Source organism: Argiope bruennichi, chromosome 10 (genome assembly GCF_947563725.1).
Source record: "Argiope bruennichi chromosome 10, qqArgBrue1.1, whole genome shotgun sequence".
Classification (NCBI taxonomy): Eukaryota; Metazoa; Arthropoda; class Arachnida; order Araneae; family Araneidae; genus Argiope; species Argiope bruennichi.
The window spans coordinates 75497364-75742859 of record NC_079160.1 but is presented as its reverse complement, the minus strand read 5'-3'; the positions used below and the strand labels follow the sequence as shown (position 1 = coordinate 75742859).

The window sequence follows — 245496 nt, the reverse complement described above, 5'->3', positions numbered from 1 at the left end:
TTCCTTTAATTCCAGTTCATCTTTTGTTCTTCCCGAGATTATAAGTAGCACATCATCGGCATACGCCTTTATAAAGCAGTTCACTGGAAGATTGATTTTAAATGCAGAATTCATAACCAAGTTCCAGAATAACGGCCTGCTGCATGAGCTCTGTGGCACTAATCTGTCCATTATAAATTCCAAATTATTCTCTCCATCTTGTTAAATACATTTTCTTTCATTTAAGTAATCTTGAATCACTTCAAAAAGATTGCTCGGGCAATTCATTTTTATAAGGGCATATAAAATGCTTTTCCTCCATACTGAATCAAATGCTCCAGCTACATCCAAAGATATAACTGTTGCTTTTAGTTTTTGATTCATCGCGCCTTTTATTTTACTCTATAGTGCATTTTGGGCTGTTTCACAAGAGTGGTTATATCTAAAACCATGTTGATCCTGATGTAGTCTATTTTGTGCCGTTAATAAGTGATGTACTCTTTGAGTTATCAGTTTATCCAAGATTTTACTTGCTGTTGTTAGCAAACAAATTGGTCTATAGGATTTAGGATTCTCTGTCTCTATTAGTTTTAGGAATTAAAATCAGTTTTTCTACCTTCCACTGATTAAGGAACGCACCTAATTCTAAGCACTTGTTGTATAACTCTAAAAGTATGAATGGATTCTTTCTGTTAATTTCAGCAAGCATCTCCATTGGGATGTTGTCTAATCCAGGTGTTTTCTTTTTAGCCATTTTATTAATCGTTGTTCTTATTTCATTTATTGTGAATATTTTATCTTTTTCTTTTGTTTTATATTCCTCAATACTTTTCCTCATTTTCTTCTGCTTTTTACTTTCTTGTTGGGACTGTTCCTCTTTGAAAAGGCATCTCACAATAGTTTCTTTTGTATTTTTGGTTTTTGTTCCATCCTGTTTTCTGACACCGTGCACCGACTGACACTGCTAATTTATAAGGTAGCTCAAAAGGGTTCATACTCATTATTTCGCTACATAACTTTTCAAAACATTCTAAACTTTCTTTCTTCACATTCCTCAGTATATTGATTCATTTTTTTATAAATTTGTCTTCTCTTCATTCTCTCTTCAGAGTTTTTACATCGTTGGTATCTATGCTGCAAGGCTCTTGTCAGTTTTCTTTGTTTCTCTAGTTCAGTGTCCCACCAGGGGACCCTGAGATGATTTGTCTCTTTATTGTTTGATCTTCGGCTCTTGAATGAATTCTGTAAATTCTTTAACCCATACTTCTAAATCTTTTTTAGTTTTTATCCTTTGCATTGTTTCTCTTATATTAGCATATTTTTCAGCCACTTGAGAACTAATTTTTCGAATTTTCCACTTGCTTAATTTAAATCTTTCTGCTGAAAAAGCTTTTCCACCCATATTAATTTGAAAATCCAAAAAGCCATGGTCACTCATAGTAATTCGGATTACTTCCAACCCATTGCTCTGTCATGCAGGTCTTTAGTTGATAAGATGACATCAATCCAGCTTCTTCCACGTGAAGATTGAAACATTGGCACTGAGTTTGGATCATTCCATATAACAAGATTCTTCTTAAAAATGAATTCTATAAACGAGCCGGCTTCATCTTGTAGTCTATGATTGGGAATTTCATTTCCCACAGACGACTATGAAGATTTAAATCTCCTCCAATAAGTATGGATGATGTCCCCAACTGTTCAGATTTTAAAGTTCTCTGCAGATTTCTTCTTTATAGTGAGTCCGTGGGAAGTATACCGATACCACAGTAATTTCACTATTTCCCACTGATAAATTGGCCGCTACTATGTATTCGCTAGTAAATCTTGTCAAAATAGAAAGATCTTGGGTTCTTACTGTTATTATCGCCTTCCGTAAGGGTGAGCAATTATTCTCCATCCTAGGGGAAGTCCTATTATTTTTCCTTTTATTGTATATGGTTCCTGTAACAAGTAAACATCTGGAATATTGTCCCCAAACAAATTTGGGAGTTCCTTTGTCGCATATTTACCTCGACCTATATTATGTTGAATAACACGCCAAGAATTATCATTGAAAGGCTTATTATCCATAATTCGCCTGTTTAATCAACTGATCTCTCTCCCTGATAAATACAGGGCAATGCTCCGATATTGCAATATGATCCGTTCGAATCATAATTTTTGTTCTTTTGCGATACTCTTTGCAGTTTCTGCATTCTGGATTTTGCTTTGTGCAATTTTTATATTTATGCATTTCCAAGCATTTGGAGCAGTTATCTTCTTTTTGCATACATTTAGATCGAACATGCCCATATTTGTGACATTTAAAACATCTAAGGGGTTCCACAAATTCTCTAAATCTATACGATCCGAAACCACACTGTAACCTTGCTTTATCTTTAATTATTCGGAACGCTTTAGGGTCCAAACTTATAACCCAGTGAGACGAGCTGCCTCTTCCTTTTTTCCTATATAGAATCCGCATATTCCCTACTATGTCATGGCCTTAGCTTGATTTGATCGAGAAAATCCAATTCCTCCTCCTCCCTGGGTCTCTCACTCTTTTCCACATCATAAATAATGATTTGAGGCATTCTTATCTGTGGAGTAGTAGCATTGCATTCATTTTGCAAATTTGTATGACTGTTAATTGCATCTTTCAACTTAGTGTAGGCAGGTTTGCTTTAGGTCTTAGCAATGGTGTTGTTTTATCGTTTTCTTTCGGGTTTATCATTTTTTTGTTGTATTTGATTCCTTTCTTCCCCCACCAACAGCATTTTGGAAGCTTGGATCCTTCTAATAAAAGTTAAACCTGCTTTTAATGGATTTTTTTTTCATTATGCCATCACTGTTTAGATTTTTAACCACATTTATGAATGTTGGTCCATGATTATCATCTGTTGAATTCATTTTGGTTGTTGAAGAATTTGACAAAACATTCAAAAATAAGTCTCTCAATTCTTCAGCCGCGTTACCCTCAATCCTATATTTATTGATAATATTTTCAAATGTTTCCAATATTCTCATTGGTCTGAAGTGTTGCTTATTTTCCTATGGTATTATTTCGTTTTCACTTGCAACCACATTCTTTGCCTTTTTAGCATTTGCAACACCATCATTTCTTTCTTTCTCTTTGCCCTTACGAGGAATGCATGGTCTTTTATCTTTAGAGCGATTTTCCCTGTTTTCATTTTTCTTTTTGTGGCCATTTGTATTTTGCTGCCCGCCTGCATTGATGGTTCAATTATCTCATTTGAATCAGAATCCGGTGATTTTTTAAAGTCTTTATATGACAATCCTTTAAATCCTTTAATTGGATTTGGTGTATCGGGAATTATCACTTCCGCTCCTTTTGACGAGTAAAAAAAATTCTCATCATCAGTTAGAATATCGCTATCATCAGTATAATGTTCTCTATCCGTCTTATTTTTGTCTGATTACATTTCTTTTTTGATTTTTTCACAAAGTCTAAATTTCTAGTGCAACAGAGAGTAAAGCGTAAGCAAGCTTTTAACAAAATATTTGGAAAGCGTTCCCAATTTTAAATTTCAATTATTAGAAACGCATGTAAAAAACTGTCCAAATAAAATCTCAATCAATTTTTTTTGCAATAAAAAATTATCCAAAGTATAACAAGAATTTCTTCTAATTAGATGTACTAAAGAGAACTGAAATTTTCCAAACAATTTGGTTGTCAACTAATACTCAACACATTTATGGACACTTTCCATAAATTGGAATTTAAAATTGGTAAAAAATTACAAAATAAGAGTCTGCACAATCAAGAAATCTTTGGATAGAGTAGGGCAATATCCGAGTCCTGCAAATAGTTCATGCACTGAACGCAGATATCGATAGCAGTTTCTTAAATGGTAAACACACAACAAAATGGCTACCCAAACAAGTGGGCGTTTCCGCCACAACTACACTCCAGAAAGTCAAAAACTTCTAAGATGCTAAAGAATTTTGAAATAAAATTCAAAAACCTGTTACCCCTGGGTTTCAGCTACACTTGATCATCACATTCAACAGAAATTATCCATAATTTTTCATTTAATAGCCATATTTCGAAGAGCACAAGAAAATATCAACTTCACCGATCACTGTGGATCCGAATCCTGATTTCTGTAGACTATAGGCTAAATACTCTAAAATTCCGACCTCTTAAGAAGTTCATCTTCAAGATTTTTTAAAAAAGAAACGCTACATTTTCTGATGTATTCTCTATTTTTTTTCCGGAATTCTCAGAGCACTGAAATAAGCAATGAAGAATTCGTGTATTCTAAATCAAAAAAGTCGTTTTGTTCGTTCGTCACTATTTTAGAATATCCGATACAAACCAGAGCGAGTGGTCTTCCCAAAACTTTCTCTCATATTCTCCAATAAAGTTGTTATACCAGAGAACGCCTTGCATGGCATTGGTGTACAATAGTTATGAAATATAAACTTTTAGCGTAAATTTAGCATTTTTATTGAATCTATCGTGTGATCCTTGGCGAGTTATTTGGCGATTAATCCCTGACGTGCTGTTAATAGTATCCGAAAATGGAACCTGTGCTTTAGACTCGCTTTCCTCAATCGATTAAAACAAAATCGGACGTACAGCTACAAAATCCCATACTATATTTAATGTATTTAAGTCAATGCGTTTTTGAGTTATCGCGTTTATATATTTCTGAAGTACAGACCGACAGATGGGCAGCCCCTCATTGGCCAAATCTTATCCATTTAGCTCTCTTCGTTTTATAGTTATCCTGTTATCTTATATTCAAAAAGGATTCCATATGTATGGATTTTGTTCAACATTTGATAGAAATCTACAAATTTAGCTTAAAGATCGTACACTAAATTTCATCCGTCTAGCTCAAAGAGTTTTGGAGTTATCTTTGTCACAGACAAATGGGCGTTTTCCGAAAATATGTTTTTTCGAGCTCAGGAAGATTTAGACCCCGAAGATTCGCTAAATCGAATTCTTTCGAACTTTATTGATGATTACAATACTTTCTCTATACTACGTATACTAGAAAGTAATAAATCTATTTTTTCTATTTACTGTTTAACATAGGATAAGTTTTCATTCCATCTCCTGGTTCACATGAAAAAGTAAAACCATGGAAATGGAAATTTATCATTTGTTACTTCTGTCCCCTATAAGCATTGAAGAATGTGATTACTATTTCGAAAACTATATTATTACAAACCTCAATTATTATTTTGTAATTTTAAAAAATCAACCTTAATTAACTTTGCACTAAAATTTTTTGAATATATATATTAAATCATTTTTTATTACTTATCGCTATAGTTCATTTTCTTCCGTAAGTGGAATAATTCGCATTCGTCGATTATCAGTGGATATCTGTTGAGAAATTCGTTTTCATCCATAAAATTTAACCGAGGCTGAAAATAAACAAACTTCATCAGTAGCCTATTATTCCATAGCTAATTATAAATAAACTTCGTCGTAAGCGTATTATTCCGCATCTAGTTATAAACAATCTTCGTCGCAAGCATCTTATTCCGCATCTAGATATAAACAATCTTCGTCGCAAGCATATTATTCCGCATCTAGTTATAAACAAACTTCGTTACAAGCATTATATTTCGCATCTGATGATTAGCAAACTTCGTCACAAGCGTATTATTCCGCATTTGATGATAAACAAACTTCGTCGCATATTATTCTGCTTCTAGTAATAAACAAATTTCTTCACAAAGTATTATTACGCGGCTGGTGATTTTTTGAAATTCTTCCTGCGCCGGCTACACCAATTTCTGATATACAAGAATTAATTAATGATCATTTAATAAACACGTTCAGATTTTAGAACTTAAACAAATTTTTTTCGAATATACTGCCTAGTCGTTTATTAAGAGGGTTGGAGTGAAGCTTATTTGGAATGTTTCAGAATGACCAGCTTAAATGAGTTAACGAAAATGGAATGGCATGAACTGCCTCTACTCTATTGGCATAATATGGAGTTATTTTGAATGCCCAGCTTTTTTAATTGCAAATAATTAAAGAAGGTCATGAAAGCTTTTAGATTTTGCAAAACTTTAGATTTATTTTTTAAATGCACGAAAAGTTAGATCATAAACTGTCGTGTCAATCAGGAAATTAGATACTATGTGATAATTTTTAGATTTCGTTGTTTAAATTTTTGAACAAACAAAAAACTAAGCAATAAGAGCTAAAATGTTGCGTAATTTTTTTTTCCTGTATAAGAATAAAAAAAACAAGATAAATAAAGTGAATGAAATACTTTATTCTGAAATGAATCACGGAAACACACTAAAATATATTTGTATCACATTACAAAAAAATTCTACGATATGAAGTTTTAAAGTTTAGTATAATCCACAATGAATTAATTTTGAGCATTTTGGATAGTGAAATTATCTGTTTTGTACATAAAACGTTTATTAAGCTTAAAAATATTTCATGATTTCATTCAATTTTCTAATATTTAATATTTTTATTTGAAAAAAAAAATTCTTAGAAAAAAATTGTTTTTTAAGTAAAAAAAAAATGTTTCAAAAACTTAATATAATAAGTTAAGTTTCATTTCAGTAATAAAGGTGGACGAAACGTTTAACAATTCATTCACAGTAAATCCACCAATAGTTGATATTATATGTGATACACGTTAAAAAGAAAATATTTATTGAAATGTACATTACATCCTGCTAGCTTATTTTCTCCTACTTTTATACAAAATAAAATCCCTGGATAATTTTTATTCAAGAATAATATTTTAGGCAAAAAAAGATGTATCTGCTTGTAGACGCAGTTTATCTGTAACAAAATACTAAAAAACATAATCTAAAGAAATTTGTACAAAAGAAAATAACAAAATGATGTAATATGAAACAATAGAAAGAAGCTATGTTTACCTTCCTTTTAGAAACTAAATTAATACCAATGACAGTGTGCACCAAATATACATTATTAATTCTAATTTAGAGAGAGTAAAAAAGCACAAGCAATAAGTCATCATATAATAAATGAATTTTTCAATTGACAATCCCTGACATTTTGTAATCTGTTAAAAAAAAAATTATTTTGCTATTTTGTTTATTTGTGAAATAATCATTTAACAAAATGAATCTGATGAAAAACTTTTTTTAGTTAAAGAACTCGACTAAAAACTTTTCACAATCCTTTAAAAAATTTCCAAATCTTTATTAAATATCCTTTATTCAATCTATTTATTATCCATATTAAATAAAGAAAAAAACGTGTATTTTTTATCTATACTTTGTGTGATTATATAATTAAATAAAAATAAATCTTGATATTTTTTAAAAATATTTTTTCGTTATCCTTAAATTTTCTTTTATTTGTTTACATATGAAACAATTATATAAAAATTAATCGTTATAATAATATAATCCCATACTTTTTATAAACATTTACTTATGAGGACATGCTATAAAGTTTTGCCTGAATTTTAATTTTAAAAAATTTTAATACCAAATTTTCTTAATTCATTTTTAAAATTTCCATTCTTTTTTAAAAAAAGATTTTAGTCAAATTTTCCTGCTAAAAAAATTATAGTATTCTCATAAAAATTAAATTACTTTGGAAAAGCAATTAATACATATAATATAAACATAAGCCAACGCATAATTTTCAAATAAAATTTGACACAAAATGAGTTCTGAATGATTAGTAGCATAAAAATACATACAAATTTCAAATAAGTACAGAATTTAAAAAAAAAAGCATGTTAGCAAATAGAAACTAAAAATGCAGAAAATGAAATTGAATTTTCGTTTGCAGCTTCCACAAGTTGACATGAAAATTACTTTTTTTCATATGCAGTTTTTAAAAAGTTGAAAAGTCTTCATTTCGAGCATTCAAAATTATTCAACTGAGCATCCATATGCAACTAAAAGTATTTTTAAAACGTGTGAAAATACCAAATTTTTCCAGATGATGTAAAATATATTTAAACAACAAGAAATTGTGAACATAAAGGTTGAAATTGGTCATTTCTACCAGCAGGTTTTCAGAAGCTGCCATTGAACTGTTCTTCATGTGCAGTTTTAAAAAGTTGAAACTAAGCATCCACACAGAGTTTCGAAAATCTTTATATGCAGTTTCAAAAATTTGAAACAGAAAGTTTCATACACAATTTCCAAATCTTCATAATATTCCAAGTTCTTGACGATAATTAAACTTGAAATTTCAGACATCAGTTTCTTTCCAACGCGTTACTGCTTTTCATTTCAGTTTGTATGAAAATGTCACAAAACACATTTGGCACAAGTTTTTATTTACTAAAAATGTCGGTGGATTAAAATATTTTTTTTAATCCTGAAAAACTGATGCCAATCTCTTGATCGAATTTTCTATACGCCAATTAAATATCCTGAGAACTGAGACCCATCGAAAATGCTTACTGGAAAATCCGACGCATTTTCTACGTATACAGATACGTATTGATTCAGCTGGAACAAAAGAAAAAGCAACTATTAAAACATATATAAAAAAAATTATCAGAAATTAACAGCTAATTTATTAAAGTATCCGACTAGGGTCAAAAAACATTTTTCAAAAAATAAAAATAATAATAATTTTTATAAGATTTTTTTTTATTAATACGAGGATAAAGTGGTGAACAAAAGTGAAATTATTTAAATATATGAGTAGCTTTTGAAGGAAAAAATATATCTTGATGTAAATTTTAGCATTTAATTATAAAATCTGGGAATTTTCTAGAGAAAAAATTTTTTACAGTTTTTCATTTTTCTTTGTAGCATTACATCTGTAACATATTTTAGAATGTAATTAACTATCATCTACGAATTATATTCCAGAATAAAATTTCTGTGTGTAATATATGAAATTATCTATGAAATTTTAGAATTTTTTTCAAGGATATTTTCATCAAACAATCATAAATGCACTTCCAGAGCATTTAACTTAAATTACATATTTCATTACATTCTGCCTAACATAATGAAATTTATATCTAGTGCTCGTTAAGATATCTTGATTATTTTTTGAGATATGACGATACTTGTACAGTAGAATTATAAAAAATCTTGTTCTTCAAAAAGTGCATTCGAAGTTTTAAAATGCTTACAAATAAACATCCCTTACATGTCTATAGTTTGCTATAACTTCTAATTGATATAGAGATTAAATAAAGATATTACTGAGAACAGAAACATATCAATTTTTTAAAACTGCATAAAAATAAAAATGCGAATTTTCTGCCAAATTCATGTTTTCAACTTAATCGGATACCTTAAGATAATTCATGCTGATGTGGCATGGAAAAACTGTATCAAATTCGTTATTATTAACAAGGAAAACAAAATGTATGGCTGTTAATATTAACAAACAAAAATTTTATTACTTTATAAATTTATTTAAAAAAATTTTTTCTTCTTTTTATTAACGATTCCATTTTTTCTACCCCCTTAACATGTTCTTTTAAGTTCAAGAAAGAATCTTTCGATTACGATTAATTAATTAATGTAGCGTTTACATAACTCTACTACCTTCTCTTTTGATACAATAGATGGCGCTACTTTATTAACACCAAGATATATTTCCCATGATCCTTCTTAGAGGTCATTATTAGATTCTATTCTGAGTGTCGTGTATTTTTCGGGTGTGTGTTTGTTTTGTTCTGTGGAATGTGGAACTTAGAAAATAATTAAATAACTGTACCTGGAACTCGTCTGTTATTTTCATCTAACTCATAATAAAGTTATAAAGAATCTTGTCCCTCTACATTAATTATAAATGAGTTCAAAAATAAAGCACTTTTAAACTGACAGTGCTTCATATTAAGAACATAAATGGATTAAAATATATATAAATGGATTAAGAATATTAATGAATTGCTACTCAGCATCACATTTGACAAAGCTTCTATATCGACAAAATTCGAGTCAACATTTTAAAATAAAGGTATGAGAAAGAATTCTTGATATTCTGTCATAAAAAAATAAATACTGCGTATTTACTTTAAGATAGAGCATGCCTCCAACGCTCATGGTCATCCTTTCACCGGGGCCGAATCCAGATATTGCTTCTAATGTCCTAAATTTTAGAAAAATTTGAAAATAAAAATTACAAAATATTCATTTTAAAAATATGATAAAAATTAATAAAAAGTATGCATTTAAAATTTTAGAAAAATTTGAAAATAAAAATTAATGAAAAAGTATTCATTTTTAAAAGTAGTATGCATGATTTTTCCATGCAAAAAATGAATCAGCTGCTCTATTTCATATCTCATAATAATGATAAATTGTTTAATGAAACTTGAAAGTACAATCAATTTTCTAATAATACTGCAAAAATTCAATGTTTAAAATATAGATAACATATATATGGTATAATTCCTTTTAGCTATCTGGAGTATGTTCTAGAAAAATGAAGGAAATAAACACTAAAAGTTGCTTCATTATTTGATAACTTATGCACAAAAGTCCTAAAACATAATAACTAAATACAGCAAGAGAAAATTTTTGCGGCAATCTTTAGGAGATCATCTCCTACCCTTCGAAAAACAATCCAATTCGAAACCTTGAAGAAATGGCTATGTGGGATGAAAATACGCGATCTCCATTTGCTTTAAGAAGAAAGAAAAAACTGCTACTGGATCAAGTAATAAAACTATTACTGGATGTCATTACTAGATCAGGTACATACCACTTAATAAAAGCTTGTAATAACCATGAGATAATTTCTTTTATAGCAACAATTATTTTTTTATTTAGTTAATAGTACTCTAGAAAGTACATTACTCATAGTAGATTGACATACAAAAAAAAAGTTTTCATTAAATTTTAGGAACCATAATTAAAATATAAAATAAAACCATAACCAAAACAGGGACCATAACAGTAGTTTTAAAGTGGCATCAAGTCCGAATGATAAACAGAAATATATATAGTAGTATATATATATATTACATAAGCGATAAAAAAGAAGAGCGCTTTTATAACAGATGTGTTAATTGACATTAAAACCTCTGGTAAAATTGCACACAGAATAAAAGTTAAATAAATGAAAAAAAAAAAAAAAAAAAAAAAAAGCTCGAGTGGTTTTTCCAAAACTTTCTTACATACTCTCCAATAAACCTGCCAAGCTGTAGAACATCTTACGTAGTAACTCTGGCGCAGAACAGTTGCGAAATATTAACTTTTGGCGTGGATTTACCTTTTTTAATGAATCTATCGTGTGTTGGCGAGAGTTTTGTTAATTATTCCCGCGCATGTCGTTTCAGTATTCTGAGGCAGCCACTTTTCGACTATTCTACCTCATTAAGGGGAGAGACACGGAAGGATGAGGGCATTTCAGAATTCTTTGACCTTGATATTCACCTTATTAGATATTCTTTTAATTAATTTTTTCCAGTGTCTGTGAATATTGTGTCATTTCTGGCCGTCTTATTTTAATTCAGTCTACGAGTAATCCGAGTTCATTTTTCTTTTAAATGTAAACAACCCCTCCTTTCATCTTTCCTCTCACCCCTATTTTGAAGAATTAAACCCATCCTAACGCATGCGCAGAAGCGCAGAGGGTTTTAGAATCCGTTGTCAAACAGTATCCAAAATTCGAATTTGTGTTTTAGACATGATTTCCTCAACAATTTTAAAAGAAATCCACAAAATTGCACTTGTAGTCACAAAATCTCATGCAAAGTTTGATGTATTTAAGTCACTGCGTTTTTGAATTAGTGCATTTACATGTTTTGTAGTCACAAAATCCCATGCAAAATTTGATGTATTTAAGTCACTGCGTTTTTGAATTAGTGCATTTACATGTTTTATAGTCACAAAATCCCATTCAAAATTTGATGTATTTAAGTCACTGCGTTTTTGAATTAGTGCATTTACATGTTTTGTAGTCACAAAATCCCATGCAAAATTTGATGTATTTAAGTCACTGCGTTTTTGAATTAGTGCTTTTACATGTTTTGTAGTCACAAAATCCCATGCAAAATTTGATGTATTTAAGTCACTGCGTTTTTGAATTAGTGCATTTACATGTTTTGTAGTCACAAAATCCCATGCAAAATTTGATGTATTTAAGTCACTGCGTTTTTGAATTAGTGCATTTACATGTTTCCTAATATACCGACCATCGTTCGATTTGGCTCAAAATTTGTCAGGTGTCTACACTACAGATGCTAAATCCGTGTACTGAATTTTATATATCCAGCTCTTTTCGTTTTGTAATTATTTTATTAACTTATATTCGAACAGCCAAATTTCCTCAGAACAGATTTTACCCCCAAATTTGATAGAAATCTGCAGATTTAGTGCAAAGACTGTATCTTAAATTTCAACAGTATATCTCAAATCGTTTTTGAGTTATCTTTGTCACAGACAGACATTTCCGAAAAATGTTTTTCGGAGGTCTGAAATATGGAGATTCGACAAAATCTCGAGTACGAATTCTTTTGACGGTCACTATACTCTTGCTATAACTACATATACAAGAAAGGTTTAAAAAAGAAACTTGTGAAATTAGTGTATGCTTTATCTGCCGAGTCGGCTAGCTCTACTCCTGGGCCATTGTGAACACCTCCATTAGCCAGTACTGAACCATGATACCGGAAGGCGAAAGGGAACAGTCTCGAGTGTTCTATCTTGAGAAAGTAATACTTACATTTTGTATCTACATTCTGATTCTACGCATATAGCCAGGGAAATGAGGTCCTCTGTAGTTATAAGGTCTCGCTTCCGAGTGGGCAACTGTATGTGGACTGTGGCATAGAAGTTATAGAAGCCGGAGCGAGGAGCTACGAACTTTCCAGTATCCGGTCTCGAATTGCCATCGTCACGCCCATATGCACCTGATTTATCCGCCTGAAACAAACGAATAAATAGTTTATTAGCCATATTTTTAGTGTTCATAACTTTTCAGGTTATAAAAAATTGCCATATAAATAAAAGTTTCCAGTCACCCCAGGGGCATTAATATGGTAATGAGATTGATTAATGCCTCCATAACTGACTTTGGAACACTTCTCTGTAAAATTTGAACTCTTGAAGTGCTAAAAATGGAGCTTATTTTGGGCTCTTTTTCCCTTCTACTATTGTCCGTGTCGTCTTATCAATGAGTCAGCAAGCCGGAACTAATCGAAAGCTTCTCATTACAGTGCAAAATATTTAGATTTTAATTCATTTTATATTACATTCTGTATTGCATTTTACAAACATGCAGAAAGTAATATTAAGAACTGTAAACTTATTTCAGTTGAGCGATAATATTAATCTTAATAAATTAATTAATTGTTTAATTCGGTTATTATTCCTTTTTCAAAATTCACTTTACCCCTAGACACCGCCTTACATATATCACATTATATTGATGTTATTTTACATGGTTTGCTGATAAGAAGATAAAACAGTGTGGAAAGTAAAGTGAATATGGATCATTTCCAATTCAAGGACAGTCTGGGATTGAAAAACTTCCTAACAATATTTAAGACCGTTGAACAATTCAGCCTTCTTTAAGAACTTTGGTTCATTGTAGAAATGGACAGGATATAGCCGGGTTCTGTGCGTATAAGAATAGATGAAAAGAGATAATTAAGCATTTGATTTATCACATAAGGCATCACAGAATACAAGAGAAATGAGTTTTCAAGTAGGGAGCCTTCTGTGCCTGCCATTCGTCGCCAATAAAGAACAATATCTTCAGTGTGACTTTTCTTCAAATGCTGAAACTTCCACTCAGATAAATCCCTTTTTTATTAGTTTTCTCATGATTATAAAAATACATTTTAAGCAGACTCTGCTGATAGGCCTATGCTTTTTCTCATCTTCATTGAATTAACATTAATGCATTTGAACAAGATAGTATGATTGTTCAGGAAAACAAGTCTATTCCCAGAAGTAGTAGTTTCACTTACTATGAAGTGTCTTATTAAATTTCATTGAATGTCATTCCATTCTAAATCAAATATTATTTCTCTCTTCACTTACTGCAATGCGTCTTATTAAATTCCCTTTATCTTATCAGATTCCATTCCATTCCAAATCAAATCCTATTGCTCTTTTCGCTTACTGTAAAATGTCTTATTAAATTCCATTGATCTTATTAGATTCCATTGAATTCCATTCCAAATCAAAGTTTTATCTTGTTTATCTAAACTCTTTAATATATGGTAGAAATAAATATATGCCTCTGCTAACACAATTAAAGCTGTCTCCTCTAAATAATCACCACACTTGAACTTGAATACATACAATGTCGGATATAGCGACAAAGGCTGTTATGCCTTTTATTATAATCAGCACACATCTTCAATTGAATAACCAACGTATTAAGCATTATCTGTAAAATTCTTGATGCCATTCACACTCAGTGGTATTTTCTAGATTAAAGCATGCTAAATTAAGTTATAGCTTCTGATTCTGTTATTGTTGCGAACACTGAAGATTTAAATTCTGCGAACAGTACAGATATTCCGCCTTTCTGTCATTCTTTCTTTCATAATCAATTTTACCAATTTCATGGCTCAGTTCATTCAATTGTGGCTTTTGCATCATTAAATCGCACTTAATAAGCCTGGCTGACTTCATTTTAAGCCTAGATCTACAATCATAAACGTTGTGCACACATTCTATTTGTTTCGAACAAGTATATAGCAACTAAAATTGCTCAGAGTAGTAGCAAAATTATACAGAAGAAGGGGTTTTAATTACATTGATAGCGATTGGAAAGTGTACACATATCTCCAATTTCTCTCCGATCTCATGGGAAAATACCAAGCAAAATTGTTCCTTGTTCCACTATTAATTTTATAACTCCTTGGCTCAATTCAGCCAAATGTTGCTTTTGCATCTTCAAATCACAATCAATAAGCCAGGTTGACTTCATTTTAAGCCTAGATCTACAATCATAAACGCAGTGCACACATTCTATTTGTTTCGAACAAGTCTATAGCAACTAAAATTGCTCAGAGTAGTAGCAAAATGATACAGAAGAAGTGGTTTTAATTACATTGATAGCGATTGGAAAGTGTACACATATCTCCAATTTCTCTCCGATCTCCTGGGAAAATACCAAGCAAAATTGTTCCTTGTTCCACTATTAATTTTATAACTCCTTGGCTCAATTCAGCCAAATGTTGCTTTTGCATCTTCAAATCACAATCAATAAGCCAGGCTGACTTCATTTTAAGCCTAGATCTACAATCATAAACGCGGTGCACACATTCTATTTGTTTCGAACAAGTCATTAGCAACCAACATTGCTCAAGAGAGTAGTAAAATGATACAGAAGCAATTAGTGGTTTTAATTACGTTATAGCGAGTAGAAAGAGCACATATATATCCAATTTCTCTCAATCTGCTGGTAATATACTAAACAGAAGTTTCTTTAATGATTTATTCAATATTTCGAAGTCGAGAAAGATGATGTATATCCTGCCCGACTGCTTTCAACATACTTCATGCCTTTATAGCATCTACATTTGGCGACAGAAATCTAATGAATAAAATTTTCGATAATTATTGCTTCATGGAATGAAACAAATAAGCAAAACATTAGCTACTCACCAGTTTGAACATATCAAGTTCAACTCGGGATTGCCTGGGTATTTTGAAATATTCTTCGCTCTCCCACATGAAGGCAGTGACAATCTTTGGTACGAGGACATTTTTGTGGATGATTTTCATCTTATCCTCAAATGTATTGGTCTCGTTCTCGTCCAGATTCTGATAGCACAGCTCGGTGCACTGTAATAACACAAGATTTCCGTTAGAAATAAGTTAATATATTTAATAGCACTCACGAATTTTATATAACGGAACAGTAGCCGAAATAATAAATAAATGCCAGGACAATTTAAATCTTACTTAATGAACAAAAATGCACCAAATATAATTAGCCACAAGCCAGTGCCAAAATTTAATGCAAAACATTCAATTTCTTTGAGTTCACTGCTGGCAACCTTCTCGAAGTAATGCCAACATTCAAGTCAGCAACGATTGATTACTGGCCCTTTAACTGAATGATATCTATCATCTAATATGGTTCATTTCTGAACTATTAATAACAAAAAGCATTCGGAGCCATGCCAGATAGTTTTGTTTAATTGTTTCTATAATTTTGTCGGAAACTATGATGTAGAATACTGACAAAATTTATTCTTATTGGTATGCGTTACTGTCTGATAATTTCTCTAATGATTTATGATACAGTTTGAAATGAAATTTTTAAAAGATTATAATGGTTTAATCATACTTACTTCAGGATTCAATGAGCTCAAGATCTTTTGATGTGCCATTTCTGCAACAAATAAAAAAAAAATTAAAAAATGTAGGCTATAAAATCATAGCATTTACTAAATAAAACACAACTGCCATTTGTAAGTTGTAACAAAAGAAGATTTAGATATTAAACAATTATCATTTTTTAGACATCAATTTTCATTTTTTTTTTAAATTAACAAATTTCAGAGAGAAATTTACCATTCAATATATTGCGGATTTCTTCCACCATTTCATCCTTGGAAATGTTCGCTCCCTTCGGACCCATAGGGCCTGGGGGACCCCTCGGACCTTGTGGACCAATGGCACTTTTCTATAAATATAAATGATTTATATTAATAAATTTTCAAGAAATTTTAATTACTTTATCAATTTGATGCCTTAAAATAAAAAATATCTCCAATATTCTGTAGGATCAACCAGTTTGTTTGTGCTCTAGAAAAATACTTAATAATACGTCCATTCAACTTGAAGAATAAATTATTAAAAAAATTGAAGCCTTCTCAGTTTAAAACATAACTTTTTCAATTAAAATCTACTTTAATGTGAGTTCTTTGAGTTTCTACCTTTAACTGAGTTTGAAATTTACTTTAATGTGAGCTCTTTGAGTTTCTGCCTTTAATTGAGTTTGAAATTTACTTTAATGTGTACTCGTTGAGTTTCTATCTTCAGTTGAGTTTGAAATCTACTTTAATGTCAACTCTTTCAGTTTCTACCTTTAACTGAGTTTGAAATTTACTTTAATATGTTCTAGTTGAGTGTGAAAACTACTTTAATATCAACTATTTGAGTTTGTACCTTGAGTTTGAAATCTACTTTAATGTGAACTATTTGAGTTACTGCCTTTAGTTGAGTTTGAAATCTACTTTAATAACATCCTTCGAATTTCTTGCCAATAAAAGGAAATTTTTCTATTGTTTTTTTTTTTTTTAAAGAAAATAACGCCAGAAATTTATGAAATCGCTAAATTATTAATCTTGACGGGAGAATACATTTAGAAATCGATAATAATGTTATCGATGAGTTATTGAATTTGCATATATATAACAAACAATTGATAAGTGAATCAATTTGAGCGATATATGAACAAACTACTACTGTAAAGGCAAAAATTTAAATCCAGAACTACCAAAACTAAAAAGGCAATACCAAGTTTAGCAGAGGATCTCGTCTAATTTGCAAAGGGATGCATATTTTACAATTATACTCTCTCTTAAGGAATGGGTTCTTTCAATAAGGCAAAGAATGAAAAGCATTAACTTGATGAAATATTTCATAAAAGGGAAAAAGTCGCCGAGATGTCACATCAGTTTTTCAGATTTTATAAAAGCATCGACATAGATTATCAGCAATCTTTCTGGATTTCGCCTCTAATTAAACATTTAACATCTTAATTTAACATTTAAATGCTTAGAAATCAATCTGGAATCATTTATGACATAACGTTGCATCATCTTCCAAAAAACAAATCTACTGGAGTGGTATATCCAAAACTTTCTCCCAAACAGTTTAATAAAATTACTATCCCCCTGCCCCTTCATGAAACTAGACCACGCATTATCCTTGCATGATATTGCCGAACGAATGGTAACTACGAAATGTAAAATGAATTTAATATTTTTACTGATTTTACCATGTGATCCTTGGCGAATTCTTGGAGATGAATGCCTGACATATAGTTAATAGTTCCAGAAAACTTATCTTGTGTATCTGACAGATTTTTTTCCAACGGATCAAAGCCATAACTGGACACAGAATTACAACTGTAGTCACGAAATATCATGCTAAATTTCACATATTTAAGTCATCGGATTTTAAGTTATCACGCTTGTATACTTAAGAAAATACAGACCGACAGACAACCCTTTGACAGATTTGGTTTTAAATTTGACAGGCATCTAAACTTTAGATGTTAAGTCTGTGCACCAAATTTTATCTACTTATCTCTTTTCGTTTTGCAGTTATCATGTTAAATGATACTTCGACAACCAGACAGACAGACTAAACGTTTGAAGATCACTGAATAGATTTCGCCCAAATTTGATGTAAAATTCATAACTCAAATTTCATCTAACCAGTTCAACGCGTTTTTTGAGTTATCATATTGAAAAATTTTGTGTAAAGACTATATATATATATATATATATATATATATATATATATATATAATATATATATATATATAATATATATATATATATATATATATATATATATATATATATATATATATATATATATATATATGTGTGTGTGTGTGTGTGTGTGTGTAATGATATTTTAACTCTAATTTCAATTTAATTAATTTTCATAATAACTTCATCTTAATTTAGCCCATAGTAACTTCATTCTAAAATATTCTCTTATTTCGTAATCCAATTCCACTGTCTCTACTTAATTAATTCAAGAGAAGCTTTGTTAAATTGTTGAATCAGCTAAAATCTAACTTTCCCACACTACGCGTGAAGAGATAACATACCGCTGATCAAGCAAATTCTTTTTTTAAATCTCCCTTTGTTTCCCCTGCCTTCTCGGCGCCTGTAATGAAAATCCCTATCGAAATCTCATAATACATTAGCACTGTGAAGAAATGTTTTCCCTATCAAAATCATAGATTATATAAGACCAGGGATAAAATGTCCGAGAGCTCTTCCCTCATTCCTTTCTGTGTCGTTCTGTGTGCTCGTCGCTTGTACATATGCTTGCTTCGTCAAAATGAAATAAAACGACGTCACTAAATTAAAAGTATCTTCATTGTCTTCAAACTGCATCATGCTTCACAACAAATAATATTACATATATATGCACACTATATTTCAAACCGTTTTTGAATTACTTATTACAATCATATATTATGGACAGACATAATTCCAAAAAAAGTATTTTTCGAACTAAGGGAGTTTTGAAACGTGAAGATTCGTCAAGATCTCGAGTACGATTTTTTTTTTTTTTTAATGATTATTATATTTTTTCTATGCTCCGTACAGGAGAAAGTAAAAATAATTAAACTAAAAACAAAAAGTTTCTAAAAGAAGAATAAACTGACCGTCTGGGGAATTCCCATCCTGAGCTGCTGTCTGATGGCCCTTTCTCTGTTCTTCTTTCTGGTCCTCTTCTCGTTCTGCGCCACTCCTTTCTGGAAAGATTCCCAGGCGAAGCGGGCGAAGTCCTTGCTGACCTTTCGTTCAGAACCCGACTGAAATAGAAGGAAATAAAATTAATTATCATGTTTATTTAAAAACAGCTCTTGTTTGATGAGAAAGTTGTTAATCAAATCGTGTCCATGAGAGAAAATTCACCAGCATATTTGATCAAACGCTTTTTTAGATTATTAAATAACATGAAATTTGCAAATGGGAATATTACAAGAACAATATCTAACAAAATTGCCCCACCTTTATGTTTGAATGAAAGCACAAAATTAAATATGTTTGTAAATACCGAAAAAAGCGCAAAGGCAACTGTCTACTTTGCATATTTAATAATCTGGCCCTAATAGAAAGGCAATAAAAAGTGTAGACAGATTTTAAAGACTTACAAGGTGGAAAAACAACTTATATATAACGCTGGAAGTTAATTATAGAGATCTTCTTCTGCAAAAGAAATGATCAAAAGCAATAGGATTCAAATCATGGCAAAAAAATATATTAAAAAACTACGGTAAAATCTTAGGTTTACATGACATCTAAGACTGGCTGTAATTCACAAATTTTCATTTTATTAAAAAGTCAGACAAATCAAATCTTCTTCATAATAAATAAGTAATTAAATCGAAAATTAGAATAATTTATGATATGTATATTACAGGATAGCATCGACCTCTTTAAATTGGTTGTTATTTTCATCAACTAAGTTCTTTTCTCAGGTTAAAATATTTACCCAATGAGGCTCTTCTTCCCATTCGATTATAAAAATATTTTTTGTGTGTGCGCAAAACAACTGAATAACTCAGGATTTTTCATCATTTCAGAAATGTTTTAAGACATTTCACACATATTCGTAATTAAAAAGTTTTTCATTATGTAATTTAAATTTTTATTCATTCTTTCACTTGGCATCTAAATTGTAAAATATCTCTATGTTTATATTTGGATACATATTTTACACATATTTGGATATTTATCGCTTTTAACAAATTATAGTTTGGCTCTTTAGTTTAAACATTAGATTTTAAAATTTGAATATTCAAATTATTGGGATTTGGTATCGTTTCCAGTTATCTAACAGCGATTACGAAGGTGCGAATATGATGGAAAATAAATTTTCATGGATTAGTAGAGGATTCCTGTTTTATTTAAATATCGTATAGGTCTATAAAAGACTTTCAATCGTGAAAAAAAATTATTTTCATACTAAATATCATTAAATTATGCAAAAGAATTATTTTCTCACATGTTGCGGATTAAAATCACACGTAAAGTATTGCATTCATCTCTAATTTATTATTATCAAAATAAGTTTGCATTCCATGTTCTTATTTTTTTATGTAAAGATATCATTCATACTACCGTGCTGCCATCTATAGAGTAGAGAGGGACTCATTTGCCAAATGGAAATTTTAACAATTAATGCTTAAGTGAAAACTATAAAATAATCTTCGCAAATTCAGTATTCTAATTCTTATGATGAAGATTTAAATTTTAATAATTCTAAAATCTTTTTTAGTAATGAACAATTTATTAACTATACTTTTATTTGCAATTCGTTCTTGATAGCTTTATTATAGTTATCTAAATAATAGTGTTGATATTTTTTACATACTATAATATACTTATTTAACGATATTTTTAAAAAACTACTTCGGAAGTATTTTTCTTTTTCAAATACAGATTATCTTTTAGGGGAAGTTTCAAATAAATGAATGAAAAGTTTAGTTTCTTAATTATTTTTGTTAAATGTTTAAACAATAACATTTAAGGAAGATTATGTCTCCTTATAGTTAGGAATTTTTTTTTTATGTGCCAAGTGTGAAAGCAAAAATTCAGAGAACTGGTAATCATTACATAAAATTTCAGTCATATTATTATTACTATCGTTATTATTTATATGTCAGGACTACTTGAACTTTTTCAATGGTGGCCCATTTATGAGTGAGAAACTTTCATAGGCTCATTTCAAAAGAAATATTTGAATAAATTCAAAGTTGAAATATGCATGAATAAGAAAAGAAGCATCAATTATGATAATTAAAATAAAATTGAATTAAAAGTAATTAGGCTGCTAATCATTGATACCAGGTCTACTGATAACCAGACATCATTAACGTCTTTAAGTTAAGGTGGGTTCACACGAGGCTTTTTATTGCGCGCAATCGTTATCTCTCTACTGTTGTCCCTCTATTGTCTCCGTGTGAACAGTTGAGACAACGTTGATGGGACAATGGCTAATAGTTGTCCCGACGGGACAACCATTTGCCATTGTCCCGTTGCAGTCACGTGATTTTCCTGAAGTAGGCGTGACCTTCTATTGCGCGCAATAATAAGCCTCGTCTGAACCCACCTTTATAGGAAATAAATACAATATATTGGTGATGTAGAGACTACTATCAGCAGCACTTCGAGGGGTTTACGCATGAGGGGCTATAATATCTCTTCCAAAACCTCAGTCTTTTGTAAATAACGTTTTATCAATTGGGAAAGTGCTAAAATCTTCCCAATTACCTTATCAGTTGCCAGGTGTTCTTTATCGGTTTTGGGTTGTCCTGGTAATTATTGGTATCAGGTCTACAGATAGTCAGATCTCTTTGCATTATAAATGATGTCGTTGTAGAATAATGGTGCTGTCGAAGTTAAGACCTGCAATTCATGAGAATTTAAGCCTTGGGAAGTATATTATGTCTTTTACAGATATTATCTTCATATAGCTTGAAAACTGAAGGGCTGAAAGAGAGCTTCGCAATAAATGTCTTACTTCAAATGTTTAAACTGAATCGGAGAAGTCAGCAACTTTATTTTCAATAAAAAGCGTTATACGCCCTGCAAGGAAGAATATTTGACAAATAGTATAGTCGTTAAGGAGCCGGCATAATAATCAAGAGATCCGAGTTCGGTCTTGGGCTAGTATTTTTTGAGTTTTTGAATCCTCGACTCAGAATGATTGCGAATGCCAAATGGTATCACAGAAATGAAAACATCAATCATGCACAGAGAATCCTCCGCCCCTTCAGCCCTTAGTTTAATTTTTATAAAAACTAGCTACTAAATTATACAGTGATCTAGATAGCATTGATAACTGCAATATCAAAAATCCTCTAATATGACCTAGTCAATTTCCACAACTACAAAAAAAACCCTGTGAAGCACGGTTTTTTTTATCTCTTTCCTGGTAGCTTTTCTCCTCTCTGTTAAAAAAAGGTTTTTTTAATGGATTGTTTCTTGTCTTGCCTCCCCTACCCCCATTCCATACTGGTACATGCTAATTTGAACATTTTTCTAACTCACTCACTCCCTTGGTAGCTCCTGGATCTACCCACAATCTCATTCTGGTTTCCATTATCACTTCTCCTACTGCTTAACACCTGTGCTTCATCTGCATGCCATTAACTACTCACCATACCAAGTCAGAAATCTACCATATGTACGAATGATGGGGCTTTGATCAATGGAAAAAGTGATAAAATTTTCCCAATTACCTTATCAGTTGTCAGGTATTCTTTATCGGTTTTGGATTTTCCTAGTAATTATCGGTATCAGATCAGTTGATAACCAGATGTCTTTATCACCTTTGAGTTATCTATGAGGTGTGCATATTAATTCTTCTATGCACTGTGCCTGCAGCACATTGATTCTTCTGAATGAACATCTGTAATTCAGACGAATTTAAGTCTCAGAAAGTACATAATCTCTTCTACAGCTTCTTCATATAGCCTGAAAAACGAGGGCGGAGAAAGGATGCTCACCCGTTGCAACGAATATTTTATTTCAAATGTTTGCTCTAGATCTGAGAAATTAGCAACTTTATTTTCAATAAAAAACGTTTTTGTGCCCTGCGAAAAAATATTTAAATTCGTCACCAGTGCTCCGTGTTATAAAAATCATCACAGCATGCAATTACTGTTTGGCATAAGAAAAATCTGCATCAAAAGTAACAATGCGGCACACAACTGTACAGGATTGTCTTGCATAACGGGTTAAATTGCCTGACGCGAGAGCCGAAATACAAATAAGTAATTTTCTAGAAATTCTCAGGCTTCGAGATTATTTTTTTTTATTTATTTTTCATTACTATTACAGCAATTCAATTTTGTGTTTCCATTCGATTGATAAAATCAGTGAGCTCGAATTTATTGAAAAATTAAAATCAAGTGCAGTTTAAACTGCTGAGTTTTTGTTGGGATATTTTTCCTGTTTCGAAACTCGTTACCAGATAAATGTAATTCAGCTTGTTTTGCAGTTGACTGACCGACTGACAAATGAACAATCGTAGTAAATTTCGTATCAAGAGTACTTAAATTATACATTTTAAATGTTTTTATTAAAATTGGACTTTTATTTAGAATTGTTATAAAATTGCAGTTTTAACTTTTTTATATGTAATATACTGAAAACAATTCCTTTTCAGGTAACCAGTTATTAAATATCTTGTTATTTCAGTTTTCCGTAACATTTTTTCCCCTTTATTGTGTTGTTAAAAACATATATAATACGTTGAGTAGAATTGAAGAAAGTACTTTCTATGTAATGTATTCGTAAAAATCCTGTTTCATTTGTATTTGAAAAGGGCTGGCTGTGTCGGAAGCTAGTTTGCAAAATTTTACTCTGACAAAACCGATCATTGTAAGACTTCAGCTCGAAAAACATAACTTTCTTTCCTCTTTTTTTTTTTTTTTTTTTTTTTTTTTTTGTTGTTGTTGTTGGTGTTTTATTTTGGTTATAGGAACTAAAGCTCCTACCTCTGTTCAGATGGACTCCAAATTGTTCTTGCCCAAGGTTCCCAAAATTGTTGAGAAAATTATGAAAGTACTTAAAATTACTAATAATATTTGCAGCTGAATGGAAAATGCAAAAATATGGGATGAAACACAAAAAGAACATTATTAATTAAAATATTGAATATCAATAAATCCAATCAAAAATTAAACACGGAATTATTGCACATATATCTAATAATGAAGTTAAATTCACATATACGCGTGGGGAAAAGGCACTTTGCAGAACGGGTAGTTGTATTGAGCTATAAATTTTGAACATTTGGAGAATGCAATATTATTTGGAGGGTGAAAATGTGCCCCTTTAAACGATTTTTTAATTTTTATTTAGAATTTTAATTGATTAAAAATTAACCGAAAATTCGGCTTTTTCAGTAATAACTACTGAAAATATTACAAGATTAATATGATTTTTAAATCGTCTTAAAATTTAAAAACTTTTATCCTTTTAATGATATCAAATATTTGATGTGTACTTTTTCTTTGTTTATATATATATATATATAAAATATTTCTAAGCATACATTTTATTTCGCATATTTCATTGCTGAAGTGATATTCATATCGTTTTTAATGGTGGTTAATCCTAGCATTTGATTTCCTATTACTGATGTTCTTCAAGCTGTGAAGATTCGACTTATTTTTCTATGTTGAGTAAGTATCATAGTAAAGAATGCTTTTAATAAAATTTTTGAAATTACGTTTCATTTACAATTAAGGTTTAACATCAAAACTAACCAATGATAAAAAATATTTCAAGTGTATAGATTTTTTGTAAATACTGTTTCTCTTTCCTGTGATATAGTTAGGTGCATAAAGTTATAGATAGAATTCTGCAGAAAAGAACAGAACGATGTACGGCTCCTAAAATAATATGAACTATAAATCTATTGAAAATACTGGCGTTTTTGTTTTTTAAATACTGTTTCTCTTTCCTGTGATATTGTTAGGTGCATAAAGTTATAGAGAGAATTCTGCGGAAAAGAACAGAACGATGTACGGCTCCTAAAATAATATCAGCTATAAATCTACTGAAAATACTGTTTTTTTTTATATATATATACTGTTTCTCTTTCCTGTGATATTGTTAGGTGCATAAAGTTATAGACAGAATTCTGCGGAAAAGAACAGAACGATGTACGGCTCCTAAAATAATATGAGCTATAAATCTATTGAAAATACTGGTGTTTTTTTTCAATACTGTTTCTCTTTCCTGTGATATTGTTAGGTGCATAAAGTTATAGACAGAATTCTGCGGAAAAGAACAGAACGATGTACGGCTCCTAAAATAATATGAGCTATAAATCTAACGAAATTTGATATTTAAAAATATTTTGCCGAGGAAATCATTAAAATCATCTTACGAAAGAATTTTTTTTAAATAACCAATAAACCATGCGAATCAACTGGTTTTCAAAGATGGCTAGTAAGAAATAAATTATATTTCTAATACCTTTCAAAGTTAATGTTCTAATAGATTTTGAAATTAAGGTTCTAATACCTAATTTCTAATACATTTTAAAGTTAATGCTCTAATACTTAATTTCTTATACATTTTAAAGTTAATGCTCTAATACATTTTACAAATATCAGCCAAAAATGCAGTATTTTTTTTTTTTTTCAACTTATAGGGAAAACTCATTTACTTTTCAACTCATTCCCTATGAGTTGAAAAAAAGTAAGAATTTCTGTTCAAACGAAAAATGCAAATTTTTAAGAAGTGATCAACCATGATGGGTGGGCTTTCTTTCTGATAAGGAAACAGATGACCGTTGCAGTCTTTTGAAAATGGGTTGATGATTCGTTCCGCACATGTGTCCATTTCAAAAGAAACGCTCATTCTTCTCGCCTCTCCCCTCGGAGAAGTGTCAAAGGAATAGAATAAGACACGGAAAAGACTAAATCCCTTTCCAGTAAATACAAGATTTGTTGAGATAGAAAAGCGGAATCTTACAAAAGTTGGAGGTGACGAATATTTCAAGATTTGACAGTTTCCGTTGTACCAGTATTTCTGTAGTTGTCTTCTAAAACTTTTATCGTGTTCCAGAATAAAATAAAACATTTCATTCATAAATTTTTCAAGAATTAATACCTTCGGACTTACCAATTTATTTTTGTTCATTCTGTGGATTTTATCATTCTACAGAATGCATTAAAATTAAGCAGTATCTCTAGATCTGAGGTTGCAAACTTCCCGTGGATTAAAGCATTGTTTGTCTATGCAAATTATAAAATAGACAAAGTAAGAATTTCCTGGAGGTCTCACAACTTTAAGACTTATTAGAGCTCAAAATTGTATTCTATAAATTTTATCATGCACCAGAAAATAACAAAATATGCTATACTTAATAACTTCCCTACTAAACAAATCTATTTTTATTACTTCTGTCAATTTTATTATTCTACAGAATGCATTAAAATTAAGCAATATCTCTAGTCCGGAGTCTGCAAATTTCACTTGAAGTAAAAAGCACTGTATGTATATACAAGGCATTCTTATCAAATAAGGAAAATAAGACATTTGCCTGAAGAACCCCCAACTTTTCCAAGAGTTTTAGTGAGATTTTCAGTTATTTAATTTTGTTCTCCCATTTTTTTTTATGAAAGTCAAGCAATCGAATTTATTTAACTTAAAATCAAATATTGTTTAATTTTTGAAGCTTTGTTTCAGCAGCATAGCCAGCTAAATATCATTTAAAGATTTTATATTAAATGTTTTGCTTTATCAGTTTGTCAAAACTACTTAAAATTACTCATATAAAGATAAAATTAAAACCATAAAAAAAAAAGAAAAAAAAATTGAAAGTTGGGAAGTTTGAGAAGTATATATATATATATATATATATATATATATATATATATATATATATATATATATATATATATAATGAATCATTTATGTATATATATATATATATATATATATATATATATATATATATAATGAATCATTTATGTAGATGATCCACTCATTTAGATACTTGATTAGACTGACATCAAATAAGAAGGGAAGAGACTTCAAAAAATAAGAGAAGCATTTTAATTTCCGCACTGGCACAACGAACGGGGCAAAAAAAAAAAAAAAAAAAAAAAAAAGACTTTCTTAAACCATGCTTTGAAATCATTGTCCCAGTTAAATTAATGAAATTTAGATTAAAATGATAAACTTTAGATATTTATTATACAAAAATTAACAAAATTCTTAAAGAAAATAACAGTAAAAAAAATACAAACAAAAATGTACGAATTTGATTCTATCATGAATTAGAAAAGTAAATGAGATTTCGAATTTATTATTTTCTATTAGCTTTCAGAAAGAAAATTAAATTTCTATTTTTTGAATGGTGAGAATAACTTCAATCGTTTTAAGATTAATAACATTGTTTTCTATCTATTTAGATACTCAATTACTTTGAAAAAAGATAATTAAGTCTTTAAATATAGACAAAAATTTTGATTTTTTTCTAATTTTCTTTATTTACTTTTTAGATAACTGTTCCTTAGCGGTTTTAAGGAAATTGTAAATAATAATTATAATAAATTGTTGCTTTATAAAAGACAGAAATACTAAGAAATTTTTTTAAAAGTTTTAAAATCTTTATTAAATGTTATTTTATGAATTTTTACTAGCCGAAAATACAATATACTAACAAAGATGTTTAAACAAAGAAAATATTGATAAATGTAATTTTATGTCAATACTTATGATGAAAACTTTTAAAAGTAATAAAAAAAAATAATAAAGAGCATTTATATACTGGTACTGCTTTGAATATTTTTTTTATGTTCATTTCTTATGCATCTATAAAGGACATGAAATTTCAATACCAATATGCAAAGTGCAAGTGGATATGAATTTAAAAAAAAAGAAAAAAAAGAAGAAGAAGAAGAAGAAAACTCCAAGAGAAAATGTCAAAAAAAAAAAAAAAAACGAATGAGTAAAGGGAATTTCCGAAGTCATTTTCAGTAATTATCGGGTTTGAAGGAAAAGTTAACTGACAAAAATATGAAAAAGTAAGAGAATAAAATTCATTGAAATCTATTACTGAAATTAAAACTAAAAAAAAAAAAATCTTTTCCAAAATATCATTCTTAAAAATATAAATATATTAATATAAAAATAGTTTCATATTAATTATTTAAAATTCCAAACATTCATTCATGAACATAATTCAAGAAATGGGGAGGAGGGAATAAATATCTTATGAAAATCTGGATGACAAATACTTAAAATTAAAAATGAATAAACAAATAAAATTAAAAAAAAAAAGTTTCTTTCTGAATACATAGATAAATTAATTAATCTTATTTTCACGCGTATTCAGAAAAAAGAAATTTATTTTAAGCAAAATGACTTTGACTATTATATAGATTTCTTTTGTTCTTTTTTAATATTTGAATCAAACATATTTCAAAAAAAAAAAAAATGTGTGCTTGGGGACGGGGTTTTCTTAAGTAGCTCCTGGACTCAACTGCCTTTCTTTTTCCGGTCGGCTTGAATGGACAGATGAGTAAAAAACCATACATATTAAGTATATTTTTTTAATTATAAAGATTACTTCGATTAATATTACTAAGAAGAGCAATTAATCTTTAAGAATTTTTTTTAAAAAAAGCTGAGAGGAAAAACAAAGCAAAAAATAAACTCTATGTGAGAAAGAAATTAAACAATATATCAAATGATTAAATAATTCGTCCAAATAAATGCATTGATCATTGGCGAAAATTATTCTGACGAGAAGAGGAAGGGTCTTAAGATAGATGTCAGTAATCTATAACATCAAGGTTCGTAAAGTTTGATAAAAATCGATTATACGAATTATAAAATGCTAACATAAAAATAAGTTGATAAAATGAACTATATAAATAGTAAATTTTCAGCTTTCCCAAAAAACGTTTGCAAATGAACACAGCATGAGTACTAACGAGAAACGAGTACCATTTGTGAAAATCAAACTAAAATGATATTAATTATCATTAGCATTCATCAATTAATTAATCATAAGTTTTGCTCTATAGTATCATAAATCAATACATAACACAACTCAATTCACAAAACAAAATTAATTCAGTGAAAATATCGTTACTTACCCCATTCAAAGTCGTCCTCTGGAGATGAGGATTCAAAGCCCAAGGTTGTGGGGCATTGTTCTGTTTTTTATCAGACTGTCTCCGGCCTTCGGATGCCTTCCACACCAAAACACTAATCGCACAAACGAGCAGCACTTCGTTTACTTTCATATCTAAGCGTCTTAAAACACTCCTACAAAGACAAGAGCGTAATCCAGGTATATAAACAACAAATCTCTGAGACACAAACGAACCTTAAGTTATTAAAGAAGTTCACATCTGTTCAATTAATTTCAGAGGAGTTCAATTGTAAACCAAAACAAAATTCCGACTGTTATGTCGCGAGTTTGTTATATCAGAAATTCCGATTATAGCAAAATCTTCAATAAAATGTAGCAGAAATTATGCGAATCAATTACACCTTCCGACTGCCAGCAACGCTGCTAACGAAATGGCACAACGAGGTCTTGCAGTAAGCTTCTCCACGTGTAGTCTTCCCAAGTATAAAATTCAGAAGAATTCCGCGGACTTTGCAGGTGATAAAAGGTTCTGAGGTGGGCTATTCGTTTCAGAAAATAAAAGGACCCGAAATTCTGGTAGAGGGAAAGAAATTGCAAGCCCTGCTGCCTTTACCAATCACGTTTGTGACTTTCCTTAGGGCACTGTTTAGAGAAGGGGGGAGAAGGTGAAATACTCCACGTGTTTTGTCACTCCTCTTTTAACAGGTGTCATTTTGATGGGTTACCATGGCATACCTAATGCTATTCAGGGGTTGAGTCCACCCGAAATGGCCACTAAACGCAACCCAGGTCTTAAAAATGATGTGGATCAAACATAAAATTATGTATACAGCGGGTTGCAAAAGATCTCCTAAGCTTTTAATATGGCAATTGTAATAAGTTGACTTATTATCAGAAATTGCATTATACACTATGTAACAAGCATGATAAAAAAAATCATTCTAAGTAGTCTAAAAGCTTGATCCTGGATTTAAAAAATAACTACGATACGTAGTTACTTGGTAGATAGTGGGTGCTCATTAAATAGAGTTTCTTAAAATTTTATTTAGATTTTTAATTCAAAATAAATTGAAATTTTAATATTTATCCTCAATATTTTCGAAGCATATTAATAAACAAAAGTATATGTATAAGCACCTATAGAACAAAAAAAAAAAATCACTGAAAGCCAAAAAAAAAAAAAACGAAAAATGTTTAAAAAAAATTGGAAGAAGTAATATTCTTATTATTTTTTTCGTTAAATAAATATAGCAAAAAACTTCTAGTTTAATTGTTTGTAAAAGATTACGCAAATATATTTAAAAAATATTTTAAATCTACCTGAACTTAGAGAAAAGTTGTATTATTACTATTTTTTTTTTTTTTCTATACAAGCTTTAAATATTCGAGATCGGCTGATAAATAAAATGAAACTTTTATTTATTTATTTATTCGTATTATGAAACATTCAAATATCTGTAAAAAAAAGCTCAATAGATTTTTTTTTGTTGTTGTTGTATAAGAATTGCAAAACATATTGAAAAATTACTGTACCAAATCTGAACAAAAAATATGCATTTATATTTAATTAACTGATGTGGTTTTTTGGAAGAAGATTTTATCAAAATTTAGAATTTGAAAAAACTACATTAAAAGATGTAAAATAGCATCAAAACGCAAATTATACAAATATAAAAAAAAAAAATGTAGCTTCCCAGAAAACTAAAAGTGGTTTTATAAAGTAAATTGTTTAAAAATTAAAAATACAATTTTGTTAAATCGATATTTTTGTCAAAAATCATCTTTTAAAAAAAACTTAGTTACTATCTTAACTTGAAAGGTATGATTAACATTTTTCTATATAGTTATCTGGAACAAAAATTTTGTAATATATTTGTGTTATAACATATTTATATATTTGTGTTATATAATAATAACGTATAATATATTGTTATTATATATATATTATAACATATAATATATTTGTGTTATGACATTTTGTAACATATTTGTTTGTCAATGTTATAACATTCATTTTTGTGAATTAAAAGTTAATCGTTATATATTTTAATAATTTATCATTTTTGTAATTGAGACAAATTTTGGAAGAGAGGGGGTGGTTTACAAAACAGTTTTCTGCTTAAGAAGCTTATCACAGATGAGCAAAGTTATAGACGCCTTGATCCAACAAACCTAAATTTACTTGACGATATGACATGCTCTGATAAGATAAAACACTCTATATACCATCGAATTTTCAAGGTCTCGAGTATCCCATTTTTCTCTGTTCTTTTATTTCCAGCCGGAACGTTGGGTTATAAAAATGTTACTCTGAGGTTGACCATTCGTCTTCGTACAAGATTTTACCGACCACAACAGACACTTTTACTCATTATAGCGTTTTAAGTGTCCACTTCCCATGGGGGGAATACAAAAGAACTGCCCCAAGCCACACCTTACTTCCCAGAGGACATCCATCTCCCACATTCTTATTGCAAACGATTCATCCCCTCTTTGCGCACCTGCAAAACCCCGCTTTACGACCCCCTCCCCCATCCTCTTACTTTTCTTGTTAAACTGGAGCCAAACGATTTATGTCATCTGATCTTCCGAGGATAGACAAAGAACAGAGATGCCGACAAATTGTCTGATTACTAACCATTGACTAAACGGCGCAATCGGTGAGTGAAATCAAGTATCTGTGCCAGAAGTGTGATTTGATTTGTCCACTGTTATTGGACTGCCCAGATTAGGGAATAACATGTAGATAGTAGCAGTAAGAAGATAATACTAGAGGGAGGTTTGGTACACATGGAAAGGTTTGGAGTTAAGTAATTAACTTCTTGCAGGTACACGAGATATGGTAATCTGCCAAAAATTTAATCTCGAGATTTTGTCGAATGCTCACGCTTTCCACGGACCTCAGATTGAAAAATATTCTGCTCCCCACCCCCACCCCCCAAAAATTACTTTTCTATCTTCAATATTAAGAAAGTTATAGCGAAATGCATATTTCACTCCCCCAACATTTCCACCCTCTTTGAGCTAAATAGGCCATTTGCGAACTCGTCCGAGATTTTTACATTTCTAACATATATAATAACTGGCTTGGAATATATGGCTATAACTGGAATATAACTGGCTTGGAATATATATATATATATATATATATATATATATATATATATATATATATATATATATATATATATATATATATATATATATATATATATATATATATATATATATATATATATATATATATATATATACTTTTGAACGAAGTGATTTTGATTCTAGGGACCATGATCGTTGAAGAATTGAAGAACATTAGAATAGGTAGCCTTCCTATAAGAATCTACTTAATAAGCAAGACGAAAAATTCGAGCCCCACTTCCCGCATGTAGCCTACATGGGGATCATCCTTAAACCCCAACAAGTATAATTAAGTTTTGAATAAAAATTTCACAGAAAAATTTCCAAAAGTCCAATTTGATCGTCCTAATACGTGAAAAGGGATCGCTAGGAGAAGGAGTTGTGAAGACCATTGGAAAAAAATTGGGGAATGCCGAGTGCCTGGAAGACGACTAGGTGGGTTTTGAAAAACCCAGAACCTGCTCTATGTCAAGTGAATACCCGACCATCCTTTGAAAAAAAAAAAAAAAAAAAAAAACTTTACCCAAATATTTATTTATTTATTTATTTTACTGTTACAGAATTCATAATCCGACCTTGTTCCTTTTGTTTTCCTTGTCAACATAGAAGCAACAAAATAGTTTTTTTTTAAATATATTGGAAAAAATTATGCCTTCCTTGTATATTTACACAATGTGATGCATTCGTTCATTCTATTTATCCCTTATATTCAAAGCATCCGACTAAGTTCGGAGAGAATTGTTTAAAAAAAGGCAAATATTTTAATTCTTATATGACGTTTTTTTATATTAATATAAGGATAAAACGATGAATGAAAGGGAACTAATTAAATATATATGTAGCTTTTGAAAAAAAAAAGTTCATTTTGATGTAAATTTTAGCATTTATTTACAAAAACTAGTATTATTATAGAGAAAACAATTGTTACGATTTTTCATCTTTCTTCGTAACATTACATGTGTAACATATCTCAGAGTGTAACTAACTATTATCTAATAAGAACTATTTTCAAAAGTAACATTTTTGTATGTAATATATTAAAATTATCTACGAAGTTTTGAAATTTTTTTCAAGATTATTTGTATTAAACAATCATAAAATCACTTCTAGAGCATTCAGCATCAAATCCATTGTTTATTATACTTAATATAACATAACGAGCACTAATTATAAATTCCATTAAGATATCTTGATTATTTTTTGAGATATGACGATATTTATACTGTAGAATTATGAAAAATCCTGTTCCTTAGAAAATATATTTAAAGTCTTTAAATGCTTATACAGAAGCATTATTTACATGTCAATAGTTTGCTATAACTTGGTATCTAATTGACAGATAGACAAAATAAAGAAATCATTGGGAACAGAAACGTACTCTTTTTTTGAAACTGCAAAAAGAAAGAAAAAAGCAAATTTTTATCAAAATTTATGTTTCCAACCTAGTCGTATACCTTAAACGTGCATAAAATAAATAAATAAATTATTAAAAAAAACATTGGGAATGATATCCTTAAAATTTTCTTGCATTCTCTCTAATGAAAACTTTATTCTTCTCTCTGTCAGAAAATTGTGGACACTGGGCAAGGCGCAATCACCACGAGTTTTCAGATTTTTATTTTCATATTCCCACATGAAAATTGTGTGCCCAATTCTATTGTAAAGAAAATTTGTTCTTGTGTATTAACTGCATAGCACTAACGAACTATAGTTACAAATACCAATCTTTGGCATGAATCTAAAAAGAATCTAATGAATCAATCGGGAAGTCTTTGGCGGTTTATTTGTGATTAATCTGGCATGCGATTAATACACACGTACCAAAAAAATCACATATATATTTTGGACATTTCTTCTCCGGCCAATTGAAACAACAGTTTGAAAAAAAAATTATAACTCTAATAATATAATCACATATCAACTTTCCTCCATTTAAGTCACTACATTTTTGAGTTATGTAGTTTAAATTCATGCAAAAGTACAGGCAGACGGTCAAACCTTGGACAGATTTGGTTACAAATCTGATAAGGATTTACATTTTAATTGCTTAACTTGTGTCTAAATTTTATCTAACTCTGTACATTTTTTTAGTAATCATCTTCACTTGTACTCGGACGGCGGTACGAACAGGCATTCTCTGAATGGATTTCGTTAAAATTTGATAGAAATCTACGAATAAGATTTTAAGTTCAAATACCAAATTTCATCTTTCTAGCTCAAAATATTTTTTGAGTCATCATGTTCACAGATAGACAAATAGACATAACTTTGAAAATGTATTTTTCGGTCTCGTGGAGATCTAAAACGTGGAAATTCGCCAAATTCTCTTTTTCGAATTTTTTCGACCATTACAATAATTTCTCATTGAATGTATTGAATATGAGAAAGTAAAAACAGAAGCGACCTTATTTTTACTTTTTTTTCCTAGAGTACAAATCCGCATATACTCATTAATTACATTAAACCGGATCTGAATGATCATTATCAAAATATCAGAATAATTGACTGAAAGATAAATTATTTTTAACGAAAGAAGAAATAACGCATTAATACAATGATTACAAAAACAATATTTTATGCAAATTGTCTTTTTATGTATTAAAATTTCATTGTCAAGACCGGAGCAAGCCATCCAGTTAGAAGCCCTTACGCAATTGAAGTCTCGGGCCCTTTTTAACCCAACTCAACATCCAAAGCCAGCTATATTTTTATAGATTTTGATTTAATCTTCGTATAAACAATTTTAAGTATCAACTTTTGATCAATTGAATGAGTAAAACATCAAAATTTGGATCATTTTAAAGAGTTTTGGCTTCAGTGCATCATGTAAAAACTAGTTCAAAATTTAAATTAATTTTATGTAAAATAGGGGGGGAAAAAAACCTTTTTAATATGATCTAAATTTTATTTAATCTTAGGATTGTTTTTTTTTCTTCGGAATTATAATGCAAGATATTACTTTTTAGAAATGCAAACGACAGGTCATGTAAAATTTAAAAAAATATTTATTAAAGCAATGCTCTAGAACTGAAATGATACCAGATATTTTAATTTGAATAACCAGGAGTACATGGTATTTTTTAATTCAATTAAACTTCCAAATTAAATTGAGCTTAAAATATTGTAAAAAAATATCGCGAAACTTAGGGGTCCTCAAAGATCTTGAACGTACTAAGAATAGTTAAAGACTCTATCATTAATATCTGTTTCCTCTCTTTGCTGGTACGCCATTGTCCTGAGTCCAAAAAAAAAGGTCACTTTTGGAGGTATGTGTGTCAATCTGTCAGTCGGTCTATGTAAACAATTAGTCAAAAACATAAAAAGCTAGACAAATAAGTTTTATCATATGGTTTTAACACCAGAATTTTAGTTAAGCATGAATGTTTGAACCAAATTCGGTACATATTATAATTGAACCCATAGTCGTGTTCATTGACACAGCAAAAATAAATGATGCTAGGTAGCTCGTATTACTTTTTTTTTTTACTTCGTCTTGATATTTGACATTAAAAAGTGGCATCGGTGAATTAATATACTGTCTCCAAGGCACCCTCTTGAATTGAAGCCTATATCCCGCTTGCCTCCCATGAACCTAGATTACTAATGTTTGATAATCGAAGTTTTACTGAGTTTACAAGATGTTGGGTATTTTGTGTTAAGCTTTGTAGTATGGCGAAGATAATTAAGAATACATTTTGAACTTCTACCTTTTCATTCAATGAATACAAATTTGATATAGATTTATAGTTTTAATGTCGTCAAGCTTATTAGATTTGAGTTATCATAAAGGTACACAAATGGCTTATGTTCAAATACAAACGAATAGGTAGACAATAATTCCAGTCATGGATTTAAATCCAAAAATTCATAAAAGTTTGGATTAAATATTGGTATCGTACTAAATTTCAGTTGTCTGGTTTGCTTCATTTTTATACATTTTTATTTAATTTACTTGCTTTACGTTTGCAGAGCTGGATTATCAAGTGGTCAAAATAGGCCACAAAATTTCGATATCTTCTAAGTATATTAATTTTATACTTTCATTTAATTTACAACAGCCTTGCACTCGAATTGATTCAGAATAAAACCAAGCATTATTTCTTAATGCTTATTATTTTATTCTCTTCAGAATAAAACCAAGAAATATTCTTCTAATATTCCTAATTAATTATCTTTTACTAGTTTTATGTTATGTTATTGAGAAATTCTAAAAAATATTGTTTCATAATTGAAAAAGTGATTCAGTTCTATAATTAAATAGTATTTAGACAGTGTTCAGTAAAGTTTTTTAAAACTATTTATTTTATAATTATTTTCAAAAATGAATATTAAACATCTTTACATGCGAAATGCTAAAATTAACTTTTTGAAAAGAGACTTAGAATTAGAGACTTAATCGAATTTTTTACATAAAACTGCTTATAAAGAAAATTAAAATAAAAAAAGTCTGGTGAAAGGAATTAGTGAGGAGGGGGGGAATGGCCGTGATATTGCCTGAGGGGATCTAGAGAGCTTTATCCGACCCCGCACATTTGTAAAGATGGTATTTTGAAATTAATGTTTTTTTTTTCCCCTTTCATTTCTTGATTTATTTTCTGCAATTGTGGATTTCCAAATGGCAGTTCGATAAATGAAAATTCTAGAGCCTAATTATCAGTTAATATTCATTTTAATTAAATTTTGATTTCATATCAGTAGCAACAACTGCTTTTGAATTTGAAAAGAAAGGGATTTTGAAATTCTGTTATGTTTATCTATCTACTGTAATAATAAAGATGTGTGTGTGTGTGTGTGTGTGTATCTGCATCTCTAACTGCAGGCCAGAACTTTTGATCTTCATCTACCGAATTTGAGACATGTATAGCTTAGAGATACTGGGAATGTTCACCTCGGAGGGTTTTTTTTTTTTTTTTGAAATTTTAATTAATTAAAAATTATGCTGAATTTTGGCATTTTTCTGTGATGACTTTCGGGAATATTATAACGAAAACGTAAAATTTTACACTGTTCACCAATCAATACTACACACCAATTTAATAAATTATCCTTTTTATAATGCCAATGTCGTGAGAATTTTCTTGCTGAATTTTGGACTTGTTTCTTCTGTGCTTGATTTCCAAAAATAGATTAGTTTGTTGCCCTGAAATTCAAACCATTTTCAACGTTTTATCAACTTTCTGATGCATTTTTTTTTCATTGTTGAATTGATTCATTGATTGATTGGTTGGATTTTAATGGCGCAAAATTTTCATTGTTGAAAAATGAAGAACAAGGTTTCTGTTTAATATCTGTGTAGTTTACGAAAGATACGTAAAAAAATTGAAATAGCAATATCGCGAAATTTAGAAAATAACTAGACCGTATATTTCCAGGGTTTTTTTTAATAGCGCCACGATGTTACTAGAGTGATCTCCATTAAAACGATTCATGTAACCATAAAAAGAGCACATTTAAGTTACAATTAAAACAACGCTGCTTTAATTTCTGATAATTTGATTCCACCAAATTATCAGATGCGAAAAATAATTATCTATATGATTTAAAGAAATTAAATCTAACCAATATTTCAGTGACCCAGCTGGTCACCACAGGCGACATAAAAGGAAAAAGTCCATTCGATTGTAACTAAAATTGAGTGAGTTATAAAAATTTAAATATTACAATTTTATAAAAACTCGCTATTTTAGACCACTCAATCGATCGTCTAAAAGAAAATTCATTAAGGTGTATGTACACACTTGAAACTTCGAAAATCGTTCAAAATATCGAATATTTTTTTTTATTGCTTAATAATGCTCTCTGGACCTTTAGCTTTTTAACGATACCAAGATGTTGTTAATATTCGAAATAGTTCTCGAGTTATAATTATTTTTCTTGAGGTGCTTTCATTAAAAACTTTAGTCACGATGTTTTTAAAACTCATTTTATGAAGAATGATATTTTTCCACTATGTTGCTTCATTCAAACAATCATAACTCAACAAGAAATGAACCAAATACAGTTATTTATATATAAAAATAATCTGTATGAAATAGCGGATGTTTTGTGCCTCCAACAAAGTTATATTTATAGAAATAAATTTTTAACAGCTGTTTAAAAGTTAAAATTGCAGAAAAAATCTCGCTTTTTCTATTCATCGTTGATGAAAAAATTGTTTAAAAAAACTATACATTTTTATAACTTGTTTGAGGCAGACAACATGAAGACTCATATTAGGCATCATTTCCAACTAGAATTGTGTGTCTGTACAAATTAGAATTTAAGATATCATGTTTCAAAAAATGGGCTAATTAGCTCATTAAATATTATTTAATTAATTAATAATTAGTGTAATATGGTTTTTTTCTCACTGAAATGAGTTTAAACATATATTAATAACCTACTGTGAATAAACAGGATTTTTAAAATTAAAATTTAAAAAAAAAAAATCTTCAAGTGTGTACTTACACCTTAATCTGCGCCCAGAGTTTTCCCAAGTCTAATTGATTTAAGATTATGAACATGTTGATTGTTCTAAAATTGTAACATTCAAAACTTCATAATTCTGTCACATTTGATTTCAGAAGATACAGACGATTTTATTATTATTATCACTTAAAAATTGGAGCGTCAAAAATATTTCACAGAATACAATTATTTAGGAACATTCGAATTTATATAATTTAGACTTCATAATTTGTATAGGGATTGAAACTTTTGGCAAAGATGTATATTTTTATGTATAACTTTTGTAAATATTTCTCTCGTTGAGTATTTTGAATGCATGTAATTTATTCTAGATCATATAAAATAATTCAGCCAGTGGCTGAAGAAGTGGCCCTATTTGGCCCCATGGAAGTGTGAGTTTGTCTCATCCATCACACATTCATTCAACTGTTAAATTCCTCTATTGGGTGTAAGTGCAAGAATGTACAATGGAGTTCGATCAAAAACAATTGCTAAATTTGATATCACGCATATTTGATGCATTAATCGTAATCGTATACATGCGAAAAGACAGAGCTACAAACAATCGATCGCAGATCTACAATTCTGGCAATTAAACCATAATCCGAATGTTATCCATCTAATGAGCGGTATTAATTTAAATTATCGCCTTCATATTGTCACGTAGATACTTTAGTGTGGAACTCAATGACACACACAAGAAGCAGAGCTAAACCAATTTATTAACTCGATTGTGAACTGAGAGCACAGTAACTGCTTTTATATTTGCAGGGAAAGTTCCAGAATACTTTTCTGGGGACAGTAAGAAAATTCCAGAACACTTGCCTGGTAAACTAAAGAAATGTCCTGTATATTCTGGAACATGAAATAAAGGAAAACATAAAATCAAGGAATTAAATATACTATGAATCGCATTGTTTCAAGCGGGATTCGAACCCACGGTCTTTTGATTATTAGATCAGTGCCATGACCATTCGGCCATGGAGATTTAAGTGCCTTTCTTCAATGCGGCAATATGATCGAAGACTGAAGAACAAAAAAAAAAAAAAAAAAAAAAAAAAAAAAAAAAAACCTCACTTTGGCAGATTTCGCTCAAAATTTGACAAAAATCTCATCAATATTAATATGATAACCACATGCCAAATTTCATCCATTTAGTTTGCTGTATATTTGAATGATCTAGTTTACAGATAGACGTGATGATTCCAAAAATAGTTTTTTATGTACCTTAAAGGATTTAAAATGCACGGATTAATCAAAATCTCGATACCAACCGATTTAACGATAGCAATACCAAATTACATGACCACTTCATATGTCGGAAAGCAGTTGTAAAAATGGACAATAGATATAATACAAATTTTTGCAGAGAATAATAATTAGACCTTTGGACAGAAATTATTCGGACGCTTTTCATCAAAATTCACATTCTGCTCTGCTTAGTATTTTAATTACACGCAACATTCCCTTAAATAATTAAGTTATTTCGCCTCTTTCCACTTCATTATTGCGTCCGGTCTTCGAGCATCTAAATTGTACTTCCTATTTCAAAGGCGGAAGCAATGGAAATGTATTTCTTTTCTCTTTCCTCGAAATAATTAGAACCCCCTCCCCCACCTCAACATTTTCGGATTAGATTTTTCATCTTTTATGACATTCGAAAGAGGAAGTCATGAAACATAAAAAAGATTTTGTTGTGAAGGTTTCTTTTTCCGAAGTTAATATCCAGACCTTCCCTTTTATGTGTGTAAAAATTAGAATTAAAGATGCTATTTTAGATAGTTAATTATAAGTTTCTATGAAAGAAGAGCTCATACGATTTTAAGGTACTTTCCTTACAGATTCGTAGAATTAAGTGTTATTATTTGTTTGTTAAACGTGCTGCAAAAGGGTTTTCTGGAATTAATTAAATGAAAAACAACGATACTTAAATTCCTTTTAAAACACAAAAAGAATAAACTACAATTATCAGATATGCCCCATCTATTTTCTGGTATATTCGATGGCACTTTTTGTGTTCATTTTATTGCAGAATAAAACTAAATCATGTCCAAATTTATGAAATAAGTACTGAGCATGTTCAGCTATACGAATCTAAAATAAACATTTATCTATATTCTATGTATTGTACTAAAACTAATATAGTTAATATTTAATACGCTCAACTACACGAATCTAGAATAAATATCAACTTATATATTATGTAATGTATCAAAGCTAATGTGTTAAATATTGAATATGCTCGGCTATACGAATCTAGAATAAATATCAACTTATATATTATGTAATGTATCAAAGCTAATGTGTTAAATATTGAATATGCTCGGCTATACGAATCTAGAATAAATATTGAATATGCTCGGCTATACGAATCTAGAATAAATATTGATTATGCTCGGCTATACGAATCTAGAATAAATATTGAATATGCTCGGCTATACGAATCTAGAATAAATATTGAATATGCTCCGCTATAAGAATAAATATTTAAATTTTATATACCAAACGTAAGTTAGCTTGGTAAATACTGAGTACTTACGAATCTAAAGTAAATATGATTGAACTCTGCATACTGTGCTCAGATATTAGTATAATAAATACTGAGAGTGTTCATTTACACAAATCTAGCGAGTAAATATTTATTTACATGCTATAAACTGAGCTGAGCTAGTAGTTAATTCTATAATATAGCCAATGTTGAGCACATTAGCTATACAAAGTGAAAAAATATTTATTTTTACTCTACATACTTTGCCTAAGCTAATGTGATAAATATTGAGTATGTATAGCTCTACTAATCATAGCGTAAATATTTATTTATATTCAATAAACCGAATCCAGACTAGCATAATAAATACTGTATACGTTCAGCTATGCGAGTCTAGACTAAATATCTATTAACCTTCTTCACACAGGATTTTTAATTATCTGTCCCAAGTCTTGGTAAATTATATTTAAGGACTAGCTACGGTATGTTTGTTGGCTGAGTATCTATCGGACATGCTGTGGTTAGAATTTCTCCTAGAATCAATCTGTGGCATTCAATGCTCTCAGAAGAACAGAGTATTCCCACGTACACTTACACACTATGTCACCAAATATGCCCGATTTTTTTACGTGCCCGTCATCACATTATGAAACACATCTGAAAAACATTTGGGTAGGTAATTATTATACTTTTCCGTTTAGCAGAAATCTTCTGAACGAAATAAGGAAATAAAACACCCATTTTTTTTATCACTTTCCTTTAATTGGTTATTTTTTTAATAAAATTAGATATAGGTTTACAAATTTGGTGTCAAGATTGCATACCAAATTTTATTTATACAGTTAATTACGTTTTGGAGTTATTGTATTCGCATACTCACAGGCAAGCAAGCACGCACTTTATCCGACAGCAGATTCCTGGATGATTCTTAAATAAGATACATATTAATGATTCCAATTAGCTACCCTCATATTGCTTAAGCATTCGGGATCATATGGATAATACTAATTGCGACGTCAATACAGCAACCGAGGTTTTGTTTTGTTTGATTATATTAACGTCCCGTTTGAAGCAACACTAGGGCTATTTTGGGACGGACCTCGTCATTTTGAACCGCGGTCAGATAACGACACCTGAGCTGACACCCCCCTCTCCACACCAGCGGGAGGACATTTGGTCATGACGGATTTAACGTGCAACAGACCCCCTTACACTTCGGTGGAATCGGGTCACGAACCTGAAACCCTCCGGTTCCGAGACCTTACCACCAGGCCACCGCGGCCCACACAGCAACCGAGGATAGAGTCACTAAGGATCTACTGTCAGGATCCTCACTGGAAACACACCAAGTTCTCAATAGAAAGTACATCCTAGCATAAAAGCCAACAAACACCGTTTTTCACACCCGAAAGAACTGAGAACCCATTTAGTAATTCGGCATTTTCTCATCCATGCTTTCTTCTATAGGGAGATAAAATTCTAGTAACGAAATCGCATGTAAAATTTCCTGTAGCAATCTTATAACTTTTTTGAACTTTAGTAATAACTGTCAAATAGACAAACATAATTCTATAAATAGTTTTCGGGGAATTACATCTGAAGTCTAAAAGTTAGAGTCAAATTGATGAATGCGACATAAAATATGAAGAATGCATCACCAAAAATATTCCATGCAGAATTCAAATTATAGAGAGTTTTTCTGCCTTAAAATTACTTTATAAGTGTTATTATGTATTTCTATATTAATGAGTCGCCTTTGATGGCAAGCGAGTTATCTGGGAATATTGGCTGTAATTAAAGATAAACTGTCTGGTTATAATTTTGTGCTTCCGCCAAAATGACAGACATTAAAGCTGTGTTATTTTTATATCTTACTCATATTTATTGTGTAATGAGTCTTTTTTAATCATAAATCACAAACTGATTACTCCGACCCCCCCTCCCACCCGAAGGCACTCTGAAAAAATTAAATAACCGGACCACACCGACAGCAACACTGGCGGTAAATGCGGTTAAGAAAAAATTAAATAACCGGACCACAGCGACAGCAACACTGGCGGTAAATGCGGTTAAGTTCCAAGGGCCATCACCGACCAAGGTACGTCTCAACATCGATGAGAGGAAGCCAAAATCCACCTCTTTCTGTACTCGTCAGGACGGTGAGAACCAATCACCATACTAGAAACTTCTCATCTTCATTTTTGAGATGCCCTCCGGGTGACAAATGAATCTTTCTTAAGGGAATTAGTCCCATTATATCATAGAGCGGTTAAAAAGGAAAATTTCCAATCTCTCTATCTTCATGCTATCTTCATGCTCTAATTTCATGCTTTTGTAACTACAATTCTTTATTCGTTTTGTAAAGAACGCAGATATTGAATAGAATTTTTCATCTCTAGCTTTCAACAATCGAAGAAAATCACACGATTAAATATTTGATGAAACAATGAAAATGATTTAATCTCAAGATAACAATGCAACCCCTTTTCAGAAATTAATCAAAAAATAATTTAAAAAAAATTGTCACCATTTCGAAAAATTTTGTATGACTATAAAATTGATACAAAATTGTAAGAATTGAAGAAGACAATTTCTTACATTTTGAAAAGAATATAAAATTCATTTTTGTGCAATAATATTTTCGGAAATTAACAAGGAAAAATACCAGCATTTAGCTTAATTTTTATTTAATAAAAAATTCAAATAAAATTTCAAAAAAATGGGGGCGCACATTCCCACCTTTTAAAATGTATCTGCGCCAAAGTTGATATTTAGTAAAAATGCTAGCATACAGAGCACAAATATATACACACACATTCATCTTTATTATTAATACAGATTATTTTTTCAAAGTTTTAAATATTAAAAATTAATCTTAAATGTTTTTTTGCTTTTTAAAAATTGACGAGTTTACTTTCTATATACATTTCAAATATAATTATCCTAATTGTTTTCTTTAAAAAAAAAAAAAGATTTATATAAGTCGAATTAACTCAGTCTAGCCAGAATTTTCCAAAGAGATTACCAAGAAAGCGAAAGAAAGTTTACTGAAAGTTACTTTTACGTCAATAACTGGCAAGAGACCAAATATAAGTATTCCATGCAAATATTTAGTGAAACATTCTTTTCTAAAATTATGTTTGGAATCCTAGAAAACTCGAATCCCTTTTGCGCACCTGCAAAAGTCAGTAGTCTTTCCTTGAAAAGTTTTGGAATGTTTAGTTGGAAAGAAAGCACAAAATGTCTTTCAAGTTTTTATCTTGTTATTTTTTCGAAGAAAAATGGGGCTATAGGGACCCACCCTCGCCAACACCTGTGGCTTTGTTCAGGTGAGAGTCAGAGGTCCTTTGTTTACACCGCCAACTGGGAGATGACGGTTGTAGCATTGAAACTTTCTAAGCGTGTTGCTTCTATTGTTCGCCAAGCTGAATGAATTGGAACTGCCAGAATTGAATGTGTATGCAGTATTTGGCACTGCTGGAAGGAAGCCAAAGTGTATATTCCAGAAAGTTTTTATTGTTTCTTTTTCCCTGGTGGTTAGGGAATCGTTTTGGATAATAAAGTGAAAAATTCAATCCTTTTATTGGGAAATACTAGACATAAACAGCAGGAGATTTTGTCGCATATACTAAAACAGTATGGTGTGGTTTGTGTTTAGCTTCGTGCAATATTGAATAATGGTACTATCGATATTGCCACATTTAGTGGTCGGCTGCACACAAGAACAACAATGAGAATAGTGATATAGCCAAGAGCTGATCCAGGGGGGGGAGGGGTAGAAAGGAGTAGCCGCAGAAGGTACCACTTTCTTGAAGATTCCACTATCAATTATTGATTCGGGTAAAAAGAAAAGAGCTTTGCTTAACTTTTTTTTAATCCCAGTATTAATACATTTGAACATTATCGGGGTTCTGTGCAGATTTCACTTCCAACAATGCAAGGTAAAGTTGGGTGGCTTTAATCTCACCGTACTTCCATAAAGCCATACTTGCATAGACGTTCTAAATACATAGGTTTCAGCCTTAAACGTAAGTACAATTATTATTATCATCATCATTATCATTTCATGAAGATTTTTTTGAACCATTTCATGAACACAAGATTTACATAGCATTATTTACAAATGGATTGAATACGATGTTCTCACCTGTTGCAAAGATTTTATGCAACGTTGCAGGAATGGAATCAAAATTTACCCTCGATCATTTTCTTTCAAGATCTAAATAACATAAATATTATGATGTTTATTAAAGGACATTTATTTTCATTGCGTTTAATTTGTGTGTGTGTGTGTTTAGAAAATTAAACTGGGTTTCTATCACATCAGCAGCACATGTTCCTTGAGATGGATACTAAATAATAATAATAATTGAGATCTAGCATCAAAATCATGGACGACTCACCTTCTTACTCATTTTATCTATCAAATTCCATTTAGCCAAAAAATTAGAACATAAAGATGCGGTCGACAAATTTATTTAAAATATACAAAAAAAAAAAAAAAAAAATTCAACCTTTTTAAACCTTTTAGAAAATTCCACAACAAGCTGCAAATAAGTATAAGAAAAAATTATTTTTGTTATTTGTTTTAATAATGATTATATGAGTATTAAATGATAACCTTTTAAAAATAATTAAATTATGCATCATTATCGTGCATTTGTTAAGTTCTCACAATACCTATTTGTGCAGTGCAGTGAATTTAAAATTAAGTAATAATTTTGTTTTATGAAGATATTTATATGGTGGTTATGAAATATATATATATATATATATATGATTCGATTCCCACTTTTTATTTAATTGATTATATACTTGCTCTATAAAACTTCTCTTGTGTCGCAATGTAGACTGATGCATATCTTACTACACATTCTTTGTACGTAAATTATGGTGGTGAAATAAATCGAAATTTAAAAATTTCAAATGTTTCTTCTATTTGGCCACGCAACCGCTGAAATATGTTTATATACATACATGCGTACATACATACATATCTATTCATATATTAAGAAGATAACAGCAGATCCAAAGCGATTTCGTTTGATTGATAGAATTTAAAGCAAGGTTGTCTGCCGGCAGTTACCAGTCAGGTTTGAAAACACCTACAGACTCGATTTTTTTAAAAAAAATCATTTCCAGATATAACAATATGGATCGATACAATAGTTTCAAAAGGGTCGCGACAGACATGGGAGGAGAGTGAATACATATACTTATATTGGCCGTGCCAGTTTTACAGATCGACACGGGCAAACTATTATGATTGTACTTTTACGAGAGAAATTCAAATCGGAGAAATTCTACAGACTGGGTAATGAGACAGAAAAATTTGTAATAGTTATTATCAGTGCAATAGTTTTCAATGATGCAGCGATGGAGAGAGGTAAGTGATATATTGATACGTCGAGCGTCATTTTTTGAAGATGCCATAAAAACAAAGTATTGGGCTTTTCTGAAAGAAGTTAGAATAAGAGAAATTCAAAGATTGAGGCAAAAAAATTTATGATAAGAACTAATAGATGCTGATGGGAGAGTGAGAAAATGAATCACCATTTGTATTGTAAATTTAAAAGCAGTTGTGAAGACAAAATAATAGATTCGTTTATTTCAATTTTTTTAAGCAATGTCATAAGAATAAGTTGAGTCTAGGACGCAACATTTTTTTTTTTCCTTTCCATAGAATTATGCTTGAATTTTATGAGTGAAATAAGCAAGCTAGTATATTTTGTGATCACTGTGCTATCGTATTGTATTTTTAAACTTTCATATTAATTTTAATTATTTCTGTGATTATAGTAAAGCACCATCTGCGTGTCTTCTAAGGGACTAACCTGAAACGGTGCATAAATGGGAAGACATATTTAAAATGAAATTTTAATAAATAACTTGTTTATTATAAATTTAATATTACTGACTCCATTTAAAAGCAATAAGTTTGACTTTTTAAAAGATCATACTAGTAGATAATTAATACAATATTGAAAAAAATAATTAATTGCTAAGGATTTATCATAAAAATGAGAATAATCATACCTTTTTCGGTTAATTATACAGTACTTGGTTCAAATAATTTGTATGCATATAGATATGCGTTTAATTAAAAAAAAATATCTTTAATGTCTTTTTTTTTTAGGAATTGATTTTCTGAGAATAACAGAACGAAAATTAGGAATCAAATTAAATTCATTGAATGTTTTTGCACTTGCACTCTAAGAGGGGGTGAGTTTAATAGATTCTATTGTGTCTTTAAAGAAAACTGAACTAAATTCCTTACATTCTTATTCATAATCGTTTAAATTAGCATCACATAATTTATCTTCATCAATTATAAAATAATAAATATCACTATTTTGGACCTGAATTTCAGGAAAGGAAAAAAAAAAAAATGATGCCCAAGCATCAATTACCCTTACTAAGCGACTGATCAGCTTATCACATTTAAAAAAATAAACAAATCTGACAAGTAATATAACTATGTACATTTTCTTGAACTTGTAAATTAAAAACTCATTCATTAAACATATTGAAATGTACACTAAAATCAGTAGCAATGCTAGAGTAAATAAAGTCAATTGATAATACCCCCCCCCCACCTCTTCCACAGTATATTTCTACTTAGAAAGGGTGGAGGGTGATTTTTAAAATTAATTTCAGGTTCATCTCTAAGACTGGAAGGCTGGTCATCCTTATGTTACTAATCATAATTATATATCATGCTTTATTAGCGTCCTTTTGAAATTAACAGTATTGCAAAGATAATTGGGACCGTTGATTTAACATGCTTTTATCCCTCTTCAGCTTATTACGCTTAAAAAAAATGAAATAAGCACGTTCTAATTTATGTTCAATTGCTCTTCAAAACTGGAAACTAGGATATATAATTTATGTATCAAAAGCTTTTTTTTTTATCTATGAAGAAAAATTAAGACTTTTCTTAATGAGCAGAAGAACATAAGAAACAAGAATTTCTTCATGACAATTTTTATGCAGAGAAACAGAGACTATAAAAAGTAAATTTTATGATTTTTGTAATAAAAATAACACCAGCCTGCAACAATTTCTTGTTTTATAAGTAATAGTTGTTTTTTATGTATTTTCGCATGCTTATTTCAAAAATAATATCAGTTTTTACGTATCCCGTACAGTTTTTTTGAAAAGTAAATTTTTTAAATAAGTAAAAATACACAGATTTTTTGCGATTGGGATAGGATAAATTAATAAAGTATGTATGTTTATTTGTTTAAATAAATTCTGAAAACCTCTTACTTCATTGAAATTAAATAATACATTTATATTGAATAAATACTTATAATTGTATTTAAAAAAAAAAAAACTTTTATTTTAAAATTCGAAACATTGATGGCAGTTGGATTTCACCGTGAAAAATGAAGCACCTGAAAAATTTAATCAAGCCGAATTAAATGACTTAATTCGTGATTTAGGTTTAACTAAAGAAAATGCAGAATTATTAGGCTCTCGGTTAAAAGAGAAAATTTATTAACGACACATACGCCGTTTAGTTGGTACAGGAATCGAGAAAAGCAATTTTTATCATTTTTCAAATCTGATAACTTCTTGGTTTATTGTGCCTGGTTTGTTACATGAATTAGAAGATATAATCCGAATGATTGGCGACAATTTATAGATTCCTCAAAGAGGAGTCTAAAAGCAGTTTTATTGCATAACGAATCTAAACTTGCATCAGTTCCAGTTGCACATTCGTTTTCATGAAAGAAACATATGAAAGTATGGAGATGCTTCTCACTAAAATAAAATACACTGAACACAATTGGGCAATATGTGGTGACTTAAAGGTTATAGGTCTGCTTCTCGGGCAACAAAGTGGATTTACTAAATTTCCGTGCTTTATTTGTGAATGGGATAGCAGGGACAGAGAAAGTCATTGGATAAAAATGATATGGCCGAAGAGACAAGAATGGATTCCTGGTAAGAAGATTATTTTAAATGAATATTTAATAAATCCACAAAATATTTTATTGCCCCCACTTCACATAAAATTGGGACTCATAAAGCAGTTTGTGAAAGCTTTGGATAAAGGTGGAAAATGTTTTGAGTATCTTATATCGAAGTTCCCAAAATTGTCTAGCGCTAAAATTAAAGAAGGTGTATTAGATGGACATAGGGATTGCAATACCGGTATACCGGGATACCGAATACCGGTATTTCGAACCATTTGTACAATTTCGTGATACCGGTATTCGCAAGTTTAAATACCGGTTTTTCGGTATTTACTAGAAATTTTTAAAATGGTCTCCACTATATGTTCAGGGATCGCGAACATAGCAAAATAGTATACGTTTTTGTTTTTATGTCTCCCTAACGGGCGAAATTAATTAGCTTATTAATGGCTTAATTAATTGCTTAAATCTAAATTAGTGAAACATTGATTATCCCTGAAAGAAAATATTGTAACCATAACGACTGATGGGGCAACAATTATGAAAAAAGTTTAGGAGTAATAGATGTATTATATCAAAAAAATAAAGAACAGAAGAATCCAAATACTGTGGATATAGAAATTTCGGATTCCAACTTTGAAAATAGTAAGAGTGAGAGTGATATTGACAATGAAGATAATGACAACGTAATTGTTGAATAAGATATTGCTAATGAGGATGAAATATTAACCTATCAAGAAATGCTTCCTATAATTTATAAAGTTCGAAAAATTGTTAAGATATTTAAACGTTCCCCTATAAAAAAGATATATTACTAAAATATATACTAACTGAAAATAAAACAGAATATATGTTAATATTAGATTCTAAAACACGTTGGAACAGTTTACTCCTAATGATGGAACGATTTTTGAAACTGAGAAATCCAATCCAAATATCCAATAATCGACTTAAACCTGTAAATTAATTTTTCAGATAGTGAATTCGACTTAATATCCAGAACTATATCAGCTCTACTTGCAATAAAACTGACTATTGAGGCATTATGTCTGAGAGATTCTAATTTATTAACAGCTAATGCAACAATAAATTTCATGTTGCAGTCATTGAAAGAACAACACACATCACTATCTGAAGAATTATATATTACATTGAAAAATCGCACAGAAGATAGGCATACCGAAATAGAAAATGTCTTATGGTATTTACATAATTATAATGATTTTAAAAATGAAAATGAAGAAAAGAAAATAACCAATTCAAATCTGATTAAGTTTAGAGTAAATTTTCTTAAAATTTTTTACCCACAAACCTATCCACATTCAGAAGAATTCGGTTCAATTATCGAAGATTATGATGTCACTACTGTCGATAGTGAAAAGGAATTGTCTCTTAAACAAAAATTAGAATTAGCGATAAATAAAAAAATTTAAACGAACCAAAATACAATATAGAAATCAGCTATATCCAAAATCATCCGACGAGAAATCGATTTATTTTATTTGAAGATAAGGGATTTAGAGATAAATACTTGGAAATATATCGCGCCTTGCTAACAGTACCACAAACTAGCGTAGATGCCGAAAGAGCGTTTTCGACAGCCGGTCATTTTTACTCAAAATTAGTTTTCAGGCTTAATGACAGTACAATTGATGCATTATGTTTTTTAAGATCACATTTCAAAAATTTGTAATAGTACCACAGACTGAATAGTGATATTTACACTTTTTTTGTGATTTAAATAAATAAGATGTTTCTTTACTTTTTTGGGATTATATACTGTTATAATTTATAAGTTATAAATTATTTTTTGTGACATTTACACTCTCTAACAAAACTGGCAAATAAAACAAAGAAACACCTGTGTTTTCTTTCTTTTTCTAAAATTTCTAATACCGGTATTAAAACCGGTATCCCGGTATTAAGATTTAAAAAATACCGAATACCGGTATTGAAATTTTGGTCCGGTATTGCACTCCCTAGATGGACACAAATAAAGAAATTAGTTAAAGATTCCAATTTTGAACAATGTATGACAAATAGAGAGAAGCAGGCTTTGATTGAATTTAAAGATGTCGAAGAAGGTTTTTTGGGAAATGAGAGAAAAGAAAATTACAAAGAACTCGTAACTGAGTTATTACGTACTTATCATCTTTTGGGGTGCAATATGAGCATTAAAATTCACTTCCTTCACTCGCATTTGGAAAACTTCCCAGACAATTTAGGAAAAATGAGTGACGAGCAAGGTGAAAGATTCCACCAGGATATTAAGGAGATGGAACGCAGATATCAAGGACGGTGGGATGTTAACATGATGGCCGATTACTGTTGGTCTTTAAAAAGAGACAGTGATGTGGACCATAAGCGAAAAGCCCGAAAAAGAAGCTACTTGACTTCAAGAAAAACACAAAAGTTATCATAATATTGTAAATGAACAGCATTATTGTGTTTAGTTAATAGTAACTACAGTTGCAACTGTATGCATTATACTGCATTTTGTTAATATTTTTTCATCGTCATTTGTAAAAAATCCTTACGTGTTACATAAAATTTAGTTTGCATTTTGGAATGACATCATCATTGCTGATATAAATCAATTAAAATTTTACAAACAATTTTTTTTTTTTTTTTTTTTTTTGCAGGCTGGTGTAATTAGTATTAGAGTATTTTGAAATCAAATTATTGTGTATCTTGCAAATAACAACACCTGTGCAATAAAGCACTATAAAAAATACAAATAAATTTTGATAAGACCTCCAGTTTAAAAATCAAACAAAAACCGGATTTTTTTTTTTTTTTTATGTAGAGAAACAATTCATAACAAACAGAAAGTTAATTTAATTTTGTGTATTTTGAGAAGAAAAAAACAGTATTTATTGAAATATTTTTAATTATTTTATTATATGACATACACATATTGATATATGTGCAGTAAAGCATTATAAAATTAACGATGATTGTTATTAAGAACTTTTCGAAATTCAAATTCAATAACGCAAACTAACACTAAAAGAAATAACAATAAGTAAGAAACTTTCAATTAAATTGCTGGGCATACAAAATACAGTGTTCGCAAGAAATAAGTTTCGAATTTCAGAGTTCTAGAATACATTCTATTGGCCCGAATAAGATGAGCTATAATTCAAATGATGACAATTATTTAATAAAAAAATTTAGCACAAAAATACGCAGATAAGTGGCGCTTTAAGGCACATAAAAAATTTAATATGCTTTATAAATGTTAAATAATATAATAAAGTAACATTGAAATTGCTCAATGCTCTTAATGTCCAACACTATGTTTTTATCGCAGAACTATATTTTTTTACAGCTGATCGGAGTGAGTCTGTCGGAATGTCAAGAACATGGCGTCGAATGTCATCCTTCAGATCTGGCATAGATGCTGGCTTTTGATGGTAAAGCATTGGTACGCCTACATAATGTAGCGCCCAGGACAAATACCAAAACCTGCGCTCTTTATGTATTTATTCATTTTGAAACTCGAAACAATCTTTACAGAGAAGAGTGCAAAAATTGAAAGCGCAATTAAATGTAAATAATACTAGATAAAAGATTTTGGAGCTAATATGATTTAAACATTACAAATAACTTCACAATGATCGTAATATGTGAACAGCCCTTGAATATAAAATGCATTATAAGAATATTTAAAAAAAAAAAAAGAAGTTTGGAAAACAAATTTTGCAAAATAATTCGAAAGTTTTATGCTAAACTTGTGCAATGAATTTTTTTCCATTCCTATTTTAATAATTCAAAAAAGGACCAAATAAAAAAATAAAATAGTTGTTAGAATGGAATTTTTAATATATTACTGAAATATAAAAAAAATTATTGCTGTTTGTGACAATCACAAGTATATCATATTTTTAAAAAATATAAAATGTATAGAAATTTCTGAATCCATCAAAAAATGAAATATATACGAATGAAAATGAAAATAATGAAAATGTCATATATATACGTATTATTAGACCTTAGTCGTTATATGGAGATTCTAAGTATATATATATATATCATAATTTTATGCGACTCCCCAAAACCCATGCTAATTAGCTATAAGATAACACCACAGTAAGTTTTCCTTTCAGTACGAAAAAGATTATTAAAAGAAGATTTTAAAATGTAAATATATTCTGATAATTTTTTTTTTTTTTTTTTTTTTGGAATATGAAGTTGTTTCAAAATGCAAAAGCTGCTCTTTCATAATAAATAACAATTATTTAAATTTAAAAAAATTACTATACCGCGTTTTAAAATAGATTAAAAAAATATAAAACAATTTCTTCAATAAAAAAAATATAATACCAATTGTCCCGAAAAATTTACGATTATGAAATTTCTTCAAAAATTTTCAAAATAATTTGCATGGTATTAGGAATTTGTACGCGGCTAAAAGAAATTGTTTTATAGTTTTAAAACCATTTTTAAAGTATCGTGTATTTAATTTTTTTTATTTAAATAAGGAGTTTTATATCTTTTATCTTATATTTTTTTATTAGCTTTTTAGTTTTATATCTATTTTAATATGCAGAATTATTTCAAGCATAACCATTAAATTTATCAACTTACAGTTAATTAATTTTAATAATGCATTTAGCACTCTGTGATAAAGATAAAATGCATTACATCAAATAAAAAGGTATGCAAATACATAAAAACTGAAAGATCTTATTCAAAGATGAATTAAAATTCAAGTTTTATTAATTTGTCTATGACATGTAAAATCGCACTTTGTTAAAATCGTAATAAAAATTGTTTATAAATACAAAATGGTATACATTACTTCCAAAAATTTTTGAAGGCTTTAGGCGTCGGAAATGTTATAAGTTCGTTTTTATCGCTTTTATTGATGCGAAAATGTTTATGATTTCGTTAAAGTCAGTTTATAATTTAAAAAAATTAATTTACAACGTTATTTTATTTTATATATATTTTACTCGTTTTGCTGAAGTTTTGAGGTACGAAAGTACAAGCTAAAAGAACTTCCACAACTTGCACTTTATCACTAATCAAAAATATCAGCACAGCTGCTTCGCATAATTTAAAAGTAAGGGAATTATGTAAAAAATGTGTGCGTGGGGGGGGGGGTAAAAACATTTGATTAATGCTTGGTTCTTTTATCTGCATGGTGAATCATAGTATAAGAATTTTTGTTGTTGTTGTTGCTTATTATTTCTACGAAAGATTTTTTTAATGAAAATTATTTCTGATTTATTGCATTCAAAAGCATTAATCAGTCGTTTAAAATACTGTTGATGTTTTCAGAGTAATAAAGATTCCAGTGAATGAAAACAGAGGTGGTCTTTCGGGTTTATTTACATCGCGTCTGGCGCCATGTTGTTTTGGCGTCGTCTATGGAAGTCCTAATAAGAAAAGTCGGAAAATTTTATTTTACTTCGAGTAAAATAAAATTTCCGTTCTTTATTTTATTGTGAAATTTATGTCACGGGTATATCAATCATAAATATAACTTCTGATATTCATGACTCTATTTAGCAACGTAGTTTCCGGTCATCTATTTTAATGCCCATGTATTTGAAAGACGACTCTTTTCTGAAACACAAATGATACTCTTATTGAAAGATTTTGAGATTTCTATTATTTCTAGATATGTTGTTGTCGAGTTTCATTGCTTTCACTAGAATCGAATAGTAAAACTATTTCCTTTCACATAAAGCGAAAGGTTTAAAATCGCAGCTACATGCTTTAAGTGCAAAATAATAATTAAAAAAATTAAATAAATAAAACGAAGTCATCTAATAACAGTTTCTTAAATTTTATTCTGTTTAATAATTCAAATAGCCATAAGCTTCTTATAAGCCCTTATTTCCAGTTGGGAAAGCTAATATGCTATATGCTGCTTTTGAAAACCCATATGCTTTAAATTTTTAAAATTAAGAATAAGAGCGTATTAGAAACCTAATTTTTTTTTTTATGCACAACGAATTGATTCCTTAATTTAGCGTCCCCTAGCAACTAAGTCAAGTTTATGTGACCAGCAAATCATAAAAATGCAAAATTCCAAGGTCAGTATTTCGTATCAGTTGTTCACCAATGCCGTGAAAGACATTCACTGCTTTACTGATTTCAAACTCAGTCCAAAATTTCACGCGAGCCGAGGGGATGCAATACTTTAATTAGAGATTATGCAAGAAAGTTTAGGGGAGACCTTTTCCTCTAGTTCCTTTTCAAGTTTGTAGTGCCTTTAACTTAATAATAATAAATCACTGATTAAATAAATCGTTAATTGACTTAATTTTTTATTAAATCGCTCGAGTCTAAATTTAATCTCATGTTAATTTTGTACTTTATGGGAGAGCTAAAAGCAAAAAAAATCGTTTGCTTGCTTTTCGTAAAAATATCTATTCTTTCGAACTTCACTTGGTCGCATTTATTTCATTTTTACAAATGTCGCGAGTCAAATCCTTTGCCTATTCACTTCTTGACACATGACTGGCATTTAACTGAATTATCAGAACCTGATCGGTGTAGTCTGTTATTGTTCAGCCCTGAACACGTGATATTATAATAGGAGAACCGAAAAAAAAATTAAATTAATCTGCTGAATATATTTTGTATTACAAACATTAGGATTTGTTTCAAGTCAGGATTTCTTAAATTCTAGCCATAACTTTTGCTGAAGTCAATTTTTTTCCTTCTTTTTTTTCATATTAATTTTCGAGCATTAGAAACATAAATGTCTTAGAAAATAATAAAATTTTATTTCTAATTTTCTAAATTTCTAAAATTTTCATGAATTTAGCATTTTTACCGAATCTGCCGTGTCATCTCTGGAGAGTTATTTAGCCGATTAGTACCTGGTATGCTTTAATTATATCCAAAAATCGAATTTAGACACGTTTTTCTCAAAGTTCTGCATGTTTTGAAATAAAAATTTGACACAAAACTGCACTTGTAGTCACAAAACTTCACACCAAATTTGATATATTTGAGTCATTGTATTTTTGAATTATCGCTTTTATTTATTTCTGAAAGAACAGACCGACAGACAATCAATCGGGGGCCGCGGTGGCCTGGTGGTAAGGTCTCGGCTTCAGAACCGGAGGGTTTCAGGTTCGTGATCCGATTCCACCGAAGAACCGTCGTGTAAGGGGGTCTGTTGCACGTTAAATCCCTCAGACCAAACGTCTTCCCGCTGGTGTGCTGTGGTGTGGAAAGGGGGGTGCCAGCTCAGGTGTCGTCCTCATCATCTGACCGCGGTTCAAAATTACGAGGTCCGTTCCAAAATAGCCCTAGTGTTGCTTTAAACGGGACGTTAATATAACCAAACCAAATCAACCAAACAGACAATCAATCCTTGTTTGAATTTGTCTCAAAATTTGACAAATTTTTGCACTAAATATGTTAAATCAGTGTACCGAATTTTATCCATCTAGCTCTCTTCGTTTTGTAATTATCATGTTCATTTATATTCGAACATATGGACATACAAACTTCCTCTGAATAGATTTTGCTCACGCTTTGAGAGAAATCTGCAAATTTGGTGTAAAGACCATATACCAAATCTCAATCGTCTAGCTCAAATAATTTTTGAGTTATTTTTGTCACAGACAGACAGACGGACATTTTCCAAAATATGTTTTTCGAACTCCGGAAGGTTTAAAACGTGGAGATTCACCAAAATGAGTTCGAATTTTTTTATGATTATTATACTTTCTCTACACTAAGTATACGGGAAAGTAAAAAGTTTATATAAATTTTACAAATTTTTTTTTGACAACACAGAAAATTATGAATTTAATTGAATCAGTCAACTAACTACAAGTCACCGTGCGTGCGCATTCTGAAAGGCAGAAACCAAGAAATAAAAGCAGAAGTGAAAATCCTACTTCACAATTAAAATCCTTTTTTTTTTTTTCTTCTTCTTTTTTTATCTTCATTTTAACATTGAGAAAAACACGTAATTGGATGGATGAGTTAGAATTTTAATCGTAGCATTAAATCACTGTTACAGATTGTGAATTGAATTTTTTAAAAAAATTTATTAAATATAAAGAAGGAAATTGTGCGGAAATAGAACTGACATGGTTTAAAACTTTTGAGTTTTAAAATAATATATATATATATATATATATATATATATATATATATATATATATATATATATATATATATATATATATATATATATATATATATATATATATATATATATATATATATATATATATATATATATATATATATATATATATATATATATATATATATATATATATATATATATATATATATATATATATATAGTGAAATAATAATTTGGAAGGATATGAAAATCGTTTTCCATAGGCAAGTTATAGCAATTACCTGGTTTATTTTCGTGCAGGATCAAACCTTCGCTTTGATGCTTATTCTTAGCATCTTTATTTCTTCTGTGTCTCCTTTCCTATGACTGAATGAAGGTTTCGGAGAGAGGTGAGCTCTTCTCCTAGCACCTCCAATAATATTTCGAAGTTTTATTAATTAGTTAGGCGCAGCGTTCAAGGAAGCAATCGGAAATGTTCATACGACGATTTGTTTAGATTTGACTGATGCTATTTGACAATAAGTAATAGATTTCGAGTGAAGTTGAAATAAGTCATTTTTATCTGTGCATTTCTAAATATGCTAGAGTTTTAAAATTCTATGTAATTGTATGTTCTAAGAGATATTACTAAATTTTAAAATTTTCAAGACTAATTATTAATTGGATTTTATTTAATTTTTTTATATGAATGGCGCCATCTGGTGGAAATTTTGAGAAAAATATGTTAATGTTCTGTAAAATTATACTAATTTATTATGGAATATTTAGATATAAAACGCAAAAAGAAAAATGAAAACAAAAGTTTTTTAAATACGTTGTCATTAAGTATGCTAAAAACGAAAAAAAAAAAAAAAAAAAAAAATTAAACAAAAAATATGAACTCTAAAACACAATCGTAAAAGCACGAGTAACTGAAAATATTATTAAAAAAATATATAAAGGAACATTAAATATTAAAAGGAAGAAAATTTTAAAATTCATTAATAATTATAAATTTATTGAAAAGTTAATCAAAAAGGAAAACATTGATGATCGGAGTTACTAAAAGTAGATGGATTTGCCTATCGTAGAATTTTGGTGTTAAAATCAACTTAGATTGATCGGCTAAAAACTATAAAAGTGTGGATTGTCACTACGTGAGGCAAGCCATACAGCTGACCTCCGAAGCGCCACGAAGGCACACAAAAATATTACTGGATGACCGGACCGCCGTAATAGCAACACTGGCGGGAACTGTGGTTGAGTCCTAAGGTCCATCACCGGCCACGGTACAACCTTCCCCGAAGGAAGTACGTCCCGTCAACGATGGGAAAAGACAGATCCCCCACCTATTTGTGTACCCTCCAGGGTGGGAGATCCAACTACCATGCAGGAAGCATCTCATCCTCAATTCGAGGCCCCCCTCGGTGGTTACCATGTGAGGCAAATACAATCACTTCACGTCAAAACTGATCGCTAATATAGAAATTGGTCAAATGTGGCTTGGCAGGAAGTGAAAGTTCTGTGATCATGCAATTCATCATTTTCAGCACTCCACGGCATTTAGGGTGGATACTAAAGCCCTATGGATCCAGGAATGTAGAGTGGGAATCCAGAAATCCAGTGGGAGTTAGTATACGTGGGAGGGGAGGGAATAAGAGGATATTGTGGTGCTATGGAGCGTCCACCAAGGTTATCTAAGAGACTGATTTTGACGGATTTGCAAGACGTGATGTGATCATGATTAACAGATTTAAATAGATAGAATGAAGTGGAGTGGCGCTAAGGAACTTGCATGGCGTGGAGGGACCATAAATGACCGGCTTTAAATATTCCGAAAAGGCTCTTATTATACTAGTTCAATGGTTTAGCATGAAGACACTTGCTCTTTGTGAATGTTTCAAATAAAACGCATTTGGGTTAGTTTTTGTTTTTATATCCAAAAAATGGGAAATAAGGAATGATGGAAAAAGGAATACAGAAAAAAAAAAATAAAAATGAAAAAGATTATATCCTGGTTTACTTTAGTTATATGAACGTCCCTTTTTAAAGCAACACTAAAGCTATTTAGGAATGGACCTCGTAATTTCGCACCATGGTCAGAGGACGAGGACGACACCTGAAATGGCACCCCTCTCCAAACTTCCACACCCCACCAGTGGGAGGACGTTTAGCCTTGATGGATTAAACGTTACACTAGACCGCTTACACGATGGTTCTTCGGTGGAAGTGGGTCTTGAAACTGAAAACCTCACGTTCCGAAGCTGAGGCATTGTCACCGCGACCCCATTAAACCCGGGATACCGCTTCTAGAACGTATACAGTGGAGAGGACATATGTCCCCTCTCCCTGTTAAATCCTACATGCAGAAGCAAATCGGCCGCTCTTTTTCTGATCTAGTGGATAAGCATAAATGCACCAGATGCTCTAAAATGTTCTTGGAATGTCTTCACGATATTGCATATCATTTTAAATAACGAATAACGTCATAAAAGTATCGCATAATATTTTTACGTTGGGGTTATGTTCTCAGCTGAAAGTATTTTGCGTTATTTAATTTCCCCTGGAACATATTCCATTGTTAGATGTAGAGTTTTGAATGCTCGAAAATCCGTAACTGAATTAAAATAAAAGTTCTACAAACGTTTATGAGGATATATAAGAGACTAAAGCATTTGGAGTTTACTGATAGAGGGAGGGAGAGGGGTAGATATTCGATTTCTTTTCTTTTCTCTTTTTATTTCGACGCCTTTGGCTCTTTCCTCCTATCTTTAGTATTTACCAAAACCCAACAAAACATCCCTTTCCAATTCTAAAGCTGAAACTGAGAAACTGGAAAACAAATCCTCGCAAACGATATAAAAACAAACGATAACATCTGCAAGTGCGATCAATTCATTTCAATTTCTTTTCTAAAAGTGAAACAAAAAAAGAGTGGGGGGGGGAGAGAAAAGGAAAAATATACTCAATTTCATTCTGAAGTACTTCACTTCCGTTCGCATTGTTATTTGTTCCACTCATTATGTCCCAGTTCCGTATGCTGACAGAGAGAGAGAAACGCGCCCGCACACCGGCAGATGGCGCTGCTAGAGAGTCGATCGAAGATTTCTCTTGTTAACGCTACTAAGCGAGAGCTCTCTCATGAAAACTGAGTAGCAGTAAACAAGCGCCTCTTGTACAGAGGGACAGTTTTGTTTTTCCTTTACACATAATTAGTTGCTGCAAAAGGATGGTAATTAGGACCCTGACTTGCACAGCACTGCATTAAAGGCTCAGAATTTGGCTAAGCAAAGCGCTGCCCATCAACGTAGGGATGCTGTGAGATTGCAACGGAAACGTATGTTTTGGTTGACTTAGAAAGAAAAAAAATTGTGCATAATATACATTTGGTGCGCTGTTTTAATCGCCGTTTCCAATGGATTGGACAACTTTGTAAACATTTTCATTGAATTTAATCGCCGGTTTGGTAAGTTTTTTTCCCCCTTCCATTTTATTTCTAAAGTTTTATTTTTTAAAAATTGGTTTAAAATTTGAAAATTCTGAAATTTTCTAAAAAAAATACACATTTATCGTTTGTATACTGATTTTAAAAATGATATGTGTTCTCAAAAAAATAAGGTTTCAAATTTTTACAAAGGCAAAACCATGCAAGAGTATTTTGAAGCGATTTTTATCGAATAACCAATAATTCCAAAAAAAAAAAAAAAAAAAAAAAAAAATACATAAAAAAAAAAAAAATAAGAAAAAAAACTTTTTTTTTGGTGAATCTTAATTATGAAATTTAGCAGGGGTGCGGGTCATAGTCTCCAAATTAATACAAAAGTTCAATTAAAATAATACGATTATATTCACATGTATACAAATGATATTTTATGCGCCCAATAATAGCAAGGAAAAAACGACGAAATAACCAAATAAAATCGAACAATTGTTAATTTTTTTTCATTGGTAGATCAAACAAGCTTTAAATTTATTATTTTGTGATTTTTATCAATATAGTGAAAAGATCAAGACGAGATTGGTGATATCTGCAATAAGAAGCTCGGCTGCATTAACTCTTCCTTGGCCATATACAGTATACTCATAATTAAATTCTCCAATTTTTAAATGCTCATAGAAATGTTTCACTTCTTTGATAAGAGTTGCCCTTCGATAATAACTTTAGGAACCACAAAAAATATTAATAGACACTTTGACTTCATGAAGTAGATTTAATTCATTAATTATTAATTAAAAACAATAATTTGTATTATTATGAGATAGCAATGGGCCAAAACCTAACTGTGAAAAGAAGGCTAACATAAGTTCTCATAAATTTTTTAATGGAAGAAAGTTCTACTATGTGGCATTTGATTTCTTAAAAAGCTATCAATCAATCAATTTCATGGGCAAATCAATAATAAGCTAAATACATCTCCTTTTCTCAACAAATCTTAATCTCTAAAAATGTTATAAAATAAAATTACTGAAATAAAAGATACAAATAATGTTTAACTAGCCGCACTTTGCTATAAAATCTTAATCAATGTCAGTGACAATATAATTATCATCTATTTAATTCATTAGTGTTACATACAGAGTTAAAAATATAGCTTAAAATGCTCTAATCTTCAAATTAAAAAAACATACGTAATGCATCTCTTTTTCTCAAAGAATCTTAATTTCAAAAATATTATAATAGAGAATTTCTGCATTAAACTGTTAGAAGCAGTGATTAACTTACCGCAGTTTAGCTTGCGATAAATATAATCTCCTAATCAGTGTCATGGATAATATAATTATCACCTATTTAGTTCACTAAGAGTTACATATAGAGTTCAAAATATTGTTGAAGATATTCTAATCAAATTAAAAAAAACGTATCAATATCCATTCGTTATCCAAAAAGGTATAATACAATAAACATCAAAAAGGTTTTAGTTACTTTATAACAAAAGCAATTTTCTTACGATTTTGTTAAGAATTACTTCAAATATTTGACATTCGATTTTCTTATTTGATAAAATATTTTAATTCATGTAAATTACTGTAATCTTATTGCATTCTTAAGAGTATTTTGATGAACTTTTCTAATTGAAATGAAAAGTTCATCAACCATCCGTTCACCATCATTCGTTCTGACCCATTCCAGACAAGAAGTATTAGTTATTGGAGCTATTTATTCATTTTTGCGAAATGCATTTCGGAGATATAACTTTGCTTAAAAAATTAATTTATTTTAAAACGGAGACATTTAAACTTTTCTATGAATTAAACTCTGAATTCAACTTTGTTATTAACTTGCTACTTATTATTAAATTGCGTTAGAGGCAATCATGCAGTGGTTTCAATAATTGTCTTTCTTATTCTAGATAGTAAGATATAAAACATATATATATATATATATATATATATATATTCGTATTGCAGTAAACATTTTATTTTATATATTTCATCTTTTCACTTATTGAGTGCATACGTTTAATCGTAATTAAAACTGAATACACCATGGGAGAGTCTGTGGGGAGGTCTCTCTTCCACATTTTCTAATATGTTCGTCGTTTGGCTCGTTTTGAGTTACGCTTCGTAGTATACAGTGAAGTAAATTGGAGAGAAATTTCTGTGTCTTTCCTTTTACCAGTGTGGATCAAAATTTAGTACAGATTTTGAATCAGGACCAATAATTCTGGAATGGAAGGAAGAGTCACCCTGACCTTGATCTGCTCGGAACTGACACTAACTCTGTAGAGTATGCGGTCTCCAGCAATAGCTTTTCAAACTCTGGCTATAAATCTAACAGAAGCAGAAAAAAAAATTCTGTCTGAAATGGATTTGCAATTTTTTTTTTAAATTTCAGAAATTTTCCTTACTAGATTTCCTTGCATATTAAATAATCTAACCCGACCTTCTTCTCCGTTCTTCTTCTATCTGATACCCATCTCCGGAGCAGAAAGTGGTGATGGAGTAGTATAAGAAGGAAGGTAGCAAACACTCAAAAGTACAAACTATCCTGAAGCATCAATCCACAATGCTTGAATTCAGCGAATAATAACGCATTTAAGTTCCTGAAGGTGTTCGCTGGGATGGTGAGCCATGCCAACCCCAGTGCAGTGGTCAGCTGCGCTAGGTTACACGGGTGAGGATCCATGATGCGAACACCCCGATCGAGGTGGTCTCACATATTCTAGATTGGGTTCAAGTCCGGGGAATTTGCTGGCCAAGGGAGTACGGAAAATTCATCCTAGTGCTCTACTAACCACGCACGTACATTGCGAGCTTTATAACACATCACATTGTCTTGCTGATAGATGCCATCATCCTGAGGAAAAACCATTCGCATGCAGGGATGACTTGGTCCGCAAGGATAGATGCATACTTGTGTTGATCCATCGTGCCTTCCATAATGATGAGCGTACCCAGAGAATACCACGAAAACATTCCTCTGGTCATAACGCTGTCTCCTCCAGCTTGGACCCTTCCGGCAGTTGGTACAGGGTGTATGCTTTCAGACGTTTCACGCTGTATATGCCAACGTCCACCTGTCCTGTTTGAAAAACGTGATTCATCGGAAAAATCCGCTTGTCTTCACTCAGGGGATGCCCAGTTGCGATACTGGCGTGTAAATTCCAGCCTTCGTCGCCGATGAACAACAGTCAACATAGGTGTCTTAACCAAACGTCTGCTGCGGAGGCCCATACGCAGCAACGTTCGCTGAATCGTCGTTGTGGAGACACTGTTGATACCCCCTTAGTTCATCTGGGCAGGGTGGTCAGTTGCTCTAGAGTTTACCGTCTATTCGACCGAACGCATCACCGCAGCTTTCGTTCACCTCTGACATCTGGCCCTTGGTGCACCATATTTGTCACTTCGCTGATTTTGGATAGTGCCATTTTGCTTTGCGAAGTGCTTACAATTACAATGATAGCGATTGAATAGAAACTTTGATAAGACGATGCATTCATGTAAAAGATGAATAAATTCGAAATATATAAACGACGCTTTACACAATAGTCTTTATAGAACTATATTTCACTCTAACGAAAATAGTTTGATTTATGGAAGTTATATCAGCCTAGAGGCCTTTAGGAAATTCAAATCTTAGTGCTCTTTTTCTTTCTCAAACTTTCAAAAACAGTTACTTTTTATCAATTTTAATTTAAATAAGTAGTTTTATGTAGGAAATTTTGACATATTGCAAATAGCAAAACGAATACTTGCAAATCATTTTTTTTAAAATTGCATTCAGTATATATATATGTAATATATTTTTGGTTGAAGCAGAGTGCAGGTTTGAACACATAGACGAGACGTTGTATTTTTAATTTAATTTTAATATGCATTTCGTGAAAGCATAGTTATTTAAGCAGAGACGCGGACAAGGCACGTCCGCCACAGCGCGACACAAAAGCAGAAGTATGGAAGGAACGAAACAAATGATGACTAGTCTTATATAACACAGGATTTCCGGCCACGTGCCGATGGAATACATATGTTGACCTTTGACAAGGACAACGGAAGTATCACTTTCATTTAATACGTAGTACTGATGGAGCATTAGTTTTACAGAGGAATTAATTAAACCGAAAGTGGAATTGGATCACGAAATATGAGAATATTTTAGAAGATATTTACTATGGGCTAAATTAAGATAAAATCTTGGAAATTAATTAAATTGAAATTAGAATTACAATATCATTACATATATATATATATATATATATAAGCGCAGCTGAAATTTAAGAGTAATTTTAAACAAAGTTATAAAAAAATGACAAAAATCTCAGCACAATCTAAATAGGTTAAATAAGAGGACTGCATATCTTTCAAAAATATAAAACTAACGTCCCCCCCTCGTTTTCCCCCTTTCCTTTTTTTAAAAAAAAGAATTATGAAATAGCCCAATATAAAATTGCAAATGGTAATCAATTAGGAAAGTTATTAGAATAATGCTCCAAAATTAATTTAAACTTATTTCATTTATAAAATAAATTTAAATGAATTAAAACTTGATTTTAGCTTATTTAAGTTCGATTGCATGGTCTTTGTTACTAAAACGAAACACAAAATTAAATAACTCAGAAGATACTTTAAAAAAAGAATATTAAGGGCTAGGAGCAACCTAAAATTGTAGGGCCCAAAGAAGTTACCTTTTTAATAGTCCGGCCCTGTATTTACTTTTAGTTAAGTGCCCTGGTATTGTAAGTAATTTCGTTCAATGTCCTAGTATAGTGACTTATTGCATCATCCCCTATGAAGATTATTGGAAAGTTGATTTTTTTTTTTTTTTTCCGCGCGGAAAACTATTAGAGACAATGAGAAAAGAGTCCATTATAGAAGCTTATCATAAAATTTCAATCCCGATTCTTTTTTTCCTTCTCTGATAAAGTGAAAAAGGTTTAAAATTTCTTGATCTAAAATATGTAAATTTTATGGTTTTTACACTCTTAATACTCAATTTCCATCATGAAATAGATATTTGCAGAGGGAGTTAGTTCTTTGGAAACCCGATTTTACGTTTCCTATTTCGCTTCCAGAATGTTTCTTGCATGAATTTTCGTCCGTCTCTGAAAATGTATTTTCCTTCAGCGTTTTAAAATGCATGGGATTTTACACTATCTATTCCCGACTGCTCTTCAAAATGTTTTTCCTGTTAAAAAGACAGATCACATTTTCTTGAATTTTATATACATACTTTCTTGAAACGATTTACTTTTCTCTCGCAAAACTATTTTTCTTGGGTTTTTTTCCTCCAAATCTTTTTAGCTTCTACTATTTCGCCTTAGTAAGCTGGATGCCAGGCTTATTTGGACGAAATCTATTCACCTTGACTTGCCTTAGTGGTTATCAGTCAACGGATTAAATAACACTGATAAAGGTCTTTATTTTTATATCTAAGATATAAAAATCCGTATGCTTTTTTTATAAATGTAAAATAGTGCCGGAAGCAGAAACATTTTCTTTCCATTCGTTAACTTTAACCATTGTCATAGAAATTGCCATTTTTTTTTTTAAATAAGTTCTTTCTTAATAATTTTGTTTGAGACACACTTTTTAAAAAAGACAACAACACCATGGCCTTGGCATCTGTTGCAAACTTCCAAACCTCAGATTTCTTGTGTTTATGTCAGAAAGAACAAAGAAATCACATAGTGAGAGGTTTAGCCTGTTGCAAATTTCCAACCCTAAATTTCTTTTGTTTAAGTCAGAAAGAACAAAGAAATCACATAGTGTGAGGTTAGGCCTGTTGCAAAGTTCCAACTCTAGATTTCTTTTGTTTGTGTCAGAAGGAACAAAGAAATCACATAGTGAGAGGTTTGCCTGTTGCAAACTTCCAACCGTAGATTCCTTTTGTTTACGGCTGAAAGAACAAAGAAATCACATAGTACGAGGTTTGGGCTGCAGATTCTAAGGAAGTACCTTATATTTTTTATACTGTTGAGGTTCTTCATTATTTGTATAGTTAATAAAATTCTTGTGACATTTTAATACTGCTATATAATGAGTTGAGTATTAATGTCATTTGAGTGGCGTTTTATGTAATTTTGAGTATTGTCAGCTATTGTTTTGGAATAGCGTTGAAATAAATCCAAATTAACTTTCTTTTTTTTTTTCAAATTAACTTTTTTAACTTTTAACTTTTTCATTTAACTAACTTTCCAAATTAACTTTAGAAAAGAAATTTAAATCCAAATTAAATTTTTTTTTCTTTAAAATTAACTTTAACTCAACTAAAGTAGCTTCAAAATGGTAGATTAATTTAAGTAAAATCAAACACATTTCTACATTATATTTCATATTATATACGATTTGAAAAAATAAGATAAACGCAGTTAATAAACTATATATATGAATCAGTTTGTCAGCAGCACAAAATGGCATCTAGAATATTATGCTGCGATTATTTGAATTTTGGGGATATTTGTCTTTTATATTTTTGTGCCTTCTAGTCATAAAAATAATTCGCTATCAGGGTTCATTAAATTGCAAACTTATTTTAATAAAAATATTCTATAATTTTGCAGTGCCTATTTTTGATGTACGTTGCCATTGGCCCATAATGTTCTAAAAAAGAATTCATTTATTAACACACAAAAAAGCATTTCAGAATTTTTCTATTATTATTATATGAAAAATGGAATATAAATAATGATCCATCACAAAATTCTAAATAAATAAAAGATGTAAAAAATTCACTATAAAAGGCAGAGAAAGAGAGTGTAAAAAAAAAAAAAAAATCTTCTCTACAACTGCAGACGATAATCGAAAATAAATAAGTAATATTTAAAAAAAGCAAAAACAAATAGTGTTTTTATATTTATCGTAAACTGATAAAAAAACAAAAATCAAAAATAAATAAATAAATAATAAAACAAGAACATAAAGAAAAGATTAATATTTTTGATATAAAACTGATTTATATTTTAATCTTTATCGTTTCTTAATCAAATTTAATGATTTCTTATCTAAAAGATGTGATATTTCTTCGCATTATTACCGTTTTGTGAAGAATTGTTCTTTTTTTAACTCAATATTAATATCTATGAAAATGAATATAAATATTTTTTGTGTAAAAGTATGAAAAATATCTTTAAAGTATAATCTTGGATAATGTCGGTGAAGCTATGAGATTAAAACTTAAGACAACACGAAAAAGTAGAAGTAAGTCTGCTTTTATTTTATACATATTCTGTTTAAGTAAGATAAATGCTCTTTTTCAAATGTTTTTGTTTGATATTATTACAGGTATAAGAAAATTTTAGTTTTTAGAAAATTTATTAGCAATTTTGTATCTTCTTTCAGCGCCGAAAGAAGGAAAGCTTCTATTCATTTATTATCATTTAATTCTGAAATTAAATTTCAATTTTTAGCTGGTTTGTTGGCAGAACTTGTGCAACAAGAAGTTTCATTTCTTCAATCTTCCAAAATTTCATTTTTATAAAACGTTATTCATAAATTAAGAATTATATGAAAATATAATCTAGCCAACTGCTATATTAGTTATGCTATTCAATTACATATTATAAATGAATACATTTTTCGTCTGCAATTTCATTCTTAACTTTCTTTATAAAATAAATATTTATATTTCTTATTAAATATAAATTATTTATTAAATATATTATTTATTATTATATTTATTAAATTAAATTTTTTATTTATATTTATTAAATATAAATATTTCTTTATAAATCGTTTGCACATTTGAAATTTGTAACAAAAACGAATAAATCATTAGCACGTTTAAAATTAAGTATATAAAAACGAATGAATCGTTTGCACAGTTGAAATTAAGTATATAACAAAAACTAATAAATTATTTTGTACATTTCAAATTTATATAATAAAAAAAGATTAAATAACTCGGTTGGAAGTGTTTTAATAACTTGTATTATAGTTTAACGAATAAATAAATGACAAAAAATGTTAAGTAAATTTTATTTTTTCTGTGTCTGATATCTCTTTATGTTGAAAGACATTCCTGTTTATTTTACCGATATTCTACAAAGCTTCTCGACTCGCCATTTGACGAATTTTCCGATAAACCTCTGTTTATTCTACCGAAAATATATCCAATTCATACCCCATGTTATTGGAACTTCAGCGTGCGATGGACAAACTTTTCCTTAATCTCAGATTTAGGTACAATTCAGCTGGTGTCTCCCATCGCTGTTGCCTAGCAACGACCGACATTCAGGAGCGCTCTGATGAAAAAGCCAAATCCGTGCATCGTCAAGACATCGCTAGACAAACAGCGTACAGCGTTTAGTCAATGGAGGCAAGGCAGATTACCCATCGGACTATAATCGGATCCTTTGAAAAGGGGAGAGACATGTGTTGGATTCCCAAAGGTATGACAGCAAATGTCTCTAACGGCTGTTCGGGGGCTGTAGAAAGGATGCTTCGGAGATTAGGTAATTTGCACAGCTGATTTTGAAATCAATACTTTTGTGTCATAGGAAATTATAACAAAAAATTTAAAATCACACTTATCTCGTAATTAAAAACAGAATTTATCACACATATATCGTAGCTAAAAACATTCTTTATGCTTCTCGGGAGAAAAAAAGCTTCTTCTTCGAACCGTGAATTCGGTGAGCTCGGGACGAGCATATAAACAGTTCTTATCGACATGTTTTTCGCCTTATCAAAGAAAAAATTTCAAAAAAAAAAAAAAAAAATGTCAATCAGGAATTTTAATCATATATTCTCATCTATGTAGCACTTTCTTATCTGCAATTCTAAAAATTTCACTGATTTTTTTTTAAGTAAAAATATTGTTGCAAATTTATTTTTGATCTGTTTAATTTTCATAGATTATCGAAAGCTGCAACACTAATGGCTCTGTAAAATTCAAATATTGTAGCTTTATCTTCATTGGGACTAGTTTTTTTAATATGATGCAATTGCCATTGCGTTTTATCGAGAAACTATATAAGCGGAGGCTCCCATACGAAGAAGGACTGGCATCTAATCATAGCCTTTTCATTCTGTTTTTTATTCAGCGGCGTGTTTTCTGTTTATGTTATTAATGCCAATAAGTACTTCCTTTGTGTATATTTTGACTTTGTTTTTATCATCTGTGTGCGTGATACACATTAAATACGTCGGGGCCAATAGTTTTGCCGCTGGTATGTTGCGGAAGGTAGGAAAGGTATCAGGAGAGTGCCCGCTCAGGCCTCGTTTTCGTCATCTGCCCGCGTTTCAGAAATTACTTCCATCCCCAAATAACCCTAGTGTTGCTTTAAAATTGGACGTTAATGTAACTGGACTGAACTTATATCGGCATACTTTTAATCAATCTTTCCTTTTTCTTTTTTTTTTGGGGGGGGGGCATCAGTCATTAATGCTTTTGAGTTTATTTAAAGCCCATTGACGTTCTTGGATACATATACAGAGATCGTGTTATAAATGATTAATTTATAACACGATAACTTTCTGATGTTTTAGATTTACCAGAGTTCGAAAAGATACGTTCTGTTGTTATTTCTGCGTGTTTTTCTTTCTTTTTTTTTTTTCTGGTCATGTGGACAAGATAATTCGAAAGCGCAACAAGTAAGATGGGTGAAATCTGGCCTATTATTCTTGCACTATAGGCTGCATCAAGTGTTGAAACGAATTCTCACTGAACGAAGTACTCGCCATGAAAACTGTTGCCGTGGAATTTCTTCAAAAACTATGTAAACAGCCCCATGCTTGAAAAAGTGTTTTTTGAAAATCATGCCACTTAAGTTCAGAGAAAACATTTCAAACTTTTTTAGTTTTTATGTTTTCCGGCATCACTTTGCCATTCCTTTTAGAGAAAACATTCAGTACGATCATTATGACCTTCCTCCGCATAAAACGGAGGTCCTTGGGTAAGGCCGCGATTACCTTACATTTCATTGGCGAAGAAGCACAATTACATTTGCGGAATGCCGATCTTTTGTGTGAATTTAGAATTTTTATTGAATTTACGTTGAGAACATGAATCCGGACGCCTTTTGACTCCGGATGGATTTAAAATATATCTCGAAACTACGGTTGTTGTCACAAGATCATGTACCGAATTTCACTAGTTTAAATCATTGCGTTTTATGACTTATTGCTTTTACATACCTGCAATAAAATACAGATCATTCAATGATCAACACATTGATAGATTTGGTACAAAATTTGTCAACAACCTATATTTAGATTCTAACGCTGTGTACAAAATTTTGTTTATTTAGCTCTTTAATTTTTATGATTATCGAGTTCATTTATACTCGAACAGACGGACAGACAGACTCCTTTCAAATAGATTTCCTTCAATGATTTGATGGAAGTATATAAATTTGGTCTTAAGTTCATATGCCAAATTTCCTCCAATTAACTCCACTAGTGGCAATGATCTGACAAAACTTTCTCGCATTCCTTCTAATAAAGGTGTTATCCCTTGAGAACGCCTTGCATGGCATTGGCGTACAATAGTTACGAAATATTAACCTTTGACCTGGTCTGAATTTAGTACTTTTACTGAATCTATTGCGTGATGCAAGCGGAGAGTTTGACAATTCATTCCTGTTATGCGGAAAATAGCATCTAAAAATCGGATGTGCATTTAAGACGCGTTTTTCCCTCCGGACCGAAAAAAATTAATACAAAACTGCATTTGTAGTCGAAAAATTTCGTAACAAATTTGATATACTTAAAGAACTGCGTTTTTGAGTTATCGTGTTAAAACATTTCTGTTGTTGTTTGTTGTTTATAATGGCACTTGCCATGGACAAGCTTGCTGACGAAGTCAGCGATTTTAAGCCAAGGGAGCGTCTCTTGTTCTAGTAGCGCCAACTAGGGCCAAGAGTACGTCTTATTTACTCATGCATCACATTCGCTTGCACAACCCCTTTTTATGTGAGGGGGGGGGCACATTTACACATCTCACAGATAGAACAGATGAAGAACAACCATGCTCGAAACGGGACTCGAACCCATGCCGCCCAGATCACGAGGAAAACATTTCTAGAAGTACACATCAATAGAGGTTCAATTCCTTTCTGCATTTGGCTCAAAACTCGATGCGTGACTACACTGTAGATATTAAATTTGTGTACCAAATTTTATCTACCTAGCTCTCTTCGTTTTGTAGTAATCGTAACAATTTATATTCTATCAACCAGACAGACCGACTTCCTTTGAATGAATGTTGCTCAAAATTTGATAGAATCTACAAATTTTGTTTCAAAACCCTACACCAAATTCCATCCATCTAGCTCGAAGCTATATTTAGTTACTTTTGACACAGCCAGACAGATATTTTGCAAAAATGTGTTTTTCGAACTCAGGAAGATTTAAAACGTGGAGATTTGTCAAAATCTCGGGTTCGAATTATTTAACAATTACAATGCTTTCTTTGCACTTCTTATACGCGAAAGTAAAAATGGTATATATCTCTGTATTTCAGCTTGCCGACAAGAGTTGTAATTTGAATCTGAATGGGTTGCCGTTTTTCATTTAAACAATCGTTTTTTGCAGGAAACGAACGTGTAAGGAGAAAAATACATTTAATTCGATGTTTTTTGTACCAAAAATAGAACTCATTTGTCTTCGGTGCTGAAAATAGTAACCAAATAGAGCTGGTGACGCGTCGTCTGGCTAGTTGGAGGGTTTCTCTGTCGTAATTCGGTTGTTGATTGTAAACTGATTTAGGAAACATGTTAAGTAAAAAAAGTCAAAATGAGATCGTTTTTACGCAATCATGTTTGCTGGCTGATGCATTATCTGTGAATCATCGCACGTGTCATGTTGTCCACGTGGCACAAAAATCGCTTTACAGGAAAAAGAATTGAATCTGGATATATTTAATTTGACATTTAGCTATTTTTGAAAAGTAAGTTTTGCCTGAGAAAGGTTTTTTTTTTCTCTCAAAATTTAAGTTAGATGTTCAATTAAAAATTAGCTAACATTTTAGCTTTTGAAAAAAAAAAAATTTCAAAGTATTATTATTTTAAAATCATTTTTTACTTTACCTTAAAATTAAAAAATAAAGCTTTTCAATGATACAATTTGTGTCCCGTACAATTTTTCCAACTCTAAAATTAATACATTTTTCAAAAGATCTTAAAGTATATTTTACGATAACACTATTCATTATTATATATGCTATATAATTAAGAAAAAGGGTTTTTTTGTATAAAATAAAGATAAATGATAAATCAATAATATCTATAGCTTCATCATGGTTAAAATTAGAAGTTCGGATCTCTTTTAACCCTTTAAAGGGCCACTTTTTTCTAGTCATATTATGTTAAAATATTTTTAGGCTTGAAATTAGAATAAGAAAAGGGAATCATTTAGCTTATTAGATAAATTTAATTTAATTAATTCATTAATTTGGTTAATTAATAATTAAGTAACAAATCAAGACACATCATTTTGTGTGAGATAAAAAACTGAAGCATCTAAGTTTCTGACTTACTAAAAAAATGTGTCAGAACTTAATGCCAACCTACATAATTTCATACAAAGATTGATAAATTTGGTGGGAAGCATACTTCCCACGGCCCTAGAAAGGGTTAAATTTTTGTTTTCTCGTATACGAAGTAAAGAGAAAATATAGGAATCGTCAAAAGAATTCCAGCTCGACATTTTGACGAATTTCCACGATTTAGACCTCCTTGCGTTCGAAAAGCACATTTATGGAAAATGTAAGTTTGTCTGTGACAAAGATAACACAAGAGCCATTTGACCTATACGGCTGAAATTCGGTATACGGTCTTTACACCAAATTTGTTATTTCTATCAATTATCAATAAAATCTGTTCAGAAGAGGTCTGTCTGTCTGGCCTCTCGAATATAAGTTAACACGATAATTATTAATAATGATAAAATTAGGTACACAAATTTAACATCTGTAGTGTAAACACCTGCCAAATGTTTAGCCAATCCAGCTACGGCTTAAATTCTATCAGTCTGTGCTTCCGGAAGTAAGCCGGACCGTGGTAGCCTGGTGGTAAGATCTCGACTTCGGAACCGGAGGGTTTCAGGTTCGAGACCCGATTCCACCGAAGAACCGTCGTGTAAGCGGGTCTGGTGTACGTTAAACGTCCTGGCCAAACGTCCTTCTGCTGGTGTGGAGAGGAGGGTACCAGCTCAGGTGCCGTCCACGTCATCTGATCGCGGTTTAAAATTACGAGGTCCGTCCCAAAATAACCCTAGTGTTGCTTAAAAACGGGACGTTAATACAACTAAATACAAATTAAAAATCCAGAAAAAGTAAACGCGATTATTAAAAAACGCAAGTGATTTAAATATATCAAATTTGGAATGGAAATTTGTGATTATAAATGCGATTTTGTGTCAAATCTTCGTTTCAATCGGTTGCGAAAAACGTATCTAAAACGCAAATTCAATACTGGGATACTATTAATTGCATGCCAGGGATTAATCGCCAAATAACTGGCCAATTATGACACTTATGAGTCAGCAAAAAGGCTAAATTCACACCAAAAGTTTTCGCAACTATTGTACGCCAGTGTCATGCAGGGCGATCTCTGGCATCTATGGCAAAGTTTATTATATTGTATGTCAGAAAGTTTTGGGGACATCACTTCCGTTGGTTTATTTATTAAAATTAGAAAAAAAAATATATTATCGGAAATAAAGCTAAAATTGCTAAAAATGCATTATACGAAAAAAAAAAATCCATATATTTTTAATTATATTTAATTAAATTTTTGTATGCGTCATTTATATTTTTATTTATCATTTATATTTTTAATATAGTTTTTAATATAATTAATATATTTTTAATACATCAAATGAATTTTCAAATCATGTGGAAGTTTAAATTGGCAATAAAGTTTTGAGGGACATGACATTTTATCGTATAGCTTCGTAAACAATCAGTGAATATATTCGATTATTTATTTCTTAGCGGATGTCTGTTAATACTGTAAAAAAATACGAATGCCTTTTGCGCGGTAACTAAAATCTCGTAGTCGTTCCCTATCAAATATTCTGCAACTTCCGGTTCGCTGGTATCGGCCGCTCGCACAGAAACCGGAAGTCACCCGGATCTGGACACTTCCTCAACGCTTTTCTCGGCGAATGATTTACGGAAAAACATTCGAATGTAACTATGGGGATGTAATTAATTACACAGCCAACTGTATAACGAAGTACACATATTACCGTTGAATTATAAAATATGTTATTTTTAAAAAATACTGAGATATTTCATAATTTAATGAATGAATTCAGTTAAACTTTCAATGCATATTGCATCAAAAATACAGCCATTTGATTGATGCAAAATTTATTTTTAATGTAAATAATGAGTAGAAAAAACTTTAAGGATTCTTAAAATAGAAAGCTACACCGCTACAATAGATTTTTGGAATAGAAATAAGATAGTAGAATTTGTAGAACAAAAAAAAAAAATGTTTAAATATAATTCCCCTCCCCCCTTTCAAAATTTTGTTTTTATTATTTTTATTTTTTCAGCCGTTGTGTGTGAAGATTCCATGCCAAGATCATTTTTAAGTTTAAAATTTAAACAACTATGCATTGAAAGGTTAAAATATAAAATGCACACTTGTTCTATGATACATCTATTCATCACATCAACATACTTGAAATTAAAGATCATAATAACATGTTTTTTTATTAATATGAATTGATAAACACGCCATGCCTGGATTTCTTTATAGATTGATGGGAGACTTTTATTGGAGTCACGTGGACTCTTTTTGCTGCTGGTGGTTATCCCAGTGTAAACGCAACTTGCGCACAGTTAGACATTTATAGTTGCATTTTTTTGCGATGTGACCTCACTGATCTCATTAAATTTTAAAGTTTATTTTTGATGTGATGCTTTATCTGAAGTAATTTAGACTTTATGATTAGAAATTTAAAATATAAGCGTAATGTAAAAAATTTTTAACAGCTACAACTATGACTGTCAAACTGCGCGCAAGTTGCATTTTCGCTGGGATAATCGCTAGCTACAAAAAGAATCCACGTGACTCCAACAGCAGTCTCCCGTCAGTCTATAAAGAAACTGGGCGTGTGATGTTTTTGCGATTAAACAACTGAAATTGATAAAGAAGCAGGTTATTGTGATTTTTAATGGCATATGTGTTAGCATTTTTCAGACTGATCCGCACTCAGATGCATCTGTTTTGTGTCATGCTTATGCTTTTATGCTCAGAGCCACTGTGTTCTAATATTAAAGTCTCGGCTGCTTCAGGTTATAAACCCAATCCACCAAAGACTCGCAGCGGAATGGGGATTCGTGCTCATTGAATCTAATGTCAAGTATCAAACTATGTCCTGCTAATGTGGTACACTTATTTGTATTGGGGTATTTACTAGAGGATATTTTTTTATACATGAAGAAACACACCTCATGCTTTGAATTCCCTAGCCCTATCATTTGCGGTAAATTAACTATTAAAGATGTGTATTGAATAAATTTTGAGAACACCCAGGGTCTCTAGGTCAAAACGGCTTTCTGTTAGACGGATAAAATTTGGTATTTTCTCCAATTTTATATTTTTCTGTCCAATTTTGACCGAAATCTGACAGAAGGTCCAAATGCATGTGAAGACAATAACTTAAAAATACAAAGTACTTTATAGATAAATATTTATTTACAGATTCATCATCAGAATTTTGAGACTATATTATATTTCGATCCCAATCTATCTATGGAGAGAAGAATGCGAAGAGCTACATAGATAAATACGATTTACAGATTTATCATCAGAATTTTAAGTCTATATTAAATTTCGGGCCAAATCTATCTCAGGGGGAAAATGCAAAGAGCTACATAGATAAATACGATTTACAGATTTATCATCAGAATTTTAGGAACTATATTAAATTTCGGGCCAAATTTGTCTGAGGGGAGAAAAATGCAAAGAGCTACATAGATAAATACGATTTACAGATTTATCATCAGAATTTTAGGAACTATATTAAATTTCGGGCCAAATTTGTCTGAGGGGAGAAAAATGCAAAGAGCTACATAGATAAATACGATTTACAGATTTATCATCAGAATTTTAGGAACTATATTAAATTTCGGGCCAAATTTGTCTGAGGGGAGAAAAATGCAAAGAGCTACATAGATAAATACGATTTACAGATTTATCATCAGAATTTTAGGAACTATATTAAATTTCGGGCCAAATTTGTCTGAGGGGAGAAAAATGCAAAGAGCTACATAGATAAATACGATTTACAGATTAATCATCAGAATTTTAGGAACTATATTAAATTTCGGGCCAAATTTGTCTGAGGGGAGAAAAATGCAAAGAGCTACATAGATAAATACGATTTACAGATTTATCATCAGAATTTTAGGAACTATATTAAATTTCGGGCCAAATTTGTCTGAGGGGAGAAAAATGCAAAGAGCTACATAGATAAATACGATTTACAGATTTATCATCAGAATTTTAGGAACTATATTAAATTTCGGGCCAAATTTGTCTGAGGGGAGAAAAATGCAAAGAGCTACATAGATAAATACGATTTACAGATTTATCATCAGAATTTTAGGAACTATATTAAATTTCGGGCCAAATTTGTCTGAGGGGAGAAAAATGCAAAGAGCTACATAGATAAATACGATTTACAGATTTATCATCAGAATTTTAGGAACTATATTAAATTTCGGGCCAAATCTGTCTGAGGGGAGAGTATTATTTATTCATCTGTGTATCCACGAGTATATGAATATAATCTTTCATAAACACAGTGTCATAGATAAATTAAATTTGGTATAACATGTTTTCACCAAATATATTGGCCTATATCAAATCATGTATCCATCTGGTGGCAAGAAAGGCATCCAAAATATATAAATTTTCGTCATTGTATTGTGAAACACAAAACGCATCATTGTGCGTCACTACAAGCAGAAACGGGAGGGAGCACTTCCACTTGCGGACTGCCATACCCTTCGAGAGTTTTCCGTCCATCTTCCTGTACCGACTATACTTTTAGGAGGTTTGGAGCAGGGCAGAAGGAAAATAGATACGCCCCGTTCCGATGGCTTGTGCGCATCTTGAGATAGGCACATTTCCCCCTCTTTCTCCTGTCGTGGTTTTCCGGGATTTTTTGATATTTGTGCATTTTACTAACAATTTGCCAAAAGCTCCCGATTGACCTCCACAGGCGGGGTGGTCCTACAATAGGTCAGAAGCGTATTTACGACCCTATCCGTAAAGGCAACGGGCCATTGGAATGGGGTTTTAGAATCTTTATGAGAAAATGCAGTATATAGTTATGACAAATTGTTGATAAACTGGACAGTATATCCTGTTTGCAGACTCACGGGTTGATGGAGCATGGCTTTAGCTGGTTTGGTTACTGGCGTACTGCGAATCCGTAATGATTGTATTTTCATTTGAAACCGTACATGATATTTCGGACTTTCACCGTAATTGCTTTTAAATCTATTAATCGTTTGAAAAACACATATTCCATTAACCAACATTATTTTATCTTAGCAAATAAAATTACCATAATTTGTTGCGATCATAATTCCAATCGTATTTTCATTGAAAGAAAAACAGAAGTAATCACGGGTATGGGAAGATCGGAGAATGATCATTTTTTTTTCAGAAAAGGGAAGAAAACAAACAGAACAGAACATAATAAAAAAGGGATCTGTGAATGTCGGAGGCATGATTGATAATGCGTGACTTTATCAGAACGTTCGGCACGCAACAAACACTGACGACAAAAATCGAAAGATGGATTACTATCTATCACTCAATGCTTGTGGCCATACATGGTTTTCCAAGCTAAAAAGAAAAAAAAAAAAGATGGTATTCCGAAACTTTCTGGCATACCGTTTAATAAATGCAATTGAGTATTATTAACCATTTGCTTACTTACTTACTTACTTCACAGTACTATACTCACATAGTACTATAGTACATAGAAAAATACTTACGGACGAACCTATTACTATGTGATCTAAAGCGATAAATCGTTGAGATGCGGTTAATACACAAATACCCGAGCTCTGAATGTGTGTGTTGAGCTTTCGAAAGATTGAAACCAAAATTTGACATAGAATTGCAATTGAAGTCACAAAATTACTGCCAAAAATGAAGTCACATGATGACGCATCAATTTTTATGTATTTAAGTCATTGCATTTTTGAGTTTTTGCGTTTACATATTTGTCAAAGTGCTGACCCTCAAAGTCAAATTTTTGGATGTTTGGTTAGAAATATGATTGGTATCTCCACTTTAGATGTCATATTTGCGTACCAAATTTCATTCATCTTGCTCACCTATTTTATTAGTTGTCGAATTCGAATTCACTTATATTAGAACAGACATACTTTCTCCGAATGGATTTCACGAAAAATTTTATTGAAATCTATAAATTTGGTGTAAAGATCATACAGCATATTTCACACGTCTAGCTCCGAGCGTTTTTAAGTTATCGTCTTCAAAGACAGACAAGCCGAAGTATAGAAAGGCTGACAAAATTCGAAAAACGTGTTTTTCGGTCTCGAAGAGGTCCGAAACGTGTATATTCATCAACAACTCAATTTCGAATTTTTGACGATAACTTTACTCTTTGTAAATTTCGCATGCGAGAAAATAAAAATATTAAAAAAAAAAAAACATTTATTAGGGAAAGAAAAATTAGAAAGAAATTTTTTAATCAAAAATCTTTTTTTCGGGGGAGGGGGGAAGCACGAAGTATTGATAGAAGAATCTAAGTAAAGGCTTTTTAATCACATTTAGAATATATTTCTAATTTTTAATGAACATTTCATGTTTTTTTTTCATTATGGCATTCATTATAGATTATATTTCTTATAGTATTAAATGGCGCATGCTTTTGAGATTTTGTTTTGACCTCTAAATTTCTGTTAGCAAATCCTTTTTATTTTATTTTATTTATTTATTTTTTATTTACAATAATAATCAACGGGAGTTGTCTTTCCAAAGCTTTCTCCACATAGTTCCGAATTCAAATGTCACCCCCCCCCCCTTCCCATCCCAGCGTGAAAATTGCATCCTTTTGCAAAGCCACGTGTTCATGAATACTCAGATTTTTATTTTCTTCGAAATCTGAACCCGGAAGAGGTCAGAAAAATGCCAACAAAAAAGGTCTGCCCCATTCCCTTCTGAAAAACGTAGAGTGACAGAATTATTCTTTAGTGTCTTCCGCCTCGTAGTGCAGGGAAGAAAAATGGGTATATATTTAGGTAGCATGCATTATTTTCGACTGAATGAACGCAAAATGTGTTTAATATTTATGATTCTAATAACGGGGCATATGCAAAATGTAACTTATCTTAGTAACTGCTTTATTGCGTTTACATGTATGCAAATGAACAAATCACTAGATGGTTAACCATTTGGCTGATTTGGTTCAAAATTTGATGTAAATATACATTTTAGAAGCTGAACCTGTATACCAAATTTCATTCGTGCAGTTCTTCATAGTTAATTTTTTTTCTTTGTCTCATTAACTATTCTCTAACAGAGAGACCAACAACGCAGATGCAATATTTAGCAGAAATCTACAAATCTGGTTTAAGTACCATACACCAAATTTCATCTGTCTAGAAATAAGTCTTTTTGAATTATCGTGCTCTTAGACAGACTGATAGAGCTTTGGGCTCTTGGGGATCAGTGAATTTTGATATAAATAGAAGAAATTTGGTATGTGATTTATTTTGCAGAATCGTAAATCTATATCAAATTTTGATATGATGATGGTGATGACGTGTCCGCGTTACCACGGAAAGGGGGGTGCAGTAGCTTCCGAGGGTAAAGACCCCTGAGCACCCAAGGGCAGAAGTCTGACTTCTAGTTCATATAAATCTATCAAATTATTAAAAAATTGTATCTCCAATTATTGTACTATATGTGAAAGCGTGGAACAAATTTTGGTTTGTTATCTTTGCTCCAAAATTGTAAATTAGAATCTCTAATTTTGAACTAAACCTTGGAAGAGGGATTGTCTGTTCTTTTTTAAGTTCACAAAATAGCTCAAAAATATAAGCAAGGTGAATGAAATGTGGTATGTATTTTCGACACAAAAATTGTACAGCTGCAACCTATTTTGAACCCAATTGAGAAAAAAAAATCATTCAAAATGCACGCTGGAATTTCTTTAATAAACTATGAAGATAAAACTTTCCTGCTTTATAAGAGTAGGTCGAAGGGAGAACTTTCCTGCTGGCTTTATTTCGTTTTCGATTTGTGAAAAAAAAGTAAATAAACAAAAGAAGTCCAACGCAGAAAATTCCCCCACCCCATCTCAAAATTAATTTTTTTTCGCTTGCTTTGAATCTAAACCACCTGTTTCGGAAACCAAACGAACAGTATGCACTTCTTCCCATTTTCAATCATGGAACAATTACTTGTTGAAGGGGATGTCTATGTTTCCATTCCCAGGCAATTTTCACCAAACGATTGCATAACTCCCTCCCGACCACCTCCCCTTTTCAGATTTCCCAGAACACACCCATTCCAAGAGCGCAGTACAAATACCGGCTGGACTAAGTAAAAAGGATCGGCTGGCCGGCGGGGTTTCCGTGGCAACGGGATACACATGCGTGTAAGATTTTAGAAAATGTCGTCTGCTCGGCGTGGAATAGTATTATTCACGGCTTTAATACAAGTTTAATGCGTGTTGAGAAATTATTACCCTGCTCCTTTAAATCGTTTGCCGTAAAAGGTGGTGGTGACGTTACTGTTTGGATTAAAATGACTTCTTCTTTGTATAGCTCATTGATTATCTCAAAATAACGCATGAACTGAAGTTGCGTTGTTCGTTTTGAATAAAGCTATGTAATGCATTTTTAAAAAAAATTTCATATTAGAAACACACACAAAAATCATCAAAAATTTTGGCCGATTCCTTTTGACCAGACTTTCGTTAGTTCAGAAAATAGATTTTTGGAATTATGAATAGATAACTCAAAAACGCTTTGAACTAGGTGGGTGAAATCTGATATATTGTCTTATCTTATTACTCAGTTATTTGTAGATTTCCGTCAAATTTTGAACGAAATGCATTCGCAAGAAATATATCTGTTTATTAAGTGACGGGATATCCTGGTTGGTAGGGCGTTGGAATCGCGTTCCTTGGGTTGCGAGTTCGAACCCCGCCGGCCGAAGACTCCTTGTGTTTGATGGCTGGCGCACGTATAAATCTGTCGTGGTCACGAAATCCTCCATGTTGAGAATACTACCACTTGGAGTCCTGGATCAGGAGTGATCGTTGTCTAATTCAGGCTCAAATTACGATGTGCAAAGGAAATGTCTGAATGAAGTCCGCCCTGTTAAAAGGTTTGTGACGTATGTGTAGTTAAGTCGTGTGTGTAATAGATTCCTATATCTATAAAACACAAAGACCTAGGTAGATAAAACTTAGTACACTATTAAAAAATCTAAAATATAGATACTTATCAAGTTCTGAATCAAATATGTCAAACAGCTCATTACCGTCGGTTTGTACTTTCTCATGTATGTAGATGCAATAAATCATGAACGTAATGATTTGAAACTATGAAATTCGATATGTTAAGTTGTAACCATAAAAGTATCCCACTTTTGTGTCAATCGGCCGGCAAAAAGACATCCAAAATATTTATTTCCACGATAGATTTCAGTAAAACTACTAGATTCGTGCCACAGATCTTTTTTAGTTATCGTTCACCAATGCCTTGCAAGGTTCCCAATTTCATGCGGTGGAAAAGGGATACGATCTTTAATAGTAGCTAAAAAAGTTTCGGAAAGACCTTTCTCGCTGGTTTTTATTATTTTCAATATACGATTCTGAATTTAAAGGTCACTCGATAAACTGGGAGAATCTCAGCTCAACACAGTTAAGGGAGTGTTTTAGTTTAGTTTACTTACATTAACGTCCCATTTTAAAACAACGTTATGGCTATTTTGGGACGGATCTCGTAATTTTAAACCGCGGTCAGATGACGTGACGACACCTGAGCTGGCACCCCCCACAGTTAAAGGAGAGAGAGAGAGAGAGAGGCATTAGTGAGTGTTAAGGTGGGTTCACACGAGGCTTATTATTGCGCGCAATAGAAGGTCACGCCTACTTCAGGAAAATCACGTGACTGCAACGGGACAATGGCAAATGGTTGTCCCGTCGGGACAACTATTAGCCATTGCCCCGACACGTTGTCTCAACTGTTCACACGGGGACAATAGAGGGACAACAGTAGAGAGACAACGTTTGCGCGCAATAAAAAGCCTCGTGTGAACCCACCTTAAGGTGGGTTCAGACGAGGCTTATTATTGCGCGCAATAGAAGGTCACGCCTACTTCAGGAAAATCACGTGACTGCAAAGGGACAATGGCAAATGGTTGTCCCGTCGGGACAACTATTAGCCATTGTCCCATCAACGTTGTCTCAACTGTTCACACGGGGACAATAGAGGGACAACAGTAGAGAGACAACGATTGCGCGCAATAAAATGCCTCGTGTGAACCCACCTTTAGTGAAAATGCAAATGTGAGACTCATCTAATTGTCCAGTATCTTTTTGTCTTGTAAAGTACACAAATGTTATCTTTTTTCTTAATCTTTCATCAATGGAAGAAAATCCTGCGATCTAATAATTGATGAAACAATGAGAATGGTTTGAATTTCAAGGCAACCTTTTGCCTATTTCTGGAAATAAGGCAAAAATTACCAAAAATTAATATCATTATTAAACTGGTACACAGAAAAGACATTTTTTTTAAATATTTTAAAGCGATATAAAATTTAATTTTATGCAGTAATATGTTTGGAAGTTATCACGGAAGAACAACAAAATTCAGTTTAATTTTCAATTAATTGAAATTTCAAAACAAAAAGCTCCAAGCGGTCTTTTTCCACCCTACATGGTATATATATTCCAAATTTTGTAGCTGCAGGTCAAATGGTCTGGTCTGTAGAGCGCCAACACAAAAGCACACACATTCATCCTTTAGAGTGTGTGTGTGTATGTGTACAAAATGAGCAGTAAATTGGTACAAACTTAAAATCATCATAGTAAAAAAGTAACGCTCGAAAAATATTGCGGTTATGCGGTTAATATGTTCAAAAAGTCATTGAATTTTTTTTCCGCCACTAAAAATAATGCAAAAAATTTCCGATAGATGGCGCTAACACGTCAAACCAAGATGGTTTATATAAATCACAGAGAAGAACAAGAATGGCAGAGATACAAATCAGAGTAGCGGTAACCCTTTCAGGTGTTGTGGTAGCAAAAGAGGACACCAATTTTAAACATTTCTGTAAATATATATATATATATATGTAATGATATTTTAACTCTAATTTCAATTTAATTAATTTTCAAGATTTTATCTTAATTTAGCCCATAGTAACTTCATTCTAAAAATATTCTCTTATTTCGTGATCCAATTCCACTGTCTCTACTTAATTAATTCAAGAGAAGCTTTGTAAAATTGTTGAATCAGCTAAAATCTAACTTTCCCACACCGCGCGTGAAGAGATAAAATACCGCTCATCAGGCAAATTCTTTTTTAAAATCTCTCTGTGTTTCCCCTACCTTGTCAACGCGTGTAATGAAAATCCCTATCGAAATCTCCTAATACATTAGCACTGTGAAGAAGTATTTTCCCTATCAAAATCATAGGTTATATAAGACCAGGGACAAAATGTCCAAGAGCTTTTTCCTCATTCCTTTTCTGTGTCGTTCTGTGTGCTCATCGCTTGTACATATGCTTGCTTCTTCAAAATGAAATAAAACGACGTCACGAAATGAAAAGTATCTTCATTGTCTTCAAACTGCCTTCTGCTTCACATAAAATAATACTTATATATATATAGATAGATAGATTTTAAAATTTAAAAAAATTGTTAGAAAAATGCAATGGTTTTTTTTTTTTTTTTCCCCTAATGAATAGATGGCAGCCCAAACAATTTTATATTGTCTTTTTATATTAATTTTATATTAAAAATGCCTCAATTTTTTTTGTCTGAAATGTGTTAAATTTTTTGAGTTCTTAACAATTTTATCATTATCAGTTTATAAACCGCTTTCTTACAATATCTATGAGATATAAATCATAATTATTTTGAAGCTTCTAATTAATTTAAGAACGAACCAAAGTGGTTTATTTCTGGGTGGTCTCATTTGGGGTAACCACCCGTCTTGAACATCTATTTCTTCGTTCTGTTATCTACTATTTTGCCGCCTTTTGTATCCGTGGGAAAGCTGTAACTTGATATTTTTCAGAGAAGGGTGCGAAGCAGATTTTGTGTTCGCGGGGGTAGGGGACAGGGGTTGTTTATTGTCTTCGGAGAAAGACCATTTAAAACCAGAAAACATTTCAGATTCGCCTTTCACTCCAAACGGTTTCTTGTTTTTAATTTAACACTTATGCTCTTCTTAGATTTTTTCAATTTTTTCCTGTACATTTCTACCTTTATATAGTCTTTAATTTTTTTTTTCCGTAATTATTATTATTATATTCTGCTTTTGAAAATTGTGGGGGAAAAAATGTCGAAAAGATATCGAAGATGGACTTTGTGCAGTTCCAAACAAGTGTACATAAAACATGGAACAATATGCAAAGCATTCAATGTGCCATTGTGTGTGAAACAAAAAGGCACACCTACATGGTTCGAAAGATTTCATGCCAAATTATTATTATTATTATTATTAATGCTTTCTATTTGATATTTATCAATTTAAATTTAATTGTGAAGACATATTTTTAGCATTTTAGTTAGAAAGTTCTAATTCTTAATTGATATTTTGTATTAAATGCAATGTTTCTATTTTTTATTATTTATATATATAAAATATAATTTAGAAATTTCGTAATAAATATGTTATAAATTGTATTTTTAATATATTAAATGTTTCAAATTACCTAAAACATAAATAAAAATGTTTATTAACATAAAATATTCATAATTACTACTATTATCATAAAAAATTTTCGCAATTATTTCGAAAGATTTTTTTACATAGTGATTAATCTAGATGGATGGTGTCCTCAAACGTGGACACCACCCCCTGTGAAAAGAAGGATATTAAAAAAATAATTGAGTGCGAAATCTATATCTACACAGTCTATTAATTACATTGATTAGGTTCTTTTTCTTTATTTTTCAAAAATTTTAATCACCGGGTCTCTGAAAGGGATAGAACGCAAAGCTTTAAATAGGTGCGTCATTCGATGCCAGCAGCATGCTACCGTTAACAGATCGAGCATTAGTGGTTAAACCTTTCTATAAGAACGGTAAATCCACGACTAAAATATTGCGAAAGTGCGAAACACGGTGGAAAGAATCAAGGCGAAGAAAAACCGTATTCCATTGAATGGGATATTGAATTTAATTTAACGTTTTGAGAAATGGGGAGTTTGAGTATTGACCAAGAAATGGTAGACCATCCGTGAAAGCGGACCGCGTCCCTGTTGTATTGTGTTATGGGAAATTTGGCAGCCGAGACATCAACGGGGAGTAACAGTACACGTGAAGCTAAGAGAGCAAAGGGAATTCCGGAAACGTCTATCCGACGCATTCTGCTCGGAACTTAGAAACTCCCATTCTTACAAGATGCAGGTACTTCACCAGTTATTGTCAACAGATTCCAGTGAGTAGCCTTTGCAACAAGAGCGCGTGCACAAATGGAACGTCCCCCACAAGGGTTGCTGAACTTCTTGCGGACAGATGAAGCCTACTTTTCATTGTATTTTGGTTTCAATATTCATAAAAGGCGTATCTGGGTGACATCAAAACCTCATGAAAACGCGACCAAATCATTACATTCTCCCAGCCTGGTTGTTTGGTATGGTTTTACCGTGTTCTTAATTCTAGGCCCTTTCTTTTTTGAAGAACGGTTGGTTAGTCTCTGTAGAATTGTACTTATGCTTTTGCGGGACCATATTGTGCCTGTGCAACAAAGACGACCGTTGCCACTTTCATGCAGAATATTGCACCATCCTGCAGGAAGGTGACGGCACGTGATATACGGTGATGCCTCGTTGCTCGTTCCTCCTAGACCAGGGGTCGGCAACCTATTGAAACGGAATAGCCAGAAGCAACCATTTACAAAATTTTCCAGTTTTTAAAGAGCCACTAAAAATGTTCGATTTAATATTATAGTATTTGCTTATATGCATTTGATTTTTGATTTAAATTTAAACGGCTTTAAATACGGAATAATCTTTATTCATATAAAAACACAAATATAGATAGCTACATCCATGGGAGCATTGGCTTTGCATGCGTTTTCAAAGTTTGATTAAATCTGGCTTATAACTTGTTGTTTTAAGTTTCAAGCACAACTCAAAATTTTTATTTGTTAGTTAACTTCTAAATTTACTTTTTATTATATTCATGCAAAAGAACACTTGCTCACACGAATATGTCGACCCGGGGATCGTCAGCACTCCATATGCCAACTTCTTCACTCACTGTAGCATTCTGGAAGACTATTCCATGAATCAAACATGAGAGCCTCACCTCGCGGAATTTCTTTTAGAGCTGTCCACTTGTGCCTTGCGATGTGCATGCATTTCTGGACCTCTAACACTTTCAACTTGCTCTTGAATTCTGTGAACTTGCCACTCCACAAGTCTTTGGTTTTCAAATTTAGGAATTGCATTTGAAGCGGTCCAGCATCCATTTCAAATGGCTCAATGTTGATCTCATTTGTATGTGTATCGAGAGGATTTACTATGAACGCGAAAGTACTTTTGTTTGTTTTGAATTGCTCGAATCTCCCAGGGAATCGATCCTTCATGATTTTTAAAGTTATGCTCAAGTAATTCGTGTCAATAGTTTTTGGGTGAGACAGAATTGAAATGCAAATGGCTGAAAGACAACATGGTTACGCAGTCTCATCTCTAAGAACAAAACAATAGTTCAAATTTATCTCATTACCGTCATGTAAAGAGTAGCGATTTGTAATTAATGATTAGGTTGATAGTATCTTTTGAGAGATTAGGTACTTAGAAATATATTTTTAAGGGTTTTGATAATAAATTATTAATTTTTCGTATGAAACTGGAGAGCCACAACTTTACGGGTGCCGCAGGTTGTGGACCCCCGTCCTAAACACATTCACTGATGGCAGACTGATAGGCCATCACAGATTAAGGCTCAGTGGACTTCACGGTCGCCAGACCTTACTCTCTCTCTCTCTCTCTCTATATATATATATATATATATATATATATATATATATATATATATATATATAGAATGGGGAAATTATTTTTGTGCTGTATTATTTTCCGAAGTTAAAGTGAAAAAATGTTAAAATTCCACTTAATATTTAATTGGTTAAAAAAATTTAAATTCTTTCAGAGTTGTACATTTTTATATTCCAGAATATAACTGCGCCAAGCTTGATAGTGTCAGTCAAATGGATTGATTTGCAAAGAACCAACATACACATTCATCTTGGTTAGTATTTTACACAAACAAACACACAGAGATATAGTAATCGGTACAAACCTGTATATTTCAGTCAGCAGTGGAAGCAAATATTGTGTAAGTAAAGGATTTTTCACAAAATGGCCTGGGACATAACTTTGAACAGAGAAAATTTCGTGTGGAATGGTGGGGGTTTCAAGGAAAGAAATGTCTTGAAAAGGACAGTATGAAAATTAAATAACAATAATAACCGAAAATAAAAAAAAGTTTTTAAATGCTTATATATGATATTTATAACTGTTGATTCATCATACTCCATGTGAGTTTTTAAACTCAAATTATATCTGATATTGACAAATTCTGATTGAGCAGTTTTAAAGACTCATTCACTTGAAAAGTTTAATTTAACTGCATAATATAAAAATCCACCGAATTTTCTAAGAAACGAAAACCCAATTCTTTTTTACTTGCCTTTTCAAGAAAAAACTTTTAACCTTTTTATATTCTTTTATTTAATTCTTTTATTCAAATTCGTGAACCAATTACCTTTTTTCCTTTAAAAAAAAATAGTTTCATTTCACTTTTGGAACAAAATAGTTTTATTTCCTTCGTTGCTGATTTAATTTAAAGGAAGCTTTTTTTTTTTTTTTTGAGTTTAAATAGAAGGAAATACGGATGAGTACGCGTAACAAGTGGAAATTAGCATACCAAACATCTTTTCTCAATTTATTTAATGAGCTCATCTGTTTCGACTGTCAAGTTCATCTGTTCATTACAAGGCAGAAATGGGCATGATTGCAACGCATTATTAAGAAAAGATTCCAAATCGAATTAACAAAATATATATAAAACAAAGGAATTTATTACCTATTATGCAATCACTTGATGTGATGCCATAGTCACATGACAAGCATAAATGCTGACATCATGGTCACATGACAACCATAGGTGATTTAATTCTATGATTTTGTATAAGTTATTTGAAAGTGCTCTGGATTTTGCTATTAATGATCGTTTCATACAAACAAATGGTGCGTTGCCATGGCGAAACTGAATCGTAATGTGGAAACTGGACAGGATTGGCATGGCGCGGAGCTGTCTGTCGAATATTTAACTTTGTCAACTTTCATCATTTCTCCCCATTTTGGGAGAATACAGCCGATCTGTTAATTAGAAAATCCAGAGAAAAATCAGTACATGATTGGTTTGGTTTGTGTGGTTTACTAGCGCAAGAGCCATATTTGGCCATACTGCGCCAATCCAATGGTAAAAGTATAAAATATATTTAAAAAATGCCCATTTATTTAATTAATACAGATATGTAAAAAAAAATGAAAAAGAAAAGGATGTGAAAATGATTGTAACATTTTAAAATTTAAAACTATGATTTATGAGAATTTGAAACAATGATGAAATGTACAAGAACACAAAAGGTAATGTTTAACGCAAACAGAATAATTAAAAAGTCTATATATAAGTAAAAACGCCAATAGCTTTTAAGAATTTAAAAATATTTTAGTGGTATATTTCACCCACCAAGTCCTGTAATGTTGAATACAAGGTAAAAAAAATGAGCAGGGTATGAATTAAAGATAGGACATTCAATTAAGATATGCCTAACAGTAAAATTAACTTGACAGCTGTTGCACATAAGCGAATTTTCCCCAAATATGAGATGTTTGTGGGTAAAGCGCGTATGTCCCATACTGAGACGTGTTAATTTAATATCCATCTCACTTATAGGGTGAACAGACCAAGGAACAATGTCCGCTTTAATAAAATGTAAGTACATGAGATGGGAAACTTGGGACATGCTCTGATTTATCTTTAACATGCTTATCAAGAAGATAGTGACTATCACCAGCGACTAATGAAAAGGGGCTAAAAAATGGAATTGTACTGAGCAATTGATGTAACTTATGTATGACTCCAAAAAGTTAGGTTTGAAATTTTCATTCACTAATTTAAAAAAAACCATTGATAAGTATATAAAATTTCACACTCCTCTCTTCAGATTTTAGTTTAATTTCGCCTGGTAATTTCGCTACTGCTGCTGTTCTCTACCTTACCCTTGATATAACACGCATGAAAATAATTATAACAAAATGGTACGCATGATAATAAAATGGAGGTCTATAAACGTTTCATGCGCCATTGTTTTTATTGTTGTTGTTGTTTTCTGGTATACGAAGAATTCGGAGACTCACTTCTCTGACAGCAGAAAAATAAACATGTCTGTTTCTCTGAACATGGAACGAGCTTTACGCATGACATGTGGTTTCGATATCAAAATTACAGATTAGCATAAAATTTTAGAAAATATCCATAAAAAGTAAGTCTATCTGTTAATATGTACATATGTGCGTGTGAACACTATAATTCAAAAAATAAATAAATAAATAAAAATAAATCTGTAAGTTGCAAATATTTTTTTTAAAAGGGAGGGATTAAAGTCTGAATTTTAGAACAGTATCCAATTTTAAATCAATTCATCGGTTTATTGTCTGTCCGTTCGCTAGCATATGAGAGCAGTGACTCAGAGACACAAGTTAGCTTTTAACATGTCCGCAGCCGCGTGACTCGTTTGTGATTCACAAATACAGTTTAATTAGATGGCCACTTCTCTTCATAATAAAGATATAGAAAAGTAGGGTCCTTCTAATCGGAAAGATAATCAGCGTCACAGGCGTAGAAAAATAATATGCGCATAAAATCAAATGTTGACAAGATTCATCAAATGGCAGACATTGTGCCCATGTGTATGTGAACTCCACGAGATTGAGTGATATCGTGTCAACCTGATACTCTACATTAAGCATTCAAAAGTATCAGGTAACACAAAACTGATGCCGGTTTGGAGTATCAGATCATCGGTATTTGTAATTAGACTAGATTGATACCGACTAGTAATCTATTTGACTTCTTGACTACAACTTCATTATTATATATATATATATATATATATATATATATAATGTGTTTTTTTTGTTGTTGTTGAAGCAGTGAAGAGACTTTTGCATTTTTAATTTCGTTTTATTCTCTCATGGGAAACGGGTATGATTTATTTACAAGGTGGCGCAAAAGCATAAGTAAGAAAAGAAGAGCGCGAAACAAATGATCACTAGTCTTATATAACATAGGATTTCCGACCACGTGCCGATGGAATACATGTGTTGACCTCTGACAAGGGCAACGAAAGTATCACTTTCATTTGATACGTAGTACTGATGGCGCATTAGTTTTACAGAGGAATTAATTAAATCGGAAGTGGAATTGGATCACGAAATAAGAGAATATTTTTAGAATGAAGTTACTATGGGCTAAATTAAGATAAAATATTATATATATAATAACGTTGGGTAAATAATATTTCCCCTTTCAGCCTCGGCAATACTATGAGTATGCATGATGGGATTTTTTTTTTACCGCCTTCTCATATCACAACTACATCAGCAGAGCCTTCTTTTCCTCTTTTCACCCATTCATCCATTACTGTCAAAATTAAGGTCATCGCTGCATCGTCACGAATACCTCATCTGAAGATGCGAAACTGAAGTTTGGAATCAAACTCATATCAGTATCGGCTATGTAGTCTTGACGCAAATACGAGAACTAATAGCGACTGAGTACCCATTTCATTCCAACTGGAAAAAAATACGTTATTTGCTGTATCAGATACCAGTGTGCCAGGTAAAAATATTAGGTATAACTGACTCTCATTATCAAATGTATCTGATAAAGCAAACCCGGGTATCCATCACCCCAACATCAGAGGTACAATAATTTAAAGATTTTACTTACTCGGTAGGTGAAATTCGGTATTTCAGCTTTACACCAAAAATATAGATGAATGAACGATTTTGTTTCCAAATATAACCCTTTTTTACTTCTGTGCACATCATTTATACACAAAATACGTCATTTTATCTTAGTGTACAAAAAAGCCAAAAGAACAATTCTCTAGATGATATTTTCAATTTAAAAAAAATCTAAAATTGTTTAAGAAAATATTTTTACTTTCTCGGAAACAAAAATATGACGAAAAAATATTGCAATTGTTAAAAAACTTAACCGCGAAACATTGATTAAATTTCATTTTTAACCTGTGTTGTTTTTGTTTAAAGCATTTTTTAATTGTGTCCATGACTCGGATGGTCGGTTGGTTACTTTACCTATCAGTAAGTGAAAACATAAAATCTAAAATACAATCAATATAAAGTACGATCAACAAATTAGATAGATGAAATGAGGTAAGTTTTCTTAACTTCAAAATTATAGATTGCTTTCAAGTTTAGAACTAACTCTGTTACTGGGAAGTCTGTCAGTTGACATCTTTGTGGTTGTGAATACGGTAGCTCAGAAACGCAGTGAACTAGATGGATGATATTTGGTATATGATATTGTCATCAGATCTATGTCAAATTTTGATTCAAATTGATCAAAAGAAAGAGTTCCAAAATGATTGTACGATTAGCCGATTGAAGGGAGTGTCACGGAATTCTTGAACTCAAGGTTATTAACCTCCTGACATAGCAGATGAATAGAGTAATGGCGGTAGTTTTGAAAAATAGGGAACAAGATGGATGATACTTGTTATACGATATTATCATCAGATCTGTGTCAAATTTTGATTCAAATTCATAAAAAGAAAGAGTTCCAAAATGATTGTACGATTAGCCGATTGAAGGGAGTGTCACGGAATTCTTGAACTCAAGGTTATTAACCTCCTGACATATCAGATGAATAGAGTAATGGCGGTAGTTTTGAAAAATAGGGAACTAGATGGATGATATTTGTTATACGATATTATCATCAGATCTGTGTCAAATTTTGATTCAAATTGGTCAAAAGAAAGAGTTCCAAAATAATTGTACGATTAGCCGATTGAAGGGAGTGTCACGGAGTTCTTGAACTCGAGGTTCTTAACCTCCTGACATAGCAGATGAATAGAGTAATGGCTCCGCTTTGAAAGGAGCTAGATGGATATATTTGTTATACGATATTATCATCAGGTCTGTGTCAAATGTTGAATCAAGCTGATCAAAAGAAAGAGTTCCAAAATGATTGTAAGATCTTCCGATTTGAAGGGAGTGTCACGGAGTTCTTGAACTCAATGTTCTTAACCTCTAGACATAGCAGGTGAATAGAGTAATGGCTCCGCTTTGAAAGGAGCTAGATGGATATATTTGTTATACGATATTATCATCAGGTCTGTGTCAAATGTTGAATCAAGCTGATCAAAAGAAAGAGTTCCAAAATGATTGTAAGATCTTCCGATTTGAAGGGAGTGTCACGGAGTTCTCGAACTCGAGGTTCTTAACCTCCTGACATAGCAGATGAATAGAGTAATGGCTCCGCTTTGAAAGGAGCTAGATGGATATATTTGTTATACGATATTATCATCAGGTCTGTGTCAAATGTTGAATCAAGCTGATCAAAAGAAAGAGTTCCAAAATGATTGTAAGATCTTCCGATTTCAAGGGAGTGTCACGGAGTTCTTGAACTCGAGGTTCTTAACCTCCTGACATAGCAGATGAATAGAGTAATGGCTCCGCTTTGAAAGGAGCTAGATGGATATATTTGTTATACGATATTATCATCAGGTCTGTGTCAAATGTTGAATCAAGCTGATCAAAAGAAAGAGTTCCAAAATGATTGTAAGATCTTCCGATTTGAAGGGAGTGTCACGGAGTTCTTTAACTCAATGTTCTTAACCTCTAGACATAGCAGGTGAATAGAGTAAGCTTAGCAAAGAAGAGAGCCAGAAGGGTGATATTTGTTATACGATATTATCATCAGGTCTGTGTCAAATGTTGAATCAAGCTGATCAAAAGAAAGAGTTCCAAAATGATTGTAAGATCTTCCGATTTGAAGGGAGTGTCACGGAGTTCTTTAACTCAATGTTCTTAACCTCTAGACATAGCAGGTGAATAGAGTAAGCTTAGCAAAGAAGGGAGCCAGAAGGGTGATATTTGTTATACGATATTATCATCAGGTCTGTGTCAAATGTTGAATCAAGCTGATCAAAAGAAAGAGTTCCAAAATGATTGTAAGATCTGCCGATTTGAAGGGAGTGTCACGGAGTTCTTGAACTCAATGTTCTTAACCTCTAGACATAGCAGGTGAATAGAGTAAGCTTAGCAAAGAAGGGAGCCAGAAGGGTGATATTTGTTATACGATATTATCATCAGGTCTGTGTCAAATGTTGAATCAAACTGATCAAAAGAAAGAGTTCCAAAATGATTGTAAGATCTTCCGATTTGAAGGGAGTGTCACGGAGTTCTTGAACTCAATGTTCTTAACCTCTAGACATAGCAGGTGAATAGAGTAAGCTTAGCAAAGAAGGGAGCCAGAAGGGTGGTATTTGTTATACGATATTATCATCAGGTCTGTGTCAAATGTTGAATCAAGCTGATCAAAAGAAAGAGTTCCAAAATGATTGTAAGATCTTCCGATTTGAAGGGAGTGTCACGGAGTTCTTTAACTCAATGTTCTTAACCTCTAGACATAGCAGGTGAATAGAGTAAGCTTAGCAAAGAAGGGAGCCAGAAGGGTGATATTTCTTATACGATATTATCATCAGGTCTGTGTCAAATGTTGAATCAAGCTGATCAAAAGAAAGAGTTCCAAATTGATTGTAAGATCTTCCGATTTGAAGGGAGTGTCACGGAGTTCTTTAACTCAATGTTCTTAACCTCTAGACATAGCAGGTGAATAGAGTAAGCTTAGCAAAGAAGGGAGCCAGAAGGGTGATATTTATTATACGATATTATCATCAGGTCTGTGTCAAATGTTGAATCAAGCTGATCAAAAGAAAGAGTTCCAAAATGATTGTAAGATCTTCCGATTTGAAGGGAGTGTCACGGAGTTCTTTAACTCAATGTTCTTAACCTCTAGACATAGCAGGTGAATAGAGTAAGCTTAGCAAAGAAGGGAGCCAGAAGGGTGATATTTGTTATACGATATTATCATCAGGTCTGTGTCAAATGTTGAATCAAGCTGATCAAAAGAAAGAGTTCCAAAATGATTGTAAGATCTGCCGATTTGAAGGGAGTGTCACGGAGTTCTTGAACTCAATGTTCTTAACCTCTAGACATAGCAGGTGAATAGAGTAAGCTTAGCAAAGAAGGGAGCCAGAAGGGTGATATTTGTTATACGATATTATCATCAGGTCTGTGTCAAATGTTGAATCAAGCTGATCAAAAGAAAGAGTTCCAAAATGATTGTAAGATCTTCCGATTTGAAGGGAGTGTCACGGAGTTCTTGAACTCAATGTTCTTAACCTCTAGACATAGCAGGTGAATAGAGTAAGCTTAGCAAAGAAGGGAGCCAGAAGGGTGGTATTTGTTATACGATATTATCATCAGGTCTGTGTCAAATGTTGAATCAAGCTGATCAAAAGAAAGAGTTCCAAAATGATTGTAAGATCTTCCGATTTGAAGGGAGTGTCACGGAGTTCTTTAACTCAATGTTCTTAACCTCTAGACATAGCAGGTGAATAGAGTAAGCTTAGCAAAGAAGGGAGCCAGAAGGGTGATATTTCTTATACGATATTATCATCAGGTCTGTGTCAAATGTTGAATCAAGCTGATCAAAAGAAAGAGTTCCAAATTGATTGTAAGATCTTCCGATTTGAAGGGAGTGTCACGGAGTTCTTTAACTCAATGTTCTTAACCTCTAGACATAGCAGGTGAATAGAGTAAGCTTAGCAAAGAAGGGAGCCAGAAGGGTGATATTTGTTATACGATATTATCATCAGGTCTGTGTCAAATGTTGAATCAAGCTGATCAAAAGAAAGAGTTCCAAAATGATTGTAAGATCTGCCGATTTGAAGGGAGTGTCACGGAGTTCTTGAACTCAATGTTCTTAACCTCTAGACATAGCAGGTGAATAGAGTAAGCTTAGCAAAGAAGGGAGCCAGAAGGGTGATATTTGTTATACGATATTATCATCAGGTCTGTGTCAAATGTTGAATCAAGCTGATCAAAAGAAAGAGTTCCAAAATGATTGTAAGATCTTCCGATTTGAAGGGAGTGTCACGGAGTTCTTGAACTCAATGTTCTTAACCTCTAGACATAGCAGGTGAATAGAGTAAGCTTAGCAAAGAAGGGAGCCAGAAGGGTGGTATTTGTTATACGATATTATCATCAGGTCTGTGTCAAATGTTGAATCAAGCTGATCAAAAGAAAGAGTTCCAAAATGATTGTAAGATCTTCCGATTTGAAGGGAGTGTCACGGAGTTCTTTAACTCAATGTTCTTAACCTCTAGACATAGCAGGTGAATAGAGTAAGCTTAGCAAAGAAGGGAGCCAGAAGGGTGATATTTCTTATACGATATTATCATCAGGTCTGTGTCAAATGTTGAATCAAGCTGATCAAAAGAAAGAGTTCCAAATTGATTGTAAGATCTTCCGATTTGAAGGGAGTGTCACGGAGTTCTTTAACTCAATGTTCTTAACCTCTAGACATAGCAGGTGAATAGAGTAAGCTTAGCAAAGAAGAGAGCCAGAAGGGTGATATTTGTTATACGATATTATCATCAGGTCTGTGTCAAATGTTGAATCAAGCTGATCAAAAGAAAGAGTTCCAAAATGATTGTAAGATCTTCCGATTTGAAGGGAGTGTCACGGAGTTCTTTAACTCAATGTTCTTAACCTCTAGACATAGCAGGTGAATAGAGTAAGCTTAGCAAAGAAGGGAGCCAGAAGGGTGATATTTGTTATACGATATTATCATCAGGTCTGTGTCAAATGTTGAATCAAGCTGATCAAAAGAAAGAGTTCCAAAATGATTGTAAGATCTTCCGATTTGAAGGGAGTGTCACGGAGTTCTTTAACTCAATGTTCTTAACCTCTAGACATAGCAGGTGAATAGAGTAAGCTTAGCAAAGAAGAGAGCCAGAAGGGTGATATTTGTTATACGATATTATCATCAGGTCTGTGTCAAATGTTGAATCAAGCTGATCAAAAGAAAGAGTTCCAAAATGATTGTAAGATCTTCCGATTTGAAGGGAGTGTCACGGAGTTCTTGAACTCAATGTTCTTAACCTCTAGACATAGCAGGTGAATAGAGTAAGCTTAGCAAAGAAGGGAGCCAGAAGGGTGATATTTGTTATACGATATTATCATCAGGTCTGTGTCAAATGTTGAATCAAGCTGATCAAAAGAAAGAGTTCCAAAATGATTGTAAGATCTTCCGATTTGAAGGGAGTGTCACGGAGTTCTTTAACTCAATGTTCTTAACCTCTAGACATAGCAGGTGAATAGAGTAAGCTTAGCAAAGAAGGGAGCCAGAAGGGTGATATTTGTTATACGATATTATCATCAGGTCTGTGTCAAATGTTGAATCAAGCTGATCAAAAGAAAGAGTTCCAAAATGATTGTAAGATCTTCCGATTTGAAGGGAGTGTCACGGAGTTCTTGAACTCAATGTTCTTAACCTCTAGACATAGCAGGTGAATAGAGTAAGCTTAGCAAAGAAGGGAGCCAGAAGGGTGATATTTGTTATACGATATTATCATCAGGTCTGTGTCAAATGTTGAATCAAGCTGATCAAAAGAAAGAGTTCCAAATTGATTGTAAGATCTTCCGATTTGAAGGGAGTGTCACGGAGTTCTTTAACTCAATGTTCTTAACCTCTAGACATAGCAGGTGAATAGAGTAAGCTTAGCAAAGAAGGGAGCCAGAAGGGTGATATTTGTTATACGATATTATCATCAGGTCTGTGTCAAATGTTGAATCAAGCTGATCAAAAGAAAGAGTTCCAAAATGATTGTAAGATCTTCCGATTTGAAGGGAGTGTCACGGAGTTCTTTAACTCAATGTTCTTAACCTATAGACATAGCAGGTGAATAGAGTAAGCTTAGCAAAGAAGGGAGCCAGAAGGGTGATATTTGTTATACGATATTATCATCAGGTCTGTGTCAAATGTTGAATCAAGTTGATCAAAAGAAAGAGTTCCAAAATGATTGTAAGATCTTCCGATTTGAAGGGAGTGTCACGGAGTTCTTGAACTCAATGTTCTTAACCTCTAGACATAGCAGGTGAATAGAGTAAGCTTAGCAAAGAAGGGAGCCAGAAGGGTGATATTTCTTATACGATATTATCATCAGGTCTGTGTCAAATGTTGAATCAAGCTGATCAAAAGAAAGAGTTCCAAAATGATTGTAAGATCTTCCGATTTGAAGGGAGTGTCACGGAGTTCTTGAACTCAATGTTCTTAACCTCTAGACATAGCAGGTGAATAGAGTAAGCTTAGCAAAGAAGGGAGCCAGAAGGGTGATATTTCTTATACGATATTATCATCAGGTCTGTGTCAAATGTTGAATCAAGCTGATCAAAAGAAAGAGTTCCAAAATGATTGTAAGATCTTCCGATTTGAAGGGAGTGTCACGGAGTTCTTGAACTCAATGTTCTTAACCTCTAGACATAGCAGGTGAATAGAGTAAGCTTAGCAAAGAAGGGAGCCAGAAGGGTGATATTTCTTATACGATATTATCATCAGGTCTGTGTCAAATGTTGAATCAAGCTGATCAAAAGAAAGAGTTCCAAATTGATTGTAAGATCTTCCGATTTGAAGGGAGTGTCACGGAGTTCTTGAACTCAATGTTCTTAACCTCTAGACATAGCAGGTGAATAGAGTAAGCTTAGCAAAGAAGGGAGCCAGAAGGGTGATATTTGTTATACGATATTATCATCAGGTCTGTGTCAAATGTTGAATCAAGCTGATCAAAAGAAAGAGTTCCAAAATGATTGTAAGATCTTCCGATTTGAAGGGAGTGTCACGGAGTTCTTGAACTCAATGTTCTTAACCTCTAGACATAGCAGGTGAATAGAGTAAGCTTAGCAAAGAAGGGAGCCAGAAGGGTGATATTTGTTATACGATATTATCATCAGGTCTGTGTCAAATGTTGAATCAAGCTGATCAAAAGAAAGAGTTCCAAAATGATTGTAAGATCTGCCGATTTGAAGGGAGTGTCACGGAGTTCTTGAACTCAATGTTCTTAACCTCTAGACATAGCAGGTGAATAGAGTAAGCTTAGCAAAGAAGGGAGCCAGAAGGGTGATATTTGTTATACGATATTATCATCAGGTCTGTGTCAAATGTTGAATCAAGCTGATCAAAAGAAAGAGTTCCAAAATGATTGTAAGATCTTCCGATTTGAAGGGAGTGTCACGGAGTTCTTGAACTCAATGTTCTTAACCTCTAGACATAGCAGGTGAATAGAGTAAGCTTAGCAAAGAAGGGAGCCAGAAGGGTGATATTTGTTATACGATATTATCATCAGGTCTGTGTCAAATGTTGAATCAAGCTGATCAAAAGAAAGAGTTCCAAATTGATTGTAAGATCTTCCGATTTGAAGGGAGTGTCACGGAGTTCTTTAACTCAATGTTCTTAACCTCTAGACATAGCAGGTGAATAGAGTAAGCTTAGCAAAGAAGGGAGCCAGAAGGGTGATATTTGTTATACGATATTATCATCAGGTCTGTGTCAAATGTTGAATCAAGCTGATCAAAAGAAAGAGTTCCAAAATGATTGTAAGATCTTCCGATTTGAAGGGAGTGTCACGGAGTTCTTTAACTCAATGTTCTTAACCTCTAGACATAGCAGGTGAATAGAGTAAGCTTAGCAAAGAAGGGAGCCAGAAGGGTGATATTTGTTATACGATATTATCATCAGGTCTGTGTCAAATGTTGAATCAAGTTGATCAAAAGAAAGAGTTCCAAAATGATTGTAAGATCTTCCGATTTGAAGGGAGTGTCACGGAGTTCTTGAACTCAATGTTCTTAACCTCTAGACATAGCAGGTGAATAGAGTAAGCTTAGCAAAGAAGGGAGCCAGAAGGGTGATATTTGTTATACGATATTATCATCAGGTCTGTGTCAAATGTTGAATCAAGCTGATCAAAAGAAAGAGTTCCAAAATGATTGTAAGATCTTCCGATTTGAAGGGAGTGTCACGGAGTTCTTGAACTCAATGTTCTTAACCTCTAGACATAGCAGGTGAATAGAGTAAGCTTAGCAAAGAAGGGAGCCAGAAGGGTGATATTTGTTATACGATATTATCATCAGGTCTGTGTCAAATGTTGAATCAAGCTGATCAAAAGAAAGAGTTCCAAATTGATTGTAAGATCTTCCGATTTGAAGGGAGTGTCACGGAGTTCTTTAACTCAATGTTCTTAACCTCTAGACATAGCAGGTGAATAGAGTAAGCTTAGCAAAGAAGGGAGCCAGAAGGGTGATATTTGTTATACGATATTATCATCAGGTCTGTGTCAAATGTTGAATCAAGCTGATCAAAAGAAAGAGTTCCAAAATGATTGTAAGATCTTCCGATTTGAAGGGAGTGTCACGGAGTTCTTGAACTCAATGTTCTTAACCTCTAGACATAGCAGGTGAATAGAGTAAGCTTAGCAAAGAAGGGAGCCAGAAGGGTGATATTTGTTATACGATATTATCATCAGGTCTGTGTCAAATGTTGAATCAAGCTGATCAAAAGAAAGAGTTCCAAAATGATTGTAAGATCTGCCGATTTGAAGGGAGTGTCACGGAGTTCTTTAACTCAATGTTCTTAACCTCTAGACATAGCAGGTGAATAGAGTAAGCTTAGCAAAGAAGGGAGCCAGAAGGGTGATATTTGTTATACGATATTATCATCAGGTCTGTGTCAAATGTTGAATCAAGCTGATCAAAAGAAAGAGTTCCAAAATGATTGTAAGATCTTCCGATTTGAAGGGAGTGTCACGGAGTTCTTGAACTCAATGTTCTTAACCTCTAGACATAGCAGGTGAATAGAGTAAGCTTAGCAAAGAAGGGAGCCAGAAGGGTGATATTTGTTATACGATATTATCATCAGGTCTGTGTCAAATGTTGAATCAAGCTGATCAAAAGAAAGAGTTCCAAATTGATTGTAAGATCTTCCGATTTGAAGGGAGTGTCACGGAGTTCTTTAACTCAATGTTCTTAACCTCTAGACATAGCAGGTGAATAGAGTAAGCTTAGCAAAGAAGGGAGCCAGAAGGGTGATATTTGTTATACGATATTATCATCAGGTCTGTGTCAAATGTTGAATCAAGCTGATCAAAAGAAAGAGTTCCAAAATGATTGTAAGATCTTCCGATTTGAAGGGAGTGTCACGGAGTTCTTTAACTCAATGTTCTTAACCTCTAGACATAGCAGGTGAATAGAGTAAGCTTAGCAAAGAAGGGAGCCAGAAGGGTGATATTTCTTATACGATATTATCATCAGGTCTGTGTCAAATGTTGAATCAAGTTGATCAAAAGAAAGAGTTCCAAAATGATTGTAAGATCTTCCGATTTGAAGGGAGTGTCACGGAGTACTTGAACTCAATGTTCTTAACCTCTAGACATAGCAGGTGAATAGAGTAAGCTTAGCAAAGAAGGGAGCCAGAAGGGTGATATTTCTTATACGATATTATCATCAGGTCTGTGTCAAATGTTGAATCAAGCTGATCAAAAGAAAGAGTTCCAAAATGATTGTAAGATCTTCCGATTTGAAGGGAGTGTCACGGAGTTCTTGAACTCAATGTTCTTAACCTCTAGACATAGCAGGTGAATAGAGTAAGCTTAGCAAAGAAGGGAGCCAGAAGGGTGATATTTCTTATACGATATTATCATCAGGTCTGTGTCAAATGTTGAATCAAGCTGATCAAAAGAAAGAGTTCCAAAATGATTGTAAGATCTGCCGATTTGAAGGGAGTGTCACGGAGTTCTTGAACTCAATGTTCTTAACCTCTAGACATAGCAGGTGAATAGAGTAAGCTTAGCAAAGAAGGGAGCCAGAAGGGTGATATTTCTTATACGATATTATCATCAGGTCTGTGTCAAATGTTGAATCAAGCTGATCAAAAGAAAGAGTTCCAAAATGATTGTAAGATCTTCCGATTTGAAGGGAGTGTCACGGAGTTCTTGAACTCAATGTTCTTAACCTCTAGACATAGCAGGTGAATAGAGTAAGCTTAGCAAAGAAGGGAGCCAGAAGGGTGATATTTCTTATACGATATTATCATCAGGTCTGTGTCAAATGTTGAATCAAGCTGATCAAAAGAAAGAGTTCCAAATTGATTGTAAGATCTTCCGATTTGAAGGGAGTGTCACGGAGTTCTTGAACTCAATGTTCTTAACCTCTAGACATAGCAGGTGAATAGAGTAAGCTTAGCAAAGAAGGGAGCCAGAAGGGTGATATTTCTTATACGATATTATCATCAGGTCTGTGTCAAATGTTGAATCAAGCTGATCAAAAGAAAGAGTTCCAAAATGATTGTAAGATCTTCCGATTTGAAGGGAGTGTCACGGAGTTCTTGAACTCAATGTTCTTAACCTCTAGACATAGCAGGTGAATAGAGTAAGCTTAGCAAAGAAGGGAGCCAGAAGGGTGATATTTGTTATACGATATTATCATCAGGTCTGTGTCAAATGTTGAATCAAGCTGATCAAAAGAAAGAGTTCCAAAATGATTGTAAGATCTGCCGATTTGAAGGGAGTGTCACGGAGTTCTTGAACTCAATGTTCTTAACCTCTAGACATAGCAGGTGAATAGAGTAAGCTTAGCAAAGAAGGGAGCCAGAAGGGTGATATTTGTTATACGATATTATCATCAGGTCTGTGTCAAATGTTGAATCAAGCTGATCAAAAGAAAGAGTTCCAAAATGATTGTAAGATCTTCCGATTTGAAGGGAGTGTCACGGAGTTCTTGAACTCAATGTTCTTAACCTCTAGACATAGCAGGTGAATAGAGTAAGCTTAGCAAAGAAGGGAGCCAGAAGGGTGGTATTTGTTATACGATATTATCATCAGGTCTGTGTCAAATGTTGAATCAAGCTGATCAAAAGAAAGAGTTCCAAAATGATTGTAAGATCTTCCGATTTGAAGGGAGTGTCACGGAGTTCTTTAACTCAATGTTCTTAACCTCTAGACATAGCAGGTGAATAGAGTAAGCTTAGCAAAGAAGGAAGCCAGAAGGGTGATATTTGTTATACGATATTATCATCAGGTCTGTGTCAAATGTTGAATCAAGCTGATCAAAAGAAAGAGTTCCAAAATGATTGTAAGATCTTCCGATTTGAAGGGAGTGTCACGGAGTTCTTGAACTCAATGTTCTTAACCTCTAGACATAGCAGGTGAATAGAGTAAGCTTAGCAAAGAAGGGAGCCAGAAGGGTGATATTTGTTATACGATATTATCATCAGGTCTGTGTCAAATGTTGAATCAAGCTGATCAAAAGAAAGAGTTCCAAATTTATTGTAAGATCTTCCGATTTGAAGGGAGTGTCACGGAGTTCTTTAACTCAATGTTCTTAACCTCTAGACATAGCAGGTGAATAGAGTAAGCTTAGCAAAGAAGGGAGCCAGAAGGGTGATATTTGTTATACGATATTATCATCAGGTCTGTGTCAAATGTTGAATCAAGCTGATCAAAAGAAAGAGTTCCAAAATGATTGTAAGATCTTCCGATTTGAAGGGAGTGTCACGGAGTTCTTTAATTCAATGTTCTTAACCTCTAGACATAGCAGGTGAATAGAGTAAGCTTAGCAAAGAAGGGAGCCAGAAGGGTGATATTTGTTATACGATATTATCATCAGGTCTGTGTCAAATGTTGAATCAAGTTGATCAAAAGAAAGAGTTCCAAAATGATTGTAAGATCTTCCGATTTGAAGGGAGTGTCACGGAGTTCTTGAACTCAATGTTCTTAACCTCTAGACATAGCAGGTGAATAGAGTAAGCTTAGCAAAGAAGGGAGCCAGAAGGGTGATATTTCTTATACGATATTATCATCAGGTCTGTGTCAAATGTTGAATCAAGCTGATCAAAAGAAAGTGTTCCAAAATGATTGTAAGATCTTCCGATTTGAAGGGAGTGTCACGGAGTTCTTGAACTCAATGTTCTTAACCTCTAGACATAGCAGGTGAATAGAGTAAGCTTAGCAAAGAAGGGAGCCAGAAGGGTGATAATTCTTATACGATATTATCATCAGGTCTGTGTCAAATGTTGAATCAAGCTGATCAAAAGAAAGAGTTCCAAAATGATTGTAAGATCTGCCGATTTGAAGGGAGTGTCACGGAGTTCTTGAACTCAATGTTCTTAGCCTCTAGACATAGCAGGTGAATAGAGTAAGCTTAGCAAAGAAGGGAGCCAGAAGGGTGATATTTCTTATACGATATTATCATCAGGTCTGTGTCAAATGTTGAATCAAGCTGATCAAAAGAAAGAGTTCCAAAATGATTGTAAGATCTTCCGATTTGAAGGGAGTGTCACGGAGTTCTTGAACTCAATGTTCTTAACCTCTAGACATAGCAGATGAATAGAGTAAGCTTAGCAAAGAAGGGAGCCAGAAGGGTACATTTCTTATACGATATTATCATCAGGTCTGTGTCAAATGTTGAATCAAGCTGATCAAAAGAAAGAGTTCCAAAATGATTGTAAGATCTTCCGATTTGAAGGGAGTGTCACGGAGTTCTTTAACTCAATGTTCTTAACCTCTAGACATAGCAGGTGAATAGAGTAAGCTTAGCAAAGAAGGGAGCCAGAAGGGTGATATTTGTTATACGATATTATCATCAGGTCTGTGTCAAATGTTGAATCAAGCTGATCAAAAGAAAGAGTTCCAAAATGATTGTAAGATCTGCCGATTTGAAGGGAGTGTCACGGAGTTCTTGAACTCAATGTTCTGAACCTCTAGACATAGCAGGTGAATAGAGTAAGCTTAGCAAAGAAGGGAGCCAGAAGGGTGATATTTGTTATACGATATTATCATCAGGTCTGTGTCAAATGTTGAATCAAGCTGATCAAAAGAAAGAGTTCCAAAATGATTGTAAGATCTTCCGATTTGAAGGGAGTGTCACGGAGTTCTTGAACTCAATGTTCTTAACCTCTAGACATAGCAGGTGAATAGAGTAAGCTTAGCAAAGAAGGGAGCCAGAAGGGTGATATTTCTTATACGATATTATCATCAGGTCTGTGTCAAATGTTGAATCAAGCTGATCAAAAGAAAGAGTTCCAAAATGATTGTAAGATCTGCCGATTTGAAGGGAGTGTCACGGAGTTCTTGAACTCAATGTTCTTAACCTCTAGACATAGCAGGTGAATAGAGTAAGCTTAGCAAAGAAGGGAGCCAGAAGGGTGATATTTCTTATACGATATTATCATCAGGTCTGTGTCAAATGTTGAATCAAGCTGATCAAAAGAAAGAGTTCCAAAATGATTGTAAGATCTTCCGATTTGAAGGGAGTGTCACGGAGTTCTTGAACTCAATGTTCTTAACCTCTAGACATAGCAGGTGAATAGAGTAAGATTAGCAAAGAAGGGAGCCAGAAGGGTGATATTTCTTATACGATATTATCATCAGGTCTGTGTCAAATGTTGAATCAAGCTGATCAAAAGAAAGAGTTCCAAATTGATTGTAAGATCTTCCGATTTGAAGGGAGTGTCACGGAGTTCTTGAACTCAATGTTCTTAACCTCTAGACATAGCAGGTGAATAGAGTAAGCTTAGCAAAGAAGGGAGCCAGAAGGGTACATTTCTTATACGATATTATCATCAGGTCTGTGTCAAATGTTGAATCAAGCTGATCAAAAGAAAGAGTTCCAAAATGATTGTAAGATCTTCCGATTTGAAGGTAGTGTCACGGAGTTCTTTAACTCAATGTTCTTAACCTCTAGACATAGCAGGTGAATAGAGTAAGCTTAGCAAAGAAGGGAGCCAGAAGGGTGATATTTGTTATACGATATTATCATCAGGTCTGTGTCAAATGTTGAATCAAGCTGATCAAAAGAAAGAGTTCCAAAATGATTGTAAGATCTGCCGATTTGAAGGGAGTGTCACGGAGTTCTTGAACTCAATGTTCTTAACCTCTAGACATAGCAGGTGAATAGAGTAAGCTTAGCAAAGAAGGGAGCCAGAAGGGTGATATTTGTTATACGATATTATCATCAGGTCTGTGTCAAATGTTGAATCAAGCTGATCAAAAGAAAGAGTTCCAAAATGATTGTAAGATCTTCCGATTTGAAGGGAGTGTCACGGAGTTCTTGAACTCAATGTTCTTAACCTCTAGACATAGCAGGTGAATAGAGTAAGCTTAGCAAAGAAGGGAGCCAGAAGGGTGATATTTGTTATACGATATTATCATCAGGTCTGTGTCAAATGTTGAATCAAGCTGATCAAAAGAAAGAGTTCCAAAATGATTGTAAGATCTGCCGATTTGAAGGGAGTGTCACGGAGTTCTTGAACTCAATGTTCTTAACCTCTAGACATAGCAGGTGAATAGAGTAAGCTTAGCAAAGAAGGGAGCCAGAAGGGTGATATTTGTTATACGATATTATCATCAGGTCTGTGTCAAATGTTGAATCAAGCTGATCAAAAGAAAGAGTTCCAAAATGATTGTAAGATCTTCCGATTTGAAGGGAGTGTCACGGAGTTCTTGAACTCAATGTTCTTAACCTCTAGACATAGCAGGTGAATAGAGTAAGCTTAGCAAAGAAGGGAGCCAGAAGGGTGATATTTGTTATACGATATTATCATCAGGTCTGTGTCAAATGTTGAATCAAGCTGATCAAAAGAAAGAGTTCCAAAATGATTGTAAGATCTGCCGATTTGAAGGGAGTGTCACGGAGTTCTTGAACTCAATGTTCTTAACCTCTAGACATAGCAGGTGAATAGAGTAAGCTTAGCAAAGAAGGGAGCCAGAAGGGTGATATTTGTTATACGATATTATCATCAGGTCTGTGTCAAATGTTGAATCAAGCTGATCAAAAGAAAGAGTTCCAAAATGATTGTAAGATCTTCCGATTTGAAGGGAGTGTCACGGAGTTCTTGAACTCAATGTTCTTAACCTCTAGACATAGCAGGTGAATAGAGTAAGCGTAGCAAAGAAGGGAGCCAGAAGGGTGATATTTGTTATACGATATTATCATCAGGTCTGTGTCAAATGTTGAATCAAGCTGATCAAAAGAAAGAGTTCCAAAATGATTGTAAGATCTGCCGATTTGAAGGGAGTGTCACGGAGTTCTTGAACTCAATGTTCTTAACCTCTAGACATAGCAGGAGAATAGAGTAAGCTTAGCAAAGAAGGGAGCCAGAAGGGTGATATTTGTTATACGATATTATCATCAGGTCTGTGTCAAATGTTGAATCAAGCTGATCAAAAGAAAGAGTTCCAAAATGATTGTAAGATCTTCCGATTTGAAGGGAGTGTCACGGAGTTCTTTAACTCAATGTTCTTAACCTCTAGACATAGCAGGTGAATAGAGTAAGCTTAGCAAAGAAGGGAGCCAGAAGGGTGATATTTGTTATACGATATTATCATCAGGTCTGTGTCAAATGTTGAATCAAGCTGATCAAAAGAAAGAGTTCCAAAATGATTGTAAGATCTGCCGATTTGAAGGGAGTGTCACGGAGTTCTTTAACTCAATGTTCTTAACCTCTAGACATAGCAGGTGAATAGAGTAAGCTTAGCAAAGAAGGGAGCCAGAAGGGTGATATTTGTTATACGATATTATCATCAGGTCTGTGTCAAATGTTGAATCAAGCTGATCAAAAGAAAGATTTCCAAAATGATTGTAAGATCTGCCGATTTGAAGGGAGTGTCACGGAGTTCTTGAACTCAATGTTCTTAACCTCTAGACATAGCAGGTGAATAGAGTAAGCTTAGCAAAGAAGGGAGCCAGAAGGGTGATATTTGTTATACGATATTATCATCAGGTCTGTGTCAAATGTTGAATCAAGCTGATCAAAAGAAAGAGTTCCAAAATGATTGTAAGATCTGCCGATTTGAAGGGAGTGTCACGGAGTTCTTGAACTCAATGTTCTTAACCTCTAGACATAGCAGGTGAATAGAGTAAGCTTAGCAAAGAAGGGAGCCAGAAGGGTGATATTTGTTATACGATATTATCATCAGGTCTGTGTCAAATGTTGAATCAAGCTGATCAAAAGAAAGAGTTCCAAATTGATTGTAAGATCTTCCGATTTGAAGGGAGTGTCACGGAGTTCTTGAACTCAATGTTCTTAACCTCTAGACATAGCAGGTGAATAGAGTAAGCTTAGCAAAGAAGGGAGCCAGAAGGGTGATATTTGTTATACGATATTATCATCAGGTCTGTGTCAAATGTTGAATCAAGCTGATCAAAAGAAAGAGTTCCAAAATGATTGTAAGATCTGCCGATTTGAAGGGAGTGTCACGGAGTTCTTGAACTCAATGTTCTTAACCTCTAGACATAGCAGGTGAATAGAGTAAGCTTAGCAAAGAAGGGAGCCAGAAGGGTGATATTTGTTATACGATATTATCATCAGGTCTGTGCCAAATGTTGAATCAAGCTGATCAAAAGAAAGAGTTCCAAAATGATTGTAAGATCTGCCGATTTGAAGGGAGTGTCACGGAGTTCTTGAACTCAATGTTCTTAACCTCTAGACATAGCAGGTGAATAGAGTAAGCTTAGCAAAGAAGGGAGCCAGAAGGGTGATATTTGTTATACGATATTATCATCAGGTTTGGGTCAAATTTTGAACCAAATTGGTCAAAAGAAAGAGTTTCAAAATAATTGTAAGATTCGTCGATTTAAATAGAGTGTCAAGGAGTTCTTGAACTCAAGGTTCTCAACCTCCTCACATAACAGGTGAATAGAATAATGGCATGGCAATGAGATTACTTAATAAGTGGTTGTGCTTAGAAAATAAAGGAAAGGATATTAACTTATTACTAATAAATCGAAAACAAAAAAAGAAAAAAGATTTTGCACGAATGTAATCGTAACAGGATTTCCACTAACAAACGAAGTTAAACATAAAGCGAGTCATAACACATTTCGGACTAAATCTGCTCTCGAAAAATTTCTTTTAAACAGCTTCTCATTGTTTGATATGCTCATAACGCAAATAGTTCGATAAAAGGCCATTTTTTTTCTGACCTTGAAGTAATATTACTAAAGCAAGCAGATCGTATTTTTTTAAACTTTCTTAACTATACCTAATGATTAAAAAGCGCAATATAATCACTTGATAAGATTAACTAGGCACTCAACCGTAAGTGAAATATTTTCTTTTATGGTACTTAAAAGAAAAGATCAAAGAGTCTGGTCGAAATGAAAGAAAAATTCATTTATTTGCGTTATCGTAGCGCTTAACGTGCATTAATCACACTTAAAAGAATACGGAAAAAAATTTAAGCGTAAATAATGAAAACCTTTTTTAAGCCTTTCAAAATTAGGAAATAAAGTTAATTCCCAGGCTTAAAAAATGAAGAGCGCTTAAATTCTCACATCAATTGGGGGCAAAAAAAAGCCATATAGCAGTGGATTAAAAAATACTATTAATAAAAAATTAGTTTTGAAATGCTTCTGAGAATTTTTATTTATTCATTATTTTGAAATATATATTAAATTTTACTTACTTTTTAAAGAAAAATATTTTTTTTAAGTACTGAACTAAATTGGGGAAATTCTAAACGATACTTTTTAGAAATTCTTTTAACTGAAAGAGCTCAAAAGGTGTTTTTTTAAATCTTTTCAGAAGTAACTGCTTTTCAGCCGTTGGAAATTTTTCCGTAAATTAAAAAAATATATGTACAAAAATTACTTAAGTGCATATTTTTTTTTTTGGGGGGGGGGTTATGTTTTTTTTTTTTTTTTTTTTTTCGTATAGAAATAGATTGTATTGAAATCGTGAAAAAAATTGGACTTTATAAATTTTTATGAATTTCCTAGATTTACCAAGTTTGGTAAAATCATTTATGAAATATATCCATTTTTACGTCTATGCATCTGAATCAAAATACATAATGCTAGGTGATGAATTTTAGATAGCAATCTTCATCCCAAAATTGTAGATATCACCAAATTTTGGACCAAATCCATCAGAGGATAGGCTGTGAACAGATAGTGTGAGCGTGTGTGTTTGTGAATATGTGAACACGATAAATCGAAAACGCAATTTATTAGATGACAAAAATTTAATGTAACATCTTGACATTAAAATTATAGGTCCATGCTCAATTTTTGGATCAAATCAATCAAAGTGTTCCAGAATGTATATCGGATTTCCATCATTATGTCGTGAAATTTGTGATGTGTCTTATTGTAGATATGTACGATGAAATCTAGAGATAACACTCATGTTAGTTAAAGATATACAGAGTGGCTATAAAGTCCCATTGACTATTGCAGTCTAGAAGGAAATAAACAGAAAATTTGTGTAGGAGGTTGTATTAGATATATACCATACATTCCTGAGGTTCCACTATAATGTAGTCCATTAATGATCCAAGAGACTCGTCTATACACCGATCTTTTCATAATAAAGGAAAATATGCCTTGTACTATACATTCCCTAACCTCAGCTGCTATATAACGATTCAATAATGATTTAAAGACTCCTGTTGTTGTTTCTTATGGAACTTGCCATTTTAGACAAGCCCGCTGTTACGAAGACAGCGATTTTTAGCCACTGGCAGCACGTCTCTTGTTTTTATAGTAGCTCTATCTAGGGTCAAGAGAATGACTTAGCTATACACACGTCACAACCCTTTTTACGGGGCGGACTTCATTCACACAACCACAGATCGCAATTTAGACCTGAGTCAGAGAACGATCACCCCTGATCCAGTACCCCTAGTGGTATTACTCTCGACTTGGAGGATTTTGTGACCACGACAGATTTATACGCGCGTCAGCCACCAAGCACGCGGGGAATCTTGCGGCGGGGTTCGAGCTCGCAATCTAAGGTACGCGAATCCAATGCTCTACCAACCAGGCTATCCCGGCCTTTTAAAGAATCCTAAACAGAATTACTCTTTGGGTCATCTTTCTCATAGTAAAAGATAATAATTCATCAAATACTATACAATATTTCGCTGAGCATTATTCATTTTTCTTGGGAGAAATCTAATTGCTCAGCATTTTTCAACCAATATTGCTTACCAGGCCTCCACGAAGCCCAGACCTCACCACCTATGTCATTATAGAGGTTGTAATATCTTGATCAAGACTGATCAAATAAGAGAGTAACGTAACAAAGCATTTTTTTAAAATTTACAATCTTATGTATGTACAAAAAACAACTTGTTCTCATATGGGTTAATATTATTTACAAAAATCAAATAACAGTTCAATCATGAAATAGTTCCTCGATCAAATCGCAGAATAAGTCATAAAAAAACTGCTAACAGGATGTTAGTTCTAAACGGCCGCTCCAGAAATCCGCCGATCTTTATCGGATGGACCCTAACACAGAAGGCTGGATCACACGGAGCTTCTCATGAAAATCAGGAACAACTTTTCTGCACCCCTGAGTCTCTTCAGTTTCTAATTCGAAGCCTTTTCTCTTCTTCTCTGCAAAAAATCAATGCTGCATTTCATTTTTATCAGATGTCCGCCTCTGGTTTCCCATTGGTGAACTTTAGCTCCCTATCACCCAATATCTTCTCAGCAACACTTCCTTAATGGTCTAACTCGATCGAGGAAGTGTCTGTTAAGGATCCATCTGTGTGGCAGACCGCCTCTTGAGCACATGTTTATTATAATCAATTCGCAACTAACACCTGCTTATGTGCACCTGGGTTCGACACTTACTGACAACGGTTATAAGTGATTGATCGTTTCTTGATGACTTGTTGGATCTATTTGAAACAACGGGCTAAACATCTATTTTGCCACATCTGGATAAAATAACAATTGATCAGACACAATGACTCTCACAATGAAAAGGATCCACATCTGGTGGTCCGTATGCACTTAACTGTGTGTGGGAAACGGGAAACGTTTCATCTGGTCTGAATGTCATTAACTATGTGAGGGAAGAGGGGAAACGTTACAAGATTCATAAAAGTTAATGTGTTACAAGAGCATTTCGGTAATCCTAAAATGATGTAAACTAGAGAAAAATGATGTGCAACAAATGATGTCCACTCTTGTTTTGCGAACAATGTTCAGCAAATTGTTACACAAAATCTGGTGACATGTTATGCTTTGCCAGTAGAATTACACTGCACAGATGGATCCTTTGGATCATTAATGATTATAACACTGCGGGGACTCCTAAATTGTAATTACAACTTTCTATATTGAAAGGTTTTTCATTTTTGCTTTACATCTGTTAGAGTTTTGGGACTGTGAAATCACCTTGTGGAAAATAATATAATATTTTTTGTATTATAAATAAATGGGAATCTCATTGCAAAACCATTACTAAAGAAAGTAAAAATGCTTGGGAAGTATAATAGTGCTCATATAAGAAACATGATTAACATAATAATAAATACAGGCATGAAACAAATTCTTGTGGTCTCACAAAACGCAAGCATATTTTAAAATTAAATATCTTTGATTTTTAACTAACGTTTATACTTTCATATTTATTTTCTCTTCTGCTATGGTTTGATAGGGATAGAGTAGCTTTAAATTTCAAAAGACATAAATCCAGTGCAAAATGTTTCTTGTAAAATCGAATATATAGAATCCGAATTAATCTCAAGGGGAATAAGGATTCATGTCTATTAAACATACTAACGAGTTAACGTAATACTTAGCCAACAATAGTATGTTACATACTATTGTAATAGAAAGGACTGATTATTAGGCCTTGGGTTTTCAAATTTGCCTCAAGCAAATGTGGGTGAAGAGGTAGGAATGTGCACTTCGAAGCAAATTTTTAGATAGCAAGTTAAAAATTAGGAAATATTTTGGTATTTAACTGCAATGATTTTTTAATTTGTATTGCACTAAAGAGAAATTTTTGAATTATTTAATATTTTAAGGAACTCAAACAGCATGCCAAATCAGAAAGCAAGCTTCAGAGGTATCACAATATCTTACTATTAGAGAGTGTGAAGGCAACTCCACCTATACTCTGTTTCACCCTAACTTGGCAGTATTGTAAAAAGTAGAAAATGTGACGCTCCGCGTTGTTAAAGAGTTCTCCATCAATTTCGACTTTAAAATAGTTAAAATGCGCAGAAATTTATCAAATAATATCATAAATTACAGAAATCCTTTTTTTGTCAATATGTATTTAAAATTATTCTCAAGTTAGAAGTGCTTATATGTTAAGTATTTTGTAAATAAAGCGAACGAATAAAACTAAAAGATTGACATAATGAATTCCACTTTGGCTAGAACCAGTCTTCAAGGTCAAATATTTGGCGCACTTTTCTTTTACATCTCCGCCAAACATTCAGGTCTTGTAAAATATGATTTTACATTATCCTGTATTTGAAGAAAAATCCATGCATATTTTCGTAGAAATGAAATCCCAACATTAGATAAAGTTTTAAAAGATGTGAATGATTATACAGATAACTTTTCGAAAAACATTAGCCGAACTATGCTTTACCGAATATTGAAAGATTTAGGGTTTTCTTTTCAGAAACGATGAAACGAAATGAAATAACATTAATGATTTATTAAAATAATGTATCAATAATATTAAAAAAATAATGAAAATAAGGAAAAAATTAATTATCTGATTTAAAATGATAATATAATAAAGTAAATAAATATTTACTATTTGGCGAAAAATTTGCGAGATAAAGTTTCGCCAGTGATTTGCATTTCTAGTAACTTTGTACTTTAAAGTAACCCAGTTCCCCTGATAACGACTGCGATTCGGCATCTCTAGAATATACACTACTGCCAAGTTAGGGTGAAACAGAGTATAGTGGCACAGCGACCAGTTACATCTAATCACGTACAAATTAATAAATAATAAAGCAATCTGTTTAATAGGTTGTGGCTAAATATCCTCCTAAATTTTCCTCATGCTTCAAAGTATTTGTCAGCAAAATTTTATTTCTATTGTGAACAAAATATTTATATTTATACAGTTATTGTGATACATTTTTATTTATACAAATATATATTCATAATGTTTTCGTAACGACCCTTTTTTATCGTTTTTCTCTCGCAGAGAGTACAAATTAATCAGGACATACATTATTTCTATTCTTTTGCATTAAAGGTTAATAAGTAATATCCGTAGATATCCTTATGAATGCTGAGATTGAAGAATAGCTTGTTTATAGATGCGTTGTTTCTTTTAAGACATGTAATAAGTTACTGCAGTAACCAAAGAATCCCAGACATTTCATATAGTTACATACACATAAAGAATCTTATGTATTTAGGGTTTATTGCAAGGAAGGAAATAAAGCAGGAAATTACCTCGCAAATTCTCAGAACCATAATCTTCAAAGTAACAGAGTATTGTGCTAGAATCTTTGTGTAGTTATCTTCGTTATGAATTTAAATTAATAATTTAAATATTTCATTAGATTTTTCAATTTTTTGTACATTTTTTTTTCATTAGATTTATGCATAGAGCGGAAAAAACGCATACAGAGATTTTTAGGAAGTCATATATTAAGGAACACTATAACTCAATGTGCAAGAAAAATGAAATTTGGCTCGGCACCTAAATTGAAGATTTCTATCAAGTTTTGGACTAAATCCATCTATCCCGGGATTTAATTTGCAGTACAGCCAACAAACGGTTCTGGTGACAATATAATAAACAAACAAACAGCCCAGTATTTCTTAAACTCTGATTTATGTATCACTAGTGATACATTATATTATTTGTAGCACTGCACCATAACAAATTTTTGAATTTAAGTGTTTAATGAATACAAAATCCATAAAATTAATTCATCTTTGTTTTAAACATATGGATTAAGAAACGAATAACTGCCAACATTGCAGGGCCACATAAGAACTGAACCGAGTATGAGGAATTTCTTCAAAAGTTATCACTCTCTTCAACTGAATGTGACAAATAGCTTTAATTCTTACAGGAGCCGGCATCCTGGCATAGGGGCAGCGCGTCTTCCCCTTGATTTGGGTTCGAGTCCCGATTGTACTTCATCTGTTCTATCTGTGAGATGTGTGAATGTGCCCCCCTGTAAAAAGGAGTTATGCAAGCGAATGTGATGCGTGAATAGCGAAGTCGTACTCTTGGCCCTAGTTGGCGCTACTATAAAAACAAGAGACGCTCCCCCACCGGCTTAAAATCGCTGTCTTCGTAACAGCGGGCTTGTCCAGGGCAAGTGCCATAAGAAACAACAACAATTCTTACAGGGAGTTTCTTATGTTTCTTCTATAAAATTAATTACTTGCGAAATATTAAAAAATTATTAATAATTAAATTATTTGCTAAGGTGTTTGTTGCTCAAACTATCTGCTAAAATATAAAGAAAACCTCTCCTTCTAATCGAAAATAAATAAATAAATCCAAACTGAAGTCATAATTGGAAATCTTCCAAAGCAAATCAATTAAATATTAAGAATAAAACAACTTGGAGTTAAAGTAGCAATGCAGCAGGCGTGTTGGCATAGGGGTAACGTGATCTGGGCGTCCTGGGTTCGAGTCCCGGTTTGGGCATGGTTGTTCTATCTGTGAGATGTGTGAATGTGCCCTAATGTAAAAAGGGGTTGTGCAAGCGAATGAGTGATGCGTGAGTAGCAAAGTCGTACTCTTGGGCGTACTATAAAAACAAGAGACGCTCCCCCACCGGCTTAAAATCGCTGTCTTCGTAACATCGGGCATGTCCATGGCAACTGCCTTAAGAAACAACAATAACAGTAGTAATGCATATCCCCATGAAAATGAATATTCTGCAATAATAAATTAATTTTTATTGTTACAGAATTGCAACATCAGTGTCTCTGCGTTTGACTATCACATTAACACAATATACTGTGTGTTTCTATAATCATGAAAAATAATAATAATAAGCTTTGAGGGACGTAAGATCGGAGCAATAAAACATTGGATCGATTACAATAAGGCATGAGGTCGAAATCTAATATTCAGGCAGTTATAGAAGACTTTTTATCAGTGAATCAATGATTAAAAATAATCAGTAGGGGTGGTCTCTCCATAACTTAATAAAGCTGTTATAACTTTAATAAAGATGTTATTCGAGTGAACGCCTTGCAAGGTATTGCCTTACAATAGTTTCGAAATATTAACATTTGTCGGATTTTTATCCACTCCATCGTACGATCCTTGGCAAGGTTTTTGGCGATGAATGTTTGACAAATCCACAAATCGAATTTGAATTTTAGAACGCTTCCTTCTCAACCCCATTGAAACAAAAAATCGACATAAAATTGCACTTAAACTCGCAAATTCATGTACGAAATTTGATATATTTAAGCAATTATGTTTTTTGAGTTATCGCATTTACATGTTTCTGAAAGTATAGATCGACAGATGATTAACCCCTTAATGGGTTAATCATCTGGGTTACCAGTTTTAGCTCAAAATTTGACAGTTGTCTATATAATAGATGTTAAATCTATATGCCAAATGTTATTTCTCTAGCTCACTTCGTCCTGTAGTTATCGTGTTAAATTATATTCGAACAGCGGAACAGACAGATTTTTTTTTGGATGGATTTTGCACATAAGTTCATAGAAATGAGCAAATTTGGTAAAAAAACGCATACCGATTTTCAACCTTCTAGCTCAAAGCGTTTTTGTGTTATCTTCGTCACAGACAGACGGACGTTTTCCAAATATATGTTTTTCGAACTTGGGGAGATCTAAAACTTAGAGATCCGTCAAAATCTAGAGTTCGAATTTTTTGATAATTACTACTCTTTCTCTGTACTCTTACACAAGAAAGTAAAAATTGCAAAAAGGGATGATTTGCAAAAACTATAAAAGATTGATGACGGTGATTTAATAGAAGACAAATATACAATAGAATAAATCCGGTGATATGAATTACATTATAAGTCGTATGTAGCATGAAAAATGCGATAATTGCTAATAGGATGTAATTTCGAATCCATTAAAATATACTCGAAATAATTGTTCAAAGGGATGAAGCAATACACACTTCACCTCTTGTTCTTGCAATTAGATTGTCGCGCTATTGCAAATTTGTATTGCGAATCTGTGATGCTGCTTCCCAGCATAGCTGGATCCATAGGAGGTCCCAGAGCTTGGCGACAAACTTGGTGACCATTTGGCGACTTGGCGACGAATTTGGCGACTTTGGCGCCAAAATAGATTATACCCGAAACATCCAGAATTTTCCCGATCCGTCCAGTAGGAACCGAGTTAAGCCTCGAACGTTCCTGATTGGTTGAGAGGCTTCTAGCCCCGCCTCCTGAGACCTATAAAAGGAACTGCAGCTGCCGGGCAGTCGACAGTGAATTGGGTCGTGAACCAGAGCGGAGAGTAGTCGGAAGCGATAGAGAGGAGTAGTCGGAATCGACGGTGAATGGAGTAGTCGTGGACCAGTGAAGTTGAAGAGTGGTCGGAACCGACGGTAAAGAACTGGCCTTCCAGAGATAAGCGGAGCAGCGACGGAGTGAAGCTAGTGCTGAACTAAGCTGTGTGCTACTGTCTGCAGTAGAGTCTGTTGTATGCTGCGGTTTATGCTGTGTTGTATGCTGCACGTCTCGGCTGAAGTTAATCCTCTTCTGTGCTGTATATAGTTGTCGTCTTTGTGCTGTCCTGTGTGTCCTCGTGTAAATAAACGCCTTTGTTTTATTTTCTACTGCCACCTGGTGATTGAGCGTTCTTCACACCATATAACCCCCACTATCCAAACGAACCCCGGATATTTCGTAACAGTATTATATTTAATTTGTGTTGTAAATTTTATCTATCCTTTTATATAATTCACTGTCAAAAAAATAAGAAATCTGCTATTGCAAATTTTATGTTATCATGTGAGAACATTATTAAGTCACGTGGTATCAATCCGACAGAAAAACCTCACATGACTCATATTTCGCAATCACCAACATGTAGAAAAGCGGTGGTTTTTGACCATTTCAAAATCAATCGAGTTCTAAAATTTCTTTTCTGGAGAACAGAATTTGTTTGCGTGAAAAACCAATTTAAACCGGTTTGTAACGATCACGTGACTATCAAATTACATATGTGCGGATATTCAGAAAAAGGATGGTTTTTATCATCTCAAAATCGTTCGTTCGAGCTCCAAAATTTTCCTCAGGACCAGAATCTCCCCTCCCCCGGAAATACGGTTTAAACTGGCTTGGAATAATCACATGATTATTTATCGTATTGCGTAATTGTCAACTTTTAGAAAAGCGATGTTCTCCCTCTTGCTCTTTTTCCCCCCATTTCAAAATGGTTCGAGCTCCAAATTTTTTTGCCAACTAGAAATATATATATATAACTTTCGATAACACCTCACTGTTTCACGTCCATTCCCATTTCCTTCTCTGTACTTCGGGCGATAACTTCTTACGACCCTGCCCTTTATTGGTTAGATAGGAAAAGCGGGTACATGGCGAACATTTCTCGCCAAGTTTAACTTTTTGTTGGCGATAAGTCGCCAAATGTGACAACCTTCTTTATCATTTTCTAATAACCTTGAAAGCGAAAAATTGATGCCTCAAAAGCGAAAAATCACCAGTTTTCTGCCTGTACATTTTGAGGCTTCAAAAACCTCGAACCAAAACAACATCATGCTCTCATATGATTTAAAAAAAACAAAAATCTTGTAACAAACTTCCTTTACGTTTCTAACTCCACATTCTACTGCAAAATGAACTAGTTTGTGCATATTTTTTAACCTTAATATTTTTTCCTACGTTTTTACAAACATGTTTTGGTGCTGCAATATATCATACAGTTCATAAAAATACGACTAAATTTGCGACAAAGTTCCGATTCATCCATTATTTTTATTGACAAGTGCAGTTTTCCTTTCGCCAAAACAAATACTACTCAGTTGCCGGAAGCACTCTTAGATGTAAACAAAACCTTTCCTTTCAATAAAAGTGTCGATGGAGGCGAAAAAAGCAAACATCGTAAAAACGTGTCGTTGTCATGACGATGACAAACTGTCTACCGTTACAATCAGTGTTTATCAGATGAAGACATCATGGAAAGATAAGATGGTAAAAAAGAGCCTTTCAGATACAGTAAAACCTCTTTAATAGGTCGCTGAATGCAGTACAGAAAACAATGTAATATCGAGATTGACATATTATATAATCTTAATAATAATCCATTTTAGTCGTATAATATAATATAATATAATATACTCACTTTTTTTAATAGGATTTAAGAATTATTTAAAAAAATTTTATGTTCATTTTTCAAATAATATTTTTTTAAATGTATGTGATGAAATTAATTTGCAATATGTTATTTTATTAAATGCATATATTAAATTAAGGGTTACTCAAAAATTGGTTAATTAAATAATAAGCAGGATATGTTGGAAAATGTAACTGTTTTTAAATGTATTTCTTCTGCTGTAAAGAAATATGACTTTTTATCCATCAGCTCTAGTTTGTGGGATATGATAGTTATGTCATTTAAGTTAATACAATAAATTTGGTTTAGGGCATTAAATTGGAATTTTTTTTCTTGAAAAACATTAGAAAATAGTTATAATTTTCAATTTTTGCATAAATAAGAATGAAAAATCAACGTAAGTGCTCTCCCAAAAGCGTCTCGCATATTCTCTAAACTTGTCATGCCAGAGAACGTCTTACATGGCACTGGCGTACAATAGTTATGTAATATTAAATTTTGAAGTGAAGTCAGCATTTTTACTGAATCTATCGTGTTCATCCTTGGGGAGTTATTTGGCGATTAATTTCTGACATTTGTTAAAAGTATTAAAAAAAAGAATGCGAATTTGTGTTTTAGACACGTTTTTCCCAACCGTTGAAACAAAACTTTGACTCAGAACTACACTTTTATTTAAAAGTCCTATACGAAATTTGATGTATTTAAGTCACAGCGTTTTTAAATATCGCGTTTACATGTTTCTGAAAGTACAGACCGACAGACAGTCAACCCGTAGATGGATTTGGCTCAAAATTTGACAGGTATCCCCACTACAGATGTTAAATCTGTGTGCTGAACTTTATCTATCAAGCTTTCTACGTTTTGTAATTGTCGTGTTAACTTATATTCGAACAGCCGGACAGACAACCTTACTCTGATTAAATTTTACTCAAAATTCGATAGAAATCTGAAAATTCGGTGTAAAGATCGTATAGCTATATTTCATCCGTTTAGCTCAAAGCGTTTTTCAGTTATTTTTGTCACAGACAGACGAACATTTTCCAAAAATATGTTTTTCGAACTCAGAGAGATCTAAGAGTGGAGAATCGTCAAAGTCTCAAATTCGAATTTTTTGACAATTACTATACTTACTCTATACTACGTTTGCGAGAAAGTATTAAAAAAAATTTTTTTTGAAACCAAAATATGCTACTTAAGTGGTAACATTTTTTTGGGGGAAAAAAAAAACTTTTTTAGGGGGAGAGGATGTGTGGAAAGAGGGGTTACTTTAAATTTTCCAGAAAGTTTGAAATATTATCTAATGCCTGAACTAAAAAAAAAAAAAAAAAAAAAAAAAAAAAAGCTGTATTTCTATCCATTCTTTAAATATTGGGGCCTGATTAATAAAAAACACGAAATTTTCATTTTTTTTAACTCTCTGAAATTCTAATACAACTATAAAATACTTATAAAAGAATATATTTCTTATTCTCTTGTTCAGGAACTGCAAAACATATTGAGAAATTACGATCCGAAATTTTAGCAAAAAAAATGTGAATTAATTTTAAGATATGAGATTTTTCGTAAGAAAATTCTGTCAAAGATTAGAATTTGAGAAAATGGCATCTGAATATGTAAAATAGCATTAAAATGTATGCTCACAAAAAAAAAAATCGACTTCTCAACATAGTCACCTTAAAATGATTTTTTTTTAATAAATGATGTTAAAAAAATATAATTTTATCCAAAAAAATTTATAAAAGGTTTGAGACGTAAATTAAACATAGTTTAGCTGAGAAGAATCAAATACAAAAATCTAATTTTTCTTCCTCCAATAGGTCATAAAAAAAACAAGTATACAGAAAAAAGAGGTTTATAAAAACATGATTATTTTTCAATATAATCGCTTTGAAGATTCTGGCATTTCTGGTATCGGTTTACCAGATTTGAAAGAACGTTGCCGCTAGCAAAGTGAAATTGGCCTTCATGTATTTATTTATTGGTCTATAAATCACAGCACTTTTTTTAACAATCACTTTTCTTGTATAATCATATGCAAATTTTTATTATTTCTTTATTTATTATTCTTTGGTAATAAAGAACTCCCTAAACTAAGAACTAAAGAAAAAAAAAAACCTCATCTGAAAGAAAGTATAAAATAAAAGAACTGCAAGTGATAGAAATGTATTGTCATCTATATTTTGCTTGGGAAAACATTGAATTCTCGCCTTAAAAGTTTTGAATTAGTTACAGTATCGAATAACAGATGGCACTGAAATATGAAAAACGATGATTCAGAATAATAGTGTTATATTTCATGAACCAACATCTTTCTTTAAATTAAACTTGGAAATGAGGATATACGATTGCGTCTGTCATATCGTCTTCATAATTTGAATTCATCTGACTGTCTGTTTAAAATATCCATCACAAAAATAGCTCTTGTGCTGCTTTAAATTGGGGCATTGTTATAATTAAATTTACTAATTAAACGATTTTTAATTCGAATTCGTAAATTTTTTCTCGGGCTCTCCAATTTCCTTCTGATATTACGTTAGACTTATAATTTGAACTAAGTTCATTCACAGTCAGATTTTAAAACTATAAGAAAATCCTTTTATTTTTCTAAATTGTTTCCGTTTATTTATTACTTAATCTATATCTTGAGTCCCCAATGATCTAAAGTGGTTTATTTTCTAAGGCTCTTAATTCATTTGAGCAGTATATCCAAACAAAAAAGCAACAAAAATTTTCCAATATTCTATAAATATGAGCGCAAAAGATGCATTTTTTTTTTTTTTTTTTTTTTTTTGCCAGTTATAAGTTCTATTGAAAATTTTATTGCAAACTATTTTCTCTGTTGTTTGTTCTATTGCAGCTTTGTAACATTGTAACCTTTTTTTTATTGAAATTATTACAAATTCTGAATTGAAATAAGACACCAATTATCCGAAGATCAATATTTCGAATTGATCCTCAATTATACAATCGCAATACAACGACCTCAATATTCAATTATCCCAATCGATTTTGGAGAAAAAGAAAGAAAACGAAAAATGGGAAAGTAATAGTAGGGGCGTGGTTTATAGCCTTGAGACGTCCTCTCCTAATCGAAGAAGGTTATTTTTAGTTGATAAATAGAATATTATGCAAAGGTATATTTCATAAGTATGAAATATTTAATCTTCATTCATAATTTAAGGTTGATGACAACTTTAAAAAGTCAACATTTGGTGAAAATATTTAATTTCTTTAAAAATTTTTAATTAATATTTTTAATTACTGAAAGCTCTCTTTGTAAAACCTTTCGTTTCGGTGAGTTTTGTTTTAGAATTTGTTTCTGTGTTCATTCTCTTTAAAGTTACATTGATTTTTATATTTGTATTTTCAGTAATGAAATTTATCACTAAAAAATCATGTAAAAATATTTTTTTTAAAAATACCAAATTTTAGGAAGTCACTATGCCATGATTTAAATGGTGTCATTATCAAGACAATTTTTTGAAGATTAAAAAAGTATAAAAACTGTTATAGTGCAAATATTATTTTTTTAAAAGTTATAATGGAAAAAGCTCCAAAATTTTAATTACTACAGATTTTTAAAAAAAATCTCCCCGAAGGTTATATCCTCACCCTCCAAAACTTATTTGTAACAAATTTGATAGATCTGGAACCAAACGATTTAGCCCTTTGAGCGTGCAACAGATAAAGATGTAGATACTCATTCTCCTGCATTATTAACAGATAGAGATGTAGATACTCATTCTCCTGCATTATTACAGATAGAGATGTAGATACTCATTCTCCTGCATTATTAACAGATAGAGATGTAGATACTCATTCTCCTGCATTATTATTATGGATTATGTATTATATTAAAAATAGAATTTTTAATACAATTTTTACATTAAAAAGTCTTTTTTACTCCTTTCTTTATTAGTTTGGATCTAATTTTTCTTTATTCGAATTTTGGAAAAAAATCAAATTTGAGTTTGGTATTTTTTAAATTCAAACAAACAAATTTCATTGTTTAATAAATTTAATTATATTTCATTTTTTATATAGATACATAGACTTGATCATTTTTAAGCCAATCGTGTATAAACGCTTCATAATTGACTCGTAAAAAATTCTTTTCGTGAAGGTAGCGTTTTCACTGTACGTGTAGATGCTTCGTTGTTTTCAATTCTACTTTTGCGTCAGAAATAGATGAATTTTATTGAACCGAAGATAATAACCATGTTTATGGACTCAGTGAAACAGATCAATGGAAAATTAAGTCAGTAGTTAAGAGGTTATCAAAAAACAGGAAAGCTGCATTTCTTTATGGGTAATGTGATTATAAGTCCCTAAAATTATTTAAAAAAATTAATTAAATAAAAAAATTTGTTCAAAAAGCATCTGACATAAAATAAATTGTCATCATTCCTATTTTCATTATTACTGATTTTAATGCAAAGTGATGGATAATGGGCTCTCGGTTTTTTTAATACAATATTATTACATGTAAAAGGTATTGAACAAGATTGTTTACAATAAATACGAAAATTTATCTAGTTATTATATTACTGAGATATAAAAATTGCAATTTATATTGATATTTGTCTTATTCCCAACATTTTTTTAAATTCTAATTCGGTGATTTGTTATTGTTTTACCCTCCTCCCTCCATCTTTCTAATTTCCAATTAAAACGTTCTCCCATTGGTGTGGTGTGGAAGCTTGGAGAGGGGGTGCTAGCTCAGGTGTCATCCACGTCGTCTGACCGCAGCTCAAAATTTCGAGGTCCGTCTCAAATAACGTTAGTATTACTTTAAAATGGGACGTTAATATAACTAAACTAAAACTAATTTCCAATTAACATTATATTTTAAAAATATTTGTAATTTAAATATACTTTGTTAACTAAAAATTGCAGGAAAAACATATTTTTGCCTCTGAGTTGTGTCTATACCTTGTGATTCAACGATTGTTGAATAATAATTTTTTAACACTCTTTACTGAAAGTTAGGCAACTTTTAAAAAAATTGCCATGCTTATTATTATGTTAAAAAAGGTTTGAACATGTTAAATGTGGACTGTATTGTTTATTTTGTAATTTCATACACTAATTCTTATATATATTCCCAATTCTGTTTACTATTTGCTTATTAAAATGAAGTATTGTCCATTCAAATTGATATTATTATTCAAATTAATATTACTAAAATTTTAGTTGTATTTTGTCTATTAGGCATCCTATTGTTTATTTATTAATTATGAAATATATATCAAAACTTGTGAATATTAAAAATAAATCTTTGCTAGTTTTGCTAGTTAAAAAACTGTTGTCTTTTCTTGTATTAAGTTTTATGTCCAGTTTTTTTTAACTCGAATGTTTATTATCGTCCAATCAGTGGCAAATTAACCACTTTCTGTTATAGCTAGAACAGACTTTTCTTTGTATTTTGCTGCTTACGTTTCCATCATTTTCCTTTTTTTTTTTTTTTTTTTTTTTTTTGTACAATGGGTTGATATATTTTATAGGCACAACGTTTCAATAAAAATCAAACATCATCCACTTGTTCCTTCCTCCGTAATTTAAATTATGCATTACAATACCCACATAAACTTTTTTTATTGAACGTCTTTGCTTATCGTTTCGTTAGGCGACAGGCCTAAGTACTGCAAACCTTTTATTATTATCTCGTTTGGATTGTAAAACAGGCGGTTCTTTTGTGGTGCTCGACTTTTGTCTGACATTTCACTCACAGACTGGAGAAAGGAAACCATTGAGCCGTCTATGTACAATGTTTCTTTTGATGGGACTTGACACTGAAGAGCACGGAAACAGGTAAACAATGCCACCTCCGACCCCCATTCTTGGCAGACCTGCTATCTAAAACACCTGTTATTTCTTTTGGGGTTACCTGAGAGAAATAATACTTTGTTGCCTTATGTATTCAAATACGCCATTGAAGAGTGCTTTTATTTTAAAGGCTTTTTGTGAATTTTACGATCTTCCACATAAAATATAAAAATTTGCTTTTAATTGTATCTTATTTAAAATATATAAAAATAAAACCGGATTTTTTTTTTTTTTAATATTTGTCTTCCTGATTTCATAAAAATATTTTTTTACAACTCTCCAATTTTTTTTCCTTATTAATTTATGAAAAGCCGCCTCTGACGACCAGGTGGTTCGACGGGTATATTAATCGTACTTAATGCCAACTAAATTTTTTCTACATTGCTTTATGTTCATGATTCCTTAATAAAATAATTTTAAGCATCAACATATGATAAACATTAAACTCATGGTATTTTAACTCTTTGCACTTGGAAAAGTAATTCGATACATAATTATTCACCTAATACAAAGAATTGTTTATTGCTCCAAAAAATAAATAAATACATATAATTGTTTTAAGTTAAATTCGCCCGTTTAATTAATTTGCATCTTCTCATTACTCTGCAGATTTTTTTTAACAATCAAAATTAAATAAATGAATAAATCGAAATGATGCATCGGCTTGAATGATGTGTGAGAGTCATCATCCGAGTGAAAAGGGTTAATAGTCTTACACCTGTTCTGTTGAGTTGTGTACATGAACCTTTCTAGTAGAATTAAGTGCCATAACATCATAAAGCTATTGAAAATATAATTGTCTGGTTAATCTATTTTTGAGTTTTAATTTTTTTTCTTTGTTGTTGCTCATGTAAACTCTAAATATATCATGTAAACTCTAAAATATTAGCAAAATCTTTCTTCTTTAATTCTCACCAATAACAGGAAATCGTCAGATTAAATATTTGATGGTATGAAAACGAATAAATTTCGCTGCATCAATGAAATTTATAATTAAAATTGCACAAAAACATATTTAATAAAACTGGAAAAATTAGAAAAAAAAATTTTTTTTTAGGACAGCTAAACTGGTATTAGTCAAAAAGATTTTTAAAATTTTAAAATGATGACAAAAAAAAAAGGTTTTATTCAATAATATTTTCAAAAGTTAATAAAAAAAATTCAAAACATTTCACCTATGTGTACGTTTTCAAGTATATGTCTTCCAAATTTATAATCTTTAATTCAAACGGTTTCTCCTATAGAAAGCCAATACACATATTCAGGTTCTCTTTGTTATTAGTAGAAGGAAAAAATTTGCATTATAAAATGTCCCATTAATGTTATGTCACACGCCAGGTATGGACATATTTTTTCCCCCATGGATTTTGTCCAAAATTTGATAGAAATTTACATTCGGTATTAATACTGCCTATCCAAATTTCATCTGTCTAGCTCAGAAGATATTCGAGTAATGATAATCACGGACAGACAAACAGACACGATTTCAAAAGTGAATTTTCAGTCTAAACGAGGTCTAAAAAATGTGAAGATTTATCAAAACGTAGTATGATTTTCTGACAATTACGATATTTTCTGTTTGTATGTTTTGCATACGAGAAAATAAAAACGAGTAATGTATGTAGCCTAACAATTAATCTTCCTCTGCAATTTCGATTTTATATTTACTTTAATGCGTACTAACGATAAGAAAGAGAAAGTATTGTAATCGTCCAAAAATTCTAACTAGAGAGCTTGATACGAATAAGTTTATTTCTGAATTAGAAATAAACTTATTCGTATAAAATACGTTTATTTCTAAGTTTGATGGAACTATATTCATTGAAAGTTTGTCCAAATATAAAAATTTAGAATGAAATTTAATGCACAGATATTTAGCATCGAAAGCATAGATCTGCGCCATACTTTAAACCAAATCGGTCAAAATGTTGACTGCCTATCTATACATTTCCATATGATAACTCCCGAACGAAAGATGTAAATAAATAAAATTTGATACATAATTTTAGCCCTAAAATTATAGCCAAGCGTCAAATTTATTTTGAAGAAGTCGACAAAAAGTACACCTTAAAAGCGTATTCGGTTTTCTTCACTATACTACGAAGCATAAAGCGCTCGTGTGCAAGTCTGAAAATAAAAATCTGAGCAATTGGGGCGTCCTATGTACGCAGTTATTTTGCAGTTGAAAAGGTGAGGAGGTAACACCTTTATGATGAAGCACGCGAAAAGACTGCAGACCGCTGCCGCTTGGTCAATTATCGTTTCCACAGCAAATAAATATAATCCTGAAAAATTTATTATTTTACTTTTAGATTCTCCAAGATTTGTCGATATGTCCATTTCATGAAATTGAAATCTTTGACCATTACAATACTTTATCTTTGCATGTTATGCATGCCAGAAAGTAAAAAGCTTACATTATGCAATGCACTTCCAAAAACTTAAGAGATAGTTTGAAATGTAGCTTTCAAGCATGCACCGAATATTGATCTTTTTTCCCTGCTGAATAATGAAAGTGTTATGATGGCAATTTATCTTCTTCGATCTATATTTAGACCTGAAATATCACATAAACGCCAGATCTTCTTTGATGATAAAAAGGCCATATGTTAGGTGAGAATTCCAACAAGGGATCGGATATTCTTTGCTAGCCATTCTAGATATAATTCGGTTACAGTTTAAAACCCTTTTAAAAAAAATTTAAACCGAAAAAAATTTTCTTCCTTCAAATCCCTCACATATTTCCACAAAATAATTCCTTTTAAGTTTAGTTTTATAGCATAGGGCTGGAAGTTAAATATTTATTTTGAACTTTTTATCATTGATCGATCGTATCCAAAATTTGATCAAAAAGTTTGTATAAATTCTATATTGACTTATAATTTAGTACAGAAAAGCCAGACTTGATTGTAGATTTTACTTGATAGTTGTGTTTTTGAGATCTAAAGACAACTCCTCTTAAACGTCCACAAAATACATCGTTTTGTGTGTAGATTCATAGCAAATAATGAGAGATGTACACGAATTTATTGTTATCTTATATTTTAATGAATTATTCATATTTAAATTACTCCTTAATCAATATGTCTGAAATTTAAATGATAGTTGACGTGAAATGTGCTTATATTAGACTGTGCATCTTTTTCTTCTCTGGAGTTTTTTAGTAGGAACATTGCTGCCCCGAATGCCAGTCTTACGGGACGCGATCGGGACAAAATAATGCTTTATAACATTTTTTGTAATCAAAAATAACTTATTCTCAAAATTTTGATGGATCTTTACGTTTTAGATCCGAATTCAAAATAATAATAATAATTACGTCCGTTTTAAGCCATAACTTAGAGAAAGACAACGAGCTAAACGGAGGACCGCGGTGGCCTGGTGGTAAGGTCTCGGCTTTGGAACTGGAGGGTTTTAGGTTCTAGACCTGATTCCACCGAAGAACCATCGTGTAAGGGGGTATGTTGCACGTTAAATCCGTCAAGGTGGGTTCAGACGAGGCTTATTATTGCGCGCAATAGAAGGTCACGCCTACTTCAGGAAAATCACGTGACTGCAACGGGACAATGGCAAATGGTTGTCCCGTCGGGACAACTATTAGCAATTGTCCCATCAACGTTGTCTCAACTGTTCACACGGGGACAATAGAGGGACAACAGTAGAGAGACAACGATTGCGCGCAATAAAAAGCCTCGTGTGAACCCACCTTCATGACCAAACGTCATCTGACCGCGGTTCAAAATTACGAGGTCCGTTCCAAAATAGCTCTAGTGTTGCTTCAAACGGGACGTTAATATAACCAAACCAAACCAAACCAAATGAGCTAAACGGATTGCATTTGGTTTGTTGTCATAAAACCCAAACTGTAGACCTTATCGCCTATCATTCAATCCGTATGCACGTATTGTTTGCCAACGATGGGTTTAATGCTTCAAAATAGGGGTGAGAGGAAGGATGAAAGGAGGGGTTGTTTACATTTAAAAGAAAAATAAACTCCGATTACCCGTAGACTGAATTAAAATAATACGGCCAGAAATGACACAATATTCACAGACACGTAGAAAAAAAATGAACAAAAAGTATTTAATAGGGCGAAAATCAAGTTTAAAGCATAACGAAGAATTTCGGAAATACGCTCATCCTTCCCCGTCTCTCCCCTTAATGAGATAGAATCAACGAAAAGTGGTCGTCTCAGAATACTGAAACGAACAGTAGTCAAGATAACTGCAGAGTGAAATTATCTTGAAGAATTAAATTTATTATACATGACTGTAAACTTGTCTCATATTTTCAGCAAAATCCACTAAAAAGTTGACTGTTTGTCAGTTAATGGGTATGTGGAAACCATTACTGAAAAAGCAGGACTTATATAATTGAAATTTGGCAAGCGATCTCGTCACAACAATTATGTGATAAATTTTTATTTATAAATAAAAGAAATGACATCTAAACTATATATTCGGTTGTTTTGAAGTGTACTACGAGCTGTATATCGTTACATTATAATATTCCCCCAGGCGGGTCACCTCGAAATGAGGATGAGGAGCTTCCGGAATGGTGAGTGGTTCTCGTCACCCTGGAGGGTCTGGCTTCACACACTAATGACGGGACATACTTCCTTAGGGAAGGGTTGTGCCGTGGCCCGTGATGGCCCTTAGGACTCAACCACAGTTCCCGCCAGTGTTGCTGTTGCGGCGGTCTGGTCATTCAGTATTATTTATCCGTGTGTCTTCAGGCGGGGTTAAGAGTTAGTGATATGACTTATATTATAACATTACAAATATAGCAGAAATTCGAGGAAGAATACATCCAACATCCCCCCCCCCCATTTTAAATACTTAAAAAATTAAACAGAATTTTGGCGATTTTCAGCGATTATCTTTCTAAAATAATATCGCAAAAAGTAAATAAATTTTACACTGTTTCAAATTTAAAAATTATCATTTTTATGATGCCAATTTAATAAGCGTGCGAATTTTTGCAGTTTTTTAAAAGTATTTTTTCTTGCAATTTCCAGCATAATTTAAACCGTTTTCATTCTTTCATCAAATATTTGATCTTGTCGTATTCTTTCATTGTTGAAAACCAAGAAAGAAGTATTTTTCTTAATTTATGTGTAATTTACAAAAGGAATAAAAATAGAAAAGGTTACAATATCGCGAAATTAGAAAATAAACAAATCGAATATTTATGTTTTTGATAGCGCTATGATATCATTACATTGCTCACCATTAGAATTGCTCATGTATACAATAAACAAAACTGAATTAGGACCATTAAAATAACGTGGTATTAATATCAGACAATTTGGCAGAATTCTGGGCATGAAATTATACCTAAACTTATATTGGTGTATATTTGATTTATCTGTAATCAAATATACACCAATATTCTTGGCGAATTAGCTGGTCGCTTGGAGCGGCTGGTAAATTTTATATGAAAGTGTTGAGGAAGAATTAGAAAAAGAAACAAATGCAATAACATTTTTTAAAAAAATGCTGACTTTTTTTAAAAAAATTGTTTAAAACCGAATTTTTATTTGAAATATAGCTTTGCAATGAAAATGCTTTCAATTATTAAGAACAACTTTCTTTTTTTCTTTTTTTTTGTGAAAAAAAAATCATTAAAATAACGAGTGTCTAAATAAAAAAAAAAAGCATGAAAATGGACCCTCAGTAGTCTAAACATTCCGAATTGTAAGCATGTGCTTGAGTTTGAAGTCCAGAATTCGGTCTTACTAGAAATGTAACAGGATCAGAATTTTTTTTCGTTGAAGGTCAAGGTTTTTAGGGGGGGGGGGCTATACCCAACAACCATTTAGGGGAGATAGGAGACGGGGAGAATTGTCCCCTACCTCGCCTTTCCGGTCAGGGCAGTTCGGTCAAATGGTCATATCTGTTGGCGACTCTGGTACCGCAGGTTGTCGAATTTCTACGTCCAGATAATAGTAGTAACGTTGAGTGATCCGGAAGAAAACACTATTTATTGACGGAAATTGAAGAGCCCTTGGTGGAAAATCTAGAACTGAAATATTTTAAAATTGTTCAGTTACTAATCTGATAATATGACTCAGTTCCTTTCGTCTTCGAAATGCCTGTGTAGAAGAATTGAACAAATAGAAGATGATATCAAAAAATTTTATGAATACCAATCAAGAATGAAACGAGATTCTCGATTCAATGAGGTTTCCGAAAAGCAGAATTCGGAATGTGGTGTCGACAAGGATTTCCATCGTATTTGGGGAAATTCGGATTACGGTCTTGAAAAATTTTTTAAACAAGTAAACGGCATAGATGAATACAGTCAAAACTGGAATAAAGCACTCTGGCATCGTGAGCCCTGCGAAAATGAAAATTCTTTGGTGATGGACAGTGAATCAAGTTTTTGTGATGAACTGAGTACGAATTCGGAAATCAGTAATATTTCAGAAGTTGAGAAACCCGAGGAAACGGATATTGATGGAGACCAGTCAATGATGGCCGAAGATACATGCTCTCCTGAATGGACGATATATCCTTTTCTTTCCGAAGATCAAAGCTTCGAAAATAGACAATTCTGCATTATAGATTTTGTCGATTGGGATGATCTTCAGGTTGAACAACGCGAATGTTATTTTCGTATGTTGTCAGAAAGAGAATGTGATGAAGTAAATGAAATTGCCTGGCAACAAAATAGTGGTGAAAGCGGCAACTTCCAAAAGAAAGCCGATAGTGAAAATAAAAAACTGTGCTCCAGGTGTAAAGTGAGAGATATTTCCGAAAAGGAGAATCCATATGAAATTCATTATGAACATGAAGAAAGTCCAGAAAATTTCAGCGAATTTTGCGACCTATGTAAAATTGAAACAGAATTAATTCGTACATTTTATCCAGACTTGGAAAACAAAAGGAAAGAAATATACCGGGAATCATTTCGATCAAGCAAACAGTTTGGTCGCAAAAAAGAAGAAGAAAATAGCAGTGGAAACGAAATTACCGATAGGGAATCCAATTACCATCCAGGGAATAATGACAATCCAATGTTGGAAATTAGTCCAAGTGAATCCAATGAGCATCTAGGATACACAGAAAATGAAATCCAGGAAATTATTAATGATAATAATTCTAATTCTTCTAATGTAGTGAGAAGAAATTCTTCAGCACGGTGGGAATCCAATTACCATTCAGAAAATAATGACAATCCAATGTTGGAAATTAGTCCAAGTGAATCCAATGAGCATCTAGGATACACAGGAAATGAAATCCAGGAAATTATTAATGATAATAATTCCAATTCTTCTAATGTAGTGAGAAGAAATTCTTCAGCACGGTGGGAATCCAATTACCATTCAGAAAATAATGACAATCCAATGTTGGAAATTAGTCCAAGTGAATCCAATGAGCATCTAGGATACACAGAAAATGAATTTCAGGAAATTATTAATGATAATAATTCCAATTCTTCTAATGTAGTGAGAAGAAATTCTTCATCACGGTGGCACTTTCTTTTTATATTTTCATTTATTCTTTGTATTGTAATAAGTGCCTATTTCATTAATTCAAAATATGAAAATGAAGTTAAAAAAGAGTTGTATATCAAAAGTAAGGCAATCTCTTCCCTTGTTGCATTACTAGAAGACAAAGAATGGGTCTGCCTAGCGATGGCACATTTGTGGGCAAAAGAACATGGTAATGAAAGAATACTAAAGCAAAGCTCCGAAATAATGCAATCTACGCTGGATGCCTCAAATGTTTGGGCTACTCTGCATGTAGCTAAATTCACAGGAGATAAAAATTTGGAAAATGCAGCTGAAATATTCCTGTCGAAGAATGCAGATAAAACAGTATTAGACCAGTTTTGGCTTAGGGAGGTCGACTTAAAAATAGTCCAGGCTCGTAACAGTTTCCTGGAGGATTTCAATGGACTTTAAAATTCTCTGCTAAATCGGTAAGTTTATAAAATTTATTCAATTAACTATTATTTTCACTATTAAAATTTTTTTTTGTTTGTTTGTTTCTTTTAGTAATGAAGATATATACTTGATAAAAATGTGAAATAGAAACTAATTATAAACAAAAGGTCATCAAAAAATAACTTTTTCTGAATCTTTCACAATGCTCTGTTATTGATTATTACTATTATTACTTAACTTCTGTATTTGTTCATATTTAATTTATATATCTAATTCTAATTATTATTTATTAGAGAAATTATTATTTATTAGAGAAAATTGAAAAATAAAAACAAGAATACCTCAGATTTAACTTTTGTTCTGTCACAGACTAATTAATTTTTTAATTGATTAAAATTATTAATGTATATTATTTATTTGTATGAAGAGGTCTATGCCAGTAATAATCACCCAATTCCGAAAAAAGTTTTTGAAAAGCGTGAAAATATTTATTCAAAATTAATTATAAAAATATTATTCAATTAAGTTTATTATTACAAATAAGGTATGCAAAATAACCATGAAGTCAACTTTTCCGCATTATTTTTATTATATTGCTAACTTATATTTTATTCGCATAAAACATTGTCAGAAAAAGACCAAAACTAAGTAAAATTAATTTTGAAATTAAAGTTCTAATTGTATTTAATTAAAAACTTATCCACTTATAAAAATTGTTTTATAAGAGAGCTTCTTTATAGCATATCAACTACACCACGAGTAAATTACTTTATTAATTCAAAAATAATTCTTCCATTTCAGTTACTTTATTTAAAATTACATAATTATAAAACAAAAAAAATTCATTACTAAATTGATTTTTACTAATTAATCATACAACATTTCGCAGTATAAGATAAATAATTTGTTTTTGAAAGCCATAAATGCTCTTTATTAAAAATAAACAAATTTTAAGATTATTAAATATTGAAATTAGAAAAAGATTATTTTGAGATATAATTTGTGAAAAAAATTAATGAAATTGTGAATTACATAGATAAAATGAATAACCAAAAAGGGGTTTTAAAAGGGAAATGAAATTATTTTGATGCATATTTGCATTTATTATTTAAAACTAAAGCATCCTCTGTACTATAAGTTTTATTTTATTCATTTCTTTATTGCGTTTATGACAATAATGTTGAATACTCAATGTTGGCAATCAATATTTTATTTCTGAATTCGTTCTCATAGTTTAAAAAAAAATATCAACACTAAAAAGTCACTGTGAACCAATTATTGGAAAGTGTATGCATTTTTTTAGTCTCAAAACTTTGTTACATTAAAACTGGATTGTTTATTTTATTTATTTTTTATGCAATATCAATAAATTCTAAAATCACTTAAACTTAATTCGTGAACCTTAGCTAATTCCAAAATTCTTCTCACAATTTCCTTGAATTTGGTATCAGCCATAATATTAAAACATAGTCTATATATCTTTGTTTTGCCTAATTCGATGGCTAAAATGGTATTTATATCTGAACTAGCCGCCTTTGTCGACCAGCTAGTTCACCATCAATTACATTTACTTTCAATTAAATCTTTTATGTGCCATTATTTTTAAATATAAATAGTTTTAATAATAAATGTATTTTTAAGCAATCAGTTTTTAAACGCATTAAAGTCGAGTTATTTTAATACTTTTAAATTTGCATCTATTCTGATATGCATTCTTATTAATCGTCATTTTTTTTTTTTTTTTTGTATACATTTTTTCAAACTTTGATCATATTAAATGAGAATTGTACTACATATTTCTATAAGTTTTATCAACACATATTTTATTCAAAATTTCGTATATTAATTAATTCCATGTATTGTTTCTCTTTACTAAACTTGCCGTTTATTTCTTATACATTATTCACTGAAATTGTTAAATATATATATATTTTTAATATGTACTGCCATTTTTTTTGTGTATGGTTCTATTTTTCGTGTTGTAATCATTTTTTAAAACCAGTTATTTTTATTCGAATTTTTTGATATATTAGTTTTATATTTTTTCTATGTGTGTATATATATATATATATACATATACATACAGTAGACTCCCGATTATCCGCGCCTGCCGTACTAAGTTTTTTTTTTTTTTCTTTCTTTCTTCTAAGCAAAGAGAAAATGCTTCCAAAGCAAAAAGCAAACACAAATGACTGATTCCTTCAAAAAAGTTAGTTTTACAGTTATGCTTTTGTAATTACATAATACATTACAGTTTTAAAACAGTACATATGTATTCATTTTTCTGTGTATCCTTGACGCCTCTCGTAAGTAAGTACAAAGCACTTTTCTGTTTTCATTAACAAAATGCATTTTAGGTTAGTTTTGAGTGATATACTAAAATATTAAGCGTTAATTAAACATTTCCTGCTGTTTATTTTACGTTTTATTGTACATAAAACGATTTTTCGAAGTTGGAATGACTGTTTTCTCTTTTGCTATACCCGTTTTCAGCTTTTTTCGGATTATCCACGATTTTTGTTATCCGCGGCGGCGGATAATCGGGAGTGTACTGTATATATATGTATATATATATGTATATGTATATATATATATATATATATATATATATATATATATATATATATATATATATATATATATATATATATATATATATATATATATATATATATATATATATTCCTGCATATCATTGAGTTAGATTAACTAAATATCACACTTTCCTAGTTTTTGTTGAATGTTTTATGTTTTCATTTTATTTTCTTTCTTTTTTCAATTTCCATAGATGATGAAAAGCCGCCCTCCTGTAATCGCAAAAAGGGTATTTCTTCATACGAATAAGTGAAAACTGTGATTATTAAACTCTATTTTTAAAAACTTATTTTTTGTTCAATGAGAATCATTTGATTCTCTATTAACACTTTTTAAATAGTTTGTAATTAATAAAAAAAAATCAGAAGAGAAAAATAAATGAGATTGATAATGTCACCTATGTCGAAATGGTCTTGTTTAAGTGTGCACAGAATGTAAATTGTTTATTGTGTATAAAGATTCCATCATTTTATTTCCTTAATCATATTTTTAAATTATTTTCTGTATTATTTCATTACTCATTAAAAAACAATACATTGAAATAAATGTGATATGATATTGTCACTAATGTCGAAATGGTCCTGTTTAAGTATACACAGAATGGTTTTTTTTTTTTTTTTTTTGTATATAAAGATTCCATTATATTATTTCCTTAATCATTTTTTAAAAATTATGTTTATTATTTTCTGTATTATTTCACTACTCATTAAAAAATAATACATTGAAATAAATGTGATATGATATTGTCACTAATGTCGAAATGGTCCTGTTGTATACACAGAATTTTTTTTTGTGTGTGTGTGTATATATAAAGATTCCATCATATCATTTCCTTACTCATTTTTTTAAAAATTATGTTTATTATTTTCTGTATTATTTCACTACTTATTTAAAAAATAATACATTGATATAGAATGATTATGAGTATTAGAATGCGTCTTTTATATGAAACTGTTTTGTCTTGTACATATATGTATTCAATGTCATTTTCCTCTTAAATAAATGTTCATACTCAGTCATTTTGCATCATTTGTCAATTCTTGAGATAATTTTTACCTTATTTTTCAGAAATAATTTATCAGTGGAATAAGCAGTCTGTAGTGTGGGGTGATAATGAGGAGATAATGAAATAATATGATTATTTTTTCAGAAATATTTTATGAGTGGAATAAGCAGTCTGTAGTGTGGGGTGATTATGAGTAGATAAAGAAATAATATGATTATTTTCATGCATATGATTTATCATTTATAGAAATTTCAAATAATCATAGTGTCAGTTCTTATTCATATAAAGATACATATGTAATCATTTCATTTGCTAAATCATTAAAGATAAATTTTTTAAAACCTCTCTTAAATAGATTATAAGGCTAATGAGAAGGTAGTGTTATTTATGGCATATTTACTGGTCATTAAAGTTATCAAAAAATTTTAAGAGTTAAAAGAATGTTTATGCATTTGTTTTGTAACACTGTATGAAATAGTATATTTTCGGAGTGTCAATTCTTATTCATTTAAAGATACGTATTCAATGATTATGAAATTTCCTTAATCGTTTTTAGAATAATTTTAATTACTGTCCCTTAATAGTTCATGTCTGCTATATAAAAACATTGACATGCAGTGATTAAGGGGGATAGAATTGATACATGCATTTGTTTTGTCATAATGGATTAAATGCTTATACATTGATGTTTTTAGAATGTGAATCTAATTTCTATTTTTATAAAAATGGAGACAGAAATATCTGAAAAGCGCACAAAATGAAGATTTATAAAGAATTGCTTTGAAATTCTTCATAAAAATGATGTGTGCATTTTTTTTTTTTTTAATCATTTATTTTGAAGTTACACCTGAAATCGGACAACCCCTTCCCCCTAAAAAAAACTGTTAAGTACATCATCATCAGTGGTGGATTTACGCATTCTAAGTCTTAGGCAGTGTATATCATGATATCTGTGTTTTTAGTCAATTTAGTCTGTTTCCACATACTTTTAACTTATTCAACGTATTAAATTTAAACTAATTTTTGTAAGAACGGTTAATTTTTTTGTCAATAATTTCATAAGAATGCCCATGAAATTGCCCAACAGAAAATAGGCCAATAATTATAGCAACTAAAAGGGAGATCGTTTTTATACTGAATGGTTATCGGTAAATTAGAAACCCTACTAACAAAATGTTTTTACAGTCCAAATTAACAAGAACACAATTCACAATGTATTTTTAAAAAAATAATAACGTAGTGTCCATTCTAATCGTGGTACCATAACTTATCATTGAACTTTAGGGATAGGCATAGAGTTTCGGTTTTTGAAAAATGAAATGTTTTAAAAAATTGTATTTTGTGTTGTTTTAATCAATAATGTAGTACTGAAAAAAATTACGATAGCTAAATTTCTATAATATATATATATATATATATATATATATATATATATATATATATATATATATATACATGTTCCACTCTTCTGATATCAAACTTGACTTTCGATGAAATTTCTAGTTATGAAACAATAAATTTCATTATTTTGTATCAATCAACGGTCGCTTCGAGGAAGTGGAGATAAAATTGATTGGATTATTTTTCTCAAGTCAGTCTTGAAATAATCTAAAATTATGAAACATAAAAAGAAGATCCAGAAAAGTACAAGCTGATATCATTAATAATTGTTTTAATCATTTCCCCTCTTAATATATTGATAAAAAAAAGTGAGATGTAAAATAATATATTACCCCTCCCCCTATTTTTTTTTTTTAATTTCTAATTTTAACAGACATAATTTATACTACTTTAGAAACCAGGCATTCTTCTGTTCACTGTGCTATACATTTCTTTTATTATTTTTATCTACATCCTTTTATCGCCATTGCTTTATTCTGAAGATAAACTTAATTGTATATAGAACAAAATTTTATTAAAAGCATACTTTATTCTGAAATATACTCAAGATGAAAAAATATTTCAGTTTTCATATTTTGATCATCAACAATGAAAGAAAAGATTGGGAAAAAATTCGGTAGATTGATTGATAGAATGTCTTTTAATGATTTAAGGTCTAAAATTGGCCAAAGTGCGCCAACAATAAAACAATTTGAGTTTCACTTCAACAATGAAATTTATTGTGTAAAATACGCTTCAAATATTTTTTAATGAATTGAAAATTGCAAAAATTATGCGCAAATAATCGGCATCGTTGTATAGTTAATTTTTAGAATTTTAAGATGATGCAAATACCATTTTTATGCTATAATATTTCCATAAACTGATATAAAAAAACTCCAAAATTTTGATTAATTATTAATCAAATAAAATTCTAAAAAAGTCGCTTGCTGTGCACGTTCTCACCCATCGAAGTATATATGTGCCAAATTTGGCAGCCGAGTCAAATGAGCCGACCTGTAGAGAACCTACACACGCACATATTCATCTAAATTATTAGCAAAGATGAATCGCTCTGGTTTGGCGCATACACTATTGCCTAGTTATGAAAAAAAAAGTCAGAATCTTTTACAAGATTCAATTAACAGTCCACAAAATACTTTATAATATTCAATGATATAATTTAAATTAAATACTATATAGAGACGGAAAAAAAACCCGCGCCGTTTACATTATGAAGGTAATAATCTTATATTCAAATAATATTTTTGAAAATAAGATTATTTTTATCTGTATGTAATGTAAAACCCTAATTGTATCTCATTTTTTAATGGTAGCTTTCTTCTTCCAAATAGTAATTCCAGTTTTGTGTTACATATGTAACAACACATCGGATATCACGCTTCTCATTAGAAGTTAACATTATCTCACTTCATATTCTTTACAAATGGACTGCAAAGTGTAAAGAGTATTTATATACTAATGAGTAATGATCATGTGTGAAAGATTTATTTCTCAATAACAAAAATAACAATTTTTGAAATAAATATCGCTTGGTAAAAAAAAGGAAATTCAAATTTCCACACTGTTAACCCAAATATATATGTTACCGTTAAAGTATGAAATCCGTTATTTCATAGTATACCTAGTTATTCCATGAAATAACTAATCGTGTCCGTTAAAGTGTAAAACTCTCTTGTATTTCATAGTTTAACTAGTTATTTCATAGAATAACGATCTGCAGCCCGTTAAAGTGTAAAATAATCTATATCGTATATCTCGCACGATCATGTTCGGAAGATTATGTTTCAGAAGATGAAGTTGAGTAGAAAATCTGCAAATTGTGTCTTAATGTTCAAAGAGAAAAGTCTAAAAAAGTGTTTGGAAATTCAAGCGAAAAAGATGAAATTAATGTCAGATAAATCTCATTCTGAAGCCTCTGTGGGGTTTACCGTCCGTATCCCAGTGCCTGAAGTTGACAGAGGAAAAGGTGATGCCGAATCTATTTTAGCTATCATCATAAAAATAACTGAAGAAGGATTTTTCCAATTGCGCACAAGAAACGGCCGCATAAAACAATTATATTCCCGATCCCAGTTCAGTGTCTGCGAACAAAAATCGAAGAAGTAACGGATGTAGAAATATCGCTCCGGTCGGTTGCTACAGCTCTAAATTTAGGTACTGGTCAGGGATTTAAAAAATGTTCATGTAAAACCCAGTGTGTCAACAAAAAATGTTTTTGTTTTAGAAATAATGTTCTTTGTAATTCCAAGTGTCATTTTAGTAATCCTTGTTGTAACAAATGATTTTATGGTACGTTTCTATAAATACCATTTATACGCTGCATAAATTAGATAAATTGCTTCATTTTCATTGTCTATCAATAGTTTAATTTCATTTTAGATAAATTGTTTATTTTACACTTTAACTATCTCTCATTAGTTAATTTATAGAATTCCAAGTTATTTCATAGAATAACTAGTTAAAGTGTCAAATTAATAACATATTACACACTTTAACGGACACGATCAGTTATTTCATGGAATAACTAGGTATTTTATGAAATAACTGCATTATATACTTTAACGGTAACACACACACACACACACACACAGATATATATATAAGTTATGTTTTCAAATACAACTGTGAATTGCAATAAGAATATACAAAAATTTGCTTCCATTTTTCCAAAACATTTTCTGGTATTATTGCTGTTTCATTCATTTGAACTTATTACACATAAAATAATTTTTTTCATTAAAATAAGTTGAAATATTAAACAAGTCCGGCGTAATCTTTAAAGCATTAAATTTATTAGCTTTGTTTTCAATTAAATGTTAATCGTTGTTTCCTAATATACTTCTAAATGAATAATAAAAGTAAAGGTTGAAGGAAAAAGTTGCAGATACTAAATAAATTTGCCTTATTACCAGACAGTCGGGAGTGTCAAGCCCACTGGTAAGATTTAAAACACCCCAGACGTGTGCTTGTGGGTTAAAAATGAGCCCAAATATTTATTGATAGATGCAAAAAATCACTTATCAGTAAAAATTTCCATTACAACTGCAATTGGGTAGGCTTTTTTTTTTCTAATTAAGATAATTGTTTGACGTTCTCGACATTGTTTCATTTCATCTACATTTATTATATTTCGTAAGACGTAATAAATAAATTGAAGGAAATAAAGTGTGATAAAAAATTTATTACATTCTAAACTTCTCTCTCATTCATATTCAAAGTAATAATCAGAAAAAAATTCCGAAAAATCATCTGGAATTCTGCTATTGGGTTAAAATGAGGCAGAATTTCTGAGAAATCTAATTTCTTGGCAGCAACTTACATAAATGTCATATGATTTATTCATTAAAACTTGGCCATTTTTTACTTAAAATTTCTTGGTAATTTTTATTTTTATCAGGTCACATGAATTTTATACTATCAATAATTTGAAATCTCTTTAATAATTCGAAATTATTTTATCTCGAAGTCGTTATTAAACTTTGTATTTATGTTTTAGATTGTTTTCATTAGTTAAATATGTTCGAATCTTATGTGTCCAGTTCCCTGATTTTTTTTTTTTTTTTAACTTAAAGGGAAAGATGGATTTCTGGATTTTATTGGCACCAGAGCCATGATGTTGGCTATGCTGCGCCAAACTGTATTTTTCTGGATTAAAATATAAAATTTCAGTTATAAAAACAGTATGAAAACTTTTGAGAGAGATGAAGAAAACTTAAATATGTGGATAAAAACCTATTGATTTCAAAAATGCAAAAATTTGAACATGTGGTGTCTTACCAAGTAAGAAAGGTAATGGAGTGTTCGTATTTTGAAAGAAGTGCAAACGTTTAAAGGGAAAGAAGTCATTCAGAAGGCCCAAACCAATCGGATGATCAGTTTGGACCGCACTGTAAAGTGACCTTGACACTCTGACCCTGTGAAAAGCGAGTACGGAAGATACTGGTTCGAATTCTTCCCTTTCCTTCTTAAAGTGGGACAGGAATTCGACCTTGAACATCTACAAGACCCTCTCCTTTGTTTGTGCCCCCCCCCCCTCCGAGTTATAAGAGGGGTTCGATCTTAAGAAACGGCTGGTAGTATTCACAGACACTGTGCAAAATTGTTCACTCCCCTTCAGTAGGCTATTCAAATATTTTCGGCCTTCAACCACCCCTTCCCTGCTCTTTTGTTAGAGACGAAACAGTAGTAGTGGGGCGGCTTCCTTGTAATGTCCTGTGCCCTGTGGAATTTTAGCTAAACCGTCTTGTCTCATCACTCCCCATTCACTTTTTGCTTCTAGTTACAGATTAATTTCCTCCTTTGCTTTTCTTTATAACCAGCAGGAATGGTCTCGCAAAAACTTTCTGGCATACTTTCTAATAAACTTTCGTGATAGAGAACGCCTTATATAACACTAGTGTAAAATAGTTACGAAATATTAATTTTTGGTATTAATTAGTATTTTTACTGAATCTATGATGTCATCCTTGGCTAGTTTTTTGGCGATTAATCCCTGGCATGGGGTTTATACTATCCAAAAAGCGAATATGTGCTTCAGACACGTTTTTCTCCAGTCGATTAAAAGGAAGATTTGACTCAAAAGTACACTTGTAGTCACCTAATTTTATATATATATAAGTCATTGCGTTTTTGAATTGTCGCGTTTACATGTTTCTGGAAGTACAGATCGGCAGACAGTCAACCTTTTATTGGTTTTGTTTCAAACTTTGATAGGTACCTACACTATAGATGTTAAATCTGTGTAAAGAAATTTATCTATCTAACTCTGTTCGTTTTGTAGTTATTATATCAACTTATATCCGAACAAACGGACTTCCTTTGAATGGATTTTGCTCAAAATTTGATAGGTATATGCAAATTTGGTGTAAGGACCGTATACCAAATTTCAAACGTCTAGTTCTAAGCGTTTTTGTGTTATCTTTGTCACATACAGATAGAAGGATGTTTTCCAAAAATGTGTTTTTTGAACTCAGAGTGGTCTGAACATGATGATCCGTCAAATTCTTCAGTTTGATTTTTTTTTTTTTTTTTTTTTTTTTGACGGTTATTATACTTTCTCTATATAATTTGTGTTTTAGACACATTTTTTTCCAACCGATCGAATCAAAATTTTACACATAACTGCAATTGAAATCACAAAATCAAATACCACATTATATATATTTAAGTCACTGCTGTTTTTGAGTTATCGCGTTTGCATGCTTCTGAAAGTACAGGCCGTCAAATTCATTTGTTTCCAAATTTGACAGGTATCTATATTTGAAATACTAAATTTGTGTTTATATCTGTGTTATACCAAATTTTATCTCACTTAATTTATTAACTATCGACTTTACTTGTATTCAAATAGCCATACAAATTAACTTCCTCTGATTAAAGTTTGCTCAAAATTTGATAGAAATCTGCGGTTTTGATACTTGTATTCAAATAGCCATACAGATTAACTTCCTCTGATTGAAGTTCGTTCAAAATTTGATAGAAATCTGTGGTATTGGATGTAGAAAAAAACTATGTGCCAAATTTCTTTTGTCTAGCTTAAAACGTTTTGGGGTTTTCTTTGTTACATACAAACGGATGGGAGGGGGGTTAAAATGTGAAGATTCGTAAAAATCTCGAGTTCGATTTTTTTGTCGATTACTATTCTTTCTCTAAAGTACGTTTACGTGAAAATAAAAATGTGAAGCATTTAAATAGCTTGTATGCTCAAACGAATAATCTCAGGTTTTAATCACAAATACTGAAGCATAAGAATAATTTTTATGACATTTTATATTCTTTTAATCGAATAATTCATGTTTAACACGTAAGTACACGTACTTGCTCTTTATCACTTCATCCGTTCTCTTTTTTTAAAAAATTTCTAGAAATTTATAAAAGTTTACACCTGTTACTTCCCATATCTTCATGCGAAAACTTGAAGTAGAAGATTAGAACAGTAAAAATCAATGAAACAATGTATCCTTTAATGTTATGGCTATAATAGTGTTCGAACATAAGCAGCAGATATTCGGAAATCTCTTTGTTCTGCCCGATGATGAAAATGACCGTAACTTAGATTCGTCAGATATTAATGAAATTTTGGAAAGTAATCATTTTATAGAATCAGAACAAAACGCAGATTCTGAATACTTTAGAAAATCTGATCAAAAGTCCTTTCTTGTTTGTTAAAAAGTAGCAAATTCTAATACAAAATGCATTTTCTGAAAATTTGAATAAATTCTCTTGAAATTTATGTTAAAAATTCATTTTATTCTAATGAAGAATGATAAAAAATATTTTTTTTAATATATATATATACATATATAAAATAAAAGACAAAAACTGTATATTAGAGCTACTTTTTTCAAAGAATTTTAGCCAAAGAAGTCAGCTATGTGTAAAATATAGATTTTTTTAATGCTTATACTGAAAAAAAAATTATTTTAAAAACGTTAAGTTTTATATAAATCGAATTGGTGAAAAGGAAATGAATACAGAAAAAGGTATGGAAAAAAGAAGCTAAGTTCAATTTTGATTTGATTTTTTTTAAATCAAAAGTCGTGTTTGTGTTTTAAATAGAATATATTTGCATAAAAAAATATTCATATTCATTAACCATATTTTATTTTTATACAAACTGCCAGTAAGGACTTATACAACTTTTATACAACTGCCACAATACAATAAGATAAGGAGTAAGTACTTGATAATTTGGAGTCAAAAATGATCCCTTGTGTGTGCTAATTTCCGAAAAATGGGCTCTTTTGTTGAAGGAATAATAATTTAAAATTATGTTTCCATGTAATAAAGGCATTCTTTTTTTGTCTCAAATGTTGCAATTGCTATTGAATTATAGACATTTTAAATCACATTTTTTTTTATCTCTAAGTTGCTAACTGCAATGTTCAAATAAATTTTGTGTAACTATTTTATTAATAACATGAAAAAAGCATTGTTCTTGTCGGTCTCTAAAAAATTTTTGGTGCGATCTTCCCTCTAGAAACTACAAAATCTAAAAATCGTTTTGTGGAAATTAATATCCTCGTTTTAATTAAAAGTAAATTTGTAAACGATAGAGCGAATTTGTCTATTAAAATTTATTATTTTATATGGAATTAAGATTTTTGTAATTGTTGTAAATAAAAAAAAATTATAAAATATCTAACATAATTTTTCAAAAATTAAACCTTTCATTGACTATTATTATTATTATAAAATATATTTTTACTTTCTTGCATACCTTGTTTAAGTCTCTTAAGATGACAACAGCTGACTTTGATATGTGACACCAATCATTAACTTTATTATAAATATTTTAATTTTTACTCGCAAGTATTGAAGTGTAAGAAAGGTTTTAGGAAAAATTTCGTAACAGTTAATTAAAAATTGATTTTTTTTTATTAATTATAAAAAGATGTTTTCATCAGGAGCAATGCTAGTATATCAGAGAGTAACTAATGTTTAAACTGCCTTGACCAAATTTTGTTTTTATCTTTACGAAAAGGTTTGTTTATTTTATAACGGTGGATAATTGGGATCTTTTTCTTATAGAAGTATTTAAATTGATTTTCATGAACAATTAAAAAAAAACCACTGCCTTGTAGACGGGCAAAACAGTAAAAATTCTAGAAGGCAAAAGCATTAAATAATGGTAAAAATAAGGCTTGTAATATAATATCATCTATAAACCTAGAAGGGATTGCAATTCTTTAAATATTATATTTCGTGTCACGAGAATTTTTTTGAAAGGAGATATGAACCGCTAGACAAAATATCGTAGCATGAGAATATTCCCTGCTCCGTTAATTTATTCTTATTTTATTATTAAAATTTACTCTCAGTTTACCGCAGGGATAATCTGCATGCATACACACACAAAAAAAAATGGATGTAATAATATCGCTACATGCTTGAGTATAAATCCAGTATTTAAAACAATGAAAAGTATTGTTGTAAAATGTAATAAAAATGTTCGAAAACTTTTATTAAAATTAGAGAGGAAATTGTTTGGAAATAAAGAAATATGGTTAAAAAAATTTAATGACACCATTTTTAAATATTAAATTGGAATAAAAAGTGATTAATAGGTATTAAAATTTTAAAAAAAAAGAAAGAAACCTTTATTCGTGGGTAGTTGGGAACACCTACTACCTAAGAAAAACTATCAAATTGAGAGTAATAGTATCCTTAAAAAGTTTTCAATGATGCCATTTTAAAAATTTAAAATGGAATAAAAAGTGGTTGACGGTTATTAAAATTTAGAAAAACAAACTACATTTATATGTAGTTGGGTACTTTGTAGCACATACTACCTAATTACCCAAGAAAAAAACTATCGAATTCAGAAGTTTTAGATCCACATCTACCCTGTAGAGTTTTGAAAGTTTTTTTTTTTTTTTTTTTTTTTTTTTTTACTAAACGTATTGTATACCATACATATTGTAAATTACAGGTAACATGCCAGTCTATAAACATTCTCTTATATTAAAATCTAAACTCTATCATATTAAATAAATCTAATCAACATACATATATTCCAGTTCCAACCTCAATAAGGAGAAATACAATAAGAATTCAGAATTCTTTTTTTTTTTAATTGACATTTTTTTTAAATTTACATTTTATTTCTATTCAATTCCAAATGTCATAAAATTTCCGTTTTGAACATAGTGTTGTGATATGGCATATTAATAGCTGGCATTTAAAACTAAATTTTCTTCAAACACAGTAAAGCATCTTTTATGCGGCAGCTATAAATACATAGTTATTTCCCCATTTAAAACAAACCCTCTGGACAAACTAAGAGGCATATGTAGATTCCTTTATATCTAAGTTACTATCTGGCAACATAAATCGTGATGTTAGAAACAGTCAAAATTAGGCTTTGAAAATCCCTTTTCAGCCCCTAACTTCCAAGATATCGCAATTATTGAAAAACTTTAAATATAAAAGTTGTTTGTTTTAATGAGGCGCTAATTTCGCTAATTGGATTTATTTTTCTATCTTAAGTACTAAGAAAGTTACAGCGAAATGAAAATTTCACCACCCCCCTCCATCATTTTTACACCCTTTGAGCTAGATGGGCCATTTGCGAAATCGTCCGAGACTTTTACATTTCTGACAACATATTCCAAGCCAGTTAAAATCCAATAAAAATTACTCTATTTATCCTTTTCACAAGATAGCAAGGGTGGTTTTGGGTTCTAAAAACCATAATCGGTAAAGAACTATAGAAATTTTCCCGAATTCTTGTCATGAGAACCATTGCAATAGGTAGTTTTCCTATAAGAATTTACCTAAAAGACAGTAATAAAGTAAAGATGGCAGTTTGGAATAATCAAGGAATTTGATTTATTGATTTAGCCAAATCTCCATGTTTCAAATCACCTTTTGTCCAAAAAACTATCTGTTGGTTTGATCTATTGGTGACTATCTGTTGGTTTGTGCATTTTCATCATAACTAAGATGTGCAAACTGATGAAATTTGGTATGTGTTGAAGTTATTAAAATCCGAGCTCTATATGAAATTTTAGTTTCAATAGATTAAAAGTGAGGCATCCAAAATGCATTTTTGGTTCTCCTCACTGTGATAAGAAGCATAAAGTGCTCATTTACATGATTCTGAAAATAAAAATTTGAACTCTCATGGAGCTCGACCACAATTCTTATACAAGAAAAAGGATAGAATCTGTATTAAGGAGCATACGAGAAAATTTCGGAGAGACTATACATGCTGGTTTACATTTATAAGTCGTTTAAGCACAGAACCAAAGCATTTGTAACGTACGTGGCACAGAAATCACCCGTATTAAATATGTATTGACGAATGGCAACAATCAAATGTAAACAAAGCGTTTTATAAACAGTTCCGACTGCTTCATCGAGCATTTTTATAGCTGCATTTGATTCGCCATTTTGCCTAACTAATGAAACTGCAAACTGTTATTAGAAATTCTCAGGTGTGGGCTTGCCGTGTCACTAAAAACTTCATTGAGACAGGAAAGAATATTCTAAAAAATGATAGAAACAAGCATGAAACGAAGTTTAATCGAGCGTGAAAATAGACAGTTGACGCTAGATGGATAATCATTATGACATGCGTAAGAAAACTGATATTTATAACATCTAAAACCATGATACTACAATAATGGCTTTTGTATTACTTAAATATTTAGAAAATTATCTTTTTGACGATATCATTTTTATTTCTATACAAGCTTTTTTCACATTATTATTAAAATTTACTTTGGTTTTCATTTTGAAACAGTTTTATGATTAAATTGAAGCTCATCCATCAAAATACTAAACTGGGTGCTTTTGTTGGTGTAAAGAAAAAATTACCATCTTGGGGCATTTCTTCTGAAATAGGTTTTTCCTTCCACTTTTATTTTATAGTATATACATTTTTTTGATTTGCACCCTAATAATTTAAAGTAGACTAATTCAACTGATCATTTCATTGTCTAATAGGTCAATAATATGGGTGAGCAAGTTGGTCGCCGAGGGCTGCTAATAACGAAAATAAGCCCGTCGTTAACAGACACACAGTTTTGTTATACTTTATTTGTTATTTTTCGACGCTGACTTAGAATGAAACCGATGACTAGCTATGATAACTGTATGATGATTTCGGAGTAATTCACAATTGATGAATGAATAGAACGCAAATTATGGGATGATAATTTAAATAATGGTGGAAAATAAGCCAAGAAGTGATTGCTTCTTCTTTTCAAGGTGCAATCAACTTAATCGAAAAATTTGAAGCATATTTTGCTTATCAAAACATAAATCGAAAAGCATTATGTTAATATTGATGTTAACCTAATTCATAATAATTATTTAATATTCACAACAATTTAATATTTATAATATTAATATTCACAACTCAACATGTCAAATGACAATTATTATTATTATTTTTTTTAACTTTTACCTGTATGCATAAAAATCGTATAAAAAAGAAATGATAATTTTGTACTCAAAATTTACAACAAGTCATGGTTTTCCCCACTTTATAATAAACGTTTAATTTTAAAAATTTTACTAGGCCGTCTTCGGTGACCAACTGTTTGACCACTATATTAATGGTATCCATTTAGTATTACAAACCAGGTTCTTTTTACCTTATTACACAAAATGAAAATACTGTTGAAAATTATAGTTTCAAAATAAACATAGAGTATTTTAACTAGTTATCTGTACACACAAAATGACAAAAATAAAAGTCGAAATCGGCGCAGTTGTTGAAGTTGGGGGTTCTGTCAATATTTTATTTTGCAGCATGTTTAGAAAATGGAGATTAAAGAAGGATAGATGATCCTTGATGATGTAATTAAACCTCATTAGCTTTCAGATAAAATAAATATCACTGAAATCAAATCACTGTGACCAATGAAAAATTCTGTCACATGTTTTTCCTCTAGATAGTGCACATTGAAATATTTCGATTTCTTTCAATAATAAATGGTGGTGGAGAGCACATAATCCTTAACAATAACAGTTCATATTAGCAGTTATAAATATAAATTCAAAGCAATATTTTGTAAATTGTATCATCTATTGTATGTTCCTCACAATCCCTGTTGATTTTCACAATTCTTCCATTTTAAATCAACCTTTCAAACTACTTGTGTTAATGATTTAACGTAGTTCTATTGTTTCTCGAACAGGCAGATACCGTTATGCATCATTTCAAGAAGAAGGGAGAAAAGTACGAGTTGAATCCCGCCGACAAACAAAGAGAGACTTATGGCTCTTGCAGGAAGGTCGGGGAAGAAGAGGACTACATTCTATCCCGGGATGAACTGGTAAGTTTGCTTCGTGGAGTTCCCTATCTAAACCTAAAAAGGGCCGTGGTGGCCTGGTGGTAAGGTCTCGGCTTCGGAACCGGAGGGTTTCAGGTTCGTGACCCGATTCCACCGAAGAACCGTCGTGTAAGTGGGTCTGTTGCACGTTAAATCCGTCATGACTAAACGTCCTCCCGCTTGTGTGGTGTGGTATGGAGAGGTAGGTGCCAGCTCAGGTGTCGTCCTCGTCTTCTGACCTCGGTCCAAAATTACGAGGTCCGTCACAAAATAGCCTTAGTATTGCTTCAAACGGGACGTTAATATAACCAAACCAAACCAAACTAAACCTAAAAAATGCCTCTATCTATCGTTTGGCAAGAGATTCTATAAACCTTCGCAGCTTTGAGCACGTGTTAAGACGGGTTTAATGCGCCAAAATAGAAGTCAGAATAAAGATGAAAGGACGAGATATTTATATTTAACAGTAAAATACTGTGTGTCCACTAGGAGAACACTCCCCACCTAATGTCTGTGTATATGGTGGGCGTCATAGAAACAAATTTCGGTAGGGAAGATCCATTTCGAATAGGAGAAATCGGACGAAAGTCTGGGGGTTGTTTTCTTCTTGGCGTGAGTTTGAAGCGATAAAAAAAAAAGATGTTGATTATTCGTCTTCGAGAAAAATCTGTTTCTGAAGTATCATTATTGCTTTTTTATAATAAAAGTAAAAATTAATTGTCTGTTTCATTTATATTCAGGGAATGCCCCTTTTTTTTTTCTGCTGTGTCGTGAATTTTTAATGATTTACATTAAAAGTTCAAAAATAATAATTATAAAAGTATTTTCATACGATTTTCAACTAAAACTAAAGACCCATTTTTCAAAAAAATTTTATATCTTAATATATTTTTATAGGAGTATTTTTTAGTAAATTCCGGAAATGCACATATCCTTCCGCGTCTCACCCTTTAGTGAGATAGAATTGTCGAAAAGTGGTCGTCTCAGCATACTAAAACGAACCACAGAAGTGTCTCTCTTTCCTATAAATTACTTTTAAAACAAGAGCTGACCTTTAGTCGATTGGACAAATTACTCCCCATCGAACTACGCTTCTGAGGGTCCTGGCCAGTGACGTAGAGACCGGAAGAGGGAGTGCAGATGCCCCAGATGCAAAGTCTCAGCTAGAGTCTTGGGAGCAAACCACTATTTCATTTGTTCATTCTTAAAACCAAATATGGTGAAAGAGTGAAAAACTAATATTTTACCCTAGCGTCATTTATATATGTCATACAACTAATGACGGTAAAGAAGCGAAAATATCATGTTTTTTCTCTGTGCCATTTTTCCTTGCTACGCTACTGTGTCTGGCATGGGAATGCAGTCTATAGGTTTAGTTTGGTGGCATACCGAGAAGAAGGCCGGCCAAGACACATAGGCAGGGCATTATAACACAGATGAGGAAACTGAAAAATGTAAGATTTTTTTTCTTTGTTGGCTGGAAGTCTTTAGCTGCTGTTTATGGCTCCAAAAAGAAAGAAAAAAATAAAAAATAATTATAATGATTCGAGCCAAATATGGGTAAAATAAATACTTCCAATTTTTTTTTTTATAGTTTTATCTTGGAATGTCGATTGATAAACTTCATAGATAAGGTTTTCCCTCCGATTAAAATGCATTTTAATTAATAGGGAAAGTCAATAACACAATTAATGCTAAAAGTCAATATTCTGTACAGACATATTATATTAAAAATAAAGCAATAACAAATTCTAGTCTCATTTTTAAAAATTATAAAAATCAATCACATTTTTTTTTTTTTTTCTGTATTCATCATAGTCCACTTTTTCTTTCACCTCAGATTTGAAAATGTGAAAGAAAAATAATAATAAATATTGAATTCAATCATATAAGACAAATATCTATCTATAAGTGAACTTATTAGATAGAGCTTCTCTAAGTTCTTTAGTTTCTTTACGACATTAAAATATACACAGAAGCTTAGATTAAATTCAATTTATTGATAAATCGCTCACGATGTTTGCGTATCTGCTTAATTTAAACATTTGGCCTTTACTTTTTTTTTATTTAATTTTGTGTTAGCAGTGTTTCTAATATATTTTTAGTATGTCTTTAGTTTTTCTTTTCTTTCAATTTCCTTTTTTCACTTTGTCCGTGCGTCTGACCTGAACACCGAACACACATCGAAATCCCGGATTTCCGAAAAGGAGGGGGAAAAGGAGAAAGAGGAAGAATATATCGTGCTATTTATTCATCAGCAGTCTTTCCTTGTAGGAGGGGAAATCCTCTTTCATTCTTTTTCTTTCCTCCAAACACTTTCGGAATAGAATGGATCAGCGGAGCGTGAGAATGCCTCATGTTGAATCAATATTTATTCCGAGAGAAAAAGCGGTGTGGGAAGCGGAAAATCGAGATCAAGAGAGAAAAAAAATATTTATATAACGGTATTTTTAGTGCAAATATAGAAGACGTATATTTCAACCCATTCCATCAAATTGGTGTCTGAGAAAAATTCTCCATTACGAAACTCTGCATGCGTCAAATAATGCATGAATAAATGATGGCATGGCATTCTTTTAAAGAATTCCGGAAACTTTTTAAATGTTCTCTAAACGAAAATGGTTTATGCAATTTCTCACAGAAGAAGCAAAGAGGATCATGTGAGAGAATTGTCCAAAAAAAGTTTCATCCAGTTCAAATACGTACTACGAAAGTACTCAGTTCATGAGTATGGACATTTAAAATTTCCAGTCATGGGGAATGTCAAGTCTTCGGAGATCCATCACGATAAAACACAGCATCTCAGGTCCTTTTTCTGTTTTTCTCATTCACCACTTTTTTTTTTTTTTTTAACACCAGTTTTATATTTGAAAATGTGGGAAAACACACACATTTGGAAAAAAAGCTATCAAAACATCAAATTTTGATTTATTTATTTATTTTTAATTTTATGTGTGTGTTGGCACTCTATAAGTTAGATCGTTTGATCTACAACTACCAGATCTTATCCACCAAAAATATTCGGCAAAATGCAATATTTTTCAACTCTCATATTGTCGGTTTTTACTGCCAAAAAAAGTGCAAATTATAAGTTGAATGAACGACATTTGAATCAGATTCTGAAAATCTGCGTATTTAACGTCGTCGACCATCGCATTGATTTCTTAAGGGATTGACCAAAAATTATCGTCAAAATGCAATATCTTATTTACTTGTCATCCTGTCATCTATTTTGCCAAATGTACTCATTTTGCCTACATAAATTGTGGCGGATTTTTCTACTGTTTATAATATATTTGTTTTAAAGCGGTGTCTGGGGGTTGCGGTGGTCTGGTGGTCAGATCTCGGCTTTGGAACTAGAGGTTTCAGGTTCGAAACACAATTGTGCCGAAAAACCGTCGTGTAAGCTGGTCTGGTGCACGTTAAATCCGTCGGGACCAAACGTCCCCCTCTGGCGTAGTGTGGAAGTTTGGAGAGGGGTGCCAACTCGGGTGTCGTCCTTTCCATTTGACCATGGTTCAAAATTACGAGGTCCGTCCCAAACTAGCCCTAGTGGTGATTTAAGAAACGGTAATGTAATTAAACTAAAATAGTGTCTGAGTTATCATGATGGCTATTGTTCAGCTCTTCACAAACGTTCCGATATAGTGAAGACTGTTACCGAAGAAACTCTTAATTTTCTTGCCAATGGGAGGGGGTGGGGTTAAGCGGTTGCCGACACAGGAGCAATTGCCCCCTTTATTCCTTTACTAACGCCACCTCTGCATAGTTGCGCGATGAAAAGATCTCGGAGTGGAGACGCTTTTCTTGGTTGCATGATGAAAAGAGCTTTAGAAAGCGGAGGTTTCAGTCTTCTTTACCCGATTAAGAACCGCAGGATAAGTAGTGTGGTATTATTCGTCTTAGAAACCCGCACGTAGCATGTTTCGTCAATTTTATTTCGTTTAACCTTTATCATTAATTTACACTAAAGCTCTTAAAATATTAAAATAGTATATTATCATTGAAGATATTCATCTAAACTAAATTTCAGTCCTTTGCCCCATCAGAATAAAATACGAAATTCCATTCTTAGAAACACGGAACAAGTCAGCAACAACAGTTAAACAAAATGTTTAGGACTTTATCTTGGGGTATAATCTTGGAAGATATACATTCCGTTTCCTCACATGTAACCAGTGAAAAGTTTGCTTTACTTAATGCTCCACATTTGCTATATATCAACAAATCATGATATAATGGATATGAAGTCTTTCTCTAATTATAGAAAATTATTGCACTAGTTTAATTTAAGTATTATTTACGTCCCGTTTTAAAGCAACACTAGGGCTATTTTGGGAGGTACCTAGCAATTTTGAACCGTGGTCAGATGACTAAGATGACACCAAAGCTGGCATCCCCCCCTCCAAACTTCCACACACAACAGCGGGAAAACGTTGGACCCCGACGGATTTAACGTGCCTCCCCCCCCCCGCCAAAAAATTATTTATTGTACATTAAAAATTATTGAACTGTCTGGAAAAAAGTATTCGGACTCTTATTATTGTTCGCAATCTATGAAAGTTGAATTCAAGAGCGAAATGTCACTCGATTCGGAATAATATCCTCTTTGAAAATATGCAAATTGTTTTCGCATAAGGGGCCATCTATGTATTTATATTTGCATAATTTTCAAAATTTAAATCTTAACCCCTATCAAATTCTCATCTTTTAATTGATTTTGTATAATCGTAAATCCCCAGATATAAAATTTTAGGTAAATAGGTTTAAGGACAAATCAGGCATTCTGCTAATACTTTCCTTCACTCAAATTTTCATTTTAGTCGTTAATATTGAACGTTTGTTTAAAGGAAAATTAATGGCTTTGTTTAAAATGTTTTCCGATGTAAACAATCAAATAGCATTGAAATTGATGATTTTATTGTAAATTTAATAATAGATAAATAATATTTTCGAAGCATATGCTTAAGATAATCGAAAATTTTGATAAATTTAGCATTTAATATTAACAAAATAAGCTTAAATTAAAAATTCTTGGAAAAATAAAAGGCAGATGCTTGTTTTCTGGTAGTATTATAAAAGATAGATAGTATATACATATAGTTCCAATGGGGATACACAAGATATGTGCTCAGTTCCAACGGGACAAATGCTTTAAATGATAAAAAGAATTATATTGATGCTGTTTAAATCAGTGATTATATTTCTCAAAAAATTACGAATTGCAGCTTTTTGTACAATCTCCCAATCCTGTCAATCATATTTAGTAAAATATTCTTGATACTGTAACATTTTAAACAAAAGAACAGCAGAAAAGAAGTCCATTATTCTGTGATTAAAATTGATCGATTTACGAAATGTTGAAAATTATTATTTAAGACGAAATTTACTGATAAATTCAGGTAATGCATTCTGGTTCTCGACAACATTTCTTTATTATTATAAATATTCTTTGCTTCTCCCCGAAGGAAGAAGAGACGGAGTCGCTGAGCAACGACTGCGGAATCGTAATGCCTCCGGTGCCCAAATGTGACAAGTATACATATTTCAGAGACGGAAAGAGAAAAATAGGTAAGAAATGGCTACAATAAATAACAGGTTTTTTCCAGACTTGAATTGAGTTACGTAAGATGTTTGAAAACTAAAATTCTTATAGCGAGTTTCATTTAAATCAGGATTGATAAAAGTGTTTTTCTATTAAAACTCGTGCATTATAGGCATAAAATGTGGAGCCGGAATATTTAAGTCATCACTTTTTCTTAAAATTTTTTTTCAGTTATAAATAAAAAAAAAAGGCCTCCATTATATTTTGAAACGTTTGTAATGTTAACTAAAAGTATTAGTTCAAATTGCATGGATTGTACAATTGTTCAAATTGTATGTACATTAGTCCATAATTTTAATATATTATTTAGAGTTTTTAAAATCAAATGTCTACAAGTTTTAAGCTCCTAATGTGTTTTTTAAAGTTCTTATGAATGAATGTATAAAATTTGTAATATTTTTATTCTTTATTATACTTTCTTTGAAGTTTTGACATTTTTAAGGTTAATTACTTCGAATTCATCTTTTAAATTCGAATGCTATTTTAAAATTTTGACATTGAGCATATTTGATTTTAAAGTCTTGATAATTTTTAATATTTTTATATTGGCTGTGTATGTTTAATATTTTTATATTAACTTTCATTTTAAAAAGCTTTTCTCAATAGCTGACGTTTTTGCTTCAGTGTGTATTTTCCTTTAATAAATAGGTATATTTATAAAATATTGAAAATACAGGAGCTCACATTGAAAATTAGCATATCATTTTAACCATATTAAAATTGAGATCGTGAGATAAAATTTTTAAAAATCTTCTCGGCAAGCTGGAAGACAAAGGTATATTCCTTTACATCTGAGTTACTATTTTCCAATTCCTTCAATCCTGAGACAAAACCACATGGGAAAAACAGCCAAAATCAGGGCGTCTTAATATAGCGCTAATTTGGGTAATTGGGTTTATTTTTCTATCTTCAATACTAAGAAAGTTATAGCGAAATGAAAATTTCCACCCCCTTTGAGCTATATGGCCCGTTTACTATTAAAAAAAACATAATTTGAATGGTTTTTGAAAGTGAAAAACAGACAGTGATTTTTTAAATACATGATTGTTCGAAACAACTGTCGCGATTGCAACAAATGCAGCACATAACTTCCTTGAAAATAATGATTGGAAGAAAATATTAGGACACAATGCAGAAGCAAGCTTATAGTTCTTTTTGTGTCTTAATAATTTTTCAAGTGACTTCTGTCGGCCTTTCGTGATATTTTTTTGGTACTTCATTTAACCCTCGTCAGCCCAATCGAATCTTAGTGAAAAATGGCAAAATGTGGAAAAATGGAAGTTTTAATTATGGTTTTTCTTGTTTCAATATAAAGCTTTAAATTTGAAAGTAAAACTTCAAACTAATAATTTGTTGGCATTAAAAAGATCTATAAAATAAACTATGTAATATAATGATAGCTTAATTAGATCAGGAGCAAATTGGCAAAATATTTTTCATTCTCTTAAGATTTGAGCGAAATTTTTTGAATTCCTCTTAGGTATGTGATATACTTTTAAATATGTGACTTCAGGCTAAATATGTGACTACTTTTCAAAGTTTTTCGAGAATTAATTGACAATAAGTAAGACTTTATTCTTTTCAATTTTTGTTTTTGTTTTTGTTTTTAGAAAATTGGTCTTTATAATACAGCTGGAAATCGCAGAACAGAACTGATACATAAATAAATAAAAATTATAGGCATTTTTTTGTAGACCTTGCTTTTCCAACAAATTGAATCTTTCAAAAAGTAATGCAGGCATTAATCTGGAATTTCACCATTACTTAAAACTTTATTAATATTAACTTGAAAATTTCACTCTTATATATAATAAATACCTACGTAAAAATTCAAAAATTGCATCAAAATTTTTTCTAAATTTATACCTGATCTAATTAACGATCACGTTCTATATCTCATTTTATAGATTATTTTAATACCAGTAATTCTTAGCATGAAGGTTTTCTTTAAGGCTAATAGTATTTTTTAACGCGGAAAACCAATGTTAGACTTCCTCAATACTTTATCCGATAATGTATCATGCTGCAAGCTAAGAAACATGTTTGAGATACTAAAAATCTATAACAAGTACTAAAAACCTTTAGTATGTAAAAGAGCCGTAATAATAAGCCTCAAGTTTTACGAACATGTATTGTTGTGGAAATAAAGTTAATAGCAATATAATAGCGCAAATGGATTCCATATTGAATGGCACCTCCGTAGAATAAATATTCCAGTACTGCAACATACATTTCATTTATCTAATGTTTATCGTTCTCTATCTGCAGTCAATTTTTGACCTACCTTTTTATGTAAATTAAGAAGTAAGATATTCCAAAGTTAAAATCGATCTTAAAATTGAAGTTAACAGATGATAAAGAGAAAGATATATGTGCTTGTCATGATATATGTTAATCTAATTTAAGTCTTAATTAATTTCCAAATTTTAATTTTAATTTTGTTCATATTAACTTCGTTCTAAAATGGTCTCTTATATCCTCGTCCAATTCCCACTTTTATTTAATTAATTATACACGCACTCTATAAAACTGCTCATTTCAACATTTTCTGATACTCCAAATGAAGGGTTAAAAATCCCTAATGTTTACAACATTCTTTTAAAGATATATGAATTGCCATTTCCCAAATATACACGTGTCAAAGAAATCCCTATCAAAATCTCATAGTAAAAATCACTGAAGGGAAAAATTTTGGTCTCTTCTGCTCTTGTGCCGCGATGTAGACTGACTAATTTCTTACCACTTATCTTTTGTACGTAAATTATGCCTCCCTTGGTGAAAGAAACTGAAGTTTTAAAATTTCAAATGTTTCTTCTATTCAATAAATATTTCTTCTTCTCAATTCAATTTCTTCTAATACAATCAAATAGAAAAAAGAAAAAAAAAACTGAAATTAAATATAGCATTTTTTTAAAAAAAATTAAATGACAAAAGACAATGGATTCTCCTATGATTATTGTATCAACTCGTATTTTGAATACGAATAATTTATTTGCAAATATAGTAATGTAATTAATTTAAATTTAAGAACATACTGGAAGTAAAAAAGTGATTTCTGTAATTGAATAATTTAAATTTACGAACATACTCTATACTATTTTGAAAACTTAATAAAGAATATAATTCATATTTATTGGATTTAAAGTGCTTAAAATATTTTATACAAAAAAGGTTTGTATGCAATAAAGGTTGGAGCCACAAATGAAGACATATTTAATTAATGAAATGATTTAGAAATAAAGCAAAGCACAATTTTTAGTTTTGATTTCCAATTGGCCAAAATAAATTCAAATTACAATAAATTTTCAGCATTATATTAGTAGGAAACTCCAGAGACCAGAGAAAAATTGAAATCGTCAACTAATTCAGATTTGAAACAATCAAGTTTGTTAAATTCTATTGCATTCGGACACTGTTTTCCCAATTTAGGGTTTAAGATTTTTTTAATGAATTAATTTTCATTAGTTTTCTTTTTTTAAATCTCTTTATACAGATTACATTTTATTAAATTTTTGGTTTAGTTTGATTTTCAACGGTTATTGTAGCTCCTCGATCTACTACCTCTATTACAGTAAATGCAATAAAATAATGTAAATCATCAAAGTACTGAGAGCAATGTATTGGCAATCGAATAAAGTAATAATTTCATTTGTATTGGAGTAACTGGCTCTTTTTTAATATATATATTTAAACTTTTAAATTCATAATTTAATTGTATATCTGATGTGTTTAAGTTGTAGATGATCGTAACACTGTAACAGTATATACGTCTCCAAACGTATATGATGAAATTTTTCTTATTGCACTTTAATTTTGCACTGGTAATGGTCAATTTATTATGAAAAAACATCAAATAATAAACATAATAAAAGACTATCAAATATATATGCAAATATGAATACTCAAATGTTTTATGAATATCCATAAATCCAGAAGAGGAAGTTAATGTTCAATTATAATTATATTATTCAACATAATATTTTTAAAAACAACCTAGAAAATTCTCATATGTTTTTAATTTTAGGGTTTTATTACTAGCATTAAAATTTGATAAATGAAAACTGAAGTTAAAGTAACACTGATTCGAACAAAATTTTTCAAACATATATCAAATTAAAAATAACATCTGTGTTGCAAAAAAAAAAAAAAAAAAAAAAAATGATATTTTTGTTATTTCCAAACAGTTTATTTTTCTAGTAATGTTTAAAATTCATACAATTAACTTAGAAGCAGAATGGAAACATTATATCATCTTTCTGATTTACACTAATGAATTCATCAGAAAATTAAAATTAAAAATTTTAATTAACAACATTAACAAATAGAATTTTTTTCCTCCGAAATTTCGGTTTCATGGAATTTTATTGTTGTGATGTCTAGTCATCAAACTGCATTGGCCAAGTTATAAAGTGGTGGTTTTTCCATCAAGTGATTACAATAGATGTATTTTTGAATCCGGTAAAATAAACTGATTTGGGGTTTTCATCATTGCTAATAAAACATGTTCAAGTATTTTGTTGTTAGCTTGTTGAGCAACTTCCACTAAAGTGAGTCTATCCCTATTTCGAGCAAAGAAGATAGCAGAAAAACCCATAAAATGCAGAAAACCGATTCCCCTTATCAACTGACTGTTGCAGCAAGCTGCATCTTTGAAAACTTTGTCGGTTAGCCGAAGTAAGTTGATTATATGCCAATCTGTAGCAAGTTCAACTGGCGTTTGGCCGATATCATTTTGAAGGTTGTAACTAGCTCCATATTTCAGCAACACTTTCGCTGTTCTTTCATTTGCCGCAACATGTAATGCAGTGCTACCTTTAACGACTGTTTTAGCATCGATGAAATCGTTAAGCTTAGAATAATGATGTTGCTTCACATGCTCCAATAAAATTTCGGCAATTTCACTCAAGCCTTTACTTGCTGCGATGTGAAGGGGTGTATTGCCTTTTGAAGAAACTAAGAAAATATCTGCACCACTGGATAATAACGAAACTACTTTATCTTTCTTGTTGTCATTTACAGCAAAATGTAGCATAGAAAATCCATTAGAAGTCTTATAATTAACATCCACACCCGTTCTAATTAGACTTTCAATTGCCATTTTAGAATCAGCTTCAATAGTATCATTGACGTTCAGGTATACTTGATTCAAACGTCCTATTCCAATTATTCCATCAAGAAAAAGTTGTTGGTGTATTGAAGATATTTTTTCTTCAGTGTCTAGAATTTCAGGATTATCATGTCCTAATTTTGCTATCATTTTGTCCTGGACTTCCAGATAAATTTTTAATGCGTTTAAATAATTCCTTTGATTGAAATGGAGGTCTGCTATCTTAACTTGTGTTCGCAAAATATCCAAATGGTCTGTCGCTAATGTATCCTTTTGCATACAGAGAACATCTTGATATGCTTCGTGAGCTTCATCCCATTTTCCAAGAGACGAAAGCACATTCACCATATTATGAAAAGTCCTAAGAGTATCCGAGTGAGTTTTTCCAAGGACTTTTTTTCTTCCGACGTAAACTTTTCCAAAAGTTCGCAAAGCTTCGTCCTTTTTGCCTTGATTTACCAAAATAATGCCCATGTTATTTTCTACCGTTAAAGTTAATGGATCATTTTCACCCAATTTATTCTTGTACTTTTCGTAGATCATACTATTGGTTCTCAGAGCTTCTTCGTGCCTTCCCAAGGCATGCAAAACAGCGGCCTTATGCGTCTGAATTTTCAAATATTCTCCATGATCTTCTCCGAAATCTTTTTTCATTTTCACTTCGATTTCTCTGAAGATATCCAGTGCTTGCTCATTCTCCCCTTGTTTGTGGAAAGTTGTAGCAATTAAACCTCGTATTCTTAAGGTGTCTTCTGTTTCGATATGCAATGCTTCTTTCCATTTTTTATAAATTTCATCAAATATTTTCATGGCATCTGCATAGTGTTGTTGCTTGTATAATACCATGGCTATTTTTTCTTTGATATCGAAGCAACCTGGATTATCTGGACCAATAATAGCTTCTCTTTTTTTTAATATTTCCTTTAAAATGAACAAGGATTCTTCGAATTTTTCTTCTTCCATTAATTTTTCAACTGTCTCGAATTTATCTGAAGGATCTTCTTGCTTTATTGATTTTAACTGCTCTACAAATGGGAAATCACTAGAAATCGCTGCAACAACTAATGTTTTCATATGTCTATTTTTAGCTCTCATAAGAGCACAAATGCTACTAGATCTTTTAAGTTCACGCAGAAATGTAGGGGGTGTTTGTATACATGCTTGTACACCTTTAAATGATTCGTCCAAGAGATTTAATAAGTCTTTAATATCTTCCCTTTCAGAGTACTCAATAGGTGGGTTTTTAGAATCATCCAGCGCATTATATATAGCACCGCTGGCTAGAAGCATCTCAACGACTTCCTTAGTGGCATATTTAGAAGCATAATGTAGAGGCGTTGATCCATTTTTACCAATCACATTTGGATTTGCTCCTTTGTCCAATAAAATTTTAACCATCCATTCTAATCCTTTCCATGCAGCAAAATGCAGTGGTGTGCTTCCATCTCTTCGTTTCGCATTTACGAAAGCACCTTCTTCGATGCACACTTCGACATCTATAGGGAATTTTGATTTAAATAAGATTTTGGTTTTTTGCAGTGCTTTCTTAATGTGTCCTCCTTGAGCTAAGTCCTCCGCTTGTCTATTTAAGTTGTTCAAAGAATCATAATAAGCTCCATTATGTAACAAAATTTCGAGAATATTTTTATTGCCATGGATCGCAGCCAGGTGCACAGAGGTGTTACCATTCTCATCAGGTGCATTAAGATCAACTTTTTCATCTATGAGGAATTTTACTAGATCCAAATTACTTCTTGAAACAGCTAAATGTAGCAAAGTATTGTCCTTAAGTGATTCGTCAGATTTTAAAAAAAGTTTGACGATGTCTAAATGACCATGTTGAACTGCAACGTGTATTGGCTTAAGATGCATAGAATCTCTAAAATGTAGATCACAGTTCTTCCCAATGAGGTACTTAGCAATTTCCAAATTGCCATTTTTTGCAGCAATATGCAAAAGGTTATTCAAATTTTCTTCTTGTGTTTCCAAAAGAATTTTTACTGCAATCAAATGTCCATTTGCTGCAGCTAATTCTACTGGCAACTGATTTGATTTATTTCTGATTGATAATTTTGCTCCGACATTCAATAAAATTTCAATCATTCTAATAGATCCATCTGCTGAGGCTAAATGTAGAGGAGTATGTCCATCTTCTGACTGAATGTTAACATTAGCTTTTTTTCTTACCAGCATTTCCACAATTTCTGTATGGTCATACTTTATAGCAAGATGCAGAGAAGTCATACCGTTTTCAGGGACTGTAGCATCTATATCAATTCTAAATTTTAATAATGTCTCAACAACACTCAAATGGCCATTCACAGTTGCGAGATGTAAAAGAGAAAATCCGTTTTGAAGCCGAAATTTGCACAGATTGGTAATAAAATCACGTTTACAATTTTTCAACAAAATATCCAGAATGTCTTTGTATCCAGACCTGACAGCCATTTCTATTGACTCATATTCTTCAACGCTGATATCATTATCTATCAATTCGAGAACGGCGTTTTTATAATTATTCTTGACTGCATAATATAAAGGAAAATGACCATTTCTATCTTTCCAGTCAGAAATTGTAGACATCCTCTTAGCCAAAAATTTGATTATTTCAATTTGATTACTTTCGGCTGCTAAGTGCAAAAGTGTGCGGCCTTCTTCATCTCGAATTAAACAATCACAGCCATTTTTTATCATTTCCTCTGTAAAAGTTTTATTTCCAGATATAACACTCATTTGCAGCAATGTAGAAGCATTGATGTTTATATCTTCAACACCTTTTCCTTTACCAATGAAGAGCTGTATGATTTCATCATTGCAGGATTTTATTGCTAAGTGAAGAGGTGACTGTTTCTTTAAGTCAAGCTCATTGATATTTGCCTTGCAATCGATTAAATGTTTTAAGACTTTCTTGTGCTTATGATGTATGCTTATATGCAATGCTGTCGAACCGTCTCTATCTTTAGCATCAATGTTTAGAATTTTGGTGTCAATTAAAGCTTTAGCTACCTCTAAGAATCCCTTCTCTGCAGCATAATGAAGCGGTGTACGCAAATTTCTATCTACTGCATTGATGTTGGATCCTTTCTGGATCAAAATTTTGACAATTTTTTCATGACCTCTTTCAGCAGCTTTGTGAAGTGCAGTTTTACCTTCATCATCTGTTGTAGTAATATTCGCCTTCTTCTCCAAAAGAGCTCTGACTATATTCTCCGAATCTTTCGAAACTGCAAAGTGCAAAGCGGTTTGACCTAGAAAGTCTTGTGCTTCGACATCGGCAAAGTTATTCAGCAAATACTCTGTCATTTGAAGATCCTCGTTCTTCACAACAAGCATCAAAGGAGTCCATTTCATCGTCTTATCAGCAATATTTACTTTTGCTTTATGTTTTATTAATAGATCTACCACTTCATTTCGACCTCTTTCTGCAGCAAAAATTAAAGGAGTGTGTCCATCAATTGTTTCTGCATCGATATCGGATTTCTGTGAAAGTAAAATCATCACAATATCTGTTTTACCTCTCATTGATGCCAAATGTAATGGTAAAAGTTGGTCATCACTTTTCTTGTTAACATTTGCTCCTTTATTAAGCAAAATATTAACTATTTTTGTGAGTCCTTTTTCAGCAGCTATATGCAAAGCAGTATAACCTCCCGTAATTACACTTGCATTCACGTTTTCAATTCGATCAAGTAATATTTCTATGATCTCTTCCTTTTCGTACCATATTGCACACCACATGGGAGAATGGTGGCCATTTATAAAACTGGTACATGAATCATTCTGAAGTAAAATTTCAACCACTTCTTTGTGGCCATATTGTATTGCCAAATGTAGGGGTGTCCATCCATCATTCGTCTCGTCCTTGATTGACAGTTTTTCGAATGTCAAGAAAAACTTGACAGTTTCTACTCTTCCAAATAATGAAGCTACATGCAAAACAGTGAAACCTTTGATATCTTTGGCCCTAATGTCAACGCCTTGTTCGAGAATAAATCTAACGACTTCAAGACAAGGTCCTTTGGAAGCATAGTGCAATGTTGTCCATGAATTCATATCTCTACCAAATATGTCTGCTCCAGTTGCCAAACAGTTTTTAACTTCATGGAGGTTACCTTGTGCCAAAGCTGAAAAAAGTGCCTCTTGATTATGTATTATTAGTAAAGCTTCTTCTTGAAAAGATTTCAGTTTTGATCCGTCATTTAATAAAACTTTATCTATTTTTTTACTTTGCTCTAATGTGACTTCTGCTCCTATTTTTGCAGCATTTAAAGCTGTGTCTATAAAAGTTTCTTCCATAAGAATGTCATTCAAAGAGTTAAAATGAACTAAATGATTTCGCAAATTTTTGCCTATTAAAGTAACTTTATTTTCAACGTACAGTGGATTATCAGTCAAATAACCTAAGTTACTCAAAATTGAAAATATATCTATAACTATCATCTCTATTGCTGCTTGCAAATTTTTATCATTTTTGAATAGATATAATTTTTGAATTAAGTTATTATTTTGCTTGATCAAACCATTTTCTTCTAGAACTTCTTTTAGCAAACTTAATGTTCCATAGAATTGAATTTTGTAATTATCTTGGATCATTTCGTTTTCCCTTTTTCGATCATTTAGTTTCAATTTATATCTAAATTCCTCAATCCATTTTATGTTATCTACTTTATATTCCAAAATTACATATATTTTCACTGCTATACTAACCACATCATTTACATTTTCAGCACTAATTCTTGAATTGATTTTGTATAAGAGGCCTATTAATAGATCATTTATCTTTCTGAGAGAAGAATGTTCGTCCTTTGTTGCCACCATATTAATGGATAATAGACTTTCTTCCGCTTTTAATTTTGTAAACTGGATATCTTTCTCATCAATCTGGTCATCTTTTAGTTTATTTAAAATGCAAGATATGGCATTAAAGGCTATTAAAAATTGCACACCGGCATTTATTAATTTATTTTTCTCTTGAATTATTTCAAAATTAATGGCATCGAAAAGTTCTTCCACTGCGTATGTTTTATCTACCACTTTATTTCGCAGTTCGTCAATTAGCATCTCTAACTGTTCAAGTTCTTCTGAGATCGGATATCTTAAAAATATTTCTCTAGCTTCTTCGGTATCAAACGTGTCGATGATCTGTCTGATATCTTTTAGATCTTTACAGCTAAAGATTTTGTTCAGTAATCCAACAATGCTTTTTGTTCTGTTTTTGTATAAAATTTCCGTAATGAAAGAGTCTAATTTTTTAAGGTCGTTTTTTATTTTGGAGAAATAAAACGAATTGCTTTTCTTAATTTCTGATCTCTTATATAACGATTTCGAGTGTGATAAACTGTTACGAAGATCTTTAATAACATCTCTAGTAGTTTTCGGTAGGGAATAAAATAAAAGTTCACTCGTTAAATTGGATAGTTTTGGAGTTTCTACTGTATTCTTTAAATGTTCACCAATTACTTGAAGGGCCCTCATGAGAGCCATTTGTCCTTCCTTGTCCTCGGGATCTGTTGATAAAGCGATATCAATATATTCTTTGATATTCTCCAAGGAATGCATATCTCTTACTTGTGTATAGTCATCATACAGTTCATTGAAATATGGATGATAATTTAAAATTTTTGAGACAATATCATCACGTTTTTGATTTTTAAAGTTTTTAGGAAATTGACTCAATGTTTTTGCATTTGTTTTTAAAATGGTCGATTTTTTAATGGAAAGACAACGAGCAAAGTTTTTTAGATGACTGAGAATTCGACTTACAGTCAAAATGGAGTTGTAAAAAAAGTTCCTTTTTTGGAATTTCAAATTGCAGCGGACAAAGAGCACCAGGCAAAATTCAATTTCTTCCCACGGTAATCTGTCATAAGTCATTTTTAATAATCGTTTCAATGCATGGATATTTTTTGCAATGAATTGGATCTGGACTAAAAATGTGTTATCCATTTCCAGACACTCGGTCTTAAGCAGATTTTCAATGTCTTCCAGCAGCATTATTATGCGCTGTTCAATTTTTCTACGTACTGAAGTGACAGATGCTTCCGATTTATCTGACTTTTCATGAAAAAATCGATTTTCTATCAAGTAATATTTGATCAGTATTTCTGTTTCGGTTGTTAATAAAATATTTTTTAATTTCATTTCATTATACACATTCGAAAGAATTACATCAAGTTCTCCCTTATGAGCCTGGAAATAATTATCTGGCCATTGTTCAACTAATAAGCGAAACAAATCGGTTTCACCAGAACGTATTGCATAGTAAATTGCATTATGAGAATCCCCATCAAGTGTATCTGGCAATATTGACAACATGCTACAGTCTTTAGAATTTAAGTTGCAAAATGCTCTGTTCTTTTCTTCAAATAGTAGTCTAACTACATCAATCTTGCCATGCTTGCAGGCTAATAAAATCATGTTTGTATTTCTAAACGGATTATCTGTACTGTTACAGAAATCCTGCAATGTTTCATTGCTGACATTACTTTTTAAGGAATCTAAGATGCAACCTAATTTCTGAAGAGTATTACAATCAGAGTCCAATATAGCATTCTTTGCAGCAAATAAGATTTTGAGGTAAATATTTCGCTTACCTTCTTTATCTAAGCTTGAAAATTCTGCGACAATTTCAACTCCAGATTTTTTCAGAAGACTTTGAATATAAATATTCATTTCAGGTTTATTTTCACACGTCCCCATATTTTTTTCAGATTCGACACTTTCAATAGAGATTATGATGAAGATAGATTATTTCTTTCACAATTTGTCATAGCATAGATTGCATATTAATACGCATCTTTTGTTTGAAAGGAAAAATCATGAGTAAAAACTATTCAATCAGAGTAAAAGGTATATATCGAAATAGAAAAAGCTTTTGTTCGAATATGACGAATTTCGAATGTAAAAGATAAATTCAAATTAAGTTTCAAGCATGATAAGACGCAATAAATTCATCGCACCTGTATCTTATCTAAGCACAAATGATAATATTGCGGGTAGAAGCCAAAATATCTTTTCGTCATTAAAATGATAAAAGGAACGAAAGCATAAGATAAGAAGAAATGTTATGCTTTTAACGCCTAAAAATCGACTAAACTGTACGAATTGTGTGTATATATATATATATATATGAAAAACTGTTTTTTTTTTTTTATTTTAAAAAATCTTTTTCTTTCTAATATCTAAATATACAGAATTATTCATTTTGATTTAATCGGGTTTTTTTTTTTTTTGTTTGTGAAAACCAAATTTATAAAATATCATAAAATCTCGAAAACTTAATTTTTTTAGTGTGCTTTATTAATAGACATAACGATCTCTTTTAAGAATATATATAATATACTTTTCAAATATCAGACAAAGTTTGGAAAGAGATTTATATTTACTCTTAAATGGCATTGCGTATTTCTTTAAAAACATGTTCTTGACTTTTAAATGTCCTTTAAGATGTTAAATTTTCACTTTTCAACGCAAAAAAAAAAAAAAAAAAAAAAAAATCATATTAATCTCTTGGGAAAAAAAAAATAAAGTATAGGAGATACAGATTTTAAAAATTAATATACGTTCGAAAAAAAAATTATTTACTTGCATTAAATATTACTTATAAATTTTGCAAAAAAAGTATAGATGTGTAGCAGGATTTTAAAGTATTTATATCTCTGAATGTTTTTCCTCATTTTTTATGATATTATTAATGAAAAGACAACTTGTAACATAAGGTTTCTTTTGTGAAATTGTCGAAATAAAGAAAGATATGTAATCATCAATTTAATTACAGGAAAATCTTAAAAGTTTTATTTTGAAAAATTAAGGCCTCTAATGAAAAAAGTATAGGTAAAAAGTTTCCGTTTGCAATATGCGTTAGTTTTTCGAAAAACGAATTCAGATAAGAGTTTAGTTTGGAACTACATATTGCTAATGTGAGAAAAAAGTTGGGGAAGGAAGTGGTCAGTCAGTAAGATAACCAGATTGAGAAGAATCCATTCTCCCCACTGTTTTAATTGGACCCCCGCGGCTGGGAAGGAAGTTGAGTGAAAAACGCTGGTTCCTTCTTGGAACTCTCTCTCCTATGAAGCAGATATTTTTTGAAGTAATCTTTTGCCGAATACAGATAAATTTTGGAGAAGCCATACTCAGAATAATTAGCCGCTCCGAGTCTAAGAGGGATGAAATGAAGGTAAATCCATTGTTTTTTTTTAAATCAGATTTTCATCTTAATCGCACGATGAAAGTTTGTTCAGGACGAAATAATCTTAATGGTACGATGGAAGTTTGAAAGTGGACTTCTTAAACTGTGAGTCAGGGAAACTTCCACGACCCCTTTTTCCAGATAATTCAACATTTATAAATGAAAAAAAAATCTTTCGGTTTAGTGAAAAATGACTATAATCGCATTTATTTTTAAAGTTATTATACCAATAATATTTTTATTTGTCTTCCAGTTTTGGAGCCAAGCTAAAATAGAATTGTTTTTTCCCTCGGAAATAGCAATTAGAAAAATTTAAAAGCCCTGTTTCAAATGTCATGCAGCAAACGGATAAACAACTACTCATAATTTTTAACAGAAATCATAAAATTACTGTGAGCAAGATGCAGTATCATATCATAGAAAACTGTGATAGCTTTAAATAATTTGCAGAATAAAGAAAATGGCAGACAATCAATAAAAAATCGTTTCGTTACTGAATGTAATGAAATAAAATAGAATATTTTGAATAATTTATCTATGGATCTTAAACCTGCCCTTTGGTACAAAAGATAACCGGGCAGACAGCAATATTTTCGGATATCTTTAATAACAAAAGTAGTAGACTCTAATTAAATAGTTAAAAATATCTATCCGTTATTCAATGCACATTCTGTTTAAGAATGCTATATAATATTGAAATAATCACATGAAATAGTTAGTGACCATGAAAAAGAATCCCTTTATAGATATATTGTAATATTTTTGAAAAATCCACAACTAAAAATAAATCTTTGATAGTAAATGAAAAAAATTAAAAAATTTTCGTCCGCTATTATATGAATGTTAAGCTAACCAATACCACAATTAAATTAATTAGTTGCACACTATAAAATACTAATAATAATTTTATGAAGTATTATAAAACTGTCAACAGCTGTAAAAGATAATTTTATCAGAAAAGACCGTATGTTTTTTTATGAGCTCTCAAATAATAAAAATAGCCATTGAAAGTTATTAAATTAGTCAAAGTATACAGTATTTTTTATCAGTCTAAAAGAAGATAAATATATTAATGCAATTATTCGATATATCAACTAAAAAATTCACGCTGTAAGCTTAGACCAATAGATTTATTCAAGCAAGTAAAACAGACATCTGCTGTTAATTAACCAGTTCGATCTCTGCGGAAAATGCGTATCTAAACTGTCATAAACACATATATATTATATAAATATAATAAATAATTAACTATAAATACAATAAATAAAAAATTATTACATAAATATAATAATTGTCATCGAATAAACTCGTCATAACGCAAAATGTACTTTTCCCATGACGAATATACTCATCAAAAACAGTTAAAACTGGTTAATAGCACGTTCAATAGTGTTAACGATTAATTTTAGTGGATTTATTGAACAAATCATCGTAAAGGATTTTATCGGTCGGATATTTCACGATGCATAGTTTATATCCCGTTGCAAAAAGATAATTGCTGGGCATTTTTATTTATATTTCTTTCGTTTATAAATTTTCTGAAAGAGTGAGCTTTCAACTCAAGTGACAGATTTAGTTTAAATATTTAAATCTTGAACAACATTCAGTTTCTTTACCTAATTTGCACTTTATTTTCGTTTATCATAAAAAAATTCATTAGTCAACGACAATCAATTCATTGGAATGTAACGAATTTCTTACATATCAAACTAATAAAATTCTTTTTCATGGAATTGTTATATTGAAAGCTTATGAACTAATATTTTACCTTACAATATCAAGATATTGTTTTAAAATGGAAAGAACACCAAGACATTATTTTAAAATGGAAATTCCATCATAGAAAGAAAGAAAGAAGTCACTTCCTCCATTCTTTAAAAAAAAAAAATAATAATCGAAGAACATTTCTTTTATCGCTTTATTGTTTCATGAGATAGTTAATTCATCTTTTCCTTCTGGTAAAATCTAACCATCGCCTACAGAGAAATATATTTACTAATTCATTTATTATTAATTCTACATAATAATGGATTATTCGTAGTACGTGAAAAATAATGTGATATTTATTAAATGCATACACAACTGTATAGGCGGTTTCAGTTCTAATACTTGAAAAACACACATTTGCAGTGGAATTAGATTGGCTTCGGATCTAGCCAATGAATTCTAATCAATTAAAGTACCATTTTTGCTTAAATTAGTACATAATTTTTTATTTAATTTTTAATAATTTTTAAATGTATAATTTTTTGTTAATTAATCTATAATTAAGTTCATTCTAGTTGATTTGTATATAATATTAATGAAAATCATGTTCTGCATAATAATAATTCGTAATTCTTTCCACTCTGTTCATTAATTTTTTTATAAACTGATTAATAGAGTAGTTAGTGATATTCATAAATTTACAGCTATTAGCAAGTCTATCAGTTCGCATCTTCTAAAGTGGAGCTTTCATGATCACTGCATTCCATGTAATCCCATCCACTACTATTCACTCCATTCTGCAATGGAATGCCAATTCTAACTATTTTTTTACATTGGCGATGGATTTTGTAACGGCACCATACCATTCGCTTAACATGAGTGATCAGGAATGCTCACCTTAATGTTTTTATTACACAACAATCTACTAGCCCTTACATAACAAATGCAAAAAAATTGATAGATTATCTGTAGTGGAAAGAATATCAATAAACAGCAGTTTCATGCAATTATCTAATAATTTGCTTTTTAATGTTGAAACTTCTCTCAGTGAAGTCTGTTAAGATGTAAATTTTGCTATCGATTTTAACTAACTTCCGATGAGCTAGAAAACTTGAATTTCAAACATTGCCCAGAATTGTATAGAAATGCAATATTAACTTGCATTCTTCTCTGTCTGTTGGATACACTTTTTACAATGGATCAAAAACTTTCATTACCAATAGATGGCGCCATGACAAATCGTTTGCTTATCGGGAAATTGGTTTAAAATCGATTGCAATTTCAAACTAAACAGTAAAAAATAATTACATAAATATAATAAAATTAAATTTAAAAAATAATGTACTTTTTAAAAAGGACTACAAGGTATAAAACACTTTTTCCTAGTCCCATACAAATTTATTCCTCCGAAGATAATTCCCTACGTTAAAGTTAAAGTTCATAGTCACAAATTTTCAAGACAATTTGTTTAGGGTTAGGTATTTATGTGGAGTTATAGATTTGTATGAGGTTAGATAAAATTATTTTATCCCTTTCAATCCATTAAAAAAAAGAGGTCGCATATTATTTTTTTATTTAAATAATTATTTGAATTGTTTTTGTGAGCAATACATCCGTATTTTAAATGAGCAGTAATCGTAGGTACATAATTTATTAAAACCTCTAAGCGACTTACTCGTATATTCACTAAAAGATTTAAATACTGTGAAATGTTGTCAATCAAAAAAGCAAAGAAAAAAAAAAAATCGCATCTTTGTAAAAAAAAAAATGTGGAATGTTAGTTGTATATTTTGAACTTGTTTTTTTTTTTTTTTTTAATTGTTTATCCAAAATGTTCTGTGCTGCTTTTTTGTTAATTTTTTTTTTCAAAATATTTCCTAAACTACCGAAAAAAAATTTAACTCCTTTCTATCAATTTATTTACTAAAATTATTTATTGCTTATCTATTAATTATGATATTTATTATAAAAATGTTAAGCATTAAAAATAAACTTTTACTGCAATTTTCGGTTTAAAAATTATCTTCTCTTGCCATATTCATTTTTTAGCCTAATCTTAATATATATAAATTACGTGTCACGTTGTTTGTCCGCGATGGACTCCTAAACTACTTAACCGATTTTAATCAAATTTGCACACCGTGTGCAGTTTGATCTAACTTAAAAGATAGGATAGACCTTTTTTTGAATTATAAATTAGAATTTTAATTATTAATTAAAAACTAACTTTCCCGCCAAAAAAATCTTTTCATTTTTCTCACCCCCAAATGAGTACGGCTTCATTTTTTTTTTCTCCAACAGTCATGAGACTAGGCTTAAGATTTTTCGGCTGATTATTTGAAACGATCCTATTTATTTTCTTAATGTTTGATGCATTTAAAATTAAACATTGTTAATTAATCGATCTTTCAGATTCATTCTTAAGTACTTTTGAATTAAAATAAAACAGAATAAAGGAAATTAAAAATTTTTAATCTGCATAGCGTTACCCCAACTGGCGTAGAAAAACTCACGCATTTGCGTTAACGTAACTGGCTTTGAAAATTCACGCATGCGCATTGTGTTCTGATTGTTGACATGACAACCATTATCAACGGATGATTTCAATTATTTTTAGGTTAGTTGCATGTTTTTGTAATTAAATTGTATTTATGTTAGTTATATATTTTTTGTATGCGCTTATAGTTTTAAGTACATCGTTTTTTTAGTTTTTTTAACCTGTTTTCAACCGATTATTTTAAATGATTCGTTTTATTTTCTGAGTGTTTGATGCATTTAAAATTAAACATTGTTAATTAATCGTTCTGGTCATAATGAATCTGAGAATATTTTGTTGACAAATTCTTGAAATATTACATAAATTAGGAAAGATATTCTTTAGTGCCCATAAAGTTTAAACGCTCAGTGACTGTTTTCAGTAATCATATTACAAAAAAATACTTTGTTTCAGTAAAAAATATTATTATATTAATTACAGATTAATCCTTTCCACTTTAATTTATAGTACAAATTCTACGGGAACTAACAGAAAATGAGAGAGATACATATTACGTTATGACTGAAGGCGTTTATAATATTATGAGAGAATTATATGACTATCAAAATTTGAAGTTTTAAAATATTTTGATGAAGAAGCTATTAAAGTATAAATCAAATCAAAACTTCAAATTTGTCAAATTCGACTAAATAAATATTAAGTAAACACACACGCGCGCGCTCACGAAAAACTGCCTGAGAAACAAGAATGAAGAGGAATGATAATAAAAAAAGCACATTTTGTTAAGCAAAAAATTATGCAAAACATATTAAATTTTAAGGTAATAAGATAAGATGTATTATTATTTTTTCTTTTAAATACTTATAATTGCATAGAAAATAATATAGATGGCCATTTTCTTTTTAGTTTCTGATTATGAACTAAAATCTTTCCAGATTACGTCCTGGTGTATGAAGAAAGCTCTGATGAGCGGACACTGCCCAAAGGGTTCGCACAGAAAACGCACAAGCATGAGGCATGGCGGAAGAAGTTCATGGCCAACCTCGTCAAAGCAGGCCTGCACATGGAAGAGGTTAGAATGCGTACTAATTCTTGAGAGATAACAAATGGCATCCAAAAAGCAATTCAAAATTTCAATTATTCTTTTTTAATATCACTTATCTTTCACATCTGAAAGATTCTCGTATTCATTTCTTCACTGCCGCCGTTTATCTCTAGATATCTGGTGGTAAAGTCTCGGCTTCGAAATCGATAGCTTTCAGGTTCGAGACCCGATTCCGCCAAAGAACCGTCGTGAAAGCGGGTCTAGTGCACGTTAAATCCATCGGAGTCAAACGTTCTCTCTCTGATGTGATGTAGGAGCTTTGAGATGGGGGGGGGGCAGCTCAGATGTTGACCTCGTCATCTGCCCTCTGCTCAAAATTACGAGGTCCAACCCCAAATAATCCTAGTGTTACTTTAAAACGGGACATTAATATATGACTAAACTAAACTAATCTCTATATATCTATCTATTTATATAGAAAAAACATATATCATATATTCGACATGAGCTAGTGCAATTATATTCGGTAAACACTAAATGCCATAAACTAACCGCCTATAGCGTTCAGTTGGCTCGCTGGGATCAGTGGTTATTGAAAATTTCTATTAAATTCACATTACTTTAACATTCATTTAATACTTTTAATTAACTCGCTCTCAATGGATTCATCAACGAACTATAGTAATCAAATAGTAATCATATATTATTATTATTTTATCATACCATATTAGAATCCACATGCCACTCTATTTCATTGTGCAATGAATTCCACTATTTTTCTATTCATATCTTTATAAATCCATTTAAATCACATAAAAGAGCAACAAAATTTAAAAATGAACGCATCTTAGAATCGTTTTCACCATTGCTTGATTATGAACTTTCATTAAATTTAAAAAAATAATAATAATAAATGGTGTATCTCCTATTAAACTTGCTTATTCGAGGGAAGTTAATCAATTGGATATTATTCGGCAATCTTCTTTCTTAGCTTTCAATAAACAAAAAAAAAAATCACTCTATGAAATATTTGACGAAACAATGAAAATAATTTGGGTTTTATTTACAACAATGAAAATATTTTAAACTATCTTAAAAAAATTAATTAAATTTAGGCTAAGGAAATTTACAGAAACTAAGTAAATATCATTAAAAAGATAATTTTTAAATTTTGAATTAATTTTTTTAAACTTTTTAAAGTTTTTAAATTTTGAATGTTTTTAAGAAATTTTATGTAAAAATCATTTTTGTATCGGAATATTTCCAGAAATTATCACGAAAAATTTCAAAATCTAGTTAATTTTTTTTTTTAAATTATGAAAATTTCAAAAAAATTTATCCCAGGTGCACCTGTATTTCAATCCATATATGTACCAAATTTGCATTTTTAAGTCAAACTGTGTGGTTGGTCTGTATGGCGCTAAAATATACACACAGTTAGATATGCATACATCTTTATTATTAGTAGAGGTTGATTACCGTCAGTAGCATCCAATATCAATTGAATGTTCCACACTGGCTAGATAAATAATTAGATTTGTCAGATAATCAAAGAGATGGATGTATGGATAACAGTCCTATCTGTTATTCACAAAATGCGTCACACTAGTTAGCGTCAGCTATCCTTTGGCATCCAATAAATGCTCCACGCTGGAGATTATCATTTATATTCAGCATACATTAAATGCCCCCCAATAGCTTCTGCGATATCCAGCATTCACTAAAGGCTTCACAATGGCTAGAGCCAGCTGTTCTCAACATTCATTAAGTTAGTCTGATTGTTTCTTTGCTTTCGTGCGTATTGAGATTAGACAAAGCATCTTTTCAACCTACACAAATACTATTCCAGTTCGAATAATGCTATGTAAATTAACGAATTTTAGATAAAATGAAAGCAAATTTAGCCAGACAATTAATGAATATCATTGGTAATAAAGCATTTTGCAAGCTTTCACTTTACAATTCAGAATTATTAAAAGAATCGACTTTAAAAATTCGAAGAATACATTTCATGTATACACTATAATATCAAAGTTATTACTAGAGACTTCGGAACCACTTTGGAAATCAATGATAATTCCGCCTCTTCTTTATTGTTTCTTCCAAACTTTAACCATTTTTTCTAATTTATCAATTTTTTAAATCTTAATATATACTTTACATTTAAATAAAGTGAGATTTTTTTTTATAATGTCTCGTAGATCTATGTTATCCATAAACTTATAATAATAAGGAAAAATCAAAGAATTGGTTTCCCGGCTTCTACCACTAGTCTGATTTCGTCAATTTTTATTTCAAGTAAAAGTTTATCATTTTTAGATATATCAACAATGGGAGCCTATAAATCCCAATTTTCAAGAGGCATAGAAAACCAAAACCTTGACAGAATCTCTAATGTCAACAAGATTTTGACTGATTTTGCCAACATATTTGAAATAATTAGATAAAACAAAATAAATAAAACGCCTCAACCACTGATTTGATTTTATCTTATTACCTTATCTTATTTCATATTTGTATTTTATCAAATCTTAATTCACATGAAAATTCATGATCTCTTATTAAGTCATCATTTCTCTCTTAACTCCTTCCACCTCTATAACCTTACAGTTTCGACAGAAATATCAAAATTACTATCCCAGCTTACATTCTCGTAGAGGAAGTATCTTTATAGAGCTTTTGGCGCCAGCCACTATAACAATTTCGCCAATTCTTATTTCATATAAAAACTTATGAGAAAAACTTTTTAGAAACGTCTGCTCCTCTCTACCTTCCATTTTTAGAAAGTCATCACTAAACAAAACTTTGGGTGAGCCTCAGTCGTCAATAACTGGTCCGATTTCGACAGTTTTATTCACCATTTGATTTTTTCATTTCGTAGGCATAGCTAAATAATCAGAATGCTTTGTGTAAATTTATTGGAAGTAAAGCTTAAACTATGCTATTGGCTGACGTGACTATATCAATACTATTAATGTAATAAAAGTCAGATAGGCGACAAAGGTGGCTAGTTTTATGTAATTTTTAATTCATACCTAATTCTGTTACGTTAAAAACATTATGATATCTGAAGCAATTTGTCGTAGTTTAATCTGATTAGTCATCAGTGCATTCATGTTTTTTTATTTGCTTAGAAATAGTCTTATTTAATATTATTTTTATTTAAATAAATTGTGTATCGGTTTGGCAACATTATTACAGTTTTTTTTAAAAATAAAATCTTTAATATAAAAATATTAACATATTTTCGCTCTCATGCATGAGTTCTTAAGTATTACACCCCTGATAGTTATGGCCATACGTTACATTCTTCCCGCCCTAAAGATCACGAAAAATATGTCAAAATAATAAGATTGGTTCGATTTTTTAGCGCAACAGACGTCTTGTCTATAATACTAGTAAATTAAAATATTTAAAATTAGATATAACCAATTAAACCTAAGAAAAATTACAGCGATCGATCGATATATTAATATAAATTAAAATTTATATGAATTTAGAAAATTAGTGAAACAAAACTGGCTGAAATATGAAAACGTAAATCTTTAATATATGCAAATAAATTAAAATATAGAAGTGCTCTCGGTAAATCCTTCAATATAGGATAAACTGCACCAAAAGGATTTCGCCTATGACTTTTAAAATTTGGATATTTTGTACGAATGCATCTGGCAGATTAAACAGATTTGGAACTTGTATTCATTTAAGGGAATAATGCATTTAATAATTATCTACGTGTTAAGTATATACTATATCAATATTCAGTTTAATAAACTTTATGTCAAAAATAAAAAGCAATGAAATAAATTAGCTTATTTTTAATAAATAATATGCTAATAATAAAAAGCAACCGTAATTAGCATATTATTAATTCCAAAAAAACGGGAATAAAATTTATTGATTACATTTATTCTAATAAATTAAGCGTTGGAATATTTTTTTTGTAAGCAGAAAATTATATTAAATAAATCATATCAAATTGAAGAACAAAATTAAGAAAAACAAAATTAAATTTTATTGTAAGAACTAGAATTATATTAATAAAGATAATCAATTATTTCAAATATCAAAAGAATGATTCTTAAAGTTCCAGCAGTCATTTCCCGAGAACACGGCTAATTCCAAATAGATTTGGGGTAAAGCACTTGATGTTTATCATATGTGCATGAATTTTATTTAGTGAAAATCATAACCAACCAATTTAATGACTTTAATACAATTTTCAAACAACACGTCAAACATTTGCTTCCCAATCAATTCATTATTTGTAGAAAAATTCAAAACAATATTCTTTCCTAATTAATTTTTTTAATAATATTCATACTCCACTCACCTTTTATTCATTCGGCCAAATTATAAAGATCTTTTATCCATTTCTGACATCCATTCAGTTCATTGGCATGATGAAGTATCAAGAGAATCGATACTATGGTAAATAAATAAAAATTCTATTTAAAATATCATCCGAGCTAGAAGAAAATCAATAACGAAATAACTAAATGTTAATTAAAAACCAAACGATCACGAACAGAAGATTTTTTATTTGAAATAATAAAAGAATTGGAAAAAAAAATATTTTATTTCGTTTTAGAAATTTTACTAAAATAATAATCCAAAGAGAATCGTTTGCACTTGAAAAGGAAGTGGAAATTATTTTTGATAAGCTGGTATTTTTAATTATCGCTTGCTTAGTACTTTTAATGTAAAAACTAAAAACTATTGTTTCAAATATTATCGTTGTAATATTTGAAAACTTTGTAACGTTGTAACTTTTTGATTAAAAGGAGAACATCAATTAGGCTAGACCATTTTTTAAAATTGCCAACAGATAATTTTCTCCATAAGTTATTACATGCTCCATAAGTTAATACATGCTAAAAAAAATTTTCAAAAATTCTAAAGGAAGATTTTAATAAACATTTTGAGAAGAATGGCTAATTTTTCATCAATAAAAAGACATGAAAATAAACCGAATCAAGAAGTGTTCCTGACATGAAATGTTAATCGTCTGCATTTAAACATTTTAAAAATTTTCTTCCTTGTATCTTCATATTAATTCTTGTTCTTCAATAACAAATTATATTGGTACAGATTAAGTGAAAAATTATTTTTTCAAACGAATGAAAAATTACACATAAATTAAATTCGTGTCACTGAAAATATAAAATATTAAATTATAAGATAATATAAAAATGTTTCTTATGGGATAATCGACTCAAAATTACTGGGGGAAAACAGCAATATTTCGGTAAACTGCTAATTAATTGCATATTTAATTAATTTTGGAACTTTGAAAGTTGACTGGGTTTTTTTCTTTTGTTTTAATCAATAAAAGTACAAAATTTCGATGAATTCGTTGCAGTTATTTAGGCGATGTGATTAATACATGCATACGTATTTACAAGGATTTTCTATTGATTTAATTTTTGTCTAGTTCAGTACTGGACAAACTACGGCCCTATTAAAGATTTTATGTGACCCTCCTTAGAATTCAAAATAAAGGCATAGAGATATTATCTTTTTTAGAAAACATATATTTATAGCAAAATTTAGCTTTTTGAAATGCAGTCACCGTTTCATTTATCTCTTAGAATTAAAGAAATTTTAAAATCATATTTTTTAATCCTTATTGTGTTATAAAATGAACTATCTTAAGCTGCCTTTTTTTAAAATATTCAGATTAATACTCAACTGCTTTACTGAATATTTTCAGATGTAATTGTAAAGCGATAGTCACCACATAATTAAATAAAAGAGAAACTATGTATAAAAGCCTTCAGAATAAGAAAATTTCGAGATATCTTGGTCTACAGACAGTATTTGACTTTTAACGAATAGCATCAGTTATTCATTAATAGCATTTGGGGGGTTATTCGTTAATAGTATTTTTTAAATTATAAAAATGTATATTATATTCTTTTACTTAACTTTAAAATAAATAATGATAACTTCTAGAAATGTAAAGTTGACAAAAGGCAAATATAAATCAAAAGATGAGGATATGGATCAGGATTAGGACATCAAAAGCAGGAAATTCTTATTTTTTAAATTGGGTATTCGATAAGGTTTCTTTATTTTCTACAAAAATTAGGATTTAAAAATTTCTTTTTCAATAATGTCTATTCATTGTTTATTGTATTATGGCCACTTGTTCATTTTTCATTTCACTATTATGGCATTTCATTTTATTATGGCCACTTGTTCATTGTTTCATTTCATTTGATCCTCGGGTTTCATCGCCAAGCAGCCGAGATAAAACACCAAGATGATTGCATTATGTATAAGGAAGCTTGGCATATAGACTGTTGAAAACTACTGTATCTTTGTCTATATATATGTCTGTACTTCGGCTAATCTGAAAATCTCTATGTAAACCAGGGGATTGTAATAATAAACCAGTAATGTCTCATGTGCTTAGATAGAATTCATCATCATGTTTCAAGATTGCAAAACTTGCCGCCAAATTAACTTCGAACAAAAACATTACTTTAATAATTAATGAATCAAACCAAGTTCTTCCATAATTCTGTCACTGACATTTTTATCATATTCCATTTTAGTTACAAGATACATGGTTGAAGTTTTTGTATCCATCATATCTTTATCATCGGAATTTGTATCATCATATCTCTTTGTATCCATCATATCATCAGTAACTTTAAATTGTAATCTGCTAGTACAATGAATTTGTAGTTATTTTGATGATAGAGTTATTATTTGTATATAAATTTTGCTTAAAGATTAAATCAAAGCATGCTTACAACCAATGATGCATTTATTTTTGTAACAGGAAACAGTGGAGAGTGAGACAAATGTAATTCATTTCATTAAATTATCGGCTCCGTGGCCTGTTCTAGTCCATTACGCAGAACAACTATGCATGAGAGCTCCCCTTCAGGTAAGTTGACATTTCTTTAAGATTTATCTTTTCTTTATTATTATTATTAATGTCAATAGTTATTTATCAAACTTTATCATAAAATTAAGCACATTAAAAAATTCTTCCTAATCTTATAAACAAACCTTCCTAATCTTATAAACAAACCTTCCTAACAAAGACCATTTGGTCTTTGTTGGATTTTATTGCAGCAAAAATAAGAATACAATAAATATAACAATAAGCAATTACTGTCCTACTGTCTCTGGTTAGAAAAGGAGTAATAGTATGAAACAGGACAAACATTTTGGGAGAAAATATAATAAATCCTAATCAAAAGAGTAAATGGTTATCCAGAACCGAGCTACACTCTATGAAATTTGCTTCGGAGATGACATAAAGATCAAGCTGCCGCGACAGTAAGTTAAGCACTGAAATATATGCAAAATGGGCCCCCATTAAGCCCCGTTGCCTTTACATATATGGTCTTAAATCTGCCATATGACTCATTGTAGTTCCACCTTCGTCTATGGACATCGGTCCGGCACTTCTCGCAAATTGCAGTAAAATGAACAGACATCAATGAGCGCAGAAAAACTACAAATGAGGAGGAAGAGGGCAAAATACCGGACAAAAGGCGCACGCTGGCCTTGTGAACCAAGCTTTAATCCGTGTTTACACGATGTACGTCTGCAGACATGGCACACTTTCCCCTCTTTCCCTTATATCTTGCGGTTTTCCGGGGTTCTTTTATATCTGTTCAGTTTACCGATTATTTGCGGGAAACACCGGATCACGTCCACAGACATCAAAGAACCCCAGAAAATCGCAAGAGAAGGGGAAGAGGGTAAAGTGTGCCATATCTGCTTTTGCACAAGTCGTTGGAACGCGGCTTTACGATGCAGTCATATACGCCCATGTCCCATGAAGGTGTAATGGGTGTTCAAATGAAAAGGTACGAAACGACACTGTGGGTATAAATGAAGACTTTATTCAAAGTGTCGCAACGATCCCATTGATTAACGAACCGAAGGATTCCTTTTTCTCCAAATTCCTGACCGTGACGAGACCCAGTCCTTCACAGCGTCCTTGAGTTCGCCGTCCTAGTTGAAGCGCTTTCCTTTAAGATGTTTGTTCAGGGAACCAAGCACATGAAAATCGCAGGGCGACATGTCCGAGCTGTAGGGCGGATGGTTGAGCTGCTCTCACTTGAATTTGTCCAGTTCCATGTGTGTGACCTTGGAGACGTGTGGACGTTATCATGGAGTAGAACCACACCTTCCCTGAGTATCCCGATATTTTGTTCTTGATGGACCTGCGCAGTCTTCGGAGTGTCTCACAGTACAGTCTTCGCAGTTAATGGTTCTTCTGTGCTCGGGGAATTCAACACTCCGCATCAATTGGACAGCGCTCTTTATAAGAACCTCTGCTCTCTCCTGCTCATGCTGCGATCTACGCCGTAGATTCTAATCGCATCCCTAGATGTCTCGCTACGTTCTCCCATAGCGGCATAGGCAAATATGTTAACGGTTACGTTGTTACGACGTTTTGTACCTTTTCATTTGAGTACCCCTTGTAAAAACTCGACATCGGAATGGAGGCATCTCAGCCTCACACCATTTGTATACTCACCAGGGAAAAAGAGTCTTTTTATTAACACGGCAAAATCTTATCCACCATATCTAAACCCCTTTCACAGAAACGAAAGAACGAAAAGATAAATCATGTTTAATATAATGCAAAGAAATAGTACAATGAAGCTTTATTTATTATTTATTTATTTATTTTCTTATTTTGTTGCTATTGTGCTTTAGGAAAATAAAATTATGATTGTTCTCTGCTTGATATTGTGTTTTAGAAATTATATATACTATTCATTCACGGATTCGAAGACCTTCTGCATTTGTGAACTACATTTAAAGTACGCTCTGAAGATGATTTCTGTAACATTATTTAGAAATTTTTATAAAGAGGTTTCCTTTTTCTACCTGGCAGGCACACCCCAATCCTAGTCACAATTGGTCGGAGCACATTCTGAGGGCGATGCATATTCCCAACCTGATGCATGAAGACGTCCCCAACAAGCCCCTCGACTACTACACATGCGCTTTCAAGAAGTCCAAGCTCGACAAGTACGTCCGCACTTTTTAAATTAAAATACCGTTCACTCACGAGTATCCAGACTGATGTGGTGGAAGGGTGTGCCGAATAACAAAAATGCCGGATAGGCCAGAGTTCTATGAACACATTTCTTTGCCCACCAATGCGGGAAGACAAAGTTTTTTTTACCAAAACTCACTGTTATAATAAATATTTTCTCACTTCTTATTGAGTACTTAGCCCTCCATTTAACTCAAGTCAAGTAGAATGTACACACGAGTTGACGAATCATAGAAGCAGTTATTGGTTTTTGCTGTTACACCAGAGTCTAGTCGCTGTATAGCACGCAATATTTCCTCCATAGTCACTACAACTTTTTATCGGTTATCACCCATTTTGAAACTTTCACTGCGACACACTTAAAAAACCTTAATCATACCCCAAGAATAATTTACGAATACTGTATGTACTGTACTAATACTGTATGTATAATCAGGAACAGCGGCAACAATTGAGGTCCATTACACACTGACGAAACAAAGAGCAAAGAGTCCTGGCCTAGGGGTCGCGCGTCTTCCCCGTGATCTGGGCATCCCGGGTTCGAGCATGATTTTCTTTACCCTGTGTTCTATCTGTGAGGTGTGTGAATAAGTCTCCTCCCCCCTGTAAAAAGAGGTTGTGCAAGCGAGTGTGTGAGTGTCATCTTCATATGAGCTAGAAGTCATGCTTCAGCTCTCATGTGCTCACGAGCCTTTACCCTCAGAAGTACTGCACAAACTCGGCTTAAATTGCTGACTTTGAGTAAGAGGGCTTGTCTATGGCTAATGCCATAAGTAACAACAAAAGAACGCTACTCTTTTCCATTCAAGACTTACACTCTGCACGTTGACCCGTTTGACCCGCCCCTAAATGACCAGTTCATAAGTAGATAAGATTGAAAAATATTCATAGGTTATCAGCATGTGCTTCGTATCTAAATATTTCCTCCAATTTTACAAAAATAAATAAATAAATAAAATAACTCTGCCGATCTAAGCCCGGTCTCCCAGGTACTTGATAAATTAATAACGCAGGCAGTTGCAGAGATATGCACTTTCAACCTTATCCGGGATGTGCTTAATATCAAAAATATTACTCCAGAAAAAGAAATCAAGACAAGGTTGGCCCGACTATTTGGCCACTGAAACCTTCTAGACTCAATAGTGTAGTAACAGGTAAAACAATGTTAATATAGATGTCTGGGAACTATTCTTGAGGGACGTCATGGAAATAAACACTTCAATGCGTTAGTGCCACTTTTTAAAATCAAATATAATAAGAGGCCGAAGTTTCATGGTCCCGAGGCTACACAGCCTCTACTAACTAATGGAAGATGCGGAAATAGGCCCAAGCGTTCGTAGAGATGATATATAAATATCACTATTCACTGTTTCAACTCTATGCAAGCTTCACCACCCATCCTCTGAGTTGCAGTCTAATGTCGCATGTCAGGGGACAAAGGCGCCATATAAAATGTTGAAAGCAGATTTCACTCGTAGCATCTGATCAATCAGAAAACATAATTTCTTCATATCAGATGAGATATACAGGTCTTTTAAGGGATCGCCAACAATGCCTTCATGTATCATAGAGCGGAGTTTTCTAATGCCATCGATTTTGTAAAGTTATGTTTCTTCCCTGTCGGATGTAAATTCTCCACATACCTACATTTTAGAAAATTCCACCCCACAAAAAGTAAAAGTAATCTTCTTAGATTCTTCATAAATATTTGCTTAATATTTAAGATATTCTGCATAATTGTTTTTGCTTAAAAAACTTGTCTTTTACTTTTTATTGTGATTCGTCCTCATTTCCGATAAACATTTTTTTCGTATTTGCGTATATTTGCTTAGTGTATTTATATCGTGGAGCTTGACTAGTTTGAAACTTTGATTCAATTTAAAAGAAACTATGTTTAAAAATGAGTGCAGATTGAGAAGAAAAATTTAGAACTAAAAATGGAAGTAAAAGTTTGTTTCCAGTGTTTGACATTTTTTTTATTAATAAATTACATATAATTAATCAATAAACAGTAAATAATTTTAATAAATAAATAGATAAGAAAAAGTTAAAATGTTTGAATAATTAAAAAAAATATTTTGATAAATAAATGAATATTTACAAGGAAACAATAAATACTGTTTTGAATGCGACAATTATATAAGAACACTTATAAGAAAAATATACACTATATAAAACAACTGTACTGTATGAGAAAAATATACACTATAATTTTCATCTAACATTTCAATTTTTAGAAAATGTGAAAATTTGTATTTGATTTTTTTTAACTAACAGCATTACATAATATTTAAATCTTTGGAATTTTAAAGTGAATCGAGTAAGAGCTTTAAAAAAGTATCTACAATTACTGTGTTTGCACAATACGGATACATTAACCAATAAAAACAATTCAAAACTAAATACTTTTTAAAAAATATTTTAGAGTTTATTTAAAGTTTATTTTTAATTAATAATTAGAGCTTATTTCTAATCTCTAATTAACTAGAATAAATCTGAGCTATTGACTGTATTCACTCAATATGTAATTCAAAGGCATCAAATTAAAACATTCGAACTACCGACGATTTCAAATTAAAGGCATTCAAATTAGTTAATCACATCGGTAAAATCAGAATCTGGAGCGGGCAATGGAATTTTAATATCTGTACAATCTTTTTCATGGTGTGTGTTGTAGGTTCCTCGGCAGCGACAACCAGGACGAGTATTTCAGCCGGACGCAGCGCATACGCATTGTGCACGCGATTCTACAGACGGCCGCCTATGGGAAGAGAAGGAGGGCCCAGATAGGCATCGACAGGTTGGTCGAAGAAGGGGCCTACGCCGCCGCCTTTCCCCTTCACGACGTAAGTACTCTTCAGCTTCAAATATTAGAAATTATGATGAGTATCGACACTCTTTCCATATCCATTCAAACAGTTCATTGATATCATACAGGATAGAATATTTTCCCATTATAACATGGGGGTGCTTTCATATGGCTTTCATATTATATTACTCATCATTACCAATCTAATTAATGAATACGAGTGCAGTCTTATGATCACATAGTGGGCAATTTCCTATTGAAGATAAGCTGTAAGCTAGATAAGTCAGTTTTTTGGCGTTATAAACAGAATTGGTCATGAACAAAGACTTTCAAATTCGATTTTCGGATTGCTTATAGCTTGTGAAGAGGCCTTTAGCCTTTCTATAAATGATCTTTCTTTCTTTTGTTTTTCCGATTTTTTCATAATTTGTTTCTATGTAAATTAATATTTAAAAGTAATGTCTGTTTTCTAATTGACTGAATTTGAAATCCTAGATGAGAAATGAATTTTTTATTGACCGAGTATCTTCATCTGTTCCTGTGTCGAATAAAAGCTGAAAATAATAAGAAAATAAGACGATATTCAATGTTATTTTCATAAAATAAATTATTAATTTGATTAATCGGAACTTGAAAAAGGATGTACGTTAGGTACCACTCATCCAAATTAGTTTGGAATGTTCTTTCTACAGATTTTGTAATACAATATTCCTCCAAAAAACAGATTAACCCTTTAAAATATTATTTTTTTTCTAGTCATGGTTTATTAAAATATTTTTAGGATTGTGATTGGCTTAAGAATAGTTATTCATTTAGCTTATTAGGTAAACTTAGTTTGGTTAACTAATATCTAGATAACAAATCAAGGCACACCATTTTGTGCGGGATAAGGAACTGAAGCATCTAAGTTTGTCAGAACTTATGCCAGCCTACATAACTTCATACAAAGATTGATGAATTGGGGGGACGCATACTTCCCTTGCCCCTAGAAACGATTAAAACGTTCTTTTTGTAGCTTTTGTAAAATAATGCACAAAACACAACATCATATTAAAACGTTTTTTTCGGTAACATTTCTAAAATGATGCTCGAATTACAATATCTATTCCAAAAGCAGATTACACATGCAGCCGGCGTCCTGGCATAGGGGTAGAGCATCTCCCCCGTGTTCTGGGCGTCCCGGGTTCGAATCCCGGTTCGGGCATGGTTGTTCTTCATCTGTGTTCTATCTGTGAGGTGTGTGAATATGCTCTCCTGTAGAAAGGGGCTGTTCAAGCGAATGTGTGAGTTTCATCTTCATATGAGCTAGAAGTCAGACTTCTGCCCTCGGGTGCTCAGGGGTCTTTACCCTCAGAAGCTACTACACCCCCTTTCCGTGGTAACGCGGAAACGACATCATCATTATGAATGTACTTTCTTTTGAAAGATTATATAAACTTTTAAAACGTTTCGTGTCATTCGCTGAACTTGATTGTGCCATCTGCCTTTTCAGGGTCCCTACCAACTGCCCCACCGACCCGTGGCTCCAGAAAATCTTAATAAAAGACAGATTCTTTACCACTATTGGGCGCGGTGGGGAAAGTGGTACAAATATCAACCTCTCGACCACATCAGAGAATATTTTGGTGAGAAAATTGGAATCTACTTTGCCTGGCTAGGTGAGTTAACAATTTTTTTCTCTGTTATTGTTCTCTCTTACTGTTTCAGACCTCTCAGTGATCGGAAAGAAAAATAGAAAAAATAGGGGGGGGGTCTATATGATAGAAATCTTCAGATTTCGTGTAAAGATCATATACAAAATTTCATCTGTCTAGGTCTAGCGTTTTCAAGTTGCTAAGCGGACATTTTCCAAAAAAATGTGTTTTTTGAGCTCATGGTATGCTCAAAATCTCGGGTATGAATTTTTTGACGATTACTATACTTTCTTTATATTTCGCATACGAGAAAGTAAAAAAATGAGATGATGAAAAAAAGAGAAAGGAGATTTATTGTATGGTTTTCACCAAAATAATAACCTAAATCAATTTTGAACTCTATCAGTCAATGAGTGAAGGTTCAGAGTGCTTCCCTATTCTCATCATTACATGACGAATCTAAGCTCAAAAGACGCCACACTGTTTAAATTACGTGAAAGTCGAAAAGTGAACATTCTTGCTTATAAAATATTAAAGAAATATTCTTATACTGACTTATATAGATTGATCGCTTGAAATGTTATTAGCAAGTTGTTAGTTTAGCAGTCAAACTACTACTAAAACAATTTTTATAAAATAATGAAAACAAAATTAATAAGAGAAATAATTATTCTCAAAAAAGCATAATTTCCGCAAAAAATTATTTTTTGCCATCTAATTGGGATAGATATTAAATCTATGTGATTTCAATAACGTCGCACTTATTCTGCTTCTTATGTACTTGAGCGTTCCTAATGGAGTTAAATTCAATGATATTACAATGCTTTCAATATAATTACAATATAACACTGCGTGATCTTTCTTTTAGACACTTTTCAAGGTCCAATTGCCTTTCATGGTACTGCAACTTAACCTTTCTTATCCTGCCGTTGAAATTTCAAATCTCCTATGTATATTTATGCCAAATCCGCCGGCGTCCTGGCATAGGGGTAGCGTGTCTTTCCCATGATCTGGACGTCCTGGGTTCGAGTCCCGGGTCGGGCGTGGTTGTTCTTCCGTTGTTCTATCTGTGAGATGTGTGAATGTGCCCTCCTGTGAAAAGGGGTTGTGCTAGTGGATGAATGATGCGTGAGTAGCGAAGTCGTACTCTTGGCCCTACTAGAAAACCAAGAGACGCTCCCCCTCCGGCTTAAATCGCTGTCTTCGTAACAGCGGGCTTGTCTATGGCAAGTGCCATAAGAAACAACAACAACATGCCAAATCCGGTTACTATAGATGAAATGGCTTGATCTGTAGAGAATCAGCACGTAGTCTCTTATTATTAGATGCGATGTTATTGTAGATACAGAATTATAATAGTTATATATCAATTAACCAGCATTAAATAGAACAATTTAAAATCAGTTAACAATTTATGCCCTTTATCCTTTATGTTATAAGTGGCATGCAAGGGCAAATGGTGCCCGGGACAAAACATAATTTCTTCGCCCCTTGTTCTCATCAATGGCTTAGCAAGAATAAATGATGGAACATCTGTATTACGCCTTTGTGTATTATCCCTAGAGTTATCAATTTTATTAACATATTGAATAGTTCTAAATCTACTATTACTTTCTCTACATTATTATTAAATATATGTCCTCTTTTACCATCAAGGAGTCACAAAATTATGCTGCAATATGAACATATTTTTCTTCGTTTCACCTATAGGTTTCTATACTGGCTGGCTATTTCCTGCAGCTGTCGTAGGCCTGGCTGTTTTTCTTTACGGTGTCTTGACTATGCACAACGACACGCCGTCGTAAGTATTTGCATTTTTAGCAAAAACTTTTGTTCACTCATTAGGTATAATAGTTTTATAACATTGAATTTGGGCAAGAAATATTCCCTCTTATGTGAATACATATTTACACAATCAAGGTTACATTCGATTTATATATCTCCATTGAAAGAAAATTTATTTAAGCATAAATCTTCCAATGAATGGATTTCGAACGCAATTTCATAGAGTCTGCAGATTTGGTTTTAAGTCAATATTCCAGATTTCATTTATCTAAGTGGAACCGTCTTTCTGTGTTGATACACAAACAGAATTTCAAAAATTCTATTCAAAGAGTTTACCGATTCCTGTTGTTAGCACTTAGGGAGGCCTGAAATGTGGAGATTTATCAGAATCAAGAATTCAGAATTTTTTTTAAAGAATGCAATATTTTTTTTATATGCTTCGTATACAAGAAAAAAAGATTATATATCTTTTCCTTCCAATGCAGAAAAATTAAAAAATAGCAAAATAATAGATATTGCTATTTAAAAATATTATAAATAAAAAATAAAATAAAATAAACATCTATACCCCAATAGCATACATGAATTGTACTGTATTATATGACATTAAAAGTAACAGTTTTACAATATTGTTGAATATTGAATAATATAATATTGCACGAAATTATACAATACTGCCGCATCTTCTGTGTTACCTGGTTATCGAAATACTCAAAATAGGTGTCAATATTTTTTAACCATTATAATTGTATCACTTTCTTAAAGAAAAAGATAAATCTGCCACAAATATAACTACGCAATGAATTTCCTCATAATAAAATTTGATTGTAACATAATACAAACATAAATTTACTGCATTATTTTCTGATTTAAAATCTTAAACAATACGAGTGGTTGGCATCAACAAAAGCCAAAGTATTTTGCTATTGACTTAAAGAAAATACCGACGCGAAGCACTTATGTTTTAAATATAGATTTTCATTTTATAGAGTTTAAATATAGAATTATGGTGTGTGTATAATTGGATCTTAAAATTTAATTCAGTTTTTCATATGTTAATTTTTATTTAAAATAATGAGTCGTATTTTGTCAAAAATAAGGGACCACCAACGCAAAAGGGGTCTTGTTCAGTGATTGACAGTAAGATTATATAAAAAAAATAATAATTTAGTTCTCTAACTACGATTACAGTGAGAGAATTCCGAGAATTTCTAATGGTAACACATTTTTAATAAATAACAAATTAATTGGAAATTGGAATATTACCTGCAGCATAACTCCGATACTTGGTAAATCATGGGGAAAAAAAAGGGGGGGATAACCAGTAAAAGTTTAAATAACAAAAAAAAAAAAAAAAAAAAAAAAAAAAAGCTAAGAATTCTATTTCACAAATATTCCATGTGTGCTCAGAATGTCGTCCTTTTTAAAGACGGAGGTCATATATCGCTGAAGTTATTTTATAATCACGCTGTTATTTAATATTTTTTCTAGCGATCGCCTTTTGCTTTTGCGTCCTCGGTTCTTATTGTAAAAATGTCTTGTTACTATACGCATGACTATACCCTTAAAACTTGTCCTATTATTTCAGGAACGCACTGTATATCGCTTCTTTTTTATTTCATTAGCATAATTATTTTGCCCTTGTGGTGAAGAGCTTATGAGCCAGTTAACAGCTACGAAACACGAGCAATTGTTTTTGTTTTGTGGTCTTGTTACTCGGTTGAAAACCACAAGGTCCCAGGTTCTATCTTCGTGCATACCAATCCGCCACATTGGTGACCCGGACTAGATTTGAACACGCAACCTTTTGATCTGGAGTCAGAATCATTTGGCGCAGCAACCCAAAGTCGTCAGACTCACTTGGCGCAACAGCAACCACTCACCCATACACGCTCGCCATAACGTTTGGCGCTACTCAAATGGGTACAGGCACATTAGACTCAATAGCTAAAAAATCACAACTCAACAGCCATGTCGTTCACCTCCGACTCACTGGAGGGGGAGTACTGTGGTGAAGAGCTTATAAGCCAGTTAACAGCTACGAAACATGAGCAATTGGTTTTGTCTTGTGGTCTCGTTACTCGGCTGCAAACCACAAGGTCCCAGGTTCTATCTTCGCTCATACCAATCCGCCACACCCTCTTTATTTAGGAACGAGGTGTGCAACAGCGAGAAGACCTTCCTAATGTGCCCAAGATGCGAAGAGAACTATGGGTGTGCGTACTGGTATCTCAGCGACATTTGTCTCTTCAGTAAGTTGTCCTACCTTTTTGACCACCCTGGAACCGTCTTCTATGCTGTATTCGTCTCTTTCTGGGGTGAGTAGAACACATAAAGCCTTTGCATTCGCTTTTTAGTTATATTTAAAGCTAGAATATTATAAGTCTGCATATAGCAGAACCTTAGACATTTTCATGAAAATTTTTTATGAATGAAAAAAAAATTATGAAAACAATTTATGTATGTGAAATTATGTACATCTTATTTATGAAAAAAAAATATGGGAGATAAGTAATTTAGAGAGTGAAAATGTTAGATAAAAATAGTTGAAATAAAGAGCAATGTCGGGGCTGAGTAAGGATTACAGTAGTTAGATTAAAAAATGTTATTAGCCTAGCTGCCAAATAAATTTTTGAAATATTGCAGTTTTATGAATTGTAGTGAAAATAAAATCAACACTTCGTCAATTAGAATGAACCAAGTTCCTATTTGTTTGATTGCGTTCCTTTAGTTATAACAAATTTATAAGCATTAGATATCTTTTTAAATAATATTGTAGTCATAATTATATTAAATAAAAACATATACATCTTTACAAAGTTGTTAAAATAATAATAAAAAATGTACTAAAATACATTATTACCATGTTTAGTAAAATAGAAATATGCTGAAATGCGAAAATAAAACATACAATAAGAAATAAAAAAAAAGAAATATTTTAATATTAAAAAAATTTATTATTTTATAAAAAAGTAAATTATCAAATTTCGAGAAAAAAAATCTTTCATTTATTTATCAGATTTTAAGCCGGCGTCCTGGCATAAGAGTAACGCGTCTTCCCCGTGATCTGGGCTTCCCAGGTTCGAGTCCCCGTTTGGGCATGGTTGTTCTTCTGTTATTCTATTTGTGAGATGTGTGAATGTGCCCTCCTGTAAAAAGGGGTTGTGCAAGCGAATGAGTGATGCGTGAGTATCTAAGTCGTACTTTGGCGCTACTAAAAAAACAAGAGACGCTCAGGCTTAAAATCGCTGTCTACGAACAGCGGGCTTGTCAGTGGCAAGTTCCATAAGAAACAACAACATCAGATTTTAACGTCTAAGTCTTTTAAAGTAAACAAAAATAGTTCTAAATTATTTTATTGTGAATTAGAATCTTTTTCTCTCGATATTACGAGTTAATCCGCAATTTTTTAGCTTCTTAAATTCGCGAATAGTCCGTGTTCTCTTTATTCTTAAATGTTCACTTTTAATCTTTCCTGTCATCCCTATTTAGACTAAATAAACATAACCTAACGCATGCGCAAAAATACAGAGGAGTTTCGAATCCAAGAATGATTTATGAAGAGATTTACTACCCATATTGGGAATATAATAATAAATCATTAGTCATTTGGAGTATTGTTATGGTCACACTACATGTGAAACTATATAATTACAGGGAGTCCTAAAATTAATGCAAGATTTGAATTTGTCACCATTCGTGCACTAAAGTGCTGGTAAAACTTTTTTAAAAAATTGACAGCTGATAGTTTAGGATTAGTAAAAATGGAGCGTTACACGACAGAACAACGTGCTAATGGAAGATTGAATTTAATAAATAAATAAAACAGTTTTTTCCCTTCTAAATTATTTTTATATGTTTATCGATTTGTAAAGTACACAGGATAGGATAATGTATGGAATAACACATAGGGTAAACGGCCTCCGCGGCTTTGTTGGCACATACGCACTCTTTTGTCGAAATTTTCCATGACCATTTTGCATAAATATAGTTAAATTTCCTTCTTCAATGCAAGGCCGCGGTGGCCTAGTGGTAAGGTCTCGGCGTCTGAGCCGTAGGGTTTCAGGTTCGAGACCCGATTCCACCGAAGAACTGTCGCGTAAGGGGGTCTGTTGCACGTTAAATCCGTCATACCAAACGTCCTCCCGCTGGTGTGGAGAGGGGGTGCCAGCTCAGGTGTCGTCCTCGTCATCCGACCGCGGTTCAAAGTTACGAGGTCCGTCCCAAAATAGCCCTAGTGTTGCTTTATAATACAACTCAACTCAACTCAACTCAACCCTTCTTCAATGTATGTGGGCTTGTTGGCATAGACCTTTCACTTCAAATAACCCCATAAAAAGAAATTAAATGCCGTTAAATCACATGATGTCAAGGGCCAACTCTCACATTTTCGAGCTGTGGCCGCCAGATTTCGTTATTTATGAAATATTGTTCAAACATGAAAACACGTTGCTCTATCGTACAACGCTGCATTTTTACTAACTCTAAAATATCAGCTGTCAAATGGTTTTTTAATAGGGTTGCCAACATTTACTGCACAAATACTGACGAATTCAAGTCTTGTGCTAATTCTGGGAAACACTTTATATAGTTATCGATTAAAACAGTGGCATTTTTTAGAAATATAAGAGCTACTGACAGCTGTTTGGGAAATCTAATTTAATAATAATATGTTTGATTTCTTCTTTTATAGCTGTGTCTTTCCTTGAATACTGGAAGAGGAAGAGTGCCAGCTTGGCCCACCACTGGGATTGCATGGATTTTGAGGAGGAAGAGGTAAGATTGGATTAAAGTGCATGTCTCAAATCTTGTAAAGGAACAAGCTTATCATTAATATAACATAAAGTCCTCCTACGCTCTCAGTATCGATGAACATCAGTCAGTGATTTTTCATTTCTGGGCAGCGATCCATTCAGAAGCTCAAAAAATATTGAGAAAAATTAAAAAATAAAAAAAAATAAAGAAATAATATTTAAAGGTAAAGCATCAACCGTAAAAATAGAATATAAATTTTTTTAAAACAAATCGGTCAATGTTAAAAGATACTGTTCTAAAATGTATATTCGATTTGGAAATGCGCGATTGAACTAAAAACACAGAACTAAAGCTGAAAGAAAACTATATTGATAAATCTGAATATGCGAAAAAATCGAAAAGAGATTTAAATAGATACTTGTCGTTTGTAAAGGCTACCAAAAAGCGCCAAGGAACAATTTCACCAATTTGGCGATTTCAGTGGTCAAACTATATAGCATGTGATTCGCAAATTGAGTATGTTTTTATAATTTGGTGAAATGTTTTCTTCACGCTGTTTGGTTGAAGTTAAAACCGAATTGTACCTTTAAATATACTCGTAGGCACACAAAAATTCGGAAAATTTATTGATTTGAACTAAAATAGAATACAGTACACAGCGGCGTAAAATCGTAAATTGCGTAAGGGCATTATGATTTTTCTCACAAAGACATCGTCATTGACTTAGCAAAATTAAATGACGTACATTTTTTCATATAATTAAGTGCCTTTCGTTATGTTTGACTTTTTAAAGTGGAAAAAGAAAATTGGAATCTGCCGTCGCAAAGTTTAAATTTCCGTGTGAGAACAATTATATTTGATAATACGAAATTTGAGAGCAAACATTCAATGTTTAAATCAACGCTCCTTCCATGAAAAACATTGATAAATTAAAATATCAAAATCATTTTGAAAAAATAAAAGGATTGAACTTCGCAGCATGATCGTTTTGCAAAGATATTTTTAATAAAACTGTCAGTTGGTTTTGATTCAGAAACTAATCTGAAATGTTCGAGATTTGGAATATTTTCTCATATTTATGGTCCCGATCAGAAAAAATAAAATAAAAAAAGTCCTACAATGTATGAGTTCCAACAAATCATACTTTTTAATTTTCAGTCTACGTATTTTGTGACTTCAAAAACCCCAAACCAAAACAAAATCATGTTCTAATATGATAATAACGCAGAAGGTGCATTTTGATTTAGTTTTTCATTGCAAGTATTCCTATGCCAAAACTGATCATCAGTATGAAAACTGGTTGCTTTAGCTTCACTATATCAAGAAAATATTTCAAATCTCAAAAAAGTGACACATCAGATAACAAACAATAATTATCGAAATAGCAAATATTTAATCTGCTTAGGAGACATTGAAACACTCTCTCTTTCTGATCCAAAAATCGGAGGGAAGATGTTGTTTTAGCCAGACTAATCAGCAAAACAATTATAACACCAGGACTTTTGAATCGTTGTAACCTCCAAAATGATCTCCTTTGTCATGAGTGTAATAGCATTAATGATATTGAACACATGATTCTTTCGTGCAAAAAATATACTTATTATAAGGACAAGCTGTGGACTTTTCTACAATTATATAATCAAGAAACCAACTGCAAACAAAACTAAACTTTAAGTTTCTCGTCAAGCAATGAAGCATTTCAATATCTGCCGGCGTCCTGGCCTAGGAATAGCTCGCCTTTCCCTGGGCGTCCTGGGTTCGAGTCCTTGTTCGGGCATGGTTGTTTTTTACCCTGTGTCCTATCTGTAAAGTGTGTGAAAGAGCTCACCCTCCCTTGTAAAAAGAGGTTGTGCAAGCGAATGTGTAAGTGTCATCCTCATATGAGCTGGAAGTCAAACTTCTGTTCTCGGGTGCTTATGGGTCTTTACGCTCAGAAGCTAATACACAAAACCTCGGTTTAAAATTGTTGACTTCTTCAGCTGGCTTTTATAACAATGCCATAAGTAACAACAACAACTTCAATATTTGCTGACTTCCTTGATCACATTCTGTTGCGCCCTCTATGGGTCTTTTACCTAATCATCACTCCGTGTTGTGTGAACTTTCCGCTTTCTTGTACCTCTTCATTTGGACATGGACTGAGTGGCATCAGCGAAACTGCTCTGTAACTGCTAACTGACTGAAACTTCATTTTGTTTTTGTGCGTGCTCTTGTGTTTGTCGATGAAATTTCTTGCTCTTTACATCTGGGATAACAGCCATTGATGCTATAAATCCCCACCTCTTACTTCTTTCAAGTGGTATTTGGTTCGCAATCAGCAGTGATCATTCAGATTCGGATTCGGAATTGAATTTGAATCTCATGCATCCTTTTTCTGTTTTAGGAGAGACCTCGCCCGGAATTCGCCGCCAAAGCGCCTTGCGTGGAGAGGAATCCCATCACCGGTATTAAGGAACCTTCCTTCCCGAAATCCGTCAGGATGAAGAGGATAGCGGTGGGATCAGGAGCAGTACTCGTCATGGTGAGCATCCCGGCGTATCTGCCATATTTTTGTGGTACAGATAAAGTATAGTAATCGTCAAAAAATTCGAACTCGAAATTTTGACGAATCTTCGCCTTTCATACTTCCCTGAGTTATAAAAACACATTTTTAGAAAATGGCCGTGACAAATTTGTGTCTGACAAAGATAACTCAAAAATGGTTTGGGCTAGATGGTTGAAATTTGGTATATAGTTTTTACACTAATTTTCAGATTTGTATGAAATTTGAAGCAAAATATGTTCAGAGGAAATCTGTCTGTCTCCAACTGTTCGAATATAAGTCAACAAGATAATTAAAAAATGAAGAATTTTCCTGAAGGAAGAGAACTAGATAGATGAAATTCAATACACAGATTTAATATCTACAGTGTAGAAACTTTTAAAATTTTGTGCCCAACCCGAACTATGGGTTAACTGTCTGTTGGTCAGTACTTTAAGAAACAAGTAAACGCGAGACTTAGTTTATAATAACATAGAGACTTAAATTTATCAAATTTGGTATAGGCTTTTATGACTTTTTGGGTGTTTGGTTTGTGTGACTTTGTTTGGTATTTGCTTTAGTGCAATTTTTTGTCAATCGGTCGAGAAAAACTTGTCTTAAACACAAATTCGGTTTCCCTATACTATTAACTGCATTCCAGGGATTAATCGGCACATAACGCGCCAAGTATGATAAGATAAATTCAGTAAAAATGGTAAATTCATGCCAAAAGTTACTATTTTGTAACTATTGTACGCCAATGCCATGTAAGGCATTCTCTAGCATGCATGACAAGTTTTATAGAGAGTATGCGAGAAAGTTTTGGGAGGACTACTCCCTTGGATTTTTAATATGTTGCTTAGAACTTTATCAATTGAAATCTACTTTAATACACATTTTAAGTTGATCGCCAACAAGATAACTCAAATATTCTAGTGGAGTTAGCAACTTTTTGGTGAATGTTTTACTGCAAATGTCATGAATTTCGACATTGGCGAATTGGCATAATTGACAATATAAAAGTGCTCACTAAATCTCTCAACCAGTACCCAAAGAAAACGGAAATATTGAAATTTCTTATGATGAGAGCATTTTTTGCATTGGAGAGATTCTAATTCTATGGATCGATTCCCCCCCCCCCTTTCTTTTTGCTTTTTCTTGCACGAAATATGCTAGAAACAGTAATGCAACTGACAAAATATTTGATCTCATGACTTTGACTAATCTTTATATTCTAAATTTCTATGCTTTTCTAATCATGTAATTAAAGGCTACAATTTCAAAATTTTGTACAATTGTATGCTTTCAGTCATAAAATTGACGCAGTATTTATCTATTTTACAATTAACTTTTCTATAAATTAATTTTTTTTCCATTATTAAATGGCGCCCTCTGGCAGCGATTTGTTTTTAAAAGTGGATTTCAGAATTTCATAATATTTATAAAAGTTAATTATAATGTAAAGAGCGAAAAATAAAAAATAGCTGAAATATATCTTCTTTTTAGAGCAATGCGAATATGAAGATACAAAATTTTTTGAGATATTTCTTGAATAATTTTCAGTAAAAAAAGGTTTTTTGAAAATCTTTGTTTTAAATTTTTAATTAAAAAAATTAAATCGAGATTTTAAGATTTTCCTCAATTACTTCACTGCATACTACTGCATCATTTTTTCATCATTTTTAAATTAAAAAAAAATAAGGTTTTCAATGATATAAATTCTATTTCCGTACAATTTTTTATTTTATTAAATTTTTTTGAAATATTTAAAAATATATTTCGCAGGAATAGTTTTAACTGTATAAATTGTTTTTATATGCTTATGAATTAAACGATGTTTTTTTATTATTATTATTGTTGTTGTTTGTATAGGTTATCGTTACCATCTGTTTGAAAATAACATAAAGATGGGCGAAATTATTCTTATAATATTAGTATGCTTCGATGTTTCGGAATGAACCCTCGAATCTTTAATTTTTTTTCCCCCTTTAAAAAGATTCTGATAACTAGAATTTGGATACTGGAGTTCTACTTTTATATCAAAATTCAAAAATATGTTTTAATGTTTCTGGTTTTCGCTGATAAATTCTATGCAAACGATTTCATGAAAATTTGATTTTTCATAGCAAGAATGAATTTTTCCTGGAACGAAGCATTTTGTTGGAATCTTCTTTGAAAAGCAAAGATAAAAATGTCGTCAATATGAAGAAGTGCTTGTGAAGGGCTTCTACGTGAGACCGTTCGCACAAACTCTTTATCCCCACTACCTTCCTTTTTCTGTGAAGCGTCTTCAGAAAAAAGTGTTTTTTTCGTAAGAATTTAGAAAAGAACTGGATGTTTCAGGAAATTGTATTTTCTTGAGAATATCTTGGAATATTTTTGCGTTTTCAGCAGGAAAAAATGAATGCAAACGATTTTTAGAAAAACATTTTTTTTCCCACGTTATTTTTTTATGCATGACAATCACAAAATTCAATTCTGTTTGAAAGAACTTTGAAAGATTTTGAGGAGGGATTGAAAATACTTAAAATCGAAAGGGTCCGAAATATATTTTCTCATTTTATATATACAAGTCTTAAGGACTTGTTTATTTCGAAAAACATCTCATTTTTATTGTACTATTATTTGAATAATATAAAATATCTCTAGAATTCCATATTCATACCACTAGATTACCGCGACTGTTCGCAGATTGATGGGATTGGTTCTAAAAAATAGTATAATCATCAACAACAAAAAACACTTTGTAAAATTTTTTGATTTATTATCGCATTTTCATAAAATTGGTGTCGATGAAAATGGATTAAAGATACAGGTTTGTTTAGATAGACAAACTGGTTAACCACGTTAATTAAAATAAATAAATACTATTTCGAGATTTTTCTATTACGGAAATCTAGATTTTTTGTTAATTCGATCTAACACGCCTTTCTTATGTTTGTGTATTAAATTTCTTTCCGAAATTAGAAATAATTCCTGAGATATACATAATTTTGTTTGCTGAAAATCTTGTCCAAAAAGAAACAATCCACCAGGGACCATATATTAAGTAAATCTCAACTTGTTAATAGCAAAAAAAGACTTTTTTCTCGTTTTTGTTCCGTAGAATTTAAGAAAAAGAAACATTTCAAATCAGATTTATTCTTAATATGTGTGTGATTTTCAAATTATAATTTTCTTAAAATTTAAATATTGAAGCATTTTGATTACTTTTTTAATCAATTCATCATTCAGCTTTGTCAGCTAATCATACCATAAGAAAATAATAGCCATCTTAATCTTTATGGTGAATAAAATACAAAACTTCACATTTTTTTAAACCTATTTTTTTAATCGCCGATTGGTGAGACGCAAATACCTCAAAGACACTTTAAGCCACTGAATTTATTGGTGTTCATTAAAAGAAGGGAATTTTATTTTCAGACGAAAATTTATGGTAATCGAATAAGAAACGTATATTCAAAAGTTTATTTTATAATAATAAAAATATTACACATTTGGTTTTTACATAGAGTTTGACAATATTTTAATTATTTAAATGTTTTAAACAAATGTTAAATATTTAAATATTTATTTCGTAATACTACAAAATAAAATTTTAAATTACTAATTTATTTATTTATTACAATTGCCCAGAAGATTGGCTATGACGCCATTAGATCTCTCGCCTTCATATAACGTCAGAGACATAAGGATGGACACAAGGCCGTAGCAGATTTAATGTTAACCAGGGTGGACCACATGGAGGCTTTCTACATTACACCCCAAATTACTAAAATATTACGGAAGTAAAAATTAATTTACAGGTAGAATTCCGTTTAACTGGTTATATAACTGCATAAGATTAATATTTATGATGATGAAACAATATTTAGAAGAGACATTTTTTTACTTCTCCATATGCGACTTTTACAGAGCAAGGAGTTGTAGTCTTCAAGTAAATTGACCAATAAATTTCAACGAATCTTCATAATTCCGGCCACTCAGAGCTCGTAGAAAAAAAATGTTTGAAATTCTTCTGTATATCTGTGAGAACGCAAACAAAAACGGAGCAAGTTAGAAAAAAGGAATTCTTTTTTACATCAAAATTATTAATTTGAATAATGTTTTGAATGAAATCATCTAAAAGAAATCTGTCTGTCTTACAACCTAAACCTGTACGAACATAATAAATAAAAAAAAGCTAGATGGAGGGAATTTTGTACAATTTTAATCCTCAGACTTATATATTTCTTTCAAATTTTAAAATTCCAGTTCTGTTAGAAGATTGTGTCTCTCGGTTTGTCCATTCCTATGTATTGAAACGTGATTATTCATAAATCCAACTTACTACAAACGTGAAATTCACTTTCTACGTCTGACTCTAAATTGTTCTATATCGAATTTTAGGTTCTATCAGTCAAAGAGATGAGGCTTAAGAGGTATACTGGATTACATGCTCTAAACGAAAAAAACTTAACAGATGCATATTTCGGTAGCATACAGAAAAATTGTGGATTTTAGAATCGTGAGTTGGCTGAAAATTCTTAATGGATTACACGATTCATTTATGTTAATATTTGTTGGCTGAAAGGCTATCTATATACCTCGTTGATGGGCCGCTCGAAAACTACTCATTGAAAAAAAAAATAGTATTATAAAGAGCTGTTGTAGGACTGGTAAAGTAATACACATTCTCCGTGTTGCGCAATGGCTGCTGCAATCAAAACGAGCAAATACAAGCAAATCGTGCCTAGCAAGTTATCATACAAAGATTTTTAGAACTAAAGGCTGAAATTCGAACTAGATGCTGAATGAATTTTGAATTTGAATTTAAGCCGATGAATACTTTATAACTCTGAGGAAGTCATTTTAAGGATATTCCGAAAATAACCTCTATCTATTCAAAAATATTTATGAATGAATACTCAATATTATGCGCTAGAGTATACAGATAACATGTGTTAATTAATTTACACATTTTAGAGTTAATCAACTTATAGAATTGTAAAAAATGACGTGATTTTTCTAAGATTTCCATTTTTTATTTAAAATGAGTAAAATTTGATTATACATTTCTACAGTCAATCGTCTGTAATCAAATTTTATATCGCTTGCATAAAAATAAAACAAAATTTATATTAAATTACAATCGTCTGATCTGATACTGTAATTAGCTAATTGCAATTGTCTGATATTGTAGTTAGCTAATTGCAGTTGTTTGATACTGCAATTAGCTAATTACAGAACTGATATTGTAGTTAGATAATTGCAGTTGTCTGATATTGTAGTTAGCTAAATAAATATTTAATTAAGTATAATATTATAATGGCCGTTGAAGTTCGTATTTCATGAATAGAAGATCTACAAATACAAATAAATTTAATATACTGTTCCTCAAAAAAAGTATTTCGCAAATCGATTGCAAGAATTTTACAATTTTTGTGAATATTTCGAAAATTGTGTGGGGTATCCGTACAATTTTTTGGATTCCGATATTTTAACTTGTTACCTTTGCTTCCATGTAAAAAAATTATTATATTATACTTCATTTTTTCCCACATACATATTTTAAAATTCATAAATATTAAATTAGTGTTATTTATACATCTATTTTGCGATTTCATGAAACACAATTTCTTTCTTTTAGTGAGCGAAAATTTGTTTTGAGAAAGATATAATTGTTTCCGAGGTATCGTCGATAAATCATAAGATTCATTTAACATTAGAAGCGTCATTTTTTAAGATTTTTTTTTAAAACGTCAAGATGAATTTTTTAGTTATATTAACGTCCCATTTTAAATAAAAACTAGGGATATTTTGGGACGGACTTCTTAATTTTGAACCGCTTTCCAGCGACAAGGACAAAACCTGAGCTAGCACTCCCTCTCCAAACTTCCACACCACACCAGCGGGAGGGCGTTGGGCCCCGATGGATTTGACGTGCACCAGAGTAGCTAGCACGACGGTTCTTCAGCGGAATCGGGGCCCGAACCTGAAACCTTACCACCAGGCCACTGTAGTCCTGAAAAAAAAAGTTATATTTTAATTACATAATGCTATATTCAGACCAGTCAGCAAATGTGTTCTATTTGGATATATTTTTCATAAAGGAGCTGTCTGAAATCGAGATGATTAAATCAAGTTTCAAATATTTTGAATGGAAATTAAGCAATTCCATATATGCAATACGGGCTGATATAGAACCAAAAACTTTGTGAGGGTTAGGGTGGGTGGATAGATATTTACGTCATTATTTTTGAAGATGTCTCGAAGGCAAAATATGCTTGCTTTTATAACATATTCTGTTATCAAAGCTCCCAGATACGATTAAATGACACCCTCTCTACGTAAATGCTGTTCACATAAAGAAAATATAAAAATAACATTAACGCATAGTGTTTAGGAATTTTCTCCCAGTTAGAGCTGATGGATATGATTACTGTCTTGTTTGGCCTATAATGATGACATATCTTCTTTCATCAAAACATCATTGTGTTCATTACTCTAGCCAAAGGTATTTTGTTTCATACAATATTTTCTCCCCTAGTCGGTGAGTCTTCGACAGTGGGTTTGATTACATGAAAAGCTCTTATTAAAAGAGAATCTGTTACAAAGTTATGTGAAATACCTTCGTTTCTGCATCAGTCATAAGAACATAATACAAACTTATGCAGTTAAATCATAAACGGACCTGTAATGTATTGACTGATTTTCTATTCATATTTTGTCGAGATGAAGCTAAGGAATATTTCAGACTTTTAAAAACAGATATGAAGAGGATAATTGCAAAAAGGAAATAATAATATACATTTGTTACATTATTGGTCTCACAAATTCCAGGTTGTCCAAAGTTTTACTTATTTTGGTTCTGTAGTTACTGATGACAATAGCATGGTCAAAGAGATTCAAGGTCGTCTAATGAATGCAAATAAAGCCTTTCAAGGACTAAAACGACTTTTTAAATTCTCATTACAATCAAGAAAAACTAAATTTTTACTATATAAAGCCTTAATTAGACCATTTAATTAGACCTGTGTAAGGGGACCTGAACATTGACCAAAGCTGGAGAAAATAAAATAGTGTTACGAAATTTCCTGGAGTTCGTTTGGATAGTGGGGGTTATATGGTGTGAAGAACGCTCAATCACCAGGCGGCAGAAAATAAAACAACGACGTTTATTTACACGAAGACACACAGGACAGCACAAAGACGACAACTATATACAGCACAGAAGACGATTATCTTCAGCCGAGACGTGCAGCAACAACAGCATACACAGCAGCATATAACAAGACAGACAGACAGTAGCGCCCAGCTTAGTTCAGCACTAGCTTCACTCCGTCGCTGCTCCGCTTATCTTTGGAAGGCCAGTTCTTTTCTGTCGATTCCGACTACTCTTCGACTCCGCTGGTTCGCGACTCAATTCACCACTGGTTCACGACGACGACTACTCTTTCGCTTCCGACTACTCTTCGACTCCGCTGGTTCGCGATTCAATTCACCACTGCCCGGCAGCTGCGGGTGCTTCCTTTTATAGGTCTCAGGAGGCGGGGCTAGAAGCCTCTCAACCAACCAGGAACGTTCGAAGCGTATCTCCGTTCCTACTGGACGGATTGGGAAAATTCTCGATGTTTAGGGTTTAATCTATTTTGGCGCCAAATTCGTCGCCAAGCTCTGGGATCTCCTATGGAACCCACTATGCTGGGAAGCCGCATCAAGGATTCGTAACAATAGCCATTTTCGAAAGAAAAATTCTGCTAGCCATTCTTGGTGAGATAGAAATCAACAGTGTTTGGAAAAGAAGATATAACATTGAGCTCTATAAAATCTATAGAAAGCCAGATATTATAAAGTTCATAAAAATAAATCGGATGAACTGGGCGGCTCATATATTTAGAATGGATGATGATTCCATATTTTTTTAAAAAAAATCTTTTACATAAACCTCTAGCAAGTGGGAAAAGGGGTAGATCCAAAATGAGATGGATGTAGTTTCCTTCAGACTTCTTGGCTATCCAGGAAAGAAACTGGCTCACAAGTGTCAAAAATAGAATGCGGTGGAACAGAATTCAGAGGAAGACACTGGCCTAACTTTGATGATGATGCCATTATGATGATGATGATGCCATTATGCCAAATATGATGATGATGATGATGATGTTACATTATTGGATTAACCAAATTTCAGAAATAAAGCGAATGCAGGTGCTATTTAATTTCGAAATTGAAATTCTAAAAAAACTAAACTGTTGACACATTCTTCTTGCAGATGGCGCTAGTGATGATCTTTATAGTCGCCGTGATTCTATATCGGGTACTGGTCAGCATATTTCTGTTCAGGACAGACACTTTCAGGGGCGCCGCCTCCCTCATCGCCAGCTCCACCGGGGCGGTGGTCAATCTTCTGCTCATCATGGCCTTGGGCAGGGTCTACGAGAAGCTAGCCCTCAAACTCACGCAGTGGGGTAAGATACTTTTACTTAAGCATATTCTAAAGTATATCTTAGCCATTTTGGTAGATGTAGATATAATTGTCTGTAGAGCAGCAACGCATATTTACACAAATGCTTCCTTTTATATAATTGTCTGTAGAGCAGCAACGCATATTTACAAAAATACTTCCTTTTATATAATTGTCTGTAGAGCAGCAACGCATATTTACAAAAATACTTCCTTTTATATAATTGTCTGTAGAGCAGCAACGCATATTTACAAAAATGCTTCCTTTTATATAATTGTCTGTAGAGCAGCAACGCATATTTACACAAATGCTTCCTTTTATATAATTGTCTGTAGAGCAGCAACGCATATTTACAAAAATACTTCCTTTTATATAATTGTCTGTAGAGCAGCAACGCATATTTACAAAAATACTTCCTTTTATATAATTGTCTGTAGAGCAGCAACGCATATTTACAAAAATACTTCCTTTTATATAATTGTCTGTAGAGCAGCAACGCATATTTACAAAAATACTTCCTTTTATATAATTGTCTGTAGAGCAGCAACGCATATTTACAAAAATACTTCCTTTTATATAATTGTCTGTAGAGCAGCAACGCATATTTACACAAATGCTTCCTTTTATATAATTGTCTGTAGAGCAGCAACGCATATTTACAAAAATACTTCCTTTTATATAATTGTCTGTAGAGCAGCAACGCATATTTACAAAAATACTTCCTTTTATATAATTGTCTGTAGAGCAGCAACGCATATTTACAAAAATACTTCCTTTTATATAATTGTCTGTAGAGCAGCAACGCATATTTACAAAAATACTTCCTTTTATATAATTGTCTGTAGAGCAGCAACGCATATTTACAAAAATACTTCCTTTTATATAATTGTCTGTAGAGCAGCAACGCATATTTACAAAAATACTTCCTTTTATATAATTGTCTGTAGAGCAGCAACGCATATTTACAAAAATACTTCCTTTTATATAATTGTCTGTAGAGCAGCAACGCATATTTACAAAAATACTTCCTTTTATATAATTGTCTGTAGAGCAGCAACGCATATTTACAAAAATACTTCCTTTTATATAATTGTCTGTAGAGCAGCAACGCATATTTACAAAAATACTTCCTTTCATGAGTATAAATTTTTGGAATCTTTTTATTGCTAAGTAAGCAATGTTAAACTTTCAAATGTATGCAGATGGTAAATAGCTATTACTGTAATTCTTTTATTGATAAAATGTTTTATTTCTCACGATTCCTGAACGCCTGTCTATCTGTGTAGTTCATTATTTCAATATACATTTATTTTCACTCCACAGAGATGCACCGGACGCAGACGGACTTCGACGACAATTTGACATTCAAAGTATTCATCTTTCAGTTCATCAATTTCTACTCTTCCATTTTCTACATTGCCTTCTTCAAAGGGAGGTGAGTCACAGACACTTGTTCCATTTGAAAATATATATATATATATGTGAAGATATTTTATGTTCATACGTTATTCTACATAACTTTCGCTTGTTCAATAGTTTACTGTGCAGCTAATTTTACAAATATTCTCGAGATTGATTAGAAAAGAGAAAAAGCAGTTTTGTAATGAATCAAAGAAGACGAGATAGAGGATAGACTTTAGGTAATGTTTTATTAAGATGGTGTAAATAAGCTATAAATTTGTATAATGAGCTCTATATAACCACAAAAACCGCCACTAAGCCACTAAAAACTCGTTCCGACGGCGTGTTGTCTTTACATATATGGTCGTAAGTCTGTGATTTGACCCATTGTAGGATTACTTTCGGCTGTGGACGTCGATTGAAAGCTTTCCGCAAATTGTCGGTAAAGCGAGCAGGCATCAAAGATCTCCGGAAAACCAGCGGAAAAAAGAGGGGAAAGGGGAAAATGTGCCTGTTTTAAGACGCGCACGAGCCGTCAGAACGGGGCTTACGGCATATGGATTGAATCTGACTGACCGGACTGCCGCGATAGTATTAGAGGGAACTAAGGTTGAGTCCTAAAGGCCATCACTGACCCCTGTACAACCTTTCCGTGAGAAGCACGTCCCGTCATCGATAAGAGGTAGCCGACCCCCACCATTTCTGTACTCACATGGGTGGAGTGAATCAATCACCTTGCTGAAAGCTTTTCATCCTCATGTATGGAATGTCGCCATGGTGGGAGATAAGCACTATATTAATCTCAAGCAAGGAAATAAATACCAGCCTTCAAAATATATTGTTCTAATTGCGGAATCAATTTGTTATTATACATCGGATAGTATAAATAAGTGAGCTCAGATTTTTTGCGAGTCGGCTTATTAAATTCAGGCATAGGAAAGCAAGAAAACTGCAGGAAACGGCGTGTTTTCATGAAACAAGCATTTGTGTTTTGTGTCCTTGATTTCACTTCGACATTTTGTCCATTCTTTTGAAAGACCATTTTTATTATTAGATGCATGTCGATTTGTGGGAGGGTAAGAGAAGTGCTTGAACTCAAGCTTCTTAACCTCCGGACATGACAACTGGGTAGGAGAAAAGTGGTTTAACATCAACATTACTTAGCAAGAGGAATGCACTTTGTAAAATTCTAAAATGTTTTGTAAGGATTGAAGCTTAATTTATAAATATTATAATAGAAACGAGGAAGAAACAATTACATTATAAAATATTCGGCAAAGATTGGATCATAGAATTAAGTTTGCATTGTAAACTCCCGGATTGTTGATGGTCTAATCGCAGATGAGTCGACGGATCACCAGATGTTGTTGGGGGTACTTAAAATTGTTGCTGTCTATTTCCTTAATTTATAAATATTATAATAGAAACGAGGAAGAAACAATTAATTTTACATTATAAAATATTCGGCAAAGATTGGATCATAGAATTAAGTTTGCATTGTAAACTCCCGGATTGTTGATGGTCTAATCGCAGATGAGTCGACGGATCACCAGATGTTGTTGGGGGTACTTAAAATTGTTGCTGTCTATTTCCTTAATGGGTCTTAAATACATGATCGGCACTATATAAAAGATTTTAAAACAATTTTACAAGCAAATAAAATAAACAAAATGAATTTAAAATCTGAAATAAAGTAAAGAACATTCATGAGGCTAATTCAAAACAGATGCTTATAATTCCATGTAAAATTTTAAATGACTTTTTTTGGTATCTAACTGATTATTTATGCTATTACTTTTCCTGGAAATACTCGCAATGGATTATGAAATGCTGTTTTCGAAAAATGAGGCCAAAGCAATATTTAGGATCTAATGCACTATCAGATATCGCCAATAGTTGAAGAATATTTCCTTAGCTAAGTTTGTTAGAGGAAATCTTCGTAAATTCATACGAAATCATCTCATCATTTATTCATTTTCAGATTCGTGGGTTATCCTGGTCATTATAAGAAAATGCTTGGGCTCAGAAATGAAGAAGTAAGTTTGTCTATTTATTGCGTATATATATATATTATAAAAGCTAAGAATAAGAAGAAAAAAAAAACGTTGCCAAAAGTAAAAATTAAACGCTAACTAAAAGTAGGAACTCCAATTTAAAAGAAGAGAAAAAAGAGGATGGGTAATGTATGTATGTCAGTTAATTTTGATCTTTTTTTAGGTTACGTAATTTTGTAATCCGAGCAAGTTTACAAGAACACTACTTGTTTTAATTTAACACATGCTTAAGATTACTTTTTTTTTTGTTTATATTCTTGAAATAATATATAATGTATTGAATAAACTGAAAATACTAGAATTATCAAACTGAAAGACTTACAGAACATTGTGAAAGAAGCGACAAAAATAATGATTTTCAAAACATTATTGATAAAAAAAAATAATCAAAAGTTGCTTCATATATATACAGAAGTATTTCTGTTACAGAAATTTACACTTGACCCTCCTATTTATATGGATAAGACGACAAACTATATTTCTTCGTGTTTAAAATTTCATTTTCTTATAATCCTACTTTTCCCCTCCCCATTTGTTTATATTGAAGAGAAAGAAGAAAAAAAATCATGCATTTATAAAAATATTAGGGCTACGATAAATGTTTACATTAAATTGTTAGTATCATTATTAAATAAATTCAATCATAATCAATTACTTACTAAAATAAATCATTAGCATATTGATGAAGTTAAAAATGTATTTAAATATGGAATTAAATTGATCATTTATTTTAATGATAATAATTGGTCTAATTAAATTGACCTCATAATGCCTCTAGCCGCAAAATGCTTAAATCAGCCATTGTATTGTTTCAGTTATTCATCTGCAATAACATCAATATTGTACTTTTCTCATAATCCTGATTTTTTTCATCCATATGTTTATACAAATAAGACAAACACTGATTTTTCACTTCTCAATTAATAATTTCCAATAACAATTTAAACTTAAAATTTCCCTTTTCTTATAGTTTAGTTTTAGTCACAATTTTTTTCTTAAAAATCATCTCTTTTCCTCCCTTGCCCCCTCCTTTTTTTTACTTGATTGCACCTCTAAATGTATCTGAAAAGATAAGATTATACTGACTGATTCATTTTTTTCCCTTCTTTTTCTCCTTGCAGTGTGGCAACAGCGGCTGCTTGATGGAACTAGCTCAACAACTGGCCATCATTATGATCGGTAAACAGATCATCAATAATGCCCAGGAAATACTCGTTCCGTAAGTGAACACCGATCTATCTATCCGAACAAAAAAAACATTTCCCATTTAGAATCTTAAAATAACGTGATCATCCAAGAAAGAAGCCTCTTGGCGTCTTGCCAACAAATAAATACTCAGTAGAATTGAACACTGTCGCACTAACAATCTTCGAAACTGAACTCGGAAGTTTTTAAATTAATGATTGTGAAGAAGTTCGGTGGGATCAATACGAGAAATGGCCGGTGTGAAGTGAAATTACATTTTACTACATATTATATAACTACTCATAGTAGAAAAATTATTTTTACAAGTGAAATAATTGTTTATTACATCTTTTATTTAATTAATTGCTTGCTGTTTTTTTATGCTTGTTAACATGGAATTTTGTAATTATTATTTTTATTTCATTTTTTGATATGATAGAACTCAAAGTTTGATGTACTTATGAGTTTCGAATAATAAAGCTATTATTTTAATATTTTTAGAAGGTAACTGTCATTAATCGATTAATTATAATTTAATTTTGATTGTATAATGTGGCGCCATCTGGTAGTATATTAGAATAAAAGAGAGTTTTAAGATTTTATAATGCTTATAATAATGAATTATGAAGAATAAAGAGTAAAAACAATAAATATTTGAAAAATGTAGAAAAGCCCTTTAATGATTGCGCTAAAAAATAGAAATAATTTTTTTAATTAAAAATACGTACGTCAAAACCAAAATTCCAAAAGCATTGAGCACTGAAAACAATACGATGAGGAAATTAGTCACGATAAATAAAGTAAGAAAAAAGTCCTACGCATTAGGCACCCGGTATACTTCTAAAAATTGTACTTATTTCATTTTATTCAATTATAAAGGTATCGATATTATCAAACTAAAAAAGTTTAGGAAGTTTCTAAAAAATTTTCAATTATAAATGAAGCATGGCATTTTCACAGAATTAGCGAAAAATGTCAAATGACAAATCAGTCAGAACAGATTTAGTTCAGATAAATGCAACTCGTGATTACAGGCATTCAAAATACAGTCACGGGGAAGGCCAAGTTGTGTCTGCTTTACCACACCGGTTCACATATTCTTCCTATTGTTAAATTACTGGTAAAACCATCACACCTCAATACCAATAGAGGATTTATTCCCATGATTTCTACTCATACGATTGCTTCCTCGGATGAAGAAATTGCTGAAGAGGCAACAAGTCTCAAGTTCCGAGGAAGTGCATTGACGAAGACTGTGGAGGAGATAGAAAAAGAGGCTTGTAATCGATTTTATATTGTTATCTGAACAATGACAAAAATTTCTAGTTACACAGGGTATTGTTTTGGAGGAAACACCAAACAGGCAAGTTCTATTTGCATTTATTCTTCCTTAATGAATTAAAACTCGATTTTTAAAAAAAAATCATTGTAGTGCAGCTTCGGATAAATACACAAAGTCTGTGGAAAAAAAAGTGTTTTCCCCATTATCTGTAAATGTGTCAGTAAAAACCCATTATCTGTAAATCGGATTAAATTGTTGAATTGTGTTGTTACAGGAAGATGAAGGCATGGTTTCATAGGAAGAGAACCAAGCTCAATTCTGCGGTGAAACTCACTCGCTGGGAGGAGGACTATCAGCTCATTGAAAACGAGGGCCTCTTCCAAGAGTACCTCGAGATGGGTGAGCTTCTTATTGATTGTACCCCCCCCCCTTCAGAAATGGAAGTAACTCAAGTTGATTGAAATCCTTCTACCCCTCCCCCCCACACACACATTAATCTGAAAACGTCGACAAACTTAGTGTCAATGTATCGTATAATAACCATGCGCTGTATAGTGAAATCGGTTACAGTGCCACATGGCGGCAAACAGCGGAATTAGAATTCATATCTCGAAAACGTTGCAAGATACGGGGTAATGCTAAGATATATGAATTTGTATCGCCCTAAACTTTTATTGTATCATAAAATAATTTGAAAAATCGTAAGAAAGATTCAAATTTGGTATCAATTTTTAATTTAAAATCATTTTTAAAATACTTTTCGGGATACTCTCTTTTTTATACAAGAATTCATGATTCTTCATTTTTTAAAAATGATTTTGAAAGGGTAAGATTAAAATGGTTTATAATTGATTTTGGTTCTTCAAGCATCGCTGCCAAAAGTAGAGAAAATGTAAAAAAAAAAAAAAAAAAATGGATGATATTTATTAGCATGAATATTGAATGTTGTATTTATTTTTTTCATTCATACCTAATCGTAATTGTTTTATCTTCAAATTAATTTTCTGTTTTAGATTTATGACTCATTGAATTTTACTTTGAAAATAATAAGTATTTATACTATATGTAATACCAAAGTTAATTTTTTAAAGAGAAAAAATAAGTTATAACTTTCAGATATATATGAAGTATACAAAGAGAAAGTAATACAATCATCAAAAATGGGAATCCGTTATTTTAATGAATCTGCTAGTTTCAAACCAGTTTTTAAAATTATGTCTGTCTGTCTTACATTATATACACATAACATTTGGTGCAGTTATGGATTCATAATAATTAAACCGTTATTTTAATATTTTTAGAATGCAATTGTCATTAATAGATTCATTATGATTAAATTTTGATGACATAATGTGGCGACATCTGGTTGTCTATTTGAGAAAAGAAAATTTTAAGATTTTATAAGACTTATAATAATGAATTATAAAGAATAAAAAATAAAAATAATAAAAATTTGAAAAAGAAAAAAAATTTCAAACCCCTTAATTGATTACGATAAAAGGCGCTGACCATATATATTCTTATATATATTGTAAATAATATATATCCGATAAATAAAACAAGCAATATATATAAAAAATGTTAAGTCAATTCCTACTTATTTTTTATATTATTTATATATATATTATATTATTTATGATCGGATGTCGTGTCAGTAGTCTCAGAGCTTGGCAATAAACTTGGCGACCATTTGGCGACATGTTGACGGATTTGGCTACTAAAATTGAGGTTCTGTGCTAAATTTCGGTTTCAATCTATTGAAAACAAGTAATACATAAAAAAAAATTAAGTCAATTTCTACTTATGTCAACATTTTTTTTTAATTATTTTAGTTACTTTTTATTAAATAATTACAATTAGTATAAATATGTATATACATATGACAGAATTACAATATTAAGTGGCAAAATAGAGCTTGGCGATCATTTGGCGATGGATTTGGCGACCAAATAGAAATTACTGGACAAATTTAATTAATTAATTAATATTTGAAAACAAAACTGTATTAACACCAAGTGTCATCCACTACAAGTTTTAAAAAATGTATTTGAACTTGAGTGGATGAATAAAAAGTATTTTATTAAAGATTGAAAATTTGAACAAGATATATAAATATAGGGAGAGTGTAAACTAATAGTAGGAATTGAAAAAAATTGCAACAGCTAGATCCAAAGAGAAGTTTTTTTTATGACCCGAAGTGTTATATAAATGCCTAATTTAGAATTAAATTCATGAAAGCGTAGATTCCTCCCCATCTTTTTTCTCGTCTCTCCATGTATAAAAAAGCACAATGGGCTATATAAATGAAATTAGGTATGTAATTGTGACGTGGCTATAAAGTTTAATATATGAAAACCAGAGACACCGTGGCCTAGCTTGGGTTTATGGTGTCCGGGGCATGATCTAATTTTTTCGCCCTGCCCAGTGATATTTCTTTTTAAAAAAGAGTGATATACGCACACTAATGTTTGGTTCACATGACCACCTACTGAGACTGGTTTCTAGGGCATCGGTATCCGCCTCCCCCCCTTTGTTGCTGCCCAATCACTACATTATTTCAATCATAGATATGTATTGAATTTTGTTTCAAACTTTTAAAGATAAGAAGTTAAAATTGCACTATCTATTATCTTCCCTTTTTTGAAAAACTAGACAAAGCTCGTAAAATTGTGTGAGGAAATCAAGGAAAAAAAATGCTTCTGCTGAATTTTTTTTCATTAAAAAAATTAATAAATGACAAACGGTTGCTGATAAAAAAAAATACAAGCTCATATGAAATAGATTTTTTTCGGGGATAATATTTGTTTCCAATTTTTTTATAACACTATCTAATATTGTCATTCATAAAATAAAATTAAAAACATACTGCGTCGGCCGGGAGTCGAACCCGGGTCAACTGCTTGGAAGGCAGCTATGCTAACCGTTATACCACCGACGCTCGCGGAAAGTCAGATTTCTCTCGTTGAACAGGCAAATGATATTAGAGCAATGACCTGAAAATTGTGTGCGCTGTCACGACAGCAGAAATGACAAGACTCCTTTGCTGTTTTGTGACGTCACGATGAACATGTTGTTACTTTCTTCTCTGCGAAGTCCGCTAATAAGCGATTGCTGGGAAAAATGATTTACTACATTAGTTACTGTAAAATTGTAAGGTTACAGTTAGGCCGCGTTTTTTACTATCCATCGGATACGGTATTTATAGAAAATAGCATTTTTGCAAAATTACAGATTAAGTTCTTGTTCAAAGCATTTGTTTTATGAAAAAAATTACTGAGAAACGTTTGATTGCGAATTTAAAAATCGAAGTAATTAAAAGTGATTAATTAAAGATCAGAATCGAATTATCAGAATCGAAGTAATTAATTAAATGAATTTATCATTTTTTTTGTGGTTGCTCCAAATAATTGATAAAATTAATTTTGAATGATAATTATGTATAAATTTTTTTTATTTAATAGTGAAAATGGTGCAGCGATGACGTGCAGGGCCCGAATCATAATAGGATAGTTTTGTCCCTTGTTCATTAAAAGTGACTCAACAAGTGTAAATAGAGCTTGAAGTATTGTATTCTTCTTTAGTTTTTTCAAGATTAAAAAAAAATCCAATTTAAAAAGTGTCATAAACGCTTTCCTGATTTATCCCAAGACTAGTCCTGGGATATCTCTCCCCAAACTAATGTTTTAACGGAATGTAGTATGTGATCCTTGATTTTTTTTAATCGGTAAATCGCTGACATGCACTTAATACACAAATAGCAGAAATCAAATATGTATTTTGAATGTCCCGAACGATTGAAATCAAAATTCAACCTAGAACTGCAGTTGCAGTCATAGTATCAGATACCAAATTTCATTTATTTGTATCTTTTTTTTTTCAAGTTATTGCGTAAACACGAATGCGAAAAAATAGACCGACAGACAGTCAACTTTTGACGGATTCGATTCCAAATTTAATAAATATATGCACTTTAAGTGATAAATTTAGTTTAGTTTATACTAGTAATCAAAAATTGTAAAGAAAACACTTTCTATTGAAATATTTCAAATTTAGGTGAACAACGGATTCAAATTTAATTTCTTTTTATCAATAAATATATAACTTTATGAAGGGAATCACAAAAATATCGACACAGACCCATTCAAGAGATATCACTGTTACGAAAAGTATTATACAAAGGACTGCATTATTCTGAAAAAGAGTATGTCTTTTCATTGCAGTGCTTCAGTTTGGCTTCATCACAATCTTCGTGGCCGCATTCCCTCTAGCGCCCCTGTTCGCCCTGCTCAACAACTGGGTGGAGATCCGTCTGGACGCCCAGAAATTCGTCTGCGAGACGCGGAGGGTGGTCGCCGAGAGAGCTCAGAACATAGGCATCTGGTTCAGCATCCTAGAACTACTGGCTCATTTAGCCGTCATCAGTAATGTAAGTCTAGGACTAGAATATCTTTAAAAAGCATAGAATGAAGCAGCTTTTACACTGGAACAATCGCTGTTCGCAGTAGAAAGCAACTTCACCCATTCAGGATCACGTTTTCTTTGGAACAATCGGAAAGAATAAAAGAGGGTTTGCACTCAGTCTGTTATAAGATTCCAGTAAAATTAGATATGAGCAGAAGAAAGATTGCGCATGCGCTGAAAGACAGCGGACAATAGCAAGTTCTTGTCTCAATGGAACAAGTATTTGCTACTATATAGTTTCTGCGCATGCCTGTTTTTACTGGATGGATTGTAACTGGTTGAATATAAATCCCACTTAAGAGTGGGAGAGATAGTTATTCTTCGCGGTTTCCTATCTTCTGCTCTGCGTATATTCCTTGACGTCAGTTTGTCGACTGCGCTTCCATTGCGCTTTGTTATTGTCCCAGTGTAAACTTAATAATCTGCTTGCTAATATTGTCATAAATTTAGCAGAACATTCATTTGTACAGTATATCTCTACGTAAAGTTGCCCAAATTTCTTTACTAATAGTTAAAATAAAGCAACTACAGTAACAGAAATATATAAATTATTTAATATGCATTATACTATAGGCATATTTTTGTAAATTAAGTCTATCGGAAATTTTAATATTCTTTAATTTATTCCTTTAAAAGACAATTTTATAGATTATAAAAATTAAAAATAAATTTGATATGTAATAAACTTATGAGATATCTTTATTCATTTCTGAATTTTACATTAAACGAAAGTTTTTTTTTTTTTCATTATTGTTCATTTTTGATCAAAATAAATAAACATTAATATGAAAACCAGACTTCTGTTTTCCTCTGTAAATGAAAATTTTATAGAATAGAATGTCATAAATAATGAATGATTAGTGGGAGACGGGGGGGGACTGATAAAAAATAATGGAAAAAAAATACTGATCAAAGAATAAAATAAATATTTTACATGAATAGTAATTTATCGGCACTTGATTCTAAATTATTAGAGTGAAAAGTTTTTTTTTTTTTTTTTTCCTCTCTTTGTGGAATCAGGATTTAATTTCTTGCCACAACAAAGGAAAATTTTAAGCGCCATAAATAAAATAAATTCTTCAATGGAAATAAGAAATTAATTTTTTTCTCCCTATTATCTGCTTAAGATAGTTCAAAACACAAAAGGATTTAAGTAAGTAGAGTTACAACGATCAATAAATTGCTGGAAGCAACACAATATTAAAATATGAAGCGCTTTTAAGAAATAAGTGCTGTGGAATTTTTATACAACGCGGAAGATGCATTCCACTTAATAGAAAATCTCATTGTATAGGACTTGCATTATCCGATGAATTCAAACAAATCTCAAATTTGTAACTGCGCATATTGTTTGATAAATTCTGCGTTTTGTTCAAGCTATTATTTGCATTATTATACAAACAGATAATACATTACATCTTAAGCGTCGATCGTATCATTTATCGCGATGTATCAAAATGAATTACATTTTTTTTTAGTTAAGTTATAAAAAATCCAACGTTATGTAAGAATCCACTATAATTGCCTTTAGTGGTTCCCGAAAGTGTTCGTACATTTCTAAAATATGAAACAGATAAAAAAAATAATAAAGGTGTTGCAGTATAGAATTGAATTCGAATATGAAATCCAATATTTTTCCATCACCTGCATGTTATTTTTCTATCATATCTGTGACTGAAAATATATTGATTTCTTTTCCTTATTTTTTAATAAAAATGAAAATTTAAAAGATGCAGAGACAAACCGCATCACAAAAAAAAATTCGTACATAGGAAAATTTCATAAATTCATAAATAAAAATATCATCCGTCTCTTTTTATTTTTGCATTTTGGTGACAGTTTAAAAATCGTTTGGCTTTAAGCTTTGTTTATTTAATTCTCTGTATTCTATTTATTACTTAAAAACCGCTCTTAATCGAAAGGAATCTAGAAGCAGCATTCGAAAAGTGATTATTTTTCATCATAATAGTGATAAATCAATTCGGCATAAATTAAAATTAATTCGCTGAATTAATTCGCTACAGTGCAATATGTGATAAAACGCTTTGAAGAAAAAACTGTTATCGAAAACAAGGCAAGAAAAGCTACAGCAAAGTTAACTCATCATAATGAGATTTATAGTTAAGAATTTTGTGAGAAATACACATTTGAGTGCTGCAAAGATTTCTGCAGAGTTTGCCAAAATGTTTTCGGCTTCGGTTTTACTTGAAATCGTTTAACGAGCGCTTTGATTAGCTGGATGGCATAGACGTTCGCCGGAGGAAATAGTTTTGTTAGTTGAAAAATAAAATCTGTAAGTTTATCTTCACGAAATCAATGATAAAAAAGCCGTAAACTTATTGTAATTTGAAATTATTAAATGTATATATTTATAATATTTCTGTATATTTGGTTGCTTCCTCATATCCACTAAGGATTGGTCAAATTTCTTTATTTTGGGTATGTGATGTGTTGTCACTTTCCTAAACAGAGAAAACAATACTGATTTCCTTTATATAACTATTTGGAATAATGTTTAGAATATAAGATTCCGTTTGTGTAACTTTATGGAACAACTTTTTTTTTTTTTTGTAGGCATTTCTGATTGCCTTCACATCAGAGTTCCTTCCGAAATTGCTATATGAATACGAGTACAGCTGGGAGCTAAAAGGATACGTGAACTTCACGCTAGCCTGGGCACCCAACGGAACCCTTACACAGCCTTGCAGGTATCGGTCACCTCAATTCTATTTACGCATTTTCATTTATGTTATACTAGTCGCTTTTGGTGACCAGCTGACCCAAGAGGATGTTGGTTTACTTAATTTTAGCTAAATCGTTTAAATATAAGTTGATGTCCGTGATTCCCTCAAATTGTCAGATATTTTTACTGTCGCCGGGTTATTTTAATTGTCTTTATGCGTTTTATTTATTCTGCGCATGGACCTTTCCAATGGGGACCAGTCCCATGACGTCACAGTGCCATTAAAGATGCAAAGTTGCAATTCATCTATCTTTTAAATTTTGCGGTATAAATCTGCCATTTCGTAGCTGTAGGTCAACTCTATGTTTGTAATCGTCTTGTAAGCTACATAGACAATAATTAGAATCCTTTTTCTTTAGCTTTAAATAATGGAAAAAAGTGTCATGATGACACATTTGATGATGAAAATGGAAATGAAAAAAGGTTGAATTTCAGAGCAATTATGCAATCTGTAATTTCAAATTAGACAATAGATATATTTTTAAAACCTTGCCAAAATTTAGAAAAAATTTGCACGGCACTTGCAGTTGGTATTATTAAGAAAACAATTTTTTAAATTTTGAATCGGTGTAAAATTTATTTTTGTGCAATAATATGTTCAGAGAAGGACGTTAAAATTTATCTTAATTTTTAAATTAATTAAGTAAAATCCTAATTTAAAATTCCAAATATTCACACCGGGCTCTACATTACCACCGTCTAAAGTATACATCATCTAATTTTGGTAGCTGTAGGTCAGACGGTCTGATCTGTAAAGTGACAACATACCCACACATATTAATCATAATTATTAGCAGAGATGCCGATGAAAGATTTTTTCTTCGGAGAAAGATTTTCGATACTTTTATTTTGTCAAACCATCTCATGTGAACGCCATCTGTCAGTCATTTTTGGAATAATATTTAATAGGAAAAAAATCCAAAGGCTTTCTGAATATATATCATATTTTTATTTTTCAGGTACTCAGATTTTCGAGACAAAGATGGCAACTTGACCAATTTTTACTGGAGGCTTTTAGCGCTACGCTTTGGTTTCGTCATTCTTTTTGAAGTAAGCAAATTTAAATTTAAATTACTGAATATTCGGAAAGAGGAGCAACTTAAATACAATATGACAATATAAATACAATATGATTAATTAAATAATTTATAATAAATTCTGACTCCATGCAAAAGTTGCACCTGGTAGTAAATTTGATAAATATTATTTTTTTAAAAATTCATGATATTTATAATAACGAATTTTTAAATAGACTGAAGACTAAAAAGATAGAAAATAATTATCAATATAAATATGTCTTTAAAAACACATAATAAAAACGGAAAATATATATATTTTTTAAATCTGCACATTTTAGCGAAAACCGTGAAAGAGTAAAGCTCTAAAAAAACGATAAAATAAGAAAATAATGACACAATGCTTATTATAAAAACAAAAATTCCTCGGCATTCATTAAAATTAAATTTTTTATGAATGTGATTTATTCAATTAAAACATTTCTATTACTATTTTAATTTAGAATTTTCATTCTAATTATCCAATAATCCAAATAATCCAATTCCCCATCAGAACCTTAATTAGCAATTTTAGCTTCTATAGTCATTCAAAAATGCTTACCTAATATAAATAATCAAGAGATAAAAAAACAAAAAATAATCACGAATTCTTTAATTAATATTAACTATTTCACGAATAGGAAATTTAAAAAAATTAGTGTATGTAATTTCAGATTCATCTGAACTAAAACCCAAATAGTCCACTCGGTAAGGTAGCCCAGTCCGAAGGAGAATTGTCCCATTTTGCTATCGCTTATGTTATGTAGTTGTTTTTAAGACCGCAGAGCTGCAATTCCCCCCACCCACAAATTATTTTTTAAAGGGTTTTTTTTTTTAATTTCATTTTTAAATCTGTTTGGTTATTTTTTCATTCTAAGAACTGGGCAATTTACTTTAAAAACTCAAATTGGGAAAAAAAAATTGAAATTGAAAGAAAATAGAAAAGGAATCAATAACATGAAAAAATAAATTTTTTTAACTGAAAGGAGATAGAAAATAAATTAATAAGATGTAAATCAACCCCAGAAGGCATCAAAATTCTTTCACGAAGTTGAAGGCGAGAACGGAAAATGCTACCCATTGAGTTTGTCGATGGCTGTGCTGCTCTGAGTGCAAATTAGGCTTGGCACACGGCCAACTGAGTAACGCTTTTTTGTTTGTTTGTTTGTTTACCTTTCTGTTTTTCCCATCAAGTCTCACTTTTACTCTTTTGGTTCTGTAGTGAAAGCTTATAAGCCCGTTAACAGCTACGCTACCCGAGCAATTGCTTTTGTGTCATGGTCATGTTACTGGACTGCGAACCACAAGGTCCCAGTTCTATCCTCGCTCTTTACAATCTTCCTCAGTTCTAATTTTTCCTCCCCCCTTTTTTTCTTTGCTGTTATTAGGTTCTTTTTAATTTCACATAGTTCCGACTGAAATTCATCTATTTTAACCCACATTCGGTGTATTTTATTAGAAATCACTCATCAAAAAAAGATGCGTCGATAATTTCTAAAAATATAATTCATATAATTATTACAATTAAAAATTTTAGGTTATACAGAGGTAAAATTGTTTTTTAAGAATCTCATATTTACTTCCGAAATCTTTGTATTTTGTGTGCGTGCGTGCTTCTTTTTACTTGGTATTACTCTTTCTTATCTGATGAACCACTACCTATACATATATAAATTTATCGAGATTTATTTTTGTTGTTACTTCTCAATAAATCTCAGCATGGTTCTTGAAGACAGCACATTTATTAGACGTAGAAAACGAAAAGAAAAAAACCCAGGTATTGACAATTACGCACACAGCATCATGTTAAGCAGTTCGCGGGAGGAATGGTGCCAGAATGAAGCAGAAGCGTAATCACACAGATATTCCTACGTGAGAAAAATAGTCCGCTCGCTTCATCCCAACAATTTTAAATGATACCTGTTTTCTGTTCTTTCCTTTAGCACGTCGTGTTCACCGTGTGTCGTCTGATAGACATGCTGGTGCCGGACATTCCAGAAGCTTTGGAGCTCAAAATCAAACGAGAAAGATACTTGGCTAAACAAGCACTCGCCGATTCTGACACCATCATGAAGGTACGAGACATCATTACACCATCGTTAAGTGAATGTTAAATAATGATGTACAAATTAAAGATAAATGTTAAAAAAAAAATGTCTTAAACGCCTTGAGATAAGAAAGCGTAGAAACTATATAGATTCTCTATTTTATTAGAAACGTTTATTATCATTTCATTCCATAAGCGCCTGCGATTCTAAAATATGCTCCAAAGAATCTAATCTTTTAAAGTATTTGCTATGTCGGTTTAATGAAATTTAAATATTTAAAATTAAGCAATTAAATGCCCGAATCACTTCATTGGGATTTAAGGACTTAATGGAACATTTTAACAAATTTCACTCATATTTTCCATTTGGATTTTAAAGGCAACCAGAAAATGTCAAGAAAAAATTTCGCCAAATTATAAAAATATGTCAAATAAAAAAAAGTATCAAGTTATATAATCACATGCTATATAGTTTGGCTATTAAAATTGGCGATATTTTTTCTTGACGGTTTTTGGCCGCTGTTACAATCGATCAAGTACCGATTTTATAATTAGTTTTTTTAGTTTTAATATTGGAGAATTTAACAAAAGCATTTGCTACTAGAATATGTATGATCCTAAAATTCAGTTAAACGACTGTAAAAAACAGTTCCATACTAATATACATAAATCCAATTGTCGGGATTTAAAAAAAAAAATCCTTTGCATGTTTCTTATAATCTATCTATCTAAAATAATTGCCAAAACAAAAGAAACAGTTCCTCAGTTCTAATTAGTGTACTGCTACTTTTTATTTCATGTGAAAGATCTCATGAATTGTCATAATAGTGTTATGAATCTGTAATGTTGCTTCCCAACACTGTTAGTTCCATTATAGGGAAGTAGTGTATTGTTTTACGATCTGCACTATTGTATGTTAATCGGATGTCGAATCAGTTACCCCTGGGCTTGGCGGCAAACTTAGCGACCATTTGGAGACTTGGCAACGAATTTGGTGACTTTGGCGACAAAATGGATGATATTACAATCTTCAAAAATTTTGGATACAGATCCAATAGGAACCAAGTTATACGTGATTGTTCGAGACCATTCTCTGCTCTGCTCCAGAAACGTTAAAAGACTGGCTATCCAAGCCGAAGTCAGTTGTCTAGTGAGAGTCGTCGTTGGATCAGTCCAGCGAAACACATGCGATGAGTGGAGCTCGAGCGACTGGTGAATTGAGCTGTGTGTCAAGTCTTGGTGTTTATTACAGAAGCAGCACCGAGTCGTGTGTGGAGTAGCCAGTCTTGTAGTAGTGAGTCGGCAGTTGGATACAGCTAAAGCGAGGAGACAGTGGAGTATTACAGGCGTTTGAAGAGTGAATAGCTACGTGGATATTCTCTTCCTGCTGAATTCTGTCTGGCCGCTTTGTGTGCCGTGGTTGTTGTTACTACCGATTACTACTTGTGGGCTGCTATTTCTTCTAAGTGTGCTGTTGTGTGCTGCTTATGTACGCCTCGACTGTGTTTTGTCTTCTGTGTATTCGTATCATCGTGTTAATAAACGTCATTATTTGCTGCTGAGGCCAGCTGATTGTTTTAAACCCACAAAAAGGCGAACCTGTTGACTTTACGGACTTAATGGAGGAAATTCCGTAATAATAGATAATCAAGGGTCGTCTAAGACGTTTATTTGCCGTACTGCAAGTTATTATTCCTTATGGCTTGATCATGTAGATTCTCCTTTTAACTTCTGATTTTGTATGTCGAATATAATCAGTGGCATAACTAGGATGGGGGCAGCCAGAACTGGTGTATGGCCGTAATTATCAGGAGGCGCAAAGTTATGGAAAATATTAGTTGCATTTAAGACAAAAATAATAAATTTAGTAATTAAATGTCAACAATAAATCCCCAGAATTAAAATAAATTTCTTAAAAGCAAAAATGAAGATCCCTTTCTATCAATTCCATGTCCCGGCATACTATCTCAAAAATTCTCACATTCAAATCATTATTTGAGTTCTTTACACACACACACACGAAAAAAAAAATACGACGATATACTTTCGGAAGAAAAAAATGACTTTTTAAAGTAATCAAATACAATCAGACCGAAAAATTTATCTTCACATCACAATGCACTTTTAACTTAATTCACATTTATGATTTAAGGTTAATTTTTTATTTTATTAATTTTATGAAAATGTTTTTTAATTTATTATGACCCCCGACAAGCACCCACATTCGTACCCAATGTCTCTGAAACAGATTAAAAATATTAAGTGAATACAATGAAACATTTAGGAACTTGACCAATTATGCGTGAAAAAACTATCCTAACATTTTTTTATAATTCACTCAATTTGCATTTAAAAAAAATATTCATCTGCCAAGAGAAGTTGAGAAATAAAGTTTTTTTATTTGACCTCTCTACGATCCTCTTTCAGCTTTCTGTATAGTCGGAAATCCGCTACAGAAAAGGATATGTAATCTACAAAAACTTTGTCTTCTGTGGATTTTTAAATGAATAAATAAGACAGCAAATTTCAGAAGCGGAAAATTTCATCTAATTACCAGCGGCAGTGATCTCCAAACTTTCTCGCATGCTCTCTAAGAAAGGCGTTATCTCAGAAGCCATTTTGAAAGACATTGACTTACAATGGTTATGAAATACGAATCTTTGACGTGAATTTAACATTTTTATTGCATCTATCCTGTGATCCTTTTCGGCAATTAATCCCGAAAATAAAATTCTCGTTTTAAACACGTTTTTCTCAACCGATTGGATTAAAAATTTGTCGCAAAACTGCACTTTTAGTTACAAAATCCCGTATCAAATTTGATATATTTAAGTCAATGAGTTTGAGTTTCTCGTTTACTTATTTCTGAAAAGTACAGACAAGTAAATAGTCAATCCATAATTGGATTTGGCTCAAAATTTGGCAGGTGTCTACTCTATAAATGTTAAATCTGTGTATAGAATTTTATCTATCTAACTCTCTTCGTTTTGTAATTGTCGTTTTCGAACAGACGGACTTTCTCTGAACGGAATTGACTCAAAATTGGACAGAAATCTGCAAATTGTGTGCAAAGACTATATACTAAATTTCATTCGTCTAGCTTAAAGTATTTTTGAGTTATCTTTGTCACAGAGAGACAGTAGAAAGGAGAGGAAGGTAATTCAACTTCGTTGTTGTTGTTGTTGTTTCTTTTGGCACTTGCCATAGGCAAGCCCGCTGTTCGAAGACAGCGGATTTAGGCCTGGGGGGGGAGCCTCTTGTTTCTATAGTAGCGCCATCTAGGGCCAAGAGAACGACTTAGCTACACAAACGTCACAACCCTTTTCACGGGGAGGACTTCATTCACGCATTTCATTCACTCAATCACAGATCGTAATTTAGACCTGAATCAGAGAACGATCAACCCTGATCCAGTACCCCCAGTGGTATTATTCTCGACATGGAGGACTTTGTGACCACGACAGATTTAACGCGCGTCAGCCACCAAGCACGCGAGGAATCTTCGGCCGGCGGGGTTCGAATTCGCAACCTAAGGGACGCGAATCCGACGCTCTACCAACCAGGCTATCCCGGCCCATTCAACTTCTTAACCCTGTAAATCCCCGTTCCGACGACCTGTGGCTTTACGGATTTGGTTATAAATCTGCCAACTGACTTATTGTTGGACCGCCCCCGCCTGTGCACGGCAATCGGGAGCTCCCCGCAAATTGTCGGTAAGATGAACAGACATCAAATACCCCCCCCCCCAAAAAAAAACCACAAGAGAAGGGAAAGAGGGCAAAATGTGCCAGACTCAAGGCGGGCACAGGTCATCGGAACATTGCTGATGTAATACATTCCTCTTCTTATTCAGTTTTTCCCGCTTATTACAGGTAGCACAAAGGAGAGATGAAGAAGACGAGGAAGACGACGACGAAAGAAAGGAGTCTGTCCCTTACGACGACCCTGGTCAGAGGACCTGAAACCAACTTCTCCCATACCCTCCGGAGCTGCCCGAGAGTCACCCTCCCATGAAGGCAGGTGGCTGTGTTCAACCCCTGTGATAACACACACCTCTTGATCTCTCTGTTCCATTTTCTGGATGTATTCTGACTCTTTTAAGGCCCGCTTCTGTCTTTTCAAGAGGTCACACGCTTTTTGCCTTACCCTTACTCTCGAGTTTTTAAGACCAATGAAATGCAATCTTACTGTTCATGAGACCACAGTTGTTGCCAGGTCCTCTGAGGGAGGTCCAGCCACTTACTTCACTGTGCAAAAATGCAATATGCTCAGAGATGATTATAGTGATAATCTGTTGCAAATTTTTAAAATCTATTTTTAATCCCTCTTTGCTTCTCATGAATTCGATATATACTAAAAATACAATAAAAAAAGTTGGGTAGCTCATAACAGAATCGATTATACTTAGAATATGTTCATTATAATTTAATCGTTTAAAAATATGCTAATATTATTATTTTCTTATTTATTTCTAATTAATTTTTTCTAATGTCTGACATTCTAATGACAGCATTATGCACTTTTACTTTGCATGAGAATCAAGCTTCAGATCGTCTAATGAAAAATATAAATCTAAAAATATCTGAAAGTAGTCCATGGAGAAGCTGGCAAAATTATAATTAAATATCTTGCAATTTAGTTAAATTGAGGAGAAATATTTAACAGAGGGACCAGTTAATAAAAACTGAAATTAACTGATGTTTAATATTCTTGACGTTTTGTAATAGTTATACCATTTTAGATTTACGACTAACTATTACTATTATTTTTTCACTTATTTCTGATTATTTTCCTAATCTATTATAGCAGCAATAATATATTTTTATATTTAACAATCTATTAATATTATTACTTATTACTAATATATTTTTAATTATTTTTTCTTATCTGTTACAACAACAATACCATTTATATTCGAGAGATTTCATTAGACATTTAACAGTGATTATTTTAGAACAATAAATTTGTATAAAACTTCAAGAACGAACTGTAGGGACTGTCTTTGGTCAAGAAAAGTATTTCTTGATAAAAATTATACAGATTTAAAGTAAATCTTCATTAATTCGGAGGTTTTTTGTAACCGAGTCGAACCTTTTTTATATCGTAAGTCGCATCACAAATTCTGACATGATTTTCTTTTTTGCTTTATATCTTTAACAAATGTTTTTTTTTAAATACAAAAAAATCTTGCGTTAGTAAAATAAGTAGAAATAAATAATTTATATGAATTTTTTTTTAAAAAAAAATTTTAATAAGTACCTGAAAATTACTTACGAAACCATTTGTATTAAACACATTTTAAAAAACTGGTGGTGATCTTTTGATGGTCGATTTATGAAAGACATTTTCTCATTTTTAACCAAAAGAACAAATAATTCTAATCTTATTTACATAAATTTATATACAAATAAACTTCGTTTATGTGCAGGCAAAAAAATTAAATTAAATGTGCCCTTGAAAGGGTTAATTAAATTTATAAAACGATATACATTCAACTTCGTTTTTAAATCTTTATTTTTAAGCAAAACCTTAAGAAACTGAAAATAATAATGCCCCATTCAATTGAAACTCCTTTTGGAGGCCCTGGCCGTAGCTGATTTTGACGACAACTATTGAATACAAGGAATGTTGTGCGGAAGGATATGATTTAATAAGTTAAACTGAGAAAAGCGTTTTAAATTATTAAAATAATATTTATTTTTGATAATTATTGTGCTTAAAAACACAAGATGAATTCATTGAATTTAAAAAAAAAAGTTTTTCATTTCAGTGAAAATGATTTTTAAATTATCCTTTTATTTTCTTAAGATTTATTTTACGTCAGTAAGGGGCCTAACAATGGGAACGGTGTCGTATTGGAATATTTTATTGATTATATGGTATGTGTCAACAGACACAGAACAAAACACCGTCTCATACTCCCGTAGCCATAATCATTCTGGTCACTGAACAGTTTGAGTATGTCACAGGAATTTTATTAAACGCTAAAGAATTTACAAACGATAAAACACGAATAAGTATGTACAGAATATATAAATATATATAAAAAATGATGAACCCTTTAATTACTATTTTCTACTTTAAAATAAGATAGAAAAATTATCTGAAATAATAATAAAAAGAAGGATATAATGAATTAAAAAAAAACATTAGTCCTGTGAATATTGCACTTGTTATCATAATATAGTAGATGAAAAGCAGTTTAAAAAATGTAACATAAGATAATTTGGTTAATGGTGCATGTCGTCAGTGGGATTACACAGGAATAAGATTACAAATACAGAATTTAGAGGTGAAGGAACATATCTACCCTAAAAGCAAAGTTGGTATACATTACATGGAATTCAAGAAAAGAAAACAGAATTATTAGATGTCAAGCCAGTGGTATAAAAGCGAGAAAAGAAATTGTGTAGCATAAATGCAAATGAGAGATATGTATCAAACTTGTGGCATAGCGAAAACGGTAGATGTAGGTTAGTATAAAAGTTATATAAAAGAAGTTGCATGGCCGAGGAGAATTATTTAATTTTCAACTTCGATTTATTCCATCCCGGAAGACAAATAATTATTAAAATCCATCCCATAATAATTATTAAAATATTATCTAAATGCATTTTATTAAAATAAAAATTAAACGATTCGTTTAAATCTGCATAAATTAATGTTCTGTAATTACACTTGTTGATACTGATCAACTACATATATTATTTCTCCTCAACCAAATGAACTTTGAGACTCTTAAATCTCTCTGCACAACATTCCTCTACTGTCGCTGCTACAGATTTCTTAACCTATTTGCTTAAAATAATGTATAGGTAAGCGAAATGGTGATGATTAAAAATGATCCATTAACATATAACTTTCTTATACTCCGAACTCCTTTATTCAGTCTGTATTTACCAGTTGTGGACCCTTTCGATTTCTTTCCTTCACCTTATTTGAAATAAGGATAGGCATAGAACCAAATGTAGAATCATTTTTATAGACCAGCTCATTATACCAAATCAACTTGAATATTATATTCTATCTTGGATTATATTTTTATGATATAAAGAATTCAAATTTTTATGAGATGGAAACAAAATTGGAGGACTGATAATCCAAAGAAAAAAACTGTATAAAGCCTGTTTTTATGAATTTATTAGAACCCCTTCCCCCGAATAACGCATCTTAACAAACATTTGCAGTGGCAAAACTGTCAGAAAATAATCCAATACCATTTTGAAAAATTATATTCTTCAATCTCTTGCGAGCAAGTTGTCCAACATGGCAGTTATTAAAGACTTTTAATCTGCTCAAAATTCAAGCATTTTGTTGCCCTCCCCCCTTTTATCACTAAACGATTTTAATTCAATGGAATGAATATTTCACACCAACACAATACTATAAACCATTTCTTTTTTCCAGAAATAATATGAGTCTCCATAACAATGGCATAGGACAGTAAGTGGAGCTCAAAATTAGTCACCGTATGTGGATTTAGCAAGAGCTAAATGATACCATTGGCATGCCATCATTTTCTCGTCCCTTCATAACATTGACTTTAAAAAATGGCATAAGCCCACTAACGCATTGTTCCTCGGGTGGCCTATAAGACTGACGCCTAAGTAAAATATTAATTTTGCTTATCCATAACTACACCTCCCGCTGGTATGCTGTGGAAGTTTGAAAAGGGGGGAGATGCCAGCTCAGATGTCGTCCTCGACATCTGACCGAGGTTTAAAATTACGAAGTCAGTCCCAAAACAGCCCTAATATTGCTTTAAAAAATGGAACGTTAATATAACTAAACCTAACTACACCAATAGTACACATGATAAGATTATATGAGTGGGAAAAATACATTCCTTCCCCAGAAGAACTTCAAAGAAGGCAAGTGCCGGTGGCTATTTAATTGTTAACACTAAATGAAATCTGTTAAAAAAATTTCTCTTTTTCCTTGTGATCCAGGCAGGCGATTTTATAAAGCACTATTGCAGCAGCAATTATAAATTTTGAAATTCAGCCACAAAACTGAGCATCTGAGTTAATATAGCGCTGTACAGCCTGGAAGTTACAAGTATTAGTTGAAATCTTTCTATTGAAATGAATCGTGAGTATTATTGATTGCTCCATGTTTTGCTACAGTTATTTTAGTATTTCAAATAAATATCTTTTTTGGTAATTTGCCATCATTATAATAATGTTAAAATAGTGAATAAAGTCCTAAATTAGGAGCTTCAATAACTGAAAACGGCACTGTTGAAATTTCACTTCATTGCTTAAATTGACAATCATGTCCCATTTTAAATTCACTTGCACTTGAAAATAAAAAGTTTTAATAATTAAAAAAAATAGTTCTAAAAAATAAAAATAAAAATAGTTCTAAAAAATAAAAATAAAAACAGCTCTAAAGAATAAAAAAGAAGTTCTAAAAATTAGCTCTAAAGAATTTTTTTTTAAAAAAAAAGACAGTTCTAAAAATAATAATAATAATAATAATAAAAGACATTTCTAAAACAGAGTTTTTTTAATCATTCTTTTTTTCAAAAACTTTTTTGTCAAAAAATCATCATAAACAGTTTGGGAGTGACATTCAATTCCGGTGAAACTTCAACTTGAAATTGCATTATGTATTGAATAAAAGTGAGAATCCTTATTAAAAAAATTCTTTTGAGGGCATTATGAAATGCAGAGCATTAAATTATAAAAATTTTTTAAGAGCATACAGTTTTAAATTTGAATATTCAACTTTGAATTATCAGTCCTTCAATTAAAAGTAATTTTATGTGCTAAGGTTGATCCAATTGTGTGTACTTTATGATAGGCATTTTATTATTATTTTTCATTTTGTAGGTAACTATTTGTTACTATTAACATATTTCATACTTATTTGTATATATATATATATATATATATATATATATATATATATATATTCAAAGCAAATAATTGTGTGAGAGTGTTTAAAAATAATAAATGTCATGTTAACATTTTTTATTATTTCAGATCTTTTACATCTGAAGTTTCTCATTTTTTAACATTTTTTGTTTTTAGTTCATTTTTTTATAATTATTTTTATGAATTTCTTTTATATTAAAATTAAAATTTTTTCCATGCTTGGTTTTTTTTGGCTGTTATTTGTAAATAATTCAGAAAACTGGATAGTTTTTGAAAATATTTTGCCAGCTGAGATATAACGAGTACAAACAGCAAAATTAACAAAGAAAAGCCCCCAAATTTTTGTCATTAATGTGTACACTATTGATGTACAAAAATAATGATTTTAAATTAATATGATGGAATAAGGTTAATTCGAATAAAAATTCTATTCATTCAAGAATTCGAAATCAGGAAAACAAAATCTAAAAATGAAACTCAAACAATTATAATAATAATGTGGTGAAATGAAAATCATCATGATCCGTGCAATGGAAGCAAGAGGACCTATCTTTTCGGGAACGTTTCTTTAATGCTCACATTTCACACAAAACATAAAGAACCTTCTTAACAGAACAACATCTCATCTCATTATATTTAAAATCGCAATGCACTATGGAATGAATACCTAATCAGACATCGCCATCTATTATCCAAAAAAGAAGATAAAGTAATGCAACTGCTACAATATTTAAATTTTTAAAAAAGCAGTATAAGTTTATTTTTAATTTTTAGTACTATTAATGATTAAAAAATAGTTGGCAAATAACTGTTAATTTTAATGAATAAAATAATAATAATTGTTATTTCTATATTTGAGCCGTTTATTTTGAAAATGGGGCAAGTCCATTTTTTTGTTATTGCGAGATATTTAAAGGTTTGCATTTTAATAAATTTAAAATTATTGGTAAGTATTAATAGATATATTTTTTGTATTTTGTTTTAGCAGATAATGTAAGTTTATAATTCAATAGTGATTACAGTGCTGACTACAAAAATAAGAGTTTTATTATAACTAAATGGACTTTCCTCTCTTTCAAAATTAATGAATTATTGTAAACGTTCATTTAATTGGGAAATATTTCAGTTACATCAGTCTGTTTTTTTTTAATAATAAAAACAAAATACTATTCAAAAATTTACAATTATTTATTCATTTGATAAAAAGTGCAAACAAAACAAAGAATATTCTTGTATAAAATATAACATAACAAAAAACAATTCAGTTTTATTAAGAATTTCAATGAAATTATACATTTTCAGTTTATACGTAAGTATAATTAAATTGAATTTTATTCAGGATTTAAAATTTTAAAATGTCTATGATGAACAAGAGGTATATATGGTAATAAATCCATCATGTCCTTGCATTTTTCAGATGTAATAGATCTCCTTTTTTTTCATACATAAAAGATAATTTTATAATTCTGAAATCACTTTCCTCGTTGTGGTGGCAAATCGATAATTTTAAATTCAGCATCTCGTTCTATCGAAGCTTTGTTTGTTGTATGGTGCATTCCTTGTAAATCTGATTCAGCATATGAGCCGCTTATTTTAAAAGTGGGGCAAGTCCATTTTTGAAAAAAATGGAGATAATGGTAGTATAGACAAAACTTGTTATGATCTTTTTTATGCGTAAACAATTTAAATTAAAAAAAAAAACTAATAATAAGATTCTAGTATTTTGGAGATGAAAGTTTTAGCTCTTAACAATATTAAAAATCTGTTTATTTTCAAAGTGGTGCAAGTCCGTCTTAGATTGAAATTATTTTTGACCGAATATATTACGGCACAATTTAGCTCCGGTTACTGTATGGTGAAGCAAATGTGGCCGTTTGATATCATGTCTGAAATCTAGAATGTTTCTGTCTATCAATTGTTGATAATGAAAATCGGTGGTTGTACAATTTTTCATAAATAATAAAAAGTATATCTTAATTTTGTGTTTCGATAATAATACAGCATCATGTGTGCATCTGTGATCAGACCTGCATCAAATAAGGCCCGCATCAGATATGCACCAAAATAGAACTGCATCTAATTAACCAGGCATCAGATCTACATTTATTTAGACCTGCAAGTAACTAGATATATTTAAATTTGCATCTAATAAGGCCCGCATCAGATTTGTATCAAATTAAATCTGCTTCTAAATGGAACTGCATCTAATTAGGCCTGCAACAAGTCTGCATACAATTACGCCTGCATCAGATCTGAATCTAATTAGATACATATCTAAATAGATGTTCAACAGATCTGCATCTAATTATATTCATATCTAAATAGATAAGCATCAGGCCTGCATCTAGCTAGATCTGAATCAGGTCTGCATCTAATTAGATCCGAATCAAATTTGAACTGCATCTAATTAGCTCCGCATCTATTTAGGCTTGCAGCAAGTCTGCATAAGGCATGTATGAGTTCTGCATTTAATGTGATCCATATATAAATAGATCTGCATCAGGTGTGCATCTAATTAGGCCCTCATCAGATCTGCATCTAATTAAGTGCGCATGAGATCCGCATCTCAATAGAACTGCATCTTTTTAGGCCCGCATCTAAATAGATCTACATTTAATTATATCTGAATCAGGTCTGCATCTTATTAGGGCCGCATCAGAAATGCATCTAATTACATCTGCTTCTATTTAGAGCTGTAAATAGCCGGATATATTCAAATCCGCATCTAATAAGGCCCACATCAGATCCGCATTTAAATAGAACTGCATCAAGGCTGCATCTAATTAGGCCTGTATCAAATCTGCATCTAATTAGATCCATATCAGCCGTTTAATTTAAAAGTGGGACAAGCCCATTTTTGAAAAAAAAATGTATGTAATGGTAGTTATAGATAAAACTTGTTATGATCTTTTTTTACGCGTAAACAAATTAAAGAAAAACAAAAATTAAAAAAATAAGATTCCAGTATTTTGGAGATGAAAGGATTTTTTGGATTTTGGTGTTTATTGGCGCAAGAGCCTTGGAGATGAAAGTTTTAGCTCTTAACAGTATTGAAAATCTGTTTATTTTGAAAGTGGTGCAAGTCCATGCTTAGATGGAAATTATGTTTGACTGAATATATTACGGCAAAATCAAGCTCCAGTTGCTGTATGTTGAAGCAAACGTGGTAGGATCATGTCTAAAATCTAGGGTGTTTCTATCGATCTCTCTTTGATAATGAAAATGGGTGGTTGTAGAGTATTTCATGAAAAATAAAAAGCATATCTTAATTCTGTGTTTCGATAATAATATGTTTACTTCCAAAACCAATTGTTCAGTCCTGTGACAACGAAATAAATATCATTGATCATAAATTTTTGTTGTCAGGACATTCAATTTACCGAACGATCGTGATTTTGGAGTGGCAGAACTGGCAATCCGGAAAATCAGTTTCTTGTATATTCCCTAGGACTACTATAAAGTAATACGAAACTGTCGAAAATATATAAATGTTGAACACATGAAATGAAACGCGGATATTTATTTTCAACCCAACCTCTGGAGCAAGCGATTTTAAAAAGAAATGAAAATACCGATGGAAAAACCATAAATTGTTTAACTATAATATAGTTATAATATTATTATCAAATATAATATTATCGATAATAATATCATTATGGACTTGCCTCAAAATAAACGGTTCATTTTTTAATTATTATAAAATAATAAATAATTTCAGGAAATAGGTAATTTTATTAATGAATAGTGTACAACATTTTCAATACAACAATTATAAAATAAAACTTAAAATAAGCAGCAGATTAACATCTAATGTTGTTTAAAGATTTAAAAAGTGAGGGAGAGAAATTTGTTATAAAAATTAACGATAAATTTCTGCTTTTTTTTATTATTAAAAAATACTGTGCAATCTGAATTGAATTAATAAAGTTATTCTGAATGCACAAGATAAGAACTAATGAAATAATGAAAACAAGTCAGAATAACAATTTTTTTTCATCCAAAATAAATTGAGAATGTAGACGATATTTTATTATTATTGTTCAAAGGACCAGAAAAAAAAATCGAATTAACCAAATTCTACTCAATTTAAAAAAGTGTTTAAAAAATTTTATAAATAAATTTACAAAAGATTACTAAATAAGAAATATTTATGCTCTATGTACTCGAAATTTCTCTGATTGGACAGAAAACTAGATTACTAGAAAAGTCTAGATTTGCATTCAAAATAACAGCCTTAATCTCTCTATTTTCGATAAGCAAAGTATTGTATATAATGCGATCACTAATCAAAGTGTGTACTCAAATTGTAGGAAATATTAATTATAGAGCTGCTTTGGGAATTTTTGATTTTTAGGCTCATAAAATACGATGCAACTCATATTGCAGTATTTATTTAACAACTGTTTCTTAAAAATTTCATTATATTAATTTATATGAAATGTTTTGGAAGTTATTTTGAGTCAAAATGTTTAGTGCATTTTATGTCTAAATTAAATGTGTGTGTTTTTTGCATGATTTTTAAAAATATGATACAAGTTATTCTTATGATTGATCAATATTTCAATAATAAGAAGGCATTAATGATACATGTCTAAATATTTTTATAACTTTTTTTATTTGCAAGAGAAATTATTTCTAGACAGAAGAAATGAATATTTGCAAATGAAATTTTTTTTCAGCTTTCAACTAACTAAATTAGCTAAACCAATAGCAAATGTTTTACAGTACATCGGATCAACAATATTTCAGTTCCTAATCATCAATTTCTAATGGTTCGTAAACATATATATGAGTTTCGGGTTATAAATTAATAAACCTGCTGCACCTTGGAATTATTTTAACATAATTTATTACTACAAAATGCAGATTGATTAAAAATTATTATATAAAAGTAAATTAATTGCATTTCCACTCTTTTCGCAGTAAAATGTTAGGAAATTATATTTTCAGAATCACAAAAGCTATACATTTTTTGAAAATAATTTTTATCATTGGAAACTGAATAATTTTACCAATAAAATTCAATGTTAAATGGATTTGTAATAATTTCATACCCAAATATGTGTAACGTAATTTTAAAAAATCATTCTTTTAAAATTAGCAATAATTTTTCAATAAATTTCTTTAAATATTAATCAGAATACTGTCTATTAATATCAATAATTTAACTAAGGCATCTAATAAAGCAAGGGCAGCATGATCATACAAAAGAAAACAATAGCATACCACCTTATATTAACTAACAGACCCAACTCCATCTCCTTGTGGCAATCTATAACTAACAGACTGCATATTTAACAGCTATCAGTGTACTAGTTAGGAAGAAAAATATCTTATACAATCAGATAAGCCCTTTTCGAGAACTGACTATATTTATATATAGATTTATTTATTCATAATTTGAATTCTTTGCCATTTTTTTTCTGGACATTCCTCAAATTTTTAAAAATAGAGTCCCAAACCACTTCCTCAATGCAGCCCTATTCTTGCAACTTTATACAATCCTTTAATAATGTGAAACAAATGGATCTGTACTATATATTGTTGCTTACTGTGTGTTATTCTTTGCATAGGAATTTATGTAAATAAAGATTTATTTAAACATCCATCGAGTGCTATTTTCACTGTCTGGAATTCACATTCACATAGGATAAAATAATAAACTACGTGGGAACCAATACTGAAATTTACTATTGCGATTTAAAACCCAGAATGAGATTTAAATTTCTTAATATTTAATTCAGCAAGCGAGAGAGCAATGTGATTGATTAAATGTGCACTGAATCATTCCTGAAAAAATATTTTCATGAACTAAAATATATAATATATATGCAAAATGCACTCTATCCAATCTTGACCCAATAGCTAATCCTCAAAGAGACAGATATACAATTCCAAAAGGAAAACTATGTCATTTGAATCGATATCATTAAAAAATATATAAAATTTTATATTGCTTAAGAAAATCTGAATTTTTATACAATTCCTCTGTTTTATTGGTTAACAAAAACAACAACAAAATCTCATTTTTTTATTACTTAAATTGAATGAGTTATGAAGCTCCAAATATCACCAATTTGAATAGTCACTGTTCACCAAGCAAAAATTTAAGAATGGAACCTTTTTGTCTAAAATGGTAATAAATCAGGAACATTTTACTAAATATCTATTGATAATAAAGATGAAGGAGAGTACATCTCTGTGTGTATATGTCAAAATCATTAATCTGCTGTTACCATATTTGACACATATACAACCCGCAACATGGAACTTTAATTGCTTAAAAATTACATTGAATTTTGACTATTTTCCCAGTTAGCTTTTGAAAAAAATTGCACAAAAAATATTTATACTGTAACAATTTTTTTTAAAATTGTCTTTTTTAATTATACCAATTTAATAGTTGAATCAAATTTACCTACATTTTGGCAATTTATTAAAAAAATATTTATTTCATTAATTTCCCAACAGATTACATTGCTACCATATTATTTCAGCAAATATTAATCTTTTTTCTACTATTAAAAACTAAAGAAGAATTCAATGTAATGTATTAAGCATAAAAAAATACAGTGAAAATTAAGATGGATGAGCTGGATATTTACGTTTTTAATAGCTTTATAATACCCTGGGATTGACTTACATTAGATTGGATCATGTACATAATTATCAGGGTATATATAGGGCAATTAAAATAATATGGTTTTAATGTCTGACAATTTGACTGAATTATGGATATGAAATCATATCTATACGCTTTAACTAAAATTAAATATAACCAATATATCTTGCAAACCAGCTGGACGCCAGGTGTGACTAATATGATAAATAAAATCAACGATCTGTATAAATTTTTTTCCTGGTTTTATATTTATTGCCTCAAACATACTATACATCATTGAGAATATTTGTTCAACTGTAAGCATATGCCTATTTTTTAATCATTTAAAAATTGATATTGAGCTACAAGTGAACACCCTTTATATTTCTATATATATTGTAAACAGAACTGCAGAAAGATTTAAAATCCTCCCGTTTGACAAAATATATAGAGAGCAGAGACACATGAGGAATATAACAAAACGTTTCATATCACTACAGGATAATCAGTATAGAAACTGCTAAGGAAGACAGAAACCGATTAGAATTGCAAAGAAATTCATGACCAGAAACGACAGCAGGATGACACAGAACAACAAAACAATAACATACTTGCCATTAACCAGATTTTAAAGTCAAATTGCCCACATTTTGAAATTTTTATTTCTTTCTCTTGATTTACATTAAAGATTATGGATACAATACAAAAGTAATCTTTACTTAATTTTGCTATGATTAAAATCAATTTAATGCTTATCTTTAAAATGATTTTCTATCCAGTTTTTAAAGTAATTTTTCCCTTTAAAACAATTATTCACAATTATCACAGAGTTTTGACATTTTAAATTTCCCAGGAATTCATTTAAATTAAGCTTTAATCAATTAACTTGTATTAATAAGTTTTTATATTGCTAATGGCAATATTTAAACAACAACAAAAAAAAGTCAAAAGCTAAAGCAACAAAAAACAATTAGTCATTAGCTAAATTAACATTTTGTTTTCTAAATTAAATGTCCAACCCAATTCGAATGGGCAGAAATTTAAGCATTCAGGATGAGTATGAAATTATTTCAAACTTTTAATGCACAACAAATTTTTAAAATAATTTAAATATTTTATTATCTCCATAATTTTATAACCAAGTAAAAATCAATGCATTATTTGAGAGCATATACGAATAGATATATGTGTGGATAGACAAATGTTTAAAAGAAAACTATTAAAGTAAATTTCATTTAGATATTCAAATTTTAGTTATCATTCAAGATAAAAATAATTTATAGCAAGCATAAAATTATATTGTGAAGAGAAAAATAATGTCAAAATAAAACTATAAAATCACCATAGTGTAAAAAAGTTTATTGTCATACAATACATAACTTTACAAGATATAATATTCATATTTACTTAATTTGATGGAACAGCAAAAAATACCGTTCCATAATAACTGATGCATCTATTTTATAAAACTATTTTCATATCACAACAGATAATTTTGAATTTAAAAGAAATTTCAATACAAAATATTTATTTCAACTTAGACTAGAACAGTGCATTTAAATATCTATTATAATTAGTGTAAGTAGAAACTATAATACAACAATGCTTCAAAATATTTTTTTTTTTCATCATATATATGTAATTGAAATCAATTTAATCAATCGCATCAATCCAAATTGTTGGCAATGTATTTTCATATGTTTCACTATGCACTTAAAGCTGAATATTTTGTAGCATAGCAAAATGATATGACATGCAAGAATTTGTTTCATTAAAATTCATGCTAAAATAGACATGACAAGTTACTCCATTTGTTTTAAAACATGAAACAGAAGTCACAAAATCAGTGTTAATGCAACATTAAACTATTTTACTTTGTAGATAGTATATGATTACATGTGTATGCTTGTCAATACTGTGGTTGAACTACAGACACTGTCTCTTTCATAAGTGCTGTGACACGTTCAAGGTGAGGGCATGCATTTAAGCCTTTCAAAAGCAGCCTTTTCTAGAGCTTCACGATGTTTTGGGTGGGCTATCTGGATGAGATGATATGCCCTCTGGCGGATATTCTTTCCAAAGAGTGATGCAATACCATGCTCAGTAACTAGATAATGGATATGGTTACGGGAAGTGACAACTCCACCACCTAAAAACATATATATATCATATATTGTGCATAAACACATACAAGAATTATCCCCCCCGGAAAAAAATAATAAAATTTTATTTTATTTTGTACCAAGAATCTACAAACTTCCATTCTTTAAAAAAACAATTTTACTGTCTCATGTAAGAATAGAAAGCATCAAAATTGCAAAAAAATGTTTATCTTCAGATTCTAATGAATCTACATGTTTCAGATGTCACAGAACTGAATGCATATTTATCTGTGAAAACAACTTAAAGACACAAGTTAGGAGAAAATTTTGTACATGTTCTTAAAAACAAAATTCTTTTAAATTTTGAATAAAATCCTCCAACTGGAAGCCCTGCTGTGCCCAAATGAGCAAAATAATGTAACTCAACAAAATAGAATGTTGAAATTCTACATATTTTATTACCATAATCATATATCTCTATCAAAGTTCAGATAAATTTACTCACAAATTACATTACATATCAAAACTACTTTCACATACTTGAATGCAATTACTTAAAAATGCAACAAACCAGATAATTTGGCATGTGGTCTAGGCATCACAGTAATAACTGCATACATAATTTTGTATGCAGTCAACCACACAAAAGAAACACAAGTACACACTTTTTTTGTGTGTGTGAAGCTTAGTAGAAAATATACTGCGAGTATCATAAGAGCCATAATGTATTGCAATGTTATACTATCTACGTGAAAAATGGAGAAAAAAAACATGCTTTCTGGTGCTTTTCACTTTCATACATTCTAATACTTCCCAAACCAAAATATACTAAGCTGCCCATGCATAAGAAATTTACCAATAATAACCAAATTAAATATATACAATTAATCAATATTCATTGTTAATTCAATAATAATTCCATTAAATAAAAAAATCACATTTAAAGAATCTATCACTTAGTTTAGAGAACAGGTAATTTTGTAATGATTAAAGAACTAAGAAAGATCCATAATGAGAAATACAATGAATCACTATAAGTTTATATTACATCTACCATAAAAGATAAAATTCGCACTTGCTTTTATATCATATTTAATAGACTTTGAAACAGAAAAACCAGATATATTTAAAGAATAAATTTCAAACATAAAAAAAGAGAAAATATTTAATAGAACTCTTTTTATTCTTTTTCATAATGGGAAATAAATATAACTTTCATAATATAAAAAGTTTAAATCACATTAGGAAATTAAAAATTTTGACAATATTAAATTTTTAAATAATATTATTAAACATATAAATTAAAGAAAATTGTTTTATGAACTAAATGCTTTAATCAAAATAGCAATATTCATGACATATAACAGACAAAACTACATACTGATATTGTATAATTATTATCATGAATAGCTTTTCTTAATTTTGTCATGAATGCAAGATCTTTAATAGCTTTAAAGTTAACATAAGTGCAAAAATTATTAAACAAGTATCATAGTAAAACTTTTAAGTCTTAAGAACCTTGATTAAAATTTGAAATAATTTTTTAGAAAAAAATAATTAACATAATAATCAATTATATTTTCATTTATTCAAATTATACCTAATAAAAAATGTCCTTAAATATTTCTAGATTTAAATTAAACTGCCTTTTTGAAAATTTCAAATAAAAATCTACAGATGAATTTTTAGATATTGTAATTATATACATCCCATTTCATCATCAATGTTCCAAAAAGAATATTCTAGTTTATTCTACCTATTTAATCTTAACGATAAAAAAAATCTTGAGTGGAGGAAAAAATAATATTTAATACTTTCTAAATTATTCTACACTAAACATCTGGATTTTTGCAAACCAAAAAGTTATTTTAAATTTTTAAAAAAATGCATTTTTCAAAAAAAAAAAAAAGGGGGGGGGGAAGAAACACGACTTCCTTGATATACATATGATACTGTCTAAAAATATTATTTTCCTTCCCAAATGGACAAATAAAATTTCCCAGCATTTTTACTAAAAATCTTGCATAATCAATATTTCTTTTAAAGCAATAAGTAATCAATATGCTAAAACTATTGCATCCATGGTCCAGTATTGTAATATCATTCAAACAACAAATTAATTGTGAATAAAGTTTTTACTGTATGGTGTATTTTCCATGACAAATTTAATTTGGTCTACAGAAATTGAACCAATTTTTTTTAGCAAAGAGAAAAAAATCATGAATTTGTAAATGAAGACACTTTTATAAGTTAATAAAAGTATATTTTCTTTTTAAGTAGACAATTTTACAAGTAGTTATTCAAAGAATTGAACAGAACTGCTTAATTCTAGTTCAGAGGAGAAAAGAGATTTGATATTGACACTCACCTTGTTTGATAAAAGGAACAATCTTGGATTCTCCTTTGCTAGTACAAGATGGCATGGCCAAAATAGGCTTGCCAAGACCATCATAAGCCATGGCTGCAGCACGCAAGAAATCAATTTGGCCACCAACACCTAAAATTGATTAAATACAAAACTTGCATAAAGCAACAAGTTCCATTATGACATAGAAATTTTCATTTCAAAGATAATTCTAACATTATTTTTAAGTCAATTATTCAAGTCTTACTATCAAAAGTCAATTTTAAAAATATAATATAAATGGAGTAAGAACTTGGATACATATAAAATAGATGGTTATTTTAGGAAGGGGGAAAGAAACCTCAAGATACTTTTAAAAATATTTTAGGATATTTATCTTATACTTTTTTGGAGAAATTGTGCATGAATTCCATTATTTTATATCGCATTACTAAATTTGGAGCATGGCAAAAACAGAACAGAATTAGTACATTTATTAGAATATTTATACGTTTTTTTTTATTTCATTAGAATGATCATTTTTGTTGGTTAAAAACAAAAATAACCTAAGTTTTAAAATTTATATGACTGCATTTCATAATTATTCATTTTTCTTAAAATCATGTTCATTCAAATTGCAGTCTAAATGTAAAAATTTGGCAATATCTTTCTAATTATATAAAATTATTTTTTCAAGGCACCATGAATGATAAATAATTACAATTAGACTCTACATCTTTAATGTATGATGAAATAATCAAATAAAGTTTGAATAATCTGAATTAAATATCAATTTTAAGTTAAAAGATGTTTATGAAACCATTTTCCCATAAAACGAAAAGAATTATACATTGTTTCCAACATACTGTAACTTTTCAGAAGGCAGAAAAATAAAATGGTAAACCCATTATTTTGATATGAATCTTCAATATTGAATATGAAGTTTTATTTTTTTACTAAGATAATTGAAGAATGAACTTTTTTTTTTAATCCCTAAAAGAAAGTAATACAGACTAATGTTCAATAATCTAGTGCTTTTTACTTATTTTGATAGTTTCTGAAAGCAATATTATTCATAATACAAATGCATGATATATAATGAAAAATTTTATATTATTGTATTAATGCTTAAATTTCTTACTGGATTTGCATGCTTTCAAATAATAGCATAAAGTTTGTTTGTTTAAATTATTTCCTCTCTTTGAATTTTAAAGGTTTCATTTACCTGAGTAAATCCTGGTTCCAATGGAATCTGAACAAACTTGTCCTGTCAAATCAACTTCAATGCAGGAGTTGATAGCAGTCATTTTCGGATGAGTGACAATGTTATCACTATGGTTTACATAATCAACATTTAACATAACTGTAACAATAATATCAAAAATTAGAAATAAAATACAAAATAGTTAAGAAGATACTAAATTAAAGAGACATTTATTTCCAATGAGTTAAAAAAGTCAGACAATTAATATGTATTTATTAATACTTCAAGCAGAAAAAATTTAAATCAAAATTTATAAGAATTAACAATAAAAAAATTATATAACTTTATCAAAAAGTCTTTAGCATTTTTTAAAACAAAAAATAAATTCAAAATCCTTTTATAAAGATGCCTCATAATGCCCTTTCACCAGCAAGAATTACGTTTAGAATAGCAGATATAGGAATAAGAACTACAAAATAAAGTGTAAAGTAGAATTTACATCATTTAAAGACAAATAGGTAAACATTTTAAATGTCATAAGCAAAAATTTTTGAATATTTCAAAAACTGCAGATTAGATTTAGGAATACTCCCCTTATTGATATCTACACATTTTCTTTTGAACTGATTAGAAAATTACTAGGTACTTTCCATATTCAATACATTAGTAAGTATAGTCTATTTTATACCCCCCCCCCCCAAAAAAAAAACTGTTAACTGTTGTTACTTTTTTACTAGAATTTATACAGCAGTAGTAAAATACACAAAGTAAATATATTAAATAATTCCAACAAAATTTAACTAGAATTTTAAAAAATTGGTACAGATTGGTCACAAATGTTAGTTGACACACAGGTAATTTTTAAAACTTTTCGCATACATATTTCTATTATATCAAACAATTTTCTGTGACTGTTTATTAATGAGGTTAAAAATATACCATGTATTTTTTTTCCAAATCAAATCACTAAAAATCAAAACACCATCATTAACAAATTTCATATTTTTCAATATACTATAAATAGAACAAATTAAATGCAAACATAATATGAAAAACTCTACATCAAATCAAGTAAGAATTATTACAGAGTATTTCAACATTTAAAGAAATATATGTTCAAAATGTTCATGTTATACATCAACAGAATCCAAAAAAATAATAAGAATCATACCAACAAAGGGGTTATTATCCATGAAATCAAACAATTTGCGTGTTCCAATGGCAAAGCTACCAGTGATCTTTCCTCTGTAGTTTGCCTTGAATTTATTATTAATAGCTCCTCGGTTAACAAGATCAATAACACCATCGCTAAACATCTCAGAGTGGATTCCCAGATCTTTGTGGTTCTTCAAAGCAGCCAAAACAGCATCAGGGATGGAGCCAATACCTGATATTATAAAAATAAACAGTTTAATAAATGAAATAGAATAAACATTTAACATTTCAATCTGTTGATAAAAAAACATACAAATAATTGTTCACACGGAACAATTAATTTAGCACTAACAGAATTATCCAATGTATTTTCTGAGTACTATTGATCATTTTTAATTTCAACAAAGTATAAATAGCATTTTGCTACCTATGTCTGCATAAATTTTGTAGAGTTTGTGTGTAAATATATGTAACATTTCCAAATTTTACATTTACTTTTGTTTCCTCACATTCCATTCAAATAAAATCAAATTAATACTTCAAATATTTTATTAAAGCTTTTCTACTTTCCTGTTATATTGTAAAATATTCAAAAATTAGATTGTTTAGTTATTTGTTATTGAAACAGATCTTATGCAAATGGGAAGAGCACATTATAATAATATAAGATAAATATTTAAAATTTAAACCTTAATACAAATTATCAAAAATTTATCTGTAAAATATAAGTAATCCATAATTTATGTTTTTCAGTACAGTGATATCATAATAAAATTCAATAAAAATGATGAAAAGTAAAAAGTGGTAGTTAATATTTTCAATGTGTTTTACAAAATAATGAATACAGCTATGTTCATTTAATATTAGTTAAATTTTGTAATAAAATAGATGAAATATATTTATTTTGGTTTACAAATCAATTATCAGGTTAGTCTCAAAAAATCGATAGCCATTAGGAGATGGGTAAGAGGGCTGTAATTCTTCCAAAATAAGAAACTGTTAAGAATTTATAAATGCCCCCCCCCCCAAAAAAAAAGCATCTAGCACTTTCTACATATGACTCATCATACTTAAATTCACAATTTCTAAAAGTTTTTAACACTCAAGAAAGGTTATGTTCATAAATCTAAAATTATTATTGTTGTAAATTTAAAATGTATTCATTTAAAACTTTTGAATATAACTATTCCATCATTAATTTTTCTGAGCTCTTTATATAATTATTTATATTCTTAATAATGAAATGCCCCTCACAACAAGAATTGTATCTCTCTCCCATCAAATAATTTTCAAAATTCCTACATTTAAACTGTTTGATTTTTATAGGATGACATAAAATTTGCATACTGAAGAGGAAGTCTGCATATTCTATAAATCCAGTGATCCATGTCTATATTCATTTTATATGCCACTCACCCATCTGTAATGTGGCACCATCCAGTACCAGATTCTCAGCAATTTGTTTTCCAATGCTCAGTTCAACCTCTGTCAATACATCAGGCTTGTGTTCTGGCAATTCTTTCTCTCCTTCTACTAATGCATCAAAATGGGACACATGAACAGTAGCATCACCAAAAGTTCTTGGCAAACGAGGATTTACTTGGCCTGAAAAAATACAAAGTCACCAATAAGTCATTGATTACTCATCAAAGTCATCAATACTTATTCTATTCCACAACAAAAAATATTGAAAGCTTCTAACCAAGAAAATAATGCAGAAAAGACTATGAATATCTAAGCTTCTAACATTAAAGATTTATAAGAAATACATTTAGTAAAACAGAATTGATTAAATAAATCAAACAAGTTTCCTTTTTTAAAAATCATAACTTTGTATAAAATTTCTATAAAAAGGCTTTAGAATAGTGAAATCTTTTACAATGTCTTCTTTTAGAAACCATAATAATTGTAAGCAATATTTTCAAGGTTATTCTTTTAAAAAGTTAAGAAAATCATTTTAATTTAAGATATAAAGTATCCTAAATAAGCATTATAAATTAACACTGAGTGATGCATCATTTTGTTTGTTTTCAATTCTCAGATGGATAAAAAAATTTTCTATGAAAATGGGTAAATGATATGTTTTTTCTGATTGTAAATAAAGAAATTCAGAAAATCTTAAACTAGTAACACACGAAGAGATTTTATATTCAGAGAGCTTAGAAAAATAATTATAATAAAATAATTTGAATTGC

At 31.3% G+C, this 245496-nt stretch overlaps 4 protein-coding genes and 1 non-coding gene across 5 annotated transcripts in view; 1 reads left to right on the top strand and 4 right to left on the bottom strand.

The window, feature by feature from the left end:
* Window positions 1-7936: 7936 nt before the first annotated feature.
* Window positions 7937-54078, bottom strand: LOC129989239 (adipolin-like). Its single transcript, XM_056097626.1, has 9 exons — window positions 54032-54078; window positions 29234-29405; window positions 19262-19411; window positions 16417-16528; window positions 16194-16234; window positions 15502-15681; window positions 12602-12801; window positions 9946-10021; window positions 7937-8415 (listed from the first exon to the last, which is right to left on the bottom strand). The coding sequence occupies exons 2-9, from the start codon at window positions 29381-29383 to the stop codon at window positions 8317-8319; spliced, it is 1008 nt and encodes a 335-aa protein (XP_055953601.1). The 5' UTR covers window positions 29384-29405; window positions 54032-54078; the 3' UTR covers window positions 7937-8316.
* A 6347-nt stretch (window positions 54079-60425) lies between these two features.
* LOC129989213 (anoctamin-7-like) lies at window positions 60426-225888 on the top strand. Its single transcript, XM_056097593.1, has 22 exons — window positions 60426-60740; window positions 149521-149658; window positions 155124-155226; window positions 173695-173831; window positions 180595-180702; window positions 182677-182813; window positions 185519-185687; window positions 187143-187308; window positions 188995-189085; window positions 191221-191387; window positions 193763-193845; window positions 196208-196345; window positions 204597-204792; window positions 206112-206223; window positions 208171-208225; window positions 209365-209462; window positions 210985-211109; window positions 214931-215136; window positions 217746-217879; window positions 218874-218964; window positions 220913-221044; window positions 224889-225888. The coding sequence occupies exons 2-22, from the start codon at window positions 149533-149535 to the stop codon at window positions 224976-224978; spliced, it is 2664 nt and encodes an 887-aa protein (XP_055953568.1). The 5' UTR covers window positions 60426-60740; window positions 149521-149532; the 3' UTR covers window positions 224979-225888.
* LOC129989212 (uncharacterized) lies at window positions 159497-167223 on the bottom strand. Its single transcript, XM_056097592.1, has one exon. The coding sequence runs from the start codon at window positions 167064-167066 to the stop codon at window positions 159693-159695; it is 7374 nt and encodes a 2457-aa protein (XP_055953567.1). The 5' UTR covers window positions 167067-167223; the 3' UTR covers window positions 159497-159692.
* On the bottom strand, window positions 213577-213648 carry Trnag-ucc (transfer RNA glycine (anticodon UCC)). Its single transcript has one exon. It is a non-coding gene; the product is annotated as a tRNA-Gly (tRNA).
* Window positions 225889-237925: 12037 nt separating the features above from the next.
* LOC129988890 (4-hydroxybutyrate coenzyme A transferase-like) overlaps window positions 237926-245496 on the bottom strand; it is a 19650-nt gene continuing 12079 nt past the window's right edge. The window contains exons 4-8 of the mRNA XM_056097174.1: window positions 244718-244906; window positions 243318-243533; window positions 242168-242305; window positions 240967-241095; window positions 237926-238645 (exon numbers count right to left, since the gene is read on the bottom strand). Coding sequence (XP_055953149.1) covers window positions 238461-238645; window positions 240967-241095; window positions 242168-242305; window positions 243318-243533; window positions 244718-244906 — 857 coding nt within the window. The 3' untranslated portion in view covers window positions 237926-238460. The remainder of the gene's footprint in view (window positions 238646-240966; window positions 241096-242167; window positions 242306-243317; window positions 243534-244717; window positions 244907-245496) is intronic.

Excerpts from the sequence above, each read along its gene's own strand:
- LOC129989213 (XM_056097593.1), top strand. The coding sequence starts at position 149,533 with ATGCATCATTTCAAGAAGAAGGGAGAAAAGTACGAGTTGAATCCCGCC. Across the intron at positions 182,814-185,518 it reads AAGAAGTCCAAGCTCGACAA|GTTCCTCGGCAGCGACAACC; the intron begins GTACGTCCGCAC and ends TGTGTGTTGTAG. Across the intron at positions 196,346-204,596 it reads CAGGAGCAGTACTCGTCATG|ATGGCGCTAGTGATGATCTT; the intron begins GTGAGCATCCCG and ends TTCTTCTTGCAG.
- LOC129989239 (XM_056097626.1), bottom strand. The coding sequence starts at position 29,383 with ATGAAAGTAAACGAAGTGCTGCTCGTTTGTGCGATTAGTGTTTTGGTG. Across the intron at positions 15,682-16,193 it reads TGAGCTCATTGAATCCTGAA|TGCACCGAGCTGTGCTATCA; the intron begins GTAAGTATGATT and ends GTGTTATTACAG. Across the intron at positions 10,022-12,601 it reads TCAGAATGTAGATACAAAAT|GACATTAGAAGCAATATCTG; the intron begins GTAAGTATTACT and ends TCTAAAATTTAG.
- LOC129989212 (XM_056097592.1), bottom strand. The coding sequence starts at position 167,066 with ATGGGGACGTGTGAAAATAAACCTGAAATGAATATTTATATTCAAAGT.